The sequence below is a fragment of the Pseudoliparis swirei genome, chromosome 24 (genome assembly GCF_029220125.1).
Source record: "Pseudoliparis swirei isolate HS2019 ecotype Mariana Trench chromosome 24, NWPU_hadal_v1, whole genome shotgun sequence".
NCBI lineage: Eukaryota > Metazoa > Chordata > Actinopteri > Perciformes > Liparidae > Pseudoliparis > Pseudoliparis swirei.
Genome location: NC_079411.1, coordinates 20,062,358 through 20,348,449, shown reverse-complemented (window position 1 = coordinate 20,348,449; position 286,092 = coordinate 20,062,358). Strand labels below are relative to the sequence as shown.

At 42.7% G+C, this 286,092-nt stretch overlaps 15 protein-coding genes and 1 long non-coding RNA gene across 18 annotated transcripts in view; 8 read left to right on the top strand and 8 right to left on the bottom strand.

The window, feature by feature from the left end:
• Positions 1-2,336: 2,336 nt before the first annotated feature.
• On the bottom strand, positions 2,337-17,673 carry LOC130190648 (centrosomal protein of 95 kDa-like). Of its 3 annotated transcripts, none has more exons than XM_056410166.1 (21): positions 17,531-17,673; positions 16,580-16,708; positions 15,853-15,960; positions 15,448-15,558; positions 14,091-14,211; positions 13,077-13,195; positions 11,862-12,043; positions 10,397-10,460; positions 10,058-10,125; positions 9,634-9,824; positions 9,387-9,498; positions 9,038-9,155; positions 8,753-8,958; positions 8,138-8,233; positions 7,035-7,185; positions 5,626-5,795; positions 5,421-5,495; positions 5,088-5,240; positions 4,474-4,620; positions 4,312-4,383; positions 2,337-3,301 (listed from the first exon to the last, which is right to left on the bottom strand). In XM_056410166.1, exons 1-21 carry the CDS (start codon positions 17,553-17,555, stop codon positions 3,125-3,127), a joined length of 2,595 nt encoding a protein of 864 aa, XP_056266141.1. In that variant the 5' UTR covers positions 17,556-17,673; the 3' UTR covers positions 2,337-3,124. The 3 variants fall into 3 exon arrangements, with proteins under 3 accessions (XP_056266141.1, XP_056266145.1, XP_056266144.1); XM_056410170.1 differs by having other exon boundaries at positions 9,634-9,755; XM_056410169.1 differs by having other exon boundaries at positions 14,091-14,208.
• Positions 17,674-18,292: 619 nt separating this feature from the next.
• On the bottom strand, positions 18,293-39,911 carry LOC130190258 (CD209 antigen-like protein E). The gene is made up of 8 exons (XM_056409577.1): positions 39,812-39,911; positions 39,493-39,597; positions 25,228-25,320; positions 25,116-25,137; positions 24,913-25,061; positions 19,064-19,188; positions 18,830-18,930; positions 18,293-18,434 (listed from the first exon to the last, which is right to left on the bottom strand). Exons 1-8 carry the CDS (start codon positions 39,909-39,911, stop codon positions 18,293-18,295), a joined length of 837 nt encoding a protein of 278 aa, XP_056265552.1.
• A 5,309-nt stretch (positions 39,912-45,220) lies between these two features.
• LOC130190257 (CD209 antigen-like protein C) lies at positions 45,221-47,826 on the bottom strand. Its single transcript, XM_056409575.1, has 6 exons — positions 47,685-47,826; positions 47,041-47,133; positions 46,811-46,954; positions 46,247-46,389; positions 46,021-46,121; positions 45,221-45,598 (listed from the first exon to the last, which is right to left on the bottom strand). The coding sequence occupies exons 1-6, from the start codon at positions 47,824-47,826 to the stop codon at positions 45,454-45,456; spliced, it is 768 nt and encodes a 255-aa protein (XP_056265550.1). The 3' UTR covers positions 45,221-45,453.
• An 843-nt stretch (positions 47,827-48,669) lies between these two features.
• On the top strand, positions 48,670-51,698 carry LOC130190256 (C-type lectin domain family 4 member E-like). Its single transcript, XM_056409574.1, has 6 exons — positions 48,670-48,859; positions 49,057-49,170; positions 49,278-49,484; positions 49,995-50,137; positions 50,633-50,733; positions 51,144-51,698. Exons 1-6 carry the CDS (start codon positions 48,670-48,672, stop codon positions 51,283-51,285), a joined length of 897 nt encoding a protein of 298 aa, XP_056265549.1. The 3' UTR covers positions 51,286-51,698.
• A 5,439-nt stretch (positions 51,699-57,137) lies between these two features.
• On the top strand, positions 57,138-65,901 carry LOC130190543 (probable ATP-dependent RNA helicase DDX5). Its single transcript, XM_056410001.1, has 13 exons — positions 57,138-57,314; positions 58,371-58,551; positions 58,643-58,739; positions 58,859-58,992; positions 60,227-60,292; positions 61,411-61,552; positions 61,670-61,830; positions 62,203-62,375; positions 62,784-62,894; positions 63,057-63,118; positions 63,216-63,275; positions 64,730-64,951; positions 65,109-65,901. Exons 1-13 carry the CDS (start codon positions 57,274-57,276, stop codon positions 65,558-65,560), a joined length of 1,902 nt encoding a protein of 633 aa, XP_056265976.1. The 5' UTR covers positions 57,138-57,273; the 3' UTR covers positions 65,561-65,901.
• A 2,750-nt stretch (positions 65,902-68,651) lies between these two features.
• polg2 (polymerase (DNA directed), gamma 2, accessory subunit) lies at positions 68,652-72,872 on the top strand. Its single transcript, XM_056409278.1, has 8 exons — positions 68,652-69,435; positions 69,694-69,799; positions 70,226-70,331; positions 70,663-70,848; positions 71,523-71,660; positions 71,776-71,856; positions 72,046-72,146; positions 72,269-72,872. The coding sequence occupies exons 1-8, from the start codon at positions 68,946-68,948 to the stop codon at positions 72,432-72,434; spliced, it is 1,374 nt and encodes a 457-aa protein (XP_056265253.1). The 5' UTR covers positions 68,652-68,945; the 3' UTR covers positions 72,435-72,872.
• Positions 72,873-73,238: 366 nt separating this feature from the next.
• srp68 (signal recognition particle 68) lies at positions 73,239-90,036 on the top strand. Its single transcript, XM_056409645.1, has 16 exons — positions 73,239-73,365; positions 73,757-73,823; positions 74,373-74,486; positions 75,149-75,344; positions 75,608-75,690; positions 75,801-75,910; positions 76,374-76,453; positions 76,722-76,862; positions 84,000-84,098; positions 84,262-84,326; positions 84,703-84,856; positions 86,544-86,638; positions 86,769-86,898; positions 87,094-87,169; positions 87,290-87,342; positions 88,296-90,036. Exons 1-16 carry the CDS (start codon positions 73,278-73,280, stop codon positions 88,521-88,523), a joined length of 1,779 nt encoding a protein of 592 aa, XP_056265620.1. The 5' UTR covers positions 73,239-73,277; the 3' UTR covers positions 88,524-90,036.
• A 4,335-nt stretch (positions 90,037-94,371) lies between these two features.
• Positions 94,372-108,144, top strand: evpla (envoplakin a). The gene is made up of 22 exons (XM_056409977.1): positions 94,372-94,449; positions 97,460-97,559; positions 97,668-97,822; positions 98,396-98,519; positions 98,797-98,928; positions 99,054-99,095; positions 99,437-99,598; positions 99,680-99,787; positions 99,900-99,995; positions 100,130-100,237; positions 101,197-101,343; positions 101,456-101,607; positions 101,708-101,805; positions 101,940-102,112; positions 102,301-102,467; positions 102,697-102,835; positions 102,929-103,122; positions 103,555-103,705; positions 103,835-103,918; positions 104,126-104,233; positions 104,328-104,420; positions 104,537-108,144. Exons 1-22 carry the CDS (start codon positions 94,406-94,408, stop codon positions 107,921-107,923), a joined length of 5,964 nt encoding a protein of 1,987 aa, XP_056265952.1. The 5' UTR covers positions 94,372-94,405; the 3' UTR covers positions 107,924-108,144.
• Positions 108,141-110,921, bottom strand: ten1 (TEN1 subunit of CST complex). Its single transcript, XM_056409976.1, has 3 exons — positions 110,753-110,921; positions 109,785-109,942; positions 108,141-109,474 (listed from the first exon to the last, which is right to left on the bottom strand). Exons 1-3 carry the CDS (start codon positions 110,839-110,841, stop codon positions 109,335-109,337), a joined length of 387 nt encoding a protein of 128 aa, XP_056265951.1. The 5' UTR covers positions 110,842-110,921; the 3' UTR covers positions 108,141-109,334.
• Positions 110,922-111,079: 158 nt separating this feature from the next.
• acox1 (acyl-CoA oxidase 1, palmitoyl) lies at positions 111,080-131,013 on the top strand. Its single transcript, XM_056409074.1, has 14 exons — positions 111,080-111,207; positions 112,672-112,831; positions 115,830-115,990; positions 117,070-117,177; positions 120,500-120,619; positions 120,708-120,823; positions 121,565-121,734; positions 122,018-122,180; positions 122,381-122,571; positions 123,384-123,563; positions 124,705-124,810; positions 125,041-125,184; positions 126,642-126,848; positions 128,629-131,013. The coding sequence occupies exons 1-14, from the start codon at positions 111,099-111,101 to the stop codon at positions 128,677-128,679; spliced, it is 1,986 nt and encodes a 661-aa protein (XP_056265049.1). The 5' UTR covers positions 111,080-111,098; the 3' UTR covers positions 128,680-131,013.
• A 5,086-nt stretch (positions 131,014-136,099) lies between these two features.
• LOC130189952 (inactive rhomboid protein 2-like) lies at positions 136,100-163,555 on the top strand. The gene is made up of 18 exons (XM_056408989.1): positions 136,100-136,206; positions 146,122-146,271; positions 148,333-148,496; positions 148,877-149,060; positions 149,584-149,805; positions 149,951-150,079; positions 150,582-150,691; positions 150,979-151,197; positions 151,477-151,588; positions 154,962-155,036; positions 155,566-155,727; positions 156,234-156,319; positions 156,459-156,522; positions 157,304-157,398; positions 157,520-157,595; positions 157,664-157,764; positions 158,341-158,494; positions 161,877-163,555. Exons 2-18 carry the CDS (start codon positions 146,134-146,136, stop codon positions 162,306-162,308), a joined length of 2,523 nt encoding a protein of 840 aa, XP_056264964.1. The 5' UTR covers positions 136,100-136,206; positions 146,122-146,133; the 3' UTR covers positions 162,309-163,555.
• A 271-nt stretch (positions 163,556-163,826) lies between these two features.
• Positions 163,827-167,313, bottom strand: aanat1 (arylalkylamine N-acetyltransferase 1). The gene is made up of 3 exons (XM_056408990.1): positions 167,030-167,313; positions 165,706-165,860; positions 163,827-164,929 (listed from the first exon to the last, which is right to left on the bottom strand). The coding sequence occupies exons 1-3, from the start codon at positions 167,175-167,177 to the stop codon at positions 164,624-164,626; spliced, it is 609 nt and encodes a 202-aa protein (XP_056264965.1). The 5' UTR covers positions 167,178-167,313; the 3' UTR covers positions 163,827-164,623.
• Positions 167,314-170,881: 3,568 nt separating this feature from the next.
• On the top strand, positions 170,882-199,296 carry ube2o (ubiquitin-conjugating enzyme E2O). Its single transcript, XM_056409323.1, has 23 exons — positions 170,882-172,059; positions 185,288-185,347; positions 185,749-185,859; positions 186,789-186,886; positions 187,012-187,075; positions 187,660-187,803; positions 187,899-188,008; positions 188,109-188,259; positions 188,551-188,608; positions 189,637-189,796; positions 190,063-190,218; positions 190,963-191,117; positions 191,438-191,550; positions 191,792-191,920; positions 192,427-192,516; positions 192,593-192,911; positions 193,545-193,897; positions 193,985-194,165; positions 194,326-194,462; positions 195,099-195,302; positions 195,475-195,532; positions 195,822-196,647; positions 196,984-199,296. The coding sequence occupies exons 1-23, from the start codon at positions 171,634-171,636 to the stop codon at positions 197,009-197,011; spliced, it is 4,131 nt and encodes a 1,376-aa protein (XP_056265298.1). The 5' UTR covers positions 170,882-171,633; the 3' UTR covers positions 197,012-199,296.
• A 2,328-nt stretch (positions 199,297-201,624) lies between these two features.
• Positions 201,625-245,643, bottom strand: LOC130190524 (sphingosine kinase 1). The gene is made up of 5 exons (XM_056409974.1): positions 244,856-245,643; positions 234,975-235,124; positions 213,079-213,173; positions 210,856-210,971; positions 201,625-206,705 (listed from the first exon to the last, which is right to left on the bottom strand). Exons 1-5 carry the CDS (start codon positions 245,283-245,285, stop codon positions 205,865-205,867), a joined length of 1,632 nt encoding a protein of 543 aa, XP_056265949.1. The 5' UTR covers positions 245,286-245,643; the 3' UTR covers positions 201,625-205,864.
• A 15,768-nt stretch (positions 245,644-261,411) lies between these two features.
• LOC130190732 (uncharacterized) lies at positions 261,412-263,423 on the bottom strand. The gene is made up of 2 exons (XR_008831026.1): positions 263,333-263,423; positions 261,412-262,793 (listed from the first exon to the last, which is right to left on the bottom strand). It is a non-coding gene; the product is annotated as an uncharacterized LOC130190732 (long non-coding RNA).
• A 13,247-nt stretch (positions 263,424-276,670) lies between these two features.
• Positions 276,671-286,092, bottom strand: part of cygb2 (cytoglobin 2) — a 16,091-nt gene continuing 6,669 nt past the window's right edge. Inside the window, exons 2-4 of the mRNA XM_056409316.1 lie at positions 283,370-283,601; positions 280,651-280,835; positions 276,671-280,541 (exon numbers count right to left, since the gene is read on the bottom strand). Coding sequence (XP_056265291.1) covers positions 280,671-280,835; positions 283,370-283,601 — 397 coding nt within the window. The 3' untranslated portion in view covers positions 276,671-280,541; positions 280,651-280,670. The remainder of the gene's footprint in view (positions 280,542-280,650; positions 280,836-283,369; positions 283,602-286,092) is intronic.

Here is a 286,092-nt window from a genome sequence, read left to right as displayed (position 1 = left end):
TGGTTCCAACAATTTCTTTCATGAATGAAGACCGTTGTCCTAATTTGACAAATCATTTTGGACTATAATGTAATGATGAATATCAGTATGACTGTTAATCCCACAAACTGCTGAGATACAAGCAGGAGAAGGAATCATTTACTGTATGTCCTCGAGCTGATTGGTTTGTCTGTTTAGTGAAAGTGCATCACAGAGCCGGTCATGAGTTCACCAAATGACGAGCGGGAAGCGTCCGCTGCTCCTTTTGTCCCGTCCTCTGCGATCGGAAAGGTAAATAAATGTGACTGACACACAAACAATCAGTCCACAGAAAATTAATGCCTTATATTTTTGGTTCAAGCTTACTATTTTTAAAGCAAAAACACCCAAAAAATCTTGTTAAAGCAAAAAGATATATTTTTGAGCTGCCTTTGTGAAACGTAAACATTGAAATGTACTTTTATTACATTTTGATATAAAATAATGAATATGAGTGTACTTTGTGAAGCTGTAGTGTCTGGATGTGCTGCTGTGTTGCTGCGCCTTCTTTTTTTTTTAAAGGAGTCGGGGATTAAAGACTCCTGCCAAAAACCAAAGAGTCAAGACGAGTGGACGTCCAGCACCCTGTCAGACGCTAGAGGCGAGTCACCTTCACTTGAGCAAAGTTCTTCTCCGGAAAAATTATCTAAAGATTGCTCGCGAATTGTTAGCGTGTAAAGTAATAACTAATATATTTAAAATGAATCCGTACCCAGATATTAAAGAAAAAGAATTCATCACCTCGTTAAGTGTGGGAGACGGACGCTACCTGGTGGATTTGGGGAGGTATGCCGATGTTATTACTAACAATATCGACCATCCAGGTGGATTAGGTATTCGTTTCTGAAAATGTATGTGAAGATTGCTCAGTTGATCGTCAACAAAACCCTCTGAAACTCAGCTGCAGCCTCTTTCCTGACGCCCTCAGCTCGTCGGAGTTCATCGTGGATGAGGAGTGCCTCCTGCAGCTGTTCAGCTCGTGCCGGCGATGCCACAGACGATGCAGCGTCGGGAAGCGCGTCACCGGACTCAAGCTTGTGGTCAACCAGGCGTGCGGCTTCTGCGAAAGCCGCTCGGAATGGACTAACCTGCCGGACGGCGACGATGGAGGTGATGATGACAACGATGACTCAGCCAAACTGTGATTCTCCCAGCGTCACTGTGAGGTTATGTTGAAGCAGCGATATGTTGCAATACGGCCGAAGCAGCTCGACTTCTGGTTATTGTTTCACGTCTGTGGAGATCGGACTGTCGTGAAGTCGTCCAGAACTTGCGTGTATGCTTGTATTTTTTTTTCTTCCCCGACGATGATCTCACACATCAGAGAACCATCCGATTCGAGCGAGAGGGATGTTACCTCGGACTCCCGCATCTGTTCCTTAACATCTGAGCCGGCGGGAGAATACTCGATTCTAATTGGCTGGTAAGACGGTTGGAGCGAGCCGAAGGAAGACAGACCGTTCTTTTCAAATGTGTCACTTCAAGATGTCTTTCTTCTCGAGTCGTTTCCATCCTTGTGCCATTAGAAAACAGAGTGGCTCAAACTACGACGGTTGTCAGATTTTCAAGCGATATTATACTTTGTCTTAATGGGTTATTCTATTCCTTGTTAAACTCAACTCATGCAACGCGTCTCAGGGTATTAAATCTGGGTGATTCATGTTAATGCATGCAGGCTGCTTATGAACGTATGCTCGCATTTTTGCCCGGCACAAATACCGTCTGGAGTATATTCGGATAAATATAGTGCCCATTAAGTTGAAAGGTCCCCAAACTCTTCCTGCAAAAGAAAAAACAAATGCATAAAGTATCCAGTGAGTCTTCTTTTGCAGAAAGTGAATTCACCATTGTTAATTTTTCCTGTAACTAATTAGCATTTTGAGATCTGATCATTCTTATTAATATTAGGTGTAGAGGCTCGTGGAAGGGATATCCGCTCTTAAATACTTAACATGTGAGCCAAGATCTATATTTTATTTTTTAAATGGGACGATCGACAATATTAAAGAATCAAAACACCTTTGTGCGTCATTTGGAGGCCGAGTTGTAGCCGATCTGAAACTAGCGTCCAATAAGTACCTGTATGGCGACAGGTGAGATTATTCATTCTACGTTTTAGATTTCATTTGATCTTTGGAATTTGAAATGTCAAACGTCATCATATTTTGTCATGCTCCAGATGGAGCAGCGTTACCGGATTTGTTCAATAAACGTATACGTTTTTGATTCTCTGGTCAGTTGTATGAGGATCGGCCTTCACCTCAATAAAATACTCAAACGGTCGACTGTATGCGATGCAAATGATTTGACCTTTGACCTGTGAGCCAGTGGAGTTTACAATCCCACACATTTAATGGATGATAATGAAAGGGTGTTTGGGTGCTCATTAAATACAATATTAGTGGACAGTGTTTTAACAGTGCCACCCTTTGCAATAGTTAAAAACAACTAGAGGATTGGTTCTGACAGTGAAAACAATCTGAGGAAAAGGAGAAGTCATGAAAGACTTGATTATCATCGCCCCTGGTGATCGGACAGCACAACACGAGATTAATTAAAAACCAAACAACAGTAAAGCTTTAAAATAAATAATCCACTCGCATGGTTAAATCCCAAAAGGAAGCCATCGCATGTGAGAGGGAGGAGGGTAGAGAAGTTAAAAATACCTCAGTGGGACATTCATGCTCGTTGACTTTGCATCGCTGGTCCCCGTTTGGCAAGAGGAAGACCATGTCTAGTTGTTTGCTACAGAATCAGAACAGACTGCAGTGGGGGAGCCGTTTCAGAACAATCTCAGATATCAAGTAGAAGTGTTAAAACCCATGGAAGAAGTCCAAGATGTCGTTAAGTTCCCGTAGAGCAGCTGAGGTGAGAGCAACTCGGCTAAATGAGCCAAACGCTACATGTTGTGGAGTGTGTTCAGTTCATTCAGAACCACCAGGACTTCTAGAAGTTCTTAATTTCCTATTTTGTGCAAATCTCTGAGGGTGGATGTTCAGAGTGTCGTACCCTCGGTGGTGAGGAGCAGAAACAAAGTCTTTCGCAGCGTGTTCCTACGAATCCAGCCCCGATCGAGCGGAGCTTAAAACAGCCCCGCGCCTCCCGGTCAGTGCAGGTAGCTGGTGTTGTGCTGGAAGGACGCCACCTGGACCCGGCCGCGCAGCGTCTGGACCTCCAGATCCTGGAAGTGGTCGTCCTCGTCATTCTGGATGATGATGTCCTGCAGTTCACCGATTTCCCGCTCCATCCTGGACCGCAGCTCTCGCTTCATCTTCAGCAGAGCCTGTGAATGGAAAAGGTCAATCGGATCGTTTTACTTTAGTAAAGATCATGAAGTAAAATCGCCATCTGACCCAAAAAGGTTTCATTATTTTTTTTCCTAAAACTAAATTTAGAGAGGAAGACAAACTTGAAGCGACCCAACAGCAGCTGCAATAACCGGCTTGCAGGTCTAACATGTGGGCTCATTGTCGGCGTCTCTTTGTAAACACAGCATTCAAAATGTGCCTCATCTCCGGCTAAAGGAGAGAAAGAGAGCGACAGCGAATGAGAACGAAGCTCAGCACCGTGAGTCGAACCAGGTAGCCTCTGCTGTTATTACCTTCGCATTGAAAATGCAAAGGTAATGTTTTGATCGCCGTGTATTTGTATGCGTGCGTGCGTGCTATTCGCATAAGTCAAAAAGCATTAAACCGAATCGCATGAAATTTGGTGGGATGATTGGTTATTATCCGGGGACCATTTGATTAGATTTTGGCATCGATCGGGTCAAAGGTCAATATCTTCTTGAATCGCATGAAATTTGGTGGGATGATTGGTTATTATCCGGGGACCATTTGATTAGATTTTGGGATTGACCGTGTCAAAGGTCAAGAAAAGGTCAACATCTTCTTTTTACCATAGCACGGTCAATTCTTATGTTCATAATTCAATGCCCAATCTTGTGATATGCGAAGGTATGCGCTCTACCGAGTGCCCATTCTAGTTTTATTACTGTCATAATTAATGACACACTGGCTGACTGATTTGCCTAGTGAAGGAAAGGCTGTTAGGGGTTAATCTATAGCCATTAACTTGTAAAATTATCATTTAATCAATTTAATAAGTAAAAGCGGAAAAAAATGTATTTCCCATTTTTAGAAAAAAACTGCTTTATAACATGAAAGACCATTCAAGACGTGATTTGTGGCATCGTAACTGTCTGATTAAAAACACATGGCTCAGAGACAGAGAACATGGATAATATTTCAATTTAAAGAAGTTTGTGACACTAGTATTAAGTTAAATCTTTACCTTTTCTTGAGCTTTTTTCCGAACCTGGATGTCCTGCCGCTCTTGGGAAAGTTTTTCAGCAAGTAGTGAAAACTGAAAGAGAGGAAGCACATTCAAAAGTCAATTATACAAGTGTGTGTGTGTGTGTGTGTGTGTGTGTGTGTGTGTGTGTGTCTGTCCTACTTGGTCTTTGTAGTAGTTCTCCATGGACTTGATCTGGTCCTGGTGCCGTCTCTGATGCTCCAGCCGCTGCTCCTTAGCGTAGGCTTTCTGCTCCCTCAACTGGACCTTCTGGAGCTCCAGCCCCTCCTCGAACAGCTGACGGAACATCTACACACACACACACACATGACACAAACAAATTATGCCAGATGATTTGTGATCTAACGTTTAACTCAGAATATTAATTCATATTTCAGGTTATTCTTTGGCAGCTCTCGATTCCTCTCAAGCACGCAGACAAATAAATTAAATAAGGAAACTAACTTCCTAATTAAGTTTGGGTTTCAGAAGAGATGAACAACAACCTCATGCCACACACTTGTACTTTGTGGCAGCCATCAAAACGGACAAATATCAGCTGATTTTCTTCGGGTTTTTATAAATCATTGAGTAGTTTGTATACTTGGGTTGTGAACTGGACTATTAGTCAGACAACACACATCCTAGTTGTCATTTCAAGCATTTTTCTATACTTTAAAAACCATGACATGTTATAGACAACACGTTACATATTCTACCCTGAAGTAATGGTTAGTCGCTGCCGGGCCGAGCTGTGAACGGCCTCCACCACCCACCTTCTCCTCCTTGGTGCGAGCCCTCATCAGGCGGGCCCGGTGCTGGACGTGGTAGTCGCTGTGGTACTTCTTGGCCCGGGCCATCTGCTGCCTCTGTTCCTTCAGTCGGTTCTGGGTCGACTTCTGCTGCTGGATACGCTCTTTGAAATCCCTCTGGAAGACAAACATGTTCAGCTTGCAGCTGGTGTCATGACACTGCTGGTCCCGGACCGGCACGGGGCGGCACTATGATTTTTAAACGTGGTCACGCACTAGTCATCCATTGTACCCGTTGTGATAAGGTAATAAATGTGAAGGGACCTTTTGAATGTGTGTTAACGTGTTGATGCTCACCAGGCGCCTGTTGTGGTTCTTATCTTTACGGACGATCTCCACCAGCAGGTCATGTTTCCTCTGGGCTTCCTTCACCTGACGGAGAAGCAGGCGTTCACCGAGTCATGCGTCGGTCCGTCCACCACAGAATACATTCAAGATTTTTTTTTAAAGGGGCACAGACACCAACGTCCGGCACATGTCAGTGAACATGGCAGACTCCTACCTGGCTGGAGAGTTTGCCGCGCCGCTGGCTGTGAGGGGACGTCAGGGCGTGGAGCCGGTCCACCTGCTGCATCTGCTGCTCCCACATCCGGCCCAGGGCGTGGGGGGAGATGTGAAGGTGGGGCAGCTCCTCAAGGAGCACAGGAAGGAGGTCATTCTCCTTCACCTTCACTACACAAGAAAAGGAACATTACAACAACAGTATAATCATCAGACTACGATTTATTGAAATCTAGATGTCACTTAATCCACACTAGTCTTGAAGAAGGGAGCTCCAAAGTTAAAGTGTCATCAAATAATCAGCCGACAAGAACCTTTCCTTCATTGGTTAGCTGACATGTCTAATGGAGTACGGTTTAAGACGACTCCGACTATACAAAGGTTCAAATGGTTTTATAAAAGAATATATATATATATAAAAGGAAGATTCACCTAAAATTACATTATAACAGATTTAAATTAACATGTTCAGGATGACCATGTCAAACGCGATGTGATTGTATAGTTTTAAAAACAAAAATGTTATTTCAAGTAATAATCATAATAATAACGAGTCACCTCACAATAATAAAATGATTATTTTAATATTAGAACTTAGCCAAACATTCCTGCATCTGTTCGTTGCTTCTTTACTGGTGCACACCTGCTTGCAACCAGTCATGCAAAAAACCACCATCGACACACCAGGCGATGTTACAGATGTGTTCCAGGTGTGCAGTAAACACAGAGATTGAATGTGACTCTGCACAACGTGTGGCGTTGTATGAGGTACTCATCCAGACATGTGCATTACTCAGTAGATGGCGGTCGACACGCACCCATCAATGTCCTGCTGGGAAATGCCCGACCGAAAAGCGACACTATTTGTTGTGTGATGGATAACTTCTCCGTAACGCACGTGGGCCAACCGGCCTGGAGACAGAAAACAGTCACAAGGCCAACACGCCGCCGAAGAAGAAACTCGGCCAAAGAACAACGCGTCTGTGAAGTCACCACGGCGTCGTAAGACAAGCACTCCTGAATCCTCAGTCTCAGAGTCCCATGGCTCATCGGTGTTAACTCAGTCTTACATGTGACTGACTTACATGAAACTGAAATTTGGCACAAATTAACAGAGTTTCCGATGTGCCTTAAGGTGGATCGTTGTTATGCAAATGTTTAACTTGTTATTAGTTTGGACTGAAGGTTCAGCTCAACAGATATTTCATTTCTTAATGAGTACCACAATCAGAGTTAAGCAGTAAAAGAGGCGATGAGCGTGGCTTTGCCGGCTGGTCGTAAAAAACACACTCGACTGACAACAAGGTGAGGTGACATTGAGGTGGAGAGAAAAGGCATTTTGAATACTAAGCATACGTCTACAGTACCATTGGAAAGGTCCATGTGGTAAATAAACAAGTCTGAACCCACATGAAGGAGCTTTCCTGGGGGTCTCCTGTCGTCTCCGTCCTGGTGTGGTTTCTATGGTGCGTTGTGAACTATGCTGGGCCTTCGTTCGTGCTGGGGACAGTCGGGGAGCTTCGGAAACATCGCCCAGTAAGGCCTCTCTGTACTGTCGCTCCTACACACACACACACACACACACACACACACACACACACAGTAATTTAACTTTATGCCAACTTTTGGAGGTAAATTGGTGCTAACGAATTGTAGATTAGTTTAAAGGGAAATGTTCTTCTCCGAACATACCTAGAAAATACGTGCCATTTGTGTTTGAATACATCGTAAAGTCTTTGATATGTTAAGACAAAAAATTCATTAAAGTGAACATTACATTTCACTTTTATTTTCTCACGGTTGGGATGTGTTTTTATAATATTAACAACTATTAATCTCATTGTGAAGTGAACTGTTTGAAAGTCATGTCACTGCTGTGATATCAGCCTGTATAATCTGACGTGATCTTTCACTTTTTCAAGTCACTCATTTTCACATAAGGGAATTAAAGAACCATAAACTAGCACAGAGCTAGACGTGAAACCGTTCTTTGAAGCAGTAATCCTCACACATAAATTAAACCGATGTAACAACACTGAACCAATAGAAATGACCCTCCCTGACTAAAATACTGTCTAAGGCCATGTGTTCAGGATCAATATTATGTGAGGGGAGTCTAGTAAATTCTAATAATTGCGGAGGTCGTCTGTAATGTCTATAATTTGTTAAATAAACTACTAGATTTCTAAAAACAATTATAAATGACTGATGAAAATAAATTTGAGTGCAAATTCAAGACGCTCATCTCGCTCCACAGCACAGAGACCCATTCTCACCGGAGCAAGAGATCTTTGTGAAGTAAACACAAATAGGCCTATATAATAAGGAGGGATTTTAAAATCACATGAGGTCACGATTAGGAAAGCCATTCGTTTTAATCTAGTGATGAGAATTAACTCAACTACGCTCTGTGTAAAAACTTAAACAAGGACGTTCTGTCTAGAAAGGAGGGGGCGGCACAGAGAGGTCCTTGTTGTGTTCATACTGTATTCGACATCACACTCATGACGTACGGCTTGTTGAGCTTTGAGGCGTGCCTGGTCTAGATCGGCCCGTTCTTTGTCTTCATATCTTTTTAACTCTTCTTCATAGGCCTCATTCTCCACATACTGAAAGAGAGAGATTCATTTTTGCTTTAAACATACTTTAGATCACGAGTAGAACCGAGAGTAGCAGCAGATTAAGTTAATAACAGAGTTTCTGAATATTAATATAAAACTGAAATGACTGGGAAAAAGGAAGCAAATGTACAATAACTTTATGTATCATTTCATTTTACGGTTTAACATGTAAAACCTCTTTTCAATCCAGGTGAAAAAAAACACTGATATTGGGCGGCGTCATTATTATATATTATTAATACATACTTTTAGAATGTTTTAGTCGTTTTTAGAGTGCTTTTACATTTAACCTACATGTATAAACTACAGCTAAAACCCTCCTAGTCAGGCTTCAGTGAAGCATTTAAATCTATGGAGCTGCAAAATACAGCCAGTTGACATAGTCAGCTCGGTGGAGCTTCTTCTTGAGTATCAATATATTCTATATTATAGTGCCTTGAACGTACCTCTGTGTATGCAACGTGGTACATGGTACATTTAAAGGGGAAGCACTAAGGAACACAATACCTTGCTATGTTTTCTGTGAGACAGTCTGTGCTGTAGCTCTCCTCGCTTTGAAAGGTCAGAAGCTGCCATGTTGGTTTGTCTCCCATCACTCAAGGCCTCTGCCATTGCATCTTTTAACTGTCCGTGCGGGGATCGACGGACCCGTGGAGGAGAGGGGGATAAAGAGCGTGTCCGGTGGGTGGGTTCACCCTCAGTTGCTCCTGAAACTAATACATGTTACGATTTAAAACATGTATTGTTAGTGTCATCAGCTCTTAAAACACAGAGTGTGTTAACTGTGTTTACCTGTGTGTTGCCTGGGAGTCCTGCCACACTCCATGATGCTGTCACTGTGGTGGGACTGCTGGTCCTCTTCTCTGACTTCGCTGGACTCTCCACTTCCCCCCAGAACTTGTTTGAGCATCTATAGGAATTACACGTCATTCACAAAAATGGATTAATCCTGGAGAAATAAAGGAAACAGCATTGAGCTGACCGTAACTACATGAACTGAGAGATCGACAACATACTCCGACCCAAGCCCCAAACAATCAGACACACTCATGCAGAAAGGATCAAAATAGCTTTTGCTTGAAAACATTCCTGACAATATTTCGGGACCTTTCACAAACTACACACACACACACACACGCACCTGATCGAGTTCCTCAAGTCGAAAGGAAAGGTTTTCAGATATGTGATGCAGCTCCTCTTCTGCTCTCTTGTTCCTCTGTCTGCGATACAACAGAGGATCATCCAACCTGCTACTGCTCCGGGAGACCATCACAAAGACACCACAGAGCAGAGATAGTTAGACATTTATACAATAAAGATGTCAATGAGGACATGCTATTCCTTAATCTGTAGCTTTCTACTGCTCTCCGGCACTCCACCCGTCTTACCTGAGGCCTGTCCCATCTCTGTGATCTACCCTGCTGTCCGGTTGTTTTAGATACTCCTCATCTTGCTCCTCCTCCTCCTCCTCAGTGTCTGGCGGAGAAGGGATTGTGACTGTCCTCTCATCCTGCGGGGTGAGGAAGAGCACATCTGGCTTGGTGTGGAATAAAACCCTACTGGGACCCCCATTGGTCGGCTAAAATTGGACAAAAAGTAATTCAAGTTCAGTTGATTACCAATGTCAGATTTCATTTAATATTGAATGATGACTTGTGCTCTGGAAATATTTCCAATAAGTCGCATCAGCAAAGGGTAAATGAGCCAATAGGGGAGATTACACAATACTTAAACAATAAGGATCAGAACGCGTCTGTGTGGGTTTGAGGTTACTGTGAAACTGGTACAAGTGAAGGCACGTTACTCTCTTACCGCTCGTGTCTCCCCCGCTAATTCTTTCCCGGCTCTTTGCGGACCAGATAAAGACTTCTCCCTCGCATCTGGAAATTGAGCAAAACATGACGTCGAGAACAAAGTCACACTTCACTCTGATTGGGCAGGGCGGGGGGGGATTTCCACTTGTTAGCAGTCACACGGGCAGAGCAGATACACATATCCATGTGCTGAGCTGCCCCGGAGATCCACCATTCAGTCATAACCATCAATCCAATCAAATGCGTGGCTTTGATGCTTGATGCGATTCATGATCCGTTTAACCCCTTGACATTTTAAATTTAAAAAAGAATAAAAAGGTAGATTTATTTTACTCACCTGGAGAATGGAGAGGAGACTGTAGTCCGTTAGTAACAACTGTCACAGCTGGCGGTTTAGAGGTCTGAGTGAGAAGGATATTAACAACGTGAGCGGGAGAACAGAGCAAGAAGAAGAATGCCTGTGAAGCCGAGCAGAGACCACCACCATTTAAGGGACACAGCTTAGCACTGAGCGCATTGTGCATCTTCTAAAATCACCCATGAGAGAAACGCTTGACCACCAGACGACAAGAATTTTAGAAGACACAGAAAGGAGAAAACTATTAAGTCTGCGTGCTGATTCAGTCAGACAGCACTTCCTGGTTTCAGTAATTCCCTAATGAAATAATAAATGCGCTGTGGCATCACAAGGGGACGATTAGTGGAGGCGCTCCATTCCCACTCAGGATCAGCTGCCACACCACAAGATGGCCACCGTTGCCGACACTACATCTCCCAGAATGCCTCATCACTCACCCAGCTGCAGGTGCTTAAGGAACCTAATTGAGGCAGGGCTGGAAAGCTTCATGAAAGGCAGAGGGGAGCGCACATGGAGGGGAGGAGCTGGACAAGCAGGATGAGAACGGACGTCTATGTGGAAGAAAAGAAGAAAGCCGACTACAAAGAGGAGGACCTCGAAACCTGGACTTTGCTTTGTTTCGTTGTTTTGTTGAAGGAACCACCTTCTCCCCCGAGATGCTTTATGTTGATTAATGGACTTCTTTTTTCTTTTTTCTTAAATGAATCACGCGAGTTGTTTGTGGCAGGGAACAATAATCCTCCCCCTTGATTTTAAACCTTTTGATTGTGCCTGTTCTTCCAGCCCTCTTGCACTGCCCCACCCTAGCCGGCCCTAGGGACAGACCATGACACGACAACGTGTATGTCTGTACTTTTCTTTTGACATATTGTTATTTTATTGTCTTGAATAAGGTATTGCTTCCCCTTTTGTTGGAGTCCTTTCTTTGATTCAACCAGACTCTGCAATCTTAAATCGCCATACTAAAGTTGAAAGCATGCAGTCAGACTATAATTTAATGTATATATTTAAGAAAAAAGACAACATGTGACATTAGAGGTGAACTTACTGTCTAAAATGACAGGACAGCAACTATTATTTCATTCTGATAATCTGAATTGGACTCCCACGGATAAATCAGCAAGAATTTGCCCACTAAAACAACACATTTTTCTCGTTTAGTGACCATGACGATGACTCAAGTTCACCTGCCAAAAGTACTTTCAACATACTGTTACTAATCTGTTGACAACAATGGTTGGGATTAGGGTTTGTTTTAGGTACATAAAACAATCTTAAACAAGAGCTTCAGATAAACCTTCGTCACACACCGTGAAGGTGTGGTTGATTTGATTTGTAGTACAGTATTGACAACAAAGTGTGCGTCTCCTTTCACTACATGCAAATAAGAGATACATTGACGGTCAAAGAATTGACCCCATCATACTGAGATGTACAAGGCTACCTCTGTAGTGACGGGAGCGGCTGCGTCCTCTGCCGACCTTTGGCTGAAGCCAGCAGCTGTTGGCGAGTGTGGGTCAGTGGGCCCGTTGCTCTGAGAGGGGGGCTGCAGAGCGATGGCTGAGGGCAGCAGTTCAGCCAGTGGAGCATCCTGGGTGTCCAGAGGACCAGAGGCGGGGACTGCATCTGAGGTTTTGGGGAGACACGGCCAACCCTTCCAGATTAATCATGCAAATTATTGAAAGAGTTACTACTGCTGCAAGTTAAAATCTCAATAATGGAGCGCCTTTGTTGTCGATGGTTCCAGCGCATGAAACATAATGTCAACATTTCCAGTTTGGTTTCCGAATTCATCAAAACAGAATTTGTTCACACTGTGGAATTGCAGTCAATGACTACTTATCACCAGAGATGTAAAAATCAATAGTTGAGGATGTTAAAATGTCTATTTTAGGAAATTTCTGCATCCAAGCCTCGACTAAGATTGATAAAAAAAAATGTATAAATATATACTTTTAGTTTAATAATAAAAGGAATCAAAATATCACTAATACTTGGAGGCAACCTGAGGTGACAGGGCAAAACATACGTCTGTAATTATTTTGGTTTATGTAGCCACGGTTAGGCCGTGGTATGCATGAAGCCACACGACCGGTTAGGCAACTACTGTACACAATACTGTACAATGTGCCAACTAAAGCAACAACCATAAATCAGTGCTGAAAACAACGTGGGCTCTCTGTAAATGCCGAACATAGTTTCAAGCAGCAATGCAAGGTCATTTGAGAAATCTTCTTGTTCGGGAAGATGATTTCCTGAAATACCTTATACAGTGCTGCCACTAGCCACATGTTGGTGCCCTAAGGGGGGGGGGTGCTGAGCCATTATATATACTTCTTGTTCTGCCTGTTTTGTGATATACATGCCTAAAAGGTGCCTAAAAGGTGGCTAATATTTCTAGACTGAAATAATGTCGGCATTATAATTATTATAACTATGAGGATTTTTTTAGTTGCCTATTTTGTGGTGCCCCCTCAGGACGTGGTGCCCTACGCACAGCGCGTAGTGCGCGTTATGGGAGCGGCGGCGCTGACCTTATATTCCTTATACTGTCTCAAATAACTGTGAAACCATTGATATGCATGCTTGGGGAACACATGCAATTTTGCTCATACACAGTAAATATGGGGTAAAGATGGGCAGCGTTCGGATGTCTTACCTTCTAGTTTTCCTGTGAAGGTGCGTGCTGAGACTCCCAGCCCAATGAGCTCACTAGCTGATCCGATCTCCTCAGCATTCCAGGTATGGAGGGAATCTTTACTGGAATGGACAGCGGACCTGATGATACGACGTGATATTATTCACCCAAAGTTCACACAAGTACTATATAATAAAATGAGAGACGATTTTCTGTGGTATACTTTCATTGAATTCATCAAATGGAAATTCAGACAAACGAATATATACAGCGTGGAACAGATATATTATACATACATACATATATTATATGTATGTATATATATATATATCTAACCCTATATAAAAAAATATATATATATTTTTTTTTTTAAGGAGTCAGCACCAAAGACATTAAAATAGGAGTTTTCCATTCGACGTTGCAGTGACATAGTTGATGGTTAGGAAGAACCACAGGATACTTCAGCGGCGTGCTTAACAGAACTGACTTGTTTTCTTGCCTTGCACAAACTTTTTCCAACAGGGAAAATTGCATCGCAACATGAGTGTGGAGGATGTTATGGATGAGGATACATTTTACAATGTGAGAACTCTGCTTTCTATGTCAACATAGCAGGCACTGAGGAACCAATGGCTTTAACGGACTAGATTTACTATTTAAATAAAAAAGTGTTAAACATCCTTTTATTATTTACACAACTGTTGAAAGTTTGCCAAACGGGCTGTTGTGTCAACAAGATCTACAAGCTGGATTTGTCCTAAAGCTGAATGAAATGCTTGCAGTCACGTGATACAAATCTACCCGTCAGCAATATTGTTGTCTTATGGGAGAGCTTAAACCAAACAGAGAAGTTGGTATTTTATGACTTTGTTGGAGATTTGTATTAATTCATGCAGTGCCTTTTCTTTGTAAAAAGGCACGGTAACGGTTGTGTCCTGAAGTTTTAATCAAACAAAAACTTAATCTATTTATAAAATGCATCACCAATTCAATTCATCTTAGTGTTTGGAGAGTATGTGGAGGAGAAGATCTTACACTCCACTGGATGACAACGATTCTCTGTCCCGTTTGGTCTCCTTCTGCCGTGTGGCATTGCGCCTTGTGGACTTCTGGGTTTCATCGGGCACATCCACATTGACGCCGTCATTCAGTTCTTCTGAAACAAATATGAACCAATGACCCAGAGGAAGATTGAAAACAAAAAATAAGATACACAAAAAAACACATGCACCGAAAACAGACAGCTATTCAACGATTAGCAGAGAAATACTTGTGTTCACAACTTGTTTTGATCAACATGGAATTTCAAAAGAGGAACAAACGCAAATGACATTTTATTCAACGAGCTTACTCTATTTGTATTACGCTGCTGCTGAAATTCGCTGTTCAAAAAGACAAAGACAAACCTCAAAGACTCCGCCTAGAAAGTCTGACTAACACCTGAGGCCATCTTGTAGTTCTGAGCACCAAAGTAAACTCAAAAGTCAAATACAGGAACTACGAACGCACCCAAAGCACAACAAGCAGAAGCACAACTCTTCATTGTTAGACACTGAAGAAAGACAATAAGACATCGCACTGTACCAATGTCACCACAGCTCAGATTAATACTCATTCCAGCCCTGAACAACTCCACCACTCAGCAGACACATGATCGCACTACAGACAGCTGTTAGCTACATTGTGCTCGGTACCAATTCCAGTTTTGCACATCCAGGAAATTTAATTAGGCCATTTAGAAATGTGGATCGGTTGGACGTGCCGACGCAGTCGTTCACTACTAATTGCTGTCTGGCAGCTGAAGAACGATCCACTCATACAAAGGCATAATCAGTTCTGGCACATGAAGTGAGACGACTGTTGGCCACAAAAATCCTGCACAAACTGGTTTTAAACTGGGTTTAAGACACATTATATCCCATTCATGCTGAAGGACAAACAAACAAACAATCTCATAATCACAGATTTACGTCTCAATCCGTAAAAGTAGCTATTCTGGCAAACTGAGAACAACGGATGCATGAAAATAGCCCTCTGGCCCCTGCTCTGCAAACCATGATGATATTTAAATATGTTGTCTTGTGTGTATGATTAATTGATTGATGGATAGAAGATCAGATTATCCGGGCTGCCCCCTGATATGTCGATTTAGTCCTAGCCGACTAAGATTTCTTCAGTAGATTAGTCTTTTTTCTCTTCTTTTATTTTATGCTGAGGGATTTGTTTCCAAGAAACTTATGAAAACATCTCTGGTAAACTAAACACAATAAATTAGTTTTACATATATGCCTATTTGTGACATAAATCTAAGCCTTATTGTGAGAAAACATTTTGTTTGAGAGAAAAACATAATTATGTGTCAGATTGTTGAAGGAAAAGTGAATCTGCCTACCCTCGTTCTGTGACTCCTCGCTTATCTCCTCCTTGAGATATTCCAGGAGGCCATCGAAGATTTCCAGGAGGTTAGTAATAGACTCTTTGTCGCCCCTGACCACATTTTCTCCTGCAAACACATCACCAGATGCTCAGAATTATTCTCAGAACTCTTCAGTATTATTGCTATAAAAAAAATGTGAACGGTAAATGTCCTCAGGCTTCTGCAGCCCCCTTCACGAAATAAGAAAATTGGGCCCTGCAGCCTAAAATAAAAAAATACTTGATGGTGAAATGTCTTGCCGTCTCAAGTCGATCCAAGTGAATGTTGAATTTATGTTGCAGTTTTTCCTAGTTTCTCTTCTCTTATAGTTACTCATGACTGAATCATTATTGTTGTAAAGAGTGATCACGTTAATCGTACCTGTAATGTGTGAGAGACTGATCTGAAGGTAATCCAGGGAGAGGGAATCAATCACAGACTGAACGTTATGGACGTTATCCTCTTGACTGCATGGCACTGCAATGTAATCTAAAACAATACAAACGCACCAACGTCAATAACCAAAGCATGTATGAGAACACAAAAATGCCAACAGCCACATGTATTTACACAACTCCTGTGAACACAGTGGGCCTTGATTTGAGCTCTTTCTTGAACATAACAATGGAGCTCAGCGACAATAACAGTTGCATAATTGCATGATTTACGGTCTTAGGAAACATTCCCGACATGCTAATAAGCATACAGAGATGATCACGCTCTAAAGTAAAACCTCACGGCTTGGCAACCTTCTGTAGTTTTAGTGCTTTGATTTTAATTTTAATGACATTTTTTAGGGCTGCAAACTATGGTAATTGTTATAATTAATTACTCGGCTGACAATTGGGTGAATTAATTAATAATTTGGGAATTGTTTTTGACCAGCAATAGAAAATATTTAGATGCTCAGCTTATGATCACATTTGACAAAGAAAAAGAGCAACAAATCACAACTGAGAAGCTGGAAATTGAAAATATGTGGGGCTTTTACTTTTAAAAAAAAATAGCCTACACAATTACTTATCGAATTAAATGTCTACTATTTGTCTGTCGATCTAGCTACTTATCAACCAACTATGTTGACATTTGGTCGGCAGCTTAATCTTACCTGGAACTTTCTCCCCCAAGATGTTTTCATAAAGAGCAGTGAAGACATTTGCATCACAGTCCGTCAGCTTCCTCAGCCTGAGCTTGATGGGATACTTGCTGAGTAGATCATTTGCCACATCTACCCAATCTGCAGAAGAATGAAACAGTCTTCACAATAATCGAACACAATTAAATCCTTATTTTAATATAATTTCTAGAAAATATTTCTACAGAATAATAAATAAAAAATAGAGGAGGCATGAAATGGTTAAACATAATCTTTCCTTGAGGAAGGAGACATCAGTGTACCATAAAGAAAGACTTTTCTTCTAGAGCTCATTGTGCTGACATTCACTGTTTTTTAACATCACAACGCAGGTTCAGTTCCTCCTCTAGGGGTGATAATGTTCAATCATAACCGCCCGCGGCAAACTCAAGTTTGAGAGCGGGGAGTCGCCTCGCCCGGCTACTTGCTACTCTCTCCGTTTCAATGTTACGTTGTGAACCTCACCTGTGTTGTATGTTTCAGTGACCTTCGAGTCTGACACTAAAGATTAACTGAACTAACGCTCGTTAGCTAAGACACATATTAATCATATTACATAGTTCTAAACAAATAATACCGGTGGCCGTGAATTTGGGATGTGTAAACAACAAACATGTTATCATCTAGAGCTACCTGCCTACTTTAAATCCCCTCCGACGTGTTTCCCCGTAACTTTACCGGTCGAGTTAGTTAACTCACAAGAAGCTAGCTAACGTTGCTACTTCAGTGTGCGTGTTAACGGTAACTAACTGTACGTTGAACTGAGAGCTCTACTTGTAAGTGAGATGATTAACATGTTCCTTTAATGTCAGGCTCGGTGACAGCAGGAGTGCTAAGGTACATTAACCTGGCAGCTCACGTCAGCGTAACGTTACGTGTCGCTAGCTCTCTCCCGGACTGAAGCTCCCCGGCCGGCTGCCTTACCTCTTTCTCCCTCCTGGGTTCCCATGAAACAGCTGTCGATGAGAGGCAGTTGGAGCTCAAAATCTATTGACTAAGTTAGCTGGAAAGGTGTCTCGTGTCACCCAGAGCCCCGACCTCACAGCTGGGGTCAGTCGTGGTGTTTGTTGTGGGTTTCTGGGAGAAGGAACTACCGTCTCATTTAAAATTGAAGTATTGTCTGATTGGACGTTGGGCTCGTTCTCTGTTTCCGGGTGTTCTTTTTGTCGGGAGCGTGGCGCCCTCTGCTGGTTACTGTGTATAACGCAGGCAATCGGCAGTATGTTAGCGTTAAAATACAGGTTTGTTTTTTAATTAACTAAACTGACAATATCAAGGCTGGAAACATTCACCACACTTTCATAGCCTACATCTCCACACTTTAATGGGTTAAGGGGGTCTTGTAAAATAGCCCCCAGGACATAACATGCACCCTTATGGTCGCTTGGTTTACTTCTGCAAATGATAATGGTGTCAACCTTTACCATATATAGTATATTGTTTTGTTTTGCATATTGGGATACGCTACATCCTTCCAAGACCTTTAAAATAATTCACAACAATTATAATGTATTTTGTGTAGCACGACAAATAATGTGAGTGCATGGGAAAAGAAAATTAAGATGTAGAGAACACAGATTGTATAATTGATACCTAAAGATTCAATTATTATTATGTTTTCTAAACATTCCCATCGTGGCTGTTGTAATATTGTGTATTGCAACACTGATGGGTCTGGATGCAGAGTTATGGAGCCATCATCTTTTCACAGATCCAAAAGTTGTCCACAATACATGACTGATCGTTCCAGCTTGTTTCTTTGTCGAATAACGCTATTTCTGCACAGTCTTCCCTTTCAAGGTCGTTGGGCTCCCCATTGAGCCAGTAGCTGAAACCAAACAACAAATAATATATTCAAGGAAAACCCAAAAAAGGCCAAATGCTGCAGCACATGAAGAAACATTCAGTCACGAACATTACTGAACTGAAGGGCCTTTGAACAGTGATGTGGTTGCTTAGCTTAAAAACAACACAACAAACAACACAAATCTTTGAATTACCCTAAAAAAAAGGCCAAGTGATCCATAACCTCTAACTCTAAATACATCAACAGCATACCCCCCAACAAATCAAAGGTGGTGCAGGACTCACTCAGTGGAGTGCTGCCACTTCTGAGGGATTATGATGGTGGCTACCATATTATTCGGTAATATATATCCAATATAGCAATACTACATTATTATTATTGATTGATTTAAACAAGGGGGAAAGTCATTTATGAACCTTGTGTTGAGTGCAGTCCCATCCACCCATTTCCATATCCCCTCGGCCTCTCCGTCAGTCAGTCCAATCCACGTGCACCGTTGGAATTGTATTGCAAAGTCCTTGTTTACAGTAAAATAAAAACATTACTAAACATAACTTACATACAACCAATTTCTGCCACCTTGCATCTTGCTGACTAATGAACTGATCTCACAATTTTTGCCCCTGACAGGCAGATTTCACTTCACACACCTGCTCTTCTTTGCTGTTGATGACGATCAGGTCTCCACCTCTCTGCAGACAGTCAGCTCTGCTCTGTTGCCAGGAAGTCCGATTAGAGGAAGTGTAATAGAAGCTGTGGTAAAAATACACCCATCCTTGTTGGTGGTAATGATCTGTTGAGGATAACAAAAAAACATAAAAGTTCACATTTCAGTAAAACACAAGTTAATTTTTTTGTCTTTCCATGTCTTCAAGTTTTATTCAGGTTCAACTTCACACTCACCAAAGGCGCTCGACTTAACAGCCTCAACATCTGACATCCTTGCACCGGAACAGTCTGAAAGATACTCTTGTGTTACATAATAACACCGAGGTTATGGTATCATGTGACAATATCCCAACCTTTGTGTCAGTGGAATAATTCATCTGATCTGCTCTTGATACATTATGTCTAAAACTGAGTCGGTTCCATGGTAACTGCTTGAAATACAGGCATGTTTTATATCTTATTTGTAAACCCAAGTAGTTAGAAATATGAAGGCTGATGGTGTTTTTAATTGTATATAATAGATTACATACACACTACAATTTGTACACATTCACTGACACATTCAAAAACATGTGAGAAGAGTTCCAGTATATTTTGTAACTCAAAAGTGGAAATCTAATTTGTGCTTGATCTGAACAAACTATATAATATCAGCTGTATGTCTTTATAATGCTCTCAACTCCTCCACTGGACCATGGACATAGGTTGCCGTTTTATCATTGATCCACTGATAGAAAACACCCACGTTATTAACATAGCTTGTGTTATTTGTTCCAAATTATTTTGAAATTGCAGAAGTTAATTCAATTATAAGTCACAGGAGGCCCAGGGTGAGAAGAAAAGAGAGAAAATGTCAAATCACCCACAGGAAGAAAGGCGCAGTCCAATGTTGGCAGCAGCTTGGAGGACACAGAGGAGTCCGAAGCTCACAGCAACCAGCCGGTAGAGTTTTTCCTCTGTGTGCAGAATTCAGATAGACACATTATTATTATCAGGTAGCAGGCGTGATGTTTATTTCACTTCCTGGACAGTATCTCTGTATGAAATTGATAACACATTTACATTCTTAGTTTGTTTCCTAATTCTGTTTTTATCTTCTGAGGCAGAAGCCTTAGCCGATTCTGACGAAAATGATGCACTCCAAATACTCTGAACCCAAACAGAACAAGTTACAGAAGGTATGATGCTGCCAGAAAACATAAAAGTTATTTACTCCTGGACGAAGCGTGCAAAGCCATTCCTGCCTCTCCTTTTTCGAGACAACACTCTAAATATTTGACAAATGAAGGTCGTAGCTGCACCGATCTGTAGGCTGCTGCTGCTTCTTCTCTGGTGACGATATGAATCTGATTAGCATAGAAAAGTTATTATCAACTCTCACACTTCTTCATTTTGTGTTTCTTTATCTAAGACGGTTTCCTCAACATATTGAAAGGAAATGTCAAGAGGTGAGCAGGAGGCAAACACAATCATATTGAATGTGCTTTGTCACAATGATCTGCACAAAAACACTTAATATACATGCGCACTACTCTGTTGTTCACTTTCTTTTTAAACGAAAAGGCGTGACAAAGTTTCATACTTTTGATGTAATTGTATATTTTTATATTTCATTCACAATAAGTTAATTTACAACAATCTAGAGACAGTTGGATTCTTAGAAAATCTGTTGATCACCAAAATCAGAGCACATAAATAAGATTAATATAAAATGTAAACAACCTAGATGAGTTCAGTTTGTGGTCCTGTGCAGATCACAAAAAAATTGTGGTACCAATGTGTCTTTGTTCCCCTCGGTGTTGAAACAAAAACATCTTCATATTTCTGCCTTGGCCACTTGGCAGAGATGACAGTCTATGTGCTCTCGAGGTCACTTTGAAGAAAACTGAGTGCCACCATTAAAATTCACCTCCTGGTGGACCTCGTTCATCTTCACAGAATATCTGCACTGAACAACACAGGGAATGTCAAAAATGGAAAATATTTTTCCAAAATTCTTTATTGAACCAACATTTCCCAAGATGTTTAAAGGGCTCATCGGTATGTGTTCATCATAAACAACAGATGTGAATAACTGGATTTTCTCTGGATTTATCTATAATCACAGTCCTGCTCACACTTAAACCTTCAACTATCAGCCTATAATACATATACATACATACATACAAACATACATATAAACATACATACATGCAAACATACATATATACATACATACATACATACACACATACATACATAAATACATACATACAAACATACATACAGACAGTATATACATACATATATACATACATACATACATACAGTACATACATACATACATAGTACTATAATATCATGAGAGCACAGCAGATAAAACAACATCGACCTGTTGGGTAAAAAAAGAAAAATAGGTGATATTTAAAAAAAAATCATGACATGGAGCAACAGATCCGTTATGAAAATGGGACTTCTGATGGCCTTTAATCCCACTGGACATACTGACTGGACATGCTGGTTGCCAGCTTTGAATCTTAGATGTCTCGATTCAGGGCTTTTAGGAAGATGATATGTGGATAAAATAAACATTCAATTTCAATTCAATTCAGTTTATTTGTATAGCCCAATTTCACAAATTACAAATTTGTCTCGGAGTGCTTTACAATCTGTACACATAGACATCCCTGCCCCAAAACCTCACATCGGACCAGGAAAAACTCCCAAATAACCCTTCAGGGGGAAAAAAAGGGAAGAAACCTGCAGGAGAGCAACAGAGGAGGATCCCTCTCCAGGATGGACAGATGCAATAGATGTCATGTGTACAGAAGGACAGATTTAGAGTTAAAATACATTCAATGAATATGACAGAACGTTTCTGCCAATTCTATTCCTCACCTTTCTGAAATGTACCCACGACAACGGCTGAGCTACCTGTCTCAAACCACAATGCGAGGACTTGCAGTTGTTAATTTTGTTCACATAGTTATGTTTGAAATATGGGTGTGAACCGGTTTTCCCGGTCCCTGTTCAAAGACAGTATCCGTCGGTCTGATGTGGGTGTCCTTGATCTTTCTCACGCCGTCTACTGACTCCTTGTCAATGGCCTCTGGACGTCTTTCCCGACTTCATGGGGGCCGTTTTTTGCTGTTGAGAGTAGTTGAGAGCAAATGAGGATTGATGGGATCTCTGGGTAACAGCTATCACGCCCCCTCCAAACCCCCCTCCCCATTCTAATGGCATCACATGCAGAATGATGTTAGCTGTTATCATTCGTCAACTTCCCTCATATTCAATGTCGTGGCCATTTGTCCAAAAAAAAAATCAAAGAACAAACATAAATCAAAGGGCCACTGCTGGCGCACCACAGGTTTGTGGTTTACGCAGGCAAAAGAAAGCATTGTCCATACAGAATTATGTTTTTATCATAATGTATTCAACTGAACAAAACAAGAAAACTAACAGAAGAACAAAGGACTTTCTAATGCTGCTTATTCTCTGGTATAAAAACAAACATAGGACTACCCAGGTGGATGCAATAATAATTAAACATTACTACTTGAGAATTAAATAACTAAACACTAATATCAAATAAATATCTCCCAAACTCATTATCCTTGAACAATTTGCGCCCTTGATAAATTGTGCGTGCTCCTTCAAATAATTTGATCAAATCCAACAGACGGTGAAGTGAGAGATTGGCCACCAACACGAACACGCGTAAGAGTCTCTACTCTCCATCACGACATAATGTCTAGGAGGCAATAGGAATAACTATTCTTATTAGTTTGAGTGGTGATTCACAGCTTTATATCTATTACATTAACTGTCTGACCCAGGAACCATTCAGCAGCTGCCGTCACCATGGCAACCAGTAATTGCAGGTGGGCACTGTTTCTCCTCAGTAGTTTTGTTTCAGGTAAACACGTTTTTACTTTGTTTACCATTACTGCTATTTTAATTCCTTTCATTGCCTCCTGTCTCTCATGTGAATCTCAATACGGGACCCGTCTGACTCGACACAACAAACACACACACACACACACACACACACACAAACACACACACAAAGTATTTACAGCAGCCAGCAATTCCACAGCAGTTTCCTCAGTATTAACTTCTCTATTTACCTTTTTTAGCTTTTCTGAGTTGCTTTTGTACAGGGCTTCAACTCTTTTTTGTATTTTGTTTCACACTGTTATACCCAACATTATGTAACAGAAATAGAACATATACAACTGCAAAATGAATAGATTCATAGAAGAATCATTTGTTGGTGGTAAAAAAAATATTTTAAAGTCAATGTTTCTCATCGACTATTGAAGAAGACGTTGATTGAGCGTTCATGTTTCGAGTATATCGTCATTTTAGAGACTACCAAAGAAACCACATCTACATTTTTCCATTGAAAGCCCGGTAAAATATGGCCGTTGACCAAACGTGAACGTTTCTTCAACGTTCACTTTTAATCCACTTTTGAACGTCTTTTAACCATCACCATATTTAAAACAGCTTTAAACCTTTATAAAGTTTCTACTTAAAGGACAAAGGCAACAATTCCTTGGTATTTATAACACAATCATTTAAATATAACATGAACAATGTTCTTTGAATACAACTACAATGAAATAGAAGACAAATGTTGACTGTGCAAACAATAAGCATCTCAAATTTCTTCTTGGAATGTTGTCAGCGCCACTGAGGAGCCGTAAGATGGTCTGCCGTCTTCAGGTCTGTACCAGTGACACTGTACCGACACATTTCACAATTAACCCTTTGAGTTGCATCATCTTGTTTTTTAAGGGGTTCCAAAAATGTTTTTGTAATCTTGGGAAAGGTTGATGGGTTAATAACATGTAACTGTTTTGGTTAAAGTACCACAATAATGGTGTGTAAAGTACCTTTTGGTCAGCGGAGTCCCGTCCACCCATTGCCATCTACCCTCGGTCTCTGGATCAGTCACTCCCAGGACCTCTATCTCTCATATGGTTGGTATACTTGTATCCTTGGGAAAAAAAGGAATGTAATAGCTCAGTAATTAAAAAAGAAAATGTGGACAACAATCTTTTTTTTAAAGTCTTCTTTTGGGTTCAAACCGTCACTGTGAAGTGAACGAGAATAGTTAGTCAATACAAAATTAAGGAATTAACAACTTATTATCCATTTTGACAACAAAGGGCAGATATAATATAGATTGTACCAGACAGTTGTGTAAGTGTGTTATAGCAGAATCTACAATATCCATGAGGCTTGACAGCTAAATGCTAGTAATCATTAGAAGGAGCAAGAAGAAGTTCAAATTCAAAATGATCTGTTGTGGAATGTGTGAACAAAACACGGCACCAAAGTTGCTGGTGTAAAAATGTACTAGACTCCAAAAGTTAAAAAGCTGAGATGCTATTTGGACGGCAGGGGAGTGACATAGAGTCGTATACGACTCTTGTCGACCTGTCAATCCTAAAGTAACCCCGCCCTGAAGCATACTTCACTTTATGGACCATTTGACTCTAAATGGGACCATAATTTGTAATTAATAATGAATGAATGTCATGCTGTATTGGAGAACACTTTAAATTAGCGAGTGGGTTCATTCGCTCATAGACTTCTATAAAATCTGTATGTTTTATGTAAATAATGTAAAGATTTATATCTGAATCCATCAACAACACTACTAAATATCTATACAATGGTTTTCAGCTGGGAAAAAAAGTAATTTGGAGCTTAAGTTACTCTTTGATCACGAAGAAGAATGATAACAGTAAGTGAAGTTAAAATTATTATTTCGGACTGTTAAAATGAAGAGATAAACAATTACCTCGAAGTTCTCGCTGAAGATCGGCCTTCTCTTCGCCCAATTCTTGAATTATTTTTTGGAAATAGTTTAGTATGTACTCGACCCTGGTCTGTAACTGGTCTCTTTCTTTAGTCAGGTTGGTGTAACTGGTCTGTAACTGGTCTCTTTCTTTAGTCAGGTTGGTGTAACTGGTCTGTAACTGGTCTCTTTCTTTAGTCAGGTTGGTGTAATTGTTGTGGAACTGGATCATCTTCGTTTGCCGCTCAGAGTTGCCTTTGGAGACTGTTTGACACATAAACAAACAAATAAAGAGACACTGTCAACCAGCATGTTCCTCTCAGGGCTTCATCAGCGTGCTAACAAAGTACTCACACAGGCAGACCAGAGTTATGAGTCCAGTCAGAAGGAGGAGACACAGCAGACCCAGAACCACTGCAGCAGCTCTGCAGGAACTCTTCTTCACACCTGAAGGTAGAAGTCATGCGTTTGATTTCTCAATGAAAAAGTACAGCTGTATTTACATTGAAAACATGAATGATGGCTGAGTTCCACATCATGGAGGTTTACTGGTATGGTGTGTACTAACTGCCCAGCATAATAGTTTGCAGTAATGGAGCTGAGCCTTCATTAATGTTACTAGTTCCAGCTGCTTCTCCGCCTGCTCTGACAAGTCAACATGTTAACTGTCTGTATTGAGAGCTTCACAGAGTTGCTATTCTGGCGGAAGACTAAAAGGAATGATTTGACAATTTCGTTTTCCTCTATTTCTGTCACGCAGTGACCATACTTTCTTCATGGTGTTTTATGTTTAGCTGTTCTCCTTAAGTGTATTAGCATAAATACAAATACATGAATGACAGCAAACCAGACTCACTCTCCCCTTCTCCTTCACTCTCTTGCTCCTCCACATTATTGTTCCTGATAATATACTTTGTTTTACCATAAAACCTATTTAGTCATTCCTGTGCTGCCTATGTGTGAAGAACCTGCAGTCAACATCCTAAATGTGTTTGGATGTATTTATTACCTTGGAGTGTTGCTCCAGTTCTGTTTGGCTCAAGAGTTTCGATCAACACATCTTCATAAACACTTTCAGAACTTTTTGACAATCTCTTTTTTTGGCCTGATGGTTCCTCTACATTGGCATAGACGTCCGCCAGGTGATCCATGATGTTCAGCTGAATCGACTGCTCACTTTGGTCCTGGGCGTCCTGACGTCTTGAGAGTGCTTCTGATATGACAAAATTATTCTTCTAAAAAATACTGAAACAAAGTGACAATCACAGTAACACAGATGGCGGCACCACAATCACGCATGTGATTCTCTGCTCTCGCTGTCACAGGAAACTGAGGGCTGGTGGGGTGAGTTATTTTAGTTGACCACTTTTACCTCTTTGCAAGCAGGTGCATGATGGTAATTATTAAGAACGAGTACATGAGTACTCAAATAAATACATGTGATCCATAACTGTACTGTCATTTAGATTTTGGCAATCTGGCCAGCCTGCACTAAATTTACAGTCGGATTTTTTATGTTCAAAACAGTACCAGACCGTCTAAATGGTCTTTCCTTTCATAAAAAAAGACCTTTCTATGTATTTTTTAATTAATAGCTGTAACCAGGGAATCCTTCATGTCCATTGTTGACACATCTGTATTTCCAGCCATAGTTCCCCTCCACAAACTAATGTTTGATATAATATTCAATAATATATAATTTAATATAAATTAAAATAACATTTATTGTATTATGTTATATTATTAATATAATAAGAATTAATTTAGAGGTCAATGCATAAATATGAATCAACAGATCCGAATGGTGTTGTGCTGTAACGTCCCATTTATAATCATGTAGAATACAAACATGAATATCTTTTTATGTGAATCTGTGTCTGAATTTTGCTCTTTTTTTGTCTCAATCAAGCTAGAACCCTCTTCCATATGAATTGCATACTGACACCCTTATTATTCCCATTGAACCATCACTCTAAAGTAAAACAACATGGTTCAAATGCAGTGAAACAAGATATGAGCTAAAACTACAAAGGAAAGTCATGTACTGTATATGTCTGGTGCTAAAAGTCCAATAGCACTCTATGTATTACATTTCTTCTTTTTTTTCTTTTGTTTATTTGATAAGGCATAGTGCAAATTAATAAAAAACATTTCTGTAAATTTGTAAGAGTTAGCCAAGAGGCTATTTTTCATCTGTAATCCCAAGAGTCAGATGTCATAAAACAAACCTTAACCTAACAGTATTTGTACAATATTTACGCTTTCCAATAGGTGCACAAACAATTAATCGTGAGAATAGTGAGTACTCTTAGATATTGTCAAGTACCTACAAGACATGCAACAAGAAGACTCGCAAATTCAAAACAGACAAAGCAAATAAAATAAGGGAAATCTATTTCTTCATGTTGGAGTGAGACTCATCTTTTTTCCCAAAATTGTACAGAATAAATCTGTACATGATAATTGTGCGTTAATTTGTTTCCAATGGGACTCTGGAGGGAGCAGGTATATCAATGTGCACGGAGGGCAGGATGTGGGTGGGAGGGTGGGGGTTTCAGTTTGAGCCCAACAGTAAACGTTGTCTTTGGGGCCGTCAACATGGAGGCATGTGCTGTATAGATGAAAAATATATGATTCATCACTTAGGGAATGGAGCACAGTGAAGTATCTCACTTTCCCTTGAATTATTCGGAGAAACGTTTTGTCTGTCAGGATGTCGTGTAAGTCATCCACCACATGAAGGTGCAGCAGAGCAAAACATGTGAGACAGAGAATCTCAATGTGGCAGTTGAGTTGGAGAAGGAGGGAACCGGGAGACGCAAACATAACTTGATGAATTATTGGAGTGGAAGATAAATTAAAGGCAAAGCTTGACTCGCATGCAACATGAACTGTGGCAATACTTGTATGTAGGAGGAGAAGTTACAGTAGGGCAGGACACTTATAACTTGAATTGAAGAATCACACAACATTTTTATTCACATATTTATTAAGCAGTGAATTTACATATGAACAACTGTCTATTTCTTTTAATCAGCAGAAGAAATTCCATTTGCTGTTTTATTTCAAATAGAAAATTAAATGAAAACATCTCTAAAACACAAAACTATATTCATCTGTTGGCATAATTAAAACGAAATTATGCGTTCAATCAATCATAAAAACACTAAAAATACAAACAAATATATATTTTATGGATTATGATTTAAAAAAATTTAGGTCACACATTACTCATCATATTCTGAAGAAGGGAATGTAGCAAACATAGAACTGGAGGAGGAAAGGGAAATAAAAGCCGAATGTATCAGTGATAAGGAGGTAATGTGCTGAAAGAAAGAAAAATAAAAGCTTATACGTGGCCGAGTTTTCTGATTACATTATGGAATGAGGCGTAAAATCTTTAAAGTTTCCATTTCTTGGACTCCCACGAGGAAACAACATGGCTTCACAAATCCTTGATTTGACCTTGTGATTTGGCACTCCTAAAAAGATGTAACATATTGCAAATTTCTCGAGGCACAAGTAAACCATTTCCCTGCAAAGTGACCGAGAACATTTCCTCAAATACTGTACAGTATAAATTTGAGGAATCCTTTATATACTACTTTCATAAATACTTGCACTGTACTACTTTTACTCCACTACATTGATCCCTTATGTTTGCTGGCTATCATAAAGCATATGGTCACTCTTGTAGATTAAAGAATATAAAATGTCTTCACCCGAATCGTTGCAGCAGTTAGAGTGCTGAGCATTATGTTCATGCTGGAGAACGTGAACAGAGTATTTCCCTGTTGTTATGTCATTGTTTTGTTGGTTTTGGGTTATGGAGGCAACATCTTCTCACATATACCCATTTTTTTATGTTCACACTTGTCATCATTCCATTCTTTTCCTAATAATAGTTTTCTGCATAATCTTCATCCCTTTGAAACGGATGTCCATTTGGCTCCAGAGGGTTCCAGAAGCTGCAATCACAAAACAAAAAATGAATTTTCCTTTTTAAAGAACGCACGGCAAGAAACTGTTCGGTTGTAATGGATTTTATGCACACTTGCACATGTAAATAAGGAAGTCTTATGCTTTAAATAATGCATATAGAAAGATAATTTACATAGTGGATATTAGGGAGGAATATTCCGATTAATGTATTAAGAAGCATAGACAAGTATGATCACTGTATTATATTTGTAACTGTAATGTTGATTGTATGAGGTTTATTGTTATCACAACTGTAGGATGTGGACAGTATGAATGAGATTGTTTTTATTGTGGTAGAGGTGCGTTTCCCTTGAGATCCTAGCTGGTTTCCTGTTTAGGCTCTTATTCTGAAGTATAAAACCGGGGGTAGGGCTCTAAACCGGAAGCGGAAAGCAGCTGTTACCTCTCTTGGCGCAAAGCTCAGTCTCTTTTGAAATGCTGAGCAGGAGAGAGCATGCCATCGGGGTGGTGAGTAAGAACAACACACTAACTGGGAGCTTTAAGCTCACTAAATGGAGACTGTAAGTACTAATCTTATTTGCGAGACATTAGATTGGCTGGTTGATTATTAGAGGCAGACTGTGGGCTGAAGATGGCCACAGCTGGGCTTTAAAGAAACCAGAAATGAATGTCAAATAAATACTCTTAAATGCATCCCTAGTGTTGAGACTTTTTCCACAAAACACATCGCTCCATCCAGACTCTTTTGAACACTTTCCTCTTTTAAAACCCAACATCAGAATGTTTCTTTAGAAACAGTGTTTTATTGATATTGAAAGAGATAGTTATCAACATCAATTAAACAGCTCAGGACTCGTCAGCTGTGTCATTCTTCTGACAGAAGCTATACGTCTTTAGGTCTGTATCAGTGTCACCGTACAGCTACTTCATCTCATTTTTTAAGGGGTTCCCAAAATGTTTTTCTAACTTTCAGAAAGGTTGTTGGGTTAATAAGATGTAACTTTTTTGTTAAAGTACCACAATAATGAAAGAGAGCTGAACAGAGCGATCGTAGTAAGTGTCTGGCCATGTGCACCATGACAACAGACACGTTGAGTAAAGTACCTTTTGGTCAGCGGAGTCCCGTCCACCCATTTCCATCTCCCCTCCGTCTCTCGATCAGTGAGTCCGATCCATACGGGGTTTTGGAAATTGCTAATGAACTTCTTGTTGACGGAGAGAAAAATACATCAACATGAAAACAATAAGCAAAGTTTCCTGCTTTCATCCACTTCTGTGACATTGTATTCATTTAGTTTTTCATTCTTCACACACGCATAAACACACAGACCTGAGCTCCGCTGGCTCTGACGTCTCCGTAGCGGCTAAACATGAGATATAATTAGATTTGGAGCATCTAAAGAGCACAACGATTTTATTATTTATTAAAAGATAATGTTAAGTCAAATTGACTGAGGGTTAAGATTCATAACTTCATATTGTAGCGACCCTGGGTCAGGAAAGCTACGAGACGTTGTATAGTTATTACCGTTTATTCGGGAACAATTACCAGGCTACTGTGGGCGGAGTATACTCCAAACGACAGGCAACACCGCAACACATTCTACTCCACTGTAAATTATTTTACAGTAAATAATTGGAGTAATTTCGTGAGCAAGAACAGTTGATGTGGTGACGTCACAAGACAAGAAAGACCGTCCTGCGTCCTCGAGAGTCTGGACTCCCAAGACCAGACTCCCAAGTCCAGACTCCAAAAGAACACAAGTCTGTACTCATTGTAGGCTACTTGGAATTGATAAACGGCTGAAGTCAAAAAGCTGTCTAGGCTAACTTCTGCTAACGGTTAGCTGAGCGAGCTAACTTCAGCATCATGTGCCAGGCAGAAGTAGTAGAGCATAACACACCAGGTGCATTGCACTCCTGTGACCAATCATGCTTTAGACCAGTGGTGCCAGGGTTACGGCCCTCGGGCCGGACTCGGCCCGACTGTACGTCACATCCGGCCCGCGGGTGATAAGGGGAGAATTTTTTTTAATCTCATTTTTTTTATTTTCGGTGGAATCTGTCGACTGCACGTCACACCCGGTCCGCGGGTGATAAGTAGGGTTGGGTACCGGAAACCGGTGCCAATACAACCGGTAATACCCGGACCGAAACGCAACGCACATTTCGGTGCTTCTTTCCGGTGCCTGAGCCGATTGAAATTGAAAAAAACTATTGTTCTGAACTTCTCAGGTGACTCCGCCCTGTCAGCAGGTTACGAGCCTCTCATATTTAACTCTGACAGCGGAGGCTGCACCGTGTGTGACTGCGTGAGGCCGTGTGGAGCACACCAGCGTCAGGCTGGGCGCGATGGGGAGACCGTCACCGGTCCCCCTGAACACGTGGAGACCGATGATGACGAGCAGCCGGAACTCAGATTAGTTCCGTAACGTTGATTGCAAGTCTTGCATTCATAAAAGTAGCCCAATAAATAATAAATTAGCCATTATAACCATGTTTAAGCTAGCTCGTAGCTAGCGCTAGCTCAGTGTGACAGTCTGCTAGCAGATGTGTTGGTGTCCAGCGGTCCCGGCTGTATACCCGGTGTTACCGGGAATATAATGACTGAGGAATAAAGCCCGCGGGGCATCACTTTGTTTCAGTGTAACTCTCGCTGTCAGAAGCAAAACTTTATTTGTCACGTGTCATCTTCAGTACCTCTGATTGGTTGTTCTCTTTGCCCATCAAAACAGTGACAGGTTAACCCTATAAAGTCTGCACATGACAATACATATCACATCATATAATGTTAACAGTCTGATATCCGTTGTTAGTCAGTGCTCCATGATAACGGCTTCTACAGGGAATATGGCTGAAGAGGTTTTTAATGTCCTCATTGTGCGTTTAAAAAAAAGAAGTATCGGTTCAGGCACCGTTTAGGCACCGGTATCCTTTTAAAAGAACCGGTTTAGCACCGGTATCGGGAAAAACCCAAACGATACCCATCCCTAAAGGGGAGAATATTTTTTTAGGGCTGTCAATCGATTTAAAAAAATTAACTAATTAATCGCACATTTTGAAATTCATTAATCGCGATTAATCGCAATTCAAAGTTCAAAGTTCATTCTTTTTAAAGACCAAACTTCACAGAGCTGTGTTTTCAAAGAGGCTCCTACCTATAAAGTGCCAGCGAGGTATTTAATATTGTGGATGATAAATTGTTTCTTTAGTGAAACATCAGATTAGTAAAAAAAAAAAGTATATTGAGACCCCATTGGTCCTGTCATCTTTACCATGGACCGATCAACTGATCATCTGATCAACTGGTCTCTCAACGCAATTGACACCGTCTTCTCGACGAGAAGCTTGGGTTCGGGGGAACCTGCCCGTCCTGCCGGGACGTTGCAGCTGGTTACACGATGGACGTGTCGTGTGCCTAGCAGCCCTTTCCGTGGAGGACGTAGATGACATCTACCTATTCGGAACTATGATTACAGGATTTCTGCTGTTTGGATTTGGCGTTGCCCTGGTTTATCGGAAAATTAAGGAAACGGTGACAGCCGTTAAAAGCCCCCTAAGGCTGCCCGACGAAATTGGATCGATTTGAAAAATGGGAGGAAAGTGGTGGAATAGTAGGTGCGCAAATTGGATGTAGCTGCTGGAAGACCAAACAATCCCAATCTTATCTGTTTTCGGCTCCCTCAACCAGAACGGGCCTTGGCCAAGGCCGTTACTGGAACAACAACTCCCCTGAAGATCGCTGAAGTGAGAACCTCTCTCATTCCCTTCCCCCTATCCACAGACACCTGTGGTTGTTTTCTCCCAGGACCTTTCAAGGCTATCTCCATGGCAACGACCATCTTGCGGACTGTGAACTCTGTCTGTTGTGGCCTGGGGGAGGACGACATACCAGGCCACGCACACACGAACTTTCAACATACTGATATGCATTCACTACCCCCCTCCCCCCATCCCACGCCTTCGCCTGCTTCTTACCCCCAGTGTGACCGGACGGGGCTGTGGCTGGCGCCGTGAAAGGCTGCTGGACCGGCTGGCTGCTTGTCGGTGCTGGTTACCTTCTGCCCCCAATGGATGGGCTTAGATCACCCAGTTGTTGGATTACCTCCCCCCTTCCTACTCGTTGCAAGTCATGTCTAAAATGTATGTGCTTATGTGCTAAGGTGTTTTTTTCCTGCTCCCACTGTACCCCTCTCGGGGCATAGTCGGGGGGTTGGTGTTTTTTTCTCGCCTTCTTCCCTCATGTTATGCTGTAATCTTTCATCCACCCTTTCTTGCAATTTCGATGCTTTTGTACCTGTACTCTGGCAAACGACAAATAAATCAAATCAATCAAAAAACACTGAACAACAGCAGAACCAGTGGCCTTGGTAACTGACTGACATTCAAATATGTCACGTTAACCCTCTGGAGGCTGGGGGCATTTTATACATTTTACCAAAAAAAATAAATTCACCTTTTAAAGGCGTTTTCATATGACACATACCCCCGTGTTCTACATCAAACATTCCAGAACAATCTCAGCTCTATTCAATGAGGCTCAGTTGTCCTCGTGCGTGTTCTCTGCTCTCTAACTGACAGGCTGCTAATGAGTTTCACCTGTGAGGTGGGAGGTCCTTTGTGATTTACTGAGTGTTCATTGGTTGTTGTTTTTCCAAAATGTTGACAGACAAACGGATTGACCAATCACGGTGAAGGTTTCGTGTGACGAGATCTTTCCGCGCCACCCAACACGTCTCCCCCTCTGTTCCTCTGTGTATCAGAGGGGGAGACGGGAGGAAGGAGGAGCAGGAGGAAACCCGACTAATTCATCCACGAGTTTAAACTGATTTCTGCTCCTTATTTTCGTGGAAAAATAATTGTTTTAAAAACGGAAACAGTGTTAAACCGTACTGCCGCGGTTTGACACTCGGTTTGAGTGTAAAAACTTCAACGAACACCGGAAGTAAACAAAGTTGCGTTAATTGCATTAAAATATTTTAGTGCGTTAACGCGGCCAAATTAATCGCATAGATTAACGCGTTAACGCTGACAGCCCTAATTTTTTTATTTGAATATAATTTTTTTACTTTTCGGTGGAATCTGGCAGTTGGTCTGTTGCTTCTTCCCGCCTCAGCTGAAGCAGCCCCAGTAGTGCTGATCGAGATGTCGTTTTCAAAAAAGAGGAAGGTTGACACTGAAGGTCGCATCTTTCAGGAAAGATGGAAGGAACAGTATTTATTTTGGGAAGTAGGAGGCAAACCCGTGTATCTTATTTGTTCTCAACAAGTGGCTGTAGCTTATGGAGGACTCAAAATGACTTAAGTATAAATAAATAAATGAATAAATATAGGAATAAATAAATAAATGCTTAAATAAATGTATAAATAAATAAATAAATGCTTAAATAAATTTATGAATGAATAAATAAATGCTTAAATAAATATAAATAAATAAATAAATACAGGAATGAATCAATATAAGTTATAAATCAACAGGACATCATTAAATAAATATATTTCTACATTTCTGTATTTCTTCATTTATTTATTTATCTATTTATGTGTCCACACGTATTTCTTCATTTATTTATGTGTGACATTTACGTGTCCGTATATTCAAATGAGCTGGGGCGGTCCGAACCTCATTGTTGAACAGGATTGGTCAAATCAGGGAGCAAGACATAAGTAATCGATCCCTAGCACTTGGACCTGTAGACGAACAGCGTGTATTATGCATTCTTGTCTGTACATTCTAAATACTACTGTTGTTGAGTCACGGAATGAAATTTAAGGATGTTTTCAGTCGAGAAGTTCGTAGTTTAAGCATCAAATCTGTGGTCGGTTTATCGAGATTCAGCCTAATAAGGATATGCGACGGAGATTTGAGGTCCTGCTCGCGGGACCTCTGAGCTCCGGGCGCTCAGCGCGCTGTGTGGCCGCCGAGAGCAGCCTGATCTCGGCAGGACTTTTTGAAATGCTCCGCTGGCTCTGACGTCTCCGTAGCGGCTAAACATGAGATATAATTAGGTTTTGGAGGATCTAAAGAGCACAACGAGTTTATTATTTATTAAAAGATAACGTTACGTCAATTTGACTGAGATTCATAACTTCATATTGTAGCGACCCTGGGTCAGGATGGAAAGCTACGAGACGTTTTATAGTTATTACCGTTTATTCGGGAACAAGTACCAGGCTACTGTGGGCGGAGTATACGCCAAACGACAGTGAACACCGCAACACATTCTACTCCACTGTAAAGTATTTTACAGTGAATAATTGGAGTAAATTCATGAACAAGAACAGTTGATGTGGTGACGTCACACGACCAGAAAGACCGTCCTGCGTCCTCGAGAGTCTGGACTACCAAGACCAGAATCCAAAAGAACACGAGTCTGTACTCGGTGGTGTACTTGGAATTGATAAACGGCTGAAGTCAAAAAGCTGTCTAGGCTAACTTCTGCTAACGGTGAGCTGAGCGAGCCAACTTCAGCATCATGTGCCAGGCAGAAATAGTAGAGCACAACACACCAGGTGCATCACACTCCTGTGACCAATCATGCTTTAGACAGAGGTTCGGACCGCCCAGCTCATTTGAATATACGGACACGTAAATGTCACACATAAATAAATGAAGAAATACGTGTGGACACATAAATGAAGAAATACAGAAATGTAGAAATATATTTATTTAATGATGTCCTGTTGATTTATAACTTATATTGATTCATTCCTGTATTTATTTATTTATTTAAGCATTTATTTATACATTTATTTATTCATTTATACATTTATTTAAGCATTTATACATTTATTTAAGCATTTATTTATTTATTCCCATATTTATTCATGCATTTATTTATTTATACTTAAGTCATTTTGAGTCCTCCATAGTAGCTAAGGAGTATAACATAGCTGATGATATGAATTGTGATATGAATTTGATGACATCAGTGTGCTTTGTTGATATGAATTTATCTCATGTGAGTGTGGGGGGTTATGATATGTTTGGGATATGTAATCCCAATTTAAACCAACACAAAATAAATACTAAAAAAATATAATAAAACTGTTTACACTTGTGTTATTTATAGGAAATGTGTTTTGTTGGCACCTAGTCTATTTTGGTGCATTTCTAATTTATATATGTAGGCTACTTGCATGGATAGGAAAATGTTACGTTTTTAGAGGGTAACTGTCTCCTGCTTTAGGCTATGTAATTGTATAGGCCTCCTTGTGAGGCATGGTGCCAATGCAATTTCTTAATGATGTGTAGGCCTTCATGAATACTTTCAAATAGCCTACCTATCCATGTGTTGAGTCAGTGTTTGGCCTTTTCAGTCCGAAAGTGTAATCCGGCCCCCTGAGATCTCACTTGAAAAAAATCTGGCCCCCTGTCCAATTTCACCCTGGCATCCCTGCATTAGACAGAGGTTCGGACCGCCCCAGCTCATTTGAATATAAGGACACGTAAATGTCACGCATAAATAAATGAAGAAACACAGAAATGTAGAAATAGATTATTTAATGATGTCTTGTTTAGGTATAACTCAGATTGATTTATTCCTGTATTTATTTATTCAGTTATACATTTATTTAAGCATTTTATTTATGTATTCTTGTATTTATTTATACATTTATTTAAGCATTTGTTTATTTATTCCTCTATTTATTTATACATTTATTTATGCATTTATTTATTCCTATATTTATTCATGCATTTATTTATTTATACTTAAGTCATTTTAAGTCCTCCATAGATGACAGAGAGAGTAACTTTTATTCTTAAATACTGATGAATGAAAAAAAATTGTCTCCAGCAAAAAGGGCACTTTTCTCATCCAGGGCAAAAGGGCTGGTGCTTGAGCACCACTAGGGCTCTATCTGAGCACGTGCCTGCATACATACACAGGAAAAACACCATTTCCGGCACATAAACTGAGACTAATAGAAGAGAGACCTCCACAGGTCCACCATTTTGGACTGGATCTGAAAAAGTCCAGTTCTTTTCAAAGAGGGCTGATCAGTGAATGCTTATTGTTTTCACTTATTTTTTAGATTTTATTTTCGTCTCACAGTGTGGAAGAGATTACATCAGGCTTGACTTAAACCTTTATTTGTAAAACTTACTGTGTAAAGCAAAATATTACAAATACATATCGATATAATTGTACTGCATTGTTGTTGATTATCATAATAATAAATTGTATGATTTATTATTATAATAATCAACAACAATGCAGTACAGTACCAGCAACTTGAAGACAATATTTGCAATTAAAAGGAATAAGAGAGAGGACACCAACTCTAGAATGGGGGGTGGGTGTGGGGGGGATTTTGGTCTCAGGTTGACACACAAACAACATCCAAAATGAGTATCCAAGCTGCATCTGTCAAAACATACAAAAATAAGATACATTATGTTATATTATATTACCCAACATTATGTAACAGAAATAGAACATATACAACTGCAAAATGAATAAATTCGTATAAGAATCATGTATTGGTGGTAAAACATTTTTTTTTAAAGTCAATGTTTCTCATCGACTATTGAAGAAGACGTTGATTGAGCGTTCATGTTTCGAGTATATCGTCATTTCAGAGACTACCTAAGAAACCACATCTACATTTTTCCATTGAAAGCCCGGTAAAATATGGTCGAAGACCAAACGTGAACATTTATTCAACGTTCACTTTTAATCCACTTTTGAATGTCTTTTAACCATCACCATATTTAAAACAGCTTTAAACCTTTATAAAGTTTCTACTTAAAGGACAAAGGCAACAATTCCTTGGTATTTATAACACAATCATTTAAATATAACATGAACAATGTTCTTTGAATACAACTACAATGAAATAGAAGACAAATGTTGACTGTGCAAACAATAAGCATCTCAAATTTCTTCTTGGAATGTTGTCAGCGCCACTGAGGAGCCGTAAGATGGTCTGCCGTCTTCAGGTCTGTACCAGTGACACTGTACTGACACATTTCACAATTAACCCTTTGAGATGCATCATCTTGTTTTTTAAGGGGTTCCAAAAATGTTTTTGTAATCTTGAGAAAGGTTGATGGGTTAATAACATTGAACTGTTTTGGTTAAAGTACCACAATAATGGTGTGTAAAGTACCTTTTGGTCAGCGGAGTCCTGTCCACCCATTGCCATCTACCCTCGGTCTCTGGATCAGTCACTCCCAGGACCTCTATCTCTCATATGGTTGGGGGTATACTCGTATCCTTGGGAAAAAAATTATGTAATAGCTCAGTAATTAAAAAAGAAAATGTGGACAAAAATCTTTTTTTTAAAGTCTTCTTTTGGGTTCAAACCGTCACTGAAGTGAACGAGAATAGTTAGTCAATACAAAATTAAGGAATTAACAACTTATTATCCATTTTGACAACAAAGGGCAGATATAATATAGATTGTACCAGACATGGTGTAAGTGTGTTATAGCAGAATCTACAATATCCATGAGGCTTGACAGCTAAATGCTAGTAATGATTAGAAGGAGCAAGAAACAGTTCAAATTCAAAATGCTCTGTTGTGGAATCTGTGAAAAAACCACAGCACCAAAGTTGCTGGTGTAAAAATGTACTAGACTCCAAAAGTTAAACAGCTAAGCTGCCGATGGTATCGTACGTTTTCTCAACGCTGTAATGTTGAAAAAGCATAAAAGATTTAGCGTGAAATCGGATATTTTCTTCAAGAGATGTCATGTTTTGCAACCTTGAGTTCGATAATTTGTCCATCGCCATCGTCGCTTTTTTGCAACCAATGAACAGAAGTGACCAAATGTTAAAGGCAGGGGAGGGACATAGAGACTTATACGGCTCTTGTAGGTGTCGAGCTGTCTATCCCAAGGTAGCCCCACCCTACAGCATACTTCACTTTATGGACCACTTGACTCTAAATGGGACCATAATTTTGAAATGAATAATGAATGAACTAAATGCTGTATTGAAAATGTCGTGTTGTCACGGATGTCGCAGCGGGAGAGAGAGGACCCAAATGCCTACAACTTCTGTCAAACCAATATTTAATTCTGAATTTACAGGTAACACAGGACGACAAACATGAACCAAACGGGACAAAGCCACACTGGGAACGAGACGAACAGGGTTTAAATACACAGGCAAGGAGAAGGTGATTGGACACTGGGGAACGAGACACAGGTGGACACAATTAGGGTGGGGCTAGCAATCACACAGAAGGAAACAATCAGGACCAGGGCAGACAATCACAGGGAGACAGATGACACAAGGACTTCAAAATAATACACAAAACGAGACAGAAACTCCGGGTCACGACAGAAAAACAGTTAAAATGAGCGCATAGGCTTCTATACAATCTGACTTGTTTTTTCAATCAGAGGAGACGCTCCCTACTGGCCATGTATACATCTATGTTTTGTGTAAAGAATGTAAAGATTTAGATCTGAATCCATCAACAACACTACTAAATATCTATACAACGGTTTTCAGCTGGGAATAAAAGTGATTTGGAGCTTAAGTTACTCTTTGATCACGAAGAAGAATGATAACAGTAAGTGAAGTTTAAGTTATTTAATTCGGACTGTTAAAATGAAGAGATAAACAATTACCTCGAATCTTATGGTAAAGATCGTTCCTCTCTTTAGCCAATTCTTCAAATCTTTTTTGGAGACTATTTAATATGTTAACCAGGTCCTTGATACCGGTATGCAAAGAGTCTCTTTCTTTAGTCAGGTTGTTGTTACTGGTCTGTAACTGGTCTCTTTCTTTAGTCAGGTTTGTGTAACTGGTCTGTAAATGGTCTCTTTCTTTAGTCAGGTTGGTGTTATTGGTCTGTAACTGGTTTCTTTCTTTAGTCAGGTTGGTGTAATTGTTGTGTAAGTGGATCTTCTTCGTTTGCCGCTCAGAGTTGCCTTTGGAGACTGTTTGACACATAAACAAACAAATAAAAAGACACTGTCAACCAGCATGTTCTTCTCAGGGCTTCATTAGCATGCTCACAAAGTACTCACACAGGCAGACCAGAGTTATGAGTCGAGTCAGAAGGAAGAGACACAGCAGACCCAGAACCACTGCAGCAGCTCTGCAGGAACTCTTCTTCACACCTGAAGGTAGAAGTCATGCGTTTGATTTCTCAATGAAAAAGTACAGCTGTATTTACATTGAAAACATGAATGATGGCTGAGTTCCACATCGTGGAGGTTTACTGGTATGGTGTGTACTAACTGCCCAGCATAATAGTTTGCAGTAATGGAGCTGAGCCTTCATTAATGTTACTAGTTCCAGCTGCTTCTCCGCCTGCTCTGACAAGTCAACATGTTAACTGTCTGTATTGAGAGCTTCACAGAGTTGCTAGCCTGGTGGAGGACTAAAAAGAGTGATATGAGAATTTCATCTTCCTCTATTTCTGTCATGCAGTGACCATATTTTTCTTCATGGTGTTTTATGTTTAACTGTTGTGGCATCACAAGGGGACAGGAAGTGGAGGGACGCTATATTCCCACTCAGTTACAGCGGCCACACTACAAAATGGCCGCTCTGGCTAAAACTACATCTCCCAGACTGCCTCACCACTCACTCAACTGCAGGTGCTTAGGGCATCTAATTGAGGCAGGGCTGGGAAGCTTGATAAGAGACAGAGGGGAGAGCACACGGAGGGGAGGAGCTGGACAAGCCATGTGTGAAAGGTCATCCAGGATGAGGAAAAGACCCAAGGGGACAACAAACAGGAGGACTTTGTAACACAGAATTTGGTACGATAAGTTTTTTTTTATGGAACCCTTCTCTCCCCCGGGACTCTTTTTGTTGAATAATGGACTTTTTTTATTTGTTTGAATGAATAAACATTCCCCTTCATTTTTAAACCTATCAATTTGGCCTGTTTTTACTGCTCCCTTGTACTGCCCCACCCTAGCCGGCACTAGGGACAGCCCGTGACGTGAGACTGTTAACTCCTTAAGTGTATTAGCATCAATACAAATACATGAATAACACCAAACCAGACTCACGCTCCCCTTCTCCTTCACTCTCTTGCTCCTCCACATTATTGTTCCTGATAGTCGTCTTTGTTTCACTATAAAACATATGTAAGCATTCCTGTGCTGCCTGTGAAGAACCTGCAGTCAACTTCCTGAATGTGTTTGGATGTATTTATTACCTGAGAGTGTCGCTCCAGTTCTGTTTGGCTCCAGAGTCTCGATCAACACATCTTCATAAACACTTTTCGGACTTTTTGACAATCTCTTCTTTTTGCCTGATAGTTCCTCTACGTTGGCGTAGTTGTCCGCCAGGTGATCCATGATGTTCAGCTGTATCGACTGCTCACTTTGGTCCTGGGCGTCCTGACGTCTTGAGAGTGCTTCTGATATGACAAATTATTCTTCTGAAATGTACGGAAACGAAGCGAAAACCATAGTAACACAGATGGCAGCACCACAATCACGCATGTGATTCTCTGCTCTCGCTGTCACAGGAAACTGAGGGCTGGTGGGGTGAGTTATTTTAGTTGACCACTTTTACCTCTTTGCAAGCAGGTGCATGATGGTAATTATTAAGAACGAGTACATGAGTACTCAAATAAATACATGTGATCCATAACTGTACTGTCATTTAGATTTTGGCAATCTGGCCAGCCTGCACTAAATTTACAATCGGATTATTTATGTTCAAAACAGTACCAGACCGTCTAAATGGTCTTTCCTTTCATTAAAAGACCTTTTCTATGTATTTTTTTTAGGGCTGTCAATCGATTTAAAAAAATTAACTAATTAATCGCACATTTTGAAATTGCGATTAATTAATCGCAATTAAAAGTTAAAAGTTCATTCTTTTTAAAGACAAAACTTCACACAGAGCTGTGTTTTCAAAGAGGCTCCTACATATACAGTGCCAGCGAGGTATTTAATATCGTGGATGATAAATTGTTTCTTCAGTGAAACATCAGATTAGTAAAAAAAAAAGTATATTGAGACCCCATTGGTCCTGTCATCTTTAACATTGAACACAGCAGAACCAGTGGCCTTGATAACTGACTGACATTCAAATATGTCACGTTAACCCTCTGGAGGCTGGGCTCATTTGATACATTTTACAAAAAATTAAATTCACCGTTTAACCCTTGTGTTGCCTTCGGGTCATTTTGACCCGAATCAATATTACACCCTCCTGCCACCTTCGGGTTAATTTGACCCCCATTCGATGTTTAATGTCGGTGTTCTTTCGGTAGTCAACAAACAAACATAAAGTGCCTCACACTTAAACTTGGAAAACAATATTAATTCTAATAATTTTCTGGAGGTTTTAATTGCTGGCGTCAAATTGAACCCAAAGGGTAAAATATGTTAGTAAATATAAAGGTAACAGGAGGGTGAAACATTGAATCGGGTCAAAATGACCCAAAGGCGGGGAGGGTTAAATATTTAATCGGTCAAAATGACCAAGGCAACACAAGGGTTAAAAGTGTTTCCTTCTTTTTAAAGACAAAACTTCACACAGAGCTGTGTTTTCAAAGAGGCTCCTACATATACAGTGCCAGCGAGGTATTTAATATCGTGGATGATAAATTGTTTCTTCAGTGAAACATCAGATTAGTTTAAAAAAAGGAAGTATATTGAGACCCCATTGGTCCTGTCATCTTTAACATTGAACAGCAGCAGAACCAGTGGCCTTGATAACTGACTGACATTCAAATATGTCACGTTAACCCTCTGGAGGCTGGGGGCATTTTATACATTTTACAAAATAAATTAAATTCACCGTTTAAAGTCTTTTGCATGTGACACACCCCCACGTGTTATACATCAAACATTCCAGAACAATCTCAGCTCTGAAATGAGGCTCATTGTCCTCGCGCCGTGTTCTCTGGTTCTCTGACTGACAGGCTGCTAAATGAGCCTTACCTGTGAGGTGGGAGGTCCTTTGTGATTTACTGAGTGTTCATTGGTTTTTTTCCCCCCGAAATGTTGACAGACAAACGGATTGACCAATCACGTTGAAGGTTTCGTGTGTCGCGTTCTTTCCGCGCCGCGTCACCCGACACGTCGCCCTCCGTTCCTCTGTGTATCAGAGGGGGAGACGGGAGGAAGGAGCAGCAGGAGGAAACCCGACTGATTCATCCACGAGTTAAACTGATTTCTGCTCCTTATTTTCGCAGAGAAATGATTGTTTTAAAAACGGAAACAGTGTCAAACCGTACTGCCGCGGTAAAAAAAAAAAAAAAAACTTGCGTTAATTGCGTTAAAATATTTTAGTGCGTTAACGCGGCCAAATTAATCGCATAGATTAACGCGTTAACGCTGACAGCCCTAATTTTTTTATTAATAGCTGTAACCAGGGAATCCTTCATGTCCATTTTGTACACATCTGTATTTCCAGCCACATTTCCCCTCCACAAACTAATGTTTGATATAATATTCAATAATATATAATTTAATATAAATTAAAATAAAATTTATTGTATTATGTTATATTATTAATATAATAAGAATTCATTGAGAGGTCAATGCATAAATATAAATCTTCAGATCTGACTGTCTCCTCAGGACCAGTTATAAAATGTGGCTTTAGTCTGTTTACTATATTTTAATACGAATGGTGTTGTGCTGTAACGTCCCATTTATACTCATGTAGAATACAAACATGAATGTCTTTTTATGTGAATCTGTGTCTGAATTTTTGTCATCAATTAACTAGAACCCTCTTCCATATGAATTGCATACTGACACCCTTATTATTCCCATTGAACCATCACTCTAAAGTAAAACAACATGGTGTGAAACAAGATATGAGCTAAAACTACAAAGGAAAGTCATACTGTATATGTCTGGTGCTAAAAGTCCAATAGCACTCTATGTATTATTTTTTTATCTTTTGTTTATTTGATATGGGATAGTGCAAATTAATAAAAATATTTCTGTAAATTTGTAAGAGTTAGCCAAGAGGATATTTTTCATCTGTAATACCAAGAGTCAGATGTCATAAAACAGACCCAAAAACATAAGATTACATATACAGTGTTTGTACAATATTTACGCTTTCCAATAGGTGCACAAACAATTAATCGTGAGAATAGTGAGTACTCTTAGATATTGTCAAGTACCTACAAGACATGCAACAAGAAGACTCGCAAAGTCAAAACAGACAAAGCAAATAAAATAAGGTAAATCTATTTATTCATGTTGGAGTGAGACTCTCATCTTTTTCCCAAAATTGTACAGGACAAATCTGTGCATGATAATTGTGCATTAATTTGTTTCCAATGGGACTCTGGAGGGAGCAGGTATATCAATGTGCACGGAGGGCAGGATGTGGGTGGGAGGGTGGGGGTTTCAGTCTGAGCCCAGCAGTAAACTTTGTCTTTGGGGCCGTCAACATGGAGGCATGTGCTTTATAGATGAAAAATATATGATTTATCACTTAGGGAATGGAGCACAGTGAACATTCAGCCCAAGTATCTCACTTTCCCTTGAACTATTCGGAGAAACGTTTTGTCCGTCAGGATGTCGTGTAAGTCATCCACCACATGAAGGTGCAGCAGAGCAAAACATGTGAGACAGAGAATCTCAATGTGGCAGTTGAGTTGGAGAAGGAGGGAACCGGGAGACGCAAACATAACTTGATGAATTCTTGTAGTTGTTAATATTAATCTGATTTATTGAAGGGACCGTAATGTCTAGGTTCCGGCAAAGTATCAGAAGAGACGGCACTTTGCCTGTGAGGGGAGAGAGATATTGTGTCTGCAGTTCAAGGGTAGCTACACGCCGGACAGTATTCAACATTCATACTTGTTATCAGTATTTACACATACCAAGAGGGGCGCACGGCCAACAGACAGCCCCCACCCGAGGGTAAGAGGGATGGGATATGCTCCTGTGACGAGATCGGGGTATAAGAAATGGAATCTTGATGTGCTGAGAAGAAGTGTGGTTTTTGGGGCTCGACTTGCATGTTTAGGAGAGCTCCCCGTGTGATTGCAATCGCAGGTGAGCGTTTGTACTTTGCCTTTGATCAGTGAATAAACGTCTCCCTAAAGGAGAAAACTACAGCAGACTCGTATTATTGTAGAAGCTCTTCCAGGCTGTTCAATTCTGAATTACGTTACATAGTGGAAGATAAATTAAAGGCAAAGCTTGACTCGTATGCAACATGAACTGTGGCAATACTTGTATGCAGAAGGATGAGAAGTTACAGTAGGGCAGGATACTTATAACTTGACCAAAAGTGAAGTGAAGAATCACACAAAATTTGTATTCACATATTTATTAAGCAGTGAATTTACATATGAAGAACTATCTATTTCTTTTAATCAGCAGAAGAAATTCCATTTGCTGTTTTATTTCAAATAGAAAATTAAATGAAAACTTCTCTAAAACACAAAACTATATTCATCTGTTGGCATAATTAAAACGAAATGATCAATCAATCACAAAAACACTAAAAATACAAACAAATATATATGTTATGGATAATTATGACATCTTTTTTAGGTCACACATTACTCATCATATTCAGGGTTTAAAGCAACGAAACAAGCTATATTTATCTTTCCATGTACATTAATTAGATGCATGCCCCATGCAGAGAGGAGGGCTGAGCATTATGTTCATGCTGGAGAACGTGAACAGAGTATTTCCCTGTTGTTATGTCATTGTTTTGTTGGTTTTGGGTTATGGAGGCAACATCTTCTCACATATACCCATTTTTTTATGTTCACACTTGTCATCATTCCAGTTTTTTTCCAAATAATAGTTTTCTGCACAATCTTCATCCCTTTGAAACGGCTGTCCATTTGGCTCCAGAGGGTTCCAGAAGCTGCAATCACAAAACAAAAAATTAATTTTCCTTTTTAAAGAATGCACGGCAAGAAACCCAACATCAGAATATTTCTTTAGAAACAGTGTTTTATTGATATTGAAAGAGATAGAGTTATCAACATCAATTAAACAGCTCAGGACTCGTCAGCTGTGTCATTCTTCTGACAGAAGCTATACGTCTTCAGGTCTGTATCAGTGTCACTGTACAGACACATTTCACGATTAACCCTTAGAGCTACTTCATCTCGTTTTTTAAGGGGTTCTCAAAATGTTTTTCTAACTTTCAGAAAGGTTGTTGGGTTAATAAGATGTAACTGTTTTTTGTTTAAGTATCACAATAATGAAAGAGACCTGAATAGAGCGATCGTAGTAAGTGTCTGGCCATGTGCACCATGACAACAGACACGTTGAGTAAAGTACCTTTTGGTCAGCGGAGTTCCGTCCACCCATTTCCATCTCCCCTCCGTCTCTCGATCAGTGAGTCCGATCCATACGGGTTTTTTGAAATTGCTAATGAACTTCTTGTTGACGGAGAGAAATATACATCAACATGAAAACAATAAGCAAAGTTTCCTGCTTTCATCCACTTCTGTGACATTGTATTAATTTAGTTGTTCACTCTTCACACACACATACACACACAGACCTGCTCTTCTTCGCTGTTAATAATCACCAGGTCTGCGAATCTTTGCACACAGTACGCTCTGCTGTCTAGCCAGGACATTGCCAGTGAAGAGATGGAATACATACTACCGTTGAAATACACCCATCCTTGTTTGGTATGCTGATCTGTTTCAAATTGAAAAAAATAATAATTGTAATAGATCAGTAATTAAGAAAGACAATTAGACAAAAGTCCTGGTTTGGGTTAAGACATTCTCTATAAAGTGAATACACATATTTAGTAAATACCAAAGTTAATATTAACAAATTAATTTCCATTTTGGGGCTGCACAGTGGTGTAGTGTCTCACACTGACACCTCAGAGGGGCCCGGGTTTGGATCCCGGTCTGGGTTCTGGTTTCCTCCCACAGTCCCAAACTCTAAATTCCACTAACATGCCAAGACTTATAGCTGAATCCATCAACAAGAATACTAAATACTTTTACATTGGTTATCAACTGGGATTTGATCACGAAGAAAAGTGATAAGAGGAAGTCAGATTTAGGTTAGTAATTCGGACTGTTACAATTAAGAAATAAACAAATACCTCGAATCTTTCCCTGAAGATCAGTCCTCTGTTTGGCCAATTCTTCAACTCTTTTTTGGAAATTGTCTTGTACGTTAGTCAGGTTGTTGTTACTGGTCTGTAACTGGATCATCTTCGTTTGCCGCTCAGAGTTGCCTTTGGAGACTGTTTGACACATAAACAAATAAAGAGACACTGTCAACCAGCACGTTCTTCTCAGGGCTTCATCAGCGTGCTAACAAAGTACTCACACAGGCAACCCAAAGTTATGAGTCCAGTCAGAAGGAGGAGACACAGCAGACCCAGAACCACTGCAGCAGCTCTGCAGGAACTCTTCTTCACACCTGAAGGTAGAAGTCATGCGTTTGATTTCTCAATGAAAAAGTACAGCTGTATTTACATTGATAACACGAATGATGGCTGAGTTCCACATCGTGGAGGTTTACTGGTATGGTGTGTACTAACTCACGAGCATAATAGTTTGCAGTAATGGAGCTGAGCCTTCATTAATGTTACTAGTTCCAGCTGCTTCTCCGCCTGCTCTGACAAGTCAACATGTTAACTGTCTGTATTGAGAGCTTCAGAGTTGCTATTCTGGCGGAAGACTAAAAAGAGTGATTTGACAATTTCATCTTCCTCTATTTCTGTCACGCAGTGACCATATTTTCTTCATGGTGTTTTATGTTTAGCTGTTCTCCTTAAGTGTTAAAACAAAGTATATTATCAGGAACAATAATGTGGAGGAGCAAGAGAGTGAAGGGGAAGGGGTGAGGAGGTCTGGTTTGCTGTCATTCATGTACTTGTATTCATGCCATAAAACCTATTTAGTCATTCCTGTGCTGCCTGTGAAGAACCTGCAGTCAACTTCCTGAATGTGTTTGGATGTATTTATTACCTGAGAGTGTTGCTCCAGTTCTGTTTGGCTCCAGAGTTTCGATCAACACATCTTCATAAACACTTTCAGAACTTTTTGACAAACTCTTTTTTTGGCCTGATGGTTCCTCTACATTGGCATAGACGTCCGTCAGGTGATCCATGATGTTCAGCTGTATCGACTGCTCACTTTGGTCCTGGGCGTCCTGATGTCTTGAGAGTGCTTCTGATATGATAAATTCTTCTTCTAAAAAATACTGAAACAAAGTGACAATCATAGTAACACAGATGGCAGCACCACAATCACGCATGTGATTCTCTGCTCTCGCTGTCACAGGAAACTGAGGGCTGGTGGGGTGAGTTATTTTAGTTGACCACTTTTACCTCTTTGGCCAGGCCCTAGCAGGTGTATGATGGGAATCATAAATGATCACTGCTAAAAACAACTAAATGAGTATTCAAATACATGTGATGATAAAATTATAATGATACACGGATAGACAGATAGATAGATTGATGTGTAGATGCATATATACTCTTTACTTACGGGAAGTGAACATTAACTTCTTAAGAAGCATGACTACAGTCAGGTTCTGTTACTAGTACAGCGTGACTGTATTTCTGATTTACTGAAAGACAATAATCCTCACAGTATGGATGGTGTTGTCTTATTACCATAAGAACTGAGTTCAACAATCCACCACACACAGTTTTATGTAGTTGGACATAGTCAGGGTAAAGAAGATGGGGACTCTGCCGGCTTTAGAGAAAGAAGAGATACATGAAAGTTGTTTTTGTAGCTTTGTCATCTCTTCCGAGTTTACTGCAATCATCCAACCTATTACAAGTGATTTCCTCTATTTTCTTCCCTTTAATGAAACCTGTGTGGTAAAGGGAGTTCTTATTACTTCCCTGTTTCCTAGGGCAACTGCTTTATGGTGATATAAATGCCAACATATTGTGGGATTGGTCCAGTAGAGCTCACTTACGTAAAGCGAGAAAACAGTATGACTGAGGATATCTATGCCAAACCAGACTTCACCAAAAAAATTAGATTTCAAACAGACGTGAAGGAGGACAGAAACCCAGACGTCCATCATGACATCGACGATGTGAGGATTTATGACAACTACTGTGCAGAAGAGATTACCCCACCGGAAAAATCACAGGACAACACTACCAAGGAGCAACAGCAAAGTATCTATCTGCCCGTCTCATATGTTCTACATACATAGCATGTTGTATTTACTGTAAGATTAGACAGATAAGACATTAAAAAAATAACTAAAGTTGATGTAAAAGGCCATTTTAAACATGGATGGCTGAAAATAATTGTTCAATAACATGGGTAATAATTGTCAGCTCTCATCAGCACTGTTAATTTGTGCCCACAGCCGCTTCAGTCGATGTCAGTTCAGAAAAGAGAAGTGTGTTCAGAGCCGGTGCAGTGCTTCTGGGGCTGCTGTGTCTTCTCCTTCTGGCGGCGGTCATTATCCTGGTGGTCCTATGTATGTTTTACAAATTCATCTATTCTAGCCAATATATAGATATATATATACATACATATGATGTCAGAGATCTGAGCCCTTCACATGTTAGTTCTTTGTTGTGGCAGTTATTCTAGAGAGAAATGGACAGTGGGTGGAAAATGCCAACCTGAACGGCGAGAGAGACAAACTACGGACGAGTTACAGCGAAATGAAAGGCCTCTATCACAACCTGACCCTAAAGGCAAACCAGTTGGAGAACGAGAAAGACCATTTGGAGGCTGCGAACAACAACCTCATCAAAGAGAGAGATGAACTGCAAAAACTGGTGGATGGTGAGTGAAAAAAGGGAATAATAATTTTCATCAAAGGAATATGTTGACATTTTTAAATGATATCTAAGCTTAGCCCCTTACCTTACGCCCCTAAAATGGCTATTGTCATTTCTACACTTTGATTTTTGTAATCAGCTTGAGCAGGCTGGTTGAGTGAGCCTCAAACAGCTGTTTCCTTTACAGTCTTTATGCTGAAGCTAAGCTAACTAACTGCTGACAGTATAGCTTCATATTTACAGTACTTGTCAGTAGTGTGAATTTTATCATCTAACTCTCAGAATTAATATGAATTAGTACATTTCTTTCAATGTTCAACCAAATATTGTGTAGCTTTCCATTGTTTCGGTATTTAAGAGGTTTTTTGCTAATTCAGACAGATGACCAACGGGATATAAATGCAAAATAGGGAAGTTTGCCTCATGCTCTGTAGTGTTTTGTCTTTTAACTTGATACCAGGTTATATACAGTATTATTTTGACAGAAGGCATATCATGTTGTGTTGGTAAACAGAGACAACATCTTGCTGTACGTGGAAAAGGTTTGGCAACAGTTGTTATTTCACATCTACCTCAATGGCAAACTGGAGTGTCAGCAACACGGCCTGTCAACTTTATGATGCACAGCTGGTGATCATATCAAGCGATGAGGAACAGGTGAGTGGAATGAAAAAAAAAGTCTGTCATTTTAACCAAAGTAGATAATCTTGTTTTTAAATGTTTTTTAAATGCTACCAAAATATAAAACCTGCTTCCCTTTCCAAATGTATTACTTTTACAGTGTCATTGATGGTTTCTGATACATATTCAAGATTTGCATCAGAAATACATATCAACACAGGAGTAAAACAAACCTATTATTTTCAATAAACGGAGTAAGCAACATATATTTTTACTTATTTCGATTTTTTTTTATATGGTTGACAAGAGTGGTCATTTAGCCTTTTCAAAAGGTGGAAGTGGGAACTAATGTAAGGTTAGTACAGGGAAGCAGGTTCATTCCTTCCGGATATGTACAAAAAGGGAAGTGAGACTCCAGTGCTTCTCTTACAGTGACATGACAGGTGGGTGTCATTAGGAAGGCACCTAATCTCTTTGGAGTGACAGTAAATAAAGAATGATACTTAATTCATAATTCTCTTTGAAATCTAGATGTTTATCACATCGTTCGAACAGAATAGATGGATTGGTCTGACTGATAGAGAGACCGAGGGTGTTTGGAAATGGGTTGATGGAACGGATCTGAACAAAACGTAAGACTTTTTCCAATTTCTTATTCATTGACACTGTGCCACAATCAAAATGTCTTAGAACAGGAAGGAAAAAAAACAATGTCTATTTAATTAACTGATCAATTTACAAACAGGGCTCCCAAAAGTCTTAACTAAACGATTAACTAACATATATGATGCAGAGATTAGCTCTGCTGTACTTTATTTATTATATATATATATTATACATTGACATCAAAGATTAAATAACTGGTGTCCATGCAAGCAAAGAAATTATCCATAATCGGAAACCTAAGGCTTACGTTTTTGTTTATATTATATTTTCTGTTAAAATCTTGATGATGTGGGACCTCACCTCATTATAACATGCTCTGAAAGAACAATGTTAACAGTATTCATTTGTAAAGCTTAACATCTTTGTTCATCTCTAGGTACTGGAAACCCAAACAGCCGGATAATCATAATAACAACGAAGACTGTGTTCATATGTCAGCATCTTCAGACATGAACAACTGGAATGATATGACCTGTGATACAGAACTTTACTTTACCTGTGAGAAAGTACATGAATAAAATGTTCTGCCTTTCTTGTCTTCTGACCACTCAAAGTGCATGTCAACATTCACACAAACATTCACACATTGATGGCCGAGGCTGCCATGCAAGTTACCACCTGCCCATCAGTTCTAAACTTACCTGCACACACACACGGATGGCAAAGATTCAGGAGCAATTTGAGGTTCAACGTCTTACCGATTAGGGGATTGGTAGCTCTACTAATCAGCCAAGGCCCACCCCATTATTTATTATTGTGCATTCTTTAACTGGTTGCAGATTTGTTTTGCTCTCTCATATGTAAAATGTCAATACTGTACATTCACCTCCTCTTGATGTACAAAAAAGTCTCTGAGCTCAATTTCAATAATAATGAATTGATTCATTATTTGTTACCGCTGTAATGTAATAAAAAATTATGCGTATACAAATAGATAATACTATTCGATTCATACTAGAGTTATTTTTATTTGTATTGTCAGTGATCTGTTGCTATTCAGTACAGATATGAGATGTAAACCTTACACAACGAGAGAGCGAGAGAGAGAGAGAGACTTTTCACATTTACTGTGAATAGATAGATAACTAGTTACTTTACACAGGCTAACAAATAATATGTACAAACAAGTGAAAACAAATAAACAGTTAACTCAGTTAAACTGAGAGTAACTTAATTTAGAGAAACTTAACTCAAAGTAACGGATATTTACATCTGATGCGCACCTGACCTCACTTTTCTTAAAACACAACCCATAGCTCTTTGCATTCCCTCATGTGGATAGAGGTACACACTGACATCCAACGCATTTCCACAGCCAAAGACCCTCACATCTGCTGGACTCAATAGGCTGTACCATACCTGCAGGTGAATCCATTGTTCCCCACCCCAATTCATTAAATCAATAAATGTTATCTAATGTTATTGTGGTAATAGTGAAAAAATAATGGTAATCAAATATGAACCATGGGGAAACAATTAAAAAACATAGTTGATAAGTATACGTAATGATGGTGAACATGGGGACATTTGACCCATTCTCACCCTCATTGTCAAAGTGAACACCAGATCATGTGACACCGGTAACAGTGCAGCAACACCAATACAATGATCATCCCAATGATAATTCTATTGTCCTAGTGCATGCTGGGAAGCCGTCAGACTACACAATGATGAGATGCGCTGGAAAATGGTGGATGGCTCAGGCGACCGGTCCAGCTGAACCTGTGCTTTACACCGCCAAGCTCCATTTTAATGGACATGTTAAGCGCAGCTCTGTTAGTCAGAAGCTCAGTTATAGCGCAACGGCTCTATGAAGTTTTAATGGACGGGTATTGAAGATGCTCCACACCCATACAGGTGTTTTCACTTATGCTGATTGGCCCTCTAGTTGGGTGGAGTTCTGCTGGGGATCACGGGATGTCCCCGTGAAGCGCAGGTCTACCTGTGTGGGTAGACTGGGTGAGCGGGGGCTTTAACAGGAATGTACTACAACATGTACACACATTCAACACGTATGACTTAGTGTGAGTTGTGGAAATGTCACCGTATTTAAATAATGTATGTGCATTGTAAACCACGACACAGCAATATATGTGAAAAGCTAAAATGTCATCGTACACAAGATATCATTTCTTAAGATAAACTAAAGCCTTCAAAAGTAATTATCAGAGTCATTTATCTGCCAAGTGTGTAGCACATTCAAGAAATTTGACTCGGTGAAATAGACATAGACATAGAGTATAATAAAAAATATATAATAAAAAGCATAAACATAATAATAAATAAATATGGTAAACAACAAACAGATAAAAGCACTTTAGAGCTAGTATATACTATTAACTAAAAGCGGCAAGTGTATTTTAATAAGAAAAGAAAAAAAGCCAGAAGGCCCACTCATTGTTGTCTCTGTTTTGGTTCATTTAGTGTATATTTGCTTTTACATTCCATGGTAACAGTTATGGACAACAAAGCAAATATCAAAGGTCACTGATGACCGAGTGAATTTAGGAGGAACAAATGCTAAAACAGTAATTATCAACTTCCTGTTTTTTTGCTCTTCCCCTTTCGGCAGTCATCAGTGTGGATGTCCATTCTCATTCAGAAAGCAGACACAACTGATTAAAAACAAACTCTACCAGCAGAAAGTTATATAAGCCCAAACATGTCGGGGGACCTGTACGCTCAGCCTGGGATCATCAACCAGGTTTACTGTGATCAGGACGACAAGGAGAGGATAGTGAACATCTACGTCAGCGCCGAAAGCCTGAGAGTGTATGACAAACCCTGGGTGGAGGTCACATCCCCAAATACACCACCAGAGGCTCAGCACCCAGGTACGGAAGTGTGTGCAAACAAATTTTATTCCCTTTATTTTTACGCTTCCATCTATTTAATACTTAGTTTTAGTATGATTCGGTATTGTGTTGCAGTCGTGATTTCATGTTGACTCTGACGGGGTGTTTACGTTTCATTTTCTTGCATTTCATGAATTGCAGCTTTTAATACTGGAGAGCTAAAAACAGTAATAGATGACGGTATCCTCAACATGTATTGTTTATTTGTGTCAGTCATCAGGGGAAACTCTGGAACGAGGAATCATATCAGAACTGATTCAGTGTTTCTAGGTGTGCTGTGTCTTCTCCTCCTGGCCGGGATTATTTTTCTCGGAGTTAAAAGTGAGTTTTTCCTCATTCTATTTTGGTGTTAGTAAACTTTTTTTTAAATCAGCACTTTACATATGGATGAATTTAATGATATGATATATTGTTGGTAAAAAATGTTGTTACTGTTTTGTTGTTCCTCTTGCTGCAATAGTGAACAGAGACCGAACCAACTGGAGGAGAGAGAAAGACCAGTGTTTGGCAGATAAGGCCAATCTCAGGAAAATATGTGACCAGTTAACAGCCAATAACAGTGAATTCAGCAGGGGAAAGGATGACTTGTGGAGGTTTTGTAGTAAGTAAAAATGCTCTGTGTCTTCACAACAATTTATTACCATACAAGGTCCTCTGTTTCAGACCTATTTGGGTTGTATTAGTTGGTTATCCTTTAACCACAAGGTTGACACCCACTCCTGTTGTCGACACGTTCTCCCTAAAAGCCACACTTCCCCTAAATGCTTAGGATGTGTTAAATACAGATGCCAGATTACATGTATGTACCTGAGTGTATATGTCAATTCTAATAAAGTGTATGGTATGTTCCTGAAAGCTATAGGATTTATAGTGTTGTGATATGTGGTGGTATATAGCAAATAAACAAAATAGAATACACACTATTGCAGACAACACAACAGCACCTTACAAACTATTTGCATTGTTCCTATTTCCCCTTTCTATCACTGTATACTATACCCAACTAAATTTATTTGACAACTCTAGCTGCATTGCAGATTTAGATTATTAATGCAAAAAATAAATTTACTAATAAAAGATCTAAATACATTTTTGCAACCCTGTCATCTGATGTAAATTATTCTGAAATGGGCTATTCCATTTAATGAGTACTTTTCTTTTTGAATCTTTAAGTGTATTTGGATGTTATACTTGAATTCATGATTTTTATTTGTAATAACGTATTTTTCCCACCACTGGTCAGGGATTTATCATAATGGACTACACTTGCATGGATTTGAAATAAAGTAGACAATGAAGCCAAGACAGTAAATGCAATATTAAGTGTGTCTCCGAGCAGAAGCCAAAACAAACCAGATGTTTCTGTCCAAAACAAAGGTATTTCCACATCTGCCAGACACCTGAAACGTATATCAGTGCTGGTGACGTTAGCATGGCAATGCTGCTCACATTGGAAAGTTGTTGAAATTAGGAGAGATATAACACACATTAGTTAGTAACATGTATTGACTACCATGGGTATCTGTATTCTGAGCACTAAACATGTGATTCAGTGTTTCTTTTGTGTGTGTGGGGGTTAAAGGGAGATATTTAGAAAGTATGTTTGGCTCAGATTGTTCTGTTGTGAAAAGCAAAAGCAACAATAAAATAATCTAATGTTTCCCTTTGAAACACAGAAAAGAAGTACCAGAAATCTAAGGACCTGGATAATTCCTGATGCGGAAAAGAAGTGTGATTGGTCTGCTGCTGATCACAGGAAATGTTAAAACTGTTGTTCGGACATTTTAGAATGATTTCTTCTGTTGGGTTTTATCATGTCAGAGCTCACATCCTGGATGTAAATGTGTGCTCAGTTTCTGTGATTTTAGGCAGTAAACAGGTGTGTGATGCCTGGAAATGTAACTTTTAAAAAATAATTTCGGATTGTAAACCAAAACACTGTGCAACACTGAACACAACACTTTCTGTTCTAAATGCCTGCTAGGGTTTCTCTCTCGGATGTACAGGAGGTCATATATGTGTGACAAAATGTTGCCTCTACATGAGTCACTAACTATCAACGTGTTTCCTCAGGATATGTGTTCTAAATTTAGTCAAGGTGCTTTTGTGGTATTGCGCAAGAAAAATGCAATTTATCCAATAAAAGAGGACCAGCCGACTACTTCTTTGTAAAATAGATGTGTTCTGTTTTAAGAGGATCTAAAAACATAATTACATTTACAGAATACAACCAGTTTCCACATTCTGTCACTGTTATAATTGTGTTGCATTAGCACATTTCTCCTTCAAATATATGTTAAATAAATGTGTGTTTGCACTGAAGAGTTACCTGATCATCTGACTGGACTTTGTTGTCCTGATGTTGCTTTGTTCCTTCAACTTTGTGTGTAATCGCAACGCAACCCTATCTCCTAACAAATGTATTATTAAAGCAGAGCTTTGACACCGCAGACTTGGACTAGGTTTCTCTCGTGCATCACACATTGCTCTATTGCAGAAACTGTGTGTTCAGAATGAATATTATGTGGAACAATAACCAAACAAATGTCCCATGTTATATAATGCAACTGCTGAAACAAACTGTATTGCATTGCCTCTTTTTGTTAAAACATAATGAAACGTTTATTACAATTATAAATGATATCTGCCAGTAGGCTGAGTACGAGTAGGCTCAGCCGTTTTTCCTCTCAAGTACCAAATCCTCATTTTTGATCAATAATGTGATTATGGTATTCAATACACACAATTAAAAGGTTCATCCCACTCTGCAACCCAACCAATCAGTGTCAATGCAAGAGCAACAAGTGTGTTCAGGAAGATTGTGTTAAAAGGAACATTGTGTGGTGGCCGAACCTGACAACGGTAAAAAGGTTAAGGAATATGAAATGGTAAGTCATCTATTACAGTGTTAGCCTGACAATGTAATTGAAGCCCTGTGTTTTTTAAGTATCTGAAAAAATGTGTGTGGAAAATGCTTCGTGGATTTTAGGAAAATATGGATTACAGTAGCAACCACATGACACAAAAAAGGCTGAGATTGCTTCTTCCCCCATGATTTTTGAAAAATACCTCATATTTGGCATATGGACCTGCATGATTAAAAGTTTAAAGACTATGGCCAATGCCTAAGTCATTTAATTAATTTCTCATTTTCAAACAAATCTCTCGAAATGTCTTCTGTAATATTGTAGATATGCTGGTAATTGACAGTGAAACAAATAGGACCAAAAGCTCAAAAAGACATGACTGGAATAGTGTTGAGCTAAGATTAAACATCCTTTTGTGCTGCCAAATTGGAGAACTTAGAGAAATACAACACAAAACGTACACATTTAAAACATAATATACAACTATTGCAAGAAAAGTAATGTTTATTTTTCACATTATTTTCAGGATATATCATCCTCTTCCACGACTGAATACCATCGCTGATGTGTGGACACAAAGTAGTGCCACCGTGTGGCGCGCATTGATACAATGTTATCCGCCCAGTCTGACCTCACATCCGTCCCTCCAGACACATTTTGGTCTGCCGGCATTTTCTTTTTGTTTTGCCTGTGCCGACTTTAGCTCTTGGATTAATCTTCCGTGCTGTTGACCGGGTACAGTGTTTCATCAGAGGCTGCTTCTACCACAGCAGTCTGCTGCACAATGCCGGGATTTTCAGACCGAGATCGCGGCAGAGATCGAGGGTGAGTCAAGGGTCAGCTCCGGGTTTCTTCACGTTGACGTGAGCACAGACGAGCCGCTCACCGCTGTCATGGCTGTGCTCTCCAAACAACGCCGTCGGTTCGTTTCGCCACTACCAACGTTGTTATACCTACTTGTTATGGATAGACGCACCGTTTCTATACCACTACGCGTGTTTTCTCTGGTGCATCTGGGATGTTTTCCGCTTCCCTGGCTGCCTGTTGGAGGTAAAATGGCAGTTCCCGACAGCTCTGTGTCGGCGCGCCAGCAGCCTGGTTGGTGTCAGGTGACGTGCTCTGAGAGACGGGGACACATTGACATCAAGGTGTTTGTTGCTAAAGACTTATTTGATTTGAACGAGTCGTTTTCTAATAACTAACCCTGCGACGCTTCCTCCGGGAGTGACAGCTGAGCACTCTGCTGCTCTCGTTACATCGTATATAACGTTACATCTGTCTACATTCAGTAATACTACACTTACTACTCGAACTACATACCCGGCGAGTATTAACGTATGAATACGGAAACATTTAAGTGCTATACATTTAAATGTGGCACATGGTTGCTTTTGCCCAACTATTAAAACGTAGTAGCAAACTATTGAGCAACTGTTGCCAGAGATGGTCAGCGTTTGAAAAGCAAATAGTATTGTTTGCCTCTTTGGTATTAATTATTTATTTCTGTTTGGAGGTTTGTGCTCTCCTCATACACAGATGGTGATGACACTGTCTTTAAAGCTGTTTACTCATGGAAAGCCCCTGTCCATTTTGTGTACAGAAGAAAATGTCTGTATATTTCACTATACTGTCTCAAAGGGACAGTCATAAATGTGGAGGTCTGACAAGAGACATATGTATTATTGTATAAGTGTAAATATCCTTACTGTGAACAGCGAACTATATGCTTCCTATCAATATCCTCATTTTGTCTTTTAAACCACACCAATGCCTCAAAGAAGGATTTGTTTTCCTTTATATTTTCATAGCCTGTGTAGTACTAACCACAACTAATAAGCGCCATGCCGGACCATGCTTTATTTTCCCGCTCTTTTACGCAAGGTATGGTGGAGGACCTCCTCGTTTTGGTGGTGGTGGTGGAGGTAATAGGAGCGGACCTCCTCCAGGAAAGTTTGGCAACCCTGGCGAGAGGCTACGGAAGAAGCACTGGAACCTTGACGAGCTTCCAAAGTTTCAAAAGAACTTCTACCAGGAACATGCAGATTCCATTCGCAGACAACCTGTAAGATTTACCTCTAGTTGTTTATCTTTTTTGAATTGTCTAAATTGATGTGGTCTTGTAAGTGTGTGTAATCACTGTTCTCCAATTCCAGCAAGAGATTGAACAGTACCGAAGTAGCAAAGAAGTTACCATCAAAGGCAGAGATTGCCCCAAACCAATTATAAAATTCCACGAAGCTTCATTTCCAAGTGAGTAAAGATGAACGCTCCACCGCAAACATACCCCCACTATTTATTGATGTATTATTTGTGTCATTGACGTGTTTTGAGGTTGAACAGTTTCAACTTTCATCATCTTACTTTTGCAGCCTACGTCATGGAAGTCATTGCCAAACAGAACTGGACTGATCCAACTTCAATTCAGTCTCAGGGGTGGCCAGTTGCCCTGAGTGGCAAAGACATGGTTGGCATCGCTCAAACTGGTTCTGGGAAAACCCTTGCTGTAAGTGAAGTGCTTTTGTAATACTAATTTTTCCAACCATTTCTACCCAGCATCCGTATGAGACTAATTTGTCACCTTTCGGTAATTAAGTCGTAGGACTTTGCCAAATGCTTAGACCCAAGATTAGGGATAGGTATCGTTGTTTTTATTTCTGATACCGGTACTTTAAAAACGATACTGGTGCCTAAACAGTGCCGGAAACAATAAATAACGATAACATTTTTTTTTAAAGCACAAAACGACGATTGTCAATGACGACATTAAAAACCTCTTCGGCCATATTAGCTCATAGCTAGCTTAAACATGGTTATAATGGCTAATTTATTATTTGTTGGCCTACTTTTATGAATGCAAGACTTGCAATCAAAGTTACGGTGCTAATCTGAGTTAAGGCTGCTCTTGTCATCATTGCCATATTGGCACCGGTTTTCAATACCCAACCCTACCCATGATGCTGCGTTCACACCAAAAGCGTTTCACATTTTTCGCTTGAGTAGATCCCATGCAAAGTCAATCTACAGACGCGAATGGTTGCGTAAATTTTTTTGAAATATTTCAACTTTGGCGAAAAATTCTCCCGACTCAGAGTTGTGAAAGCCAATCAGTGTTGGGACGCTCCGCCGTTGGTGAATGTAACTGGCTGCTGCTCGAATGGCGCTGGAAGAGACAGTCATTCAGGCGAAGTCGGTGAAAGTCACCGAGCTGTGAGCCTACGGGCGATGTTATGAACCCAAACACGAGGGCGTTGGATGTTCTGATGTTTGTGGGATGCCCTCAACAAGTATAAAGCAGAACTAGTGGTTTTCAATGGTGGAGGGCGTAAATAACAGTTTTTACAGAGATAAGCCCCGTCCCCTCTAAGGCGCGAAAGAAGAGAATCACGCGAAAAGCTACAAATGGTCAAGCACGTAAACTCACGTGAGTAAAGCGTTGCGAGTAAAGCGTTGCGAGTAAAGCGTTGCGAATACTACTTTTGGTATGAACGCAGCATTAGAAATCAGTTTCAATTAGGTTCATTAGACGGTTGCCAAAAGTGATTAGCTTCAGATGAACAGATTCATGTGAATAATGAAAAAGACACTTAAGATTATTTGCAATTTGAAACAAAGTTAACACTCGTCAGTTTAGGGAACATTCTGCTATGTTGTGGAAGTTAATGATTACCAGCCAGCTGGTGCTTTGGAATACTGATACTTGTGAATACATATATATTTAAACTCAGTTCTTTTTTTAGTACCTTCTGCCTGCAATTGTGCACATCCAACATCAGCCATTCCTGGAGCACGGAGATGGACCTATTGTAAGTACATTTGAAATGATTTGTTCAAATTTGTGGTACTTTATTAGCACAGGATAATATTGACAGTCTTTTTTTTTTATTACTTTATTAAAAGAATAGGAAATAACTTTCACGCTGTCACAATTTTACAACTGGAGGCCAAAATGATGTCCAGGATTCATATCTTATTGATCGATGTATTGATCTAGATATTACTAATTTGCCCCCTTTTGACATAATGCAATACTGTGTGCCCAAACAAATAAGAAACCAGTGAAGCTGATATCTTTTATGTTAACTAACCTTTTGTATACCTGTATTTACACTTTTTTTTGTCTTTTAACCACAGATGGATCAGATATATTTTCTTATCTTGTGTTATTGTTGATGTGTAAACACAGTCCATTTCTCCCACTTCTCACAACATTGCTCCTCTTGAGTTAGAAGTTAACACTTCCATATCGTATATATCGGTCACAATTTTCAACCATCCAGCTTGTGATGCTGGTTCTATCGTGTGCCATCTCTTCGTAATGGCCTTTTTACTAGCTGCTAGCAGAATTTTCAGCAGATACCCGTCTTCCCCTAACACAGTATCTGCTGTCATATTACCAAAGAAGATTAACATACAGGACTTGGGTGTGTCATAGAATTTAGACAATAACTTTATGGACATTTCCCCAAAACGTTACAATTTCCGGGCATAGCCCAAATATATGGGAATGGTCTACATTTACTGCCCCACATTTCTTCCAACATGGTTGAACAATAGAGAGAAATTTGCCTGTAAGATTGTTGTCTTTGGTGACATAGCTGTCCAAGCAGTAACATCATGTTATGGTATCAACTGGGTTATCTCACTTTTGGTGGGGGGCACATGCATTGCTTGAGATTACAGCTTGGCATGCTGTACAGAGCAAGTATAAATGGGGCAGTTGTGGTCTTGGTCTACACATTATTTCTTGGTTGTGTTACTTCTTTCTCGACTAAAGATTGTCCTACATGAATGGATAAACACAGAAGTAATTGTAACAGCCCAATATGTATGAGTCTTACATATTCGATCGTTTTATTTATTGCTTACGGTTGCAATACAGAAATAATAATGTTTTAAATCATTTATACTCTTCTTTCTTTAGTGCTTGGTGCTGGCGCCGACCCGTGAGCTGGCGCAGCAGGTGCAACAAGTGGTTGCTGAATACGGCAGGGCTTCCCGTCTCAAGAGCACCTGCATCTACGGCGGTGCCCCCAAAGGACCTCAAATCAGGGACCTCGAGAGAGGTACGCTAACTTTGTTGTTCTCAATATTTAAATATTTTACTCAATCCATTCAACTTTGACGTTTATGATTTACGTTTTCATTAGTTGTAAATAATCCTATGCTTTCCCGTTTTTTAGGTGTTGAGATTTGCATTGCTACACCGGGTCGTCTCATTGACTTCCTCGAGTGTAATAAGACTAATTTGCGACGTTGCACCTATCTGGTGCTGGATGAAGCTGACCGCATGCTGGACATGGGATTTGAACCCCAGATCCGCAAGATAGTGGAACAAATTCGGGTACGTGATGTTATTTTCTTTCACTTGGCACACGTTGACATTATCTTTGAGAGAATCTCAGAGTGAAGTAAATTGTCAGATCACAAACCTTCCTACTAACCACCTGTTATGTCTCTGAGAAATATTTGCCCAGTACTTAAAAGATGATAATAATAAAGACAAACTTCTCTAGAAAGAGGAATGCAATTCATACCCACACAAGTTGACTAAACAACCTGTGATCAATACTCATTCTTAAGAACTCACCCAGATTGATTGATACTAAATATAGACGTATACATCATTAAACATGTTCACAATTAAATGTGAGGGTTACTTTTATACTTTGAAGGTGCAAAATAGGGTTGAAGTCCTCCTTTTTGTCCTTATCAGCCAGACCGTCAGACCCTGATGTGGAGCGCCACCTGGCCTAAGGAAGTTCGCCATCTGGCTGAGGACTTCCTGAAGGACTACGTCCAGATCAACATTGGCGCGCTGCAGCTCAGTGCCAACCACAACATCCTGCAGATAGTTGACGTTTGCAATGACATGGAGAAGGAGGACAAGTGAGTAGATGATTCCTACCTCTTCATTAGCATCGGCAGTCAACTGATGTGATGGGGTAGAAACGTTGTATCGGTCAAACCTTGTTTAAATACTCAAGTAGTTGAAGAACAGATTGTGTATTTAATCAGTGAATGACAGGACTCGACAATAAAGCCTGTACGATTGCCTCGGACAACTTAAATGCCACGTGAGGCTTTTAAATCCAGCAACTAAAAAAATATTTATTTCCGTAGCTGATGACTCCTTTTTCGTAAATAAAATTAAATAATTAACTTTAGTCTTTGTTGTTATTTGATACCTGTATATAAATAGTCATCTATTGCAGTGACAGACTATTTTTGTCTCGACAATTTTACATTTTGTCAACTTAAATTGTCTCAACTTTTTCTTTGCCTCTTCTCTGTTAGACTCCTCCGTTTGCTGGAGGAGATAATGAGTGAAAAGGAGAACAAGACCATTATTTTTGTGGAGACCAAAAGGCGTTGTGATGAGATCACCAGGAGGATGAGACGAGATGGGTAAGGATCTCCTCTTTGTTTCCATCAAAGAATGTCTCTTTTCTTTATTTTACTTATCTCGAAAGAATTACAAATTAAAATTGAGTCTACGTTAAATGATAATTGTTTTTCCTCATTGCTCCTACTTGTTATTGCATTTGTGTTCAAATGTGTCGGTCACAGGTGGCCAGCAATGGGAATTCATGGAGACAAGAGCCAGCAGGAGAGGGACTGGGTCCTTAATGGTTAGATTTGATAAATCAAGTTACAATTTAAAAGATTTAAGCATCCATCTCACAGGCTGCTCTGTAATTGAATGACATTCTGTCCATCTCCCATCAGAGTTCAGATATGGCAAAGCTCCAATCCTGATTGCTACAGATGTGGCCTCCCGTGGCTTGGGTCAGTATGCCATTGAGTATCACCACTTTTTTGTAATCAGTATTACACTTCCTTTAAAGAAAGTGAGTTTGCTTTCTTTAACTTTTCTATGCATTTTCTGAGTTTTTCTCACCTTAAGGTGGAGTCTTTGTGGCAGGCGCTAGGCATGACAGTCCCAGGCCTCGAGAGGGAGATGGATGACATATTGGAAGTGCTCAACTGGCTTGCCACCCAGTGGGCCTAGAGAGGTGAAAGCTCTTGTGTGCCAGTGATCTTCAAAAGGCTGTGTGGCTAAGCCTTGGTCTCTGATATGTTGGTGAAATAGACACACATCTGTTCTCTGTCCATGGATTTCACCTGACAAACGCCATCCAGCTGTTTCCAACTCAAACGTAAAAAAAAAGAAGAAAAAAGATATGCTTGATGTTGTGACTTTTGCCTCGCATGCTGTATCGCAAGTCACTTGTTTGAGATTTGGAACAATTGTTCCCTTTCGGAGCTTGTATCACATGGCATCGGTACTTGAGAGCCTGTCTAAGCTTTCAGTGGTTTTCTTCTCCTGTCAAAGTGCTGGATTTCATGAAATGGAGAGAGCAGTTTGAAATCTTTTATTTGTCTCTGAAAATTGATGAGACCTGGCACATGTGTTTAGGGGGTAGTGGGAACATCTAGTGAGAGGAGAAAGAGAGTGAGACAACTCAAACCAAAGTTCCTCCCTCGCCTGCGTTTTAAAGTCATGTCGAGACCTGCCAACGAGAGACATTTTCTCAAGTGAACACTGGCTTCTTGGAAGATCTTGCCTTGATGAGACTGATGAAGTGGTTGGGGGGAATTGTTCCGTGCTCGGTGAGGGGTCCCACAGGGTTCATGTCTTGGGCCTTTTACTTTTTCTTTTTCCTTTTTTGAAGGGGCCCCTGTTCAAATTAGCACTTGGTCTATTTTGTCTTGGCAAGACGTGCAGTGCGGCCTTAAATATCAAGCTTCTTTTGAGAGTGTACTGGGAAAAATGGACCTGCAAAAAATGGACCCCTGAATGGTCCTATATTGGCACATGAGGAGGCCCCAGTGCATATCGTGGCCCAACTGCGTAGAAGCTCCTGGATGTCACTTGACAATTTGTGGGGGATTTCGCTGCATTGGGAAAGGACTAGTGGATGCATACTCCTTAATGGTAAGACTTAAATCCATTTTCTTCCCTCCCTTGGTTAACAAAAGGGAATGTCGTTTGGATCTTTTTGATTATGGTAAGCAATTGGAGTGTGCATCGTTTCTCTCTTCCCACAGTAGTATTCCCATGGAGTAGATGTATACACAATCTTATGTTGTTCTAACACATTTTCCTCCACAGCCTAATGACCATTTTCTTCCCCCAGCCTCCACAGTTGCTAACTTTTCCCTTTGATCTGGCTGTTGTGGTGTGCAAAATCCTGTGTGGCCTCCATGTCTTGTTTTGCCACACTGCAACACTTTCACAGATGTGGAGGATGTGAAATTTGTCATCAATTATGACTACCCTAACTCCTCCGAGGATTATATCCATCGCATTGGACGCACAGCCCGAAGTCAAAAAACGGGCACAGCCTACACCTTCTTCACCCCCAACAACATGAAACAAGCCAGTGATCTGATCGCTGTGCTCCGTGAGGCCAATCAGGCCATTAACCCCAAGCTGATCCAGATGTCAGAGGACAGAGGAGGTAACATCTGATACTTGTTTACATTAATGAAGGAAGAAGCAGTATTGCTTTTAGTAGTCATGATACTTTGTTATTGTCGCAAAAGAATGTTTTTAGACATGCACCTATTTACATAATTGTTCTGCTTTTGTCCCTGGCTTGTCGTCATTTCATGCAGGTCGTGGTAGGGGGGAAAGAGGTGGCTTCAAGGATGATCGTCGGGATAGGTATTCTGGGGGTGGGAGGAGCAACTTTGGTGCTAGTAGCTACAGGGACAGGGACAGTGATAGAGAGTTTGGCAATGGGCCGAAGAGTGCCTTTGGTGGAAATAAGGCTCAAAATGGGGGCAGCTTTGGAGGCAATAGTGGTGACTCTAGTGGTAGCTATGGCAACAGCAATTATAGCAACAGCAATGGACAGGGTAATTTTAGTGCTCAGGCAAATCAGGTGGGTGCATTTGGTAACCAAAGCTTCCAGGCGACCCCTCAGTTTGGGGCCATGCAGAGGGCCGGTCAGAATGGTATGAACCACCCACCGTTCCCATTCAACTCTCAGCCACCACAGGCCCAACAGCTGCCACCTCCACCACCAATGGTGCCCTACCCCATGCCACCACCCTTCCCACAGTAGATATGATGTACGCACAATACATGGAAACATGATTTTGGTTAAGTATTGAAATCTTACGGCATGATATTTTATTATTATTCTTGTACTATTTAACTTTGTTTTGCTTATAGCAGGGTTGGAATTATTTAATAACCCAGAGCATTAAATGGAGTCATCGACACGTCTCCGAGTGCAATTATAATTGCAGCACTTTTTCCTTGACTGTTTTTTGGGTTACATTCCTCAGTAATTTATTTTTACAAGTTAATGAAATGTTTTTAGTTTGTGGTATGTTTTAAAGTGATGTTATGAATCATAAAAAGGGTGCTACCCTTTTTAAATAAAAAAATAAGAAAAAGGGACCCCTGTGTTGTGCGTTGTCTGATCATGGCAGAATCAGTTAGGCTTCATTCATAAGCCAAATGCCTTAACCAGTTTTTTTTGTCACACAGAGAGAAGGATGAAAGAAAATTCCATTTTAAATTAGTATTCGCCAGGCTTCTAAAATCATTATAGAAGTAGTTTCAGTTCATAGAATTCACTGGAATTATTTTAGGTGTTACTTTTTTAATTACAATTATGAAAAACAAAACTAATTGAGTACATTTGTTAGTTGTTTTTACATAAACAAGACATCAAAATTACACAGATTATTATTTATTTAAGTACATACCTGCACACGTGTTACCTTTCGGTGAGATTCCCAGGCAAGTGTCTTCAACATAGCAGACGTGAAGGAAAGCCCACTGACATCCAGACATGAAGGAAAGCTCACTGACACAGATAGTGAAGGAAAGCCCACTGACATACAGAGACCCGTCTGCTTTCATCAAACACGGTGGATGTGGTGTGGCGACAAAAGAAAAGTCAGCTGCACGGGTGATTTCAACATGTGTATGAACCCTGTCAAAAACAGAACTGACAAGTTGGACTCGTGTGAGTTTACTCGCCCGACTATTTGTGGTTTAATCGCACCATATGCGTCGGTGAGGGGGCGTGGCTTATCTCCGTTGCGCTGCTCAGTGGAAAAAGTTTCCACCACGAAATAATTAACCACTTTTTCTACGTTATACTTCTTGTGGAAATCTCACACGTCGTAACATCAAACGCCCTGGTGTCTGGGTTCATGACATCACCCGTAGGCGCACACAGCTCGCTGAATGTCACACCGACTACGTGAATGACTTCCGCTTCCAGCGCCACGAGAGCAGCAGCAGCCAGTTAGATTCACCAAGATAGAAGATTTTCTGGCCGTGTAACCTTAAATTAGTTCATCCTTTTGTACCTTGTTATTTTGTATTTAGTGGCTTTTGAACTATTCAGCTAAAATAAGTATCATGTATAATTGTCTAACAGTTTACCCCATTCCTCCTGCTGATGGCTCAGTTTATTAATTCCTCTTCAAACTGATCAGCCATTGGTCCACTTCAAGCTGCTCAGACATTGGTCCTCCTTAAGCTGCTCAGCCATTGGTCCTCTTCCTGTTTTAAAGTGTATTCAAGAGGCAACATTTTTAAAGATGTTAATGTCGGACAGCAATGAAAAATATTCAGGAACAATTAAAACACAAATATGCAAAATAGGCTGTGTATATATATATACAGCCTATTTTTGACATACATATTTATTATTTAATAATAAGTAAATAATAATTAGATATCAAATTAAAATTAAAAATAAGATTAAAACACAAACATGCAAAATAGGCATATTTGTATTTATTTATGTATATATATACAGGACTGTCTCAGAAAATTAGAATATTGTGATAAAGTTCTTTATTTTCTGTAATGCAATTAAAAAAACAAAAATGTCATGCATTCTGGATTCATTACAAATCAACTGAAATATTGCAAGCCTTTTATTCTTTTAATATTGCTGATTATGGCTTACAGCTTAAGAAAACTCAAATATCCTCTCTCTAAATATTAGAATATCATGAAAAAGTATACTAGTAGGGTATTAAACAAATCACTTGAATCGTCTAATTAACTCGAAACACCTGCAAGGGTTTCCTGAGCCTTGAAAAACACTCAGCTTGGTTCAGTAAACTAAATCACAAGTATGGGGAAGACTGCTGATCTGACTGCTGTCCAGAGGACCATCATTGACACCCTCCATCAGGAGGGTAAGACACAAAAAGAGAGGCGCAAAATCCAAGTTGCTTGAAATCCAGTGTGAAGTTCCCACAGTCAGTGATGGTTTGGGGAGCCATGTCAGCTGCTGGTGTTGGTCCACTGTGTTTCATCAAGTCCAGAGTAAATGCAGCTGTGTACCAAGAGATTTTAGAGCACTACATGCTTCCGTCTGCTGAAAAGCTCTATGGAGATGAGGATTTCATTTTCCAGCATGATCTGGCACCTGCCCACAGTGCCAAAACCACCAGTAACTGGTGTACTGACCATGGCATTACTGTCCTCGATTGGCCTGCCAATTCCCCTGACCTGAACCCCAAAGAGAATTTGTGGGGTATTATGAAGAAGAAGCTGAAAGACACCAGACCCAACAATGCAAATGAGCTAAAGGCCGCTATTGAAGCATCCTGGGCATCCATAAACCCTCAGCAATGCCACAGGCTGATTGCCTCCATGCCACGCCGCATTGATGCAGTAATCCGTGCAAAAGGATTCCCAACCAAGTACTGAGTGCATTAATGGACATTTTCAAATGTTTGATTTTGTTTTGCTGTTATAAATCTATTTTTTTACTTGGTCTGAGGAAATATTCTAATTTTATGAGATAGGATTTTAGAGTTTTCTTAAGCTGTAAGCCATAATCAGCAATATTAAAAGAATAAAAGGCTTGCAATATTTCAGTTGATTTGTAATGAATCCAGAATGCATGACATTTGTTTTTTTAATTGCATTACAGAAAATAAAGAACTTTATCACAATATTCTAATTTTCTGAGACAGTCCTGTATATACCTCTGTGTGTATTAGGGCTGCAACAACCATTCGATAAAAATCAATTATTAAAATAGTTGGCAACAAATGTCATTATGGATTGGTTGTGTCGTGCGATTATCACCCTTATTTAAGAACGACCTGATGGGACATGTAACCCGGATGTAAATATATAACTTCCGGGGCGTATGTCACATGTAACTCCAGTGAATTCAAACGTTGTCCACCGACCATCAGCATTGAACATTAACTGTGTGACAAACGTAGTTTGTGGAGCGCTTCTGTTTTAAATGTCACCTCTCACTGAGCTCTTATTGGTGTTTAACAGACACGGTGAACTCTTTTTATGCTTCAAGTCAGATAACTTGCTCGACTAAGTCCTGGCTAGCGAACGCTTTTTGCGTTCATGGATTATTTTTACATTAACCTTTAGGGTTCACTCATGAGGAGTCATCACGTCAATAGACAATCTCTGCCTTGACTTCGCTCAAGCTTCTCACCATGTTGTCTTACGGTGTCAGGAACGTCCTGTCGCGGTGCACAATAAACGCCACGCCACGCAGAGCAACACCGGCTGCGCGACTCTCCGGGAGACACTGCAGCGCATCCTCTGGCGGGGATGTGGACCGGGTCAGCGCTTTGCTGCAGCTCTGTGTGGACAGACACTATGTCTCGCCTGGTCACACCAACACCGAGCGGCTCAAATGTGGCACGAGCTGTATCTATGGGCCTCTGGGCACGGAGCTGAGGAGAAACCTGCTGGAGCAGTGGTGGCGCTCCGTGACCAGGTCCACCGCCCAGGTGTTTGGGATAAGCACTCTGAGCAGCAGCGAGGACCCAGCCGCGGAGACACGGGGCCAGCTGAGGATGGTCGAGTCTGACTGTTTACTACGCGTACTGGAGCAGCCAGAACTGAGCAGGGAGCAGCTCGTCCAGGAGGTGCAGGCGCTCATTCGGAGGTCCCCCTCTCCGAGGACTAACTTTCTACAAGGTAGAGAGGGCAGCCTTACCCAGAGAGGATATATGTGTGGTATTTATCGATATATATTTAGATAGATAGAGCACTTTTGGTTCAGAAAACTAGCATGGTGATACAGTAAAATTATGTATAACTGGTAGTGTTAAGAGATTGTCTTGGCCTTGGTTGAGTCTATCCTAGTTCAATATCCACCTATCAAATATTATATAGTACACAATTAGAATTAATCCGATGCAAAATGAACAGCTATTAAGTCTGATTTGTTCTCAGGTGCGTTGGAACAATTTGTCCCCTCGTTGGAGCTGGTGAACAGGAAGCTACCCTTTGGCCTGGCTGAGTCTGGTCTGTGTTTCCAGCCCTCAGATGGCTCTGGTTGGTGAGGCTTCATCTACTGTCTGTCCGCCATAACAATCAAGTACATTGTGTTTTTACTGGCAATATAATGTGCTTTCCAACCCACTCCTCTGGCCAGGGGAGGCTAGCACAACGCTCAATTTACTGAATGCTAATCCTATTCAAAGGACCATCAATATGAACATTACAGGATTATATGTCTTAATATTCTGTGTCAAAAATGATTACCGTGTCAAATAATCCAGGGAGAGAGAAGGGCAGAGTATACAGTCAACACTGCTGTTGATTGGACGGCAGCACAAAGCCTACAGTCAGCCAGTATAAGACATCTGTGTTTTAAGAAAAATAGCATCCCTGTATTTCATAACAAAATAGTGCTATTTTACTTGTATATATTATGTGTGTGTAGTGCTTCTGTAAATTTAAATGTAATGGTTGTTTCTGACAGCCCAGCTGAGGTCACCCAGACGTCTCTGGTGTGGTTCTGCTCTCCTCGTACCTCTTCCCAGTGGCTGGATCACTGGGCACGACAGAGACTGAAGTGGTGGAGGAAAGTGAGTACTGTTAAATAAGACAAGGTATTTGTGGGGTGCTAGCTGGAGCACAACAAAAGGTTATTTTCCAGTTTTCATGAGCTGTTTACATTTAGTGAACAGTCTAATCTTGTCACTTCCCACCATTTATAGTTACTTTTATTCCTTAAAGATACACTCCCTGATTGTCCTGGAGGGCCCAAACACAACATGTATTCCCAGAGAGCGATTGACGTTTGGAAAACAAAAATCCACATCAAGATGGAAATAAATTAAGGAATGTATCTTGAAATTGTTACTACGTTCAGATAACTTCAGTTACATGACATCAGGCCAACCCGTGTCGTTCCAGTTTGCCCTGTCTCCATCAGACTTTAGCAGCAGTGACGTCCCAGTGGAGGAACTCGAGGGAGAGGCGTCTCGCGGCGTGAGGATCAGCTACAGCTTCCCGTGGGGACAGGAGACCCTGGAGACGCTGTGGAGCCGAGGACACGCCGAGCTGCTGCAGACACACAAAGGAGTCCGTTCCAAACTACAGGTCAGTCAGTCTTGATTTTGGTTTGCATCCTCTATAAGTCTGCGTTCAGTTTCTTACCCGCCAGGCAATTAAAAAGCCACACAGAAGGTGTAGAAGCATTCTAGTCAACCAATTGGGATTGACTGCGTCACAGAGAATTAGAGAAATGAGTAGTGGTTTAATATGTCCAGGCCAGAACATTGGGAGGATGTTAGTTACAGTGAGTTAATTTGGTGATACTGACATACAAAAACATATATATACTATTTAGAAAGTGTTTAGGATCCCGTTGAATTGTTTTTATCTTTATTTACTGTTTTGTTTTTACCTCATTTTGAGCCAGGTCAAAGACCTTTTATCACCTAGTAATGAAGACTGTGTAGTTTTCCAGATTGTCTTTGAACACTGTTGGTCTAGGCTAGCAGTCAGCACAACCGGTTCCCCAAATGATGTGGCTCTTGCAATGAAATCTGAATTTTACCTCCTAGGCCTTTTTGACAGGACATGCTGATGCATCAGGAAAAGCACAGGTGTAAATTATGAAATAAATGACGAGTTGAAGCCGTTGTTCATGAGCACCTGTGCCATTTGTGTGGCACCAACACTTTCCGGCATGTTTCAAAGATCATACACGCAAGCACCTTTTCACTGCTATTGTTGCCTTTCTTCCTGGTGGTCACTAAATGCAATTTCAGTGCCGAGATGGTCGCAAGTCGGTTCCTCACGTCGTCTCGGTAACCGGGAACATGGACCGCGGAGTGATGGCCTTTCTGTCCAACTCACTCCAGCAGCTCATGAAAGAAGACGGCAAGCAGAAGCTGCTGAGGAGAAAGGTGACGATCTGTTAAAAAACGCTGATGTACTGTTTTCTAGTGCCTCAGTCGACACTTGCCTCGTCTGTCTGATGTGATCCTCTGGCACTAGTTTTGGTTCGTTGTTTGATTTCAGGTCCTAAAGCTGCACCCAGTGCTGGCTCCGGTCAAAGTGGCTTTAGACATTGGCAGGGGAGCCACTATGGAGCTGAGGCAGGTAAGAAACACATCAATGATTAATTCATATTTTGATTAAAATAATACAACCTAAAAAGTGAGTCATGTGCTGTGTTGAAAAGGATCTTTCAAGTGACTGATAGGATCCGCACAAAAGTAATTTAGTTAAACTTGTTTGCGGTTTAGGCGGAAGTGAAAGTAGGTGATAGAGTTTGTGATTATGTTGTAGGTTTGTGAAGGGCTGCTGCAGGAGTTCATGGAGGATGAGATCTCTGCGTGGCCCGGGTATCTGGAAACTCTGCCAACGTCGATGGAGGAGCTGAACACAAAGTAAAGTGCAGTTCAGTGTTGCAATGGAAGCAAAGTTCCTCATTAGGAGCAAATCATCTCTTGCTGTGTGGACTGATGTGTGTGTGTGTGTGTGTGTCTATCTTTGTGTCGATGCATTGTAGGTATGATGAGATGGGAGTGCTGTTCACCGTGGTGGTCAATGAGAACACGCTGGAGAGCGGCCTGCTTCAAGTCCGCAGCAGAGACACCACCGTCAGAGAGACCAAGCACATCTCGGAGATCAAGAACTTTCTCTCCAGATACATTACTGCTGCCGACAACATCTGAATGGACCTTTTTGTTTCGGCAACTAAAAAGAAAGTTTAAATATTGAGGAATATTTCTGCCGAGCATTTCATGGAAACATTTATTAAATTTGTCGGAATGACTTTTGGATCAGTGTGTTTCGGTGTATTTTGCAATTCTGTACCTTGTTTTTTTAAACTGCTATAAAACTATTTTTGTGATATGTGAAAAAGAAGATGTGCGCATGTTGCTCAAAGTTTATGTGGACATGCCCATGGTGCATGTACCCGGAGTTTTGTATTGGGAATGACTGGAGGCCATCCTACGGTATCCCTCGGTTCTTCCAGGACAAGAAGAAGGATCAGTTCATGTCTGTCAGAATTCAACAGGGTGGTATTTACATGATTAGAGGAGGATTGGATCAATGTTTTGTTCAGGTTTCTGTCTCCCTTTCTATTCAAATATACAGTGTCTCTTGAATTTTCGATTTATTTTGTTTGTTATGATCCTTCTACTGGTCGTACATTAGTCGATTATTAATGTGCCACTTGAGGTTAAAATATCTTTCTTAATCCTTAGTCTCACCTCAAGGTCCATTTTGTAGCTGTTCTTGGGCTTTCAATCGTATGACAATGATCTTCATCACATTTCACATATTTCGAAACAAGTTAACATTTAATTATCTCACACCTGACATATGGTTTATCATATGAATAATGCTAAATAGTGGGTTCTTATTTATTTAGTACTTTGGAACACGCGAACACATCTGCTAAATCTCGCGAGATTTGGCTGTAGCTTCGCCCCTCCCTCTGCCGTCATTGGTCGCTGGTTCTCCAGCTTACTGAGCATGTGTAAATGCCGCTTAGCTGTTAGCATTTAGAGATGGCCTCAGACAAGCAAAACGACGCTAAACTGTCGTCTGTGGATGAAAACAAAAAGAACTCATCGGATGGAGGACTTGGACTCGAAAGTATCCTTCACAGCACCGGAGGTGCAGCGGCGGCTTTGTTCTTTCTTCAGTTGATGTGTGTTTAGCTCGGAAGCCGACGGTAGCTCAGGAGCTAGCTCGGTCATAGTATCACGTTAGCTCGCGGTATTATGCGACGTGTCACACTGAAGCAGGCTGTCAGCCGTGAAAAGCAGATTCATTTCGCTTGTCTCAAACTTTTTTTACAAGTAAATAACTGTTGTAACCTCTTGAGTTTCAGGAGCAGCTCACTAATGTCGACGTTTCTGCAACATATCACAGCATCACAGTCAGACTTTCTGTCCCGAGCTGGCATGGCTGTCATACTTGAATATGAATGACAAATGGTCTACAGTGTGTGATGATGAGGTTGTGCCTTAACATTGATTCACAGTTTTGCAAATAATCAAGGAGTCCCAGCAGCAGCATGGTCTCAGACACGGAGACTACCAGAGATACCGGTGAGCTGTGCCCCGTCATACATCAACCCGTAACACTCAATTATTATTATAACTGCACCGCAGCTGTCTGTGGTGAACTCTCCACTATTGTATTGACGTTCACTTAGTGGTGCGTTGTTTGTTCATGATCACAAGCCATTTGTTAGCTTTTTGTATACATTGATGTTGACATTATTGTTTTCTTTTTACTTCCTGTTTGTTTTGGAGACCAAATCCTTGTTTTATGCACTGAGAACAAACTGTTTGCATGGACACCTCCTCTACCATATGGCTCACACGAGACTGTACAAATGGTTCTGGATACCAATTTAACTGCATGTGTACAATCTACAGCCTAATGCAATCAATGTCTAATGTTTAAATCAATATTTAAATGTCTACGACTCATAGCTCAAAGTGACTCAATTAATACATAGAGAAATAAAGTACCAAATCTTCCTCTATTTAAGGAATATATTTTTTCAAAGAACTCCATTGAGAAAAAACAAGATGGAAATGTACATGAGTGTTATTAATGTAATGTAAACATCTTTGTGTAACTGTGTGCAGGGGTTACTGCTCCCGTAGAATGCGTCGCCTGCGCAAAACTCTTGGTTTCAGGATGGGCAACCGACACAAGTTCATTGGGAAGAAAATAACGGTCGAAATGCTCTCTGATAGCAGGTGAGGAATGGAAAGTCTGACTCTGACATTCATGTGCAGTTAACTGGCTGCAAAAACTGATCCATTATTAGCACTGCATCTGAGGGAATGTTGATAAAGTGTTTGTTTCCTCATATTTAAAACATAACTGGTCATTGCCTGGGAATGCCTCGGGATCCTCCAGAATGAGCTGGAAAATATTGAGAGTTAGAGAGAAGTCTGGGTCAGCCTGCAGGACCTGCAGACTGCTGCGAAATGACTCCAGATTAAGCGGATGAGAATGGATGGATGGATGAACTGGTCATTGAAACTATGCTTTGTTTGACTAACTATGTGTGTGTGTGTGTGTGTGTTTGTGTGTGTGTGCGTGCATGTTTTCATTTATGTGAATTCTTGAGCACAATTAGTTGTAAACATAACCTAGGTTTGTAAATTACAAAAAAAGAGTTTAGATTGTATCTAACCACTTGGCAGTATCTCCTTAATCCACTAGATGGAGACGAAGTGCTGACTACATAAGAAATGAGTCTGCAACTGGTTTGCTACACCTCACCGCTAAACCAAAGAATGAAACTCGAGCTTGTAATATGTTTCCTCAAGATAAATTGCGAACTGTCAACTTTGTATATAGATTGTGAAAATGTGCAGCCAACGAACTGATGCAGTGACCTCCCCTTCTTCAGGTATCTGTTGCTGGTTTTGATGGAGGCCGAGCGTGCGTGGAGTTACGCCATGCAGCTGAAGCAGGAGGCTAACACAGAGCCACGTAAGCGCTTCCACCTGTTGGCACGACTACGCAAGGCAGCCAAGCACAGCGAGAAACTGGAGAAGCTCTGCGAGAGCCCGCGCGTTGACGCCAAGACCAAACTCGAGGCGCAGGTACAAAGTCATCTTCAACCTGCTTTAAGAGACACGTCACAGGTGTTAAAGAATAAGGGGCGTTTATGTGCTGGGAGATCGCAGGCCCTCAATTATCGAAATGTTTTTAAACTTTATCTGATTTTGATGGTCGTTTGTTTCTATGATTAAAACTAAGTACTAACATTGTTGATACATAAAATGTATTATTTTAAGTTGTGTTTGAGGAAGCAACTACTGGTCGTACATTATGTTTTCATAACGGCTTGTGTTTATAATTTCAGGCCTACACTTCATACCTGACTGGTATGGTGGTGTTTGAACTGCAGGAGTGGAAGCTCGCCATGGAGGCCTTCAACAAGTGCAAGTGAGGTTTAACGTCGCTGCAGTTTCTTAATACGTCAGCAGAATAAGCAGCCGCTTGAGTTTTTATGACGTTCGGGATATTCTAAACAACCCCATTTTGGATCTTGTCAGGACCATCTATGAGAAGCTGGCCAGTGCTTTCACAGAGGAGCTGGCAGTTCTGTATCGCCAGCGTGTGGACGAGATATCGCCCAACATCCGCTACTGTGCTTACAACATCGGTGAGTAACACGCATGCACACGTACGGGGAACACGGATCCTCTCAACATAACTGATGCCCATCTTAGACTTTTTCTTTTAATGAATCCAGAGACATAGTTCACAAACTGGACATCTCCTAAAGCTCATATCACCCGTATCCAACGAAAACACGCACACACACACAGCTACGTATATATATACAAACAATGTTTCCCCTACCATTATAACAAATCTCTGCCCGCCACCCTGTAATTTTCGTCTACCTACTATTGAAGTCACCTCCCCCCCCCCGGTCGACAACGCTCGCCGTGGGTCCCTTTCCTACCTCAGGGGGGAGCATCGTTAAGGAGTTAAGCTTAGGGCACCAACATGGCTAGCAGCGGCACTAGTCCCGCCCCCCTGAAGCTGTAAACCTAGGCGAAACACTGACAAACACACACACGTATGACTGGATCTTTTTTTTTATTTTTCTCTGATTGCAGGAGACCAGAACGCCATCAATGACTTGATGCAGATGAGACTGACTGGAGGAGGAGGAGGCATGATGGCTGAGAAACTAGAGGTGAACAAACCGTAGTGGAAAATTAGTTTATGTTCTTGTATCATCGGTTGTCTTTCATATATCAGTGAGGCCTAAGATGTCACGGTCCAGCCAACACTCACTTTTGCTCCTCAACTTTAGTCTCAATAAAACATTTAGAAAAGCATATAACATTTGAAACAAGATTGAATATTCAGGGATTAAATGCGTTTTCGCTCCTGTGGTTCAGATCATTTTGTTGAAATAAATATCAATTAATTCATGTAATTGTTTTACATTTTGTCCTCAGGCTCTGATCACTCAGGCAAGAACCAAGCAGGCAGCCACCATGAGCGAGGTGGAGTGGCGAGGGCGGTCGGTGCCCGTCAAGATCGACAAGGCCCGCATCTTCCTGTTGGGTCTGGCAGACAATGAAGCCGCTATCGCTCAGGTCAGTGTATTTAGTTTCTGCTTTATGGCAGATTGAAACAAACTTCCCTGCACTCGATGGGAAGCCATTGTTGTTGTTAGCAGCTCTTAATATCATCACATGCCAGCGCTTAAAAATACATGATAAAGATGTTCCTATGGCCTAAAGTCCAGATGATACGAGGGTACCTGTGATGTAAATGTTCGCTGCGTTGTGAAAGCCATTCAGTGCTGAGACGCTCCGCCGTTGGTGAATCTAACTGCTGCTGCTTGTCTAGTTGCGCTGGAAGCGGAAGTCATTCAGACGTAGTCGATGACATTCACCGTGTTATGTGAGTCTACGGGTGATGTCGTGAACCTAAACACGAGGGCCTCAGATGTTCCAATGTTTGTGGGATGTCCTCGACGAGTGTAAAGCGGAACTAGTGGTTAGTTCTTCCGTTGGTGGATTAAGGAAATTAAAACTGTTTTTACGGAACAAAGCAACAGAGATAAGCCACGCCCCCTCTAAGGCGCGGATGATCCACACATAATCGGGCGACTAAACTCACGCGAGTAAAGCGCTGTCAGTTCTGTTTTTGAATAAAGCGATGGGAATTAATGTTGCTGTTTTTATCCGATTAATCGAAAAAATAATCGACAGATTAATGGATTATTAAAATAATCGACAGATTAATGGATTATTAAAAAGGTGATAGTTAGTCGCAGCCCTAGTAAAAATCCAAACGACATCCTTGTGCTTGCCCGTTTTCTTTTAACTTCTCTTTCAGTGTGCATACTTTCATAGTGTTTCATGGTGTCGATTACACTTGCCTTCAGATGAAAAGTCTCAAAATGGGCGTCTGGCCCAAGTTTTAGCAGAATGCTCCAACAATCTGCGTTTCCTTAAACTTTCAGTAGGTGGAACTCTTTCAAGTCTCCCATGTCACCTCACTGTCACCATTGCTCATTTCTCCTCTTTTCTTATGCCAGAAGGTTCAGCCTGCCCTGTCGGCATACCTGTCACACCCACATCCACTCAGGTCCGTGGCATGCAGTCTCTCTTATTGCACGACTGCATTCTGGGCATTTCAGCAGTCACGTGACCACAGGGCGAACCCCAGCAGGTCACTGTGTTATCATCATTAAACACTTTTCAGTTTCAAATGTGAACTTTTGGGACTAAATTGTGTTGTTACATTCCAATGTTAAGCTAATAGTGGGTTTAACTCGATGTGTGGGAAGCTGCTTTGAAGCTGAATTATTGCAGTTTGCTTTATTGCTTTTGTATCATTTACATTGTAGAATAAAGTCCTCATCAACTGTTGTTGAGTAAGGAATGTTTTAAAGCGAGGACGGCTTGGGTGCCGTTTGTCCCAGATTGCGCAATAGAAAGTCGAGAGTATTTAAGACAAACAACTGGGGACAGGAAACATCATATTGGGCCGTTCATCAGTCTGAGTGGAGGAGCGCCGTCCTCTCCCTCCCTCTAATCGGTTTATCCATCCAGCCCTCTCGCTGAACGAGAGAGGATGCTCGACGGGTTGAGCCGGTCATGCTGGGTGTTGCTAGGGTGTTGGCATGAGGTAGCGGCACTAAATAACATGAGAGTAGCCGAGTGTGCAGCCTGTCTGTTAACACTACGAGGAATCTCCTCGTAACATTCTTCCACTGCTTCTTCACGTTTTGTTTTCCGTGGTCCCGTTTTTGAAGGTCATTAAGTGACAGAAATGTCATTCACAAAGGTGTTAAAACAACTTTTACTTTAGTTTAAATGTGTATCAACATGGTACCTTACATGACATGTTATTTAGCTGACCCTGTTATCCAAAGCGTCTTCCAATCATGTTGCATTCATACACCGTGGACTCGGCTACAGGGAGCAACTCGGGGTTAAGTGTCTTGCTCAAGGACACATCAACGAGGGCAGGGATTGATCCGCCAACCCCCTGATTGAAAGACGGATGTCATCAATCGCTTACGTTTACACAAAACCAACATCTTTTAAATATGAACATATGTCTGTAGACATCTGAGGCTATCGTTGAGTAACACGGGCCTATTGTATGAGTTTCGGTGAGGGGAAGAACAATCCTGTCGCACTCGGAGATGTAAACCTGAAACTCCAGAGTGATGATCGGAGGTCAGGTATGTACAGGAATGTACTGGCAGCCTGCCGTGACGCATACCTGGGCCTCTCCCCCACTCACTGAAACTGTTGCTTTTTACATCGAACCACTACGACTTCTAAATGAATGAAATAGTTGTTGGCATGGTTGACGTTATTTATTTATTTTTAGATCAGATTCACTTTTATTCTCATTGCAAAGTACAAGTACTATGGCAATGACATGCAGTGTAGCATCGGACCAGAGGTGCAAAGGGTGGCTCAAATGCAGAGAAGAATTTACCCACTGTGGGATCAATATTATTATTATTATATCTACATTATTATTATTGTTAAAGCAGTAGAAGTGCAGTGCAATGTGCTGGATAAATACAATATAGACAGTATAAAAAGTATTGGACAGTATAAACAGTGGATATGAAATGCAGGTATGTATATATATTTAATTGTATGTGTGTGGCAGGAGGATAGACGGCTATCACAGTGGTGCAACATTTTTATTAGAACAAGTTTTTTTTAATCGGGTGGAAAGTGGTTGAGTGTGTCTGAGTTCATATGTTGAAGCCTTTAGTGTCAAAATAATGAATCCTTTCATTTTAAAGATATTTTAGGTACAACCACTCAGAATAGAGGAAAAGTCCCACCCCTTCTTGTGGACTAGCATGTTTTTGTCTCTTGTTGTTGTCTATTGACCATAGTATTTTCTGAAATAAGGTCCCATTGTGGACATTGGAAGGGGCGTGGCTTCACTTCTCTGCAGGGCATAACCTTTCTCCCTGTTCAGGTCTTCTGGCTACAGTTCAGTGTTCTGTCTAGAAAATGTCAAATGTGTCATTCTCAGTTTACAAACATTCTTCCCCATTCCTCTCTGAGAAACCAGTTTACATAGTTTCATGTTTCCTTTTTCTGCCTTTTTAAACCTTACTTCACTTTTGTCATTTCGCTATAACAGAATTGATTGCACCATGCATGTGTTTAGACTGTTGGGGATTAACTATCAGATCTGGTGGATCAGAATCAGTTCTGATGCAGTCCTTATTGCGTCGGCCAGGAATAACAAAAGTGACCATTTAATGTAGTTGTCTGCTTTGCTTTTGTTTGCTGTAGTGACCTGTTGCTGCAGAATCTTGGTAGTATTACTTTTATCTAGGGCAACGAATCGACAAAAGCGATAAAAATCGATTATTAAAATTAGGGATGCACCGATCTGATCGGCGCCGATCCATATCGGCCGATATTCCCATTATCGGTTTTGATCGGCGTTCTCAAGACGGCCGATCAGATGACGTCACATCTGCGAGAACTATCAGAGACGTTTCAATCGCCGCGCATCGCAACGGAGACGATGCGCCCGGCGAGGGCCGCAGAGTGAGAGGACCACGAGGGGATCCTCACGCACCGAGCGGCGTCCTCGTCCCCCGAGTTGAATCACTGGGTCAACTTAGCCGACTCTCACATGTCTGAGCCCCTATAGACTGATGTTGACGGTAAACACATTCGATCGGGAGCGCGAGGGTTTTGATAAAGTTAGCGGAAGGATTTAAGTGACAACATCCGGTTTTGCAAAGTTAGCGGAAAGAACCACGTGAAACAACATCCGTTTTTCAAAATAAGATGTCGACAAATCATACACAAGTAAACAATGAACTGATTTTGTATCTTTATAGATCGTTTCTGAGATTTAGCTTAAATTATGCTCACATTAAAACATTTTTACTGTACCAAGAAAGAGTTTATAAAAATAAAGGTCAGACTTTTGTATGTTAAAAAAAGTCCTGTAAATGGATTTCCCCAAAAGTTCCAGGAAATGAATAATGCAGACGTGTTCCATACATATCTGAAATCCCCTACACTGGCAATCAATCAATTTTATTGTATCAATTAGGACATTTTTCAAAGTAAAAGTCCTAAATGTTTAAATAAATCGGTAATTTCTTGAATGTTTGAGGTGCTTTATATATGTATTTCCTCATAGTCCTAGGCAATAATGCTCCACAATAAATAGAATGCTTCAATCGACACCGTGATCGGTATTATCGGATCGGCAGATACTGATTTCAGTGATCGGTGATCGGCACCCCAAAACCTGATCGGTGCATCTCTAGTTCTTAATAGTATGTTTCAAGTAGGCTACAGCCGAACCCTCGTTCTGTTTTGATCAATAGTAATCGAGTTGATAAGTGTGTCTTCTTTTCTGATCAATACGCAACTGTGAGGTGCGCGAATAGATAGAGAGACACAGACCGTTTTTTTGGGGAGCACCGAAGACCCATTTTGACCCAGGAAAAACCCTGCTCTACAATAGCAATCAAACAATTTTAATGGATCAATTAGGACATTTTTCAAAGTAAAAGTCCAAAATGTTTAAAGAAATCGGTAATTTCTTTCATGTTTAAGTTGCTTTATATATGTATTTCCTCATAGTCCTAGGCAATAATGCTACACAATAAATATAATGTTTCAATCGACACCGTGATCGGTGATCGGTATTATCGCATCGGCAGATACTGATTTCAGTGATCGGTGATCGGCACCAAAAACCTGATCGGTGCATCTCTAATTAAAATAGTTGGCAACGGATTTCATTATCGATTCGTTGTGTCGCGCGATTATTACGGCACTCAATAAGTCGCGGAATATAAACAAAGTTGAGTTGAGAGCAAAGCGGCGCAGGAGAAACAAGAGCAGAGAGAGAGGACAGAACGCTGCGTTGTGAGAGCCAATCGGCGCTGAGCTGCTCCGCTGTTGATGAATCTAATTGGCTGCTGCTACTCACGTGGCGTTGGAAGCGGAAGTCATTCACGTAGTCGGAGACATTCACGGAGCTAAGTGCGCCTACGGGTGATGTTATGAACCCCGACACCAGGGCGCTAGATGTTACGACCAGTGGCGGCTCCTGAAAAAATTCTCAGGGGGGGCAATTTTTTTGATAATGATTAACCCTCCCAAAACCACAGACCTTCAGACAGCTGTCTATGTGTAGCTTTCTCACAATGCCATCAAGTCATGTGACTCCAGTCAGTGTGACTGCTGTGACTGAACTCTGTCTGTGAGCTTGTAGTTAGTTCATAAGCAGACAGACAGTCTGAGGCCGTCTGTGAGCTGTCTGTCAGTAATCCAGCTCCTGGTCTTTGATTTGGTGATTTTTTTCAACAAGATTTAAATAATTATAATAATAATAAATATGAGAATCCCATTTGTGATTCCTGCATCTGTGCTTTTTCAAATAATAGAAGAAATACAATTGCAATCACTTTCAAGTAAACCAGATTGCTCCACCAGACAAGAAAAAGCTAAATGTTGAGCTTTTGTTTTGAAGGGCAACAGCAGAAAAGCCAAACTCACGGAGGTAAGACCTGGCAAGTCGCCAAGAATCTCAGCTGTCGCGCATGCGCAGGCGCAACTTGTAAATACCGTAACGTAAACATTTACATTAAGGTACAGGCATTTCAACATTTATTTATTCATGACTTAGTTTTATGTCGGTGTACTTTGACCGTGTGTAATATGTGGAGTTGTCAATAAAGGTCTTTCTGCATTTCCTGCGCCTCACCTGTAGTCCTACGTTCCTCTTTCAGGAGCACAGCTGACAACACGGCTGTCAGAGAACCCGTTTACAGGCGTTCTTTAACATCAGGCGGAGATCTTTTCTGGCGTCCATCTTCCAGTCAGGAAGAAAACGTTTCAGAAGACACCTCAGAAAATGTTCGAGAATGAGGAACAATGTGTTTCTGATTTTATTTTCATTTTATTTTGAGAGCGACAGGAACGGCTCCGAGGTCGACCGATCGACGTGTTGGCGACCGCTGGTCTAGGAGGTCCTACTTCTATTGTTGCCGATGTGTCTTCAATGTTACGCCGACCGAAAGGAGTCTCTTTCAAAGAAAGAATTGAATCGCTGCTGTTGGCCTGAGCACCGGCCATCTCGACTGAATCGCCTCTGTCGAGCTGTATGACGTACTGAGACGCTTTCGTCGATTACTGCTGACAAGACCTGCAGGGGCGACTCCTCCCGGAAGCCATAGAGAATGCATTGAGAGCTCTGTTTTGTGAAAAAATGGGTTTAACATTGGAGTCAATGGGAGAGGTCTGGGCGATTTTCATTTCGCCCAAAATCGCCCCAGAAGGGGCGGGGCCATTTGAAGCACGACTTTAGGCTGACTGAATGACTGTTACCTGATTGGACAATGACATACAGAGGCAGAGCAGACGTCTAGTGGTAGAATGCGACTTTTTTCTTTTCTTTTTTCTTTTCCCCCGAGGCAGTGCGTCGCCCCAATCGCCCTTATGGACAAGCCGCCCCTGGTTACGACGCGTGTGGCATTTCCACAAGAAGTAACGAAGAAAAAGTGGTTATTTATTCCGTTGGGGATGGCGAAAAATATTTTGCAACGGAGAAAGGCAACGGAGATAAGCCACGCCCCCTCACCGACACGTATGACGCGTTTAACCCACAAATAGTCGGCTGGGTAAACTCTTCTCTTCAGTTCTGTTTGTGACGGGTTCATCCACATGCTGACCAGTGGATCTCCAGGACCTTTCCATAACTTTAAACCAAATTTCCATGATTAAACATTTTGTGAAAACTCTGTGTACATGAACAAGTGAGAAGATGTAGTATTTAAACTAACAATGAGAATTATAAGGCATACAGTATATATTCCGTGTAAATTAACATTTGAATATAAAAGATGTGCATTACTTTTTCAAAAATTGTGGGATTTTATTTTTTTCAATTACTTTTCTAGGCCTGGATATAGCCATTTAAAAACTCCATGACTTTTCCAGGTTTTTCATGACCGTACAAACCCTGTTTTGAATAAAGGGTTGAAAATTACAGTTTTATTGTTTTTTTATCCGATTAATCGATTAATCGAAAAAATAATCAACAGATTAGTCGATTATCAAAATAATCGTTAGTTGCAGCCCTAGTATTACACCAGAAGTTCCTGGTTTGTTTTACACTAAATTAATTTGAACGTGAGGGCAATATTAGGATTATTTGTTAAGAAACGGGAAGTGTTGACAGTGATTATTGTTTGTGTTGTGCAGACGGCTAACGAGGAGACCAAAGAGCATCTTTATGAGACCCTGCTGGCCGAGTGCAGAGACACCATCCAGGCTGTGAGAGAGGAACTCAAGAGCGAGGCGGTAAGAAGATACTGCAGGCTAAAGTTGACAGTTCGGTGGAGGAGAGGGATGTGTGTATTTTTGACCTAGATGTATTTATGCCATCGGCTTGATTTACAGCTTACTGGCTAACCAACAAAATGGGGGGGAGTTCAATTCTTTGAATTGTTTCGTGTCTTCGTAGAAGCAACGCGAGAGGGGCTCTGAAGGTGACGGCGGCAAGGTGTCCAACCTGCAGTTCCTGCACAGGTAAAAGAAACGTGTTCTTGAAACGTTGACTTTGTCTGTGCTGAACACTTCACGGCCCGCTGCGAGCAGAATCCACGGTTTGATGGTGGAAGCCTGTAATGCGCACCCAACACACTATGGTGGAAAAAAGTCCAGAGCTAGAAGACCAGCGTGTTCCCGCTTAGCTACAACAGCAACGAAGGAAGACGAGGACGGGGTGTTTGGGTTGCTAGATGTGAATAGAAAAGTAGAACTTACCTTTATTCAGTTTGCTGTCATAAATTGCAAAGAAACCCAAAGTAACATACCGAGGCCAAAGCATAAACAATTCTTTCCACGTTTCTGTCATGCATCTCCTTAAGTGAATCATAAGTGTGCTGTTGGTCTCCTCTCCCAGTTACCTAACCTACATCAAGCTGTGTACGCTGGTGAAGAGGAATGAGAGCATGGCCCATACCCTGCAGGCTAAACTGAAGGAGCCCGAAGCAGACGAGAGCAAGAGAGGGGCCCGTCCACAGGATCTCATCCGCCTCTACGACATCATCCTGCAGGTAAAAAGCTTTTCAATCGGAAGCTTTTGCATGTATTGAGAAGATGGAAACAAATGTTTCTCAGCTCGTAACATGTCAAAATAAAAGGTCCCGGCCTTTTTAGATGTCCATAATAGCAGCATATCTTTCAGCTGGTGCAATAAATTAGGAAGTTGTTCTCATTTGCTAGTTTCCTGGCTACTCGTGGGAGCTGTGGTGATTTGTTTTATCCGTGTTGTCAACGGTGGCCTAACCCAGACATGGGCAAACTACGGCCCGCGGGCCACATCCGGCCCGTTAGGCTTTTTAATCCGGCCCGCTGAACTTGTCCAAATCGCAGTTTTGTTTACTTCCGGTGTGCGTTGGCGAGGAAAGTACTCGTCACACGAAACCCTTCACCATGATTTGTCAATCTGTTTGTCTGTCAACATTTTGCGAAAAAAACAACCAATGAACACTCAGTAAATCACAAAGGACCCGCCCACCACACAGGTGAAGCTCATTTAGAAACAGCCGCAGTGATTTTGGCGAGCAGCGCGGAGCCTCCGGAGGAGGAGCTACAGAGCCACGAGGAGGAACACGCAGCCAGAAGAGAGCCACTCAGACCGGGTAAGTTTCTTCACTAAACGTTACGTGTGTGTTACGTGTCTGTTTTACAGTGTCTGTTACGTGTCCCGTCACGGTGTCCGGTGCGCGCTGCTGACTCTTATTGTATTTTACAGAGAGGATTCACCAGCGCCTACAGCTCCACCTGCAGCTCAACCTGCCCGGCCAGCAGAGAGGTCTCGTGACACGATGACATGATGTTATTATAGTGAAGCCATATTGTAAATAGTCTGTGTCAATAGTTGTTTTCTATTTCTCAACATGTATATAATGTAGATTTATTTATTTATGTACAATACATATTTATTTGAAGAAAAAAAAAATGTAATGGTCATTTTTTATTTGCACACACCCCATGAAACTTTATCTGCAATATGAAGTAATTTCTCAGTCCCATCTTTATCATTTTGGTGAATGTGTGACAGACCACATAATTTTTACTCAAAACGATAATACAAAATGTAGTTTTCCATATTTATTTACATGTATCTAGCATTGTATTCAGATATTTCACTGCTTTTGTGAACCTATGACCTTTGGTAAACCAATTACAAAAACAGTTGGTCCACATGAGTAAAGGTGTATTTCCAGAAGCGATATGAAGAATTTTTAAAAATCGAACTTCAATTTTCAGCTTTGGGGCCATATTTTCTCTTTCCACTTGTACCTGAAGACAATTGTGCCTCAATATATAGAGAGCTGAGACAATCTGTCCATTATTTTGCGGGGTTTAAAACAATTAGAAATTATTGAGCTTGATTATTTCGTTGGGTAATAATATGTTTTGAATGTTGAAAGTGATTCCATTGATCTTTATCCAGTAAATGTTGATTTCTTTAACTTTGCACCTTTAATTGAAATGTATAAAAATCAGACGCAATCTCCAGGTTTAATAAATTACATTGCGTGTCCAAATGCTCCTGGCCCGGCCCCTCTGTCACATTTTAGAACCGATTGTGGCCCGCAAGTCAAAAAGTTTGCCCACCCCTGGCCTAACCCGTGGCCTTGTTTGACAGCCGACGTCACTTCCTTTTCAAAGTGTTAACTTGCCTTCTGCTTCCCCCATCGCCTGCCTCACCTTCCCCTGCATGTCCGTCTCAAGAGTCTGGCTGAGCTGTCCACCCTGCAGGGCCTGGAGGATGACCACACCTTCCAGAAGGAGGTGTCCCTCAAGACGCTGGTCTACAAGGCCAACAGGTCAGACCCCGTTGACATCCTTGAGCCCACAATGCATCACTCTTGCAGTTGCTGCCTACGTGTGTTTGTGTCTTCTTTGTTGGTCACTTTTGTGTTGTTAATGTGTTCGTCCCCTCTGAACCCCTCCCAGGTGTTTCTTCATAGCTCAGTCGTACGTGCTGGTGAAGAAGTGGAGCGAGGCCTTAGTGCTGTATGAGAGGGTGCTGAAATATGCCACGGAGGTGCAGTCCAAGACCAAGAACCTCAAGAACAGCCTCGAGGTTCGTTGTATTCACACAATAAGCAATCTCCTCGCGCAACTTGATTTCATTTACAATCCATCATGAAAAGGTCAGCTTACACACGTGTTGACATACACGCAGCAAAGTAGGAATTAAATTAACCCCGCAGGGATGAAAGTGAGTCTGCAAGATGTTGTCAAATAGGTCCCAGTGAGCGTCTGTCTCTTTCTGCAGGATCTCCCTGACGTCCAGGAGCTCATTGCTGAGGTCAACGCTGAGAAATACTCCCTTCAAGCTGCTGCTATTTTAGGTGAGAGCACCTTTTGACCCCCGACTACTCTGTTGTTATCGCGTGAGAACCCATTTAGTCCGGCCTCTCGGTTCTGACTGATCCGGTGTGCAACCCTTCAGAAATGTGTTTGTGTTTCAGACACTGAGGAGACTGCTGACGTCAGCTCCCAGCAGCAGGTCAAAGACAACACGGTAAGTCACGAGACCCGCTGGGATAAATATCGGTATGATAGATTTCGTCTTTCATCGTGGAACGAGGCACATGTATCATGGAAACGGCTTTTCAAACTTATTTTAAAGAGCACCTTTTGCTTTAGTTGACAGAAGACCGTCAATTTAAGTCAGTTTCGCACGACACGACTTTCAAAGTGGTCTGATTGCCGTTGACCTCACACAATTTACTGTTGTGTAATCCTGAGTCTTAAAGTCATTGTGGATTGACACACTACATGATTGACACACGGGGGGGTGGGGTTAAAGATCGTTTGATCTTACGAAAATATGAATGAGAAACCATGCATTAGCATGCGTGAGAGATTATCGATCAAGCCTTCTGCAGAACTAGTTTATGTTGTCGAAGTGTTCATAAAATGGCCTGTTTTTACTATTTATAGTCAGTTTCAGGAACAGCTTCAGTCCGTGTTGCAGATGTAACTAATCCTGTTGCGCTGGCAGCCCCTCGGACAATTATCCAGTAGGACATTCATTGTCACAAAGTCGCGTGTCAGCAGCAATAAAGTTGTTCTATATTCAACATGTTGCTTGGACTTGTGACCTTCTATAAATGTTTTTGTGGCAGCGGGGGGTGTTTAGGCTCTGCTGCAGAGTGGGTGGAGCGGGGGTGTGGTTCAGGGAACGGTGTCTGATTGTCATCAGCTGGTCTGATGACAATCTGTGTTTGTGTATCTGCGAGGCTTTGTCTTCAAAAGGAGCTGGACAGACTGAAGACGGGGTGGAGTGCCGAGCAGAGACACTGCCTGTGGTGGGGTACAACAATAAAGGATATTACAAAACATCGCTCTGGCTGCTCATTCCGGGTGGCTTAAAGGGGGAACCTACCAGTGACGGCTAGACACTTGTCACAGTTTTCATTGCTGGATATCCGAGTTATTGATGGAAGCGTGCACTTCTTCTCCTTCATGCAGCCCCTCTGCGACCGCCTGGAGACTTTCCGCCTGGAACCGTCCCTTGTGGGAAAGCAGCCCAATTTGGTCCAGTTCCCTCCTGACTTCCAGCCAATTCCCTGCAAGCCCCTGTTCTTTGACCTTGCCCTCAACCACGTGGCCTTCCCATCCCTGGACGACAAGGTGGAGCAGAAGGGCAAGGGTGGTCTCACCGGCTACATCAAGGGCATCTTTGGCTTTGGCAGCTAAATGGATCCTCCGGGCTTTGGATTCAACTGGAGAGCCGCAAGGTCCCGAGTTCACCACAAACAACCGGCCCTGGGGCGGTCGTTAATTAGAATACTTAAAATTACTTTCATGTTTTATTATTTTAATTTCTCTTCTTTTTTTGCCTAAGCGCAAGATGAGTGGAGTTTGCAGCTCTGTGGGCGGCGATGAAGTGATCGGATCAATTTCAAGTAGCAATATGGCCTAAGTTCAACTGCCACCTTCAGCAACGGCATCAGGCTGCAGCCACTCCCTCCTCACTCTGACATGAGGCGTCGGTGTCTTTCAGGCTCTACGGGTTGCCATGTCTGCAGCTACAGACGAGTCATCTGTCGTCAGTCTCACGATCCCGTCTGAGATAACGAAACCACTTGGTCAGCATTAGGACTGTTTTTGTTTCTTTCTTCTAATTTTTTTTTTTCACCGTCATGTAAGCGCCTTCATTTAACAACGTCAGTTATTTGTCTTTATGCGAGAGATGTTGTCGGCGTCTTTTTTTTTTTTTTAAAGGTAAAATTGACAAAGTGCAGTTTTGTTAGTGCAGCTACTATAAAACCTAAAGTAGTGCTTTCAAGCAGCGTCAATGTTCAGTGAAATGTAGTTCAGCAAACTGAAGCTGTTTTATCAATCATCATATTTTTCAGAAGACTTCTGCTGCGATCCAATTCTTCCCTCCACCTCTGCTTTGTTTTTTGTTTTATAAATGTGCATGAATTGTTTTTTTAATTTGTCACCTCCAACCTACACGGGTCATAATGTAAATGTTGTCCTGTATGACATTAGGCACCAAAAGTGCCATCGTGTTCGAGAAGCGTCCAACTGCTTCAACCCGTCTGAACGGAAGCGCAAGCCGCCATCTTTAACGCCCCTCCGCTCGCTGAGGGCCGTGTGGAACCAGTGCAGCGCTTCACACTGTCATCAATTCAGGTGTTGTGTTTTTATTTTTATTTTCATTTCATCAAAATCAATGTTGTAAGAGGAGCAGTCGTCATTGGTGACTGGAGGGAGTTTTCAGCAGCCTTTCATTCATTCACACCTGTTTGTTCGTCATGAGTGGGACTCGAATGTTGTCATCAGCAATGGCGTGTCGATGAATATTCTGTAACTATAAAAACCTTTCTTGATATATTTGTTGTCATAACGACCACATCAAAGCAGCTCTCACCCTCTGGTCCTTCAGGACCTTGTTTGTCTGCCGGTTAAACACGAGCTCGAGGATTTGTTTAGTGTCTCATTTTCACTCGAACATTTAACTGTTATGCTTTTTTTTTTTTTTTTTTTTTTAATATAAACGTTTTTGGTTCGAATTTAAGTATTTTTTTCTCTTTTTGTTAAATAATTAAGATGGAAGTGCTGGAATAGTTTCAGCACTTTGCCTCGCTTTGGCCTGGAAAATAAACGGGATCAATATTTGTTGGAATGAGAAATGACCTGATGAAAAATGTATGAATTGATTTAATTTCCAGACCTATGATTAAAATATATTTGCACCAAAGACTGATCTCTTGACTTTCCTTGTTCACTTCTGTTCTTTTGAAATCAATTTCAACGTACTTCCTTGTGAGAAGGACCGGGATGGAGGAAAGAAAGTGCTTTGGTTGTCGCAGGATCTGATAATTTTGTTTAAAATTTCAATCCCCCATTTAACAAAATAAAGATTTGTGATTGGAGCATAGATGTGACTGTTCTTGTGTACCTTGTCTTGGGTGTGTTGGCATGCCTTCGCTGGGTGTGCACGTCTTTAGGTTTACTCTGTCAATGCATCTTAATTGAATAATGGCAAAGGCGTGTTTGATATTCAAACACTGTCCCAAATGACTGCCCCCCCCACTTCTATGAATAAACACACACGGCACTCTCCCTGATTTGTGGCTGCCGGTGTTTCTGCCTTTACACAATACACACATTCCTTTGTCTCTCTAGGAACACACACATGCTCTTCTTGTATGGACTGACGGTATTTAATGAGGTGGAGATAAATGTTTATAATGATAGGAAATCTCAAGTCTCTTTTGATTATCTGCTCATCTTAATTAATGTATTCACTATTTTGCTTTTCTAAGATGAAAGACCTGGAAGTTAGTACTTTCAGATATTAAAAATAAATATTGACACGCATTTCTCTTTGTTAGGCGGATTCTCCAGCACTGGTTCTGGTTTATAATGACCAACGAAGCTTTTGTAAAGATTGCCTTTTTAAAGCAGACTGTGTTTGTCTGCTGTGTGTATGTTAGTACAACACTGACACGCCCTCACTGTGTTTCCACCTTAGTTGTTCCTCTCAGTTAAATGCTAAGAATGTTTTTTGTTGCCATGCTAACGACCAACATTAATGTGATGTTATTGAATGCCAACTTTCTTTGGCTCTATGGACAGTAAATGGACAGAACTCGTTTAGTCTTCTGACCAATCGTCATCATTCACCCATTCCCAGGAGCTACCGTGCCAGGTGCCGCCTGCCCGTCAGGAGTAACTAGTATTCATACTACAGCATGCACATACCGTAGATAGGCACAGCTACAGGAGCAGCCTGAGGCCCAAGGAAACATCAACACAGACCAGCGGCGCCGGGGGATCGAACCACTGATCCCCAAATCCAAGGACAACGCTGCTTTCCCACTTTCACAGCGTGCTAATGCAGCGGATGGATCATAGTGCCGGATCCACCGGTCCTTCGGTACCGGGCCGCACAGAAAGAATAAATGTTAAAAATGTCGATTGATTATCTTGGTTGGAAGATGTTTTTTGGTTTTTTAATAAGTGCATCTAAACCTCTTGACACACAATGAAACCAATAAACTAGCAAAAATGAGTGACTAAAAGTGACCTTAAAAGTATGTTTCAGACAACAACTCTGCCGATATCCAGAGATCGCCAACAAAGCTCTGAAACCCTGCTTCCATCTCCTCATCCTGTCTTTGTGAAGCAGGTTTTTCTGCAGTGACAACGATTAAAACTATGTTAACCCTTGTGTTGCCTTCGGGTCATTTTGACCCGATTCAATATTTAACCCTCTTGTCGCCTTCGGGTCAATTTGACCCAATTCAATGTTTAATGTCGGTGTTCTTTCGGGAGTCAACAAACAAACATAAAGTACCTCACACTTAAACTTGGAAAACAATATTAATTCTAATAATTTTCTGGAGATTTTAATAGCTGGGGTCATATTGACCTCAAGGGTAAAATATGTTAGTAAATATAAAGGTAACAGGAGGGTGAAACATTGAATCGGGTCAAATTGACCCGAAGGCAACACAAGGGTTTTAAGGAGTAGACTGAACATACACAACACACTTCGGGTGTCATTGTCTCCCATTGCCCATTATGGGTCCAGCTGGCTCTCTGCATGGCAGCGTCCATTGGCTGGCTGTGTCGATCACAATAAGCTTGTTCAATATGAGCCAGTCCTGCGCAGAATCCATCAGAAATGCATGCCGTTTAGATTTGACCCCGACTTGACCCGATGTCATGCACACATGGTTACGGGATCCAGGCTGCGGTTGTTTTTAGACCCAAGCATCACAGTTGCTCTCCCCAGTCTACATGGCCCGGTGCATGATGGGAAACACCTGGCTGTGGCCAAATCTGAGAACTGACTGACATTTAGATGTGATAGCTACCATGTTGGCTCAAACTCTTGATCAAAAGCTCCTGGAAGTTACTAAATGGACCGTGTACTGAGACGATCTGGTTCAGTGGCCCAGATCTTGCCTAAAATATGTTGTGATGAAAAATACAATATTTAGGAGCTGCATGTGGCTCCACACACATCTCCAAGCAACAGAAAGAGTATCGGTGTTTCCGGACAATCGGACGCACCCAGAGAGAGACTGTGTGACTGGCCAGATCAGAGAAATGTTTGCTCTGTGCTGTTCCTCACTCAGCAGCAAAAAAAGCTGCCCAGCGGCATTCCTCGCCATGTTTTCCTTTTGTTGATATGCTGCAGAGAGACGCCCTGATCCTGAATCACTCTTGTGTGTGTGTGTGTGTGTGTGTGTGTGTGTGTGTGTGTGTGTGTGTGTGTGTGTGTGTGTGTGTGTGTGTGTGTGTGTGTGTGTGTGTGTGTGTGTGTGTGTGTGTGTGTGTGTGTGTGTGTGTGTGTGTGTGGGACTTTACGACGTATGGAGCCGTCTGTGATCGTCCACCTTGTTTTCATGTGTGACATGTGTTCAGTGAAACCTTCATATAAATGATGTGAAGGTATTCCGTCACATGACTAACACCTTTGTTGACTGTATCATCTGCGCATCAGTGTTCACATGGATACGTTCATCGGTCAGGGTGAAGATGAGTGTGTGCGGAGCAAGTCCAAATAAGAAAGAGGACTTTTCAAATGTTAAGTTGTAAATCATAATGATAAAAGGCCATAACAATCCAATTAGACCCACACATAATTAGATGTTGAATAAGAAAACAAATCAGCATCAACGGTGAACACAAAGCTGACTGATAAGGCTAATATTAGTGTCAAGTTTGATGAAATACTTTGTGTGGAACTGGAAAGAAAAAGACGCGCTGATGTTGAAACCTTGAATAAAGGACTGTGTGGTGATGCATAAAAACTAAAATGATCCTATATGTGTTGAAAGGGGTGTCAAGGAAGGAAGTGAGGGAAAAGGGGAAGAAAGGGATTGCCTACTAGTCTGCATATGCAGTTGAAAGGAGAAAGACATGTATGTTTTCTGAATAAAAAAAACCCTCGATACATTCTTAATAAATGTGCTGTCCATATAATATTAAATAAATGAACCTGTTATTTTCAAATACACAGTATTGCTGATTTCCTTGGCAGATTTTCAAATCAGGGGTAGCGACTCAACTTGCTTTGCCAGGGGGAAACTTTTGCAAAATGACAGGTCAGGGGCCAGTTAATAAACATTAATAACATTTCTAATGGAAAAAACAACATTAAAAGGCCCGTTGATCCTGAGCTCCTCTCTCGGTTGAGTCTAGGGGATTCTTCCCTTACACTTTCCTATTAACAATCTATCTAGTTTTATGCATATTATGCAGTCCTGCATTCTATTTATATGAACAAACAATGTTTTATTTTCATTGTGAATCAGAAAAGGGTCTGAGTCTGAAAAGTAAAGGCAATGCAGAAGTGCGTTTAGCTTGTAGGGGCGAATCTTCTGGTTATAAATAGAAATGCGATTGTATAGAATAGAAGTAAAATAGACTTTAAAGTAGCATAGGATTTAGGGCGTGGCCTATGATCACTAATTGGCCCATGTTTGGTCAACTAAAACCGTCTAATACAGCATTGGGTTATACTAAGCTCCAACCCTCTCGTGTCCCTTCTGGCTTCAAAGAACCAAGATGGCGACGACCAAAATGCTGAACTCGAGTTTCAAAGCAGCAGCGACGGTCCACAAACCTGGGCCACATCAATGATGTCTTCATCCACCTCTTATATACACCTGGTGAAAGAGATATCACCGGAAATAAGGGGAGAGAGAGAGACTTCAAGAATGCAGTGCCCCTCCAGCTCCATGAATGATGCTTTTATGGTAATTGATGTATCACTGCTCCCTGTGAGAGGCCTGCCTGTGTGTCAGGGCCCAGGTGAAAAGGAAGGGCAGGGCTGAGGGCGTGAGGAAAGGAGTGAGCGCAGGGAACAGGTCGGTCCAGTTATCCTCCGCGAGGTGGATGTCTGGGTGGTGACACACCTGCTAACCTGTCTGGGAGGAGCTGCCAGCGTCAAACCCTTTGGTGACGTAAGTGTGTGTTTGAGTGTGTTTGAGAGGAACCAAAGAGAGAGAGAGGAGAGACGAGCGGGAGCCACAGGGTGAGGAAGACAGGGACGAAGAAGAGAGAGAGAGAGAGAGAGGTTTCTTTCTGCCTGACTCTACGCGACCTCCAGGATGTTTAAGAAAAAGGAGAGTAAGGAATCGGGCAAGATAAGCAAGTGAGTTTTCCCCCCCGAGGACTTTGTGAATGTAACGCATGTATGAACGTATGTGTGTGACACCGTATCTCGGCCATGTCACCCCTCCTGTTCTTCCCCAGCCCAGAACTGTGTCCTGTCTCCTGTGCGTGCTGTTGTCCTCTTTCCCTTTCAGCGTTGCCCTCTTTTTGCGTTGAATGTTTACTCAGGCAGTTTCTCCACTTAATTCAAGTGCTCCGATAAACCGAGGTTAATCCTCAGTGAGGCTGAAAGATGATGTTTGCCTGAGGCCAGGTATTCTTGCTGGTGATTATATTTCAGTGAGAAAAACAAATCTCGTTTTCTCTGATGTGGCTGTGTTGAACACAGAAAAAGTTGAATTTTGATGTGAAAGGTGTGAAATGTCCCTTTCGTGTATTAAGCGTACGGAGACGTGGACCGTCAGGAGACACAGGTTCATTCATTGTCATTCGGAAAGTGGCAAAAGAAAACTGCTGGTCTCACTCAATTTCACTCTGTCCCGTACTTCTCTAAGAAACGATGGGAGCAGGTTGTGTTTGTGTTCTCGAACACGATGTGATTTATTGACACAACAGCTTTTTACTGCACTTTAAAACACACCGCGTGTGACAAGACCACCAGTTTGTGCGAGAGACACGTTCAGCTCCCAAAGTGAGTCACACGTTCCACCTTTTCTGTCCCTGTTTGATGTCACAATACTGACGTGGTTTCACAGGCCAGCTGCGTTCAGCTTCTGCCGTGGACGTGATGTCTGATGAGGGCTCGGCTGCTCAGCTGGTTTCTTTCTCTCAGGAGGGCGTTGGTTCCCAACTGTACTTAACGGTGTGACACAGGACATGTTGCTCCGTCTGTTTCCATCACCAATTAAATTAATAAAGATTAATAAATAGGGCTGCGACTAACGAGTTTGTTGTTTAAAATAATTGATTCCTAATTGTGGTTTATTAATTGTCAGCAAATCCATTGCCCAATTATTCAATTTTTCTCTTATTTCCATTGAAATTGAATTGATAGAAAACAGAGAAAAACAGCAAATTCAGCAAATATTTCATGTGTTTTACATGATAACTTACTTTGATGAAGATAATTTATTTTGTTGGTTTTATACCAGCAGAAGTGTCTTTGCCGCTGAGGACTCTGCATTCAAGGTCAACTGGTTCTTTGTGGACATCAATGGGCAGACCCGGCAGAGTGGAGCTGTTCATTAGCTTATGAAATGAAATTCATCTTTTATGATGTGATTGGGTCATAACCTGCTGAGAACAACTCCTGCAGCTTTGGGCTCCTTCCAGCCTCTTTAAGTCCCAACATTCAACACAACTGGATTCTATTATCAAAAATTGGGAGCTGGGAGGCACATTTTAAAAGTTACAGCTAAATCAGGGAGTGTATTGTGGTAAAGGTTGTGTGATCTTCCAACTAACTCAAACAAATGTAGACCTGCCCTTAAAAATTATGCGGGTTATCCAGTTATCCTACTTGCAAATCAACTCCACCGTCCCCGCTCGCCGTTCATGAATGGAACAAAAAAAGGTCCCTTTTAACTCATTATATAATCTGTATTTAATGTATTCTTTGCCATTGAGCTCACGAAGCACAACACATTCAACACGACAATAAAGCAAAGAGTGCTCGTTGACACAAGGGTTCACTTTTAAAACTCACACAAGCAGCTTGTGTCCCGAGCTGTCAGCCGACCATCAGCTCCTGGACTCATGTCCTCCACAACCTCCCCTCCCTCACACCCAGTAGATATAGAGGTATTTTTAGCTTTTATTTTACTCTTAAAATCCACAGCAGGAAAAGGTAAAAGACCTTTAATTGAATGATGTTTCTGGTTTGCCTTATTGACAACATCTTACGATTATATTAAAATACATCATGTCAGGCTCTTACTTCATCTTCCACTCACCTTTTTCAAGACTATTCCTATTATAAGGAAATAAAGAAGCGTTATGATTAATTCTCAGAAAGCAAACAAGGTATACAAATAATTTAAAGACACCACAAGAAAGAACAAGTGATATAAACGCATGTACATCACAGTATCACGCTTATTCATGAATCCATGGTCTGCGGACTTATCAGGGTCCTTGTCCTCATTGTCTCTTTCTTTAATGTGTGTGACATACCTGTCGCTCCTGCTATGTGAGCAGGAATAGGGAGGTCATTGTCCAATCGGCTGCAGAACCAGCTCAGTGAGTCAGAGCAGGAAGAGGAACTCTGCATTCTTCTGTCGCTCCATTATTTAGGAGCGCTGCGAAAATTGCATTCAGGCCGTCCCAAACCGACATTCTATAAAATGGTCTCGTGGGACATGACTTTGAAGGAGCTTCGGTATGTGGATCAATTATCCAGCGAGGTCCTTGCCAACATTTTTGGCTCGGTGTCACAATCCAGCGTGATTTCAAATGTGCATGCATTTTTATGATATGTCAGTGGATAGGAGTGGAGTCTTTGGTGCAGCTGAAACTGAATTTAGAATGTAAATGATGGATGTTGGAAAGATGTTTCTCAAAAAATTATATATATATATATCTTTTTGTAAGGCTGCTTTAAATGGAGACACTGGACGTTTTGACACAACTCATTGAATAGAGTCCTAAATTAATCCTGCAATGCTCTTTAAATGGGATGCAAGTTGATAACTTGATTTACTGTGAGTGAGACCACAATAAAAAGTTTGTAACGCTCCTCTCATGTCGCCCCTTGTTTAATCTCATTAGACCGCTAACATTAGACGATTTGATTTAATTTGCATTCACTGGAATCCTCATCTCATGTGTCTTCATTTGAATCCTTTTAGTCTTCATTCTAATCCACATCACACATAGATGTATTGTCTTTACGAATTAATTCAGAATTATATGTACAGTTCATCCTTCGTCGTCAACGTGTGTGATTTGTCGGGTTAGGTTTGGTTTTGATCAAATTAAATGCTGAACTCAGTCTCGATAACGCGATGTCTGACCTGTGCTTCATCTGTGTCCTCCTCCTCCTCCCCCTGCAGGGCCCAGGCCAGCAGCTTGGCCTTGCTGGTCGCCCAGATGCAAAAGAATGCCGACACAGTGGAGAAAGACATCCTCAGGTCCGAGGAGCTGATGGCTGTGGTGAGAACACACACACACGCACACACACACACTGAATGACGAACGCAAATAAATCGTTTTTACCGGCAGCTGTCTCGAAAATAAACAACTGTTGTCTACTTCCATCAGGATGCTGAGAATGACAAGAAAGAGCAGCCCTTTCAGCACCAGGCTGAGATATCCCTGAAGCTGGGCGAGGCCGAGGGCCTGCTGCTGGACCTCTTCCTGGATGTCGGCAAAGCCAAGAAGTCCCAACATCCACAGGCCAGAGAGATCGAGAGCGAGTGAGTCGAGACAACACTCACGACACTGCTGCCCAAAGCATATCAGGTTTAAGACACTATAGAGGCCATTGCAGTTCAAAATGTAACAAACAGATGTTAGATTAGATTAGATATTCCTTTATTAGTCCCAGTGGGGAAATTTCAGGAGGTAAATTTCAGGATCACAGCAGCGGGTGCACATTAGAGCAATAATACAAAATAAAAATAAAACACAATAACAATACAAAATACAAAATACTAATATTAAATAATAAATATACAGAGAATGTTACACTGAAACTTCCCCAGTTGATTATTTACATTAGGACAATTACTTTCTGTGTTGAACATTTTGTCAAATATGCGAGTAAGGCATCATCTAATGCAGACTTTTGGTGAATTTAGGAAAAATGTACAGATGCAGATAGACAGAGTGGTAAAAAAAACAGCACCATGTGTATTTTGGATGTTGTCTTTCCACTAATAGCCCCAAAATCCTATCGTTGATCAACGCATGATGAAAACATATTTCTGCTCAATAAAGAAAAAACGTCTTTGTTTCTTTGCATCTCTTCTGCCCTCTGATGACTCCAGCGTCCTCCTCCTCCACGAGCGCTGGTTGAAGGACTGCGCCTTCTACCGAGACATCTTCGAGCAGGTTGACGACGTGTCGCGGATGCCCAGAATCGACTGGGCGCCTGTTTTCAACGACAAACAAGTGCGTATAAATAACACTGAACATTTGAGCCTGTCTGGCTAAATGATTAGAGGACCCAGGACTGATGATAGAAGTGATCTTAAAGGGTAACGGTGGCAGTAGGTTATGTATTTGTCAACTAATCACATAAAACGACCAAAACCAACCATGACAATATTAAATAAACCATGCTGTAAATCCTCCATCTTCCCCATATTGAACATATTAAGTTAAACTCACTCCAGAGTGTTATTTGTGTCCACATCCCATTAACTGTGTTTATCCGGTGTGCGCTCAGAAACTGGTGAACATGGAGAAGTACGGCCCCAACATGTCAGACGTGGAGAAGCAGGTGGCTGCTCACAACATCCTGCACAAAGAGGTCGAGGCCTACAACTCGCAGCTCTGCATCAGCTCGGCCGGCAGCAAGGTCAACATGAAAACATTCTTCCCCACAGCAGCTGATTTAAACCATTTAACGTCTCGTCTTTAATCTCAATGAAAACCGTTTTCCAGCCGCTCATCGGGTACCTTGTTGTCTTGTTTTTGTTTTAGGAGAAATATGTGGAGCTGAAGAAGCAGTACAACAATCTACTGGTGAGTAGTGGGGTTGTAAAAGCGACATTTTTTGTTATAAATATATTTGAGTTGGACTATAAAGACAATGAGTGAACATCTTTTGAGGGATTTAAAAATGTATTATAATAATAATGCCACTTCGACCTTTGAGTCGCACGTTATATTTTCTTGTACATTTCTTTGCTATATCATCCATCACATATGAAATATTAAAACAAATGTTGAGCTATTTGCCTCTTCTACCTCACGAATATGCCATTTTTTAGTAATACATAAAAAATACAGTTTGATTTTGACATGAACATGTATACAGTCGGAGCTTCTCCGGTTTCATTGAGCGTTATTTCATTTGGTCTCAGGACAACTCCAAGTGGCGTCGCCACTACCTGAACAGTCTGTACGAATACATGCACGGCTGCAATAAGGAGCTGGTCTTCCTGGGAGAAGAGCAAGATAAGATCAAAAAGCAGGACTGGAGTGATCGCATGGTGGACCCCCCTGACGTCCGCAGGCAGTACGAGGTCAGTGAAACTTTACCGGGCCTGATTTATTCTGTGCTTGGATTAGCGGACATCTTAATAATCTAATTGTACTTCAATCAGAACTTCAAGAACAACAGCCTGCTGGCCCACGAGAACGAGGTGAACAAACTGCAGGACGAAGGAGAAAGACTCGTTGGACTGAAGCACCCAGCCAGTGACACCATTCAAGTAGGTCTCGTTACCCAGAATGCGTGGCTTTCTAAAGCAAAGGCACCACTTTGAAGGCCAGAAGTCTTTCAACTCATTTGAATGCCACTGACATGTTACGTCTCACCTTCAGGCTCAGAAAGACGCCGTTCGAAGCGAGTGGCAGAAATTCCTCAATCTCTGCATTTGTCAAGAGACGCACCTCGACAGTGTGGAGGAATTCAAAAAGGTACATTTGGGAACATAAACCGCAATTTGTCATCACAATAATCTGCGTTTGAGTGAAGTTTGTGTGAGAAGACGTTGATGGTGACCCATTCAGGTTTCATCCAGATGAAATATGTATTTGTGCTATTTTTACAGTACCAAATGGAGACTGAGCAGCTGTCAGAGACGCTGTCCAAACTCAACAAGAGCCTGGACCCCAATTCCATCAGCAAGAATAGCACCTCGGCAATGATGCAGCTCGAGGTACTGAGACAGAATCAAGGACTGCATGTCAATACCCAGAACAAGATCAACGTGCACCTCCCTGTGGGAAAGAAAATAGCCTGTAGCTCCAATTTCTCTCATTGTGAAGCTATATGAAGAAGTAAAAAAGGACACATTGGAAGAATGATCTATTTCTTTATTGAATGTATGTTACTTTGTATATGTGTGTTATTTGTATACCTTCCTAACTAACATACTTTATGTGTGTTGTTTTGCTTTTATTTTCTAATTGGTTTATTTGACAGGAGCCATGAACAACCGAAAAACTGAAATTTTAAAAGATTAAGAAAAAAATGAAAAATGTAATCTGTGGTTCCTTGTCAGACACTCAAATAAGACACTTAATATAATACAATTATTATATTAAGTGTCTTATTATATATAATAAAACAAATCCAATACACAGCATTACAAGTATGCTCAAATACTACAGTACACCATCCATCAATATTTAAAACCACATTTTTTTATTTAAAAAAATTATATTTGTTATAAAGTCTTGGGTATTGTTTGCTTTTATTTAGCTGTGAATCTCGCATATTCCCCTCAATTGAAAAGAGGTATCAGAAGTCCGGCTCAGTGGGTTCTTCCCACAATTCACAATAACAAAACCATTTAACCCTTGTGTTGCCTTCGGGTCAATTTGACCCGATTCAATGTTTCACCCTCCTGTTACCTTTATATTTACTAACATATTTTACCCTTGAGGTCAATATGACCCCAGCTATTAAAATCTCCAGAAAATTATTAGAATTAATATTGTTTTCCAAGTTTAAGTGTGAGGTACTTTATGTTTGTTTGTTGACTCCCGAAAGAACACCGACATTAAACATTGAATCGGGTCAAATTGACCCGAAGGCGACACAAGGGTTAAACATGTTGGACACTCTCCCAGGAGAAGAGTATTGATGCGATATCTGTGTGTCTTTCCCCACCAGGCCGAGGAGAAGACCGTACAGAACAGTGAACAGCAGCTGGCCGACCTGAGGAGACGCAGCACGACCATCGCTCCTCTGAAGCTGCGACGCAGCAACACCAACAGATCCATCACAGTGGAGGCCCTGTGTGACTGGGAGACAGAAAAGGTGGAGCTCCTTAACCGGCCCAAACGGGCAAATATCCACAGCTGAGATGGTTCGATCATGTTCCCTGTCCTCGTGTGTTTCCTAATACACTTTGTTTATTATCACCATCCAGGATTCTCTGGAAAGAGGCGAGAAGTTCACCCTGAGAGCTAAATCAGACGAGAACTGGGCCATCACCTCCAACGATGGGGAAACAAAAACCTTCCCCGGAGTTTGCTTCCAGATCCCTCCACCTGATACAGAGGCCATCGACAAAGTGGACCTGTAAGTAATGCAGGCTTGTATTATGATGCAGCTAAAACAAACAATGCAACAATATCAGTCGTTCATACTGTGTCTATTCACTTTTTTTCCAATTCATTAGGTTGGGTGATGAACTGACAGATATCAAGAAGAGAAGAACTGCTCTGTTGGCATCGCTGAAGAATCACAAATACGAGGTCTCCAGGTCCCAAAAATCTGGTAATTGTCTATCAGTTGAATACTTAAATATCCTCATGAAACATCGTTGCTTCTTTAAACCATAATAATGATTAATGAATAGTTGCACAATCAGACAAGGCAACTATAATAACCGTGCATGTTTCTACATTCAGCCCCGGTGTCTTCTGCCCCCCTGGACCCCAAGGCCAAAGTCCTCTCTCAGCAGCTGGACAAGCTGGACAGTGACCTGACCAGCGCCGAGGAGAGCATGCTGAGCCGCCTGCGAGCCCCGCTGAGCCGCACCGACCCGGCCGGAGATCTGGCCAAGAGGATGAAGGAACAGGAGGTGAGAGGACTGAAGTCACAGATGTTGGCACAACTCATGTGATTCATTTAATCCTCATTCACTGGAGCCAAGGTCGTTCCTGTTGGCATGTTCCAGCCTATATTCTCTGGATGACTTCCTGTCTGATATGTGATGACTGACTGCCCTGCGGTGCACGTATCTAAAGTATCTACATTTGTCCCTGATAGGAAGCTGCCAGGGTTCTGAAGGACCTGGAGAAGAAGAAGCAGGCGATTCATGCTGACCTACAGTCCACAGATTCCGGCAGTACCTTCTCTGCACTGCCTCTCAAGCTGAGCGACGCCAACAACAAGCACAACAGCATCGCAGCGCTCGCTGACCTCTACACCAAAAAGTAAGTGTATGTTTTGATTTGGAAGTTGCTCGTATGCAGATGCATGGGGAAAGGGATTTGTATTTTATCTCCAATAAAAATCTTCGTTTGTTTCCGGTTGAAAAACTGCAAGTTGAAACCTTTTCCTCAAAAAATGAAATAAATAATCTCTATTTTTTTTCACGCTTTGCCACGGTAGCAGATAATCTCACTCGGCCTACACTTATCAATGATTGTATCCTTTTTTCAGGGCTAATGCTTCTCTCAACCTGGAGAATCAGATCAAGAAGGTGGACGGCCTCGTCTCTGGGTTTGAGAAAAAGCTGAGTGACGACGGTCCAATCCCTGATGTGCCGAATGCAATCCAAGCCCGCACTCAGGACATTCGGGTGAGGAACTCTTACCTCGACCACATAAAAGGTGGTTCTCTCTCACAGGTTCGACCGATTTTTTAAATTGTGTGTCTCTTTTGTCGTATTTAGTACAAGCAGAGGTCTGTGATGGAGGCTCAGGATGACATGAGGAAGCTGAGCCAGGATCTGGAGACCACCGAGCAGCTGTGCAGCTCTCTGCAGCAGGGCCACCAGGAGTACTGCCCTGACATCCGGCGCCAGGGGACAGAGGTCAAGCAGTTGCAGACCCGTTACGCCAACGTAAACAATCAGCTGAAGGAGAGGTGAGAATCAGACTCTGTTGCATCGATGTACATCAGTGTGTGTGTGTGTGTGTGTGTGTTGGTAGTTTCATCAGCTGATCCCTAAACTGTTATCTCCAGATTGTGTCTCGGGCTGCAGATAGGGGGGTTGGAGGAGCACTCAGCTTTGTTATCACTAGCGGGCCCCTGCCTGCTCGTGGCAGCCTAAGATTAGTGAGTGAGGAGTCGGTGGTAGTATAATACAGGAATTAAAGGTTTTGAGAAAATGTGAGTCACCCCCACCGCAATAAGTCCTTGAGCATACAGCCGTTAAAGCTACCCAAAAATAATGCAAGATCAGACGTAGACAGACCCAGAAAACACAGACTACATCCAGAAAGCAGATACATTGATATGATCAGCCTTTATAAAGTCAATTGTTTAATTTTCTGTCATATTGATGCATTATCCCAGAGAAAGCATCTTACAAGAAGCTGCATCCAAGAACCAGGACTTTCAGAGCACATCCCACTCCCTGAAGTCCTTCCTGGACAACCTGCCGCAAAACACCATCAACCTCAATGATGATCTGTCTCAGGTCACTGCCAAGGAAAAATCCCAAGAGGTACGGCTGTGATTTATTGACACATATTTCCCATTCTCTCCATGCAAATCTGTAAACTCAGCTGTACATAAAGGATGCATTATATAACTAACTCACAGTGATGAATGTCTGTTAAATCTTTCACCACAGAGGGTGGTAGAGGACCTGAACAGGAAGGGAGATGACATGGAAAGAGTGACTGACCTGTCTGAAGACATGCAGAGTCTCCTCAATGTAAGACAATGCTGTACAATATTAGTAAGGGACTGAATTGGTGATAGGAAAACGAACATATCTCGATTGTTACCATCAGTTATGACATAATTGTATCAACTTTCTAATTCATGGACTTTCAATAAAAAAAATATGCAAATAGACCACAATTGGAAAAACAAGCATACTTGACTCTGTGCCTGAGAATGATTCTAAACGTCTGTGCAGGATTACGAGCTCAACGTTGACAAATACAACAATGCACTCGAGGATGCTGGAGCCACCATTGCTCAGAAACCTGCCATGATGACACTGAATGATGCTGTTCAAAAAGAGGTAACATTTGAACCCGTTAAATGAATGTACATTTGTTACGTTCATTAAAAGTTCAAGGAGGCTGATGGTTAGCTGCGTCTCTTGTTTATTGCAGGAAAAAGGTCTGATCAACCGTTACGCTGAAGCAACAGCTGAAAACACCCAACGCCAAAAACAGATGGGTTTGGCAAAGAATCTCATTTTACAAGTAAGAAAGCAGGTCACCTCTTCAGTACAAATCCTGTTTTCTATTAAACTATTTAAAGTATCGCAAAATCACTTGACGACGTATTGCAATCCAACTAATTAGTTTTTCTGCTGCAGAATGAAGAGAAAGTCACACTGGTGGCACATCAGCAAGTGCAACTTGAGAGCCAACAAAGGGGTGCTTCTGAACTGGACGGTCTGTTGAAAGAGCTGGACGAAGAGAAGGAGAGGAAAGTTCATACCGAGGCAGAGCTGAGAAACTTTAAAGAGAGGATGATGTCGCTGAAGAGTCGCAGAGGGGTGGAGCGTGTTGAGGAGAAAGAAGTACTGCAGTACTACCGTGACCCGAAACTTGAAAACGATTTAACTGATCTGCAGAGAACACTGCATGAAGAGTCCATTAGGCGTAGCACCACCCACACTGAGGTTGAGGTGTTCAACAAGAAAATGATTATCCTGGAGGAAACAGTCAAAAACGCACCCCTAAAACTGGTGACCAGAGAGGTGACAGAGTTTGAGAGAGATCCTCAGCTGGACGTAGAGGCGGCTAAGGCGAGAGACGAGATAGCGAAGATGAGAGATGAAGTTCGATTGAAGGAAGGGGAACACATTCAGATGAGGACAGAAGTCACGATTCTCCAGAATAAAAGACCACCTATCAAAGAGAGGGTGGTAAAGAAGGAAGTGCTGAAAGTGGAACAGGACCCGCAGATGTTGAGAGCGGTGCGGACATTTGAGATAGAAATTTCGGACGAGAACAACAAGATCAAGCTCATTAATGATGAAATCTTCCAGACGAGGAGCCAGATTAATGCTCTTGAGAGACTGATTCCTAACATCAAACCGAAGGTCATCACGAAGGAAGTGAAAAAGATTGAGCAAGACCCTGAGCTCATCATTGAATCTAAGAGGATTCAGACAAACTTGGAGGAAGAGAAGATTGAAAACAGCGCCTTGTCCAAGCTGTTGATGGAGCTACACAGTCGCCACCGAGAAGTTCAAGACTGGAGACCAAAGGTTGAGGTGAAGGAAATCGTCAATGAGATCTACCGAATAGACCCCACCACAGAGATGGAGATAATGCGCAACAGGAAAGAGATACAAGACTCCAACAAGCACTGCTCTGATCTGGAGAGGGACATCACCAAGATAACCACTGAAGTGAATATCCTACGCTCTGAGAAGCCCAAGGTGGAGTTTAAAGAAGTTATCCACGAGGTGGTTAAGGAGGAAAGAAGCCCTGAAAATGAGAGAGAGATTCACAGGCTGAATGATCAGGTGAACCATTTACACACCACGTTCAACTCCATCCAGGACAAGGTGAAAGTGCACAGGCAAGAAAGAGATGAATGGAAGACTGAGAAATCAAAAATCGAGACCAAAGTCCTCACCAGAGAGGTCATCAGGTACCAACCTGATCCTCTGGTGGAGAAAGAAGCTGACCGCTTGAGAAGAGATGTGCGGGACGAGGCACAGGTGCGGCGCAACACTGAAGAGTTGGTGTTTGATCTTCAAAACAAATACATCTTGTTGGAGAGGCAGAAGCCACAGGAGAAAGTGGTTATTCAGGAGGTTTTGCGTTTACAGAAGGACCCAAGGCAACAGATGGAGCACGAAAAGCTCAGCAGGAACCTGGACCAAGAAGTACAGACCCGCCGTCAGCTAGATCTAGAGTTGCAGCAGCTAAGAACAAAGGTGGAAGACAAAGAGAGGACCATCAGAGAGAGCGATGAGCGCCAAAAGAAGAGTCAAGCCGAGTTTGAACTCAAAGAGATCCGTCTGCGCATTAGACAGCTGGAAAATGCCCCACCTCCTGTTGAAGAAAGTATTATTGTCGAGGAGGTACTGAAGGTTGAAAGAGACCCAAAATTGGAGAGGATGACAACAGGCCTTCGGTCAGACATGGACAAGGAATCCAACAATATGCTGCGTTTCCAGAGAGACATCCGTAACATGAACCTCAAGATTGAGATCTTGCAGAGGGAGAAGTCTGGTGAGAAGACGGTGTACAAAGAAGTTGTCCGTGTTGAGAAAGACCAGGCCGTCGAAGCCGAGAGGGATCGACTGAGGGAACAGGTCTCCCAGCACAAATTTAACAGACAGGACACGGAAGATCAAATCCGACGTCTGAGTGATAAAATCAACTTCCTGACAAACAACAAATCTAGCACTTCAAGAGAGGGGACTACCTTGAATTCGAACAAAGACGCCTTACAGAGGGAGAAGGACGACCTCACCCGGGAACTCAGGACACTCGAGGCCTCAAGACACGACATCAGTTTATCTTTCCAGCAGCAGAGCAAGCTGATGAGCGAGAGAACACAGATGATCAGGAAGAGGAGTGTGATGATGGGATCTGACACTCAGCGCCTGGAGAGGGAGATCCTGGATGAAAAAGACCAGATCCATCAGCGAGACAGCAAAATCCGCAAGCTTCTGCTGAACGTGCAGAAAGAGGAACATGCCGAGACAAGGACCAAAGAGACCAATGTCTCCACCAAAATCACCATTCTGGATCCAGATACAGGCAAAGACATGTCCCCGTACGATGCCTACATGCAGGGCCTGATTGATCGTCTACAGTACGTTCATCTGCAGGAGCTTGAGTGTGACTGGGAGGAGATTACTTCCCTGGGACCCGATGGGGAGACATCTGTACTGCAGGATCGCAAGAGTGGAAAGCAGTACTCCATCAAAGATGCCGTGAGTGAGGGCCGGCTGACAGAGAATGAGCTACAAAAGTACAAAACAGGCAAGATGCCCATCTCAGAGTTTGCCTTGCTGGTTGCAAGTGACACTAAGAAGCAATCCAAGTTAAACTCAATCCAAAACTCCACCAGCAACACACTGAACTCAGCATTCTCAGCCATCTCCAACGGCAAAGAAATCTTCCCAGTTGCTGGAATAATGGATACAAGCACGTCCACCTGCTATTCAATACGCAACGCCACCATGCGTAACCTAATCGACCCGACCACCGCCCAAAAGCTTCTGGAGGCTCAGGCATCAACAGGTGGGATCATTGACATCAGCAACAATCAGAGGTACGCAGTGAACAAGGCAGCAGTCAGAGGCCTCGTAGAGGATAGTCAACTGCAGAGGCTACTCAACGCACAAAAGGCCTTCACTGGTGTTGAAGACCCCATGACCAGAGAGCTTTTGTCTGTTGGAGAAGCGGTTCAGAAAGGCTGGATGCCGAAGGACGCTGCCATGTACTACTTGGAGGCACAGCACCTGACGGGTGGTCTGGTCAATCCCAAAACCGGCCGCAGGGTGAGCATCATTGACGCCATCGGGGCCAAAATGATCGACAACGCGATGGTGAGGGAGCTGCAGGCCGAGTCGACCTACACCAAGAGTATTTTAGACCCCAACACAAAAGAGAAGATCAGCTACAAACAAGCTCTGGGTCTCTGTAAGAAAGACCCGATGTCAGGCTTACCAATGCTGCCTGTCCCCGCCAAAGAGGCTGGTAACAACTCGTCTAGATATGCAAGATTCTAGATATGTTTACAACGTAGTTCGAGTTAATTGGTCTGTGGAGTCATGTGGTAAAAATGGTGATTATGTTAGATCCATAAATTAATTACAATGTACATTTTGACTCAGGAAAGATCTTCAACTGCAAAACTTGATTGCTGCTGTGTTGCTTTTGTTTACCAAACATGTCGGATGTGGGCAGATGTTTTTTTCCATTTAATTTAAAAACAGAGAATATAAATGCAGTTATCTTTGTTTTTATTGTTGTATTAGGGAAACTGGGACATGATGCAATGCTTTTTACAAAAAATGATTTTATTCTGTATTACTCATGGGCTATTTTTGACACTGTTGACTTTAAACTCATTCTTGTTTGATACTTTATGAAGTAGCACATATCAATAAATGTAAATTATAATGGTTAAAGATAATCGACTCCCTCACTTTCACAGCTGCGTCTTTTAAAATAAAACACCCCAGCTTCTCAACATTTACTTTCAAGAACGTAATATCAGATTCAAACTTATTTTAAGAAACCTGTAAAAATATAAAATCGGTGTGACTTCTACAACTGCTTTACACATTATGCACCTGTCAAGGATCACATGTGAGTCAGGAGTAAGAGGGAGTTTTCCTCAACACATTACATTTAGCTAACGACTTACAAACATTACATAGACCGTAACCACAGCTACAGGGAACAACTCAGGGTTAAGCATCTTGGTCAAGGACACATCGACTTGGAAGGGAATTGAACCGCTAACCACCTGATTGAAAGACGGACCTGCTAACCACTGACCCACAGTCGACCATTCCTGATATCAAATGACAAACAATGGCCTTCCACTCCGCCCGGTGAACATGAATGACTCAAAAGCGTGGGATCTGTGGCTGTAGAATGAAGCCCGAGACCTGTACAGCTCTCTGACTCACTGTTCATTTTGAAGGTGTTCAGAGCTGTAAATACAAAATATTGACTATATGCATGCATTAGAATGCTTAATTTTTTTTATGGTAGTAACCTGTATAGATACAGGCCGATGCTTTGAAAATGTCTTTATTAATATGGTTAAAACATGGACTCATAAAAATATTTTATTAAAAAGATTTCTATTCAAATAAAAATACAATTCAGCTAAACTTCATTGATCCATCCCAGTTAGAAAGTATATATATATATATAAATAAATAAATAAATAAAAGGTACAAAGAGCTAAAAAGGCTAGAATTTGTTTTCATATATCCATAGTTTGGTTTTAATCAATATCACATGACCCATACCTGGTATATCTGTTGGAGTTGGAACCCTTTTAAAGCATTTGTGAATGATATGGGATCATAAATTCACTTGAGCACACACAGCGTCACTCCTGTGGACTTTGGCAAACCGCCTCAGAGGCAGCGCTGCAGTCCTGATACTCGTCGAGCACCCTGATCACGTTGCATGTGCATCGTCAGGTGGGTGCTCCCTCTCCCTGAAGAAGCTCCTTTGCTCGTTGATGGCTTTCTGTAGAAGAGCAACGTTGACTCCGTCAACGCAGTTCAACACACGGGCACGAACCATCGCACCAACCCCTGTGAGACGAGAAGATACAGATAAAGGCCTGAGAGTCCCGGACAGATTTACAGGAGCCCAGTTCTCAAGATGTAATGACGAACATGGGGTGAAAGCTAAAGAGATTTCTGTTTCAACTATTGTTCAACCCGATAGCTGTTTAATACAATATATATATATATATATGTATATGTGAATGCATGTATTTTCTATACACTATACAACTTTCTGATGGCCTGTCAATTTTTGTTTTGATGAGTATGTGGACCCGAGAAGAGGGGTAATAATAAATGATTCAGCATTCCCCCGCCACAACAGATCCTTTCTTACCGTCAGCATTTTCAATCTCACCCAGAACGATGTACTGGGCCCCAATTATTGGGTTAAAAGGTTCCACAAACAAAGTGTGAATGGCCACGTGGTGCTCTTTTGAAGCATGCTGAGCTGACAGCGTAGCCCTGGAATCCTCAGGCTGATAGCAGACAAGTCTGGGAAATTAAACAGGAAGGTTTAATGTTCAAGTCAGATGATACGATTTAATCTTTTTTTAGGTGTATTTTTATTGATTTACAGACTAATTGGTCACTACATCATGTGACGATCATATATTATGCTGCATTATTACACCACACTTAGTAGAAACAATCAGCTCCATTTAATCCAGCTACAAGGTTAAAATAATGCTGTCATGTTAATAATTCAATAATATTATGTATTATAATGAATAAATAAATAAATGACATGGCAGTACTGCTGCATTACAGTACATTTACTATAACAGTACATTTACTTTTATTTTAAAAGATATTCTGAGAATTTTTTTCTCTCCATTTAGGCCACAGAAGACCAGGTCTAGTTCAAACCATCTAGATTTGTCAAACGTGGATTTGTCTCAGGAGTGGACTGTTTATTAAAAGAGCCTCAGATCTGTGACAATTTATTCGTTTTGTGAAAACAGAAAAGGGATGATTAGCTCTCCATCCAGATCACATGAAACCTGATTAAATACACACCTGGACTGGATTAACGAGTAGACATTAGGGACAGTTTGAACACTGTTGAGAAGTGATTTATCAATTTGTGACCACGCAGTAAAATATTATTGCATAGCCCTTTCTCCATTTAGATCACATTAAACACGATCTAAATACAGCATTTGACTTGTCAAACATGAATTGCTACCTCAGCCACCATAACGCAGATATGGACTAGTACCAAACAAACTCGTTGCAAAATATAAATCGTATTTTTTTTTCATCAAAGCATCCAAACAGATTATAATCTGAAACAAAACCCACCTCCCAAAGACTCTCACTGACTCTCCCTCCTGCACTGCTCCAGAGTTTACTTCCCAGGGGAAATGAAAAGCTGCAGCTGCAGGAAGCATTACGCCCGTGGAAAGATAAATCTGAAATCGTTGAACAACGTGGGTACAGTTGATAGTAAAGAGTTGCAGAGGTCAGTGAACTGTCGTGAGCTACTTCCGGGGTGTATGTCACGTGACTCCAAACCTCTCTGCGGCTGCGTCAGGAGGAAGAGATCGAGGGACCAGTCAGGTTGAGGTCGCAAGGAGTTAGACAACACGTCTGACATTATACTTTCCCCAGTGCAGCATAGACGTCGTTTCCCGTCAAATACAGAACCATGAATCCGGACATTATGAGAGAGCGGCAAAACGCCACTTTTGACGTCGAGAAACTGACCTACATTTTGGACGGGGGGCCTGAAAAGACCAGAAGACGGCGAGAAATTGGTGAGTTTGCGGCGCCTACTTTGCCCGATAGTGCGAGCAGTTATTGTGCTCGTTACCACCGACACCAACACCTGTGAGGAGGACAGTCATGATAGAAGCAACAATAATAATGGAGGAATAGGAAGCTAGCTGCTAGCAAACGCATTCCTTGGTTGTTGGCTAACAGCTTAGCTATCTCCAGCCGCTAGGTGGCGCTCTTCTAGTCCTGGACTGACCCAAACTTGAACTAACGTTACGTTATTTAGAAAACTATCACCCTAATATCATTTACGGGATATATCTAAAGTTAGTTATGTCTATGTCCCAGAGTTATTTATGTGGTGTATCCCAAAGATAAATATGGCGTACACGGAAAGTGACGTTAATTGAGACATTTAGTTTAATGTCCAATTATGTAACTGACCTTCACTCTTTAGAGACCAATCTACTGTATCCATTGTCTCTTGAGGTAAATCATGACTTTTAAGGTGACTAAGAAAAATAAGTTTTATTCATTTTTGACGAATGCCAGTTCATGAAAAAAATCAGCACCATATTTTTTTAATTTTCATCGAGCTATATCTATTAAAAACAGAGATTTTTGAATGTGTACCGAAGTGTGTATGCACATTTTAAAATGTGTTCTAAAAAGCTTTATTTTATATCTCACTTTTCATTTCTGCCAAATAAAGATGTAGAGATTTAGAATGAAACCTACAAGAGCCTCAATTAATGATAATTTAAATATTCATTCAATTATTTCCTTAATGGTTAAATTGTTTTGTTTGTGAAATGTCAAAAACAAATCACAGTGCCCGAGAGTCCAAGATGAGATCTTAAGATGTCTTTTAACTTTTCCCAAACATATTAGTTTATCATTTTAAAAGAGCAAGAAGACCCATATAAACTGGTTGTAATTCTGCCAAAAAAAATGGCTTCCCGTATGGTAAAATATTATGTAATGTGGACTTTTCAGGATCCATCCCCTCCATATTGACGCAGCTTTTTAAGAATGAATGACAGTTATTTTGCACTTGGGAACATTCATTCCATCAAGCTCACAGGAGTCTGGGCAAGTTTAAGCTTAAATAGAAAAGGGAACAAGGAGACCCAATCGGCTTCAGATAAAAATAATGACAATATACATAACCGTTTAGAAAATGTCAAAAGGTTTGTTTATTGCTGTTCAGATTTAAAGCTGCTCTCACCTAGTATAGCCAAACGATTGTGATCGCTGTCAGTCTGACAGCTGAACTATAAATCACTGGGAATATAAAGTGATGGCCAATCTGTATTACAACCTGTTGTATTTACTTGTTATCCCATTTAATACACATTTTAAATCTTGACACATTTCCCCACATTGTTACACATCTAATAGACTTTTAGAAATGTCCAGTTAAACTTGAATATATGTAGTGTAAACTAGAGAATCTGTTTCACTAAACGATGGATTTCTGATTTTATTTCCACCATTCCCTGTAGAGTCGATGGTTCTCAGTGACCCGGACTTTAAGGAGGAGGATCCAAACTTCCTATCCCGCAGTGAGCGCTACGACCAGGCTGTTAAAAAAAGTGCCCAAATGATCCTTAAGCTCCGAGAGTATGGCATTGCAGACCCAGACGAGATCTACTGCTACAAGAAGTATGTGGTAAACGAGTCGACGTGATGTGCGGACAACATCTAACCGGCGTACATAGATACTGTAGATCCAGATGGGTTGATGATAGCCATCATAATGTGCTCTATCATAAAAATATTTGTTTGCAATACGGTTTGACTGACATACAAAATGGCATTTCCAACATACTAAAGGTTGTCATGATGCCACAACACGAGAACAACCATTAAAAGGGGTGGATCATTTCAACATGTTTTTGCCACGAGTTCCATATCTGTCATATAACGATCAAACTACTAAACAGCAGGGTGGTCAGACATTCCCTGGGCAAAATGTGTCATGTTTATTGAAGCTTGATCAACAATGTGTGTGTGTCAAGGCCAATGAAGGCAGTTGGATCAAAGTTCAAAATAAGATTAAGACTGTCAAAGGGCACAGTGAGCAAGGTCCCAGCTGGCACTTGCTGCACAACGGAACGCAGTGTAACAGATAATCGTTATTTATTTATTTTTGTTAGAAGGGTTTTCCCTCCAAGCTTTCTGTCTATATGATGTACATGTTTTTCAAAATCATATTTTTCATTGTGGCTGCATGAAAGGATATTTGGGGATCACAATAATACTTGTTGTCAGTACGTTGTAGAATGATATTTCTCTAGAAAGAAGCTCCGAAAGATATTGTAAATAAGACAAATATGCTTTATCCAGTCCCAGTGATGAAGTACCTCACCTGGAGACTTGTATTCTATCTGCAAAACGACAGAGAGACCAGACATTTTACTAAGTTGTATGTGTGAGATAAACTTGATCGCCGCCCTGAGGTGCAAAGTTCTTTCAAGGCATAAGTGAGTTAGCAAATACATAAATGTTCGAGAAATGGTAAATCTGAACCTAAGTTTTGTATCTTATATCTTCCCTTCACCCAGTATGGTTAAGGGCCACCAAAATGATGCCATGGGGCTACACTTTGTCATGTTCCTCCCGACCCTGTACAGCCAGTGTGACCCTGAGCAGTCCAGGAAATGGTTACCTCTGGCAGAGTCCTTCCAGGCCGTGGGCACGTACGCCCAAACTGAAATGGGTCATGGTCAGTCCGGGACTTAGCACTTAAATTATGAACTTGTTTTTGAAGGCCCTCAGACAAGACTTCATCGTGACGTTTATAAAATGGCACAAATTGGCATTTGGGTTTTTCTCTGAGCCAACATGATATTTGTGACAGTAAAAAAGAGGCCTGTTGGAACAGGTTTGGGAAAATGTTGAGTCCCCGGAGCAGTTCTGGTGATTTATTGTACGTGTTTGACAGATCCAAATCATGTAAGAAATTCAAAAGTAGTTGCATGAGTGTCCTGACAATTGTGTCCATACGCTTCATTATGTTCTAACTATCAGAATCAGGAACATTTATTTGCTACGTGTGTTAGACACACGGAGAATATGACTTGGCTAATTGTTGCAACTTAAGTAGGTGTGCTGTAGCTGCCTTCCTAACAATGCTCCTCAAGTGGTTGTCCCTCACACCTTTAGGGTTAGTCTGATCCTAAAAGAAGATCTATTAGTTTCTGGTCCTTTCCAAAACGTATTCCCATCTACATTCGGTGGTACCACTGCTTTCCTACTCACAACTCACCCATCTTTATGTTCTGATAATGCACTAATGGTGACACTCATGTGTATTTTGATTCCTGTGTCTTGATTATTTTCTTTTGCAAGTAATTAATTCATTTTCCAATTGATTTTAGTCCGTCGTTTATTCTTAGTTATGTCTTTTGTTTGGCTGTTGACCTCTGGAGTGGTGGAGAAGTTCTGGTGTGTGAATTAATAGGTAGTGTAGACTGGAAACTGATATTGTTGTTTTATTTTTTCTTGCATCAAAATCAGGTGGAATGTGTGGTCTAGGATCCCTTAATGAGGCTGAGTTCTAGCTTCTCAATGTTACTTTGTTATCGTAGAGAATGTAATTGGTGTCAGCTGTTGTTTTATTACCTTTCTGTAACAAAGTTTAATAGATGTTATGATGAAATCGTGGGTCATCGGCTGAAACCCACACTGAAAGTTTAGACCCAATGATGTCATTTTTATTGGATATTTAGTTTAGTTTAGTGTTTTGGCAGATTGGAGCAACTTTTGGCCAAATCCAAGAGTCCCGTGGCCCCTTTCCTCGAGCTCCAATTAACAATTATTTAATTCATCTCCTGATTGTTTTCTTTATGAATTTGTTAAGAAAACAGTCAAAAGAAATGACTATCAGTATCCTTAAACATTTCCAAATCTTCTTTTCACTGTAAGACCAAGGAATGATATGAAGGATCTTATATTTGAGAGCCACCAAATATTTGTCAGTTTAGGTTGAAACGTTGTTATCAAAATATATCCCAATTGTTATCTGCCAAGACGTAATTATGTTATCCATCTCATGTTCTCTAACCGTGTGGGCTGTCTTTCAAACTGCACGATGCCAGACTAGTTGAACATCCAGGTAGCGAGGAACAGGAAGTTTACATGTGACCACTTGGTCTGAAGAAATAGAAGAGGCAGCTCATTCAGGAGTGTGTTTATAATGAACCCTTATGCTTGGATTAGATCATTTTATGGTTAGAAACCTGAAAGAGCCGAAACTGAGATGTGGCTGAGACTAAAGTGAAACACTTTTTTTTGGTGCAGCTTCTAAAAACAAATTTAAGGCCAAGTTGTGACCACACGATCAAATCAATATGCATCATATGCTCAAAAGTTATTTTAATTTGTCACTACTGCCTTCATTGCTTCTGCCACACACCCTCTGCCTTTATCTCTTCCATCGCTTCTTCGTCATCTGGGCCATTTCAATCCTTACCCAAAATCCCTCTTGTGTTTTTTTTTCTAAAACTTAATTCAACATCCACCCCTCTGTTCATCTGCACTTATATGGTTCAAACTTTCCATATTGCATCCCTCAAAATTTTCCTAAGCATCTCCCTCCTTGCCCTCTCCACATTACCTGCTCCTCTTCTCCGTTTGCCCCCGTCCTGCGTGGCCTTAGCTGCGTTCACCCAGACAGGCCAGAGCCCTTGGATCTCCATCTGGGGATGTTCCTGCCCACACTGCTCAACCAGGCCACCCCAGAGCAGATGGACCGTTTCTTCATGCCCGCCTGGAACCTAGAGATCATCGGCACCTACGCTCAGACTGAGATGGGCCACGGTAACATGAACAGAGAAGTCCAAAATATCAGGCCTGTTTAGTCCGGTCAGCAGCCCGGGATTAGTTGGTTACTTTATGACTGGCAATAGACCCAATCATTTGTTTAGGACATTGTTAACATGTCGGTGCTACAATTTAAGGATTGTGGTAGTTTTTATGCTTTAGTTTTGAACTAATGTTGACTTTTATACCAGTTTGTGTCATACTAAAACTTCCACAACTAATTATCTGAGAAGGTTTATTGTTTTGCTTGACTCAAAGTGTTTTAACATCTTCTCCATCATTTTTTTAATCCTTTTTGTGTTTAATAAAAATAAATCCAGTTGAGAAGTTAAAGCTACACGAATGGTCAGAAGGGAGGACTGAATATTTTATATGAATAAACATATTTAAACCCGTCTGACTGCTTGTGTCAGTTGACCCACTGGACAAGTTTGTACAAAATTTGATTTTCCTTTGACGTGCATGCCTAACCCCAAGAGTATGTCACTAAATGTTATGGTTCCTGACAAACTACCTCTTTCCATTCTTAACACCCTTAACACAGATTAAGTTTCTTTTACTAACAATCTTCGATAGTTTGTATGTGTTTGTTTTAGCATCTGGCTTTATTTGCAGACCAGTCTAGCAACACACATTCCAGTTTGATTAGACCAGCCAGACCTGGTTTGTTTCTTTTAGATTCAAACTCCGAGGACATAAATTATATAGAGTGACATAGATACGCATCAGTTGAGTTATCTTAAAATATGATTGTTGTGTTTGTGTTTAGATCTGTCAAACATCTACAACATGCACTGCTTTGCTCCTTTATGTTGGGTTCATCCATTGTATTTATTTTATTTTTTTACGTGTTGGATACCAATACATGCATATTTCAAATTGTCAAGGGCTAAAATGTCTTTTATCCATCATCCTATTTGATATGTTTTGATAATTTGAGTTATCTTTTATTCCTGCTTGATTTGATGATTGAGTATTATATGACTCTGATTAATCTTCAGTCCGTTAATGTCGCATCAGTTAATTTGGTCTTTTCAACTGTGTGTGTGTGTGTGTTTGACATGATGTCTCTCTAGGCACACACCTCAGGGGGCTGGAGACCACAGCCACATATGATCCAGCCACGCAGGAGTTTGTCATGAACAGTCCCACAATCAGCTCCATCAAATGGTGGCCTGGAGGACGTAAGTACACTCCCACTGTCACATCTGCAGGACTGGACCAAGAGTTTTTTTGCAGCCTGGCCATTTCTTGTTTGGTGTTTGTTTCTAAATGTTTGTGCAAAAAGTTCGAAAAAAAGTTCGTCGCTCGCTCGTCTGCCTGACCAACCCAAATTACCATAGATCCCCGCCAGGACCAAGTTCGTCACCACCAAATCGCTCTACTACTCCCAACCTCTGTCCCTTTTGCGAATCGCGCCGATCACGATTACTTCTCGCAACCACACCCAAGCCTACGACCACTTCCTGGCACTCCGCCCCCAGAAAAAAGGCGTCAGAAGCTTGGATAGCGGACCGGAAGACACGGACTGAGAGGTATCCCCAGAAAGGAGGAGGGCGCCGGCTTCGCCCAGCATCCCTCATCCATTATCATATCGCACATGATCCCTCCAGCTAAATGCCAAAATTACCGCACTGAGATCTGCAGAGTAGGGCAGAGCGACGCAAGAGAACTGTGCTCTTACCATTGTTTGGCTGAGCCGACCGACAACAGAGACTGCTGCCGCTGAGGACTGGCTGCAGGCTGGACCAGAGGGCGACCGCCTCGCTGATGGAGACTCCGAGGAGATGTGTGGGTGGCTGGCGAATCCCGACGCTAGCGACGGGCACGATCATGGGGCATGAAATGGTGTCACCACTGTGCGGAGTTTATGATCGGGACTGGTCCCGTAGCGCTTTGGGATGTGAGTTACATCCGGGTGTTCGCTGGCTAGTCGCTGTTTACATCCTACCACAACTGTTCAGCATAGTGACTGGTGCACTTTGAACTGTATCAGTCTATCAATCAACAACTAACCGCGAAACACACGGCCCCTGCACCAGCTGATCAATACCAAACATGCACTCATAAGACTGTCCTTCCCAAAACTACAACAACATGTTGATTTCCCTACAAGAACTACAAGATTTTGGATCTGCATGCATTCCTACCAAAGGACAACACCACACCCCTCCCCCCTCCCCTCCTACAAGAGGACACAATCATCCTGCACTCATGCACCCCCCACAGACCCAGGAGCCCACCCACCTCCAGAGCCTCAGGACTCTTCAGACAAGCCACTGAGCCTCCACATACAGAACAGAAGGGCGCTACCAAGAGACTGACAGAGCATGAGGACAGGGACTGTACAGACACAAACACACACACACATTGACTACACAGACACTGGGGAGCACACTTTGTACAGATGCCACAGCCATGCCAACACAGACAATGGGATGAGACACCCATCCAGCACCACCAACTAGAAGGGAAGTATGTGAGGCTAGAAAGAGACATCAGAGCTGGCTAACTAACGGCTAGAAAATAAGCGACTCAACAAACTGGGACACCCTAGAAGCCGGCAGTCAGCAAGCAACATAAAAGCAAAAAAAAAAGACCACAGAGACACTGCAGAGATAATCCGCAAAAGATAATGAGTCACAGACAAAAAGATAACACAGACCAACCTCAACAGCACACAGAACAAGACAGTCACAAACAACCTCACCAGCTTTTCGTCTAAACAAACTCTGAACAAAGCAACAAACACAAGACCCGCCCTCCCCATGAACAACTCCTGTCCAGTTCAGCCCAGCAAGAGACCTCTACTGCTCTCCGCAACCCATGCACAGGGCAGGTCCAGACACATCAGAGTGAACAGGCCCATCAACATCCCACAACTATAGCTGAAGGACGAACACTTTATGACTTTGCTTCAAGGATTGTTCAAGCTGTTGTCTTTCACGAGCTGTTTTACACACCTCCAGCATCATGTGCCATCATCCAGCCTTCAAACCACCCCAGTCCCTGTGTCACCCAAATCGACTAGTCTGCCGAAAATCGTCCAACCCTTTGAGCGACTGACCATATTTCATCAGTCATCCCTGCCCCTCACCCCTTCCCCTTTCCAGTTTGCATCATACCTCCACGGACCACCCACCTGCAATTGACTGGACCAAGCTCATCCCCACCTTCCAAAAGACTTCCATGGACCCAAATGCTCCTCAACAAAAGACTCACAAAAGACAATCAACCATAATCAAACAATCAATAGCTCAACCAAACTTGACCAACTGGGGCTCAATTGACTGGCTACACTGCTGCTGCCTGGCTCAACACTCGCTGTGTGGGCAACACAACACTTGGAGCAGCGCCCCACAAGCAGTGCAACACTCAGCACAATACCTCCAGCACAGGGCCTCAGGCTGTGTGCTACTCAGCCACCTTCTTCACAGTCTGTAGCTGCAGCACCATGCCCACATTGATAGGTCTCATCACAAGTCAGATTCTCCAGACCAAGGCATTGATCGATCTCTCTCTGACCACCAATGACCTGAGCAGGTACACCTTCAAACCTCAACCCTCTGACCCAGCCAGACACAGCCAACAACCTCCTGCAAGCAGCACAGACTCTCCTGAGTTACCCACACCCGGACAACACCCATGACCCACAACCCAAAAAGCACGGTCAGCATTGCAAGAGGTGCAGCACCAAATTGGACCAACCGTGAGGACCCCTCAGAACAGCCTGGGGCAAATAAAGCACAGGCTCGGAAACTGAGGAAACTGAGGGAAACTGTAGGAAAGTATCCCCACCGCTGCTTGCACCATCGAGAGCCATCGAGAGCATCCTGCATCCAACTGTCACACTGTGGCACAGACCACAGCAGGAACAGCAGGAACCATCTGCAGCGCAGCTGGTGAAGAGAAGAAGGTGTGCGGTTCCCCCCCTCTCCCCCCTGCAGGACATGACATACACCGCCTCACCAAGCAGCGAACCTCGATTGTGAGACTGACCACACCACACCACGGTCTCAGGTCTCTGCCCTCTGGAGGAGATGCGAACCTCCGGCTCACACCACCCACCTTGTCCACCACCAGCATCCATCACTGCGCTGTCGCTGAACTCTCTCCCATCCCTCCCTCCCCTCCTCTTTTCAGACTCATGTCTCTGAATGCTAGCACAATTTTATTGTCTAGTATGTTACATATTTTTTCTTTTTGCACTTTTTTATGTTGTCTGCACACTATGTTGTATATGTTCACATGTTTTTTTTTTTTTTTTGCACCTCTATGTTGCACAATTTTTATTATGGAGAAGAGAAACGCAATTTCGATCTTCTGTATGTTTGCACATATGGAAAATTGACAAATAAAACTGACTTTGAAGGAATATGTTTTTTAAAAACTTTTTTTTTAATGTCGATGTTGAAATCCTTTTTTGTATGTTTCTTACAGGCTGAGGAAACCTCATTGACATTCAGAACAAACACAATTGAACCCTCTCACTCCCTCTCTTTCTAGTTGGAAAGACCTCCAACCATGCCATAGTGATAGCCCAGCTTCATACTCAGGGACATTTGCGCGGCCTGCATGCTTTCATCGTACCCATCCGCGACATGGACACACACATTCCCCTGCCAGGTAACCATCATCTGCAATATGTCTCTGGAGTCTGTGTTTGTGGTAAAGTCCCTCCTTATTTACCTTTTTGTTTCTCCGTCTCTCTTAGGTATTGTGGTTGGAGATATCGGCCCCAAGTTTGGCTTTAATGAAGTTGACAACGGCTACCTGAAACTAGAGAATGTGCGCATCCCACGGGATAACATGCTGATGAAATACGCCAAGGTGACGGGACATCATTGGAGTTGGTAGTTTCCCTGGGAGCAGGTTTAAGTTGATGAGATAATTCCTGTTTCTGAGATTTGGTCTTCTTCTTTGGAACAATTGCTGACAGCGTAATAACACCCATTGCTTCACTCAAAGGCGATTCGGATTTAGTTTAAACCTTTTTAGAGATGTGTTGATTCTCAACTTTGTCATCAGTTTAGAGGATGTCATTGTGTGGCTGTAGTGAATTATACAGAGAGATGTTTATTTTATTTAGCCTATACTTATTGAGATAAACGGGCTGGCCGAAACAAAATAACTTGACTCTAATGAAGACAAAGTAGTGTTTGCAGTTGTACTTTGCACACTTTAAGACTGCAAAATAATACTTTTGCTCCAGTCCCATTTTTGCACTTGTAAGTTTGCTGTCCTGGAACTAAGGAGCGCTTGATTTAGCTTCATACGGCTGGAAGATACAGAAGAACCATTATCAAATAGAAAAACCCTTTAATAAATACAGTTCAACAGCTTCGCAAACGTTCACCATAATTAAGAAAACATCTATTAAACAGACCCCAACAAAAACATTACCACCTTCACCTAAGGTAGCATTTATTCCAGTACTAGTGTATTCGACTGCATTATCGTTATCTGGTTGTGCCTTGTAAACTGCTGAAATAATAAACTGAGTTTATGCCCCGTGTTGCATTTATAGTGGGACGTTTGCATCTGCAGTTAGAATGACTGTCTCTCCACTAGGTGGAGCCAGACGGAACCTATCTGAAGCCCCCAAGTGCCAAGCTGACCTACGGCACCATGGTGTTCATCCGCTCCATGATTGTAGGCGAGTCAGCCAGGGCCCTCTCCAAATCCTGCACCATCGCCATCCGCTACAGTTCTGTTCGACACCAGTCTGAAATCCGGCCGGGGTCAGTCAACTCATATTAGTGCACCTCAACAAACATCTGCACAAACATTGCATTACTCACAGAAGTAGCAAGCAAACACATGCTTCAGGTCTTGCTCAAAATTTTGATTTGACTTTATAGCACTGGAAATTCACAGTGGTCTCGCTGGTCAGGGTCAGAGGTTCAGAAATGTTGACATCATTCCAACAAGAGATGGAAGCAGCACAGGTTTTCCATAATTCAATCTCTTCCCACATCCTCATGTATCTAAGGCAAGTCCAACCTGTGTGTTTGTGTCCCACAGAGAGCCTGAGCCTCAGATCCTCGATTACCAGACTCAGCAGTACAAGCTGTTCCCTTTGCTGGCGATGGCCTATGCCTTCTCTTTTGTTGGCCAGTATATGAGACAGACCTACAACCGCATCAGTGGAGACATCAACCAGGGGGACTTCAGTCAGCTGCCCGAGGTACTGACTGGAGGTGCACATGAAAGACTGATCTAGGTTTGATGAGGACAGAGGATGATGCATATTGACTGACTGGGCTATAGACCATGGACAATTCTACTACAAACATTAGATTTCTATTTTAAATGTGTATCTGATTGTCAACTAGTGTTTGGGCCACCGTGAAGCTCTTTTCACCCTCTCTGTCCTCAAATCTCTAGCTCCACGCCCTGTCCGCGGGTCTGAAGGCCTTCACCACATGGGCAACCAACTCTGCCATCGAGGTGTGCCGCATGTCATGTGGCGGCCACGGCTACTCCCGCAGCAGCGGCTTGCCGGACATTTACGTCGAGTTCACCCCGACGTGCACCTACGAGGGAGAGAACACAGTCATGATGCTGCAGACGGCGAGGTAACTCGTCACACAGAGTCGTACGACAACAAGCGTGACGCATTACCAGAACCAAGTTCTCCACCCAACTCTGACTCAAACACACCCTTTGTGTTTGGTGTCTGTGTTGCTATAGTGCTCACACGGTAGCAGGGAGGTAATCTGTTTACTTTGTGTCTACTTTAGGCTGTAACATTCAAACTTATAGTAACATCTGCGTAATAAGAGAACTGATTTTCATACAGGTACTCAACAGCAGTGCTCTCACTGAAGTATACACACATTAATCTTTTTTAACCCATCAGCTTTTTCCTCACAGAGACAAATACAGACACACACAGGCATAAACATACACAAAGCAGGGGACACACCTTCACGAAATCCCACAGCAAAAACAAACACAGGTGACCTTTTATATCCCTAAGTGATAGCTGTTATGGTCATTTGCTACCATCACAATAATTGGCAGTTTGAACATGCTGTTCTGTGATGTTTCCCTGACAAAGTTGTACCAACAGTTACTGAAATGTTAAATTACACAATGAGCTCATAACTGAACATGAAGTACACACACAAAGGCTAAAGGTGTTGTTTAATTGGTACGAATGAGGAGGTAAATACTTGACAACACACTCGGATTTGTTGTTAGTAAAACGATACACAATCGGACAAAAATAAATGAATTAAGTTTTTAACAGTACCACAAGAATTACTGCAATTGGGTACGTCTGAGTTCCGTGACTGTGAACACAAAATAGTTCGCCAGCCAGCTGGTGTAGCCATGTTTTAGTTGTTCAACACTCACCTGTGTGCCTCTTTGTTTGTCAATGCAGATACCTGATGAAGTGCTACCGCCAGGCTAAAGCAGGGAAGCAGCTGAGCGGCATTGTGTCATATCTGAATGAACCGAAGCATCAGAGGGTCCAGCTACAGCCCGTCGCTGCCAGGCCAACCGTGGTCGACATAAATGACCTGGCGAGCCTGGTGGAGGTCTACAAACAGCGAGCTGCCGTGTAAGAGACGAGCGCAGTGGAGAACATGATCTAGTCACTTGAGCTATTTTAGTTATTTAATGCCTTTTATCATTTCACATTGTTTTCCACATTTCTATAACACATCTTTGTTGTGTAAGTTCATGTTAAAGAACTCTATTAATTGTCTTTTACTTGTATTTATTATCTTTACCTTCGCATTGAAAATGCGGAAGTTTATGTTTTGATCGCCGTGTATTTATTTATTTATTTGTATGCGTGTTATTCGCATAACAAAAAAAGTTTTAAACCGAATCGCATGAAATTTGGTGGGATGATTGGTTATTATCCCGGAAGCATTTGATTAGATTTTGGGATCGATCGGGTCAAAGGTCAAGGTCATGAAAAGGTCAACATCCTCTTGAATCGCATGAAATTTGGTGAGATGAGTGGTTATTATCCGGGGAAAATTTGATTAGATTTTGGGATCAATCGGGTCAAAGGTCAAGGTCATGGATAGGTCAAAATCTTCTTTTTACCATAGCACGGTCAATTTTTATCCAATTGGCATGCAACTAATGCCAACATGTTCATAATTCAATGCCCAATCTTGTGATATGCGAAGGTTCTAGCCCATTGTAAATGTACCGAGTGCTCTGATCCTAGTTGTAAATGTTGCTCACCGTTGCTTGCATGTAATGTATGATGTAAAGTTAATAAAATGTGCCTTTCAATGTTTGGATATTAGAAAAGGTTATGTGTTAAATGAGCATAATGTAGATGTATGTTTTTTTGAAGTGTTGAAGCTTATCGTCTAATCTGTTTTCCCAAAGAGTACCTGAGCAGATGTTCTCCGCTGTCGGCCAGATTTCTGTCTTTGTTCATTTCACTGTCACTGACTGATAGTATAAAATAATAATAATAATGATATGTGGCTCTGATCACATCCCTGCATCCTGTCAGCCTTGGTCACATCCAAATTAGTATGTCAGTCAGTGTCAGCTGTGTGGCGAGCACAAACGAATCCAGTCTGGTGGAGGGTGGCAACATGTGGCCATCCTCTGCTGTCCTTAAAATCCAAAGTGTGCCGCCATGTTGTTAAAACTGAGAAGGTGAAAAGTGTTTTTATCTTTTTAATGAATGTGTGACTGATAATGTTTGTGTGTGTGTGTGTGTTTTGTAGTCTGGTTGATCTGGCAGCCAAGAGCATCGAGCAGGAGTTGCAGCACAGGAAGAGCCCGGAGGACGCCTGGAACAACAGTTCTATTGACCTGGTCAGAGCTTCAGATGTAAGTTCAAGTCTGTCTATGTGTGTGTGTGTGTGTGTGTTTGATCATTACAGTTTAAAACGTAGATTTTGATACACAGACATGGCTTGGACTTATGTGTAATTGTAGAGATGGATGTCGAGCTTCCAAGCCAATGTGTCATTCATTCTGATGCATTATGAAGTTAAACTCAAGTCCTGTTCATGTCCATCTCATTTCTTTTTTTATGCCCATTTCTATTTTGTCTTCAGGCCCACTGTCACTATGTTGTAGTGAAGCTCTTTACTGACAAGCTCGTGGAGATCGGTGACACAGCGATACACTCGGTGATGTCGAGCCTTGCTCTGCTGTACGCCCTGCATGGCATCACACAGAACTCTGGAGACTTCTTACAGGTCAGAACACTCCAAACATACAGAAACAACATGGTCCACATTTATTGGCAATCTTATCGGAGGTGTTACGGACTATTTAAGTGGCTCCCACTTATTGTGATACTTCAGTTTTACCGTCGAATTCCTTCCATATAAAATACCAGCCTCAATTCCGTCTTTGTCTCTAAACTAACTAGAAAAGGTTATGTGTGTATGTTTTTTATGTTGAATCCAAAGAGTACCTGAGCAGATGTCCCATTTCACTGTCACTGACTGATAGTATAAAATAATAATAAATAATGATATGGCTCTGATCACATGGCTCTGATCACCCTGCATCCTGTCAGCCTTGGTCACATCCAAATTAGTATGTCAGTCAGTGTCAGCTGTGTGGCGAGCACAAACGAATCCAGTCTGGTGGAGGGTGGCAATCCTCATGTGGTCCTCTGCTGTTAAAATCCATGTTGTGCCGCCATGTTGTTAAAACTGAGAAGGTGAAAAGTGTTTTTATCTTTTTAATGAATGTGTGACTGATAATGTTTGTGTGTGTGTGTGTGTTTTGTAGTCTGGTTGATCTGGCAGCCAAGAGCATCGAGCAGGAGTTGCAGCACAGGAAGAGCCCGGAGGACGCCTGGAACAACAGTTCTATTGACCTGGTCAGAGCTTCAGATGTAAGTTCAAGTCTGTCTATGTGTGTGTGTGTGTGTGTGTTTGATCATTACAGTTTAAAACGTAGATTTTGATACACAGACATGGCTTGGACTTATGTGTAATTGTAGAGATGGATGTCGAGCTTCCAAGCCAATGTGTCATTCATTCTGATGCATTATGAAGTTAAACTCAAGTCCTGTTCATGTCCATCTCATTTCTTTTTTTATGCCCATTTCTCTCCCCCCCTCCCCTATTTTATTTTGTCTTCAGGCCCACTGTCACTATGTTGTAGTGAAGCTCTTTACTGACAAGCTCGTGGAGATCGGTGACACAGCGATACACTCGGTGATGTCGAGCCTTGCTCTGCTGTACGCCCTGCATGGCATCACACAGAACTCTGGAGACTTCTTACAGGTCAGAACACTCCAAACATACAGAAACAACATGGTCCACATTTATTGGCAATCTTATCGGAGGTGTTACGGACTATTTCGTTAAGTGGCTCCAGTTATTTTCATACTCCCTGTGATGTTGGTCAGTTTTACCGTCGAATTCCTTCCATATAAAATACCAGCCTCAATTCCGTCTTTGTCTCTAAACTAACAAAATGGGGTCTTTCTGTGTCGGGTTTGTATGCCTGGGCGGCTGGTAAAGAAAGGCCAATTAGAACTGCATTCATCGGCTGAGCTTTAAATTGCAAATGGCATATACGACTTCATGCTTTATTGAACAACCCACTGTCTCTCCCGCTGTTTCCTCACCGTTGGGGAGGCTGAGTGAGGTCCAGCAGCACGTTTTCATCCACTTCTCCATCTGTTTGATTTCAGGCTGGAATGCTGAATGTGCCACATATGCTGCAGATTTCTGCTCGTATTAAGGAGCTGCTGTCTCAGCTGAGGACCAACGCTGTGGCACTAGTCGATGCCTTTGATTTCCACGACAAGAAGCTGAAATCGGTCCTGGGACGATATGATGGCAACGTCTATGAGAACTTGTTCGAGTGGGCTCGCAGTTCACCGCTAAACTCCACAGAGGTCAGTCAGGTTCACAGGGATCAGAGCGAGCTACGCCTGCTTCCTGGAGTCACTCCACGGGTTTCCCCACAGCAGTCTGCTCACATACAGGCTCATATGGTATAAGATCTGTCTTTTTGATAGTTGGCAACCAACTAATATTAACAATTTCATGTGACTGAAACGAAGACAAATAATTCTCAATCTTAATAAGTTAACATTTTCATTTATTTGGGTTTCTCCAGATGTGTGTTATATCTGTTAGAGAAGCAGTCTAATATGGCAGTGAAGTAGTGTTGCACAGTGATGATTTATGCCATATGGTACAGAATATAAACATGATTCACAGTTGCATTCAAATGGATGTATCTAGTAGTGACTATTTCCATCAGATATAGTGTATAGTGACTATTTCTATAACGATAGTTCCATCGGTTATAAATATGGAAGATAAGTGACTTAAATATCGTTCTCTGACTATCTAAGCGTACACTTTTGCGTTACGGCAGTGGTTCTCGAACTGTGAAGTGGATCGTCTGGGTCGTGGAATTCCTGCTCATGACTACGCCACTGTCCTGTTGAGACTCCGCCCACTCCTCCTCCCCACCGCCATCTGCCTGATGGATCGTGGAGGTCTCCATCGTGGAATATGCCTACTATGAACTATTCATACACTCTGTCATATTCATTGAATGTATTTTAACTCTAAATCTGTCCTTCTGTACACATTACATCTATTGCATCTGTCCATCCTAGGAGAGGGATCCTCCTCTGTTGCTCTCCTCCAGGTTTCTTCCTTTTTCCCCTGAAGGGTTATTTGGGAGTTTTTCCTGGTCCGATGTGAGGTTTTGGGGCAGGGATGTCTATGTGTACAGATTGTAAAGCACTCCGAGACAAATTTGTAATTTGTGAAATTGGGCTATACAAATAAACTGAATTGAATTGAATTGAATCCCTCTAGTGGGGCGCAGTGGTACTACAGGTGGGGCGCAGGAGGAAATACAGAAGGACCTTTATTATGAACTTCACAAGTTAAAAGCACACGGACATAAAACAAAGTCATTAATAAATACATGTTGAATGCCGTGTACATGTTTACGCTACGCTGTTAACAGGTTACGTGACTCGCTGATTCTTGATGTTTTGCCAAAAGGCTTTTCTGCTGTTGACCTTCAAAACAAAAGCTCAACATTGAGCATGAATTGAGAGTGGCCGTATTTAGCCCGTTTTTAAAAGATCTGTAGTGAGCAGGCTCATAATATAACTTGACATGCTCAACTATCTGCACAATTTTCTTTTTGCCCAGGTTGCACATTATTGTTTTGAAAATGTATGCAGTGTAAAAGGCTTTATTGCCAAATATTTGAACTTGTTTAGTTTATTGCACTTATTGTTATTATCTTGAAAACATATCCAGTGCAAAACAGGTTAATCGTAGTCCCAGTAAGCTAGTTCTTTGCCAGTTTGCCTTTTTTGCACAGATATAAATTTATTTGCATTGTTCTAACAGTGATTGCACATTTGGTTCACTTGAAAGTTATTTCAATTTTCTTTAATCTATATATTTAAAAAGCACAGATGGAGGAGTCACAAAAAGCTATTTCAATAAAAAGTCAGCATAGACCATTTTGTTGGTGGTGAGTCATGAACATGGTTTCTTCCTCCAAAGTGGGACGTGACAGAAAAAGTTTGAAAACCACTGAGTTAAGGCACTATATGGCCAACAATCATTTTGGCATCAGAGATTAAATGCTCATTATTCCAGTTTTAACACATATGTAATTCCTTCTTCCTTCCCCAGGTGCATGAATCCTTCCACAAGTACCTGAAGCCCCTGCGGTCCCAACTGTAAGCTGACCCCTGACACCTTGATTCCTGGTTAAGACCCATCAACACTGCATATATAAGCACAACTTTAGCTACATTAACACATCATATAAGTTCTGGTATGTACCAGTCTGCAGGAATTAAGCCTTCATCTCTATATGTGGTCAATTGATTGCCATACTGCAACATGTCAGAGCTGTCTCCATTGATCTCTTCACAGTGGGCTGTAAACATGGTGGGCAACCTAAAAAATGTAAAGACAATGTAATTATTGAGGGGATAAGAAAGAAAAACAGGAATGAAAATTCTCCCTGAAAAATCTCTCGTGAAATCATTATTTTTTGCAAAAGAAATAGCTTTAAGAATACTGAAAACAATCAAGTATTTGCACTTTTAGATTGTCATGTTCTCTGCAGAGAAATGCCATTCTAAGGTTTCTAAGTATTTCATTTTACATTTCTGCTGCGTGCCTGATGGCTTCTCAGTGAGAACCAGCCAAGACAGAATGCCATCTTTTTACAAGAACATCAGAGTGCTTTATGTGAGGAACAAACCAACAGCAACACCGTTTTGGTTGTTTCCCTGACAACCAGGACCAACTTTTTCTTTGATTAAACACTGCTATATGTGACAATTGTTATTAAAGAGGCAGTAGTTTATCCACAACCGCTATCAGTTGCTGCATTAGGGTGGAAATGAACATAGGTGATGCAACTTTTCTTCCTCACAAGTCTGTGGCAACACTCGATACCTGTAAATAATGGTGTAATATGACTGACTTGCATAAACAGCCATACAAATTATAGCAGAGATCCAACAGAAACATCCAGTGAAGATAGAGTATTCCACATCGAATACTGCGCGACAAAACCATTGGAAACCGGTCGATAACACCTATCTATACAGCAGCTGTTCTCCAGAGGCGAAAGAATAAAAAATGCCTTAAATGTCACAGTCCTACATTGTGTCAGACTGTTCCTCAAAGCCTTAAGTCGAGACTTCCCTGAAATTGTACGCGTTTTAGAATCCAATACGCTCTCCCTTTAGGCTTCCTTTTGTAGAGAACAGAGGCTGGGGTCGACTTGAATTCAGTCACAATGGTCTTAACATTTAAAATTGTACAAATGCTGTATTTCAATCACAATGGTGAAACGATGTTCCTTTACTCTGAGGCCCACGAGCCGTCACACCGTGTTCTGTATCGTGTATATCATTGTCATACTTTAATGATCCACTATACAGATACCAGCGTGTGTGTTACATACCTAACTGTACTTCGACAGAAGCTAAGCCCAATAGAGAGAATAGGGCCCATCGAGACACTACGATTGTGAGACGGTGGAATTATTTACAATGACGTTCTGGCGATGAAATGAACCACTTTGGGATGATGTGTTCCAAATGCCTCCCTCTGAGCTGTGGCAGATCTCTGACAAGCGGCGTGTTCTTCCATTAGAATAAATGATGACACTATTCCGTGCGTCCACATGCTCCTGAATGCGTTTGTGGACCGAAAGCTTTCTGCAGATAAAAGTGAAATATGTAAAATGCGTAAAAGGGCACCTGTGGTGACAGGTTGTGTGAATTTATGACCGATTTTAAGGGTTTAATGAGGCCACATATGTATATGGGAATTAGTATTCTCCCTCACTGCTGTGTGGGGTTGGTATATTGTAAAGAAGGGTAACACATTTCAAACCACACACTTTAAATAGATCCTTTTTTAATAAGCTGCAATGTTCAAATTCTGCTGACTGAATTATTCTGGTTCATATATGATGAGATATCTGCAACTGGATTTCTCTTCTTTTTTTAATCATTTATTACAGTTTCAGAAACGATTGTTTTTTTTGTTTTTACCGAAAATAATTGAGTGACTGCTAAGTAAGCAGAAATATATAATATTTATAATTAAACTTTGAGAAGTGGATTTGTGTCACAGAGCAACCAAATCCAACAGGCTGGTGAGTAAAAGTATAGAACAACTCCAGTGAAATGTATGAGTTATGACTGTAATGACACGATGATGAAAAGGAGAGCATTAATCTAAAGCCTCACGGTGAATTGTAAAAATGATTTGTGGGAGAATTATGTGCCTGAGGAAGTTGTCTTTTCTTAATTAACTAATTGAGATCTGTGTTGGTATATAGCGATTAGTATTTTAGTTCTGCATTTGTATGACTTTTAATTTGTTTATTTCTGCTTTATTAAGGGTAGGATTGTCAATATGTAACAACTAAGTTCTTTGCTAATATTTGTGTGATCATGGTTTATTGAATATTAATGATTTTAAACAATATGATCCTAATGGTTAGTACATTTGACCTGTAAGTTAAATTAATAAAAAACTAAATAATCAGTGTGATTTATGTTTTTCTTTTGACCAGCGTATACAGTATGAAGTACATTTAGCAAAAGTCTACATTAGGAAAGTATCATATATAAATCCAAGGACTATATATACATACATAATAAATACAATTTAAGAAGATACCCATTGATTTGGCTGTGATTGAAGTAGGGCTGCAACAACGAATCGATAAAAATCGATTATTAAAATAGTTGGCAACGAATTTCATTATCGATTCGTTGTGTCGCGCGATTATTACGGCGCACAACAAGTCGCGGAGTATAAACAAAGTTGAGTTGAGCACAGAGCGGCGCAGGAGAAACAAGTGCGGAGAGGAGAGACGGAATGCTGCGTTGTGAGAGCCAATCAGCGCTGAGCTGCTCCTCTGTTGATGAATCTAATTGGCTGCTGCTGCTCACGTGGCGCTGGATGCGGAAGTCATTCACGTAGTCGGAGACATTCACGGAGCTAAGTGCGCCTACGGGCAGGCACCTGCACAGATAGAGCCCTAGTGGTCAGTGTTGCCAGATCCGCGGTTTTCCCGCGGAATTGGGCTACTTTTGAAGTGTTGCCGCGGGTTGAATTTTTCGTCCGCTGGTTCGGGTAGACCTATTTTGCATGCAAATTACATGAATATCTTTAAATAAAAATCCATATTTTAAATGAAATAATGTATTTATACTCAAATCCTACAAAACTGACTCCAGATCAGCACGTACACACATGGACATGGACTTTAAAAGCAGTGTATATGGTTTGGCACGCGCATATTTTGAGTTCTGATATTGGGCTGGTTTTGATTGGCCATTGGGCTGGTTTTGTCACACAGACCTGGCAACCCTGCTAGTGGTGCTCAAGCACCAGCCCCTTTGCCCTGGATGATAAAAGTGCCCTTTTTGCTGGAGCCCACTTTTTTCATTCAGTACTTAAGAATAAAAGTTACTCTCTCTGTCATAAACTCCCCCCCAAATGTGTTTTAATATCCGACGGGGCATTTATTTGAGTTCTTGTGAGAATTTCGCCCCGACATGCTCCGCGACGCTCACGAGCCCCCCCCCCCCCCCCCCCCCCATTAGCGCTGCTGAAAACATGACGTCACAACTGGTCCGACGTTTCCTAAAAAAATAAACAAACAAAAACTCACGAAATCCGTGATTTCAAAGCCTCGTCCAGCTGTTTACTGACGTTAGTTATGTTTAGAGAATAGAGAGAGGAGAGAGAGAAGAGAGAGAAAAGCGAGAGAGAGGAGACAGAAAAGAGAGAAGAGAGAGGAGAGAGAGGAGAGAGAAGAGAGAGAGAGAGAGAGAGAGAGAGAGAGAGTTCTTATTCCGTTCTATTTAACGGGCTAGTCTAGGATTTGCGTGGCCAGACTGAAAAAAAAATCATAAGGCCTCTTGTTCAGAGGGCCGGGCCGTAGTTTGAGGACCACTGCTCTTGGCTGTTGATGTCTATCAATATCGTTCATTTTGAAAATGACGTAAGAGGGCAATACGGATCCGTATCAGACCAGCGAGGAGGGCAATACGTGGCTGGCATGACGACCCATTAGCCAATCAGAACACTTGTACTATTGTTGCTATATAATAATTCATCTTTATTCATAAAGAAAATGTAAGCTAGCGGTCTGATGCTGCCAGAGGAAATGCAGGTCGAGGACAGCGTCATCAGTGTATTGCTGCTAATGCTTCAACTTTGTCAGAATTTTTTTTTTGGGCATTGGGTGCCCTTTTTTGTGTTTGAGCACCTGCCCCCCAAAATGTCTGTGCACGTGCCTGCCTACGGGTGACGTTATGAACCCAGACACCAGGGGCCGGTATTTCAAAACTTGTAATCCAGATCAGAATGATCCGGATAACCAAATCCCCCTTTCCTCAGCCACGGATCAACCTGATCCATCCCGGTATTTCAAAACTTTGCGGGATTGGATCAGAGTGATCCTGATACCGGCAGATTAGGATTTCCAAATCCGTCCCCGCCCCCTGGATCAGACAGGAAACCGGAAACAGAGCGAACATTTTACGGAAAAAAGGAGAAGCTGGCACTAGTGTTGTCTCTAAATCTAAGTATAATATTGGTCAGTGTTGATGCGTCCTAAAACGAGATGAAAGGCAATCATTATATTGAGTTAACAAATTACGTAAATCCGCACAAAGTTGAAAGAATAGCTCGGCGAAGTCAAATAAAGCCGAATTCGCGCTAACGCGAGCTAACGCTGCTCCATTGACTTGTGTGTTAAGGAGCTAACACGCTAGTAAAGAGGCTAGCGTCTGTATGTCGCGCTCCACATTTTAATGCATTTACTCGCAATGCATTGGGTGTAGATTTTAAAATGTGTTGTACATATCTCCGATGTGAGGTCCTCGGACAGGGATGTCTATGTGTGCAGTTTGTAAAGCCCTCTGAGGCAAATGTGTAATTTGTGATAATGGGCTATACAAAATAAACTCAATTAAGTTGCATTTTTAGGAAACAGTTGTCAACAAAAGAGATACAACCTTAATATGCGTTTTCTTTATAGATGTTTGTGGAAAGAGAAGACAGCCAGTTAACAGAGCTGCTCCAAATGCAATACCCGTTTAAGCTTTGGCTATGAACATTAAGTGTGTGTGCTGAATGCATGTTAATAAATACATTTGACTGATTTTCAACGAATACGTTGTATTTTTTTTTTACTTCAATTTTTCACTGTGGTTTCTGAAAAAGAAAGGACCGTGCAAAGAAAATAAACATTGATCAAACAGCAGTCTAGCTATATCTGTAACAATTTAACAATGAACTTTGGGAGCAGTTACACTTCGGCTGGTCCAACCTTTTCATGTAATCTCCCTCAAATACACCTCTGAGGTGGGATCAGGGTAATCCTGATTTTTAGGATCAAACTGATCCAGATTTCCCACCAAAGTTTTGAAATACTCAACAGCAGTGTTTAATCCGGATAAAAGGCAGGATTGGATTACCAAATCCAAATCTGAATCTTCAGGATCAGATTTGCTTTGAAATACCCGTTTTTGGGATCTGATCAGGATTTAATCCAATCCAGGAGGATTAATCCTGGTGGATCATTTTGAAATACCGGCCCCAGGGCGCTACATGTCACGACGTGTGTGGCATTTCCACAAGAGTATAACGTAGAAAACGTGGTTATTTATTCCGTGGCGGATAGCGGAAAATATTTTTCCACGTAGAACGGCAACGGAGATAAACCACGACGCCACTCGCTGTGTGCGCTGCGCGTGCAGACAACATTTAACGGAGCGGAGCAGCGCGTGAGCTCTGATCGGGCGCTCTTTTAATTTAGTATCGATACTAAAAATATGCTAAATCACATCGTTTTTAACGTACGGGTACTTTGTTAGTATCGCTACACCGTGCAGCGTGACAGCAGCAGATGTAGCGGACTAACATTCAAGCTAACCTAACTTCCCAAACGCTGAAGACATCTGAACGCTGATTGGCCGAGACTCGACATCCCATCAAAGATGTTTTATTGCGAAGAGCACCAAATTTTTTCCGCGTCTCACTGCAATCTCAACGGCAGCGGGCCAGGTGAGAAAAATAATAAATCGGAACGCGTCTCTGATATTGTTCATGGGGCCGGTCCACATGGGGACCACTGCTCAGGAGAGGAAAGCTGTGAGTCTGTTTGTGACGGGTTCATCACCATGGTGACCAGTGGATCTTCAGGACCTTTCCATGACTTTAAACCAAATTTCCATGATTAAACATTTTGTGAAAACTCTGTCTATACGTGACAAAGTGAGAAGATGTAGTATTTAAAATAACAATGAGAATTCCAAAGCATACCGTATATATACCGTGTAAATTAACATTTGAATAAAACAAATTTGCATTACTTTTCCAAATATTTTGGGTTTTTATTTTTTTCAATTACTTTTCTAGGCCTGCTAATAGCCATTTAAAAATTCCATGACTTTTCCAGGTTTTCCATGACCGTACGGACCCTGTTTTGAATAAAGGGTTGAAAATTAAAGTTTTTTTGTTTTTTTATCCGATTAATTGATTAATCGATAAAATAATCAACCGATTAATCGATTATCAAAATAATCGTTAGTTGCAGCCCTAGATTGAAGTAATTGAAACCTTTTTTGCTTAAAAGCTACAAACCACCCATAATGCATCACTTCATTGCTGTAATGTAACAGGCTCCCTTTGTTGATCAGTGATTGGTGCTTGCTCCACTCAAAGGGAACGTCTGCTGTTGTGAAAACCTAAATGTTTTGTTGTGAAACATCAGCCGATCCTCAAATATAATGCCATCATATCCACATAAATTGCTGCCAATATAGTGAGTTTGATTTGTGTGCTGTCCGTTATTATGGCACAAATCTAACATTTTGAAAAATAAATTGTTTCTATATTGCACTACCAACAGCTAACAAGTCATAGCGGTGATGATACATATGTGGTAAATAGTCAAAAACTATATATCTGGCCACATCTTAAGGTTTTTGTAGATCATATTTATGGAAATGTAGTTTTTCACTCTTGTTAGGTATAATACAACGTACTTACATTTTACTGTGTCTTTGCCTCGTTGGACGTCATTGAGAGGAAGCACCATCCCTGGATCTCCGTTATGAAGATATGTTCTCATAAACATGGCCATAAATATGTAAATACAAAAATAATAAAAGTCCCCTTTTTAAGGAGACTTTTAAAGTCTTAATTCTTTGTTTGTGTATAAGACGTGTGTTCATTTAAGTTATTTTCAGCACGCATGTCTCAAAAGTTTCCATCAAAGAGCCCTTACACTCCCTGTCAGAGGGTGTTTGTGTGTTTGTGAGATATTACAATTATTGTTGCCTTTAAAAAAAAGCTTCGCTACGTTTTGAGACAGACAACTGAGAGAACCTGTCCTCCTTCGACGGACATGTATTTCTAGCGAATTTATTTTGCGTTGAACAATAATAAAAACAATGTGACTGGGCATTTCACCGACTACCATTATATCTCACTAAACAGATAGGGGCGGGTGGGTTGCACCCGGCCCCACTCGTCGTCTCCGTGGGCACGGTGAGTCGTAGCTCCGCCCCCTGCCCCTCCGCGGAGCTCCAGTGAAGGATGTCGGGAGAGAAAGAGGGAAGTAGTGACACGCTGCTGGACAGTCGCTGACAGTAACGTCGCTCCTCGGACGTAAAACCATCCACTCATGAATAACGACCCACGTATTTCTTCTTGGAGGTGAGCGGAATTAAACTCTTTGGACTTTGAGTTTGTTTTTTTGGATGGTTGAAGGCGTAAGAAGTGAAACGTTAACTTAAAAAACAGTTGGAGACAACGGCCATTATCGAGTTAAAAACAACAACCGATCTGACTTATTCAATATCTCCAAATGAACTCGCATACGTCCCGGGTAAAGGAGGTCTCCGTGTGAACGGAAGCTATGTTTAGTCGGACGGAACGCTCCGTTAGTGACATCGCGGTACATTGTTGGCTCTCAACTGTCGGTCTCGTCCAGCGGAGCCGTTGGGCGCGTGCCTCGACAAGCCCTTTGTTGCTTCTGCCGGGACGAATATATACGAAGACCAGAATTCATCTCACATTTCTTCCCTGTTGTCCCTGAGAAGTTAATTATAGTCACCATGTGCCGCCCAATTCATTTGTTGTTACACCCCTCCCATTTGTTTTCCAAAGAATGTCGGAGGAGTTCACGCGGTGTTCAACGAGGAATTACCGGAACTGAAACTGTCATTTTCATCACAAATATTTGAACACTAACTCAAATAGATGGAAGTTTAACGTTGTTTTGTATTTATTTTATTTTATTTATTCTGCTCTTAAAAAAACTGAATGTTTTTTTGCTTAACACAGTGGTGACTATATATTAAGTCAGTTATTAAAATGCTGCACAAAACGTCACCGCACATGCAACATGTATGAATGACCTTTGTGCTCATAGGTCACACAGATATTTCTGCAATGATTAGAGTTGCATTATTTTGTTCCAGGTTTCAGCAGATTTCAGAAATATGTGTTGGAGTCCATCACATGAAAGTACAATCTCTTTGGATTAATTGAATTATGAGTGAGTTAATAATTAAAGGGTGTGAAATGAAGGTTAGTGTTACTCAGTTTGTGTTTGAGTTCACCTCTCTTGTTGCTACATCCTATTACAGATGTATTGCATGGTGAATTGTCGTTGTTTTCAAACAGTGGTGCACATAACTTAATTTGAAGTTTCTACCCTTACCTCTACTTGCTCGGCCCTGTAAATCTCTCCTCATTAGCACATCATACTGTCTGTGAATGCAGTGCAGAATAAGTGGAAATTCATCCTCTGAGCATAGAAGGCTGTAAAAGATGCAACTAAGCAACAGCTGGTTGAACTGCCACACATTGGCACACCTGTCACTGTCGGAGTTAATGGATTATGTGAAGGAAAACTGTGACCTAGTGCAAATAAGGAAGGTTACACTACAAGGGAACATGTGTTGGTCTTCAGGGTTCGGAAGTGAAGTGGTTGACGTTCACAAGCCTGACTGTAGCCACTTTTGATAGAAGCAGTTTCAGTTGCTTCACCGTCACTTCCCCATTAGCACTGTACCAAAGTCCATTTTTAAACTAACAAGAATATCTTATGTCCCTGCTCTATTAATGTAAAGTTTTGAAACGGCTTGTCTTGTCCACTTGTGCTCCGGGTCTTCCAGTGTGCCACAATCAAATCCTGTCATCGCTTCCCTCTCGGGGCTTTCGTTCCATGATCTTATCTGTTGTCAGCTGCTGCACCAGACTTGAAAAACAGTGGGCCTTATTTTTCATTCTCTTTAAAAAAAAAAGTATAAAAACAACCCACTAAAGTAACAGGAGGGTGGAGCTACTGGCTATGCTGTCGGAATTATTTACCGCACTCTCATGCCAACCTGACACATTATCTAAAAACATTGGGACGCTCCGGATATGATTTGCAACCCTAAGACACGTAACCTTTTAAAAGGATTATTTGGATTCTCTGGCTTCGCCATAAAGCTCTCAGCGGTGCAGAGAGTAGAGTAGGCTTTATCGACCATTTGCACCCGAAACTGCTCATTTTCCCTTCATGTTTCTTGTGAGATGCACGAGCAGGAAATGTCTTCACTCACATTCTTTCTGGCGCCGCAGCTGATTAGTAACAGCGAGTGAGAGTACATCGCTTTGTCCTTCTCTGTTTTAACACCCAGACTGGGCCTGTTGAGACCCTCAGAAGTTGGCTGTTTGGGGTGAGACATTGCAACATGCACAAGTATGCACACACTCGTTGCAGCGAGAGAAGAACACAACCGGGTAGCGATACCGTGTGTTATGTGTACACACACACGCTGTTCACACACTCGTCTAGTCACTTGGGTTACGTCTTGAGAATTGTGAGGAATTCTGGGAAACAAGACTCGGGCATCGCATAGTCTGCAGGTTTGGGCATGCAGACGCTTGGAAAATGGTGCAATGTTTTAAACTGTCTCAAACTGAAACGGTAAGGCTGGAAGCCACGGTCCTTTTCCCAAATCAGCACCTCGATAGTGAACTGCAAATAGCTTTGAAATGGAACTATTGATTTGTGTGAGGCACCAACGTGTTGCCAAGATGGGATCTCAATTGGCGTACGTAAAGAACCAAGGTTTTGTTTACAAAGGCATCGTCATGAGATCGTGTGGTTGGAAGTGAAGAATGAGGGGCCGGTTTGGATGCTCCATATTGCTGTGTTTGGCAGCACACACACACACACACACACACACACACACACACACACACGTAAACACACAGACACTACCAAAATGCGTGCACACTCTCCACACGCCTCGAGGAGCATTCAACTGATTGCTGTTTGCTCAGTCATGAGGAGAACCCCCCCCCACACACACACACACACACACAGCAACAGGGCAGAACAAACCAAGCATGTTGTTGTGTGTATGAAGTTAAATCAGGAGGACGTCTTTAAAAGGTCTTTTTAAAGCAGAGCCCTCAAGCTTGTTGTCAAGGCATCCTGCCAGCTGACTGCAGCAGCTCTGTGTGTTGAGGCAGATGGGCTGGCTCCATGAGGAAAACTCAGTTTGTCAAACATGGGAACGGGAGAGAACATATGTTGCTGTTTGCATGGATTCCTATTTGGAAATGTTGGTATTTTTCCAGTCGTCACGCACCATACCCACAAAGGGAAGCAGTTTTACAAACACTGCTCGTCAAATAGTTTGACCGCTTCATGTCGTGGGAACTGAGAAAGTTAAGACTGTCGGGGATGTTGTGAGTTTCATTGGACATGTATGAGATCTTATGTTTGGCGCCCAAAGCAGACATCGCACACAGTTCTCCCCCTCATCTGAGGTGGCAATCCAAAAAGAGAAATGATATGGGTCATGCAAATATAACTGCACTGTGACTTGTATGCCTCAAAAAAAAAAAAAGCTGACGTTAGGAAAGAAACCACAACTTGAAAATGAAAATTAGGAAGTGGCCACGTTAGACTGGTGATGGCGGCAGGATTTGGCTCAGTGAATGAACAAGATATTATCATTCATCCTCAGATGACCGAAGTGCCGGTCGTGAGAAAAATGTCTCCTCTGGAGATCATGAATATCGATCAAATTTCACAGCAGTCCGGCCCGTGCTCGATTTGTCAATAGATGGCTAGAAATGGGCAAAACATTCTCATCGTACTATATCTTGGCACCAGAAACGTTTTAGATTGTGTGAATAGCATTTATAGATGGCCTTTAACAAGAAACCTGTTTTCTTTTTTTAGGAAATGTGCAACTGTTTGGTGTTGGTTAGCTTTATGTGAAACGACTGGCAGTGTGAATGTCTCCTCATGCTACTGGTCTAGCTCATGCTTGGCGTGGTGAAGTCGGACACACACATTGGCGCGTGACGCATTTGTCCGCACACTAACTGACTGTCAGACATCGAAGCTGTGGGAGGACGAGAACATTGTCTGAACATCATCACTCGTACTCGATGCTGTCCTCGGTCAAATTACTACAAATCCCGCAAATATTCATCCCTCACACCTCGTTGCTCTGAAGCTTCATGGTTTTTTTTATTTTTATCACACTTGTTCTGGCAGCCTCTGAGCAAATGCATGTGTGAAGTTATCTTTTATGGAATTCTGGATGTCGAAATGTGCTCTTTTGGAGTTTGGAGAGGTATTTGTTGGTAAACCCGCAAGAGCATTTAAAAAGCTTTACAGTCGATCAACGTTCAACGTGCGATATGGAATAGACAACACAGATGAACAAGCTGTGACGCGTGTCTTTTGGAGATGCCCTTCTAGGAAACTTCAATGGAAACGGGGCTGATTTCAACAAGAACTAGAACGGGCACTCGGTAGAGCGCATACCTTCGCATATCACACGATTGGGCATTGGATTATGAACATTTTAGCATTAGTTGCATGCCAATTGGATAAAAATTGACCGTGCTATGGTAAAAAGAAGATTTTGACCTTTTCTTGACCTTTGACCCGATCGATCCCAAAATCTAATCAAATGGTCCCCGGATAATAACCAATCATCCCACCAAATTTCATGCGATTCGGTTTAATACTTTTTGAGTTATGCGAGGAACACGCATACAAATAAATAAATAAATACACGGCGATCAAAACATAACCTTCCGCATTTTCAATGCGAAGGTAATTAGTGATCAGGCAGTTTTCTGAAGGTCAGTTCTTCATAACAAGTCCACAGCAGCTGTTTCTGCGTTAAATCTCCATGGTTACTGTAGTTTAAGAATGTGTGGATGAGCATCGCCTCAAGTTTCTGCGACAAAAGGAAGGATGTCATTGTGCAATGTGGTCCGGAGCCGGCTCTCCATTATCACACTTTAGCACCGGTGTCAAAAAAGGGCCAGCGCGTATAACGGTCACTGCCGTAGTCGAAGTTATTACTGCTTTTATTTGACGTTTGATGATGAAAGATCATTCTGCAAAAAAATTGGTGACTTTCACCCGCAAAGTAGATTTTAAGCATTCTGGACTACTACAAGTTTCTCTGGCGAGTGAATGCTTACAATGGAAAAGTATAAAGAAAGCTGAGCTTGGCACACACACCTATTTAGTTTCGGTGAGACTATCTTCTCCCACACAGTGAGCAACATCAACGAGCTACGTATCGCTGCGGAGGCACACGGCTTCTCAACAATTCCCTTGGCTCAGACGTCAGAAGAATGGCAACAGTATAAAGGTGCGTTCACACCAAAAGCGAAACTATTTTTCGCGTCGCCCAAAACGCGTGAGTTTACTCGCTCGACCATTCACCGTGTTCAAGCTATGAGCGTCGAGACGCTCCGCGAGGGGCGGGGCTTATCTCCGTGTCTCGTCGGAACACAAGAGCCGATTGGCCCGAGTTGCGAGATGACCGCCTCAAAGTTGAAATATTTCAACTAGGGGCGAAAATTGCGCCGCTGTCAACGCGTCGGCCACATCGCCTCGCCCCAAACGCGCCGCCCTGGAAAATATCGCGTCTATCGCAGCCACAAGCGTCTGTACGTTGACTTTTCATGGGATTTGGTCGCGCGAAAAAATAGTTTCGCTTTTGGTGTGAACGCACATTCAGAGCTTGGTTGTTTGCTTTCAAAGTTGGTGTAGTTCACCATGCTTCCAGGATAATACCAGTTTTAAATCTGGTCTACAATATCTAATCACGGTGTTTCACAGTCAGCACGTGTTTTTTTACACTATCATAACTTTGTTAATTGTAAAACAAAACATTTAAGCTCACGTTAATGAGCTGAAGAAGCCTGGAAAACCCCGTTGTCGCCTCGTCAAGGGCCGCCTGGACTGAACGCGAGTCATCGTGAAGTGTGTTTGGCCCGAGTGAAGTCGGTCAGCTGCTGCGCAGAGTGAGCGCGGCAGGAACTGTAACGCGATAGCGTCCCTACGCCCCTCATGTGTGCGGTTTATAAGATGGGGGGGGGCTATTTGTCCCTCACGGCATTTGCAACCTGCGACGTCGACGAACATCCGGAGCTCCACACGGCTCCCGAGTGAATGAGCACGGTCCGGCCCGTCTCCGGGTTCACCGGGGATCGCGCCGCCTCGAGCATCAGTGGAATGGGAATACTGTGAAACAAAGAAACACTGATGCGTGCTCGGGGGGACGGGGACTGAACCATGGCGACGCACTCGCAAAGGAACACATGACTTCACCCAACACACGCCGACGGTGCATTCCCCGCTGATTAATAACGGTCGCTTGGATGAACCAGGGAATTGTTAGGTGCTCAGACAGCTTGGAAACGGTACTTTCCCTGTCATGTGATGCCATTCCCAATGGATGATGTCATCCTTGACACACCTCTTCCTCACTCTGGGGATGTGAGGCAGCAGTGAGGGAGTCGACGGGTTCACCCGACGCATCTGAGGATCGGGGATCTCCCGTTGATTTGTTTTTCTACGGTTCTCCGTCGATATGCCTGACTTGACTTCGACGTTGATCTTTCATTTCTTGTCATCTCATCCATGCTTATAGAAACACAAGTGGAGCAAAATCACGCAAGCCAGAGAGTGCCCGGATGGTTAATGATTAGTCAGAACTGATCTGTGTTTATTTAGCAAACATTCCCCTACGCTGCAGCTGCTGAATCCCAGACACGGCCGGGGGAAACGATCCTCATGGATTTAGTCAAAATAACTGAACGCATTCTTCAGATTTTTTTCCGCGGGGTGGTATCAACAACCTGTCAGAACAGGTCTCAGCTTTATGAAGCCGTTTTTCTGCCCGTGTTGTGAAGCCTTTTAATTTATTTTTTGGTCTCATTTGTCAACACCGCCGTGTTCATTGGGCAAATCAGATGCGAACAGTAAAAATGACCCTCCCCCGAGTCGTGCCGTATCACAGGAGATCCATGCTGTTTATTGAACTCCCCTCCGTGCTCTATATATCGGCAGTCTCAGACTCAATTTCCAGAGTGTGGAAACGTTCTCTCCTTGGGGGGCCGCTCGAACACGTTTGTGTTTTTCAACAATTAATTTGAGCATTTAGAAAGTAGCAGGCTGAGCGACTCGTCTCCCCTCTCTCGTCCCTCGTCCCTCGTCCCCAGCTCTGTGTTTAGTCGAGCAGCGCCCCTTGAGATCGTATCTCTACCGCACGGCAGCTTTCTCCTTGTAGAGAAGACCGGATGCATATTTCAAGTCGATGACAAATAAATAATCCTCCACCTTGCTTTAAACTGTGTGTCAGATCACACACTAGTTGCTCATTGCAACATGTTGAATGTAAAAATACGACGGATAATGTTATGCTCTGAGTTTACAAGAAATTGAAAGAAGAAATCTAAACATTATGGTGCCCTTATAAAAAGGTTATAAAGAGGATCTGGGCCCCGGCTGTGGTAGTTTGTTCTAAGTAAATAACTCTTAGGTTTCCAATATATTTACATCTGTTGGTCAAATCCTAATCAACAATATTAAGATCATATTTCATATTCCCTGTCCCCTCGTAGGGCCTCACATCCTGTCGGTTTCTATCTCTGTGGGCTTTCCTCTGGAGATACGAGTCGTTGTCTCACTGCCTGTCTACATTCGCAGCCGATGGTCAGCAGCAGTCTCCCCGCCACTTGAGCACTCTGTCCATTAGCCTAATTCCTAGCTATTTCATTATCTAAGTGGGTGGGCTCCAGCCCCAGACCCAATACTCCACCTAGCCACGGGCGTTATGCTCTGCAGCCTCTCGGTCTCTAGAGGACTGAATCAGGCTTTCTGCGCAAGCTTGAAATATTGATCTCACATAATTGAAGAATTGAAATATACACCCCTATTACAAAGAAGGCATTATAGAAAAGGCAGTTTCTTGAGGGGTATAGGGGGGGGGGGGGGGCAAAGTCAGTGACATGAACAATATGTAAAGCCCAGTCTAACTGTGCCTCGGCTCTGTAGGGGAAACGAGGCTATTGGCTGAGCTGGTGTCAGATTTCCCTGCTGCTGCCATTCCGGCCGCAGACACCAAAGGCCTCGCATCGATTTTATAAACCGCGACTCCTGGACAACTTCAAGGCTTTCAGGACCATCGTGACGTAATGGGTGTGTTGGCCGTATTGGTTTATGTCTGCAATGCCTTCGCCTTCTTTGTCAATACTCAGGGTTGTGCTCCAAGATCTTGTGAGCGCCAGGAATAGACTGGCTGGCTGTTTCGCTGTTGACTGATTGGTAAAGACTGGAAGACGGAGATAAGTAAGTTTAACATTGATGTTTAGTCCCCGATCGCACAGAGAGACTGGCTATGAATCTTATTGTATCAGCTCAACTGAAAAGTCTGCAGATGTGATTCATGTGTTGTGTGTGTCGTGTGCAGCATTTGTAGTTTAGTAAATGTGTTTTGTTTGTAGACAGCGAGTGTCATGGGATGTCAGACATTAAGGGATGATCTCATTCTCCTTCAGGGCAACTCCTAATGAACGGAGACGTAGGAGAAGCTTCAGCGACTAGATCGCCATCATTGTATTTATAAGGCGGTTTTCAGTTCGAGGTATGGATTAGCCAACCACCCTCGAGAGCTCTATTGATCGCTGTCATCTGATGTCATCGGGTGTAACTCCCTAACAGCTTAACAGCTGGCGTATCAGTTGCTCTTTCATTAGTGGTACAAGTATGTTCGTTAGGGGCTGCAAAATTGTTTTCTGATTGATTTAGTCGGCCAACCAGTTTCTTTGAATTCATTTTTCTGCGGGTCATTAAAGTTCATGGTTGGGCTCGGCCGTGTGACCTGGCATAATCATGACATCGTGGAGAGATTGTGCGGACAAAACTTTTTGAGGGAAAACTGATGAGCAGGACTTATTTTTGCACTATAATTGCATCATTTGTTCATCAAAGTGATGTAGTGGGTTGATTTGTCAGGGATTTTGTGTACTGGATTAGAAAAAAAAGAATACATATGCATCTGGTTATTATGTCACAAATGGTTTCTCTGCAATGAATTATGATACATGCACATGCAATATAACAGTAATGTACATATATATATATATATATATATATATATTTACCACTCTCAGGTCCTTTACTTAGCATCCTTTATATTTCCACAGGTAAATACATCATTACATGACACTTTCAAATGAAATGTAATTCATTTGAAGGTAAATAACATTCAATACAATAAATTAATTAAACAGAATCGTTAATCATAATTGAATTTTTGTTACCACATACATGTTTTAACCAGAGGGTTGTTGGCAATGACAGAAGTGTCATTGTTTAATTATTTGTGTACTGTGCTTTGTTTATTACATTTCAGAACTCATATTCACAGTGAAACACACATGGTCCTTCCTTTCCTCCCGCCTCTTCCTTTTATCTTGACTTAAATCAATAAACCTAAACGCCGTGTGGCAGACCCGGTCGCTATCGGTGATGTAACACTGTTTCTCATCCGCTGGAAGTGAATGCAGAGCTTTTTAAGAATCACTTAGGAAATTGCCTATGGTGGTAATCAAAAAGCATGGGAAGTAGCCAATGATTCTCAGAGAGCAGATGGAACTGGAGGAGAGCCAGCTGCAGCTAAACTGACTGTTTGAATAAACTGTGATGAATTCCTTTTTTAGTTATTGTTGGGCCTATAAAGTAAAGCTGTACACATTCGCCACAAGAAATAACCACCCTGTCTAAGTGATCCCGTTTATATAGCATTGGTTATACCATATCAACATGCAATCACTAGTAAACATAGACTACATGTTTTAGCAGTATTTTTGATGTCATATTTTAATGTATAAATGGTGGTATAAAGGGGAGGCTTTAGCTCAGTGGGGTAAGAGGGCCATCCTGCAACCGCAGGGTTGTGGGTTCGATCCCCGCTCTCCCCATTAGTTGCAGTTGAAGTGTCCTTGAGCAAGGCACTGAACCCCCAGTTGCTTCCCGGGCGCTTCACCGCAGCCCACTGCTCCTTAATAACTAAGGATGGGTTAAATGCAGATAACTAATTTCCCCTTGGGGATTAATAAAAGTGTATATTCTTATTCTTAATCATAATGCCATCCGTTATCATCGTCAACATTGGAAGAGCTCATCTACCAAAAGGCTGTGTATGGATATGCTAGAGTTTGTCTTATGACCGTCCTCTCGGTTATATACGTTTCAATCGCTAAAATTTTTTTTTGAATCCATTATGATTTTCTCATCTGCAGCAGTCTGACAGGATGGCATCACACGGGGGGGAGGAGCCTCCTCTAAACGGCGGTCAATCCGATAGCCGTCTCAAGAGCAAGAAGCCGCCCAGCCTTGTTATAGCCATCCCTCCACCTGAGGGGATGGCGTCCCACGACCCCGCCAAGCAGGTAGGCCGAGTGTTTCTCCTGACCCTGTCTGTCACTGCCTGGTGGTCACTGAGAAGACCACCACTCACTGTTGGAGCCCGCGTGTTACATTAATACAAAGTTTAAAAAATATATATATTTAGGCTACAATCTCTATTATACTGGATACTATTTGCTGTCAGATATCATGAATTAACAAGACGAATAGTTTTATTTAGGAACATTGATTTCCCTAAAAAGCTTGACGCCGACCACGAACGCAGTAAAGTCGACGTTTTTTTCTGTTGCAAAGACTTTCTTAATCTTTTAAATTGCGGGCCGTTCACCTCACAAAAACCTCAAACAAGTTCAATGAATAACTTTAAAAAGACTAAAGTCAACATGAAAAAATATTTTTTTTAAATCTGCAATCTTTTCTTTTTCTGCAAGATTGTTTAAATAGTTAGGATTTAGTGGTCAGTGTAGGGTTTTTCTTTCAAAACCAAAGATGTTGGAAGTCATTTGGGGTCCTAATAAGCTTTGGGAAAGCATGTAGATTTAGGGCACAATCAGAAGATTGAATTTGGATTCAAACATGCTCGATCAGCAGTGATTCCGAGAACTTCAGTTCAGTTTAATGGGAGACAAATGTCAACTAATCTTTAAATATTGCCGACATCCTTACCGCAGTTATTGCAAGTCATTCAACTCACTTGTGTTTATGGACTCTTTGGAAGGAGATGCCATGCCCAATTATTTGACTCCAACTTTGTATGGAAATGGAAAGGACAACAAATACTTGTGGCAGTACTTTATTTTAAAAAGTTGAAAGATATTAAACAAAATTAATGAAAGTTGTTGTGTATATGTTTTGTGTATATGCTCTCCCTCTGTTTAAATTCAGAGAGACAGCTGCCTCGTAGTTTTTGTCATACATTTTCCCTCGGTGGACCCCAGGCCTCGAACCCAAACGATGGCATTGCAGCAACACAAAGTAGCAGTTAGAGTTTAATCGAGCATGCAAAAGTTAAACCTCTCCCCAGTTGTGTAATAAACATGCAAATAAAGCGTGAACCCGGCCATTTACTGCAGCTCTGAGAGAGAAAAGAAGAAGCTGAAAGAAGCCACGTGCTCTATGTTGATATTTCCATTACAAAGACACATTTGAGTAATTCTAAATTAGGAAATGCTTTTGCAACTTCACGGGCTGTAGTTACAATGGAAACAATTAGTTGTACATTGGAAAACCTGGGTCCAGAGGTCATGACACGTTCACTTTTGTTTTTTTGTTATCTGTAAAATCTGAGACCAAAAACCTTGCTCTGTGTGTACTGTTATTGTCCGTTGTTGACAAAATGTCAGTTCACCGCGGCATTTACCCATAATTAACTGATGCAAATATCTCATGTTAATCAGGCCCATCGAGAGATTTAAGTGCACAAATCCTGCATGAAGTTTACAAGAATCATATAATAAAAATATGTGCAGAACCCGTGTCCACCCCTATCTCAACAAGCTGAGCCTCAATCCGAACACACGGGCCCCTCGCAGCTCCCCTGAGCTCATTAACTGTCCGTATGACGACGCCATTAGCCTCGGCAGGATCAGATACTGGAGTCTCACTGCACCCAACATGATGGAAGAACGCTATAAACGGCAAACACAAGTAGGTGTTGAGGAGAGCGCGGCCCTTTTAGCGATACCTGACCACGCTAAATAATTATTGCGTCCACATTAAATGTGCACTTAATCCATATATGTCATGACTGATTATTGTAGGCATTACAATAATTACCAAATTGCTTTCTTAACGAACTTATGATTTAAAAGTAATTTCGTCTGAGGTGCTCCCTGCAGTCTTATGCAGCAATAATTCATTGTGGATTATTCTACTAATTGAACAGTAAAGCACTGTAGGCTTTTATTTGTTATCCAAGCTGCTGCTGCATTATTTAGCTTATTGTTATATTCCTACAACTGTAATTGTAACATTATTTAACACCTACACGTTCCACTTTTATGTCGGCACTATTTCTACGTATCATACCGTAACAACAGCCGTATCACTGTACCGTAACAGCGCTTCTCCTTTCCTCTGGTCAGCCACTACGGCCGTCCCTGAAGAAAAGCGCCAGCGGTCAAGCAACCGGTTCTGTGTCCGACGGCGTCAGTGGAGCCAGAGAAGGAGCAGGAGATGGAGGCTTCTCCTTCAGAGACAGGAGGGCAAAGTTTGGAAGACAAGCGTCGCTCTCGCAAAGCATCCGCAGGCAAGATGAAGAGTTTGTTGTTTGACTCGTGTTTATTGATTTTGTTCATGTGCATGCGTTAATAGTCAGAAAGGTCATGAGTCCATGAAAAAAAAAATGAAAAGCGCTCTTCAGTGTATTATACAAGAAATGCAAGCGGTGTTCCCCACAGGTCATTCACCCTAAAGAGTCATACTAGTGCGCATTCTGGTCCCCACAGGTCGTTCTGCCAAAAAAAACAATCCTGTTCAGGATCCTTCTAATGAGTTGACAACTATTATTTTGTCAGCATTCATCAGCAACATATCCCAAAAGTCCCGTGGTTGAGTGAACCATGATCAGCTGACGAGATGCTATTCACTTGGGATACTAAGGCCACCCGTTTCTTTCTCGACCTGTAGGAATACAGCGCAGTGGTTTGGGGTGGGGGAGGACTGTGAGACCGAGCAGCAGCTATGGCAACGGAAGAGCCTGCGCCACTGCAGCCAGCGCTACGGCAAGCTGAAGGCCCAGTACAGAGAGCCGGAGACGGCCTCCAGCATCGACCAGGGCCTGGACTCGCCAGGAGCTCACAAGATGCCCAAGGTAGTCTACCGACATAGAGGCATATGATCCCTGTGGGCCTTCACACTCTAGTCACATCCAGATGACCGTTACATTCTAATTGATTTGTTTAGAAATGTATGAATACCCTGACTCTAATACATGAATAAACCAAAATATCCTACAATGGAAATAAAAAGAATGCAGAGTTCTGTGCGGTGACAGACGTGGACCCTCTGTGCCCCAGATAACTCATGTCACTCCCTTCAGTCTGTGTCAGACGGCTGTTCTCATCGACTCGCCATCCAGTATTTTTTGTTTTTTTTGTTTTCTTAATCTCAACTGCTTTTTTGGCTCTTGACATCTTTTTTTCGCTTGTAATCTGGAGAACACGTGATAAGAACTTCCATCTAGCCGCAATTTTTTGTTTTTTTTCTCTGTTACTTTCCACGTCTACAAACAGAAAGCGTCGTCTCAAAGATGCTTCGTGGGTTTCTTGCCAAGTTAATTTGAATGTCACGGTGAGAAAATATTCACGTCAGAAACTACTCTCTGTCTTTGGTAGATTGTGGATCCCCTGGCACGGGGGCGAGCCTTCCGTTGCCCAGATGAGATGGACAATCGCTCCCCGAGGACGCCACACACCGCCGAGGGGGGGCCCTTCACCCCGGGGGTCACCTCACTCACCTCCATCACCAGCCAGCGCTCCGGGTACAGCCGCTTCCCCAAGCGCAAGAGGGAGTCTGTCGCCCGCATGAGCATCCGAGCTGCATCCAACCTGCTGATGGTGGGTCTGGTGCCGGAGAAACTCTGAGTGATGGGGTGTATTCTAGAAAAGGAGGGGACAGTTGTTTGACTTATTCTGCAGCCGCAGCTTAGAAACATTATGAATTCGTGAAAATACTGTATCATGCTCTACTTTTGTTGTTCAGGGTCGTAGCGGCCTGGCAGGCTCTCAGACGGGTCGCAGCTTCCCCAAGAGGAGCTTTGCCAGGCCCAGCTGGATGGACGAGGACACCGTGGACTCGGCAGACACGTCCAAGTCACTCTTCTTCAGCAAGGTCAGCTGTCACTCACTCCATCTCCCTGTCACTGCCGTGGCAGCGATTTCAACTCTTTGCTGCAACTTTCTTTGGCATTTCATTTGTTATTTTTACATTTTACTTCCTTTCCTTCCCTGCGTACGTTAGCAGTCACACTTCCACTGCTAATCTCTCATCAAGCTCTTTTCTTCTTTAAGATGCCTCTTATTATTGTTATCCTTTCCTTCCTTCCATGTAGCCATATCTAATAAATCTGCTTTTGCCAAGCATGCTATGACCATCTATAATGTTGTATATGTCAAATGTATTCAATATGGTTTGAAGTTTAACACGTATGTGTATGTGTGTGTATATATATATACATACATACATACACACACACACACATACCTTGGTGTCTGCTGCAAAAGGATCCTATTGTCTAAGCACAGATGAGGTCTGGCCACTAATAATAACCGCTTTGAATTTTTCCTGCATTTCCTCTTCCTCCTCCGTGACCTCCATTCCCTCTGCTGCGCAGGTTGATGCCCATGATGAGTTGTACTCTATGGCCGATGACGTGTTTGAATCGCCTCCCATTTCTGCAGCTTTCGCTCCCAGCGAACAGCCTGACCAGAAGTTCCCAAGCATGTGAGTAAATGCTCTGAAAAAACATTACAACACATTTTAGAAACTCACTGAACTGGCCCCGCTGACCCGATAGCAAGAACATTCAATAACCCTTATTTCTCTCCACGCATTCCATCATTAAATAGTATTTCTTTCTTTTCTTTTTGTTATTCATCTAATTTCCATGCAATTTGTACACCTTCAATCTTCTTCTTCTTTATCTGTCTTAACTCCATCTTTCCGCTTCCTTTGCCTCGTCCACTCTCTCACCATTTGTTCATTTCTTTAATGCTTTTCTCCAATCCCAGTAAGGACGTATCTCGAACGCCCAGGACACCAGCAGTAGGAGCTGAAAAGGGCCAGCCTCGCCGTGGCCGTCGCATCGCCTCCCAAGTGAAGCACTTTGCATTTGACAAACGCAAGCGTCAGTACGGTATGGGCGTTGTGGGGAAGTGGCTGAACCGCCACTACAGACGCAGCCTCAGCAGCAACATCCAGAAGCAGCTGGACGACTTCCACAGCCACAGGTCAGGGATGAGGAGACGCTCCTGTGCACGGACACATTAGTGAATTATTTAACAAACTTTAAATAACTGACTTGTGGACCTCAGGCAGCAAGAGAAAATGAACCACTGTGATTTTTACAGTAAAAGGTGACATTAAACCTCTGGAGAGACGTGACTTGTATACACGTTATTGTAATCTTCATTAAGAGGAGTTTTGAGGAAATTTGAATTGAGACAGTTTTCCCTGTAATGTGATGCTTTACACTACAACTGACAGTGGTTCTCTGCTGTGTATTTCAGGCCCTACTTTTCCTACTGGATCACATTTGTCCATGTAGTGATCACTCTGCTGGCCTGCTGCACGTACGGTTTTGCCCCCTTGGGGTTTGCACAACATTCTATGTCTGAACTGGTGAGTTGGCTGAAAACTTACTGACAGAATGAGATTTCTTTGACTTGATTATTTGCATTTTACTACCAAGAGGACATACACATCCTGCTATGTGTAGTGCCAAAGGGGCAGGTTATTGTTTCTTGTGTAGGAATCTGGATACACTAACATAATCTGCTCAATCAATACATTGCCTAAAACTGAAATTGAAAGTGACATTTATTTATCGAAACAAACAGAATTCATCAACAAAAGGTTACATATACAAATGTGTGTGTGTGTGTACATATATATATATATATGTGTGTATATATATATATACACATATGTGTATACAGTGCATCTGGAAAGTATTCACAGCGCTTCACTTTTTCCACATTTTGTTATGTTACAGCCTTATTCCAAAATGGATTAAATTAATTATTTTCCTCAACATTCTACACACAACCCATAATGACAAAGTGAAAACTGTTTTTTGCAAATTTGTGCAAATCTGTTAAAAATATAGAACGAAAACATAACATGTACATAAGTATTCACAGCCTTTGCCATGACACTCAACATTTAGCTCAGGTGCATCCTGTTTCCACTGATCATCCTTGAGATGTTTGATTGGAGGCCACCTGTGCTAAATTCAGTTGATTGGACATGATTGAGAAAGGCACACACCTGTCTATATAAGGTATCACAGTTGACAGTGCATCTCAGAGGTGTTTGATCTCAGAATAAGCCCCTCTGTGGTTTACCCGGTGGTGGCTCCATGGACACTGGTGTGGCCTGAAGTAGACTGGTATCTGTTAGATTTAAAAAGAGAAGAGAAAGGAAAAGGGGATTTGTTAAGTGCATTTGAATATCGAGTCACGGAAATATACAGTGAGTATACTATGATTTATACGGACGGTGCGAAGAAACCTGAGACGGGACTGACAGGATTTGGGGTGGCAATACCAGATAAAGGAGTAGGGATCAACAGGAGAACATCTGATAGGCTAGGGGTCTACACAGTGGAGATGGTGGCAGTGCTGGTGGCGTTACGATGGGTGGAAAAGGCAAAACAGGGCAAGGTGTTAATATGCTCCGATGCAGCCTCAGTCCTAGCAAGCATCAGATCTTTTCATTCAAGCAGTCGGCAAGATATTCTCTATGAGGTCCTTCAGTCGGTCACACGTGTTACCAACCAGGGAGGTCAGGTGAAATTCATGTGGGTTCCAGCACATATAGGGGTGAGTGGGAATGAGAGGGCAGACAAGTTGGCAAAGAGTGCTTTAAAGAAAGGAGACATAGAAATGAGAGTTAACATCAGTAAGGCGGAGGTCAAGAGTATTATCTGGGAAAACGTCAACCAAATGTGGCAAAATAGGTGGGACAGAGAGGAAAAAGGAGACATTTGTATCTTATTCAAAGGAGTGTTACGGCAACCAGGATGGGAAGTTGGAACAGGAGAGAGGAAACGGTGCTGACAAGGCTACGGTTGGGCCATACGGCACTTAACATGACATTGAAAATGATCGGGAAACACCAGACAGGCCTGTGTGAAGGATGTGGAGAAGAGGAGTCGGTGGAGCATGTGGTGGTTCATTGTAAGGCGCATGAGACTCATAGAGAGGTGATGAGGAAGAAACTGGGGGAATTGGGGGTGCGTGAGTGGACACTGAAGGGAATACTGAGCATGGGGGGGAGAGCACAGATTAGAGTACTGTTCACGTTCTTAAAGGACACAGGGGTTTATTATAGGGTATAGTTGAAATATAGGGATGAGGGTTACATTTTGGTTTGTTATATATTTTTATTTGTTTATTTATTTAAATATAAATATATAATTTTATTTATCTTTTGGGGGGGGGGGTTTGTTGGTGTTGGGGGTAAGGCGTCAACTAACGGAATAGTACTCCTGAGGGTGGCGGTAATGCACCAATTATATGGATGCCAACCGCCGTTAAAAAAGAAGAAGAAGAAGAAGTGCATCTCAGAGCATAAACCAAGCCATGAAGTTCAAGGAATTATCTATAGACCTCCGAGACAGAATTGTATCGAGGCACAGATCTGGCGAAGGGTACAGAAAGTTTTCTGCAGCATTGAAAGTCCCAATGAGCACAGTGGCCTCCATCATCTGGAAATGGAAGAAGTTTGGAACCACCAGGACTCTTCCTAGAGTTGGCCGCCCAGCCAGACTGAGCGATCGGGGGAGAAGGGCCTTAGTCAGGGAGGTGACCAGGAACCCGATGGTCACTGACAGAGCTCCAGCGTTGTTCTATGAAGAGAGGAGAACCTTCCAGAAGGACAACCATCTCTGCAGCACTCCACAAATCAGGCCTGTTTGGTAGAGTGGCCAGACGGAAGCCACTCCTCAGTAGAAAACACATGACAGCCCGCCTAGAGTTTGCAAAAAAGCACCTGAAGGACTCTCAGACCATGAGAAACTAAATTCTCTGGTCTGATGAAACAAAGATTGAACTCTTTGGCCTGAATGCCAAGCGTCATGTCTGGAGGGAACCAGGCACTGCTCATCACCTGGCCAATACCATCCCTACAGTGAAGCATGGTGGTGGCAGCATCATGCTGTGGGGATGTTTTTCAGCGGGAGGAACTGGGAGACTAGTCAGGATTGAGGGAAAGATGAATGCAGCAATGTACAGAGACATCCTCGATGAAAACATGCTCCAAAGCGCTCTGGACCTCAGACTGGGGCGACGGTTCATCTTCCAACAGGACAACGACCCGAAGCACACAGCCAAGATAACAAAGGAGTGGCTTCGGGACAACTCTGTGAATGTCCTTGAGTGGCCCAGCCAGAGCCCTGACTTGAACCCGATTGAACATCTCTGGAGAGATCTGAAAATGGCTGTGCACCGACGCTCCCCATCCAACCTAATGGAACTTGAGAGGTTCTGCAAAGAAGAATTGGAGAAACTGCCCAGAAATAGGTGTGCCACGCTTGTGGAATCATACCCAAGAAGACTTGAGGCTGTAATTGCTGCCAAAGGTGCTTCAACAAAGTATTGAGCAAAGGCTGTGAATACTTATGTACATGTTATGTTTTCGTTCTTTATTTTTAATAAATGTGCAAAAATTTGCAAAAAACAGTTTTCACTTTGTCATTATGGGTTTTTGTGTGTAGAATGTTGAGGAAAATAATGAATTTAATCCATTTTGGAATAAGGCTGTAACATAACAAAATGTGGAAAAAATGAAGCGCTGTGAATACTTTCTGGATGCACTGTATATATATATATATACACATATATATAATGTATATATATATATATATATTGTTTTAAAAATAAAGTTATCATCCCTAAATCATGAATAAATATGACTTCAAATGTTTTGGTACTTTGGTCTATTAAACATGTAGCAAATCATTTGAAAACGGTGTCACTCTGTCGCCCTCTAGGTGCTGAAGAACAAAGGTGTTTATGAGAGTGTCAAGTTTATCGAACAGGAGAACTTCTGGATCGGTCCTAGCTCTGTGAGTCCCTTTCTGTGTAACACTCTTATATGTTTTTCACTATCAACTTAGATAGACACTCACAATAGATGTTTGTCTTGGTTTACAAGACTGAAGTGAACTGTTCCTAAAAATGATGTACGCACATCTTAAAATAAACGGATCTGAGATATGTTCGACTATTTCACAGCCGGGTGTGACACCAGACACGTGTTGCCTTGCCTGTTGCAGCAGCGTTACACCCACATTAGTGTGTGATGTTATCACTTACTGCATTTCCTGTCACATACTGATGCCATCATCACGCTCTAACCTAAGTGACTCTATAGCAAGTTACTTCCATTAAACGGTCCGATAGATTCACACTTGACAAAGTCTCAAAAGTGTTTTGAACACGCATATTCCAAACAACTTGTGGAAAGACGTGATCAACATCCAGAAATAACTCGTATGAAGGATAGATTTTGAGTTTTTCTTCTCTGTAGATCACTTCACCATGTGTGGATGGCCCGGTTTGTGTATCTTTACGATTATTTCCTCATCTTTTCAGGACGACCTGATCCACCTGGGCGCCAAGTTCTCACCGTGCCTCCGTAAAGACGCACAGATAGTCAGTCTGATCCAGAGGGCGAGAGACCAGGAGAGAGAGTCCGGCTGCTGCGTTCAGAATGACAACTCCGGATGCGTGCAGACCCTCAGCTTCGACTGCTCCGTAAGCGGTTTATCCTTCACACTTAGTTCATTAGCTTGTCTAAGAAACTTTGCTTCAGTTTGAGAAAGAAGTCAAGCAAAAACACTTCAATGAATACGCTTCAGAAATTGCAATTGAAAACCTCATAAGGCGATTCAATTTGCTTAAGTTACACACACCTATAGCCACAAACTAGAAACACATTCCTACACACACACACATGCACACACACGCACACACACACACTTGCACTTAAACGTGAGATTATAATCTGTAAATATATAATCACAGGTCTTACGCATAGACATAGCACAGTTCATGCCATGATTGCATTTGTCAAGCAAGAGTAAATGCTACAAGATTTAAATGTAACAAATGCAAATATATCTTCTTGGGTAGATTAACATTCTTAAAATGTAAACTGTTGACTTATATTTCTTGTTTGTTTTAAGATGCACACAAATTACTAATTTGTTAATTATTATATTCCCTACTCAAATTGAATGCAACAATAACTGTGAATGCAGGAGACACTGGCCACCTTTATTAAATGGAAGGATGAGCCGGTGGAGATCAACAGGTCCTCTGGTTCTGTCTGTCACCAAGATCCCAGGTGGGAATGTGCATGTGATCATTGTGTCACATGACAAGTAGAACGTCAAGAAATACCACGTAAGTTGTCATTATTGATTTGAAGTTGGCTCGTCATTTCAAAACTACTTTTGTGCTTGTGTGTTGCATGTTGTGACCAGAGTGTGTGAAGAGCCTGCCTCTGGAGTGCCTCATGTATGGCTAGATGACATCACCAAGTGGCCGGTAAGGGAACACAGCTTCTAATTTAGAAATGTGTTTCTTCATTCAGTGTTACTACGAGGAACTTTCCAGTGGTTATGAACCAGTCTCAATGTAATACTGATGTCTCTGTGTGACCTACTTACTGTAAGTAAACGAGACCAAACAGTGAGAAGAGTGCCGCGTGTTACCTATATATTGAACTATCATATCCTCGAGACATCAGATGAGTCGGAAACTCCAGACAGGAAGCGGAGGGCTCTGTGCATGGCAGCAGGGCGGCGAGGCTCCTGTGCGGAGCTCTCTCGGGCCCCCTGCCGGAACCTCCGTCTGCAGGTAGAAGGCGAGAGCCCCGAGTCTGAGCTGAAGGACTTTTTTATGAACGTGGGTGCTGTAAATCACTTCGTCTGATGTCGGGAGGATCTTCTTCTGTAGAAGGTTTGCGTGCGTGTGCCATTAGACGAGGCGAAGCTGCAGTGCGTCTGCAGGGCCCGGAGCTCCTGGCAGCTAACAGTGACGCCATGCTGCTGGAGGCCCAGGCTGCACTGCGGGGCCGGCTGGAGGGAAGAGAGGCCGGGAGAACCAGAACTAGGCGGGGCAGACTGTCGGATCCTGTTTCTTGTCTGGCACCTGCAGATCTTTGCGACACAGGGTCACAGAAACGCTACCGCTCTTGTCCTCACGGAGTGCCAAAGATCCGACATTAAAGTTCCTCGTAGTAACTTCAAACAAAGTCCTTTTCTCAACGATGCTCTCTGTGTGTCCGGGACATGAAATAAATGGCTCATTTCTTGTCCTTCTTCAGGTGTGTACCTTTCCCATAAAGTCGAACCACACAGGCTACAGACACATGGACTGTAACATCAAGGGACGACCGTGCTGCATAGGAACTAAGGGCAGGTGTGTGTGCTGTGTACCGCACGCCGATGTCAAATCCATCTACGGTTCCACTTCTTGATCGGCTACATCGCCCGGTCATCTGGAGGAGATTTTAATTGGTTATTGCTTGTTTCTCCTGTAGATGTGAGATCACGACCAGAGAGTATTGCTCTTTCATGCATGGTTACTTCCACGAGGAGGCCACACTCTGTTCACAGGTAGTGTGTGTGTGTGTGTGTGCTCGTGTGTGTGTACATTTCTGAAACAATGCTCTACTCTTGTGCAGATCCACTGTCTGGATGACGTGTGCGGCTTGTTGCCGTTCCTCAACCCCGATGTTCCTGACCAGTTCTACCGTCTCTGGCTCTCTCTCTTCCTCCATGCTGGGTACACAGTCACAACAATGTTGTTTCTCCTCGAGTAAACATTATTAAATACATTTAGATGGCACTCTTCATTTTTGTATTTTTTCCTTCTATTTTTAATTGTTTTTGGGGTTTCACTTAATTCAGCTCTTCAAGTACAGATGTCGCCACTGCGAAAGTTAGACTTTTTAACTGCTTAATAGCATTAAGAGAATGGTTGACATGCTTTGGCAAAGTGTTAAGCTGATTACGCTGAGTCAATCAGCCGTATCGCCCGTTTGCCATGTATGATAACTAGGCGTGGTTTCATTGTCAGCATCCATCAGGCTCGAATCATAATGGAATATTTCTAAATGAGGCCCCAGTGCTCGTGAGCCGCTCACTCACATGAATACTGATACTTAGTGCTAATACCAAGCACAAGGGGAAATTCACTTTTTCAGACAAACAAGCCAATGAGGCTTGATGGAAAACAAGTGCAGATGTTTGCAGTGTGTGTAGAAATGTATATAAAATACAATGCACAAGGTTGAAATACCAGCAGACTGCACATTTGCGTCATTCTCTGACGTGTGTGTGTGTGTGTGTGTGCGTGCAGGTTATTGCACTGCCTGGTGTCGGTGGTGTTCCAGATGACCATACTGAGAGACCTGGAGAAGCTGGCTGGTTGGGTCCGCATCTCCATCATCTATATCCTCAGCGGTATCACTGGAAACCTCGCCTCCGCCCTGTTCCTGCCCTACAGAGCTGAGGTGAGTTCTTCACATGAACACACGCAGGCAGAGACACAACGTATACATAAAGTGCACACATGTACAGTAGACTCGGTGGGACTACTCTCTGGTTATAAGCTCCAAAATCATTCATCAACATCTCTGGATAAATGAAAAAGCCGAAGCTGCTGCCGTCACCCTGTGCCAGACTGTTGTACTTGATGAATTGTTCTCGGCCACCTTTATATTTATTCTAATAGCTGCTAAATCTGGTCTGAATGTGAACTAAGACGGCCTTTACCGGTTTTGATGCCCTGACAAAATATTTACTGAAAGGTAAAAACCCTCAACACATTACCATTGTAACTACAGTGTGTTTGCCTGCTTCTCCACCTCACCGGCTTAGCTCGGCTTACCTTGGCTCACTTACTGGAAGGGAGTTTCTCATACTGGGGATTATTGGAGCAGAGCTGGCGGCCTCCCATCTCGAGAGGTTTGGGGGGGCACAGGAAACACCTCATGGTGTTAACTGCAACTGCCTGTTGAAACTGAGCTTCGTGTGAGTGGATAACACTTCATCGACTGCTTTACTCTGCTTTCCTGAGTCCTTTCTATACAGAGAGCAGTGCCATCCAACCCAGTGGTCAGAGCGCTGCTCATCGTGTGTTGTCGGTTTCAGACTACAGCAAGTCTTCAGTCATCCCCTCAAAAGACTTATGTGGAGACTCTAAAGAAAAACCTGTGCTGACATTTTATGAACACACACCACATCTTTGAAGTTTTATTAATGTCTGCTTCAGGAAAACATTGGTTTAGCTTCCGTTGGTTGCAACATGTTTTGGATAAATAGAAGAACCTTTGAGCCAGTAGAGGCTGCCACCTGTAGACTCCTCAAGAGAGAATCCAAGAAGATAAGGTGTCGCTGTACAAACAGTGGTTGACAAATGATCTACCAGGGTGTGCACACCAAATGAGTTACCAGCATGTGCCTTTTATCGCTCTGCTTGGGTAAAGGAAGTCGCTTAGGTTGAGCGTGTTGAGGAGTGTTCATGAATATACATACGTATATACGGACACACAACTGCAGGAGGAAACTTTGTTATATTTAGACATTTTTACTGTTGTGTGTGTGTGTGTGTGTGTGTGTGTCCTCATCTTCTATCTCTAAGAGACTCTCATTAGACAATTTTTTAGGAAGAAATTTAAGCATGAACCAGGAGATCTGCCAAGAAACTCAACAATGCTAAAGTGTTGATCCATACAAATGGAATAGAACATGGACTACCTACATCTCCTGGCACTGGTCAGTTCTTTTCCGTGTGTCTCTAAAAAGCCCACTTTCCCCTTTAAGAGATTAGTATCTACCATTGTGTGGGTGCCACAGTACTTACTGAATGGGGTTACACTTTTTTTTGGTCAACAAAAACAATTTGTGCAAATACTGGACTTGTCTGTCGATGATTCTGCACCTTTCTGAACACAAGCGCGTCCTCCCGACTCGCTTCTTGACCTTTTTGTATTTAAGTCTTGATGTCGTGCAGAAGTCTGTTATCGTCTTCATAAGCCGACGCCAGTTGCTCTCAGCTGATGTGTGCGTGGCGACCTGCGGTGGCTCTCTGTGACGCACCGTCGACGTGAGAGCCAGACATCCCACCATCCAGCTCTGCTTAACACCAGCCAGCTCACAGGTCATCACACACCAGGAATAACCAGAGGAAGCGCATGCAAGGCACAACATGCAACAAGGACGGTCAAGACGCTTAAGGAAGCACTTTAAGTGGATTATCCTTTACTGTTGAGTCAAGGAGACCCTGTGGCAGCTGTGACTGGAATAACGATGATTCTCGTTCGTAAAGCAGTTGCTACACCTATAACTCTGCAGAGAGATGGTTAATAGACAACATCAGGTTCCTTGGCTTAATAGTACAAAACAGCGATCCAAATAAATAAATAACCGCTACAGATTTATGTTTAGCATTTGTTTAATTTACCAGACGGCTTTACTGCATGCTGTTTTAGGCACGCCGTTGTCTTTGCTGCCTCACTAACTTGTGTAATATTATCTCGCAATCCACGTGCCGATCTTTGATTGGTCGGTAGGCGGTGGTTTTATACGACGGGATGTGCTCCTCAGCAGGTTGTGTGTCCAGCCTAAGTAACCATGGCGATCTATCCCAAGAAGTGAACCTTTCCTGTGGGACTGAAAACCCTAAAGTCTAATGTGACCTTTGCTCCCCTCAGTGTTAACAGACTTAAACACCTCTAGGGCGAACGGAAGGTTAACCTCTTGTGTCTTTTAGAGTCATGACGATCTAAATGTGGACCCGGCTGTTGCGTCCTTCCAGGAAAACAATTAACTCAAGTGTGTAGAAAAGGAAAAAATGCTCCGAACAAGAAAAGGAACGTTTCTACGCATTAACGTGACAACGTGATGTCATGCTCCTTTTCTGTTCGTGGGAGTTTGACGTCTTCACAGATTAGCCATCTGCCCGTGACCCGGCCAAGCCTCCAAACTGCACGGACGTCACTCTAATCTGCTCACCTGCGCTGCCTGACCCGGGGCTCGTACTGCCGTTCTTCCACAGAACTACGTCTAAAACTAAGAGAGAGCGAAACTCTCCGAGAGACGGCCACAGTGAGTCGGCAGCAGTGTGCGCGTTTAATCGTCTTCTGCTGCCGGGAAATTGGCAGATAACATCAGAAACATGATCTCTCGTACGTGATAGAGCGCTCAAAGAACAGAATTCTGTGTAAGACTCGAATGTGTTTGACCCACTTGACACATGGCGCTGTGTTATCTACCAAATGAGCGCTGTAGGTTCTCACTGCTCAGAAGACAAACTGCAGTTATTGAAGCAAATCTAAACGCTGTCTACTGATGTCACGGTTGTTTTTTTAAACGCAGCGTGTCACCAGTGAGCATTCAGAGATGATGCGTGTGTCCAGTGCCCGGTCATTCATGTTAGTTACCGTCGCATTCTGCGGAAGGTTATGTTTTGATCGCTGTGTATTTATTTATTTATTTGTATGTGTGTGTGTGTGTTTTTGTGTTATTCGCATAACTCAAAAAGTATTAAACCGAATCGCATGAAATTTGGTGGGATGATTGGTTATTATCCGGGGACCATTTGATTAGATTTTGGGATTGATCAGGTCAAAGGTCAAGGTCAATGCCATGAAAAGGTCAAAATCTTCTTTTTACCATAGCGTGGTCAATTTGTATCCAATTGGCATGCAACTAATGCCAACATGTTCACATGACATCAAGCTCCCCACACTCTCATGCCAAGTACCCAAAAAGTGTCTGCGGCGAAGGTATGCGCTCTACCGAGTGCCCGTTCTCGTTTTCTATGTAGGAATATAGAAGAACTCTTTCATCTTCTCGTCGGGACTCCACTTTCCTCTGTTCCTCTCCCTCCAGGTGGGTCCAGCGGGGTCTCAGTTTGGACTCCTCGCCTGCCTGTTTGTCGAGCTGTTTCAAGGTTGGCAGATCCTGGAGAAGCCGTGGAAAGCCTTCCTCAAGCTGCTGGGCATCGTCCTCTTCCTCTTCCTGTGCGGCCTCCTGCCGTGGATCGACAACATCGCCCACATCTTCGGTTTCCTCAGCGGCTTGCTGCTCTCCTTCGCCTTCCTGCCCTACGTCACCTTCGGGAACTTCGACAAGTACCGGAAGCGCGTCCTCATCGCCGTCTCGATGGTGGTCTACACCGGGCTGTTCTCCTCGCTCATCGTTTGGTTTTACATTTACCCGATCAACTGGCACTGGCTGGAGCACCTGACCTGCCTGCCCTTCACAAACAAGTTCTGTGAACGCTACGACATCGACCATGACATTAACGATGTGGTGCACTAATCCCGAGGCTGCCGATGGCGTGACTGTGCTGCCGATCCACCCGCCAGTGGTCCGGTCAGCTGTTTCCCGGTCATCTCCGTGGCCTTTTAAGAATGTCAGAATATTTTTGTATTATTTGCTCATCAAAGGAACTGATCATCAGTCTCTTCTCCTCGGCCTTCACCTCCCTCAAACTCTCCTCCTACTTTGTAATCCTGTCGAGTCTGGCACTGCCAAGCATGGAGGACGGGAAGGGAGACTCGGGACGACTGAAACTACAAAGAGCCGGGTGGACCAAAGAAAATGTTCGACAGAGCGAGAGGCGGTCTGCTTCCTTCAGCTCAAAGTCCCCATGAATCTAAAGAAGCCAAAGGAATCACCGCTTCCCTTCAGCCCTGTGGACGACAAGCGGCTGAGACGGATGCCGTGGTGGGTCACCGGGTGTCTTGACTGAGATCCATCAGAGGCCTCCTGCCACTAGTTCACGTTGGGAACCGCTGGCTTTAACGCAACACGCCGCCATTCAGTCCGGCGGCTTTTATCCATTTCAACAGTCGTGAATATGGAGGCATACCGATGTTGTTTGGAGCAGTGAAATGTTCCGCTCAAAGTGTTCCTAGTATTACCTGTGCAGATGAAATATTTCAAGTGAAATGCCAGTGGTCAACTCCAGTAAGATGTCTATCTCAAACCACTAGCAGCCTTAAACAGACTATGCCATTGTACAAGGAAGCCTCATTTGACTTGTGCATACTTCTCGTGATCCACTGGCGGCATGCTGAGGAGAACATCCCAAAGCAGCTGCTTATATGCACACATGTTGTTCTTTCTAATCGCTCTCGTTTTCTGTGCGTCACTGCGACAAAATCCTCAGTCAAGCTCTACTTAGGTCTCACATTTGGTCCCATTTGTCCGCCAGCACGGGGGTGCCGCCACTCTGAAAACATTTGTGAAATGTATATTTATTCCAGGAGTGAACAACAGGCATTGTTGCGAGAGATCTCTCCCTCTGGCTCCCGTCTTTTTCGCTTGGATCTAGTTTGATGTTTGCGTAATGTCAACGCCACCATCTGTTTATGAAACGTACTGTCTAGTAAGCGTGAGCTCGTCATAGAAAACCTCTTCACTGTGCCTTCTGCGAGTGTTTGATCGGACCCGTCCTCATCGGGGACGGTGCGTGCTGCAGTTTCACCGCTGTGTTTTCGTTGGGACCAAATCATTTCACTTTTTTCTATTTGTTGGAATAAAAAGGGATCGTTTCAATTACATTTCAGGTCGAGGTATTGTTCTGTTTGTCTTCAGTTTTACACGCGACAATCTACTCCAACATGATGCCACTCTAGTAATAATGAGGGTTTGTATCTGGCATTCACCGGTGAGAACTTTTTTTTTTACATTAGTGAGAATAACTGCATATTATATCTTCATGGATCAGAAGTACATTTAACAAGTAGCATCTATATTCAAAATCATGCCATGTAGCTCCACGGACCACCGAGGTGGAATGGTTCAAATGAATGAAAGACCTCAAAGCAGAAATGCTAGAAAATAGAACTTTTAATATTTGAAGAACGAAGGTGGGGATTTTCTACAAAGGGAAAGGCGAAAGGAGACGATCAAGGACTCCTTTCGAAGCACATATATATGTAGGAAACACACTAAATATACATCGGTGATTTTCTGTGTACAAGCAACAATCACTGATTGAGACTGGGTCAAATCAAATCCTAATTTAAAAAACAGACACACACAGTGACTTATTATCTGATGTTTGGTTGCTGATTTCCTCACTTTGTGTTCTTATTCCATCTTCCTTGCTGGTTTGACTTTAGTCGTATCGTCGTCATAGTTATTGAACGTGTCTTCTAAAGCACGCTGTTTATACAGAACTATAAATAACAGACTGCAATAATATTGGGCAGACACAGTGTTCGATTGGTTAAATAGCACATGTAAAAAAAGAGGGCAAAGAAAGAAACAAGGCAGCTGCGTTCTATTGAATGAGAATACATTTTTCAAAATAAAGCTCCATACAAAAGTGCGTTCATTCTTTCAGTGCTTTGCTCTAAGGATTAGCTGTTTAAACTACAGATCAATACACTTATAGTTTCCGACCACTTGTCCATCCAGCTGTTGCCGACAGCTGGGTGGCAGCTCCTCGTTCTCGGCTGTCTGCGGACCTGCGGTCAGAACGCTCTCCTTCGCCGCCTGACCGACCGGTCTCGCCACAGCGATGCTCACGAGCGCCACGCCGGCCGCTGGCGTGCCGCTCCGACGTCTCCGAGAGGGCCGTGGTCCCGCCGCCACTGAATGCCAGGGAGATAGTCCTTCTGTCCTCAACAGCCGCTGTTCCGACGCATGAAGGCGTGGCCCCTGACCGGGTACACCATGTCGATGAAGGCCAGGGGCCCCACTGTGATCCTGCTCGGGCCCTGCACCTTGAAACCCGACTTCCGGTAGAAGGGAACCAGGAAGTCTTCGCACATGAGCACGGCGCGGCGGACGGAGGGCAGGCAGCGGAGGTACTGCAGGTAGCGCCACATCAGGATGGAGCCTTTGCCCTGCTGGCGGAAGGTCCGGTGGACCGCCAGGATGTGGATGTGGACCGTGGTCCCGTGGGGCTTGTGGAGAGTGAGGGCATCCTGGGAAACAAAGATGGAGGGGAGAGGTGTGAGAACGGGTAAATGCCCTTATGGGAACCTGCTGTGCTCCAGATGGCACGTTTTAACTTATTTATACCAAAGGGATAAAAGAACTGTTGATGTTTGAGTCCGGCTGTCTCTGCTGTTCGGGGGTCGCATGGTATTTTCACTTGCGCTGATTATGTAACTGACATTATTTATAAAACGAGCTGACTTTATTCATGATTCTTCTCTATTGTTACACGTTCTCTAATCTTTGGAGCTTGAAAGATGCGTCAAAATCCTGGTCTTAATATTAAAAGAGACACACTGTGACCTTTGACCTCTATAACATCTTCAGAGCTTTATATGGCTCTGATTGAGCTTTGCGAATATGCCTTTTACTCTTGAGTATGTCCACACAATTGCATTACAACTGTGAAATTAAGATTTGTATTCACTTTTGAACCTGTCTACCATTTTCAGATTAGAAAAATTGTTCCATGTATCACATTTCGATGAGGGCCCTTCATCTCGCCTCAGCTGGTTTGAATTAGATGCTGCAATATTGCTGAAGCTTGTGCTACTCCCGCAAATGTGAATATCTCCAGTGACATTTAGGTGAGTGCGGCACATTTATCCTCGCCCACTGAATTTCCAAAAGATATCACACTATAAATATGCCTTTTTAAATCTTTCAAAATCTCCTTTGTTAATCTGATTTGAACCTGTTTTTGCATTTTCCTTGCCAGTCAGTCGGGTAAATCACCGTCCAGGTGTCCTCTGCTCTGTCTTACCGTATTAAGCCTCTCCTGGTCCCACAGTGAGCCGATGACGAAAGCTACCAGACGTCCCTCCTCAAACCAGCCAAGAGACAGCTCAGGGCACAGGGTGAGGAAGTGACGCACCTCGTCCAGGTGCAGAGGACACTCCCCAGACACTGAGATGAAAGCTGTGAGGAGGAGGAGGAAGAAATTAGACACACATACCTGGATGCGAGGGAAGTGGACATACAGTTCCCACTTGTCCTGACTATTATGGGAATGTGATGAGAAGAGCCTGGATCACAGCCAGGGATGTTATACAGGTTAAAGACACATGAACCCATATCACCTGGAAAGACCCTTGTAGAGCTGTAATGGTGACAATGGTCCTTTTTCTCTCTTTTTTTTAATTATCAATAAATGTGTCAGAAAATGCCCTTTATGTAAAATAGTGTTGCTCTTTTTTTAAGGAGAAATGTATCGTTCCAAATCTGGCAAGTATGTGTCATTATATGTTATAGATGCTTAAAACAGTGTGTAATAACACAAAAGTATAGAAACGTATTTGAATTGATCAGGTTCCTCTTTAGAAACCATATGAAATTAACTTTTGACATGACACGAATAAAATTGAACTCATTGTGCATCTTCTCAAACTGTTGTTTTTGCGTGGAGCTTTCAGTGTCCATGTTACAGGCGGTTTTATTAGTAAATGGCGTTTTAGAGATTTGTTTAGCTTTCTGAAGTATTCCTGTCCAGCTGAAGACCCTCACACAGGGAGTGCTTTTATGGCAGATAATACACCGTCTCTGTCTCAGCCTTCTGTCTGTTCTTTTCCCAGTCTCCATCTTTTGGTTTGTGGGGACATGAAAGTGCACGGGCCATTGAGAATTAAACAATGCTAATACTATTATTTACACCAAATGTCACTCAAAGGCCACTTAAGCACTTCTCAAACACTCTCCTGGTGCTCTCCTGCTCACTTCCGGCTCCCCCAGAGGCAATCCCTCCACTGGTTTTTACCATTACCGTAAATATCAACGGAAAGCTCCGTTTCTTAACGTTCGGAATCCGCTAGAAATACGTCGATCGCGTAAACGGTGGCGGAGTTACGGTCATTTCAATTGTGCCCGTCAGTATCTGGCGCAGGGTGCAAGCGCCAGCGCTTGACGCCGCTCTAGAAGAGTTAAATCACCATGGTAACGTCATTAGTGAGTGCAAGTGTCTACGAGGCTGCTGCGTGTTGTTCCCCAAATGAAGGAACACGTACTGTGCGTAACGCTGTCCTGAAATGTGCCAAGACTGCGCTGATCAGTGCTGCAGGCCGTAGTCAGTGAAGCATTAAGAGTCTGCTTACCTTCTCTCTCAATCTCGAACACGCTGATGGCATCCTCCGGGCTGAGGGAGCGGAACTCGCTGGCCGGCAGCGTGTGTCGGCGGCCCTGCGACACCGGAGAGCGGATATGGAGCGGCCTCATGAACGGCACTGCGCCCGCCACTGACATGCTCGTGTGTTTGTTGTTGTTTTCTTTTTAACCCAAAATGTTTGAAAGTAAAGCAAAAGGCACTGTCTGTCTGTCTGTCTGTCTGTCTGTCTGTCTGCGCCGCTCTCTCCTTTAATTCCTAGTCTCAAAAGCCTAATCCGTGCATAACAGGACTGCGCGCGGAGACTGAGCGGAGAGCCGCGCGCCAGCTGTATTTATACCCTCGGTGCGCACGAGGTGCTTGCTTTTTAATCCCGAAGCGAGCTGGATGACCAAACCTCCCCACCCCCCAACTCCCCGTGAGTAAATTGAAACATGTTTAGTCGGGGTCAAGAGGGATATCGGTGAGGAGAGAATGATCCGTCATGCCACCAACAGACCTGCAGCAGATTTGGACTTTACCGGTCATGTGTTGGTGGTCTCACGCCAACCTGTTAGCAAGCTATTGTAACCTGATAGGTGTAACAGGCACTCACCTGAGTTACAGAGTTGGAAAGGTATGAGCTATTCTGATTGGTTCATTACTAACACCGAGCCCCCTATATAGGGAGATATGGACACATTATGACACATTAAGGTGTAAACATTACAATAATCATGAGAAAATACATTGATATTACACATCAAATAAAACAACAGAACCTGGGCTACAAGAATGAGTCTGCCATTGCAACACAACTTTAACACAAACTAAAATAATTATTAAAATATCATAATGATAATTTTAAGTCAGCCCATTCGGCACGTTTCCTTAGCTCGGTGCTATCAGAAAAAGCCATATAGCGAAACGCAAGACGATTCAACACAGATTGCACACATTTCTACCAAAATCCCTCTGCGCCAAAGATCACCGAGATATAAGCCATTTCGTTTCAACATTCAGTTTATTTTGTTTCGGAAAAAAATTAATTAAAAGTCCAAAACTGCTGTATTTGGATGTATTGAACACCATAAGTAATATACAAGTGAAATATATGGTTTGGTACATAAGAAAATTCAAATGGCACAGATGCTGCCAAAATGTGCCCAAATGCCCATTTTGAAGACCTTGTCTGAACTCTCTGTACCAAACCCTCTGTAACTTTGTTCTGCTTCACTTTATCAAAGTCAAACTTAGTAGAGACTGTTCACATATTGTGCTATGATTTGGGTTTAGACATTTCAGCTATCAGAGACAATCATCCTGAGTGTTTTTTCATACCTGAAACTTTAATTGTTCCTGTGTTTCATCTTTATTTACTCTTAACCAGTCAGATATATCCTGACATTCACACATCTGAACACACGCTCACACGTGTTGGTTGCCTTGATTATAACACCAACATTATTCAAATAGCCCTTGTCGTTGCAGAGACACACCTTTTTTAATTTGGGTTTGCTGTTTTGAGCGCAGGCCTAAAAAATACATTTAAAAAGAAGAAGAATGTCGGCGTCATTTAATGTTAATGTCACATTGAGTGCTGATGTTTCTTATCTCAAGGACTTGACTTACAGCTCATGTGACTTCTCTGAGGGAGACTTTCCATTGTCCCTTTAAGTCGAGCTCACGATTTTACGAACGCTTTATTTTGCAGATCTGTAAGAGGATTATGGCGCGTGGAGTTTGTTTATCACCTCTTCAGAATAAACTGCGTGTATACGTCAAGAGGCAGCAGCCACGGTCCTCTCTCGCATAACTTCCCGCAAACTTCCAGCAGGGTTTTGTAATCACAAAGGCAGCAGAGCTTGATGCTTTACTGTCAGATGAGGTTTTATTTACGCACACAGACACCACGAGCAGGCAGTGGCGGGCCGTGCATTTTCTACCTAGGCCTTCAGCTGAACAACCTAATGTAAGATTAGTTCACCATGTACAGTATTTATGTATGTACATGTGTATATATCAGAGAACCTATCTATCTCCCCCCCCCCCAGTCTACGAGTACCTAGGGTACACATCCTGGTTACCATATTCTGGTCCCCAGGACTCTCCCAGATCCTCAAGTAGACCTCAGAACAGCGCTCGAGTCTGCGCTATATACAACGGTGCCCGTGATGTCACTAGCGACGTCACAGCACAGAACCAGAACGCTGCGTTGTGAGAGCCAATCAGCGCTGAGCTGCTCCGCTGTTGGATCTAATTGGCTGCTGCTGCTCTCGTGACACTGGATGCGGAAGTCATTCACACCGGGGCGCTAGATGTTACGACGTGTGTGGCATTTCCACAAGAAGTATAACGTAGAAAAATTGGTTAATTATTCCGTGGCGGATGGCGGAAAATATTTTTCAACGGAGCAAAGTAACGGAGATAAACCACGCCCCCTCAACGACGCGTATGACGGGGTTAAACCACAAACAGTCGGGCTCGTAAACTCACGCGAGTAACCGCTGTGAGTTCTGTTTGTGACGGGTTCACACACATGCTGACCAGGACCTTTCCAGGACTTTAAACCAAATGTCCATGATTAAACATTTTGTGAAAACTCTGTGTATACATGGAAAAAGTGAGAAGATATAGTGTGTATGTATGCACCTCTTTCCCGCCTGTGACGGGCTTTGTAGCGTCAGCGTCGGTCTTAAAGTTCGTCTTGAGAATGGCGTTATAATTATATCCTCGACCAAATCGATATCTTCTTCTCCTTCCGCCATTCTGGGTTGAAAAACCAGCTTAGTAGGACGCGAATTAATTCGTTTTATTTATCAAATTCAGTTTCCTAGTTCTGAGGTTCTGCATTTACCTGCCCATAGAACCCGCCTCTCAATATTGGTAATCCAATCAAAAGACGTGCACGCACTACGCCTGCTAGCTGGCTCCTCTAGCAGGCCTACAATCGCCAACTCTAAAGCTGATTGGTTGACCCTAAATTTTCATTTCCATTCACTTTAAGCTACAAGCGCCCGCACTGTTGATTCTGAAGGCCTGAGGGCAGATTTTAGACCCCTGGCAACACATGATGGCTGAATATGATTGGATAAAAGATCTAACATAAAGACCAGCCCTCCAAATCTCAACCTGGGACTGGAAGCAGTGCAACCAAGAGGAAAGCTATGAAATAAAGAGTATAACTCTTACTCTGGGGAATAATTTAATACATATTTGTGGGGAGATATATTTAAAAAAAATTATATTCTGATGATGTTTAGGCCAGCAGAGAAGGCCTTGCTGGCCCTGACGGCCCACCACTGCGAGCAGGTGAACTCCCTGTGAGGGTCACAAGGCTGAAAGTAATCTCCATCTCCAGATAAACATCGAGCTTAGAGTGGGCGAAGCTTTTCCAGGCACGCCCTTTTATATTTTAGGATATTAGAGGTTCAAACTTATCTCGGGATCAAGGTTTTATCAGGACTCCCAGCATGTTGCCCTCAGTAATTCAGAGCATTATTGAGTTTGGTTGGGGTCTAACATATATATTACAAAAACTGTTAAGAAATTAACTGAGATTTAACAATAAATTGTCGAACTGTCTTTCAATTGTCACCTTTCTGTTCATTGTTACATATTTTAGCTGTCAATGTCAACAGTCAGTGTGTAGGACATGAAGTCAAAGATTAAATTGCCCCATTGTTTCTCTTTATAAATCAGAGAATGTGAATGAAGATGTGACTTGATGTTTTAAGCCTCTCTAAATGTGAAGAATGTATTCCTTTAAAACAGTATAGTTAAAAGATATATAAACATAACACCAGAATAGATATTTCAACAGAATATATAGAATACGCAACATATAATATATTACAATACAGAAATATACCAAACCACTACAACTAAAATATAGGATAAAATACAATTTGACATGGATAAGTTGAATAATAATTTATATCATTATTAACTTTGATCTCCATCCCCTTCCCCTCCTCCTGTGTGATTCTAGCTATAAGTGTTATAGCTACAAACAAACAAAAGGCGGAGAATAACTTTATTTGTTTTTTGGGGTGGATTTTCCCTTGAAGCTCCCACCCTTTCACTAACACCGCTCCTCAATTTTTTTATTTGTATCCTTCCCCTTTGTTTCACAACATCAACAAACATCGCCGGGCAAATAAACACATAAACTATGAGTGCTAATAAATATTTAAACAGATCACATGTCATGTAATACGATATAACAATAAAACGAATACAAATATATTGTTCTGTTAAATTTGTTTTAAACATTTATTTTTATATATATTCAGGGGACCTGCCCAACAACTCTTCATTCAGGTACGTATATTCGTTGTTAGTTCTGAATAAAAGTATGAAAAAAAAAAAATCCATTTATATTCTGGAAAAACTTGAAGAACCACATCCAAAACGTCATGAAAAGCTGCATCGCAGATTGAGGCTCACAGCACCGCCCACTGGTGAGAGGGGATACTGCGTGATGACGCGCCACACTGCGCTAGTTACGCAGCTCTCCGTGGCGACGTAAACACGTGTTTTGCCGCTTCCAGGTTAATTTTTTTTCATTCCACTGTCATCCTCGCGCTCTCGCATTACTCCCTGACAACAGCAGCGATGGCGGAGCCCGTAGCATCGGATGCGGCGGCCACAACGGACGCAGCAGCATCCCCGACCCCGGGCCTCTATCCCCTAGCCAGCCCGGGCTCGGAGCCTCCATCCATGGCTCTGTCCCCCACGACGGACGGCTCCCAACGGCTGCTCTTCTCCCACGACCTGGTCTCCGGGCGGTATCGCAGCTCGGTCCGGTTTGGCCTCGTCCGGATGATCCACGGCGAGGAGGATTTTAACTCGGACTCGGACATCGACGATGGCGGAGGGAGAGGCGGAGGAGGAGGTGGCGACGGAGGAGGAGGAGGACGAGTCCCGTGTGGCTCGGACACCGAGAGCCCCGTGGACACCCCGAGTCGGCCTCTCTGTCAGGGATTCGTCCGCGTCCAGTGGTACCCTGAAGGAGGGAAGCAGGACGTCAAGGAGACAAAGGTACCACATAACGTCGACAGCTAGCTTACGTGTTAACTGTTAACACCGAGGCTCTCCTTTCCCGCCGTAGGGACGGTTTCCAGCTGCCTGTTGGGCTTCTTTCTTTTTTTGGAGCAGGAGGCGAGGTTCACTTCACCCATCTGTCTCAAACGCACCACCTGGCTCGCGAGCTAGCTAGCGTTCACGCACACACACACACACACACACACACACGCTAGCTAGCAATGTAGCTCATGCCGCTCAGCTGGGGTTCGGTCCACCTGACGGGTCCAGCCGCTAATTACATCAAACGCACACGAATAGGTTACTAGCAGGTGCAGCACCCCGCGAGGAACCTTTCTCCTGTCGAGTATCTCGTCCATGACTCCGTGTAGTTCCTCTTCAGGGTGTGACTTGGCCAGAAACCAAACGTCGTCAAACACTGTAAGAACAGCCACTCTTTCTTTCCATCTTTTCTCAGTTTTTCACCTAAAACGCCCATGCATCATATTTCAAATGAGACTGGCTTGTCCTCTTCAGGGACAAGTTAAAAAAACAAGACATTTGAAGATTACATTTCAATAATTCGTTGCAGTTCCTTCTCCATATAATGTATTCAATATGTCCCAATTGTGTACTTTTAGATTATCTAGAGCTGCAACTTATTATTGTTATATTAATAAGCAGGTCCAGCAAATATTCCCATTTAGTGAGCTGGAACCAGTGAGGTTTTCTTGAATACTTGCAGGTGACAGTGGTAGTTTATTTTAGGTGCTAAGCCTGCTAGTTATTGAGGTAACTGAGTAAAACCAAAAGAAGCCCCTTAAAATTTGGACTGTAAAAATGAAATGGTGTTACTGTTTCAGAGGGTTTCCTGCCTCCTGGATCTTCAGATGGAGCTCTTTGGCCGGTGCAGTCTCAGCAACTTTGATTATTTATTTTTTAAACGAACATGACGGGCATCAATAATTAAGACTGTCTCAAAAGGCAGTGTCATGTTTTTAGGGCGATTGCCTCGGGCCTCCTCATAGACACAGACGGGTGTACATCTGTTGTCCGTGGATGTTTCAGTTAGCATCACACCCAGTGTTAGAGCGTTTACATTTTTTTTTTTAATTCTTCAACCAAATATTGTACGTAATTAGAAAAGAAATGGAGAAATCTGCCATCATCTGTATTCTCCAGGGCTTTGTTGAGAAAAAAAACACGGTTTAAATGAGGACTGATCTGGAAATGGCTCTTACATACTTGTTTTGGAGAGCCGGGATGAGACCAGAAGGAAACCTATTTGAGAGCCCGCTGTTGCCTCGCTTTGTCTCTTTAAATGAGTAAAGTTCTGGCGTGATTGTCATTGAACCCTCTGTCACAACAAAGCCTCGGCTAAACAATGACGCCGATGTCCACACAACGCATAGACTGCCCCTGCTGTGTCACATCGTGTGTGTCCTCGCCGGTTCTGTTTTTGTTTTTATGTCGGCTTGTTGTTGGTTTCTCGTTCGGTTATCTGCATACACCACGAGCCCTCTCAGCGGGCTCCGTCCTGGTTGCGCGTGTCCTGCGAGCGCAAATCCGATCAATAATTTATGATGACTTCCTGCAGTATACAAAGTTGGACATCTTCAAGTTATATTTCTAAAAAAAGTTTGGCTTCTATTGGGTTAAAACGTTTTCTCTCGGGAGCAATCAGTGGCGGGGAAAACTGAGAAGGTATCCGACAAACTCCTTTTGTCCGATACATTTTTACAGCAAAACCAGGACTCTGAAGGTTGGGAGCAAAGCAGCCGCAGTTAAGTGCAAATTCTAAATGTTCCCCGATGCGTGCTCTAATCTTTTCTTTGTTGCTCAATTCTGATGTCCTTAAAATCAATGCATTGAGTAAAACATTTCTTCCTTTTATTGTCTTTATGTCTCCCTGGCACCAGAAGGATTTTTGAACAGACGCACTTCTAACGTTGCCTTTGTATGTAATAACAACCCGGGCCTTTCACTGGATTTATCCGTGCTGAGGCAACCACGTCTAAAAGATGTGTGACCAACTTGGAACGATGGCCGGTGCACGGGGTAATCTTCAAAATGTGTCGCAGAAAAAGTTTCCATGTAATATCGAATGACTCCTCAGTTCGGACCCTCAATGAAAAATGTTGGTTAATGAGCAGCTATAAGTAACGTGATGCTTTCACAATCAAGATGATGATTCGGCAAACTGAGAGAATAATCGTTTGTTTAATCTAGTTTTCTGTGTAGCTCACTGTTGTGTTTTTGAAAGCTTTCATTCGATCGATGGAGGCCATTTTTAAAACCCTGCTATCAGCAAAGTCACTCGTATTGGTTTAAATCTTTCAAACGGTCTCTCATCAAAATACATTTTGTCCAAATATTTGGACGGTACAGAATAGAAATCCGGTGTGTATCAGTATCTAATGTGCAAAACGTATTGTAGCTTGATCCCAAAATGCTGAGCCTACAACTTCACACATCACATTCATTTTGCACCCTATGAAATCTTAATGAGTAGCTCCAGAGGAAGAAATGGGGCTTAGATACGCATCTCAGTGCCGGTATGAACGGGGACTCCTCGGTGTTGTCAGCCGCACTGCTTGTTGTTTCCCCGCGAGTCAGTCAGCAACATGGCGACTTCTTGTCGTTGCCTGAAAGGCTCCAAAGTGATGGCACCGAGTGATCCCCTTGTCTTCTCCCCCCCTGTGGTGCATTTGCAGTATATTAAAAGCGAGAGGAGTTGATGAACTTGACATGCAGCGCAGCACGTGTAGTGAAGGATTTATTGTGCTTTTGTGCATCGCAGGGCTTTGGTTGCCATGGCACCCGATTTTTAGAAGTACATTCTTTTTCCTCACTGGTGATTTTGATGCTCATTTTCAGTGATTTTTCTTTTTTCTTCTAAGGGTGCTCATTTAGTTATTTATTTTACTCATAGATTTACACAAATTCTAAACCTAATGTGTTTAGAGAAGATAAGATAACTAATTTTCTTCATAACACACGCCTTGTCACGTTCCCCATGCTGCGTTACCAAACACACGGAGCCCTGTTATTGCAGCACAACCTTGGAATTTCCATCCAAGGACAGAAGTGCACTGCAGCAGCAGGTAGCTATCGGAGGAAACGTCAGTGTGCCGCGTGTCTGAGGATGTCCCGGAATCCGTCGATCATTTGGCAACTGAAACGCTAACCGCTGCTATTCGAAGACCCCCACATGTGTTGCACGGTAACTCCTGGCATGCATGGTAGTTTGGGCCCTCTTGAGCAGGTGCAGTACGAGGAGGGTGCAGGTGTGGTCAGACGACCGGGAGGGCGTGGCAGGACCGAATGCTGACTACTGCAGAGAGAGAGAGACTTGGTGAATCGAGTAAAAGAAGTTGATGGGACAAAAAAATGTATTGAATTAAAAATGTCACCATATGATTTAAAACTATAAGATTAGGTTCAGTAAGTAAATACAAATCTGAACTGGAGTGTAATTAGACAGACGTCCGTTCTAGGTACCAGATGGCGATTGGTGGTAATGATCGGGGTTTTAAACCTTGAAGCGGTCCCACCTCCTGCTCTCTGAGCCGTTTTCAAATTGCCCGCCTCCTCTGGCTCGCTGTCTGAGGCAGAGCAGCAAAACGGTTTCATCCCAGTGTGAAACCCACAAGTTGGCAGCACTGTGGTGCTGACCCAAAGCTGACCTTTCCTGGACGCCGTCGTTATCAGTGTTTAATAAATTCTACGTGGCCTCTTGCGGGTCCATGACCCTGCGGACTCAGTTGGAAACTCATGGAAAGATTGATGTTTTGTAGTCATCCAAATTACACAGGAAGTCATGAACAGTTGATTGTATTTGATTGCATAAAAAATATAAAATCTTTGAAGAAAATCTATTGATGCGAATGCTTTATGAAGTGAACAAGGAGACTCATGGGGTTGCTCTTATCGTGACCCTTTTTATTGTTCTGATGCCTTTTTTATTTTAGCGACGCCCCCTCCTCAGCTAGTCGGATTGTAACTGCAACCATCTATTACTTTTGTACTTTTTTTGCACTGGGGTCAAACCTTTTGTGTGAGCTAAAACCAAATCAACATGACTTTATTTCTCTTGTAACAGTGAAATGGTCCGTTTTCCCGTTTTCAGAGTTTTATCTGCTGATAATAAATCTTTTGCTAAAAAGCCAAGGGTTGAGATCAAGGGAGAGCGTTGTAGGGGCTGGCTGCTCCGTCCTCGAGCTGGCCTTGCTCCCGTCCATCCGACGACCAAAGTCTGGTCGCACCCCGCCTGACCCTCAGAACACGCACAGCGCTGTCCTGACAGGGCTGGCTGCTCAACTGCATCCACGTGACTTTACCACACAGATGTCCTTCTGCTTCTGTCCGCGCCCCGCTCGCCATCACAGACACTGTTCTCATTACTTTGCAGGCATCTGCCTAAAAGTACCACAATAAATTCTAACAATATTACCATGAATAAACAATGGCCTTTAATTACAATATAAATGTGTATCATTATCCTGTAGCTCTTAATCTCCACTTAATATAGATATTGCCGCTATATGTAGCTAACAAATAAGCAAATGACAACGAGCCACCCACGGATAGTTAAAGCTGTGCATTCCGCGCCAGGTTTGCCTCGCCCACGCCCAAGGGTGCAATCCTACAGCGCCGTTCGTTCACGAGCCGCCTGCAGGTGCTCGAGGTAGGCTGGCAGGCGTTTGTGTAATCTGGGCCAAGGAGCCGCTGCCAAGGCCCACCCAACAGCGCTATGGAGGGCAGAGCCATAGTTAGGGTTCTGAGCACACACACACGCACACAACCAGATTTTGTCATCGCACAAACGCAAGAAAAGGAGCTCGGGTGCGGCGTTGTGTCCGATCTGATGGAAGACTTAAGGAACGGTCACAGGAAGTGTTTACATGGCTAAAATGAATTGCCGTCTAACGGGGCTTTTTCCAGAAAGCCCTTTTTTAGTGGCTGAAAGGCATTAAAGTACATTTCTACACCGAGGTCTAGTTTATGGTTCATCCTGTCTTTATTTGATCTCCTTAATGTGTGAAACTCATGATTGGTCCCTGGATGTTTTTGGGCTGTTGACTGTGGACTTCACGCCGTGTTGGCTGCCCGTGTTGATTGATGCACATCTGCAGCATCATGTCCGACAAATCCAAGCTTGCAAAACTAATTTCCCAGGGGCACCGCTTCTTGTTGCAGCTTGGGGGATGATGTCAGCAGCTTGTATTTACAGGAAATCTGACACGGACACAACATGACCGTCCAGAGTCCCCACCCTTTTTTAGGTTTGTCTTTTTCCAGCCTCATCATCTCCTCCCCCCTTCTTTCTTATCCTGCTTTCTCCCCCTCCCCCAGTCCTTCTCTCCCCTCCTAAACCCTCCTGTTCACCTCCTCCCCTTTGCGTTAACCTCCTTCCTCTCCTCCCTCCGCGTCCAGTGTTGGAGAATGTTGACGTAATGGGCTGCTGACTGGCCGTCCAGCTCCTGCCCTGAGATAATGGATCTCATATGATCCTCTTTCTCTGCATAGACCACACACACACACACACACACACACACACACACTCTGAAGTGACTTACCGAGCCGCATCAATCCCACCATCCCTCTTTCATCCCATCTTTTATTTCTCTCTCTCTTTCTCTCATCTTCTCATCCTCCCCTTTTCCCCTCTGCAGTAGTGTCACTGCCCAGTTATGTCTTATTCTCTCTCTCTCTCTCTCTCTCTCCTTCTCTTTTTCCTGTGCTAGTGTCTATTTCTGGCTCTCACTTTTCTTGTTCCCTCCCTCCTTCTGTCTCTCCCGGGATCTGTCTCGATCCCCCACTTGTTGGGCTGGCAGCCGCCTCCTCTGTGCCTCGTTCACTGCTCGTCTTCAATTTCTCCCCCCCCCCTCCCCGACACACCCAGGCCCCACCACTCCTCGCACCCTCCTCCTCTTAGCCATCTTTCGGCCCCCTACCGACTTTCTCCATTTGTTTCCTCATCGCCGTTTCATCCTCATCTTTCACTCTGTCTCCATCTTATATTCTCTGTGTGACGGTCTTTCCCTTTAATGTTCCGCTTGTTGACACTGATTTCTCTTCCTTCCTCTAATGTACACTTATCTGTGTCCTTTTTCCCTTAGTGTGCCCCCCCCCTTTCTGTATCTTATATTTTCTTCCTGTTTTCGTTCCTTTTTCCCTTCATCGGTGAAACTACAGCGTAAGAAGATCGTTCTATAATAGATGCCGTGTGCTATTAGTCTCTGTGGGTGAAAGGCCCTGTATCTGCTCTTGTTTGAATAGAGCTGTGCACCCTTCCTGCATCTGAAATACACACACTTGTGTCAGACAGCACTGTCCAGCAGCAGCGAGGAGAAGGCATCGGGGCGTGAGGGTTGATCCGAAGATTCAATTGTTTATTGCCATCTCAACCAAGGTTGCAAGGCCTCGCCGTTGATTTAGTTTTTTGCCTCATCCCATTTAAGCAGATTAATTTTATGTTATACTTTTCGTAAAATTCAGATGGAAATGAGGCTTATTTCATAAAGATCTCTATAGCGAGACATTAGGCTTATTTCATAAAGATCTCTGTCCTTGCTACATTAGGTCACTGTCAAGTGTGACGGACGCTTTATTTAGTTGAAGAAGTGCAGCATCATGTTGGCCAATGAGGAAGTTGTGACTAAGCAGTTCCCCTGACCAGTGGGACGTCAGTTTGGAGCTCTAACATGCACAAACCAACGCACAATGCCCTGAGAGATTTGTAAGTGAGTAATGAAGTACACATGTATCCTTTGGATGTGTGGACCACGGTGAGCAAACTGATGGACGGCAGAGAAGTGGATTATTCTGCAGTAATGTTCAGATACTTTTTGTTGTTGATTTTCAAGTCATAGTATGTGAGATTGGGAGCGTTTCGATTACCTCAACATGGTGACAACTGAGCTGGCGCCTCGCTGCTAACGGCGCTAAGAGCACCAACTACAACATTACATTTCGCTGACGCTTTTATCCAAAGCGACTTACAATCATTACATTCAAACACCTTAGACACACCTACAGGGAGCAGTTCAGGGTTACGTGTCTCGCTCAACACATCGACTAGGGCGGGGATTAAACCGCCAACCCTGTGATTGAATGACGGGCCTGCTAACCACAGACCCAGTCACAACAAAAGCATCAAACGGAGCTAACCGTGTTCACGTGAGGGCAACGCTCAGCTGTGACCGCTGCATGAGAGCAGTGCAGAGGACACTGTGGCTCACATCGATCCTCTAAATCTTTACATAGACGATAGTTGTGTGCTGCTGTGCTCTGAATATAACGAATGTTGCATCTTTTAAGCTTCGGATTTACTCTTTGCTCAACAGAATATAGGATATGGCTCCATGAGAGTCTGTTCACCCACTCGTGGAGACATGGAATTACATTAAACTCAAAGTGCTGAGGTGTGACGACTGCACCGTCGTCCTCACGGTTCAAGATCTAACAGAATCTGTGTGTGGGATTTCAGGTGTGTTTGTGGTGAGAAATACGGTATGTGCACCTGTTACTACGACAACCTGTGTTTGTTTCACTCCACCTTGGGTTTTGTGGATCCGATGCTGTTGCGGAGGTCAAGCTGAAAGACGAGATAGCCAGGAGTGGAGGACGGGCGTGGCCACGAGCCGCAGTCCTCTGCACTGTCACTTTTTCCTGCTCTTCCTCTTCCTCGTAGGGCACCTAAATAATGACTTGTGTTAATTAGGCCGGCAAGTCAAAGCAAAAGCTGTCCTCCATTGATCCCCGTCATCAATCTGGCCCCCCCATTCATCTGGATGGAGAGGCAGCCAAGGTCGTCTTCTATTCAGAGCCACGTACAAACGGACACTCCCACATTTATGCATTCGTGCAAGTGAGCGTTTCTTTCTTTTGTCGTCTGGGTCCACCGCCACCTTCCCGCCTCACTTCTTATCGTCACCGCACGAGCCATAGCAACAGTCAGCTGGTGTGTTGTAACCAGGCTGTCTAGGTTTCTGCAGTACGTGTTTGTGGTGATGCGGTGAATGTCTGCGCCTCCATATGCAGGAGAAATGAGAAGGGGAACCGGTTTTAATTAGTGCCATACACACTTTACTAAGTCGGCTCGTATCTGAAGCCAAACATGTCGTCGAATAAATGCATAAATCAGTGGTGTGATTATACCGTCTATGAGTGTGCCAAACAAACAACTTTCAAGGTGCAGCTTCATGTGGCACGAGGGAGGTCGAGAAGCCCCCCCTGCACACAAAGTGATGACCTTCAGTCACTGTGATCTGGCATTAGCTTGACCTCTAAACACATCACAAAGTCACAGGACCCTGCCTGTTTCTTTTAGAAGGCATCGTTTGTGACATTGTGGTTTTTATAATAAAAATAAAAGCCAAGTTTTCTCTCCAATGGTGTGAAACTAAAGCGTAAACAATTAACAATGAAAACGCATTGACACATAAATGTGCCACATCCTTAACCAAAACATGCACACATGTTTACTTAACCCTGAACAAATTGCATGTCGACGACTCTTCCTAATTCCCTTTTCATTAAGTTAAACAGTTGAGTACCCTGGGACGCGTTTCGTAAAGCAATACGGCAAGCTTATTTTGGTTAGTCTAGTCCAGTGGTTCTCAAACTGTTCCCCTCTTGTGGGCCGCAGTGGTACTACAGGAAGGGCGCAGGAGGAAATGCAGAAAGATCTTTATTGAGAACTTAACCTATTACACAAGTTCAAAGAACGCGGACATAAACGTGACAGAAAAGGTTTGAGAACCACTGGTCCAGTTAGACCGGCTAACTGTCAGTTAAAGTTGTTTCTCAACTCATTCAAACTTGCTGTAACACTGACCCGGCAGGAAAGCAATGATTTTACCACTGACTTTTAACGTGCTCCCATATTTGTTTTTACTATATTTACTACCTTCTTAAAACTATTCTAACTTCAGTAAGTATGAAATGAAGGATACACACATTATAAGATATAGACCTATGTAGAAAGTTAGTTATATAGTATGTAAGATTGAGGGTTAGTCTAAATCTAAATTACCCCCAACAGATAAAAGCTACAATCAACGGTACAATTATTTAAAAAAAATATATATATATACATTGGTCAATAATTATTTAGGTTAATGATCAGAAATGTAGTATCTAAATCCTCTATTTTCCCAGCTTTGGGATTTTGTTTATCATCTGAACTTTATTGATTGGATGTCAATCGGCCAATCACACTGTTCCACATCATCTAAAGTGGACTGCTGGCTAACAGTAGCATGCACACTCAAGACTACATTTCATTGAGCACAAGGCAACATTCACCAAGTTCAACAAATCCGTCTTTCTAGAATATTTAGCACATATTTGTAGTGTAAAGTTAGCCCTCTCATCAGACCTTTTAACCAATCGGATCAATTGTTGGAAAACCAGGCACATGATTCACTCCGGTTGGATCAAGGTGACCGTGACCCAACCGCACTAGAAAACCAGGGATCATAGTCTGCTTCCAGGAAACATCTGATAGATAATCAATGAGCAAGTTACATAATTGTTTATGCTGGCTAACTCTAAGGAGTTCAACCTAGGTTATATGATTTTCTCCAACATCATCTCCCTAAAATATGTCTTTTCTTCTCCGTCATAACACGATGAAACGGTGAGATGGCATTATCCTCCCTCCCCGACCGACACAAACACTTGAAACATGTTGGTGTTCATTTATTTTCATGACCACCACAAAGGGTGCACGTTTTGTCACTGCAGTGGATTTTTCGGTGCTTTTCAAAGAAGAGTTCCAGAGCCTCTTGATAAGGAGAGTCAGAAACATCTGGCCCATTAATTGAAATCCGCAGGCAGCAAGATGGTCTCCTTGCAGCCTGTTGCGGATGTTTGTCTTGACCTGCAAATACATAAACTGTTCGGCTTTAAAAGTGAAAGCTGATATCTTAGACACTGCTGACTGGGACTGTGAGGGCAATGGCAGCCAGCAGGCTCCTTGTTGGGTTAGGGTCAGCGACTTGTTCCATCTTCTCCACTGTGGGAGCGTTTAAAAAAAAATGCAGATATAGCGGTTTGTTTTTCACGCGACATATTCAACGCTCTCTGCCGGCTAGTGGGAGTGTGCTCACTTGTGTGCGCAGACACGCCGGCATCGGAGCTCTGCGGCGCGCGAGACGGAGAGCCGAGAAGTGTTAACGCGACACGTAGAGACAGAAATGACATGCTGCTGTGTAGAGACGATCAATAACAGACGGCTGTTTAGTTTGTTTAATAAAAGAACAAAGACGTGCTCTTTAAGAAAAGGGACCTTAAATTACTTCTGCTGTAATCTGGCGCGATAGAGAAAGTTACAGGATGGCGGGGGCGGAGATTTCAGGGGGGGGGGGGGCTGAGCGATTAAATATATCTCTTGTTATGCCTGTTTTGTGATATACAGTGATATACATGCCGAAAAGGAGCCTAATATTTCTAGACTGAAATAATATCGGCATTATAATTATTATAACTAGCGGCGGCGCTGACTGCACTCAACAAGTTCAACCAAGTGAACAGGAAATGCAGCAACGTATCCAAAGATAACAACTCTCCCTCCAGTCATTACTCAACATGCAGCAGGCCGCTGTTTGTAATGTATCTGCTCTCTTTACTCCTAATTGCTTTCTCCTCCTCTACTGTCTCTAAGCTCGGAGGCTCTGGCCGGCGGGTTGCTGCCACTGTGCTGTGAACTCACTGCCAGTAGAGCAGCTCGTGCTGTAGCTTGGTGCCTATGAGACGAGCCTTTAAAATGTGTTTTTATTTTTCTTCACTTTCTGACACACAGACCTGTGGTGTCATCATTTAGATCAGCGTCTGTAACATTGGAACGCATTAGAATTAGCTGATTTGGCATTTTTGTCAGTTTGTTGATGCTTTCTCAGCTCTGTCGTTGACAAAGTCAAAAATCCACAATTTTATGTTTTACAGTTTCAGTCGACGTTTCAGTTTCTGCAGGTGGTTTTCTTTTGTCTGTTCAGTTGTGGTTTGAAAGTTACCCGGTTTTTAAAGCGATCTAAAATGGGAAACCAAAATGTGAAACCAATGAGGAAGTGCTTTGAATCTGCATTTCTATCAGCAGCAGGGAGCAACTCCTCTTTAAACATGAGTTTATGGTCTCAATTGCTAATTTTAAGTCTTCTTCATTCAAGCATAAAGTACATTTTTGTAAATTATGGTCCGTTCAAAAGTCAAATAGATGATAAAGCACAGTATGCTTAAAGGCGGGGCTACCTTGTGATTGACTGGTCACTACCACGGCACGGCATTGTCTGTGTTTTTGTGTGTGTTCAGATCATGAAAGTTATTTGTAATGTTTTGGTCGTCCAAAAATGTCTCATTCAGCGATCGGTCGTACTTGGCTCCACCCTCTCATGTCACTTCTGGTTGCAAACAAAATCAAAATGCCCACAGACCACAAGCCAATGGGGGACATCACGGTGACGACGCCCACCTTTCACGTACAGTCTGCAGACCAGACCCACTTCTAACTGTCTACACATGTATCGGTATATACATTATTGATTATGTCTCAAGATTATACATTATAGGTACAAATTGTCAGTGTAATGCGAAGCCCCAAAAGTAACCTTCACCACGTTTATGTTTTTAAATAAAACACCCACACACTGTTTTGCTGTCCTCGGCTCTTTTTAAGCATTTTTCCATTTCGTTCTTGTTGTTTTCTTCCACACTTGTGTAGATCACGGAGGCCGAGGAGCTGCAGCGGCCGTGAGGGATAGAGAGCAGCAGCCACTTGCCCTGAGTAGTAAATGGATCATAGAGGAGCAAATGTTGGCTGATTGTCTGTGCTGTATTGCTGAGTGCTTCCTAAAACTTTGAGCTGTCCTTTTGGAAGGATTAATCCAGCAGTTCATAAAATCACATTATACCCTCGCACCATTTTGTCCGATGGCATGAGAGGCTTAGACCCGTGGCTCCATTTTGTGCCTGACTCATTGTTGGAGAAGCAACGCTGTGGTGTGAAGTTCTGTCTTAATGTCAAGTAGGTCAAGTTAAGTAGTCGGGGTGCCTTCATCATCCTCTTCCCTCCTTTCTAGAGGTAATACAGATGAAGGATGAGGAGGAAGGCAGGGCCGCCGTGCTGATTCATGGGTTTGGATGGTTGTTTTACTCGAGTAGCATTTAGTTGGGCTTTCTGAGCAAATTCTGAAAACAAAATATTTGTATAGCTTTTTTTTGTTGATCATGAAAGTTAATTCCTGAAACGGTAGTTAAACAAACTTCATATCGTTCATCAGTGGGGGAAGTGTGCTCGGTTGTCATGGAGATGGTTCAGTTGACCATCGTTCACTTCAGGGAGGCCGCGGAGAGGCCAGTGGCAAAACGAGTCAACGCACCTTTTTCCAAAACGCATTGCGACGTGATTAAAGCGGCGGCTGTTGCTCAGGGGGGGGGTCGCCCTTTCATCACATGGTTTGGCCACTTAAACCTCATCCCTAATGTATGTGACAAAATAATAACAAAGAAATATCTACCTGGCAAGTTCAGGTTGATTTCTTTGTAATGTAATAGCAGAGGTTTTATGTTTACCCGGAGGTTGTTGCGACGAAGGATAAAATGATGATCCTCCAATCTCACGGCCTTGCTGGATCCTATTTAATCATCTTCAGGCGACAACGCCCCACCAACACCATTTTAATTCAGGGCTATTATAACCGGCATAGTGACTCGGCTCACGGGAACAGGGTTTCCCACTGCGACTGGGAGCTGAGCTGGTGCCAAGTTTAGCCCACAGCGGCTCCTGTTTTCTAACCCGAGTCTCTCCGGGCTCGTAGTTCTTGCTCATCGCCGTGCTGCCGCCATCTGTCCGTCAAGCTGTCGGTTCCGTCGTTGTAAAACCACGTCGTTTCACAAGCCCTATTTTTATTTCAATGTTTGGATTCATAATTGATGGTGACGGTGTTCTCACACTAGAAGCTCACGCCAGCCGGCTCGGTGAAATGCGTCTCTCTGTCTGGATGACACAGTAATTAGATCGGCTCTCCGGGGGCGTTACAGCTCTGCTGACTGTGCATATTGCGGTCTTCACAAGTCACAGCCTCGTCTATGTGGAGTTGGTTTCATTTCAAAGTTCTTCTCCAGAGTTCGTCACGAGGTCATTGATGTGAAGAGTTCTCTTCTGCAGTCATCACGAGAAAATGATGTCGTTCACCCAGCTGTGTTGGCCTCCATTTTCTAAACTCGTGTCCTTCTTTTTCAGCTGAAACTTGAAGATCGATCCATCGTCATCAGAGACATTGTGCGAAGAAATAATTCTAATGTAAGTGAGAAGATACTTTTTTACAATCACTCTCTCTTTTTACTTCACCTCCATCATTCTGACTTTCTAGCTGTCTTTCAATCAACTCTCACTCTCTCTCTCTCTCTTTGTTAGTCGTGTCACTGTTCACCGCTCTGTTCCATTTGCTGCATCAGACATGACTGGAATATCATCGCAGGTCGACGCTGACGATCTGCCAAGAGTCGGCTTTCTCTGTGAAAGCAATACACCAGAATAAAACACTTTTTTTCTTTTGGCTAAAATAAAGCGTTGTGGTGTTCACAAAGCATCAACCCAGTGACTCGGAAACGTAAAAAAAAGAAGAAGCAATAGCCAGGATACTGCAGCTGTGACGGTAACGTACGTGATAATACACTGAACTTGTATTTGTTGCATTCCAGGACAACCAGTGTGGTATCGTGACCAACATTGACATCGAGTGTGCCGTGAAACTGGTGGGAACCAACTGTGTTCTGTATCCAGTGAACAGCAAAGACCTGCAGCACATCTGGGTAAGACGTTCCACCGACGGGCCTTCTTACTCAGGATCAGCTTCTTTAAGTCCATTTGTGGTAACGCTTCCTTTTACAGGTTCCCTGGAAATATCAATTTAATCTCGAGGCAATTATATCTCGACTCGCACATGTGAAGAGATGTTTGCCCACCTGTGTACAGATGAGTCAAAGTCACACATCTGCTTCCAGAAGCTGCCAACAATGTTATGTTTTAATGCAGCAACAGTAACATATGCCGGATGACGCCCTCTGTACTGACATTAAGCCATTATCATTATTATCTGATCATTATTACCAAGTTACTTGTTAGTTCTTTCCAAGACATCTTTTAGGAAATGACAGACGCAGAAATAAAGCATTATCAAATGTAAGGTTCAGGTTACTTTATTGGTACCCGGAGGTAGACTTGGTTTGCAATGTGAAGTGAGGCATTTATCTTGAAAATATTACAATCAACATTAAAAATGTGTTCACCGTAATGATGGCTGCTGAAACAAGGCTGTTCCTATATCGCTTTGTTCTGCACTTTGGTACTAAATACCTCCGTCTGGAGGGAAGGAGCTGAGACTCCCTGTACAAAAGGTGTGAGTCATCCTTTAAGATGGAGCTGGCTAGCCGGTGTAACCGTCTCATATACAGGTACTCTGGGCTCAGCTGGGACCCACCAATCAGCCTGCTGGACCATTTCACGATGTCATTCTCAGATATTACAATACAATACACATTTAGCAATAATACATATTATCATATGTGATTTTAAATGTCTTAACGGTCAAGGGCTAAGACGATGAAAGTGTGACCCCGGCACTTTTTGTCTGTCAGAGTAACGTGGAAAATTATGTTCTGCAAGTTACTACGGTGCACAATTGTTTTAACACGTGTTTGAATACGTTGATGATAAAGTTTCCTTTTTGTGTTCCCTCTAGTCATTTATGTACGGCGACTACATCGCCTATGACTTCTGGCTGGGGAAAGTGTACGACCTCACGAATCACATCATCCTCAAGCTCTCCAACGGTGCCAGGTAGTCTGTCTGTGTCTGTCTGTGGTTAAACTGTCACCATGTTGGAGTCTGTCGGCAACACGCTGCTACACATTCATCAGTGCCAAATCCAGTGACCGGTCCTCCCCCCCCCCCTCTCCCTCCAGGTGCTCCATGAGTGTGGAGGACGGTGCCAAGCTTTACGACGTCTGTCCACATGTCAGCGATTCGGTACGTAGCCCCCAGCTCTTATCTGTCCCCTGATCAGGTGCATCCACCCTGAGCAGAGCAGCTGCTATGCCTCATTTCTACTTCTGTGGAAAAGCTTGCGCACAACACGACACGTAGGCGCAAAGCCGCAGGAGTATGAACAAGGTGCTAGACGGGGCCACAAGAAGCTGGTTCCCAGTCTGGTAGTGGAGCGGAACTTTTAACTGGTTATGAAACCATCTCAATGTAATGCCGATGACTCTGTATGACCTCGTTAAGTAAACCAGACAATCAGCTAGATGATCGGCTATCTCTATATGGTTATTGTTAATGCTTAGTATCAGTAGCCCCGGGTCGGGGGGCTGCGCTCCAGCTCAGGCCTCCAGCAGCAACCAGGTAAAGGCAGTATTGTCTTTGGAAACATGCACGATCAGCACAAAATGAAAGTTCCTTGGAGAAAAGTGAGAATTAAAAAGACATTTGCTGCATTGCAAACGCAATGTGCTTAACTTTAATGTGACTTTGTTTTATAAAATACATTCTTGTGTCGGTCATGTTGATTCTAAGTGTTGTTGCATACCTTGTTTCCTGTGTTTGTTCTCCAGGGTCTGTTCTTCGACGAGGCGTATGGTTTCTACCCAGGCCAGGTCCTCATCGGTCCGGCCAAAGTCTTCTCTAACGTACAGTGGCTGTCGGGGGTCAAACCTGTCCTCAGCCGGAAGTGCAAGTTCAGGGTGGTGGTCGAGGAGGTGAGACGACGATGCCCCTCCTCCTCTTCTCCTTTTTGATGGCCAACTGTACTGCGTCTTACATTGTCTCCGTGGTGTCGTCGCGCTCTCCTCAGGTGAAAGTGGTGGAACTGAAGGTGACCTGGATCACAAAGAGCTACTCTCCCAAAGGCTCGGACAGCGTGTATCCGCCTGCCTCCACCATCACACAGGAACATCTCTGCTGGTCAGTCTGAATATTCCTCTCTGTGTCCTCGAACGGATTTCTGTTCGCCGAGCGGACACAACCTGACGCTGTATGTTGTTGCTGCGCTGGTTGGGTTTAGGGTGAGGCGTCTAGGATACTACGACCACACCCAGAGGCAGCTGGGAGAGAGGGCCCTTTATGTTTTCCATGCCAAGGGGGACGCCACGCGCATCACCTGTGAAGGGCCCGAGGGTGCCCCCTTCCTGCCTGAAGACCCTGCGGCCAGAAAGGTGAGGAGTAAATGCATTTATTTATTCCTACATGTCACAGTATAGATTAAATTGTGCCAAAGAACTTGTTATATATATATATATATATATATGTGTATGTATACATACAATAAAGTAGCTTGATGCAGCCTGTTATCTCCTCCAGAGTTTAACAGTTAAATCTAGGCGTCTGGTGTATTTTAAGAAAGTTGTCCTTGAATGTTGGATTACCCCCCGGTATTACAGACGCCGTCAGTACTGCGCGGCTGTGCGCCACCTTAACGCGGGTTTGTCTGTGTGTGTCTTACGCAGTTGAAAAGGTTGTTCAAGAAGGATTCGGGGAAGAAGACGGAAACTGCCGACTCACAAGGTGCCAAACAACACACTGAAGAGAAAACACAGTATCCAGAGGAACATAGAACACGCGCGCACACACACACACACACACACACACACACACACTTACAGACACTCTTCTAGACACTCTTCTGCTCTCTCATGTTGTCAGTGATGCCTCTAATATGGACTCGGCAAGGCTCTGGTGTTGGTGAATTTCACGAACCTAAAAATAGACGTGTTGTATTACATTACCATTTTAAGAGGCTGGGAAGATATTAATTGGGATATTTTTGCACGTCACACAGTGACATGGCTGTTTCTCTCGGAGATCAGCTATTATTATTCTACGGTGGTTTTTTTAGGTCCAGATTATTTTAGCTTTTAATTGATTGGTTGGGTAGTTTAAGATGATTTGGTCTTGTAAAACTTTCTGTTCTAACTAATGTCTCATGTGAAAATGCTGCTGGTCATCACCCTTAATCATTCGTCAATCAAATGACCAGTATGCAGAGCATTTGCTCTTAGCAGGAAGACAGAAGTGAGAGCAGATGAATTTGGGTTGTATATGAACGATGAGCGTGATAAATATATTTTCTCTCACGCGCGCACATTTATGGCGCTTAATCAGTCAGAAAAGTGTGCGATATTATTTGCTTACATCCTCCCTAAAGTAGCAGAGAACTAAGTGTCTCAATGCAAAGCCGAGTAGGAATGATTTAAAGTTCCTGTGAGACGTCGGGCAGTCTTTTCCACAAATGGGGCTCGGCACTGAGGGAACACACTAAGTGGATATTGGAGCTGAAGTGCAGCACACTTGAGCTCCTAAAGCATTGTGCATGGAGGATGACCATTTCTCTCCTGTAAAGCCGTAGCAAAATAAAAGCTGTGAGCTCATTGTTTTTCTCCAGTTTTCATTGATTTGCCGCAGAGACTGAAAAAGCAATCTAATGTGGTTTTGCGTCTGCATATTTTTTGGGCATATAGTATTACATCTCCTGTTTTGAATAGAAATTCTCTTTTTAGATAAAATTCCTAATGTGTACTCGTATCTCTCGCCAGGGGAGCACAGATCAGAGCCGACCGACTCGTCTCATCCCAACAACGGCTCTGTGGCGCCCATCCAGAACCCTCCGGACTCCCAGAACACCATCGACCCCTCGGCTGAACACGGGGAGCAGGACGCCGACGACGAGGCGGCAGAAGACACGGACGATACCAGGTCTGTTACCAGTTCCGACATGTCCCGCTCATCTTCAGGTACTGGACAGTTCAGGGCTGCTAAGATACGTCTGCAGGAGCTTCATATAGTTCTACGTTCAGCCCAGTTCTTTTTTCTGTGCTGTGAATGTAATCAACAGTTAGTCAGTGAATCCATTCGTTGATAGAAAACGTAACGAGCTGCCAAAGTGCTGAAGCTGCCTAGGATTCTTTGGTCTGTTCCATTATTCCCGTGATGTGAAAGAGTGGCTGTTGTCTCGGCTGCAGCTCTCTGACGTCATCGGCCAGCTCCACAGCCTCCTCTCAGAGCGGCGGCCTCGGGGTCCACCGCAAGAAGAGCGTCCCGCTCTCCATCCGTAACCTGAAGCGGAAGCACAAGAAGAAGAGGACCAAGTTTTCCCGCGAGTTCAAGCCCGGAGACCGGTGGGTTAGCGGCAGTGAGCGTTCCTTCTGCGCTGCGGTTGCACTGCTTTTTACTTTTCTTTGTTTCATCCCTTCTCGTTTTCCTCTATTCATACCCTCTTCATTTCTTACTCTCTTTCCTACTGGTCAACCTCTCATCCATGTGACCAGTGATGGATCCGGACCTTTTTATTTTATCTGAAGTGTTTTGACATTTGACAAATACATAAGTCTGAACATTTAGACCCCCCCCCCCCCCCCCCCACACACACACACAACTGTTTCAGGACTTTGGTGTGGTAACCAGACCAGTGACATCATCGGCTATTGACTAATAAACAGCTGTTCACCTTGTAACGCTGACAACAGATTGTGTGTGTGCGCCCCTTCGACCTCTCTTGTGTGTCAGAGGGCTCGTGTCTCGATGTGTCTGACCGTGACACTGGAGCTCCACAGCGGCCTCACACACAAAGTCTTTCAGTGCCGGCAACCGATTGTGTCACTTCCGTAGCCGCACACTGTCACACTCGTCCTCAGTTGAAAAAGACGCGCTCCTCTCTCGCTTGTTCTGCTCCAGCAAACAAACCACAACTCTGCAGGTGTTCTGCTCCTTCCCTTGTTAGTTTTTCCAAGAGATTCATGTTTTCTAAAGCAAAGTCCTTTAAGTTTCAGTTTGACGACCTGCAGTCGGGATAAAGGGGACAGACGGGTCACCGTGGCATGACTCTGGTTCTACTGTCAATGTTCCCCTTTGTTGTTGTGCAGGGTCGCAGTGGAAGTGGTGTCCACAAAGACCACCGCTGATGTGATGTGGAAGGACGGGCGGGTGGAGACGGGGATCCGATCAAATGACCTCATCCCCATCCAGCACCTCGACAGCCATGAGTTTTGTCCCGGAGACTTCGTGGTGGACAAACGACGTGAGATAAATTAGTTTGCTAAAAAAATAGTTTACGACCAATTTTGACATTTTATGTTTAGTTGTATCGCTTCTTCTGACCGGCGAGAACAAACCGCGTGTCAGATTGGTGTCCTTGTGGACTGCGATGAGATACACCTTGTACCCAAAGTATCACCATCATTTTCTGAAACATGCCAAGTTTGTGTGTCGTGAAATGGACTGAAAAAAACAGGACTGTACGTTCAAGGCTTTAATGTTACAGGAAACAAATCATTCACAGGTTTAAAGTGTTTTGTGTCCATTGTTTTTCTCTCTAAACTATGTTTGTGTCCGTCTCAGCCCAAGCCCTCCAGGACCCGGGAGTGTACGGTGTGATCCAGTCTGGTGACCACAAGGGCCGAACTTGTATCGTCAAGTGGATCAAACTCAACTCCACCAGCGACGACGTGGAGGTCAGTCAGGAAAACAAGACGGCAGTGTTTTTGTTTTAAAGGATGTGAAAAACATTGGTAGAGTGGGGGACATTTAAAAACACATTGTTAGTTGTTAGTTGTGTGTGTGTGTGTGTGTGTGTTCTCACGACTGTCGTACATCGTGAACAGGTGGTCCCATGCATTTATACCCCGCTGCTGGATATGACTAAATGAAAAGGCCCAGTTTTGTTCTCTTATTTTCTTTTTTGCTTTATTCCAGGTTTTCGGTATGGAGGAGGATGTCAGTGTCTACGACATCGCAGATCACCCAGACTTTCACTTCCGCACCACCGACATCGTCATCAGAATATGGAACTCGGAGAACGAACGCCACGACTGCGAAAACGAGGTGAGAAGAATCGCAAATGTGTTTACTCTACCCGCATCGGCGTGGAGGAGGTGGGCAAAATAATAGAAACGCCTCTCAGTTTAACGCAATGAACTTCAGAACCCCAAAACAACAGTTGGAAAAACTGAATATGCAGCGTTTATTGCAGTTCTAGCTCCTAAACGATGAACAAAGCTTTTCTCCTGCACTAACGTCACAATGTCAACCAAGCCCACAAACTAAAGAGTCCAACTGGTCAAGCACACATCGGCCTCCAGAGGGACTGTTCTCATTGGGATGACCTCCTGGCAAAGCGAGTTCTAAACACTGCATGTTTGTCATGTTCTCGCCAGAATATAACCACGACTACTAACTTAAAAATGATGACACAAAACCAGAAGTTTACTCCAAAGGGCTTGACGATCAATAAACGCACATTATGCCCCGAGCCCCCTTTTTAGTCTTGTTTTCATATTGTGTTGCTGGCTGTTAATGACGCTCGTGTTTCTACACCCACTTTCCCTCAGACGTCGGTCGGCCAGGTGTCCAGGGTGGACGTGAGCAGCAAAGTGGAGGTGGTGTGGGCGGATAACTCCATGACCATCGTCCTGCCACAGGTAGATGTGTTTTCTGAATGACAATGAGTGACATTAGAAGGGAGACGCTGATGGTCTCCTAATAACACGCACGCAGCACCTTTACAACGTGGAGTCTGAGATCGAGGACACGGACTACGACTCGGTGGAGGAGACGAGCAGCGTCCTGTCCACCGAGGAGTGGGAGGACGACAGCGACAGCTGGGAGACGGACAACGGCCTCATCACCGAGGACGACAGCTGCGTCAACAATGCCGATGTCATCGAGACGTCGACTCCGACCCCCACGAGCTCCGCGGTGTTTATCATCCCCCCTCAAGAGGGCAGCAAAGCTGGGGTCACCAGCCCCACTAAAGGAGGCCCCGGAGAGGAGGGAGAAGCCTCGGTGGCTGCTGCCAGCCCTGCTTCTGGAGGAGGTGCGGAGCTTTTATTATGACATTTATGTTATTGCTTCAGGTGAATAGTGTTCACTCAAACACGGGACTAAAAGACTGCAGGAACTTTCCCCCAGAACGAGGAACCACACCGTGTCTGGTTGATGAAGATAATACAATTTAAAGTAGTCGTCGGGCTTTTAGTTATTTTCTGAACGTTTCATGGCGATTACGTTCTAAAGCACAAATGCAACACCATCAAACACTCAACAGAAGATTTACTGTGTAGATGAGCGCTCTTTAAAAAAAAAACTTTCCTCTGTATTTCATTCATTACATCTATCTTTCATCAGTAAATAGTATGCAGCAGTAAATGTTGGAATAAGATGAAACCAAGACACCCCCCCGCCCACACACACACACACACACCCACACCAAAAACACAGGGAGTGTGTTTACCGCTGAGCCCTCCTCAGTCTCCGGAAAAGGGAAAAGCAGTCCGGAGACTAAAATGGCCAAAAAGGTTCCTGCAGTCGAAAATGGGCGAGAACGATATCTTTGACTTCAAGCATCTCTTGATGCCTTTTCAATCACAGAAAGTGTTCTTCCTGTGTCCAGTTTGACAGGTTTTTAATTATTACTGCACGCATGTGTTCACTTATCCTCCCCGCTCAGGAACCACTTCAGGAGCGGAGAAGCCCAGCAAAGACGGGGCCTCTCGGGGCTTCAAGGAGCTGAAAGAGGCCCTGAAGATCCTGGAGAGCCTGAAGAACATGACCGTGGAGCAGCTCTGGACCGGCGGCTCTCCGACCTCCCCGACCTCCGTCGAACCCGCCTCGGCAACAAACGTGGTGACTTCGGTGACGCCCACGGCCCCGGAGAAACCGACGAGGGAGAAGCGCTTCCTGGACGACATCAAGAAGCTGCAGGAGAACCTGAGGAAGACGCTGGACAACGTGGCCATCGTGGAGGAGGAGAAGATGGAGGCCGTGGTGGAGGCGGGCGGAAGTGGAGGAGCGGGGCCAGAGGTAGGCGGAGGGGATCCACAACGAGGCTCGGTCGATGGGACTTTCCACAGAAGGCCAGTGCACGTGAACGCGTCTCTCACTGTTCAGGTGGAGCGAGCCGGAGAGGAGAAGCCGCAGCAGGAGCCGCTGACGCCGCTCGGTGCTCAGGAGTGGCCCAGTGAGTTCCTCAGCGACACGCCGGTCCTGCTCCAACAGAGCGGGGGCAAGCCTGGCGTCACCTTCACCAGTGCCAAGGGAGAGGTGTTCTCTGTGCTGGAGTGGGCTCCAGGTGAGAAACCTCCAGACGGTTCACAGCTGCGTAATCACACTGGACGGTCACGGACACGCCTCCTTTAACTTGCTCACACAAGCTACGCTTGATATGTTGATGTGTCCTCCTTTCTGTATTGCTATTCAATCGCCATCTGCCTGCACTATCTTTTGTTTAGACACTCAATCATTTAAGAAAATGGAGTTCCAGCCAGCGGAGGCAAAGAAGTTCTTCAGCACAGTGAGGAAAGAGATGGCTCTGCTCGCCACGTCGCTGCCCGACGGCATCATGGTCAAAACATTCGAGGATCGCATGGTGGGTTTCCTTTTTAATGACTCGGTAATAAAGATAAATCTGTTACAGTTATGGTAAAAAAAAAACACGAGCACCCTCTTTTAAAATATATCATGTCCGTATTTAACGGCAGGTCTCTCCCTCTGCATCATCTGTGTGGTTCAAGGCGTGACCGCTGTCACGAAGGGCGAATGTCAAGATGTTGAGCTCGTTGGAAAATAAAACCCGAGAACAAACTCCACTCTAAAGATGTGACGCATTTTAAAGCAGACAGTTGTTTCACATTCACAGAGATGTGCAAACACTCACATTTACAAAACACTTTCATTTGTGTTTAGTTACATTTCTCATGCAGCGCTCTTCACAGATACGGCTGATAAACAACCAGACTTTGAGTTGAGTCCGAAGCATCATTCCACGAGCAAACATTCTTTTTGCCCTTTTCAAAAGCTCATACGTTATACATCCATTTGCTTTTGTTCTTGCCCTTCAAAACAACAACAGGGAGGAGGGATCATCTATATTTAAGAAAGCAACAGGGCTTTATGGGAAACGAATGAATCATTAAATGTGAGCGATGATGCACACACTTATCTGCTCCTGCAACGGTCTCCCTGACCGCGTGCACCATAACGCTCTTTGCTTCCTCCCACACAGGACCTGTTCTCCTCTCTGATCAAAGGGCCGACCCGTACGCCCTACGAGGACGGCCTCTTCCTGTTCGACATCCAGCTGCCCAACATCTACCCGTCTGTGCCGCCTCTGTTTCGCTACCTGTCGCAGTGCAGCGGCCGCCTCAACCCCAACCTCTACGACAACGGCAAGGTCTGCGTCAGCCTGCTGGGCACCTGGATCGGCAAGGTGAGCGCCGCTTTGCAGGTCAATGTATGCGCTGGGCTTCGGACGGGCGGTCAGGCAAAGGAAGGAACGGGAAGACTCTGGAATATTTGATCGGCTAAAATAACATTTGAAGTCCAGTTAGAATCGCCAAGTGAAAACGTCTCATGCTTCTTCGTGGCGATGTCATCCACAGGGCAATGAGAGATGGACCAGCAAGTCCAGTCTGCTGCAGGTCCTCATCTCAATACAAGGTTGGTGCACGTACACACACCGCGCACACACACACACACACACACACACTCTTTCATCCTCCTTTTCTTCTCTGCAGCACACCACTTTTTGTATTCATGCGTTCATTTGCTCAGGATGGTTCCTCGTGCAGCGTGTCACACACTGACATTACACCCCTTCCGTGACACTCGTTGTCTGGTCAGACAAACTAAGTCCAGAGGATTCACTCGGTGTTGAGCCAAATCTTGCCGCCGCGTGTGAAACGTTTCTTCGGTGTGCGTGACTTTAAGCCGCCGTCTCTCTCCGCAGGCCTTATCCTCGTCAACGAGCCGTACTACAACGAGGCCGGCTTCGACAGCGACCGCGGCCTCCAGGAAGGGTACGAGAACAGCCGCTGCTATAACGAGATGGCCCTGATCAAGATGGTCCAGTCCATGACGCTGCTCCTCCAGCACCCCGTGGAGGTCTTCAAGCAGGAGATCCAGGAGCACTTTGCGTCCAACGGCTGGCGGCTCGTCCACCGCCTGGAGGCGTGGCTTGAGCTGAACGACGGCGCCGAGAGGGCCCAGGCATCGCACATGTCCTCCAGGGCCCAGCACTCGAGGGACCGACCCTCAATGACGGAGCCTCTGGATGAGCAGGGGCCCGTGGCGGTGGCTCACAGCAGCCCCAGCAAGCTCACCGGGGAGGAGGGGGTCATCGGAGCCGGAGTGAGCAGCATTATGGAGGAGGAGCTAGAGGATTCAGGGCTGAGTCCCTCCACGACGGCGGCCTCTCAGCCGGAGCTGAGCCAGAACTCGGACTGCGACGGCATCCAGGGGAGCGGCGTTCTGGGCGGAGAAAACCGAGCGGCCTCCAAAGTCGCCGGCTCTGTCGTGCGCAGCGGCGCATCGGAGTCGGGTTCAGTCGTGGTTAGCGGAGGAGGGGCGGGCGCCGCGGGGAGCCAGCCGGTGGTGCGACCAAAGAAACGGAGAAAGAGCTACCGGAGTTTCCTCCCGGAGGGCAGCGGCTACCCGGACATCGGCTTCCCACTCTTCCCGCTCTCCAAGGGCTTTGTGAAGAGCATCCGCGGCGTGCTGCTGCAGTACCGAGCTGCGCTGGCCGCCGCCGCCATCCCTCAGCACACAGAGGACAAGTAAGTGCCTCCTCGCCGTTCCCCCCCCCAACCCACCTCTGCACCGTTTCCTGCTCTTTTGCGCCGCCTCTTCTACCTTTTTCATCCGCCTCCAGCTGTAGAGGAGGATTCATGAGTTGTAGTCTTGGGGGCCAAGTCGTCTGCACCCCGGTCCAGAGCTGCACTGTGCCCCCAGCACTGCCAACATGTCCGTCCTCCATCTCTAGGCTTGTACTACTCCTGCTTCCGTAATCTCCATCTCGCTCTGCCTCCCCCCGGAGAACGGCGCCTTCGATCAGGAGAGTGAACCGCTCCAGGGTTTGAATGCACCGTGACGATGTCTTTGTTCTCCTCCAGCGTCTCTTCAGATGAGTGTGATGGATAAAGTGGGCGCTCACTCATTTGCACAAACCGACGGGGGCTACGCCGTCACACGGGAACCCTCATCTGGTCAAGGACACAGGTAAACACACTTTACTGAAGGCCATCGCGGACTCTCACCTGGCCTCAGCAGGACTTTGACTTTAGGTGTTGTGGTTTAAAAAATTGAAAAACCGACGCCATGGACCCTCACCCACCCTCCTCACCCACCCAGCCTCCAGCAGCACTATGCCATACTGGTTTGGGATTTGCTGGATGAACCACTCAATCGGCCTTGGAAACGTATCGATGGCTGAAGAGCTCTCCCAGCTGCGGCTCCCTGTAGCACTACTGATGACATCGCCGTCCCATCCTGCACTCCAACAAACGAATACGCCCATTCTGCTCTGGGAGAGGGGGCGGCTTCTCTTCAAATGGAAATCACTGGTTGTACGCTTTCTGCCAAAATGTTCTGTGTTCTGTTTCCAGACGCCAGCCAGGCATAGCACGGCAGTCAGGTGGCGCTCTGCTCTCCGTCTCTGCGTACGCGCTCCAGTCGAAGCTTAACGCGGCCGCCGCCTCCACAGACGAGAGGGACGTTCACTTTCTGTAGTATTTAGCGAAGGTCGACCAAATGGAACGTGTGCTTTTTTGGTTATCGTGCTCTTTTAAGTTTTACTCCCAGAGGCTGAAGTGTAGGTTTCAGAGCAAAGCTTTACCCACAATGCTCCACTTCCCTGCCGGAGATGAACCCCCATCACATGGCACAATTTAAAGAATAGAATAGGAAACGACCCACACACAGCATCCATAACGTCACCGCGTGTCAACATGTTGCCTTACTTGACTTGTTCTTACTGATCTCAGATCGTCGTGTTCTTGCGGCTCGCGGCGACACGGGCCGAGTCACGCAAACCACGAGAACCTGATCCAGTGTTCTCTTCCTCGATAGTGCAGATCTCTGATCAGTTGCGTCTTTTGCTGTCGATTTATTTTCCTCCAAATTGCACGTGCAGAGTTTGATACCATTAGAAGACAAACTACCGTGAGACTGAAGGTTTGTTATTATTATTTTTGCTTTATAAAACTTTTCTGTTACCTCGTTTTTTTTTCTGCCGACTTCAGCGTCTGATCCCACGAAGGCGACCGGCGACCCCACCGACGAGGGGAAATCTCACGCAGACGAAACTTAAACTGACGACTCGTCTGCGATCGGCTTTTCTTTAGTTCAATCTGGATGAAAGAAATCCAGGTTTTCATCACCAAGTTCCCGTGACACGTTATGAAAGAAAGTGAAAAAGTAAAACTCCCCTTTGGGTCCAATTGTGCTTCCTTGGAAACTGAGAGCAGTCTTTGTTTACATCTTTTTAAATAACTGCATCCCGCCTTCAACATAATGCTCTTTTCTTTTTTTTCAAGATATAAAATTTCTATTATTATTATAATGCAGGTCAGACGGACCCCTTGTGCTTGCGATCCCCTGTGAATAAACAAGAGCGCTGGCTGTCTGGTATTTTACTTGAACTAAGAACCTCGATGCTGAAGTGTTTCTGGATGAGTTGTGACGGAGAAGATCAGAACCAAGAGCCGCCGTGTTTTAAAGAGACCTGTCTGACTAAATGGTCACGAATGAGGGTATTTTGCTTTGCTTTGTCTTCCATCCCCTCGTCCGCGACTCTTGCTGCTGTTTGTAAAGAAAAATACAATTTAACAACAAAAAAAGTGCCAGTTGGAGCTTTTGTGTCTTCAGCAGTCGGAGGACACAGAGTTTGGCTCTCGCTCGCGGCTCCTTCGGTTCATCCGTTTGTCCTCGGTTGCAGAAATGAAAAATGTGAAGCCGTCTGTCAATTTCGACGCGAAAATCTGGCAGGATATCAAGCACATGATGTACAATTTTTTGTGTGTGTGTATTATTCAAATTTAAACCATTGTTCCTATTATCACTGCAAGACGTTTGTTTTACAGCCAAAGCATGTAACATGTTGCTTTAAGCCTTTTGACTGGGCGACGCAAGACTTGACGATGTCGACATTTCCAGTGGCCTGTTATTGATATACTTAAGAAAAGAAAAAAAAACTGGTTATGATTTGTAGCCTGATTCCCTCTGTACAGATGTCATGACTATATTGAAATATATAATTACATACGGTATATATTTAACACAAACCTGAGTTCTGACGAGTGAAGTGGACGCTTGGGTTATACGTGTACAAATTGCTGAGTATTGTACTTATGATTTCATTTTTTAATGGTTTACTTTCATTGCATTAAGACAGCTGTATAGTGGTGTATTAAACTTTGCAAGCAGTACCCTGGTGACATTGTGGCTTGTGTTTATTTGGATCCCAGATGTAGCGACTGCAGCTGAGCCTTTTTTTAAATATTAACAAATTACATGAAAACACAGAAACCAACAAGGACTCGATCCAGTTTGAGTAACGTTAGCCCAAAATGACAGTAGGCTACCAGCTGTTTTCAGGAAGCTATCAAGTCTGTTTGGTCCTTCTCGTAATGAAGCTGTGTGTATGTGTGACTTGTTATCTGCGTTGAGGATCTATATCTGCATTAGGGCAGCAACTAACGATTATTTTGATAATCGGTTAATTATTTTATCGATTAATCGGATAAAAAAAACTTTCATTTTCAACCCTTTATTCAAAACAGGGTCCGTACGGTCATGGAAAACCTGGAAAAGTCATGGAATTTTAAAATGACTTAGCAGGCCTAGAAAAGTAATTTAAAAAAATAAAATCCCAAAATATTTGGAAAAGTAATGCAACTTTGTTTTATTCCAATGTTAATTTACACGGTATATATACGGTATGCTTTGGAATTCTCAGTTATTTTAAATACAACATCTTCTCACTTTGTCACGTATAGACAGAGTTTTCACAAAATGTTTAATCATGGAAATTTGGTTTAAAGTCATGGAAAGGTCCTGGAGACCCACTGGTCACCATGGTGATGAACCCTGTTCACTGGTCAGCATGTGATGAACCTGTTCACTGGTCACCATGGTGATGAACCCGTCACAAACAGACTGACAGCTTTCCTCTCCTGAGCAGTGGTCCCCATTTGGACCGGCCCCCTGAACAATATCAGAGACGCGTTCCGATTTATTTTTTTCACCTGGCCCGCTGCCGTTGAGATTGCAGTGAGACGCGGAGAAAATGAAGTGGTGCTCTTCGCAATAAAACATCTTTGATGGGACGTGTCGCGTCTCGGCCAATCAGCGTTCAGATGTCCACAGCGTTTGGGAAGTTAGGTTAGCTTGAATGTTAGTCCGCTACATCTGCTGCCGTCACGCTGCACGGTGTAGCGATACTAACAAAGTACCCGTACGTTAAAAACGATGTGATTTAGCATATTTTTAGTTTCGATACTTCATTAAAAGAGCGCCCGATCAGAGCTCACGCGCTGCTCCGCTCCGTTAAATGTTGTCTGCACGCGCAGCGCTCACAGCGAGTGGCGTCGTGGCTTATCTCCGTTGCCTTTCTCCGTGGAAAAATATGTTCCGCTATCCGTCACGGAATGAATAACCACGTTTTCTACGTTATCCTCTTGTGGAAATGCCACACACGTCGTGACATGTAGCGCCCTGGTGTGTGGGTTCATAACGTCACCCGTAGGCGCACTTAGCTCCGTGAATGACTTCCGCATTGAGCGCCACGTGAGCAGCAGCAGCCAATTAGATTCATCAACAGAGGAGCAGCTCAGCGCTGATTGGCTCTCACAACGCAGCGTTCCGTCTCTCCTCTCCCTCCGCTCCGATCTTGTTTCTCCAGCGCCGCTCTGCGCTCAACTCAACTTTGTTTATACTCCGCGACTTATTGAGCGCCGTAATAATCGCGCGACACAACGAATCGATAATGAAATTCGTTGCCAACTATTTTAATAATCGATTTTATCGATTCGTTGTTGCAGCCCTAAATTCTGCATAGGAACTAGAGATGCACCGATCAGGTTTTTTGGTGCCGATCACCGATCACTGAAATTAGTATCTGCCTATCCGATAATACCGATCACGGTGTCGATTGAAGCATTCTATTTATTGTGTAGCATTATTGCCTTGGACTGAGGAAATACATATATAAAGCACCTCAAACATTAAAGAAATTACAGATTTCTTTAAACATTTAGGACTTTTACTTTGAAAAATGTCCTAATTGATACATTAAAATGGTTTGATTGCTATTGTAGGGGATTTCAGATATGTATGGAACACATCTGCATCATTCATTTCCTGGAACTCGTGTGGAAATCTATATACAGGACTTTTTTTAACATACAAAAGTCTGACATTTTTATAAACTCTTCCTTGGTAGAGTAAAAAATGTTTTAATGTTAGCATAATTTAAGCTAAATCTCAGAAACGATCTATAAAGATACAAAATCTGTTCGTTGTTTACTTTTATATGTTCGTGTATGATTTGTCGACATCTTATTTTGATAAACGGATGTTGTTTCACGTGGTTCTTTCCGCTAACTTTGCAAAACCGGATGTTGTCACGTGAATCCTTCGCTAACTTTATCAAAACCCTCGCGCGCTCCCGATCGAATGCGTTTACCGTCAGCATCTGCCTATAGAGCGTATTGACTCACGTGACCACAACAACCTTTGGCGGCCATGTTGGGGTCCATGCACGGCATTGTTTTGCTTTATTTTATGCCGCGCTTCTTTAGAAATGACCATTATATCCTGAAGGAGACACAATTTCAGTTCAAAACGGTGTGCCTTGTGATTATGGTACTGTGCCTCATTGTTGGATGTGGGACTAATGATTCAGAATATGGGTTTATCAGCTCAACAAGAGGCTATTACTTCAACTTGTCATGCATCTCCTTCGGCTTCACTCGGCGTATGAGCGTTAGGACTGTTCTCATGTGATTCTGTTGATACATCGGGTTGTGGGCACGTTTCCATTGACACACTCGTCAATAATCTCTTTTTGCTTTTTTCGCCGAGCGAAAATCAGTCTTTCACTTGCGCAAAAGGAACTGTGGATGGAAACTTGGGAGGAAGCCATGAACATGGCAACTCCGTCGGGCGATGTCTGCCTTTACTCTGTGATTCATTTCAAGGTAAAATAAAACACTGGCTCCATGGGAACAGCATCAGCACGGCCAGCCAAACAGTCACTGCTGGTCCTGAAGGAGCTGGAAGCGGCTTCATCCAGACACTCGTCCTGGAGGCGGAGCTGTGCGACTACGGATCATATATGAACCCAGACACGGGGCGCTTGATGTTCCGACATTTGTGGTATTTCCACAACAAGTATAACGCAGAAATTGTTGTTAATGTCCCATGGTCGATAGCGGAAATGAAAACTGTTTTACAGCAATGTGACCGGGCTATGTGCTGGTAACTAGCGAATTAACCACAAAGCGAGTAAAATCAGGTAAAAAAGCGTTGCAAATATTCAATTCCAACCGCTGAAATCTTTCTTTTTGTAATGCAGAAGGACATGAGGTTGCTGGGCTCTCGCAGAATCAAACAGCGGACACGATAGCCAGGTCAACTTCTTCTGACATTTAATAAGTGGACCCCAAGATGGCGCGATTGAGATTCTGACGTCACGTGAATACGCTCTATAGGGGCAGACATGTGAGAGTCGGCTGAGTTGACCCAGAGATTCAACTCGTGGGACGGGGACGCCGCTCGGTGCGTGAGGATCCCCTCGTGGTCCTCTCACTCTGCGGCCCTCGCCGGGCGCATCGTCTCCGTTGCGATGCGCTGCGATTGAAACGTCTGATAGTTCTCCAGATGTTACGTCATCTGATCGGCCGTTTTGAGAACGCCGATCAAAACCGATAATGGGAATATCGGCCGATATGGATCGGCGCCGATCAGATCGGTGCATCCCTAATAGGAACCAATCGGCTTGGTGTCAAAATACAGAATAACGACACTTTGCTGTTCTCAGTCATTTTATTTTCAAACAGCCCAATATAAATTATAATTAAAAACAGTATGATTTACCTACATATGTATTGTGGCAGGAAGCTTCAGACGGCAAGTTCAACCAACAAAATGCTCCCATGATTCTGCTTTATTTAATCTATAAGGCTCATGAAGAAAGGTAATATAGTAAGCATAACTCTTCTGGTACAGAATATACATTAATTGTTCCGTCCATTGTCTCCGGTCCCCCTGGCTTACCTGTCTGCACCATTCTTAAAGGGAGGACGATTACATCCGCGAGTTTAATTGTGGCTTTTGTACAAAAAATATATAACTTCTGCCATCTGCAAATACATATTTCACACTATAGTGCCCCAACATTAGATGCATCCAGTGTTTCACAAACTAAAATCCCAGACAGGTTGTTTGTCGTCATTTGTTTATTCCCCCCCCCCCCCCCCAAAAAACACCCGAGCAGAAGGTTTCCTTCGATTGTAGAAAAGTTAGACATTTGTCGAATGGAAAAATAGATCTCTCTCTCGCTCTGTGAATAATGAATCAGTCATTCAATGTGTGCCATAAAAATAATTCAAATGACTAATGTTCCCTTCACCATAAACATGTAAACACACAGGACAACGGTTGAGAAGCAGCAGGGAAATATACGTAAACAGCAAATCAAGTCAGTCAGTTTCTTCGTCCTCGGATGCTTCAGCACATTATTATTGGAAAAGCTGAAGACTTCAAGATCTCCCTCGTAGTAATTGAAGAGGCGGCGCCATGGCAACAGCACTGTGCACAATTCCACATATTTTTCTGACATGTGGATCGATGTCCAAAGTGTCTCTTCCTCCAATCAGTTTTTTTTTAACAAAAGGGAGAAGTCAGTGAATGCACCGCCGCGTTCAAACCAGCAGGCGGCGGCACAATCAAGGCACATCAACCAGTTCAAAGCACCACTGCATTTCACAAGAAACCTGCATAGAAAATAAAGTGTGAAAGGGGTCGTGATCAGTAGCACTGGTATAAAAAAATATTATTTATGGTCATATTTTATCTGTGGGGTCACGAGCAAACTCCCATAAATGCACAAAATTAAGTTTCTTAATTACTGGATATTTTTTACATCTTAAGGCCCCTAAATGTTTTTTTAATGAAATTATCATAACAGGAAGAAACCAGGTCGACGTGCTGGCTTCATTTTAAGAGGTCAAAAGAAAAAGGTCGTGAAACCCGGAGTGGGAAGACACGTCCAGCTCTACCAGCCAGAACCAGAGCTCGGGCTTCAGGGCCACGTCTGAAGCGTGTCTTCAACTTCCGTTTCCACCGAGTGCCCGAAGCTCGTCGGCTGGATTCTTGCTGCAAACCGAATTTAAACCTCAAAGACAGAAAATCCACCTCGATTGTCTCGTGAAGGCTTCAAAACAGCATTGAAAAAACAAATGTAAAACATGGCTAGAAGAATATCTCTACAATAAATACATCGTTTTGGTCTTTCGCTATTAAATTATTTACAGTGTCAAACGCAGACAATTGAAACAAACATGAAATTATTATTTGTGTTAAAAATGACAAGTCAGTAAAACGGTGTGATTATGTTACATAACTGTGTGTGTTTGCCTCGGGTTGAAATTAATTGAGTCTCTCTCTCTCTCTCTCTGTGTCTCTCTGTGTCAGGACAGTTTGCTAATGCTCCCAAATGATTTTTTCAGTGAGCAGGAGGAATGTAGGCTCCCTGTCCGGAACACAACGCCTCCTTCCTCATGCAGCATTTAACAAGTCGATACCTCCTCCTCCTCATCCAGCTGAACCCTCTAAAGCTTTTGTTTAACTCATTTTTCTAGACAAGAAAAAGCTGATTTCTTTGGGGCCACATCACATTTTTGTAAAATGAATGAAACGTACCTCCAGAATAGATTTGGATCAGTTAAAAAAACGCATTTAAAAATGTGACTTTACTACTCGTGTAGGCCGAAGCCTCAGTCATCATTTCCTGATGAAGCTCGATGGTGATGATTAGTCCCCCTCCCGTACTCACATTCCCCCAAAGGTGCTGTTGTAGTTGGATTAAAGGGTCAGTTCAACTTCAAGTAAAGAAACCTGAGTATTTTCTCTTTGACCTCTCGTAGTCATGCAGATCGTTTTGGTTTTATTTCAGCACGCTTTAATGTCTGAGATTTCTGCCTTGATAGCATCAAGGTGTTGAATGGTATTTTGTTTGCGATGCATGGATTACCTGACAGGATATGCTTTAATATCTCTTCAGGTTAAATATTAATAGTTATATTTACTGGTGTTTTGTGCATTGTTGCCTTAATTGAGTGTTTGAGGCTCTCAGTGTTCAATAAACGATCATCTGTTAAAACAGGGCAACGACACGAACACATCCCCACTTCCTCATATTCACTGCAACACACACACACACACAGATGCCATGAAGGCATAAATCCCACCGTGCCATAATTCATGTCCATGACAGGTGAGCCACTGGAGGCTAAAGATGGGGGAGGAGCTACTCCATCATGAGATGAGGAGACGTGTCTGTTCGTGTTTTCTCTGAGATGTGATACCAACATGTTTGCAGAAAGTCCCAAAGTGTTCATTATTTCATAAACACAGACATCAGTGCATTATATGAAAATATTATCCTGTTTTTGTATTAAAATAAGCTTTTACTGCTGGTCATTTTCACTGTATTCCTGTTTTCTTTCTTTTCTGTGAAAAGAAGTTAGATGAAAAGAACAATTTGAAGTATTAAAGTAATAATTAAAACGGTCTTTTCTGCATTGATTATTAAGAATATGCCCATCAGAATGCCTTTCTTTTGATTTAATATTGAACACTCTGGGTCTCCCTGAATGCACTTGTTTGTCTTAATACTGCATGTTTTCCTACTGAAGCCGATAACAGTGAATGAGTCGTGCGTCCTGCCCCCGCGGGCCCGTTCGGACCTGAAGAGCAGAAGTTGTTTCGTGCTCATCCAGTGATCAACCTGGCCAGGCCTCTGTGCACCTCCGCTTGCATCGGCCCATAATCCACCACTTCTCCGTCTACCGTTATTATCCCTTTGGGAGAATGAGGCTCCAGCCTGAGCGCCCGCACCTTAGCGTGAACCAGATGTTGACAGTTAGTATCCAGATGTGTGCCCTTCTCCATAGCCAGGAACAGCTTCAGCAGGGCGGTGCGCGATATCCCCGCTCTGACGTAGAGAAGGTGGATGAGGCCGTCGTCCGAGGTGGCCTGCGGTGCCGCCAGCAGGTCCTCCGCCAGGTGGGACTGGTACATGGCCAGCATGAGGACAAAGTCTTCCTCCGTCACCACCACCCAGTCGCTGGGCAGCGGCTGGTCCAGAGGCGGCAGCAGGGAGTCGGGCGGGCCGCCGAGGGCTCTGGGGGTGCCCTCCGTCCTCCTCGCCTTGTGGGAGTTGTTGGAGTGGCAGGAGTTGTGGAAGGTGTTCTGGAGGGCGGAGTCTCTGGACGGAGCGGCGGAGGAAGCCTGGCCGTTACAATGCGGCGCCGCGTTGTTTCCTGAACCCTCGTCCTCGCCGGCGGGCAGGTAGGCCAGCTTGCCCTTGTAGACGCGGAGAGAAGCCAGCCTCACCAGCGTGCCGACGGTGAACCGGGCGGCGCCGGCGTGACGGTACTTCTCGCTTTCTATGTCCACGTCGGCCACGAAGCCCCAGGCCACCGACAGGAAGGAGAAGAGACGGCGGCCGGAGGAGAGCTGGACGGAGACCAGGTCCATGTGGGCCACGAGGCCTCGGCAGAGCAGGAAGCCGCAGCTGACCAGGAGCTCCTCAGTGGACACCAGCGAGGCTCTGGAGGAACCGGGGAGCAGACATCAGAATGTTAAGAAGATGTGCTCTTCTGAACTACATGGGCACAGCGTTTAAAGTCATGAAAACGTGTATTATTGTTTCGGCCAAGTCAGTCTTGTTAGATAATACATTTCTAGAGACTTTGTTAAATAAAAAAATGTTTTAAACATTTAAAAATGTTACCCTTAAAACAAACTTTTTTATTTAAATTACTCTATTACCTTAAATTCTTGAAGATGGTTTCACGACTGAACGGAGAATCCAAAAACGCAGTAAATACTCTACTGATTTGAAGTTAAGGAAGTATTTCTGTTCACCTCCACTTGCACAGACAGACGGGTGTTTCACAGAGTAAGAGATTAGATTATTAGATTATACTTTCTGCAGGTGTTGTGTGTGTGAGTTTGATAGTTGTGCTTTTGTTAAACATGATCTCCGGTGACTCCTATTCATCAAGGATTTTAAGTTTTCCGATTATCGTGTCACCGTGGAGGAAACAATTCAAAGTAATAAGCGGTCAGTGGAGTTAATTGAATCATAATGTTGGAGGTTAAGGCCTTTTAAAAATGAAATAATTTCAAAGAGAAATTTTTTATTCAGTGTTTGCTTGTTTACTCCTCTTGGTTCTTTTGTAAAAAGACCAGAACTAAAATGCAAGAACGCATCTTTTATTCCCTCGCATGCATTTTCTGCATGTCCCGCTGAGTTTGTTCATCGAGAGAACGACATTCTGCAGAATGCTGCTGCAGCTCACGAATAACAGCAGCAAGTTCCTCAAACAATGGATTGACGAATAATTTCGGCAGTTCAGGCGCCACAATTAAGAATCTAGCTTCAGAAATAGGACGCAGACACCAAAAATAAAAGCTGGAATGTGCACTTAATATTTTGGGAGGGGAAGTGGGTCGCGCTACGAGGAGCGTTACACAATAGTGAGGTAACTGTGACCTTATTGTGTGATCAGAAAAATAAGAGAGGGTAGATCAGGGAAGGCACATGGAGCTATGACGGGAGTGGTGTGTGTGTGTGTGTATGGGGGGGGGGGGGGAGGAGTAGGTTCATGACAAATGTTGGAGGTTGGACAGAATCAGCTTATGGCCCTTCAGACACGACGGGCCAGTCAGACAACCCCATCTGGGAGAACAGAGGTGGAAGGTCCACACACACACACACGCACGCACGCACGCACACACGCACACACACACACACACACACACACACACACACACACACACACACACACACACACACACACACACACACACACACACACACACACACACAGCCCATTACAGTGATGACTGGTTGTCTCAGTGGAGTTCACTGGCAGTGGCGCTGCACATATCTCCATATTCATCATCCTGAGTTTATTCACCAGTCCGACTATCCAAACGGTCTCGTCTACGTTTCCCTCGGCTCCGTTTCTTTCTAAGCTTTGAAATCATTTGGAAAAACGTCAAAGGAATAACGAGGTTGACAACTCGCCCGCTGCACCTTCAGAGCAGGAAAGTAACAAAGTACATTTACTCGAGTATTGTACACAACACAAAGTACAGGATATGGGAATGACGTGTTTTTCAGGTATTTAGTTATGAAGCAAACATATCAGACAAACTGAAACTTTGACCAGGTGGTGGCGCTACGTCAGTCGAGGGACATCAACACAATTCATCCTCAGGGACCTCAGGACCAACTGTTTTAGCAATCCATCTGACAGTTAGCACGGCTAAAAATGTATTAGATCTAAACATACAGCACACTGTTACATATTAAACCGGTAGTTCTACTCAGATGAGACACCAACACAAATCTGTGAATCCTATTCTTTTGTTTTCTTTACTTCGCCATTAATCCTCTCACGACCCCTCAGATTTATCTTGTAACCCTTTGAAGGTCGCCCGACCTTTAGCTCGGGAACCACTAAACTGACCCAACTCTATAGTAAGTAGGTGAAATGTTTAAAACAAGCTACAAATAAAAATGTTAATACGCTCTTATGAAATAGTATCGCAGTCACAGGGGCCACTTTTCATCTGAATGAGTTACTTTACTTTCCACATCGTTTCAATCTTCATGAAAGTTCGATTTCCTTGAGGACTGTTCTATGGGAGTTGTTTTAGCGACTGACGGTGTACCGAATAAAATGGCAACTGGGTTTCAATAAGCTCCTCATCTGTCCAAGAGCCTGTCCTTGAATTGCAAGTTGTTTATGCAGTACCTGTGAGCCACCAGAGCGGACACACACACACACACACACATACACACAGAGGATGCTCATGCTCACATTAAAGTCTCACTCAGCGAACCTGTTCACAGGATTGCATTATACCAAATAGGTTCTAGGTGTCACTCATTTGATCCACGTAGCCTCAGTGAACCCGACATTCAGCTGGGAATAATACCAACCAGCCTCTGGCCAGGCCGCTGCAGCCAGGGAGATGTTCTGGACGTGTGAGAGGAGAGGGAACAATACAGAGTCTGGTCCCTTCCTCTCATTGTTGCTGGCGCTCTGGCTGCAGGACCATTGTTTGATGAGAAGTGACGAATGAACGTGGCTGTTCAGTGAAGACAGAACCCATCAGCGCCGTTTCGATTCATTTACTTTTATCGTCACTTTAATTTTAATTCATCCTTTTTGAGTCAGTTGTCACACTGATAACAAATGTTTTTAACTGCAGCTCAAAGGATGACATAAAGGTTTCTACCAAGCAAAACTAAACTAAATCAAAAAAATACACTGAGATACGAAATGACGGATTAAAATAAATGAAATAGTAAAAGGGAAAGATAAAGCCCAACGTGACCTGCTAACAGTAGGAGCAGCTTAATAAGGAAGTGCCTCAGTGCATTTCGTGAGCTTTTTAAATTCCCCCACGTGACACCAGGTGAATGAAGTAATATAATATTCCATCACACGGTCACAGCGGATATAAAGGTAAGACGTTTTCGGGATATTAAACACGTTTTGCCTCTTACAACTCGTATGCTCTCTGTTTTGTGTTCAGTTTTTTTTGTCTCTCTGTTCAGTCGAGACCATTTTGGAAATATTTCAGGAACAGATTTGACGACTTCTTTTGACTTTGGGGATTCCTGAAATGTCCTGGTTCATCAAGATAACATTTAAATGTGTCCAGAACTTTGATTTACAACGTGGAAAACTAACAACGTTAACGCAGCTTAAGCTACTTCGTGTTTTGCGCATAGAAAACGTTTTGCAATTTTTAAATGCAATTTCATACACATATCTTCATGTATATTTCACACTATATGTGTATATATATATACACACAATGAATCTCTGAATCGGATCTGTTGCCGCCTCCTCCTCCTCCTCCTCCTCCTCCTCCTCCTCCTCCTCCTCCTCCTCCTCCTCCTCCTCCTCCTCCTCCTCCTCCTCCTCCTCCTCCTCCTCCTCCTCCTCCTCCTCCTTCTGCTCTGTGTTTCGGCTGAACGAACTTCAATCAATCACTCAAATTAGCAAATGATTAATAATTGATAGATGAGATGAGTGCATCTAACACTGAAGAGGCCCCAGCAGACTGGCCCTTACAGCCCAGTGAAACCATGGATAGAAACACCGTGACCTCTCCACACAGTAGTAGTTGTGTCTGGAGCGTTTTACACTGCACATGTCTTTGGAGCACCGATCCCACGGTTGGTTCTGAAACCAACCCCCATTGCATAACCAGATTCAAACTGGATTTATTTGCATGCTGTAGATCAGGGGTTCCCAAACTTTTTAGACCACGCACCCCCTTCTACATCCCGACCGGGTTCACGCACCCCCAATCCCCCACACACCATTCATCCAATAGTTACGCAACACTGCACCTGCCATGATGTGGCCCAAATATGCTACCTCGCTGGTTAGACTGGTTTCTGTGGAGTTCTGAGTTGAGGGTTAGTCACGGCGATATCCCGTTTTTCCCAAAGCTTCCACAATTTTAATGTTCTTATCTACAGCCAAGAGCTGGAATTACTCATTATTGTTGTTGTTGATTCATTATTTTCTCGATTAATCATTTAGTTTATACAATGTCACGAGTCTTGTTTGCTCAAACAACAGTCTAACATTTTAAAATGCACTGTCGTGTATGACAGAAATAATCCCAAAATGTCGGTACATGTGCAGGCTTCTCCTTGTGCTCACCCAGAGTAGTGGTGTACGGATGCAGCCAACCCGTTGCCGGATCCACCGGGTAGGATACCCAGCGGGGTCCGGACCGCCTCGTCCCAGTCTGGTCTCTCCAGCAGACCGTTGATCACCTGACGGACGCAGGAGACACAGCCTCGGTCAGGCGCACAGAGAGAAGTTGGCAATGCTTTCCAGCGTGTAAAAACTCAATGCTTTTATGACTTTTAAAACATTTTCTTTTTATTTTAGACTTAATTAATGTAATGTTCATGTATTGCTGCTTGTGTCTTATACACAACTCTTTTTTGCATTCATCAAAAGAAGCAGTCGACGCTTTAGTTTTGAAACTGAAGTATAGAAGTACTTAGAGCAAGTGTTGAACTAATATAAACAAATTCAAATGATATCCAGCCCACTGCAGTCTATAAATAAAATTGTGAAAGCTTCCTGTCACCGTTTCAAATCCCCAAACAGAATTCCTCCAGGCGTTAAGTAATAAGTATTATATTGCATATATTTCAATGAGTTTCACTCAGTTGTTCCGTTCTAAAATGTCACTTTTATTTATACCTACAAACAAATGTGCAGTGTGAAGCAACTTAAAAATAATTCTGTTGACTCAAGAGATTGAGCTTGAAAGAGGAAATAATAATATCATCTTGATACACAACAGGTATGGAGGACTCAAAATGACTTAAGTATAAATAAATAAATAAATGCTTAAATAAATGTATAAATAAATAAATACAAGAATAAATGTATAAATACAGAAATAAATACAGAAATTAATAAATATAAGTTATAACTCAACAGGACATCATTAAATAAATGTATTTCTACATTTCTGTATTTCTTCATTTATTTATATCTCTATTTCTGTGTCCACACGTATTTCTTCATTTATTTATGTGTGACATTTACGTGTCCGTATATTCAAATGAGCTGGGCGGTCCGAACCTCATTGTTGAACAGGATTGGTCAAGTCAGGGACCAAGACAGAAGCAATCGATCCCTAGCACTTGGATCTGTAGACGAACAGCGTTTATTATGCATTCTTGTCTGTACATTCTAAATACTACTGTTGTTGAGTCACGGAATGTAATTTAAGAATGTTTTCAGCCGAGAAGTTAGTAGTTTAAGCATCAAATCTGTGGTCGATTTATCGAGATTCAGCCTAATAAGGATATGCGACGGAGATTTGAGGTCCTGCTCGCGGGACCACTGAGCGCTGTGTGGCCGCCAAGAGCATCCTGATCTCGGCAGGACTTTTTGAAATGCTCCGCTGGCTCTGACGTCTCCGTAGCGGCTAAACATGAGATATAATTAGGTTTTGGAGGATCTAAAGAGCACAACGAGTTTATTATTTCCTAAAAGATAACGTTACGTCAATTTGACTGAGGGTTAAGATTCATAACTTCATATTGTAGCGACCCTGGGTCAGGAAAGCTACGAGACGTTGTATATTTATGATCGTTTATTCGTAGCCTACGCCAAACAACAGTAAACACCGCAACACATTCTACTCCACTGTAAAGTATTTTACAGTGAATAATTGGAGTAAATTCATGCGCAAGAACAGTTGATGTGGTGACGTCACAAGACCAGAAAGACCGTCCTGCGTCCTCGAGAGTCTGGACTCCCAAAACCAGACTTCAAAGACCAGACTCCAAAAGAACACGAGTCTGTACTCAGTGTTCTTGGAATTGATAAACGGCTGAAGTAAAAAAGCTGTCTAGGCTAACTTCTGCTAACGGTGAGCTGAGCGAGTCAACTTCAGCGTCATGTGCCAGGCAGAAATAGTAGAGCATAACACACCAGGTGCATCAAACTCCTGTGACCAATCATGCTTGAGACAGAGGTTCGGACCGCCCCAGCTCATTTGAATATACGGACACGTAAATGTCACACATAAATAAATGAAGAAATACGCGTGGACACATAAATAGAGAAATACAGAAATGCAGAAATATATTTATTTAAATGCTGTCTTGTTGATTTATAACTTATATTCATTCATTCCTGTATTTATTTATTTATTCATACATTTATTTAAGCATTTATACATTTATTTAAGCATTTATTTATTTATTCTTGTATTTATTCATGCATTCATTTATTTATTTATTTATACTTAAGTCATTTTAAGTCCTCCATAAACAGGAGGTCAGTGTTGACGTTTAGCGTGCTGCGCTAACGTAAAGCCCCACGGATGAACGTTGTGCACACGGCCCTCTTCACCTCAAACAGAAGGCCGTCGCCAGCCATGATGACCAGAGCGTCCCACTTTGACAGGTCGGCCTCCTTCACCAGCTCTCGGGCGTGGTTCTGCCGCTCTGCAAAACACAAACACACGTTAATGTAATGTGTGTTTCCATACAGGCCTCTATTTTCTATGGAAGAAAGTAAAAGAGAACTTGGCCTTGTCATCGTTCTCCGTCCACAGATAGGTCAAAGGTCAAGGTCACCTGTGGCGAGGGAGGCATTTCCACAGGTGTTTGCTATCAGCAGCTCAAGTTGCACATGACAATAATACGCACGTCTTATTTAAATGGCATTAACCAACGAACCAAGAACGTCATTGTCAGTGTGCACGCACGCCGCACGGTGACATTGTTGTTGCGTAAAACCTCCGACGCTGCATTGGAGTGAAAGACTTCACACATCTTTACAAGGGAGGAATGAGATGAAGGATTAGGATATCGAATCCCCGTCCTAATTGCTAAATCAAGTATCACCGTGGGAGTGAAAGCTGATATACGGTCTTATATGAAGCGGCGATCACGCTGCCAATTTGATCGGAAACAACTAAATTACCCAGGAGCACTCTGTCAGATGAACCTGGGGCTCAATGATCTGATGAGGCGGGGCTTTGGTGGCAGGGCGTCCTCTTCAAGTGGACAGGGACTATAAAACCTATTAAACACACAAATTATATAAAAAATACAGATGAGTAAATGTAAGCATTGGATTTTGGCAGATAATTTCCTCAACATTATTTATTATCTGGCAATGCTTTATTTTAAGGGTCTGCAAAGAAAAAGAAAATAATATCTTTAATTAGTTCACCTTCAATTAATTAATCCCAATGAATTGTATATTCTAGAGTCTTGGAGCGGGCCAACTGAACACGCAACACAAACAGCATGCAAATGCAACAAATACAGTATGAAAAATAAAGAATCTAGTGATGGAATAGTTACTTAGGCTTCAAGGAAATACACTACCGTTCAAAAGTTTGGGATCACCCAGAGAATTTCATATTTTCCATGAAAACTCACTTTTATTTATCAAATGAGTTGCAAAATGTATAGAAAATATAGTCAAGACATTGACAAGGTTAGAAATAATGATTTATATTTGAAGTATTAATTTTTTTCTTCAAACTTTGCTTTCGTCAAAGAATGCTCCTTTTGCAGCAATTACAGCATTGCAGACCTTTGGCATTCTAGCTGTTAATTTGTTGAGGTAATCTGTTGAAATTTCACCCCACGCTTCCTGAAGCACCTGCCACAAGTTGGATTGGCTTGATGGGCACTTCTTGCGGACCATACGGTCAAGCTGCTCCCACAACAGCTCAATGGGGTTGAGATCTGGTGACTGTGCTGGCCACTCCATTACAGACAGCATACCAGCTGCCTGCTTCTTCCCTAAATAGTTCTTGCACAATGTGGAGGTGTGCTCTGGGTCATTGTCCTGTTGGAGGAAATTGGCTCCAATCAAGCGCTGCCCACAGGGTATGGCATGGCGTTGCAAAATGGAGCGATAGCCTTCCTTATTTAAAATCCCTTTTACCTGGTACAAATCTCCCACTTTACCAGCACCAAAGCAGCCCCAGACCATCACATTACCTCCACCATGCTTGACAGATGGTGTCAGGCACTCTTCCAGCATCTTTTCACCTGTTCTGCGTCTCACAAATGTTCTTCTGTGTGATCCAAACACCTCAAACTTGGATTAATCTGTCCATAACACCTTTTTCCAATCTTCCTCTGTCCAATGCCTGTGTTCTTTTGCCCATACCAATCTTTTCTTTTTATTGGCCAGTCTCAGATATGGCTTTTGCTTTGCCACTCTGCCTAGAAGGCCAGCATCCCGGAGTCGCCTCTTCACTGTCGACGTTGACACTGGCGTTTTATGGGTACCATTTAAAGAAGCTGCCAGTTGAGGACCTGTGAGGCGTCTATTTCTCAAACTAGAGACTAATGTACTTGTCTTCTTGCTGAGTTGTACACCGGGGCCTCCCACTTCTCTTTCTGCTCTGGTTAGAGCCCGTTTGTGCTGTTCTCTGAAGGGAGTAATACACACCGCTGTAGGAAATTTTCAGTTTCTTTGCAATTTCTCGCATGGAATAGCCTTCATTTCTAAGAACAAGAATAGACTGGCGAATTTCACATGAAAGTTCTTTTTTTCTGGCCATTTTGAGAGTCTTATCGAACCCACAAATGTGATGCTCCAGATAATCAACTAGCTCAAAGGAAGGCCAGTTTTATAGCTTCTCTCATCAGCAAAACAGTTTTCAGCTGTGCTAACATAATTGCACAAGGGTTTTCAAGGGTTTTCTAATCATCCATTAGTCTTCTAAGGCGATTAGCAAACACAATGTACCATTAGAACACTGGAGTGATAGTTGATGGAAATGGGCCTCTATACACCTATGGAGATATTTCATTAGAAACCAGACGTTTCCACCTAGAATAGTCATTTACCACATTAACAATGTATAGAGTGTATTTCTGATTGATTTAATGTTATCTTCATTGAAAAAACAATGCTTTTCTTTGAAAAATAAGGACATTTCTAAGTGATCCCAAACTTTGAACGGTGTACATTTACCGTTAAATACATCAGAAACTAGAATGGGCACTCGGTAGAGCATACGATTGGGCATTGAATTATGAACATTTTGGCATTAGTTGCATGCCAATTGGACAAAATGTATCATGCTATGGTAAATAAAGAGTTTGACCTTTCCATGACCTTGACCTTGACGATCCCAAAATCTAATCAACTGGTCCCCGGATAATAAACAATCATCCCACCAAATTTCATGCGATTCGGTTCAATACTTTTGAGTTCTGCAGATTTTGACCTGTTCATGACCTTTGACCTTTGACCCGATCGATCCCAAAATCTAATCAACTGGTCCCCGGATAATAAACAATCATCCCACCAAATTTAATGCGATTCGGTTCAATACTTTTTGAGATTTGCGAATAACAATAAATAAATAATTAAATAAATAAATAAATACACGGCGATCAAAACATAACCTTCCAGCATTTTCAATGCGAAGGTAACTGAGAAATAACGGACCCGTAAAATAACATGTCAACAAAGTCATTGTAGAGAAACATTTTTTCTGATCTATTGACTGCAGAGGCGGTTTGGTTATGATCTGACTTTTAATACTGATAAACCTTTCAACTGTATGTGAGGTTCTGGTATTTAAACTTCGCCATGTGTTTTCATGTGTGTGTGTGGAGCGAAGCATCCGGCCGCCTCGGCCTCCCTTTCCCCGTCACCCCGTCTCTCCCCGTCCTCCGTCTGCAGGTGAAAGGGCAGAAGGCGTGCTGCGAGGTGTGAACGAGGTCAGTGAAGCACAGCGGGCTGTCAACCCTCTCCTCTCAGCACCCCCCCACCCATCCCTCAACTCTTTCCCATCATTCTTCTTTATTTTCTCCCTCTTTTATCTTTGATGGAATATTGATGTTGTTCGTTATCATATGCAGATGCAGCATATACTCTACGTGCACAGATGGTTTCTTTTTTGTGTGTAAAATAAATGCCGTGGAGCATTCAATATGTTTATATAGAGCTGTCACCACATTAGAATGAGAATAAGAAAAAGGAATTGATTATCATTCGTAAGTATGTGTGACTTTTATTTGCATCTAATGGCAACCACGCTGGAATCTCGATCTGTACGTAGCCAAGTTGAAAAGTAAAGGTCAAGCAGTCAATTATAAAATAATATTTTATCACTTTTTATTAATATAAAGAACCCTTTTTTTTTAAAAAAGGCCCACAAATCATCCAGACTTTTCAAGGACCTGAAAATAAGAGTCTCTCTCTCTCTCGCTCTCTGGAGAGGCATCTGATTTCTCGAGCTCACTTCCCTTCTCCTAAACTCTGCAGAATAGAGGAATCAATTCCTCTTTATCAGTCCAGTCACATCACATTTCCTTATCTATGCAGAGGCTGTAAAGTAAAGGGGATTGAAGGGCCCAAAGTTGAAGAGCGCCACACTGCAGTGTGGCGGGATGAGAGCTGAGAGCAGTTTGAGACTACAGCTCGACGCAGTGAAGAGAAACACTTATCAGGGAGGCAGATAAATCACGCTTGTGTGATGTGTTTTTTTTAATGGTGATGGTGCAGAGGTAAGAGGAGGAGAGCAGTGTGTTATAGTCTCTCTCTGTGGGTAGTGACTAACTCATTACAGGCAGCTGGCCAATGGTCACAGCCTGGACAGAAGGCGTTACAGAGATGAGTAAGCTCCAGTGGGGATACACATACATAGCTGAGCATTTGCCAGCAGCATTGTTCACCAAGTTATCACTTAAGGAGGTTACTATATTGATGATGCTCATGTCGCCTTCATGGCGTTGAACATGTCAACACTAAAAATTGCAAAGTTTTTGCAACAGTTGAATGGATTCATGAGTTATGTTTATGTTGAGACATTCATAGAGCAAACAATAAATCAATAAATCCGATTGTTCACTGCAGCCTTCATCTCTTAGCCTGGAGCCAAACTACAAAGTGATCACTCTATGACCAGCATGGAAAGAAGCAGCCATTACTGTGGCCAGATCTCCGCCAGGTCTGCAACGACAAACACATGCCGTGATGTTTGATTAAATTAATACAACCCACATCTGCCCTAACCCCCCCAGTCGAGACCGCTAGTGTATCAGTTGTGTTTTTAGCTTTCTGGATGGATACCTTCTCATTCTATGAGGACGTCGACCAGCTCAGTGCAGGCGTCTCAGCGCCGTCACAACCACAACATAAAGCACTTATTTAGGCTGCAGCTGTGTGCTCCTTTAGCAGTTGGCCAAAACAATATATATGTGCAAACTGTTTTCCCCAGAGACAAACCGTCTTTGGTTTTCCCCCACTATGTCTCTGGGGGCAGAGTAGCAGCTGGGGGTCAACTCAGCTGTGTTATAGTGGCCCCATACCCGCCGGGGCCAGTTCAGCGTAGGGGGTATAGGGAGGTAATTTAAAAACAGGCAATTAAAGGTGGTTTTGGTGAAAGTGTGCTATAATTAGCCACCTAAAATATGAATCAGTTAGCTGCAGCAGAATGTCAGATTTGCCACGAACAGACACAAAGACACTCACGGAAGCATGCACACTCATGAGCCATCGCAGAATTTCCAGGCGGAGATAATAGCTATTCTATTGTGTGCATGTGGCTATTGTTTGATCTTGCAATGACTAATTATTTACACATTATAATTTACTACGAGCTGAAACTTGCTGCGAGCCGACCTGCAGGTTCAGGCCATCGTTTTCTCTCGTTGTCCGTGTGTGATGAGAGGAAGCGGCGTCCTCAGGCTGACCTTGGACCGACCCGCTAAACTTCGACAGCAGGTGGTGACAGTTAGAAAACCATCGCCCCTTCAAGTGGGTGTCGTTGCAGAAAGAATCAGTGTGATCAGTGGGTCGGCTGCCAGGAGGTGTGTGAGGGAGTAGCGACACACAGAAGTGCACGCATTTGTACACGCAGAGGACAAACACACATTCTAGCCTGCAGTGTCGCTCTCGCTTAGACACACAAGCACACAAACACACACACACACACACAACAGGGAGCGCTTCAGGTGCAAATGTTGACTGACATATTTTAAGACTTTTTGTGTGTGAGACTTTCTCCGTTAGGCCCCATTTCCCCCCCGACAAAACCTTGTTTGTTGCCAGTTTGTCCCCATCGCTACCTGAGGCTGAAATGAGAATTTGCATCATGAAGGTGAACATCAGATGCCATTAAATAGACTTAGACTGGCTGTATACGCCACGTTTGCACAGTCAAAACTCTCGGTTAACAGCGTGTCACATGTGTCTATTACTGCCCCAGTAAACACAAGACCAGCCATACTGGTGTATATGTTTCCACAGCCTCATTCCCCCAACTCCCAAAATTCAACTTTTATTAAGTTTACTGAAACAGCTCCTTCTTAAATCTACATGTATTTATATACTGTATATATATATAATGAATGCATCCACAAACCACCCCCACAAACCACCACCACAGAAATTTCTTCTTTCACTCCACTGTCCTTAAACCAAGGTTATATATTTCTTTCCCCTGTGTGAAGTCGGACAGACAGTAATAGAAACACACCTCATCACAGAATCCGGAGACTTGAATGGGTTGAAAGGCTACAAGCGCTGAAGGACACTTCCTCAGCCACGCCTGAACCAAGAGTAGCTGGGGAATATTTTTTGTCTGCCAGTGGGGAGAAAACAGTACCACAATGAAGCGAACCTCAAGATATAGTTCAACTTTCAAAAGTGTATTTACACCAAGCAGCAATTTTACAAAGTGGTAACAACCACATTAAAGAAGTATAATCCCAGAAATTATTGCTTTTGAGCCATGGTGGAGAGACTTGTATACAGTAGATTGATGGCTCTAAAATATCCTCAAGAAATTCACTAAAGTTACAGACAAGAAGAGACACAAGCGGCACATCCGTCAAAACATGGGCTGGACCAGTCCAGACTCTTTAGATCCATCTGTTCTGCTTGTTCAGTCACATGACAAAACAAAACTCTCAGTGAAGTCAAAACATCATAGGAAGGGGAAATATTTGCCTCTATTTTGATCTGGTGTTCTCTAAAATCTCTCAAAATGTAGCAGACCTATTGTACTCTTGACATTGAGGTACTTGCATCAGACAAAACTCAACATATAAACAATAATCAAGACTGCTGACCTATCCCAACGTCTGGTTTGACGTTTGAGCAATGCACTAAAATCCATGCAAACCGATTCCCATATTTTATAGGCTCTTTTCCAGGATCGCTGTCCTCCTTGTCCAGACATAGTGGTCTTCACATGCTCCCGTGGGCCAAAATAAGCTCCAACACAGTTCACCTTGTCAAATGAGCCATGACGTTCTCTAAGGGAGCCACAAGGACAGTTGAACAGAGATAAAACCAAAAGGAGCAGCACTGAGAGGTTGTTCTAGGAGATATCTGTCTCCTGCGGGGAATATTTGTAATTCATATTGAGCAAAATTTGACCCCAGAAGGGCAGCTCCTGCCGTTTAAGAAAATACATTGTTGTTGCGTAAAACCTCCGACGCTGCATTGGAGTGAAAGACTTCACACATCTTTACAAGGGAGGAATGAGATGAAGGATTAGGATATCGAATCCCCGTCCTAATTGCTAAATCAAGTATCACCGTGGGAGTGAAAGCTGATATACGGTCTTATATGAAGCGGCGATCACGCTGCCAATTTGATCGGAACAACTAAATTACCCAGGAGCACTCTGTCAGATGAACCTGGGGCTCAATGATCTGATGAGGCGGGGCTTTGGTGGCAGGGCGTCCTCTTCAAGTGGACAGGGACTATAAAACCTATTAAACACACAAATTATATAAAAAATACAGAAGAGTAAATGTAAGCATTGGATTTTGGCAGATAATTTCCTCAACATTATTTATTATCTGGCAATGCTTTATTTTAAGGGTCTGCAAAGAAAAATAAAATAATATCTTTAATTAGTTCACCTTCAATTAATTAATCCCAATGAATTGTATATTCTAGTCTTGGAGCGGGCCAACTGAACACGCAACACAAACAGCATGCAAATGCAACAAATACAGTATGAAAAATAAAGAATCTAGTGATGGAATAGTTACTTAGGCTTCAAGGAAATACACTACCGTTCAAAAGTTTGGGATCACCCAGAGAATTTCGTGTTTTCCATGAAAACTCACACTTTTATTTATCAAATGAGTTGCAAAATGTATAGAAAATATAGTCAAGACATTGACAAGGTTAGAAATAATGATTTATATTTGAAGTATTAATTTTTTTCTTCAAACTTTGCTTTCGCCAAAGAATGCTCCTTTTGCAGCAATTACAGCATTGCAGACCTTTGGCATTCTAGCTGTTAATTTGTTGAGGTAATCTGTTGAAATTTCACCCCACGCTTCCTGAAGCACCTGCCACAAGTTGGATTGGCTTGATGGGCACTTCTTGCGGACCATACGGTCAAGCTGCTCCCACAACAGCTCAATGGGGTTGAGATCTGGTGACTGTGCTGGCCACTCCATTACAGACAGCATACCAGCTGCCTGCTTCTTCCCTAAATAGTTCTTGCACAATGTGGAGGTGTGCTCTGGGTCATTGTCCTGTTGGAGGAAATTGGCTCCAATCAAGCGCTGCCCACAGGGTATGGCATGGCGTTGCAAAATGGAGCGATAGCCTTCCTTATTTAAAATCCCTTTACCTGGTACAAATCTCCCACTTTACCAGCACCAAAGCAGCCCCAGACCATCACATTACCTCCACCATGCTTGACAGATGGTGTCAGGCACTCTTCCAGCATCTTTTCACCTGTTCTGCGTCTCACAAATGTTCTTCTGTGTGATCCAAACACCTCAAACTTGGATTAATCTGTCCATAACACCTTTTCCAATCTTCCTCTGTCCAATGCCTGTGTTCTTTTGCCCATACCAATCTTTTCTTTTTATTGGCCAGTCTCAGATATGGCTTTTCTTTGCCACTCTGCCTAGAAGGCCAGCATCCCGGAGTCGCCTCTTCACTGTCGGCGTTGACACTGGCGTTTCGGGTACCATTTAAAGAAGCTGCCAGTTGAGGACCTGTGAGCGCCTATTTCTCAAACTAGAGACTAATGTACTTGTCTTCTTGCTGAGTTGTACACCGGGCCTCCCACTTCTCTTTCTGCTCTGGTTAGAGCCCGTTTGTGCTGTTCTCTGAAGGAGTAATACACACCGCTGTAGGAAATTTTCAGTTTCTTTGCAATTTCGCATGGAATAGCCTTCATTTCTAAGAACAAGAATAGACTGGCGAATTTCACATGAAAGTTCTCTTTTTCTGGCCATTTTGAGAGTCTTATCGAACCCACAAATGTGATGCTCCAGATAATCAACTAGCTCAAAGGAAGGCCAGTTTTATAGCTTCTCTCATCAGCAAAACAGTTTTCAGCTGTGCTAACATAATTGCACAAGGGTTTTCAAGGGTTTTCTAATCATCCATTAGTCTTCTAAGGCGATTAGCAAACACAATGTACCATTAGAACACTGGAGTGATAGTTGATGGAAATGGGCCTCTATACACCTATGGAGATATTTCATTAGAAACCAGACGTTTCCACCTAGAATAGTCATTTACCACATTAACAATGTATAGAGTGTATTTCTGATTGATTTAATGTTATCTTCATTGAAAAAAACAATGCTTTTCTTTGAAAAATAAGGACATTTCTAAGTGATCCCAAACTTTTGAACGGTAGTGTACATTTACCCGTTAAATACATCAGAAACTAGAATGGGCACTCGGTAGAGCGCATACCTTCGCATATCACAAGATTGGGCATTGAATTATGAACATTTTGGCATTAGTTGCATGCCAATTGGACAAAAATGTATCGTGCTATGGTAAATAAAGAGTTTGACCTTTCCATGACCTTGACCTTGACGATCCCAAAATCTAATCAACTGGTCCCCGGATAATAAACAATCATCCCACCAAATTTCATGCGATTCGGTTCAATACTTTTTGAGTTCTGCGAAAGATTTTGACCTGTTCATGACCTTTGACCTTTGACCCGATCGATCCCAAAATCTAATCAACTGGTCCCCGGATAATAAACAATCATCCCACCAAATTTCATGCGATTCGGTTCAATACTTTTTGAGATTTGCGAATAACACGCATACAAATAAATAAATAAATAAATAAATACACGGCGATCAAAACATAACCTTCCGGCATTTTCAATGCGAAGGTAACTGAGGAAATAACGGACCCGTAAAATAACATGTCAACAAAGTCATTGTAGAGAATTTTTTTTTCTGATCTATTGACTGCAGAGGCGGTTTGGTTATGATCTGACTTTTAATACTGATAAACCTTTCAACTGTATGTGAGGTTCTGGTATTTAAACTTCGCCGTGTGTTTTCATGTGTGTGTGTGGAGCGAAGCATCCGGCCGCCTCGGCCTCCCTTTCCCCGTCACCCCGTCTCTCCCCGTCCTCCGTCTGCAGGTGAAAGGGCAGAAGGCGTGCTGCGAGGTGTGAACGAGGTCAGTGAAGCACAGCGGGCTGTCAACCCTCTCCTCTCAGCACCCCCCCACCCATCCCTCAACTCTTTCCCATCATTCTTCTTTATTTTCTCCCTCTTTTATCTTTGATGGAATATTGATGTTGTTCGTTATCATATGCAGATGCAGCATATACTCTACGTGCACAGATGGTTTCTTTTTTGTGTGTAAAATAAACGCCGTGGAGCATTCAATATGTTTATACAGAGCTGTCACCACATTAGAATGAGAATAAGAAAAAGGAATTGATTATCATTCGTAAGTATGTGTGACTTTTATTTGCATCTAATGGCAACCACGCTGGAATCTCGATCTGTACGTAGCCAAGTTGAAAAGTAAAGGTCAAGCAGTCAATTATAAAATAATATTTTATCACTTTTTATTAATATAAAGAACCCTTTTTTTTTAAAAAAGGCCCACAAATCATCCAGACTTTTCAATGACCTGAAAATAAGAGTCTCTCTCTCTCTCGCTCTCTGGAGAGGCATCTGATTTCTCGAGCTCACTTCCCTTCTCCTAAACTCTGCAGAATAGAGGAATCAATTCCTCTTTATCAGTCCAGTCACATCACATTTCCTTATCTATGCAGAGGCTGTAAAGTAAAGGGGATTGAAGGGCCCAAAGTTGAAGAGCGCCACACTGCAGTGTGGCGGGATGAGAGCTGAGAGCAGTTTGAGACTGCAGCTCGACACAGTGAAGAGAAACACTTATCAGGGAGGCAGATAAGTCAACGCTTGTGTGATGTGTTTTTTTTAAATGGTGATGGTGCAGAGGTAAGAGGAGGAGAGCAGTGTGTTATAGTCTCTCTCTGTGGGTAGTGACCAACTCATTACAGGCAGCTGGCCAATGGTCACAGCCTGGACAGAAGGCGTTACAGAGATGAGTAAGCTCCAGTGGGGATACACATACATAGCTGAGCATTTGCCAGCAGCATTGTTCACCAAGTTATCACTTAAGGAGGTTACTATATTGATGATGCTCATGTCGCCTTCATGGCGTTGAACATGTCAACACTAAAAATTGCAAAGTTTTTGCAACAGTTGAATGGATTCATGAGTTATGTTTATGTTGAGACATTCATAGAGCAAACAATAAATCAATAAATCCGATTGTTCACTGCAGCCTTCATCTCTTAGCCTGGAGCCAAACTACAAAGTGATCACTCTATGACCAGCATGGAAAGAAGCAGCCATTACTGTGGCCAGATCTCCGCCAGGTCTGCAACGACAAACACATGCCGTGATGTTTGATTAAATTAATACAACCCACATCTGCCCTAACCCCCCCAGTCGAGACCGCTAGTGTATCAGTTGTGTTTTTAGCTTTCTGGATGGATACCTTCTCATTCTATGAGGACGTCGACCAGCTCAGTGCAGGCGTCTCAGCTCCGTCACAACCACAACATAAAGCACTTATTTAGGCTGCAGCTGTGTGCTCCTTTAACAGTTGGCCAAAACAATATATATGTGCAAACTGTTTTCCCCAGAGACAAACCGTCTTTGGTTTTCCCCCACTGTGTCTCTGGGGGCAGAGTAGCAGCTGGGGGTCAACTCAGCTGTGTTATAGTGGCCCCATACCCGCCGGGGCCAGTTCAGCGTAGGGGGTATAGGGAGGTAATTTAAAAACAGGCAATTAAAGGTGGTTTTGGTGAAAGTGTGCTATAATTAGCCACCTAAAATATGAATCAGTTAGCTGCAGCAGAATGTCAGATTTGCCACGAACAGACACAAAGACACTCACGGAAGCATGCACACTCATGAGCCATCGCAGAATTTCCAGGCGGAGATAATAGCTATTCTATTGTGTGCATGTGGCTATTGTTTGATCTTGCAATGACTAATTATTTACACATTATAATTTACTACGAGCTGAAACTTGCTGCGAGCCGACCTGCAGGTTCAGGCCATCGTTTTCCCTCGTTGTCCGTGTGTGATGAGAGGAAGCGGCGTCCTCAGGCTGACCTTGGACCGACCCGCTAAACTTCGACAGCAGGTGGTGACAGTTAGAAAACCATCGCCCCTTCAAGTGGGTGTCGTTGCAGAAAGAATCAGTGTGATCAGTGGGTCGGCTGCCAGGAGGTGTGTGAGGGAGTAGCGACACACAGAAGCGCACGCATTTGTACACGCAGAGGACAAACACACATTCTAGCCTGCAGTGTCGCTCTCGCTTAGACACACAAGCACACAAACACACACACACACACAACAGGGAGCGCTTCAGGTGCAAATGTTGACTGACATATTTTAAGACTTTTTGTGTGTGAGACTTTCTCCGTTAGGCCCCATTTCCCCCCCGACAAAACCTTGTTTGTTGCCAGTTTGTCCCCATCGCTACCTGAGGCTGAAATGAGAATTTGCATCATGAAGGTGAACATCAGATGCCATTAAATAGACTTAGACTGGCTGTATACGCCACGTTTGCACAGTCAAAACTCTCGGTTAACAGCGTGTCACATGTGTCTATTACTGCCCCAGTAAACACAAGACCAGCCATACTGGTGTATATGTTTCCACAGCCTCATTCCCCCAACTCCCAAAATTCAACTTTTATTAAGTTTACTGAAACAGCTCCTTCTTAAATCTACATGTATTTATATACTGTATATATATATAATGAATGCATCCACAAACCACCCCCACAAACCACCACCACAGAAATTTCTTCTTTCACTCCACTGTCCTTAAACCAAGGTTATATATTTCTTTCCCCTGTGTGAAGTCGGACAGACAGTAATAGAAACACACCTCATCACAGAATCCGGAGACTTGAATGGGTTGAAAGGCTACAAGCGCTGAAGGACACTTCCTCAGCCACGCCTGAACCAAGAGTAGCTGGGGAATATTTTTCGTCTGCCACAATGAAGCGAACCTCAAGATATAGTTCAACTTTCAAAAGTGTATTTACACCAAGCAGCAATTTTACAAAGTGGTAACAACCACATTAAAGAAGTATAATCCCAGAAATTATTGCTTTTGAGCCATGGTGGAGAGACTTGTATACAGTAGATTGATGGCTCTAAAATATCCTCAAGAAATTCACTAAAGTTACAGACAAGAAGAGACACAAGCGGCACATCCGTCAAAACATGGGCTGGACCAGTCCAGACTCTTTAGATCCATCTGTTCTGCTTGTTCAGTCACATGACAAAACAAAAACTCTCAGTGAAGTCAAAACATCATAGGAAGGGGAAATATTTGCCTCTATTTTGATCTGGTGTTCTCTAAAATCTCTCAAAATGTAGCAGACCTATTGTACTCTTGACATTGAGGTACTTGCATCAGACAAAACTCAACATATAAACAATAATCAAGACTGCTGACCTATCCCAACGTCTGGTTTGACGTTTGAGCAATGCACTAAAATCCATGCAAACCGATTCCCATATTTTATAGGCTCTTTTTCCAGGATCGCTGTCCTCCTTGTCCAGACATAGTGGTCTTCACATGCTCCCGTGGGCCAAAATAAGCTCCAACACAGTTCACCTTGTCAAATGAGCCATGACTTTCTCTAAGGGAGCCACAAGGACAGTTGAACAGAGATAAAACCAAAAGGAGCAGCACTGAGAGGTTGTTCTAGGAGATATCTGTCTCCTCCGGGGAATATTTGTAATTCATATTGAGCAGATGAGTCCGACCACGAGAGGAGGACGAGCATGACGCTGCCGTTTAATGAATACTGTGTGACAGACATCTCAGGGTGCCCGAGCAGGGAGACCGCCTGAGAGGAACCAGAGCGCCGTCTTTACGACCACATAGTGCAGAGGCAAAACACGCTCGCTCTCTTTCTCACTCCCACAGCAGTTCAGTCATCCTTCATCTGTTCTCCACTCCTGGCGATGCCCACAGCTGCTACACAGCCAAGGATCCCATCATGAGTCTGTCGCCTTCTGTTAGCATCGACACACAAGAGCCTCTAGCAGCAGGCAATGATACACGAGAACAGATATAGACGAGCTGTTAGCAAGTGTTACGGACAAACATATTATCATAAAACACATGTTTGTCATTGGTCAAATTGGGTGTGTCCCAGTGACTCACTATAAGCATCCCTAAAATTAAAAGTGTAATAATAAAAGTGGAAATGTGAGGAATGGATTAAACAATGTGCGCTGAAGTAAGCTGCTAATGTCTGTTAGCATATCTGTCTGTTTACAAGCTACAGCAGCCATTACCCATACGTCATACTTCTACTGTAGTTCAGAACGGAATACTGTAGCTTTTTATCCACTACTTTGCATATTAGGATTTAACATGGCAAACATTGGATACATTTTCTAAATATGGTGCATTTTTGTACTGATTGATGACGCCCTTAAGAGGCTAGATTGTTGCTAAGCTATATTTTTCTATAATGCTAAAATATAACGACAAATTCTGCCAGCGACAGTGGTAATTATAGCCAAAAAAGAGAGATTTCGGTTTAAAATAAAAGACTTAAATGTATCCCAGATTTCCAGTGTAAATTGCAAACTGCTTATGTGCAGAGTTACGGTAGAGCGGCCTACTAGCTTAGCAAGGAATCAATTAAAGTCCTGCTCGTTTGAAGCAACATTGCCATAAGTTCTTGAAAAGCAACAGGCTTGTTTTATGTAAAACTCCACGAGGAAACTTTGCATGACGGCTGCAATTGAAAAATGAAGCCAACGCGGAGGTGCCAAAAATTGCAGTTCCTCAAATGTCTCCAAAAGCCAGTCAATGTAACACCCTGTTCTGTTTCTCCTGTGTTCCGTGTCTCCTATGTCTCCTCTGTGTCTCCTCTGTGTTAATTGTTTAATTCCCTGCACCTGCCCTCAGCCACTCTTGTCTCGTTACTGTCTGATGTCGTACACCTGTTCCCCCCCTATACAGGACTGTCTCAGAAAATTAGAATATTGTGATAAAGTTCTGTAATTTCTGTAATGCAATTAAAAAAACAAAAATGTCATGCATTCTGGATTCATTACAAATCAACTGAAATATTGCAAGCCTTTTATTCTTTTAATATTGCTGATTATGGCTTACAGCTTAAGAAAACTCAAATATCCTATTTCTAAATATTACAATATCATGAAAAAGTATACTAGTAGGGTATTAAACAAATCACTTGAATCGTCTAATTAACTCGAAACACCTGGAAACACATTTTCAAATGTTTGATTTTGTTTTGCTGTTATAAATCTTTTTTTTTACTTGGTCTGAGGAAATATTCAAATTTTATGAGATAGGATTTTAGAGTTTTCTTAAACTGTAAACCATAATCAGCAATATTAAAAGAATAAAAGGCTTGCAATATTTCAGTTGATTTGTAATGAATCCAGAATGCATGACATTTTTGTTTTATTAATTGCATTACAGAAAATAAAGAACTTTATCACAATATTCTAATTTTCTGAGACAGTCCTGTATATTGTGTCAGTCTTTCCCTCATCTCCTGTTGGATTGTCGTCTATAGTTCTTTGTCCTTTTCCCATCGTCCTGTCTGTATTCCTGATTCTGCCTGTTTGACCCTGCCTGCCCTGAACCTGGATTCTCTGCCTGCCCCTTTTTGGCATCACCCCGTGACAAGAACCTGACAGTCAAAGCTCATCAGAATCAGAACCTTTTATTGCCAAGTATGTTTTCACATACAAGGAATTTGTCATGGCGGGATGTGCAATATTGGACATTATAATACGGGTAGATGAAATCAAGCATTCTGATTGGTTAAGAGTGAGTCACGGGGTGTACTTTAATGAGCCATAATGTCTGTACACCGGTTTACATTTATCTGAGCGTTACATATTATTGGGCACTCAAAATAAGAGGGTTTAAGATGTGCTTCCATCACCAAAAAAAACCTACATCAATGGTATGGCGAGGACCCGACCTGCCCCCTCTGCCCAGCTCCAGCGACTCTCAGGCATATAATGACAGGTTACAAGTAGGGATGGGTATCGTTTGGGTTTTTTCCGATACCGGTGCTAAACCGGTACTTTTAAAACGATACCGGTGCCTAAACGGTGCCTGAACCGATATTTTTTTTTTTTAAACGCACAATGAGGACATTAAAAACCTCTTCGGCCATATTCCCTGGAGAAGCCGTTATCATGGAGCACTGACACACAACGGATATCAGACTGTTAACATACACAATATATGTTCTCCATTATATGATGTGATATGTATTGTCATGTGCAGACTTTATAGGGTTAATCCTGTCACTGTTTTGATGGGCAAAGAGAACAACCAATCAGAGGTACTGAAGATGACACGTGACAAATAAAGTTTTGTTTCCAACAGCGAGAGTTACACTGAAACAAAGTGACGCCCCACGGTCTTTATTCCTCCGTCATTATATTCCCGGTAACACCGGGTATACAGCCGGGACCGCTGGACACCAACACATCTGCTAGCAGACAGTCACGCTCGTAGCTCGTAGCTAGCGCTAGCTACGAGCTAGCTTAAACATGGTTATAATGGCTAATTTATTATTTCTTGGGCTACTTTTATGAATGCAAGACTTGCAGTCAACGTTACGGTACTAATCTAAGTTCAGGCTGCTCGTCATAATCGGTCTCCACGTGTTCAGGGGGACCGGTGACGGTCTCCCCATCGCGCCCAGCCTGACGCTGGTGTGCTCGACACGGGCTCACGCAGTCACACACGGCCAGGGTTGCCAGGTCTGTGTGACAAAACCAGCCCAATGGCCAATTAAAACCAGCCCAATATCAGAACTCAAAATATGCCCGTGCCAAACCATATACACTGCTTTTAAAGTCCATGTCCAGTACCGCTGCTAACCATGTTGGTGTCCTAAGCATAACTCCTTCATGATGGGGGGGGCAAGTGACTTTTTTCGTCAGGCGCGGCACCGAGCTCTGCGGCGGCGAGACGGAGATCGGAGTCGTGTTAACGCGACTCGAGACAGAATGACATGCTGCTGTAGAGACGACCAACAACAGACGTATTGGAAGCTCATTCTGCACATGCGTTAAATGCGTTAAAACAATTTAACTAATTAATCCTGTAATTTAATCATAACGCGTTAACGCGTTATTTTTCACAGCACTAATATATATATATATATGGTTCTTTGAAATAAGTTTTTTTGAGAAATCATAGGTTAGGGCACTTATAAGCTAGATAGCTTCAGCCTCGACCCTTTCGGTCAGCCACTTTCTTCTTTTGTTGAATTCTGATTGTTGTATATTTTGCTGATCGAAATAAACTAAACTAAACTAAAATAAACTAAGGGGTTAAAAGGGCCCCATTTGTGAATCCCACAGAACCAAACCCACCCCGGGATGGGGTGTAGGAGTAATCACACGAGGTGATTCTCGCCAAACCGTCCCACCCCGTTGGGGAGGTCGGCGATTCATAATCATACTCGCCTATGAATCGCTCCTCCCGTGTAGGCGATTCTGAACCGCCTATCGCCCACCTCTCCTGTGAGATTCACAAATCCCTGCTGCTTTGCTGGAAATCACTTCTACTTACAGACTCTGGTTCGGGGCTCCGTGACGTCACTAGCACCAAAGCGCTTAGATGTCACGTGACAATGTTTCCATGGTGACGGACAAGGTCGCGGAGATCGAAGGCACTGCGCGGATGTGTCGGCGTGTACGTGCTGATCTGGAGTCAGTTTGGTAGGATTTGGGTATAAATAAATTATTTCATTTAAAATATGGATTTTAATTTAAAGATATCCATGTAATTTGCATGCAAAATAGGTCTACCCGAACCAGCGGACAAAAAATTCAACCCGGCAACACTTCAAAAGTAGCCCAATTCGCTGGAAAACCGCGGACCTGGCAACACTGCACACGGCGCAGCCTCCGCTGTCAAAGTTAAATGATAGGCTATCGTAACCTGCTGACAGGGCGGAGTCACCAGAGAAGTTCACAACAATAGTTTTTTTCAATTTTAATCGGTTCAGGCACCGGAAAGAAGCACCGAAATGTGCGTTGCGTTTCGGTCCGGGTAATACCAGTTGTATTGGAACCGGTACCATATTGGCACCGGGTTTCGGTACCCAACCCTAGTTACAAGACCAGCCTCTCACAAGGCCGCTACACCTGGAGGCACAATCAGGTCCTCAAGAGCCTGGCTACAGCACTTGAGATCAAGAATTAATTCATTACCTCCAAAAAATAAGCAATCCCGTTTCAACAACATTCATCCGGGAGGGACAGAAAAGGCCCAAGCATCCTCCTACGAAGCCAGAAACTGGACACAGCCATGGCCCGGGACTGGAAGATGCTTGTTGATATTGGCCAGCAACTCGTTTTTCCACCTGAGATTGCTTCTACCAACCTCAGGCCAGACATGGTACTCTGGTCCCCTTCACGAAAGGCTGTGTACATCATAGAGCTCACAGTCCCGTGGGAAAACTCTGTTGAAGAGGCCGACGAGCGAAAGAAACTGCGTTACACAGAGTTGGCAGCAGACGCAACTCAGCGTGGCTGGAATGCAAAAGTCTGGCTCGTTGAAGTGGGATGCAGAGGATTCGTGGCTTCTTCCACCATCAGGTTGCTAAAAGAACTTGGAATCCATGGACAGGCTCTGCAGCAGACCGTCAGAGCAGTTTCTCAAGCAGCTGAAAGAGGCAGCCAGTGGATCTGGATCAAACGGAAGGACCCTTGCTGGGCTATAACTTCATGACCCCCCACCCCCACCTGAGAACCCAATTCAGATCCCTCCAACATGAGGAGGGCATATGAGGTATGCGGTCAGCTGTAGGGCTGGCTCGGGGAAGAGGATGCCCCTGCCTTGCATAGTCCCATGGGAAATCTTAATTGGGCATGGGACACAAGCTAAGGCTTGATCACCCTTTAGCTGGCCACCTTTGATGAGGGTGTTGAGTGATTAAAGGCCGAAACACCCACTCATTCGAAGGCACACTACTGAGGATGGGTCCTAAAGTTGACATCTTAACCCAGTCTAAGAAATAAATCTCCCATGCCACTCTGTCAACATCATGGTAAATCTCATGTGAGTGCATGCCATCTATTGGCACAATGGACAGTTTTAACATCTCGTCCCGTGTTTTATGATTCTTTTGTGCACTCAAAATAAGAGGGAACATTTTGCTTGACAGTTACCAAACATGTGTGAACTTTGATATTTTGGGGGGAATGACTTGAGTGGTTAGCCGAAAAGGCTACTTAGGTGGACATCATGCTATGAGAAATCATGTTAGAATCCGAATGCTCCCTTCAAAGCTACTGGGCACCAAATGTAAATGAAAGGCAGCGTTGGAGTAATACCGTCGCTGGAAAAGGCATGTCAACACCGAGCCCCCGGCGAAGAGAGCAAGAGTTGTCGGAAGCGGTTTCATCAGAGACGAAGGGGACACGAGAAACCTTTTCCACAGATGCACAATTAATGAAGACATCCAAATCAACATGAACAAACATTAATGTTTAAATTAAATATTATTGTATTGCAAGTGTGCCATTGGCATTTTTGTTACTTTAATGGTAACTTTTGAACAGGACATTATTGACGATATAGTACTGCCTCTCGTACCATATTGCTTATATAAGATTAAACAATCAACACAGTGCAATAATTAAATATAAAAAAAGTGAACGGACAAACAGGTAACAGTACTTTAAACAGTGTAATTGACACCAGTGTTAAAATGACTGACTGTACAGCAGAAATGAACACGTTTACAATGGGATGGGAGGATGGATTTTTACATAACTCACTTGTTTAAATTATATTAAGACCTAAAGTTAGACATAATTGAGGGTGTGGCCACATTGAGTGACAGGTGGCACTCACCTGACACGGCCACCTCTTTGCCCATTTTTAGTGTTAGGCGGTTTCGTCCCTGCCAAAACTTTTACATTTGTAATTACAATCATGTTTTTTTAATAGTGATAGTTAAACTGTTCCTTTATCTGTAGTATATTGATGCTTGAGGCACCCGGGGAAAAGCACGTTTTGATCACATGCAGATGTATAGTAATTATTCAATCCCAACACCGGAGTCGTCTGGCCCATTAAAGACCGTGGAGGGTTCCAGCAATTGATAATCGAGTGATGTTTGCTCATCGTGGATTTTGAATGAATGCAGCCGAAGGGCACGCTCCATGTCGACTGCTCTGTGTGAGGTAAACAAACACACAGCCACTCTGACTCGGCACACACCGAGAGGAGCGGAGAAAAACACAGCAATGCAACAAAATACGAAATCAGAAAAAAAAGAGGAAATGCAAGCAAAGGGCAGGATACAGACACCGCCACACACTCCTCCGGGGTCACAAGTGAAGATTGAGAGGGATTATTATCATACTTTGTATTTTTAGAAAACTCCTGCATACTTTATGTTTTTAATGAATCGTTTAACAAATAAAGTCCTAAGTCACAACATATATAGAAGACAACTTTTCTTAAGATTTACGATGACATGTGTAACCAAATGAGTATCCAAGTCCAGTGAAATATATAAATAGGATTGTTTCTTTCTATGAAGCCCCGTTAGAATGGTTGAGGAACTAGACTGCATGTAAAAAACTAAATACCTTAACACTCTTCTGTTGAGACATCATTCAGGGCTATTTTTGAGAGATTAGAGTCAAAGTTCTTCAGATCTGTCAAAGGGATTTTCTGTCACTGTGGGATTGAGTAACCATGCTTTTTTATGTAAATGTAGATTTGGGGATTACGTCTATTATGTATTCTGCGGGATTAATTTGTCAAAAAGTACATCTCAGAAATCACAAAAGGCTCAGTTTTTTTGGGTGTTTTCCCCGGCTCAGTCACAAAGATAATTTCTCATGCGTCTCCGTCTGTCTGCCCTCTTTTTCTCTATCTGTGCACCCGTCGCTGGGATGGAGGACTTTCTTTTTGCCTTTTATCTGACACTGCAGTGATTCATGAACAAACCCAGACAGAGGGTGACACTCGAAATAAAAGACGAGGGAAAACTCTAGTGAATAACTGCAATGATCCGGCTGAGGCTGAGCATATGATATATGGGGGATGAGTGAGCGGGTCTAATACGACACTATATAATAATTACCCCCCTCCCCCCCCCAGTGTACGATTATGATTGCATCCAGATTGCATCAAATCACGGAAAAGACGGATTTTGTGTGAATGTGTGTGTTCATCATGTGCGGTTTTTTTTTATACATATGTGTGTGTGTGTCACTGTGTGTACACACATTTATTACACAACAGATCTGCATGCATATGGGTCAGAGGCACTTGATCGGCATAATGATGGCGACAGCATGAAAACACGAAGGGGATTTAAACCAGAGGAGATGTACTGGGACGTCGGGAGAGAGTGGAGGGAGTTGATCTTTGTGATCTTTGCTGAGCTGTGTGTGTGTTTGGAGATCTGTCAGCGTGTTGGTCAGATAAGATTCACCAACGTGTTAAACGATGATGTTGTAATGATAAAATCACATTCTCAAGAGGGTGAAATTAAGTTAAAAACATCTTATTTTTGTCATTCAAGGTTTGTTCATTATGTTTTCCAATCAATCAATGACAGCAGGAATATTGTGTAATATTACAGGAGGAATAAGGCGGCATTACAGTGAGACTTTTCTAGCCGTTCTATTTTTTTATTATTACCAACTTATTCATTATATCCACATTACTTGTGATTATTCATCAAAAGTCTCATTGTGGAGATATTTAGTAAAAGCTACAGTCAGCAACCCCACAAGATTGCCGCAATCAAATTAAGTTCATCTAAATCAAGGTATTGAATCAAAAGAAATCATCATGTTTAATTGTCTCCGCATCACCCGGCCATACTTTGGATGGGTGCCAACAGCTTTTATGCACCTAAACCATACGAGCAGTGTTATGCACGTTCTCATGTATGTGCTGGTGCCTCTAACTCACCGGTGATGACCAGAGTGTGTGTGACTCCCGCCTCGTTCAGCATGCGTTGGATGTGGGTGTTGTAGAGCGTGAGCGCCTGTCCTTGGCCGCTCTGCGGGTTCACCAGCAGCATCATCCGGCTCGGACGAGACAGCGCGCTCATCAACCCCCCTGCAGAGGACGGAGAAGACAAGGTCACTTCTCCACAACGCACAACCTGAGTTGTACATCAAGGCTGGCTTGTATAATATGATACAGTCACCTGGAAAGTTTGAATTAGTTTGTTTTTCAGGAGACTTGGAGGGAGAGCACAGTGAAAGGACAGACTCTCTTGATTGTAGTTTTGGATGAATATATATTAGATATAATAACATACAAAGACCCATGAATAACAGTTAATTATTTTTGCCACACTTTGTCTTTTTCATCCACATGCTTGCTGTCTTTTAGAAACCTTTGTGTTCTCACAAGGACAATAAATATGATATTCCTTTATTTGTCCCACAGTGGGGACATTTCAAAAATCACAGCAGAGCATCAATGAAAATAAATATAAAACACAAAACAAAATACTAAAAATGAAATACTAATACTAATACTAAATATACAGGGGGGAAATAAAATAAAGTGCTGAGTTTGCCAGGATCTCCAGCAATCAAGTTTTTTAAATCAAGTTTATACAGGAAAGAAAACGACGATGTCTCCCTGATTATTTTTTTCTTCTCTTATCCCAATGACAGAAACTAAAAGTATACAAGAAATATGTGAAGGAATACAGATAATAATGTACAGCACATCAAGGGGGCATATACTGTCCATCTGTAGGTCAGGTATGGTCAACAGTATATGCCACATGTTATACTTCATCTGGAAATTTAGAACATAATCACACTAATAAAAAATAAAGAAATAATGAATAATTAAACTAAACTTGTGTATAAGGGCTTAGATGGAATTATGTACCAGATGTCATTATATCTTTTTTTAAAGATTTTTTTTCGACAGTCTGTGTGTCATATTTACTGTTGTCATTCCCCATGCAGTAGTCAGGGTGTTACACTGATCTCACACACACAGATCCCAAATCTTTTTAAGAATAAGATCTCGGCGCAGCATGTTGCTGAAGGAGGGAGGAACTGGAGGAAGCTGGTTTTTGGCCTTTTCTTCCTCCCCGCCTGAGGAGAATTTATTAAATACTGCAAAGAAAAGACTGAGCCTTGCTAAAAATATGAGTTCATCTAAGACGAGATGGGGAGAACAACACAGAAATATAGATATGATGGAAATGCGGGTTAATAAAATCGTTCATGTTAATGATGGAAGAACTTATTTATTTTCCTATACCTCTTTTTAAATCTGAATCGAACGTCTTATAATTTTCTCTTCTTTTCCCCCTGTCTTCCTCAAAATATGTTTTTCCGTAACGTCTCAGCTGGGAGAGAAGTCAAATAGGAGCAGGAGTGTGAAGGGGAGCCGTCAGCCACGTTAGAAACGCAGCAGCTGTGGGACGACTCTAGGTAGGTACACAGAGTCCCTTCTGTTGTAGAAACGGCATGCTTTGCTATGTGGCGCCTTGTCCACACACACCCACACACACACACCCCAAACTGTCAGTGAGGCAGAAAGCACACAGTGAGAGGAATCTCACTTTGATTTGCAGTCTGGCAGGAACGGACACCGCCCTTTCAGTGGACTCAGTGATCCCACTGGAACGTAGTGAAACAGGTTACCACGCCTTCACCTTTTCATGTTCCCCTCTGCGGAGTTCACCTCAGGTCAAACTCTAGCCACAGGGACGTAGATGCTATGTATACTTTTTGAATTGCAAACAACCACTTCACATTCCTTGTGACCCTTTCTCTGTCGGATGAATGGAGTCATCTCCAAATCATAACGACTGGACTCCTGAGGGGAAGCCACAGCGGTGCCCTCATGAATCAGTGGGCATGACAGCCGGCACCGAGGGCCCCGACCTTGCCGCCTGTGTGGTCCGACAACCACATGGAGCTTGTTGGCTAAATCTAACCCCCACGCCAACCCTCCCCTTCTCAAAACAATCAAGAGGACACTATCTGTTCATCTGGGTTTCCTCTTCTGTCCTTAGCTCGGCTGCAGCTTCATCATGGCTTGGAGCAAGGGTGTGTGACTTGTGACTCCTCCACCTCGAGCTAACCACTCGAAATCCAGACTGTTTGCTGTCCTGGCTCCTCAGTGGTGGAACGAGCTCCCCACTGACATCAGGACAGCAGAAAGTCTCTACATCTTCCGCCGGAGACTGAAAACACACCGACTATATCTGGATTAAAACACAGATTTGCACTTCAGTGGCACTTAAATAGCTCTTACTTATGGTACTTTTGTAGTTTGACTATGTTGAGGAAATGTTACTTCCTGTATTCTTGTTGTTCTTAGTTTGTACTCTAGGTTGAAATGCACTTATTGTAAGTCGCTTTGGATAAAAGTGTCTGCTAAATGACATGTAATGTAATGTAATGTGTGTCATGCGTCTAATAAGGCCCAAATCAACAGAAATGTATTTTAGCCAAACTATTATCAAACTCCATGCTGGATTATTGTGCAGCATATTTTTATGGAGGTCCTTATAGGTGGTTCATGACAGCAGATAATGTGTCTGGTGTGTTTGTATATATGGGTGTAGTTCTGGCTCATGAGGATACGCTGCTGCTGATAAACAAATCGGGTCAAAGCCACATCATTTTTTTCTAATCTTGTGTTCTGTTTCTGGATAGCGACGTTATCATTTGTTAATTGATCCAACGTTATGACAAAGAGCCTTTATGGGCATAATTACCTCAACAAAACTATTGGAGAAAAAGTGAATTCCTGTCCCGGATGAAGTGATGAAGTGGGAGGCTCTCCAGGAACCAGACTGAATCGTCATCCGCACAAACGGCAGCCGAGAGGAAAAAGATGAAAAACAACGCGACGGCGTCAAGTATCTGCTCTGCATCTCAACTACATTCCCTTCATCTGTGATTACAGACGTCTCGTCTGCTCTTTTCAGACAAAGAGCATGTGAACTGTCCCAGATCTTAATTGAATAATCACTACGGAGGTATTCGCCACAGGAAATGACAGACGAAAATGAAAAGGGAAAAACCCAGCAGCCGGAAAAAACACATTTTCCGGGAGGTTCCCTGAAATAGCTATCTGGGTGCACAGAGTCTGAGAATAGACAGCTTGCTTAGCTTTGTCTGACAACACATGCAGGATACATGCAGCAGACACAGATGAAGGTTTAACTTAAAAGCTTTTCAATTTAATTCAATTCAGTTTATTTTGTGTTGCCCAATATCACAAATTTGCCTCAGAAGGCTTTACAATCTGTACACATAGACCCAGGACCTCACATCGGATCAGGAAAAACTACCCAAGAAATAGAAAAAACATTTCACGGGGAAAGAAGGGAAGAAACCTTCAGGAGAGCTACAGAGGAGGATCCCTCTCCAGGATGGACAGAAGCAATAGATGTCATGTGTAAAGAGGGAAGCATTACAGACAGTAACAATGCCTTATCGATTCCTGCTTATCGATTCTCTTATCAATAAGGATCTATCTTATTGGGCAAGGGGTGAAAAGAGCACAAACGGGTTTATTTACATTAATTTTCTTTTATATAATTTTCTAGAATGCTGCACACACCATATACAGTATGTATACATACACATTTACATTTTTTTAAATAACCAAAAACATTTATACATATTCCTCTTGAACTTAAAATAAAACTTACATAACTTAAATAAAATGTATTCTGTTTAATTTAAACATGTTCCTAGAAATGACAGTGCTCCTTCCTTTTTTTAAAAGGGTATATGAACTGAGCTGCCAAAAATGAAACTAGCAGTGGCAAATACCAAGTGTGCAACCATCAATTGTATGGATCATCAACAATTCTTGTTCAGAAAAATAAGCATGTCTGCTTTCTCCGGGAGGATCCGCGATCTCTCAGGACTTATTGTGTCTCCAGCCGTGGAGAACACTCTCTCAGATGGGGTGGAGGATGAACACAAAGATATGAGGAGGTGTACAAGACGTGCTGTAGCCTGTGACCCAGACAGACGACCAGCCTCTGAACCGGTCTGACTGAACGTCATCAGCTAAATTGGATGGCAATGGAGATTATTTATATAGTGAAAGCTGGTTTACACAATGAACGCCTCCACATTTGGACCGGCCCCCTGAACAATAGCAGAGACGCGTTCCGATTTATTATTTTTTTCACCTGGCCCGCTGCCGTTGAGATTGCAGTGAGACGCGGAGAGAATGTGAAGTGGTGCTCTTCGCAATAAAACATCTTTGATGGGGCGTGTCGAGTCTCGGCCAATCAGCGTTCAGATGTCGACAGCGTTTGGGAAGTTAGGTTAGCTTGAATGTTAGTCCGCTACATCTGCTGCTGTCACGCTGCACGGTGTAGCGATACTAACGAAGTACCCATACGCTAAAAACAATGTGATTTAGCATATTTTTAGTATCGATACTTCATTAAAAGAGCGATCAGAGCGCACGCAATGCTCCGCTCCGTTAAACGCTGTCTGCGCGCGCAGCGCTCAGCCGTAATGCGCGCACACAGGTGAGCACTCTCACCTCACACTAGCACTTTTTGTCGTGTGAAATAGAGCCAAACTTTAGATCGCCTCTGCCTAGTTGCCATGTTTGCTGCAGTCTGAAGAAAAAACTAAAAAAGTTTGCGCATGCGCAACGCCACAGAAGACCGTTAGCAGAACCGTTAAAGAATTTGGCTGACGATCCCAAACAATCGGTTCACTGGGAACCGGTTCTAAAACAGAACCGGTTCTAAAACAGAACCGGTTCTCGATGCCCATCCCTAGTATTCATTGACATCGTGACTCGGCATGTTGCGTCCTGGTACATTAATAAATTCCTCCACGACCTCACATGGCCATGGTTGCTGGACGACTCACGCTCACTGATTGTGATGACCGGTGCATATGCGTCAGCCAGTCGTGCTGGCATCTCAATCAAATTCCTCCAAATCCGCTCCCCATCAGCAGTGAAGCGTGATGAAGCATCAACCGTCTGCGATCGAGGAAGAAAGCAGCGATCTTGATTAAAAAGAGTGGCTTTCATAACACTTAGCTGAGCCCACCGCACAACGCCACTCAGCCGGCATAAATGTGCCACTCGGATGGTACCGGTCCCACTCGGTCCAGATTTAGTGTCAGTGGGGAATTGAGGGGACAGATGAGAAATCAGGACTCGTTCTGCTTCAAAAGTGCTTTACATTTGGAAGAACAGAACCGTGTTTACTAAAGGAAGCTTTAAAAAAAACACACAGTAGTAACACTGCAACATCATTTCATCTAAACCATTTGAATGGAGAGACTACACTTACTCAATCTTGTAATGATGCATGAGCACTCCCAAGGAGGTATCCCCCCCCCCATTATAAATGGTTAAATTAAAAACAGGTTTGTGTTTCCGTCTGTGGTGATTTGGGCTTTAAGCCTTTTACAAACACCCATTAGGAGGGAATCCAGTTTCCACATTAAAGGATTAATGGATTAACCTGCTACTGTACTTTCACCCTCCCCGCCCCCTGTAATTTGACAGATATGTCCAATCTTACTAAAGTTTAGCTTTTTTTCCCAGGCCAGCTGAGGGATTTCTCATATTCATGTAAACGGTGGCCTGTATCTCACGTTGTCTGGTGTAGCACAAAAACAACACATTTTAGCCGCCAATCGAAGGCTAAAGCCGACTCAAACTGACAACACACAACTTAAACTGTTGGTAGATGATTTTATGTTGCGTCCGTGTCATCAATTAGCTCAGAGGAGCTATATTCAGCTGGCTGAGATTCAGAAAAACATCCTTTCTGCAGAATATGGGATTGTCATCCGATCTGTCGAGCGTCTAAAACGAGCTTCATACTGCAGTTAACGACATACCAACTGTAACCTCATGACGGCAATTTAGAGATACAACACAAGGCCGGCAAAGGATCCATCATGATTAGAGGTTCAGCTCTGCTGTGAGTCCTCTCAGATATCATCCACAGTGACATACTGTATTTGGAGCCTCACTGCAGGTCACTGTGGACCAGTTTAGTGTGATTAAACATGCACACTTTAGTGCATGGACCTGAGCAGTGTCTGAATGTGTCTTTTGTTTGTTTGAAGCATATTGCACATTTTACACAACTACATAATATTATTAATAATAAGAAGAAATGTCATTTACTCAAGGCATTTTATAAGGTAAAGACAGAAACAATTAAAGCAATACAAATATAAACAAGGCAGAGAGATGACATTATAACTCCTAATAAAGGAAACTAAAACATACATAATCGGAATCACAGGTTAAAATCAGATTTAAATAAGTGAGTTTTAAGTGCAGTTTTGAAAAAGGCGAGTGACGGAGAACGTCTGAGGTGATGGAGTAGTACTATATGATATACATGTCTATTATACACTAAGTACATGAATCATTTTGAATGCAGGACTTTTCTCGAGAAGCAAAGACGCCTTGTGTACCTTTAACCGGCCTCACTGCAGCAACATTAAGGTGCAGTGAGGCGGTGACTCTTTGTCCATAGTTCTTTCTCTAAATCAGAGTAGAAGCTGAACACAGCAGATTTTTGCCGAGCCAGAACCACAAAGGGTGTGGAAGGAGGCGGAAGAGGTGGTTGTTGGCAGCGGTTAGCTCACAGTAGGTCTATATTAGGAAAGGCAGAGAGTTTATGACATTGAGGTTTTTATTAAAATCACCCTGCACCGTCTGTCAACCACGGTCTTTAGACTGTATTCCCTGCATTGTTACACTAAAGAGATGGACGCGGCGTGAGACAGAGACAGGCTGGCAATGCAGAGAGGAGGATGTCTCTTTACTTTGAGTATTTTAGGCTGCGGGGTCGGATTAGGGAGTAGAGGTTAGGTTGCTGCATGAAAACAAACTTTCCAAAAGTCACTTGGTTACATAGCCACTTAATGTTTAATTTAAGTTTTCTTTTAATTGTAATTACCTGGGACTTGAGTTCTTAATTATTGTGAGCTTAGTTGGCACTACGTTCGACTGCATGTTCACTTTCTGCAACTATTGCAGTTTTGAATAAAAACACAAAACATGAGAGCATAACATATTGCGGACTAAAAAAAACAACTAAAAAAGCCACATGTTCGTTCACCAGGCAAAGGCAGACTTTCTCTGAGGTAAACCAGCTGCTCCAGGCTAAATGGTCAATTAGTGGTTGTTGTCGGCGTATCATGAAATGACTCGAGAGGCTGATTCTGAGAATAGCAAACTGGGTGAGCACCGAAGGCTCTTTACTCTTGGCAGTATAGTTGAGATGTAAACATTTTGCGACAGGAACAAAGTTTAATGGAGTTTTACGCTTAAGTGCATTATGCCAAAAGCTCACCGGCATGTAGTCCATTTAGATTTGCTCATGGTTAGAGAGATAGAGGGCAAGACCCAGAGCTGCTGTGAGAACGCTCCGGGAGGCTGAATCAGAGGTCTCCACAGCGTGTGAAGCTCTATCACAGCATATATCCAATGAGGAGGAGACCTCAGGGAGAGGAATGCTGCTACACACACACCGATTAATCACAAGGGTGTGAGCCTTGATGGGATCAGTGTTTTCATCACAATGTCTATCTCTCTCAAGTGGCTCACGTTGACTTAAAGATCAGGAACTTGTCAATGAACGACAGAAACGGAGAACATCTGCAGGATGATGAGGTAACACAGCAACCATCAAAAGCCTGAGCATGATTTTGTCACATTTCTGAGGGCAGAGGCTCAGGAGCAGAGGAAAACACGGGAGTCTAGGTGAGGTGAAAAAAAAGGGTGAAAAAAACCTCTCTTTCCTAACAAAAAGTCACACGAGGACGAGGAACTCAGGCTGGACGGCGCGGCAACACACGGGAGACACTAAAACGATCTTGCACTGAACAAGGAGACACGGACTAAAAATACAGGGGAACGAGACACAGGTGGAAACAATGAGGGCGGGGCTTGCAATCATACATTGGCAGAGAAGGGAGGGCAGGTGAAAGGAATGAACAATCAGGGACAGGGCAGACGCCTCAGGGACAGGAAGTGCAGGGAAACAGAGGACATGAGAGACAGGACTTCAAAATAAAACAGGAAGCACACAGGATGTTAGAGTTTATTGTCAATAAGTTGGGCTGCAACTTATCTTTTAGATAAATCAATAAAAAATGTCTATTCAAATTTCTGTCTCACTAACGGTCCAAAATCCCAAAATAATTAGTTTACAAAGCCTAAGTCACTGGGTCTACTTCTGTAATAATGCATGTAGAACCCCATCACTGGAAAGCACAGCCATGTTTTTCCCATTATTTTTCTAAAGCTTCTGGACTGGATGCCTTCCTTAGAAAGCTACATCGGTGACGGAGTGAAGGGCGTTTAACGTGAGCTTCTCGACCGCAGCGTTTCAGAGATATTCTAAATATAGTAAGTTAATTAAAGTTTTTTTCCAGCTGTACACAAACTTCACGGAGGCATCGCTAAAGACAAAGAAAAGGTATCAAATGTTCACATATGAGAAGCTGGAAGCTCTGTTGAAATGTTGAACAATAGACCGACATGTCTCGCCACTTCTTCATGTTGTCCCTGACATGATCGCTGCGTGTGTGTGTGTGGACACTGGCAGAACCGAGCATTAGTGGGAGGGTCCTTCACCTTCCAAAATCATTTTTTGATAAATGTTGGTGTGCTTCAATTTACTTTTTTGTCATGCTGCCGAGTGAAAGCGTTAATTTATTGGGGCCAGATGTAATCTATTAGTAATAGAACTGACTGGCTAAGAGAGGCCTGGATTTAGCTGCTTACAGGGGCGGCTGTAGTCCCCCTGAGGCGGTTGAATACGGTGCTTCTGACGCTCCATCACTGCCGTTTTTATGGTTTCACGCATTTACCAACAGCCTTCTTTAGATATAATGCATTAACACATGGTCGGTCCTTGTGATGATAAAGTTTCTCTATGCGATTATCAGCATTTCTTCCTCACAATCTCACTTTCAGCCAGCCTTTATTTTTTTATAATTAAAATACATACTTATATTAATTCTCATCATATCACTACTGAGTTTATTAACATAGACTGCCAAGCATTTCCACAGCAGATCGGCATTGTAAGAAAATGGCTCTGGTAATATCATGAGCACGACACATTCAGGATGTTACTCAGTTTGACCCAGGTACAGCTTCTAAAAAACTAAAAACGGTTGGACCACAGTGCCGGTGAGCCAGTGTCTGCTTGGGGACAGTGTTGTGTCACTTCACCTGATGAATTCTGGGTAAACCACACAGGTAAACAGTGGCTCAAGTGCTTGAGCCAGATGCCAACACAGAGTAATTGATTTAATCGATACTAGGAACCCCTTCGCCTGCTGCCATCGTCTGATTAATTATGATAATGCTGTCCACAGCTGAATTGAATCAATGTATTGACAACAAAGGATCAATACTGTTTCGGAGACACTTGGCAAAGCATCTGAACTGTCAGCTGTGTTTGTCAGAGCACGGAGGAAATGTATGAGGATCTTGAGTCGGTGCACCGATACGCAAAGAAGTGCCAACAAAGACCGAGCAGACAGCCAGCTTGTCGTAACACGCAGTGTAGCGAGGAAATAGCACGAACTACTTATCTTAATAAAAACAAAAACTTGAGCAGATATCTCCTTTTCCTTCACTTCGTGAGCACATACTCAATCTCTCCATTCTGTGAAATAGCCTCACGTCACACCGTTTCATCACCTTCACCGCAGACAGAGCTGCAGTGTGTGGACTCCTCCAGACACTAAACGTCTGTCGTCGTCGTCGCCGTCGTCTCCGTCCTCCCCCTCCCCTCCCCCCCCCCCCCCCCCCGCGTAACGGTAACGAGCACTCACCGTTCCTCCGGAGGGACGTCTGCTGGCGTGCCGCGCGCTCACGGACAGCGCGTGCCCACTTCTCCGCCTCCTCCAGGTTAGCGCGCGGGTCCTGGAGCGCAGCGAGACGAAAGCACTGCTCCGCTCTCTGCCGCGACACCCCGGAACTCATCCAGCGCCTCTTGAGCGGGTAGAAGTACGCCGCAAAGTACGCAGCCGTGTCCGCGTTGTCATCTTCCCGGTAAGCCCGGCAGCCGACGCAGTCCTTCAGGCTGAGGACCACCTTGCTCCGCCCGACAGGTGCCAAAGTGAGCCTCTGGATGATGAGGTCCCTCTCGGTCAGGCTGACCGCGCACCGGACTTTTCGGTTACCCGCGAGCGTGAACTCCCCGTACAGCGACACCGGGTTGATGCTGTTGTTGCGGTCTGGCTCAGCTCTCCTCTGCTCCATCGTGAGCGGGCGGAGGAGACCGAGACGCGGTGGGTCCGGGGTAAAGCAGCGGCCGCTCTGTCATGGATGGTGCGAGCAAGTGGAGACTATTAAACTGCGACTGACAGCCTGCTGCTCGGACCGGTGTCAAGAGACACGGAGCGGAACACACCATATCCGGTTACATTTCAAAATAAGACACATACTTTGTCCCACAGCGATGGGCTTTGCTCCCACATAAAAAAATACGTGGGAGAAGGCTTTTTGAAACAACCTTTATAATGAAGGAAATACATAACAATTTCAATAGGAAATAAATAAAGATTTTTGGTATCTTGCTGCAGCCTTTAAATCAAAGCAACCTTTAAAAAATGTTTTAGTTTTCCTCCCACTTTCTATGTATATGAAATGACATATAATGTAATTTGAGGGTGTACGATCACAAATAACATTTTATTTGAGTGATCATTTTTCATTCATAATTCTAATCAGCCTGTGATGTTGGGGACATTAGGCGAGTTAGTGAGTTATACTTAATTAAGAAAGTGAAAGAAAAGCCATTACCAGCCTAGTTTAAATCTGAATACTGGTTGTAGCAGCACACCTTCAATAGGACTACAGGAGGATTATTTGTTGTTTGATAATGTGATTTTATTGTAATAGTACATTTTTAACCAGCCATTTTAAGCAATCAATGTAATCCACATATTGTCACAATCTACCAATGGATACATTTTTTGTTTAAAAGGCCCTAACTGACAGTTTTCTTTCAGTTGTTGTGGGTGTCTCATGCTGACTTGACTCATCTCTACCCAGCTGCAGTTTACGTTGTAACTTTGCTGTGGAGTTGTTCTGCCGCTAATAATAGGTAATATGCTGCCACTTAGTGGTAGAATGAGGAAACTACCATGTTACACTCGAATTAAGCAAATATGATTCAGCTTTTATTATTTACACCGATGATATTCCTACTATGACATGTATTCTGTGAAAAAGACATATTGCTAAAAGTTTAACTCTTTAAAAAAAATGTTGTAAGACTAAAGAAAAAAATCTATTTCAGAAATACGCCTCTAAAAGTAATGTATCTTTCTTTCGATAATGCATTTAGTCATTTAGTCCTGTGTGATTGTTGAACATTAATGCAAAATGATATTAAAAAACTGTAGCAACAAATGTCCTCAGATGATTAGAAATGTAGCCCTCTGTACTGGATTTAATGAATTTCCCCACATGCATAAAATAACTTTAATTAGTGATAACTGGAACCAAACTGAAGTTTTGATGAGAAAAGATATGGATGACTGCGAATGAAGCAAATGGCATTGATTAATGTTTCAAATGATCATTTACAGAGATTTATGTTTATAATTATGATTATGGTTGTAATACCTTTCATGTCTATTTTATTCATTATAAACTTACATATAATCTTCATGTATGTATAATTCTAGTTCTAATCTGTTATAATGCATTATAAATTTCTCCAGTACTTTTTCTTGCAGATATTTTTTTCACTTCACTTAAAGCAAACAGTGTGAAGTGACCATTAGATTGACTTATAATCACATTATAATATATATAAAACATATTAGAATGTATTAGAACTATTGTAATTATAATACACTATAGTTCCCTGAAGAAAATGTCAGTGCGTGAGTCTTTACTGATAGAAGGGCTGTATGTGTATTATAACACATGTATAACCTCCATTAAACACTGGACTGGTCCTATACCTGCATTTGGGCCCAACACGTTTTTCTTGAGTTGGGACAGCCTCAGTGTTTCAGAGAAAAGGAGAAAAAAAAGAAACACAAACAAGCTTTTATGTTGGTGGTTTTGGAGTTAACCAACAAATCCGAGAGGAGATGATTTGCACTATACAGTCATGTAGAATTGCAACAAAGTAAAGCACATAAAAACGCTCCAAATGCTGTGTGATGAATTACAACGAGAGCAATCTACAATATTGCACGATAACAAAGTATCTTTCATTAACAACGGAGGATCACATCTCTATATCAATATTCAGACACAAAAGATATAATATAATTTGTTGTTTATTTAATCTCTCTCTCTCTCTCTCTCACCGATGTGTTGTATCATAGCCTCAATTTTTTTCTTTAAACTTATTATCCCTGTGACAAATCATCTGTCCTCTGTTGTCCATCTAAAACATCGTAATCTCGGGGTAATTTTTGATAAATCCTTGTCGTTTGACGACCATGTCAAGCAGCTCTCTAGATCATGCTTCTTCCACTTAAGAACATCATCAAATTGAGATCTGTTTTATCTGCAGCTGAATTGGAGATGATCACACATGCTTTTATCCCTTCTCGTATTGATTACTGTAGCCTAATGCACTTTTCTCCTCTCTCAATAAATCTGCGATAAACCGGTTGCAGGTAATACAGAATGCTGCTGCCAGAATACTGACAAAGACAAATAGACGGTCTCACATCACCTCCATACTCAATTCCCTTCACTGGCTCCCTGTAGAGCATAATATCAACTTTAAAAGCTTCACTCTCACATACAGACTCCTTCATACATGGCTGAATGACTTCGCCCATATTCAACAGCCCGCCATCTCAGATCCAACCTCCAAAACCTTCCATCAGTCCCTCATACTCGCCTTACAACTCGTGATGACCGAGTTTTTGAGGTAGTAGCGCCAAAGCTGTGGAATGCTCTGCCTGCACCCCGAAGGTTTTCAGATTAGTATCATTTAAACTTGATCTAAAAAATGTACCTGTTTACACTGGCATTTGGTTGATTTTTATCTCTTTGTTTATTTTTTTATTTTGACTGTGTATTTTACTTTGCTCTTTTAACTGTTGAAATGTTTTGGCCCCTGTTATTTAGTGTGGCTATGTTTAACATTTAAAAAACCACAAGGTGAATGCCTAACATTAAATTTAAAGATTGAGGTGAATCCTTCAGCCGTTTTGTCCGTACATCATTAACTCTCATTAGCAGAAACTGCACTGTTTCAGTCTTTTATTCTGTATAATATAGGTCAATAGGAAATATAAGAAAATTAAACAGCACATATATGTTGAGATGCCTGATGAAAATGACGATCCAAAATAAATTACATTTATTAAACTGAATTGAATTGAATTGATGCAAAGCAGCCAGACTCATGTATATCGTACAAGAGGGTTAATATATGAGTATACATAATTCATGCACACTATTATCACATTTGGGAGAAAAATTATCCTGATTGCCAAAACAAATTATCTTTGTATACTCCTATATGAAGGTTTACTTAAGATCATGTCTAGGCAGTGTGTCTTTAGTTACTGTGAAATGAGTTACAGCCTTTGACCACCAGGAAATAAATGAGTTTGAATGTATGTGCTGCTCAACTCCAGAACGGAGCGGTACTTTTGTCAAAGCCCAGGGGGCGGTGTTGGATTAAGAAAGAGGGATCTGATATATGAGCCACAATGGGGTTGAATCTCAATACAGTAAAAACTAAACTGTACTCATAAAAATACTTTTAAAAGTACTTGTGCAAAGCAGAGGTGTTAAGTAACACAACACAATTAAGCCAAAGTATGTTTTATGGCTCTTTACTTTGTTAAATCTGTTTTGTGAGACAGAGTTATCAAGCTCCTCTTTTATGGAACCAGCTGTCCTGTTGAGACCACCGCCATCTGCCTGATGGAGTACACATTACATCTATTGCATCCTAGGAGGGATCCTCCTCTGTTGCTCTCCGAGGTTTTGGGCAGGGATGTCTATGTGTACAGATTGACAAATTTGTAATTCTATATAAATAAACTGAATTGAATCATTATTCAACTGCAGTGGTAAATACTGCACGTGTTACAACATGGGAAGTGTTTACACATTTAATTTAATGTGCAGCATAGTATAAATATAAATAAATATGTCTAATTGAAATAGGGATATACCATCTTGTGAAATCAAAGTGTCATTTGTGGTTTGTTTACATATGTGCGACTGTAAAGAAGAACTGTAGTCAATCCCCACCCACCCCTCTGCTGCCACACAGGTAGCCTCACACAACCCAAAGTAAGAAACATATTGAAAAATCATTGAAGATGAATGTAGTAGTTTTAAATACTCAGTAAGAAACCGCTAGATATTGTTAAACTGTAACAGTTTATCCTTGAGCAACTCTTTCAAGATGTAGGGTATGAATCAGCCACTGTTTGACTGTAGGGATCCCCTCCTCCTTCTACTTCTGAACAATACATGTTTTATTACTATTAAAACCATTATTGGCTCTTTAATTTGCATTATGTGTTACGATAGACATCATAAGTAAACGATTTGATTCCTTGCCACTGCAGCGATAACTTAATATTGATGTATTATTTATATCAGCTAACTACTATAAAAATCCATTACTGGCAACGTACTACGTCTTCATCACTGCATCTGTGAAGAGTTTGACGAGTATATTGCCTTGAGAAAATACAATTAAGAAGTTGTTTGACTTCTCTTCGGTCAAATCAAAGTCATTCTTGCGTTCTTGTTCTACCTGCAGGCACCGATCCACACAGAGAAAGGAGCGGCAGAAGGAGGAGGAGGAGGAGCAGGAGGAGGCAAGTGCGCAGATGGGATTTATTCGTGGTCCCAGTAAACACCTGGAGCCAGAGGGGGAACAAGATGATCTTATTCACATGCAAGTCTCGTGCCACACTGCTGCTGCTAAAACTCAGCATTTTTCATCCCCTTCACAGCACAAGATAGGTAGGCATCACCTCAATTCCTACCAAGGCTGTGAATGCAGCTTCCCCCCCCCCCCCCCCCCACCCAGAAAAAACTATTCAGGCTTTACTTTGAACATGACATTTTTATGTAATTTGCTGCAACGGGGGAGAAAATGCCTCGTGCGTTTTCCAGAGATGTGAGATCATTATACACACTACGGGCTTCGCGACAGAAGGGGCCTTTCATTTCAAACTGCAGCATAGAGGCTGATTTCCTAAAAAGCTATTGATTGGAAACGGCACAGCTGAAGAGCGGCAGAGGAGCCATGAATGGAGACAGTATATGCTCACTTCCACCGTTCTCCAGCTGTGAACTCTATTGCCGCCTGGCCTTGAAGGGGGGAAGAGGGGCGTCACTGTATATGATGTGTTTATTATTATTAAAATAATTGTTCATGTGATTTAAGACACCGTGCTGTCAATATACACCCAATGTGTGATGGTATAGTTGTGAGAGGGTTCATCTCAAAAGGATGATGAAAACAAACTGCACTGTCAATGCACACGTACCCCAGTTTGCACTAATTGCCCTAAACTGGCATTCCTCGCCATCTGGTTTCATCTCCTGAACTCGAGACCGTTGACACAAGCGTAATAGCTGATACTCATCCATTATCTGTTGTGAGGGCAACGCAGCACAGATGTCAGTGAATAGCAATACCATCAATACATTAACTTAATTATTGCTTACATAACACACACTGAGTCTGCCTCTGACCTATCACCAGCCCACACCCTTCAAACACACACACACACACACACACACACACACTGACAGATAACTGAGTGGGATGTAGGACTGTCATATACCTCAGCATTTAGTTAGTGTTGGCATCCGACATGGCAGATTTCTCGTCTGGGTCGCTTAGCACTGATGTCTTGCAGAAAAGGGTTCGCCTGTCTGCCTGGCTCTCCTTCACTTGCCCCTTCATTCTGCTCTGTTTCTTCAGATGGCCACCCCCCTTTTGTCGAGGCATTGCCATCATTTTATAAGGGTTATGCAAAACTGTCTCTTGCCACAATGAAGCATTTCGAGCTCCGAAATGACGGTAATAACCGTGAGAAATTATCTGGCACTTTTTGGGAAATTTATCATTGAAAACTAATAAAGTCGTGACTGGATGCTGTGTGGTGCGGATCATCTATTTTGAATTATTTCAGGAAAGATTCTTCTCAGTGCTCTAGATTCGCTGCTCTCACGTGTATAAATTTGGTTTGTACCTGGAGAGGAGAGCAAAGACACCAACTACTTTATCAGGCTGAATGTATTTTATGCATAAAGGTTATCTTGTCAACTATCGTCATTTTATCTTCTTACTGCTTGTTTTACAACAAGCTGAATACATGAGATGCCGTCGGCAAGTGTGGAGACCAAACCGGATGTTGAGGGGTTCAAGGAAATTAGATTCTCTTTGAATTTTCTTTGTGACTCTTGCCATAATTCATTCACTCCTCGCTATGTGTAGGGCTGCAACCAACAAGTGTTTTCCTTGTTGATTAAATTCTATGGAAAGATTGACATCACTTGTTTGTATGGTAAATGTAAAATATGGGTCAGGAGCTGATAAACTTAGCTTATAGCATTGATGTACGCTCTCTCCTGAATAGCCCACTGCTTTATTTAGGTTATTTAACATGTATCTAAATTAAAACCAAAGTGCAAAAACAATTTATTCTTGTCTTTTACACAGTGATATGTGCATTAACTTCACTGGATCCCTGCTGGTTGCCTGGCAACTTCACAGTGATGCCAGGACTCCTATCTGATATAAAAATAAATATCATAATAGGGAAAAATGGATATAAGAACTTCCCAGAGCCGATGATGACATATCTATATTGCTCATTTGGCCAAAATACATTCTATTTACTTTATTCAAGAAAAAAAGCAAACATTCATATTCAAGGCGTTGCAACCAGTGACTGTTTGCACCGTTGGCTTCAAAATGTGATCTAAATGATTTGGAGGGCTCACCAGGCCATCTTTAATTCAACTCAGCTGCCGCCTGGCAGCCACGGGGCATCCAGAGGGCTGAGTCACTGGTTCGAACTGAAGATATGCCAAGATGAACAGACAGGGGGAAAGCCCAGGCCTCCTCCCTCTGCAGCCGGGGAATCACTCCTCGTTACATGTGGACGCGGTATATTGGGTCACCTCCATTCTCGCGGCCTGCTTGTTGGAGCATGGCGGTGGGGGAGGCAGCTGCATTAGCATGATGGTGTGAGGCTGTGAGCACACTGTGGCACCGGGGGTGGATGCGTGCGATGTACAGTCTTTTAAAACAACTGAACCATCTTCTAGAATCTAGACCGACTCGATGAGAGGGCGTCCATGTTACGCTTCAAATGCAGCGTTGTGTTCGCAATGCATTGAATATGGTATCGTGGCCAGTGGGCGTCACTGACAAGTCCTGGGGGTGCGTTCACTCACAGCCCTGTGTGCTGTAGGCCTACATGTAATAACCTGCGGGCGAAGGCAGTCAGACCTCTGCATGTACACTTTTGGATTGAGGAATACATCTATAGTATTTAGTATCGTCACTATATTTTGGTTAAAAATAGAGATTGACAGTGCGTGTGCCTGCTGTGTCTCGTCCCTTATGAACATCAGTTATGTTTCCGGCTGCTCGCCGCTGCGTTTCTCCATCGTCTCATTTCCTCCATCACAGTGTCAACCACAGGGTCCGCTCTGATGACGCTCATAGGTAACCTGAGCTATTAGGAGGATGCTCCTCTGTATGTCGCTGCTCATTTCCTGGAGTGGTACCCCCCCCCCCCCCCCCCCCCGTTGGCGCCGAGCGAAGGGAACAAACATATAATGCCGAAGAGGCACCATGCTGTTCTCACAACCTCTCCAACCCACTCAAGCCCCCGGACAAAAGCACAATCTATAAACCAGTGAGGAGAGAGAGGTACTGGAGGCTGGTCTTGTGAAATCATCGTTGGACCCTCTGCAATTTGCTTACCAGCCCTCAGTCGCACCTGGATGGAATGTCTCTGTGAGAGTCACTTTTGACTTCTCCAGTGCATTTAACACCATCCAGCCACTGCTGCTGAGTGAGAAGCTGTGCCCACCATCTCCTGGATCACTGACTACCTCACAGGCAGACCACAGTTTGTCAGAAAGTGATGTTGAGCCCACAGGAACTGTTCTGTCTCCTTCCTCTTCACCCTGTACACCAGTGACTTCCAGTACAACACGGAGTCATGCCATCTGCAGAAGTACTCTGATGATTCTGCAGTGGTTACAGGGCAGTGGTGAGTGACTTTGTAAAGTGGGCGATGAGAACCACCTGCGGCTGAGCGTGGCCAAGACCAGAGAGATGGTGGTGGACTTTGGGAGGCGACAGCTCCTACACCTCTGAGTGTCCTGGGTGGACGTGGACATGGTAGCCGACTGAACTGGAAGGCCAACATCAACGCTGTGTACAAGAAGGGATGAGTCGACTCTTTTTCCTGAGAAAGCTTGATCCTTCAACGTGTGCAGCAAGATGCTGGAGTTATTCTACCAGTCGGTTGTGGCCAGTGTGCTGCACTTTGCCATTGTCTGCTGGGGAGCAGCATTGACACCAGCCGTCTTAACAAACTGGTTAGGAAGGCTGGCTCCATCTCCTGGAACAGGTGGTGGAGAGGAGGTCGTTGAAGAAACTGGTGTCCATATTGGACAACCCGGACCACCCTCTCCACCACCTCCTACAGGGACAAAAGCACTTTCTATAAACCAGTGAGGAGAGAGAGAGGAGAACAGCGACGGCTAGAGGCTCTATTTTTGTTTTTTTTTTTATTTCTTGTGTTGCTGCTACTGACTCGACAATTTGCAGCTGTGTGCGTCTGAGGGCTTTGGTTGAGGGTCTCGAGCTGTGTTATTGTTGCTGCAGCCTGTGAGTGGCATCTTATCAGACTTTGGCTCTCTCTGCGGGAGGCTGCATGCTCGCTGTATCAACCTGCTGCTGATTATTAGGTGTTTTCATCAGCATTAGATCAAAAGCACAGTTAAATGCATACACAGTAACACTGTATGGTGTCACTGTGTTAGCGTGTGTCATTAAGTAATGCCTCGTCTCGCACAGCCAAACGTTTTTCCCAAGCCCTGAAGAAAAGTCTGGCTGGATACATAATCATTCCAGTATAGAGGGGGAAACAATTCCTTTACCTTGTGTTCTCAGTTGTCATTGAAAGTTATTGTTATTGTGTCTAATAGTGGCGGCAACAAATATCTGCCTTGAGCACTGAAAGGTCCTGTGAAGCCAACGAGCACACTTTCTTCCCATTAACCTCTGTAAAGAAATAGGAACTGGTCCCTTTCTCTCGGTCCACTTTTTTCCTCTAAGTGTTGTGTCTCTGAGTCAACAACAACATCAACAACTACTTTCACTCAAGCACAACTGAAGCAGGCCACTTGTCATTTCGATAAATTAATGTGCCAATCGTATAGTGCAACACAGAATGTACATCTTCATTGGTTGCCAAATCTGTACTAATTTATTAACACAAACAGGTATATAAATGAATGTATTCCTATGAGTAAAATAAACAATAACACAGAAGAAATGTAGGTCTGTGTTTCCATTTTGGCTGCAGGACTCCCTTATGAATAATGTTGAAAAAACTGGACTGTAGTTGAACCTTATTTCTGATCCATGCTTTATCCGATAGTAACATGTAAACATACATTAAACAAAGCCTGCAGGCTACTGTGTTCATGACAGCTAGCTTCAAAACAGGTCACAATAATATCTTGCATTTCTTTCCCGCCAAACAGTCAACAATACAACTGTAAACAGCTTCTCAAGAGCCAATAAATTCTCCTCTTCTCCTCGCTCAGGGTTTCTCCAATGTTGAATCTCAAAGTCGGGTGGAGATATGATTAAGTCTGCAGTACAAGTGAGCTGCCCCAGTGATTGGGGACGAAAGATAGCTCTGTATCACACTCCATCAGTCCTTACCTCTATGGTTCTCTCTCTCTCGGTCTCTCTTTCTTTTTTAAGCCCATTAGGAAACATGGTTCTCTCCACCATCATTAGATTAACTCTCATGGTCTGCCAGACTGCGCAGGAAGACCACACTCATTAAGCGAGCTCACAAAAGCCCCGCTTTTGCCTCGTAATTTGAGTCCGGGCCGCTGCTATCTGCAGATATAAGCGGGTCCTATACCGTCTTGATTACATAGGTGGATTCAGAGTGCACGCTTGGCAGAGGCGACGGTCGTAGCGATGTAATTGGCACATTAGTTCCCCCAATAGTCTACCACGGCTGGAGGTGTTTGGTACAGAGCTATCCCAATGGCATACAGAGGCATTTATGTTAATAAAGTAGATATTCTATAATCCCTATCATCTCCCTGTCATGGTGGTGGTTTTGGTCCCTTTTCAAAATAACTCTGTGGCCTGGTGGTCCCAGCGGAGTATACATTGAGTGCACACTGGTATCCAGGGGACAACCAACGGGAAAACAACCTTATTATCAATAAGGATTAAATATTTTATGTAATCAGAGAGGAGATAAGATCTCATGTATCGGGCAAAGGAAATGGTCCAGCTCGTAGAAAGATGAAAAGCCCCATTAATTGCTGAGATCCTGTACATATACGGAGGCTCGAATAGTTCTTTTATATGATTTGTGCATAATTTCACAAGCTTGAGAATCCACGTGCAGAGAGAGTACAATGTCAAATGATTCAGAAGAATAACCCCGGTAGCTTGTTTCTGTGACAGCGTGGGTGTGAATCCCCCCCTCCCCCGCTTTAAATAAAGACAACAAGAAGTCTGCATCATTTATTTAGTCAGAGTATTTCGGACAAAAAGTTAGCAGTCATTTCAGAAGAACCTCAAGTTGGAAACTACTTTTCGTCATTTAGGTCAGTTCAGTAGAGACACAGCCGTCTGTGAAATCACTTTCCTCTCCTGAATGTCAAACAACAGCTTATGAGAAGAGATTACTACGTGAGCGATTTGAGTGCTCAGGATTGCGAAGAAAACTGAGTTTGTTGCCATCTTCTTTCTCATGACACAGACACGGGCACCTGATCTCAACTGCAAATGTTTAAAACAATCGATAGGGATGGTTTGAAGTCGGTCTGGAATGTGGGATTCGTTCTGCCTCTGAACATCTAAAGCTGCTCCTGTGGATCGGCTGGGTGACTGCAGAGACACCTGCCGTGGTTCAAAGAAGATGGAGGAAGACCCACTGAGCTGTTTCAACTGGTACAACGAGGATATTTCACCAGCAAAGCATTCTGGGAACAGGTAAGTTAGTTTGACATAACTGTTCCCAATGAGCTGTGGATGGCCACATTAAAAAACACAAGTATTACTTAGAATTATCATAAAAAGTATGTAGGTAATTGACTTATCTGCCTAGTCATACTACATGCAATATTATTTTTGTAATCACCCACCTGCTGTCTCTCCATGGACCTTAGGACACCTTCCACATCTGCCCCCCACATCTGTGTGGAAACGAAAAAGAGAGAGAGAGAGAGAGAGAGAGAGAGAGGCACAAGTGAAGTATTTCATCAGAGAGAGATGTTGCAAAGCGGAATTGGATATTGCACCTTTTGATCAGAGCGGACCACCTCTGAACGAGTAGTTTCATATTTAAGCCAATGGAATATTAAGCAAGCTACAGGAAGTGGTCCTGGACAGGAAGCTTCCAAGGACAGTTCTCATTGATCAATGTCAAAGCTGTAAAAAACGCCAGATTTAGCCTTGAAGACACATTTTACATGTTCCCTTTCGGTTTCAGTTTCTTCACATGAGAGATTTATGTGTTGGTGTATTTGTCTTTCCTTTTCTCAATGGTTTAAAGAGGGTGTGGCAATATTAGAAAAGGGTGATTTTAAATAAAAACTGTGAAAATCAATAAAACATATTTTTTTCTGTGGACCAATGACAGTTTGGCAAAAAAAATGTAATAATTTTTAAAGAGGTATAAAGAATTCAGTCAGTTCTATTTTGGAAACATGTTTAGCATCCTAGAAAACAAAACAAAAATGCATTTCTATATATTGAATTTTAGTGGCCAAATTTCACAGAATTGATAAATACTTGCAGGTTAAAAGACGTCTGAAATATCAGTTTACAGTTGCATCTCTGCAACTAGTATTACTATTTGAATAATCTTAGTATTAAAAAAAAGGGGACATTTCTGCAGAGGTCATCATCCGTGTTCCTGGGTCAGAAGGAATGAAGATGAAACACAGAATAAATTAAAGATTTAATTTCCCATCTACAATCATGGTACTTTTTCACTTCTTTTCCATAACTACTTTCTTTTTTTTTTTACTTTGTTTTTTTTGCGGTTTTTTTTCTGAGTTTGTTTATCGATTACTTCTTCTGGCCCTTTGGCTCACTGTACGCGAGTCGTGGCTAGCAGCAACTACACACGAGCCTGCCTGCAGGCTCGGCTCCGGAGACGAGCCTGGCGCTGGAGGAGGGACGGTACCGGGGAGGGGACCCAGATGGAGATACAAACCCTCGGTACCGGGCTTCAGCGTATACTGTGATCGGGGCCGTGATGATCTCGTCGCGATACGGTAAGGTGGATCATACGATCATCCGTAGCGGCTTACGGCGAAGATGAGAGGATCCGCTCGGCGCGAGTCTTGCGTCACTGCGCGGACTGGCCAGGCGCCTTTACTGATGAGCAGAGGCGCTGGGATTCGAGACCAGGGAGCGTGAGCGGCCGCTTCACAGGACTGTGGGCAGGGAGGACGCTACGGACTATTGCGGATGATGGGCGGTGGTTCTGTTGCCGAAGGATGCGTTGGAGCACGGGTAGCCATCTGCATTGAACTGTATGTGTGCGTGCCCGCCCATTTTTGAACGAGATTGCCGCTGTGCCCATACCACAGGCTAGAGAGAGTCTCGTCACCATCCACTGTCGCTGCTCTGCATTGCCATCAGCTGACATCCAGCTGATGGTGTATGCCATCCATGCCACCAACAAGATGCATGCTCATCCAACTGGAGGTAACCACACCACATTGGGTGACTGCAAAACACCAAATCAAAAGCTAAGGCACACCTTAACCCAGCACCACCTGACTGCCAACAAGGAACACCTTCGCCCCTGTGGACTACTCCTCCCCCTCTGGACGCTGACACCCAGGTATGTTCCTGACACCAAGAGTAGGCCATCTCCCCAAGAGACTGCGTGTCTGTGGTCAGGACTGGTGAGGTGGTCTCCTGGGTGCTGAGTCAACGGACTGGCTGGACTCTCAACGACCTGCCGAGTACTATCCACGCTATACATGGGACCATGTGAGACACAGACCAGTGAGATCACATCACACCATCCCATCATCAACCTGTACATCCACCCCCATCCTGGAACATTGCTCATCCCGGCACTAGCAGCGCTGGATCACCAAAGGGACCTGAAGGCTTCACCACACCAAGCTTTCAGGTCTGGATGAGACAGGAGCTGCTTAGAGGAAAGCAGAGCTGGGAAAGCTCAGGAAGGAGAGGGAGGGGAGGGACTCCAGCTGAGGCCAAGGAAAGAACTGGACACAAGGTGTGAGGAGAGGAGCAGGCTGAGGTGGGAGGAGACAGCCAGGGGCGGCCTGGAGGGATAGGAGGCAGCCTAGGGTTTTTGACCATAGGTTGTTCTTCCACCCTCCCCCTCCCTAACACATCCACTCTCCTCTCCTCCCCCTCCCTCCCCCACCCCTGGCTCCACCCACCCCCACCTCGTCCCTCAATCAAGCTGCTCCCACTCCTCCCTCTGTCCCTGACCTCTGGGCCCTCCAGGACTCTGTGGCAACGAGAAGACAGCACAGCACAGAGAAGAACCAGCTGAGGCCACAGCCCTGAGGTCCTGGGCCCCAGGGTCCCCCAGCCCCGCGCCACCTGCGCCTGGGCTGTTCCAGCTGCTGCAACCTCAGTCTGAGGCTGTGGAAGCTGGTGAAGTCTAAGAACCGTCCCAAAGTTGCCTGGTCCCTGTCCCAAAGAAGTCAGCACCATCTGGCCCCTCACCTCCCACGTCCTGGTCGCCTCACCTCCACCTGATGAGGTGCACCTCGGCACACCTGTGAAATCTCCAGACGCGCCTCTGCACCTTGCTGGACCTGCTCAATTTATCATCTACCCCTCATGTGGGAGTCGACAGCATCCATCATCTCTCTGGTGCGTCTCAGTCAACCCACTTGATGGTGCTGGTGTCTCCCTCACAGTCCATTCCTTGACTTCTCCAGCTATGGATCCTGCCGAGCCCAGTGCTGGTGTGTGGCTGCGGCACGTCATCTCCTAAGGCAGACCATCTCCTGTCAGAATGGACCTCACCACAGGCAGACCACGGTTTGTCATGATGGGGAAACAGTGGTCTGGACGTCACTTCCTCTTCACTAGCCTCATTCCTGCCTCTCTGTCTCAGTCCCTCTCTACAGTCACACACCCTTCTTTCCCTCTAGTAATCGGATCTGCAAGAGGAGGTAGCAGTGGCAGTGGGAGGGAGGAGTACAGGAGTGTGGAGGAGATTTTGTAAAGTGGGTGAGTGGCACCCAAGAGTGAGAGATGAGTAATGGAGAAAGAAGAATGGTGAGACGTGGGCTGAGGAACAGGAGAGGAGTGTGAGTTCTTCGTGACCTGGCCGAGAAGGTGGGGGAGACTCCATGGAGGAGGAAAAGTACCTGGGGCCGCCATCAGAACTGACTACAACTGAAGGCCAACATCAACGCTGTGTACAAGAAGGGGATCCCTCAGAGGGATGATCAAAACTTTTTCCCAGATGCTGTGCAGCAAGATGCCAGTCGGTTGTCGCCAGGTGTTTGTGCTTTGCCATTGTGTGCTGGGGAGGCAGCTGCCCATTGCAGTGCCGAGAGCAGCATCGAGCCTGGTTGGTTGGCTTGGCAATCCACAGCTGAGGGCAGCTGAGCTGGTGTCAGAGAGGTGGAGAGGAGAGAGGAGGTGAGGAGAGGAGGTCGTGGACCAACCTGGACCCCCCTTACCCACACCACCACCTACAGGGACAGGAGCAGACTCTTCTCCGTCTCCTCTCACCTCTCCGCGGAGATGTAGGAGAACAGGAGAACGGCAGGCCGGCAGGGGCTAGGACGGCTATAACCAGTTACACCCCTTCCCCTTCCCTACCCCTCTTCTATTTTTATTTTTTTTTTTTATTCTTGTGTGTGTTGCTGCTACTGACTCGACAAATTTCCCCTTGGGGATTAATAAAGTATATATCTATCTATCTATCTATCTATCTATCTAACCAAACTGTACATGTTTAGTGTGAATACTTCTTGTGAACGATGCAGTCGCAGCCCAAATCCTCAAGCAGAACAAATCACAACAACTGAACATTGTCTGTACACAGACTGATACTAATAAAGGGAAGCAGAGCAGCAAAGTCGGAGAGGTTTTAGTATGGCGTGTGTGTGTGTGTATGTGTGTGTGTGTGTGTGTGTGTGTGTGTGTGTGTGGTTCACATAAAGTCTGATGATAGCTGTTGGATGCTGGAAGGAGGCAGAGTGTAAATGCTGAACTGGAGAGTATTTCATTGAAAGCAAAGAAAAGAACGACACTGAAGGACGTTTTCGCTCTTCTTCTGACTTCCTTCAGCAGTTTGATTGACAGATGGTTCATCCAATCCCCTGCCAAGTATTTTTGGAAAGTGCTTGTACTTTTCCATACAGTTTCCAACGACGGTTACTCAGACGTTTCCAAGTTAAACTCCTCCCTGCACTAAACACTGCCACTGAACTTGTAACGCCTTGTTCTGGTTCTCCTCTGTTTCTTCTGTGTCTCCTCTGTCTGCTTGATTGTTTAATTCACTGCACCTGCCCTCAGCCACCCTTGTCTCGTTAGTGTCTCATGCCGTACACCTGTGTTTCCCCCCCTATATATTGTGCCAGTCTTTCCCTTGTCTCTGTCTGGATTGTTTTCTGTAGTCCTGTCTTGCTTGTTATTAGTGTGTATTCCTGACCTGCCTGTTCTGACCCTGCCCTGACCTCTGATTCTCTGCCTGCCCCTTTTTGGACTTGTTTGCTTTTTTGAACCTTCTCCCTCAGTAGGCTAAAGAGAGTTTTTGTTGTTCACACTGAGTCCTGTCCTGTTGCTCTGCGCATGGTCTCTTGCCCCCCGGCCGGCCGTGACAGAACTACAGGGCAGCCCCTTCTTAGTTGTTAGTGCATTATGGGTCCGTTTTCATATTCAGGCCACATACGATTTCTTTAATCAATCATTCGTTCCTTAGGCCTTTTATTTATTTTTTCGTACGAAATTTCCGAACACGTCTCTGGTACAATTTACAGTGGATGCTTTTGTGTGATTCTTGGTGGAGAAACTCTGTCCGTTAAATAAACTAATTGATTAGTAGAGCAGGACACTGAACCATCTGGGAATGAAATGCCGACTTTTGGTGCAACCTTTTGGAACGTGGCAATAAAAACAGAATAGTGGCATTAATGGCTTTGTGTTTATTAAAAAGACATGTGGTAGCCACATCATCTTGTGAATGACATCATGTCTGTCCGTCAGGCTCCCTCGTGGATAGTTATTACATATATTTGTGATATTTACTTCCCAGATAAATGAAAAGTTCACACACAGCTGGAGAGGAGTTTGTGCCGACAGGCAGATTTGTCCTTGTATTTACTTGGCGCACAGGATGGTTAGATGGTGTTTCATAATGACTGTTATATAACGCGCCTGTGTTAATGACTTAATTAAGAAGCTAATTAATACAGTAGTTAGTACAGATTTGGATGTCAGTTTAATGACTAAACCTAACGTTATCAAAGAACATAAAGGAGATGCAGATCACCTGGACTGCAGGTAAAAACACTAGTGTCAAAGTTCTGTACTGTGTCATAATTACATGATGCCCAACACATTACATATAGAGGGCCATACAATTTATCAGCAAATGTATAATAACAAGCTCAAAGCATTACGTGCTAATGAAACTTTATTGATGACACTTTATTGTATTTATTTTGTTATTTTAACTCAACTTGCTTTTCCTTTTTGTAAAACAAAATACAAACGCATATACAGTAATAGTGATGAGACAAGAGATGCAGCACAGTTTAGAGATAAGTGAAGCAGCACTGACATTGATTGAGCTACTGGACAACACCCAGAGGAATCGCACAAAGAAAACATAATAGACCTTCTGAATGACTTAGTATTGACTGCACATGATGGGAGACAACAGGCAGCTCTTAGTTCAGTCCAATGTGCAAGAGCTGTAAGAAAGGTTGTTGCTGGAAAACAAGACCAGTTCAGGACAGAAGCGTTTCAGACGTCAGAGACGCTCTTACGCTGTGGGGTTGTCTCTTCTCGATGCTCCAGTCTCGCACATCCCTCCAGTGCTCTCGCAAACGTGCGTCTCCCCTCCCGGCCATGATGTCCTCTCCATGCAGTGTGGCAGCGACTCGAGCACCGGGTCACTGCTCTGACCACGTCCGCCCCCCCGAAGGGTGCTCCACAGCTTCCTATGATGTAACATGAGCCTAGAAACTGATACGCTTCGACACAGAGCGGGTAGTAACGGTGTGCCAGAGGGATCTATTCTGCTAGTGAGGTTTAGAGATTCAATGATGACGTAGTGGTCAGACTGGTCCCAGTATGAGGCCAAAAAAAGCTGTTAAAAGTAAACACATCTTTCAATGCTAGATTACCTTTCACTGCAGTGTTTCTGGTAAATGTTCCAACTGGCATTGTGTTGAAGACAATGGAGGACACCAGTGTGGAAGGTGCAGCTTTGGTTATATGTGTCAGTCAGAATAATGAACATGTAGCTATTGAGTTTGAGCTCCCTGCTGGAGGCTGAATATCTGTGGAGAGACAAAAACACATTCATGTTTCAGATGAGATAGATGTCATCAGTGTGCAGACTGGTGGTTTACCAAATATTTCAGATTTCAACATGACAGAGACACTTGGAATGTGGGTGGACAAAAAAACAGAAACACTTTTAGGAAGTAAATAGAAACTCAGTTGCTGTAGATTCGACAAAACTATACCTAATAAACGGGTAAGTCAGTGTAAAGACATTGTATCCACCAATTGGATGATATCACTGTCATCTGTATAGACTTAGAATGTTATTTTCACCCAGACTGTAATTAAGGTGAAATAAAAAGGGCAATAGGCCTACTAACTAATGTTCTGTCACTGTGAGGGAAGACTACTGTAATTAGCGTCATCAACAGCTTGACATATTTATCGTCTTGTACAAACTGCCCCCAGGAAGATTTATGAATCCCTTCGGCTTCTTGGAAAACAGGGCTGATCTAAATGGAGGGCGTTGACTACATAGTTTAATTCATGAGCAATAATTCAGAGCAGTGATTAAACTGTTGATCCTACTCACAAAGGTTGATGAAATCACCTGAGCTGTCCATGGAAGGGATTGGTGTCACAAGACGACGCTGTGTTTATTGTTTACCTGAGGTGGATGCCTGGGGACACACTGAGCCTCACTCCTCTCAGTCGTTGCCGCTCTGCGCAGTTGGCGCCGCATTGTCTTCCGAGTCTTTAGGAAAGCTGAGAGGAGGAGGAGACGGGGGAGGTCAGAGCGCTCATAACTGTGTGTTATCCATAGAGTAAGATTATAATTGACCTAGATGAAGCAAAGAATGATGAGAAACACTTGCGAAGGGGACAAGTGAGAGCATGGTGGCTTCCTTTTCAAGTCAGGGAGAGCAACCTGCTGCCAGATACAGAGAGTGGAGTTCTGCCTCACAGTCTCAGACAAACAGAGAAATGTTGGTCAGTGTGTCTTGTGTGTAAGTCTAATTTATTCATAGCGTCCCTTCAACAAAGCCTTTTCATGACTTGAATAGAAACACAGAATGAAAATGTTCCTGTTTTGAAGTGCTTCACTCTGCACTTCCATGTTATTCCTGCAGTTTGTGAAGTAGTGCAACTAGCTGGCACAATTGCTCAGTGAGCGCACAAAAAACGAATTGGATTCGCCAATGATGTGTTTTCATGCTATCAAGAAGGGAAACAGGGAGTTATTTCTGTACGGTGCTGCTGAACATTTACCAAAGTATGTTGCTATAATTGTTTTTGTCTACTTCTTGAGCAACCACTAAGGGTGCAAGGGATCATAAAACTCACACTTTGGATGGTATCGCGGTTTTTAGTCACACATTTTATCAGCACAAAAGAAAGATGGGAGCAAATATAACATTTAGAGATGCCTCGATCACGTTTGTATTTTGCCACCGATACCAATTGTCGACCATTGCCGATTCCTATTGGGGTTTTTTCAACCGCTATAAAGTTTAAACCATCAAAAGTTCCTAATGTTATCCTTTTACTTTGTTATAGTCAGATATAGTGTTCATTTACATGAAAACACACAATTAAATGTGTTCAGAAATATTCTTTATAAATCAAAAAATTTGAATTAGCTGTTTCAATTATGTATTGTAAACTGCTTTGAGCTAGGTCATAATTCAATTATCTAAGGAAGATATTAGACAGTTTTGTGAACCCGCCCCTTACTCTTGTATTTTGTATTTATATTTGTCCTCTCACTACTGGGGTTCCTCAAGGCTCCGTCCTGGGTCCCCTCCTCTTCTCTCTGTACACTAATTCTCTCTGTCATTCGTTCGCATGGCTCCTCCTACCATAGCTATGCTAATGACACCCAACTGATCCTCTCATTTCCACCGTCTGAAACACAGGTAGCGGCGCGAATCTCTGCCTGTCTGACCGACATCTCTCAGTGGATGTCTGCGCACCACCTGAGAATCAACCCTGACAAGACCGAGCTACTATTCCTTCCAGGGAAAGGCTCCCCCACCCACGACCTGACTACCACCTTCAACAGCTCTTTGTTGGCCCCTACCCTGACTGCCAGGAACTTCGGGGTGACACTAGACAGTCAACTCTCCCTGACGGCCAACATCACTGCGACAGCGCGTTCCTGTAGGTACATGCTGCACAACATCAGGAGAATACGGCCTCTTCTTACTCAGAAGGCGGCACAGGTCCTGGTCCAGGATCTCACGCCTCGACTACTGCAACTCCCTCCTGGCAGGTCTACCTGCTAAGGCCATCCGACCTCTGCAGCTCATCCAGAATGCAGCTGTTCAACTGGTCTTCAGCCTCCCGAAATTCACCCACACCACTCCGCTCCTCCGCTCTCCTCACTGGTTACCGGTGGCTGCCGGCATCCGCTTCAAAGCATTGGTTCTTGCGATCGGGCCCCGTCTACATCCGGGATATGGTCACACCGTACACCCCGGCACGTTCGCTCCGCTCAGCAACAGCCAATCGACTTGTGACTCCCTCTCTTCGAGCTAATCACTCTACATCCAGACTGTTTGCTGTCCTGGCTCCTCAGTGGTGGAACGAGCTCCCCACTGACATCAGGACAGCAGAAAGTCTCTACACCTTCCGCCGGAAACTAAAACCACATCTTTTCCAACTACACTACCATTCAAAAGTTTGGGGTCATCCAGACAATTTCGTATCTTCCATGAAAACTCACTTTTATTTATCAAATGAATTGAAAATTGAATAGAAAATATAGTCAATACATTGACAAGGTTAGAAATAATGATTAATATTTGAAGTATTAATTTTGTTCTTCAAACTTCAAGCTCAAAGGAAGGCCAGTTGTATAGCTTATATCACCAGCATAACTGTTTTCAGCTGTGCTAACATAATTGCACAAGGGTTTTCTCATCAGATATTAGTCTTCTAAGGCGATTAGCAAACACAATGTACCATTAGAACACTGGAGTGATCGTTGATGGAAATGGGCCTCTATACACCTCTGGAGATATTTCATTAGAAACCAGACGTTTCCACCTAGAATAGTCATTTACCACATTAACAATGTATAGAGTGTATTTTTGATTCATGTTATCTTTATTGAAAAAACAGTGCTTTTCTTTGAAAAATAAAGACATTTCTAAGTGACCCCAAACTTTTGAACGGTAGTGTATATCTGGATTAAAACACAGATTAGCACTTCAGTGGCACTTAAATGGCTCTTATTTATGGTACTTTTGTAGTTCGACTATCTTGAAGAAATGTTACTTTCTGTATTCTTGTTGTTCTTAGTTTGTACTCTTGGTTGAATGCACTTATTGTAAGTCGCTTTGGATAAAAGCGTCTGCTAAATGACATGTTATGTAATGTAATGTAAATGTATTTTATTTGTATCTCTTATCTTTACTACTGCTCTAATGTGCACCTGCTGCTGTGATCCTGCAATTTCCCCACTGTGGGACTAATAAATGAATATCTAATCTAATCTAATATCTCATATATGTCATTGCATCTTTTACAGTCAACCCTTATTAACGCGCCTCAGTTACCACCAACTCTCTGAAGACGCTTATATTTCATAGCACTGAGGAATTGCAGTTTTTGTCTTATTTGCATCGGGTTAGGGCTACTAAAGCCTCGCAACCCTTTTGTGAACTCGCCCCGTAGTCTTGTTCAGCTGTAAATCCTCCAACTCAATACACACTGTAGAACTGGTCCATGTGTTGATACACTATGTCTGGACAGCAATATACTGTATTCCCACAATTTCTGATAGTAATAAGCCATTCTCTAACATGCACACATTTTTAGTCCATCAGTGTTATTGCCGCTCTAAACATAATAATCTTGGCCTTTGCAATCAGCACCCGTTTCTAGTCGGCTCAGAATAGCATGCAGCTCTCGGAGATTCCCTTCAGTGACAAAACAGTCACTGTGGTTTCACACAGCCACCTTGGAATCGATGCAAGCCCCAGAGCGCAGCGTTATTCACACCACATAATTGCTTTGTTTGTCCAAAGATTTTGAATGTTGTAACGCGCTCCAAGGAGATCCAAGGATATACCCTGCCCTGGGGGTTGAGAGCCTCAAGGCAAGACGGGCTCTCGGATAATGGTCTCTACTTTGTCATGCTCTGGCGTTAGACACACACGGATCTCCAACTGAGGCGCCGCACTTCATTACACATAATTGTGTGGAGAGATCAATATCTGACAACCTGAAGTTGATGACATCTAAAGCAATTTATTCTCAAACAGTACGAAGATCCCGGCACAACCAGAGCACCAGAAGATGGAGAAAGCATATTTCTGTATTTAAAGATAAATTAAAGAGTGAAACATAAAGCTTTCAACTTAAAAGCTGGACCAGACAGAAGGTGCAATTTTTTTTAAACTGCTAATTAAATTACTGTTGAAGGCCAGAGATGCTACTTGTAAAGATTTCCTGTAACCATGAAAGAGTTTTTGATCCAGAAATAACACCCAGAAATTTGATAATTGTACTCCTTTGGTCTGGTTTCCTAGAATGAAAGCACACCTGGGGATACTCAAAATGTGGATTACTACTGAATAAGATTAAATTCAACCACACAATATGTTAGTTCTAATTAGTGAGGGCATGAGCACGGAGCACTGGCCTGAGGGTGCTCATTAAAGCTTTAGTGGATCACAACATGGCCAAGTGTGTGTGTGCTTTGGATGAAACAAGCTTTTCTTAATGCATCTCTATTAATTTGTTATTCTTTTTGATAAAATGGCAAAGGCTGTGCTGCAAATATGTGCTACAATTAAAAAGTGTGAATACCTGATTCTCAAACTCTAATGTACCTTTCTTAGTGAGATGACTTACAGACTCAGACTTAACGTTCTACCATTACACACAAACAGATTAGTGACACTAAACATTGATATAATTTACCACCAAAATTAAAAACTATGCAAGAAAACCAAATGGAAGGAAGATAAAACAACCAGAAAATATAATTGAACTGTAAAATAATTAATCAAAGTAAAATTATTTGTGATTTAGAGTTTAGTTGCTGGTTTGGCAAAAAAAACTAAATGGCTAGGGTTCTGCGTCAGGAAATTTAGACATGTATTAATGTTATTTGTATTATTGTAAACACCGTCACCTTGCAAGAAGACTTACAACTTCAATAACAATCATTCATTTAAAGTAATCATAATTATATAGAGGCATATTTTACTACATCTTCGATAACCTGCAAAACATATTTCCTCAGTGACCAGACACATTTAGTTAAACAAAAATACTTTGAAGTAGTCTGTTATAGTTATACAGTGTTACCTTTAGACTATGAAACTAAATAACTTGGGTAAAGGTTTACAAAAACAACAACAACTTACGTCCTGTTGTCCCGGCTGATGAAATGCCGGCGCAGTACTAGAGCCAGAGTGGAGAGAAACATGATGGTGGTGCACATGGTCCCCGGAGACCAGCGCCCTTGCAGCCAAAAAGACAGCAGGGTCAATATGAACCAGCCATAGTGAATCCACTCACAGTAGAAGAAGAGACCTATCTCTCTCCCCGTCTGTCTGCTTGGATCAGGAACAGTCAGGGATTATTCAATCCCAGATTAGAAAAGATGACATGGCGTATTATTGAGGCACAGCACTGCCACACACCTCGGCTGTGTTGTCATGTATGTGCACTTATTGTGTTCAGATATTTCCTGCAGAATCTCCAATGAAAGGCACTTTTCCTCAAGTTTTCTTTTGTTGACAAAGCCACCTTAGTTTTTTCGGAATCTTTTTCTGCCATTTAAAATATTCTCATACTGTACCATTAGCTACCTTGTTTTTCCCTCACTGGTCAGCAAACAGCTGATCATCACCTGCCCACCTAATATTTCTAGTATATATATATATATACTGTATATATAAATTGTATATTGTATATATATGGACAGTTTGATGTGCTTCTCAGCCGTAGGTTCGTGTTCATATTGCAATTATCAGAATTACTATTCCACTCTCTGACTATAGATGGCATTCACGTCAACATCCAAGTCTAAGTTGGACTCGATTGGCTTCTGTCAGAGAGTACAGAAACCCACTCACAGCTTTGGCCACACGCTTGATCTTGTTCTTACTTATGGCATTGACATTGAGCATTTGAACGTCTTCCCACAGAATCCTCTTCTGTCAGACCACAACCTCATAACTTTTGAATTTATACTACCGGAGTGTATTCCGTTAGTCAAAAGTTTCTACACCAGATGTCTAACTGACAGTGCTGTAGCTAAATTTAAAGAAGCGATTCCTTCTGTATTTGATTCGATACCACGTCTCAATATAACAGAGGACTCCTGGTCTAACTTTAGTCTGTCCCAGATTGATCATCTTGTTGACAGTGCCACAGGCTCTCTGAGAATGACACTGGACTCGATAGCCCCTCTGAAGAAGAAGACAGTGAGGAAGAGGAGGTTTGCTCCTGGTATAACCCTCAGACCCGCAAACTGAAGCAACGTCACGAAAGCTTGAACGCATATGGCGTTCAACTAATCTGGAAGAATCCCGCTTAGTTTGGCGAGATAGTCTTAAAACTTATAAGAAGGCCCTCCGTAATGCCAGAGCAGCCTATTACTCATCAGAAATAGAAAAATAAGAACAACCCCAGGTTTCTCTTCAGCACTGTAGCCAGGCTGACAGAGAGTCACAGCTCTGTGGAGCCGAGCATTCCTATAAACCTCAGTGGTAATGACTTTATGAACTTCTTTAATGAAAAGATTTTAACTATTAGGACAAGATTAATATTCTCTTGCCCATAACCAGTGCCAATCTGTCCTCAAGTGGAATGGCCTTGGAAACCGCTGTATGCCCTGATGTATATTTGGAGGGCTTTTCTCCCATCAACCGTGACCAATTATCTTCAACGGTTTCTACTTCGAACACGTCTACCTGTCTCTTGGACCCCATCCCGACGAGGCTGCTTAAAGACGTTTTGCCTTTAATTGGCGGCTCTATTAGATATTATCAATGTGTCTCTGCTAACAGGCCACGTACCACACACCTTCAAAGTGGCTGTTATTAAACCTCTCCTGAAGAAGCCCACTCTGGATCCAGAGGTGTTGGCTAACTACAGACCGATCTCTAACCTCCCCTTCCTCTCCAAGATCCTTGAGAAAGTGGTCGCAAATCAGTTGTGCGACTTTCTACATCATAATAGTTTATTTGAGAAATTTCAATCAGGATTTAGAAAACACCACAGCACCGAGACGGCACTGGTGAAAATTACAAATGACCTCTTAATGGCAGCAGATAAAGGACTCCTCTCTGTCCTGGTCTTGTTAGACCTTAGTGCTGCATTCGACACCATTGATCATGACATCCTGTTACAGAGACTGGAGCAGTCGATTGGCATTTCAGGCACGGCACTAATTTGGTTTAAATCCTATTTATCAGATCGATCTCAGTTTGTATTTGTAAACGATGACGCCCCGATAACCACCAACGTTAATCACGGAGTTCCACAAGGTTCTGTGCTTGGACCAATTTTATTTACCTTATACATGCTTCCTTTGGGCAATATTATCAGGAAACACTCCATAAACTTTCATTGTTATGCAGATGATACTCAACTATATTTATCGATAAAACCAGAGGAGAGCAACCAACTCGGTAAAATTCAAGCATGTCTTAAAGACATAAAAACATGGATGACCTGCAACTTCTTGATGTTAAACTCAGACAAAACGAAGTAATTTTAATCGGCCCTGAGCACCTCAGAGATCAATTATCTGGTGATGTGGTTTCTGTAGACGGCATTGCCCTAGCATCCAACACCACTGTAAAGAATCTTGGCGTTATCTTTGGTCGAGACTTGTCCTTTAACTCCCACGTAAAGCAAATCTCAAGGACTGCATTCTTTCATCTACGTAATATTTCAAAAATCAGGCACATCTTGTCTCAAAAGATGCAGAAAAATTGGTTCACGCGTCGTTACTTGAGACTGGATTACTGCAACTCCTTATTATCAGGCTGCTCTAATAAATCTCTTAGGTCCCTCCAGTTGATCCAGAATGCTGCAGCTCGTGTTCTCACTAAAACTAAGAAAAGAGATCACATCACTCCTGCACTAGCTGCTCTGCACTGGCTCCCAGTAAAATCAAGAATCACTTTTAAAATTCTTCTTAACGTACAAAGCCTTGATTGGTGATGCACCATCATATCTTAAGGAGCTTGTAGTACCATATTGCCCCACTAGAGAGCTACGCTCACTAAATGCGGCACTACTTGTAGTTCCTAGAGTCTTAGAAAGTAGAATGGGAGCCAGAGCCTTTAGTTATCAAGCTCCTCTTTATGGAACCAGCTTCCAATTTCAGTCCGGAGGCAGACACAGTCACCTCGTTTAAGAGTCGACTTAAGACTTTCCTCTTGACAGAGCTTATAGTTAGGGCTGAAGCCCGTACACCTGGTCCAGCCCCTTGTTGTGCTGCTTTAGGCTTATAGCTGCCGGGGACGTTTTAGGATGCACTGAGTACCTATCTCCTCTTTTTCTCTCCTTAAGGATGAATTTTCATCTCTCAATCACACGTTACTAACTCTGCTTTCTCCCGGAGTCCTTTTGACTTCACGTCTCATGGGGTCATCGGACCCTATGAGACGGCATAGATCCCATCTGCCTGATGGATCATCGAGGTCTGGGTCGTGGAATTCCTGCTCCTGACTACGCCACTGTCCTGTTGAGACTCCGCCCACTGTTGAGACTCCGCCCACTCCTCCCCACCGCCATCTGCCTGATGGATCGTGGAGGTCTCCATCGTGGAATATGCCTACTATGAACTATTCATACACTCTGTCATATTCATTGAATGTATTTTAACTCTAAATCTGTCCTTCTGTACACATTACATCTATTGCATCTGTCCATCCTGGAGAGGGATCCTCCTCTGTTGCTCTCCTGAAGGTTTCTTCCCTTTTTTTCCCCCTGAAGGGTTATTTGGGAGTTTTTCCTGGTCCGATGTGAGGTTTTGGGGCAGGGATGTCTATGTGTACAGATTGTAAAGCACTCCGAGACAAATTTGTAATTTGTGAAATTGGGCTATACAAATGAACTGAATTGAATTGAATTGAATTGATGCTCTGATTTCATTGAAAATATGTTAAACGGTAAACAACTGTACAGCCATGGGGCTATATGAGGCTGTGCTTTGAGCTAAACGCTAATGTTGGCATGCTAACATGCTCACAGTGACAGTGCTAACAGACGGATGTTGAGCGGGTGTATTGTTTATCATGGTCACTGTCTTGGTTTAGCAGGTTAGCATGCTAACATTTACAAAGCGGCACCAAACACAAAGGCAGCCGAGGCTGGCGGGAATGTAATTAGTTTTGCATGTATTTGGTCATAAACCAAAATTAAATTTGGACTCGATGGCGCTGCTAGATGAGTCAACAGTTCACCAAACTTAATCCAGAGGGGGGATCAAATGTGTACGCTATCCAATAGTTTCCTTCTAAACCACTAGCTAACCTCCTGGTGGCGCCACAGGACTAGTAACTAGATTAAATTAAGATTAAAGGAGTCATTGTCTGGGGACCATGAATGTCTGTGGTAGTTGTGTACCAATCAGTCATGTAGTTTAAATATTTCACTGGATAAGGGAAAACGAAAGTCAATACTGTGTAACGGTCCGTGTACGTTTTGTTAGTTTGTTTTTTCGTTTCATTCCAAATCCGGAATACGGAAATCACGTGTTTTTTTCGTTTTCCGTCTGAAACCAAAAACGGAAAAACGGAATACCACCTCCGTATTTCGTTTCTGCCGTCTGAAACCAAAAACGACAGAACGGAAGTGCTTAAAATGAAAGTCAAAATAAAAGCCAGTGATACATATTCGTATTAACGTTAGAAGAATATTAATTAATCAATATAAAGAATAAATAATTAAACGGGGATATTTTAACGATGCAAACACATAGCACGTTCAATTTGATAATTTAATGACTTTTCCTGTAACTAAAAACATAATTTTTCTCACAAAGGTATATTATAACATGTAGGAACTTGATATATTTGACAAAAATACATTTTGCTTGATCTACTTATTAGTGTTGAGTGATCTTCTGTCCCTGCGTTGGGCGTCTCTCGTCCTGCTCTCTGAACCTGATGATTTGGGCGTTATGACACTGATGACACGGAGACGGGACAACGTTATTACTCCTCCTTTATTGGGCATCCACCAACACAGACAGCGTGCTCCTCTCAGCTCAGCAGCTCCAACGTCAACAACAACGGTTTCCGTCAACCACCCTTAACTCCCCTTTTCCGACAGGTTAACCCCGCCTCCCCTCTACTCCGCCAATCAAAGGCCCGCCCCCTCGACCAGCATCCACGGTGCCACACTGTGATTGACAGCCACTTCACAGGGTCGCTACAACTGCAAAAAAATAGTCCATCACCAGTCATTAAGATTCATCCCCAGATGACTTGTTCATACAGTATGCTCTTTGACAAGTTAATCGCATGTTGTAAATCTGTGACTGATTGAGGAGGAGCTGCTGGAGCATTTTTAGCCGCATTAAAAGCTGCATCCTACTCATATAGCCTACTAGTGAATGATGGCCATTGTTAAGGGGAACAACAACAACAACCTGGCAACGTAATAAGGATAGCTCCAAGACACATGGTGGCTCCACACGGACACACACACACACAAATCAAATCCTAAACCTCCCTCTCTTTCTCATTAAGCTGGAGTTATATTTCTTGCAGACAGCAGGACGTGGATATTCTCGAGGCAGCGAGGAAATTCCCAGCCACGGCGTTGGTGACTGCTGTTATCGCTCTGTCATGAAACCTCTGGTGCATGGACGGCCGACAGATGGAAGTTCACACAAGTGGCTGACAGGAATGTCAAGTTGCAGCGATGTGGCTGTGCATCTCATCTGCAGCTGTGAGACGAGCTCTCGCCGCCTAATTGGAAAAAACTTCAGGCTCCCTCTCCAGCTTTGTGTTGATGGAAAGCTGCACGGACTCGACAATGCCTAGAAATGAGGGGGGATTAAGTGTCACAGAGGTGTGATTTGTGTTGAACTGTGCGTGCTGGCTGGTTTAACCGTGCTCTGGGCTTGTTTGACTGATAGAATTAAGGAATTTATTTGGCGTACATTTACACATATTTTAAACGGTTACTTCTTGGGCCTCTAAATTTCAAGAATTGTATTCATAAAATTCAGCGTATGGACATTCTATTACATTCTGTCCAGTTCTATCCTGCACGGATATCGTTTTTTGCCAGAATTATTTCGTCAGCTATTGGATGGGTTGAAGTGAAATTTGGGCATTCGTGTTTCTCCCACGATCAGCTCGAACATCTTCGGTGATCGTCTGAGCGCAATCATCAGATATACATTTTATTTTACCCAATACTTTAATACCTGCAAAACTCAAATAAAATCATTTAACTCAAAGTCCATCTACAGGCTTTTCTTCTGGCGCTTTTAACTAAATATATTTCTTCTTCTTCCCAAGAAAATGGATTCCATCCCTGTGACAACTGAGCAAACTCCATCCACTAAGGAGGGATTTGCTGGATGTTCATTCAACTCCTTTAAGGGTCTTAAAAGCTGCATGTTTTTGTGAACACTTACGGGAACGTGGAAGAAGCACACATCTAGTACTGTTAATACATGCCAGCAAGTGGTTGCCTATTTACACGTCCAACAGATTCAGATCATTAACATTAATTTGAGCATTCATTTTGAGTTGTATTCCGGCTAATCCAATTCATATTAGTCAAATGTTTACTCTCTTTTAGCTCTGCTTTGGTCTCCGTCAACTGCCGGATTATCTGCAAAATTCTCCCCCATGTCCACTAGCTAGTCCCTCTGTCGTTTCCTCCGTCAGTTAATGTCGGCTTCAGTGGGTTTATTTGAGCTTTGTTTTGCATTGGAAACTGAGACTGGAGACAAAGTTAATGAGAGTGGTGACACTGAACCAAACAAAAACAATTAGCGAGACTCACAATTAAATGATGAATGTTTTTTATGTCAAGAAATGTCCTCCTGATAGTTCTTCAGCTTGTGAGTAATGCTTTCCGTCGTGCTGCTCAAAGTTAACCGAGTATTAGCCTCGATGTGTTCTCAAGCGCAAAGTAGACTTTGTACAGGTGTGTTGATGAGCCCATGTTGCCAGTGCTCTGGGAAAATGTGTCGCCATGGTGACAAGTCAGTGTCCTGTGGACCAGGCTCCACAGTCATTGGAGGATGACTCTATTTTCAGATTCTCATGGTGCAATATTCCTATTAGTCAAGCCAGGCAGCAAGACAGTACAAGTTATATACTAAATATTACATTTAATCCTTTTAGTGCTAAGTACATTTTTAACCCAACCATAACACAGTAATCCAGTGTGAAAAATATTGAAAAAAGATATTTCTCTGAACTACAGTGGTTATGAATTCCTTTTATGAAAGCAAAAGTATTTAGAAATGTCCCTGTATTCAGAAAGCAGATATAACAGAATTGTCTTTGATGATGAGAAAAAAATTAATTACTGTATGGATTGGAAGAATTAAATCTTCCTCCCTGCATGAACCTCCCGCTGGAGCCGGAGATAGTCTCGCCTGGAGCGTCAGCAACGAATGGGAAACCATTAATCAGTGATTAGGAACATTTACATCTCAATCCATTTAATTATCTCTTGTTCCTGAAACAGTGGGACTGCCAAGCAGAGTATCTGCCACTGACTACCTGCCGGCAGCTGATATGAGCTGTGTTGGGATATCTGGGTCATATTTACCTTTGTCTGAGGAGAGTTAAAAAGAAAAGACATTTAAAAAACAGCAATAGACTGCAGAGACTGAAACAAAAAAACACTGATTCGTCCACAAATGAGCAAAACCATTGTAACTAAAAGAAAACATAGAATAATGTATCCATTCTCCTCAGTTTCAGTTGCCAGTGTCCTCACCAGCACAGCAAATTGGAGCGTGTCACACCAGTCCTCGGATTTCTGCAATGGTTTCATGTGTGTCAAAAAATTGCTTTTAAAATACAACTGGTTTATAAAGCACTGAATGGTTTAGGGCCAAACGACATATTTGATATGCTGCCACGTTATTAACCATCCAGACCTCTCAAGGAGAAGCAGCATTTATTTTCTTATTTTCCTACGTTGCAGGCCATAATCCAAATTCAACCCAACATTTCTGTTTGCCAATGCGTCCTATTAATTCTTTGTGGCTTTTTATTCATGTCTCGCTCTGCACTGTGGTTTTTCTATCTTCTGTTTTAATCTATTATAGTTTATTCGTATCTTCTATTTTACACTCATTATTGTAAACTAAACTGAGACTGACTTCCCACAAAAGAAAACAAGTTAACAACAGAATAATTACATTACATCTGAGACTGCTGTTTGTTTTATGAGTACAGTTGTAGTCCCCAGCGGCCCAAAGCGTTGATGTTTTATCCACATATATGTCAAAAAATGGTTTAATTCATTGTTTGAAAAAATGGAAAAAGAAAGGGTTGCACATCACCTTCAGTAACATTACATAAAATGATGTAACAGCTTTTAAGTGTAACTTATTTCAGCCTGGTCTCTGTTATTGACTTTAATCTCACTCTTGCCCTTGCTGCAGGTCATTTTCATAAAAAATGTGAACAATAATGCAAACATACTTTTTTCCAGGTGATGTAACCTGGATGCAACATTTCATGGCGAGCATGGATCGAGCAGCCAATTACCTCTGAACAAACTTTGTTATGTAACTTGTGGGCTCATCGTTTCACCGGTGAAATTTCAGATACATTTTTGCCCGAATGTTGACACAAGGTCACTTGTTGGATGTGTGCAGTGAAAACGTGGATTAGAAGAAGCTTCACCTGGTTTATCTATCTATCTATCAGATCGAATGTGTTCTTTAGAAAGAAAACAACTCAGTCAGAGACAAATTTACAAGTATATTTTATTGACGGTCATGATTCATTTCCCCCAGGTCTGTGGAGGTACAAGTATGTGGTAGGTTGTGCAAACATGCTCAAAACACTACAAAGCCACTGAATTCGCTCCCACCAACAACGCAGTACACAATGACATATTCATATAGAGTATTCAAATACATAGAATCCTTCTCATAGATATATATTTAGAAAAATATAAAGTCCTAACTTTTAAACTGATATATAGACAGAAACATTGCACAACAAAATACACATATGCTGTGATGCCCTTATTTGAGAATGAATGTGGGAAATTATTTGATGAGCCAAATTTGTCAAATTGTTTGTCTTAAAATGATTACAAATTTATATTGGATTAGGTGTGTCTGTAGAACACTTGGCATGCAAGGACACGCCCAACTCTCCCATTAAATGCAAGACCATATGTGTGTGTGTGTGTGTGTGTGTGTGTGAAAAGTGATAAAGAAAGCGACTGAGCGTTATTAGGATGTGTTTGCACATAATTATCTGGTGTGTGTGTGTGTGTGTGTGCTACTTAAAGACGAAAAGGGACACGAATCCTGCAGTTTAGCCAGAGCAACAGCACATATCCGTCTGTGTGTTTGCAGACATGTTTCACGCCACAAAGTGTTTAATAAACAAGATGTCGGGGGAACAAAAATACTCCTGAACCCCGGAGCTGCTTGAGGTCTGACCTCAGAGGGACGCCGACAGCAGAAGAAATGCAAAGAATAGGACTGGTGTGTATTTTGAAAATGGAATATTTATGGCTGACAACAGCTTTACTGCCTTCTGAGCTCTTTGAGTGAAAGTGGAAATAGCTCACTTTGAGGTTTGTTTGACTCCTTTGAGTCAAACACAGGAGTCACAGTAAGCTATCCATTTATTAGCTTACGGCTCTCCAGTTGAACTTTAAAATAAACTTGTTTAATGAGAGCTCTTAGTAAACTTATTTTGACTGGAAACAGACAGTTTTTACCGAGACGGAAGCCAGGCTGTGGTTGCAATTATTGTTGTTATCCGGTTATCATGATCACAAGTTAAATTATCTTTTTAGCTCAGGATTATTTTCTATAGCAGCTTAATTATATCCTTATCTTACTCTAATATCAAGATAACAAGACACTTTGCCTTCCAAACACAGAAGTAAATTAAACTATAATGCCATTCAATGGCGAGATGAACACATCAGTCCAATCCAAAATGAATATTAATATTATAAGTATTTCTTGTCTTTGAGTTTACTGTTTATTTTTCTTACATTTGCATGAAAGAGACCAATAAGAAAAATGCAGAACTGAATGGTCATGAATTTGTCTGCCTTCCAAAGGGAAGCTTGACAGGAAAGGTTTGGAAACACCAGGTCTAAGGCGAGGCATGACATGTCATTAATACTTTCAGGAAGTCAATTAAAACATTATGTCAAGTGAATGAAAGACATTTTTAGAAAGAAGTATCATGAATGGCGCGGTGCAGTGTTTATGACCATCTGTCCAGTCATAATTGTTTTTGGTCAGTGACGCGGCTCTAACGGAGGCAACGGGAAGTTACAGTAGATGAATGACCAAATGAGGAGGAGAGGAGACTCATTACTTCCTCATTAAAGCCAGATGCCGATGCCAAGGGGTCAGATGGGAGATACAGGACGTCAGTGGCGCAGATGCAAACTGAAGATTGGATCAAATATCCATCCTAAACAGATTTTCCGTGTATGTTTGGGAATTGACCAGAGAGACTCACAGATGGGGACAGCTAGCCGGAGTGCATGCAGTCCAAAGTCTCTGATTACTGAACCGCCGGTGACAAGAGGAGGATGTTATAAACAGTCAGGTAAAGGGAGTTAGTTTGACAGTATGCAGCAGGTTTGAGGAGGGGCAACTGAGTATGCTGCATGTGAGTTTAGAGAGAAACTGTGAGGCTTCCAACATTCCCCATGTCAAAAATGAAGAAAGCATCCTGTTCATGTCAGAGCAGAGGCAGTACAATTTGTGCAATGCATTTCATGTATTTGGATGTATTTGGTTGTAATTTATTGTGTTAGATGGATCAGAGATCTAAGGAAATGGACTGATTGCACTTCTTAAGCTGACTTGTTTTTAACGTAGACCTCCAGAGTGACTTGCTAAAGCCCTTAATGGAGCCGTTAATGCCTTGCGTCTCTCTGATGGGGTTTAGAAGAGGTAAACCAACCGACAGTCCTCTAAATATTAGCACAGGGGAGGTCTTTATAGCATGTGTGTGAGCGTGTCCTTGTGCGGCTGCTGATTGTGTCCACCCGCTGATATTTTTCCGACGCACTTTTTCCAATGTTTGTGTAATGACAGTGATCGGCAAGAAGACATTTAAAAGCATTGTTGCCAGACCGAGACTTTTAGCAAAGAAAAAAAAACAGCCCTCTAAGACACGTCAGCAGCCACGACGTGTCAATGAGTTGTAAACGAAGGAAGAAGAATATGCACACTTGCCCACTGTACACTTATACAAACAACAGCTTGGTAAAGTTAAACAAGACATTAAGAGCACGCAATGCATCAATATAGAGAGAAAGGGCTACAGGTCCCTTAAACATGAGGATATACTGTAGTAGGACACAAATATAATCTATTAACAGTCAGCAGCTCCATGGTCCCACAGCTGGGGCTCCAACATCCCTCATCTCAGAGCTGAAAAATGACTTCCTGTCTACAACACTTCTTAATCTCTTTTTCAAAATATCATGAGGTGTATTCATATGTGTGGCTTTGCCTGAAGATGTTTCTCTCAAAACAGTAACTCTGTAAAGTAATAATCTGCGACGTTTTTGTATAAATAGATGTCTGCTATCCCCGGATGACCGTTCATTAAACCGTACCCTGAAAAGCGTTAGCCCTACAGAACGTTAGCTTATCTGTAACAACACGCAGCTTTAGATTTCTCCACATGCTTAAGCGGTCCGTATGAAGCTGCAGCAAAGATCAATTTACAGGATGGTATTCATGAGTTTGGAGGGTGCTGTTTCCTTTTTTTCAAACAAAAGCACAACACCAAAAGTTTAAATAGTGCAGTAGATTCAAGAGGGTGTTAAACTGAAAATGTTAGCATATGTGGCTAACTAGCTTATTACATATAACCTACCTCAGCGCCTTTACATTTCCTTTAGAAAACTGTCCATAATATTGTATTTTTCTTCACATCTTTAACGATCATATTGTACCATAATGATATAACTACTGTACATAGCTGTGTCACAATAGCAATGCTCCACCGTTGTCTACATGTGTTGTAGCCTACATAGTTTCATGGTGAGGATGTTTTTACTTTTGGTCCTTGAGCATAATATGATTTTGCTGTTACATGGCCTGATTGATCAATAAGTTGGTTGGAAATAGCGTTATCAAATATATTACTTGGCTCACATTAATTAGCAAGCTAGCAATAGTTGATACAAAACTGTTGTTTTGACAGTTGTTGTAGCTGGAAATGGAAAGCGTACATCTGTCTGAAATGAAGGAGCCATTGTTTCAAAGTTGACCAGGAATTGTGAGTGACAATTTGACACCATTACGTTTGTAAACTGTACAAGTGACTAGTTTGGAAACTTTGACAGGCCTAGTAACAATAACTAAGAGGCTTCGTGATGGGTCAAATGATGATATGTGTTGGCAGCAACAGTCGTTTGTTTCTCAATGAAGAAGAATGTGATAGTTAGCATTAGCAGTGATAGCCTCCATGGCTAAAAACACAGACAAAAGTACCACTTTACACTGGCTAGAACTTCATTAAAGTAGAAGTAAAATGTTGTCTGGCTACATTGTTTTGTGTCCAAGTGATCTCTGGGAATGTTGGTGTAGAAACTCCACAGCAATGAAGGCTTTGCACCTAAAATGTCACCAAAATGAAGAACAGAGTAGCATGGATTACCACGTTGATCTCATCCATCTTTGTGAAACCATTCTCACAGAACTGCTTGCAATTGAAACTCCTTTACCCCCTCTTCTTCCAAGCTCTTCACACCGCTGAGCTGGAGACCTGGAGCCAGCCCACGTCTGTGTAGGCACCTGTCACATGCCAGTACACCGCCGCCATCAGTTTGGCCCACACCATCTGCACCTCTGTCGGGAAAAACTCAGGGAATTCTTCAGACATCACCTCAAGTATCACACCACTCAGGATCTGGGAGGAAAGAGGGTGAGAAAGAAACTTAATTAACATGGGGGTAAAAGAGAAAGAGATCTATCGAGACATCAGCAGATGGAAGGAACAGAGGGTAATGTAAAGTGAGAGCGGAGCGGTTGCAATAACGAATTCAATTCGCTCTCACAGAAAAGTGGGCGAGGCGAGAATAACAAAATGATAACAGGAAAGCACGAGAGCAGTGGGTGGACAGGCAATACAAAGGGAAAGAACATGAATAAGTAGAGGGAAAGTACAACACATGTGAGGAGTGAAAATGGATGAAATAAAAACAAGAATAAAGATGTAAATGCAGTAGATGAGCAGTGGCGGGACAGAAATAGGGACATGTAGATTCTCAATTAAAGTGTTTCAAACTGAGAAAAAATTAATAGCAGTTTGGAATGGCGTCCTAATGTCCCCTGATACGACCTGTTAGAGAGGTGAGACTAAACTAAACCATCTCCAAGGCAACTGAGCAAGTCCATGCAGGAAGGAAGGCCATGCTATTTGGTTGAGAGCTGCGGAACCATGGTGCCTTTACAAAGAGAGAGAGAGAGAGAGAGAGAGAGAGAAAGATAGATAGATAGATAATAATCATTTATTTTATATCGCGCTTCTCAAGACACCCGAAGTCGCTTTACAGAGTCCAGAGTCCAGTAGTCATACATACACTCATACCGGTGGTGGTAAGCTACATCAGTAGCCACAGCTGCCCTGCCCTGTATAGCTAATACATTTATAAACTAGAACGGGCACTCGGTAGAGCGCATACCTTCGCCGCAGCCACTTTTTGGGTACCTTTTCATGACCTTGACCTTTGACCCGATCGATCCCAAAATCTAATCAAATGGTCCCCGGATAATAACCAATCATCCCACCAAATGTCATGCGATTCGATTTAATACTTTTTGAGTTATGCGAATAAAACACAAACACACACACACACACAAATAAATACACAGCGATCAAAACATAACCTTTCGCAGAATGCGAAGGTAATTATATTAAAATTAAAAAGTTCAAACTTTTGAGGAGCTTCAACCGGCAGCAAAAATGTTTGGCATATTGTGTTATAAACCACTTGAAATTATTAATTAATCAGAAAAGAATATTCTTAATAATCTTGATTTTACACAAATTCACCACAATCATGATCACCGCCAAAATTATAAAATAATGACCTAAGTTGTTCACCCATATACATATTAAGTTAACAGTACAGGGAATACACATTGGAACTAATCAATTTAATGATTTATTCCCAAAGTGATCAATTAAATCTTAAAACACTTTCCAAAGGCAATCGGAAGCCGGTGGAGGGATGCTTAAATGGCGGTAATGTGTGATTTTCACAGCTGCATTGATGAACCAACTGCAATCGACATTCAAAAGACTTGAAGGTTGGAAGCATATAATTCCCCTCTTGAATAACAGAGAAGAAAGCATGTAATAATCAGAGTTTCACATTGAAAAATATGCAACCAGATGGTTTTCATTAAGCACTGGATTTAAAACATTTTTGACGACACTTATTCTGATTCTGTCTTCTCCCGCCTTCATGGGGTAATAAGCACTGCTAAGTCTGGAAATGAAATAACTTTTAGATTATTTAACTTTGATATTAAAAGCATTAAAATAGTAATGTATCCGTGAGCAGACAATGATGTCACTCTTCCTCTGTGGACATCAGAACTTCTCCTCGCTTTGATCACATAGCCAGGCCGCGAGTGCCTTTTAGTGCATGTGAGCTCATGTGGCACATTACAGGACATTAAATACATTACACTCAGAGATGGAATTCATAATTGTGTTTTATTTATATTCTTAAAGTGTAAATTAAAATGTTTTTGCTGACTTCTAATCAGTTGTTTGATTTCTCTGATCAAGAAAACCTGAGGAAGCTAGGGATGTTGCCTTCCCCACATTCAGTATACACTCTTTTTTTCATGTCTGAGTAAATTATAATTTCTTAACTTGGTATAAAACAAAAAACAATGACAAAAAACATGCAGCCTCTAAACAATTTGATGTGTTTTTGCACACAGGTGCAAACAGGCCAGAAATGGGAAAACAGGTCAGAGCAAAAAAAGAACATACATTTTTTGAGCAATTTAATTCAATTTAAATAGGCAGGAGAATACCCCGTGGTATTTGATTGGAAATGAGAACATTTCTAAAGGGTGCTAATGAAATGCTTTGATAATGCAAGAGGTTGGTGAAGCAAGAAAACACTCACTGTGCCACTTAACCAGACCATTATCTTTAAGGGCATTTATTTTGTTGCATCGCCAATCAAGTAGCCCAAACTATAAAGCAATACGTCTCCTAGCAGTGAAAAAATACCCCTATGGCAATGTACTTTGCGGAATTGTTGAAGGCGATTCTTGGAAATTTAGAAAATCCTCGATCAAAGTAAAGTCAGTAAAGAGGTCAAGTTCTACACTTTATCATAAGGTTACTCCTGAACATCACAGATTAATAATGTATATTGATCTTATAGTACCAGACAATGAATTATTCCTTGAAGTCACCTTGAAGTACATGGGTTCCACCTTGTGTTTGATGGCATGGGCCTTTCCCACCAGAGCCAACACTGCTGACACCTTCTCTGGGTCATGGAGGTTCTCCACCACGGTATTGATGGCATTCATCACCCTGCAGGCATGCTGCCGAAGTTGGCAGCTTCGTTCCATCTCCTCTGGATCCTCCATGTCCTGGAATTGGCTGAAGTACTGTTTGGCCGATGGAAAGTTGATAAAGAACCTAAGAAGGAAATTCAGAATACGGAAAAACAAAGACAGAAAATGTTTGTTTTTTTGTCCAATGTCCAACCGTATCCTGGAATGGAAGGATTGTGACACCACTACCATCGGCTAGTCGATTAGACAATTTAACACACAAAGAACACTTTAAATATTGTGTATCCAAGAGATGTGCTTATAAGTAGTCATTTTGTATGAAAACAGCATGACAAAATCACTGAACAACTAAAGAAATCTTAGTTGACAAAAAAGAAAAAAGAAACGTTGAGCAATCAACCAAGACGGGGAATATACAAAATTGTGATGTATTGGAAAGTTTTAAAGACATCCCTGTTCAGATCTTTCATCTAGAACCATCATCAGATCTAAATTGGATTTGTCCAATATTTTGGTTCATGAGCAAATACCAGAAAAGCTAATATCATTCCCACCAGACTCAGCTCTCATAAATGCTATGCTATTTATACTCCTGCATATGAGATTGGGATAAACTATGATAATTAAGCAGTGGCTCCTCCTTATAACGATGCCATATGATTCCACAAATATACCATAATTAAAATAATAGTTTAGGTTTCTTATTTTCTTTACTGTTTTTGTTGTTGTTGTTGTTGCCAGGGGGGAATGAGAGGAGCAATTAGAAACGAGCAGAGGGAAAAAAGGCTCCTGCTGTATATAATCTTCTGTTTTTGTATTGTATTTTGACACAAACTTTCCAATCTTAACAATAAACACAGAATATACAATCCTAAATACCAATTGGAGAGGGAGTGAAGCATTAAGACCACAAAGACATTACACAAATAAGAAAAAAAGTTTGCTTTTTATTCTTAGTTGGCAATAAATCTTTGACATCTATTCAGCTTAACTGGGACAAATCCCATCAGAAGCCCATAATAAAGCCAGGGGAAATCTATGATAATGAAAACCATGCATGCATCACAACATTTGACCAAAGCATGTGGGGACTCATCCATGAAAAATAAGAATTTTTCCAAGAAACAAAAGGCCAGAGGCTGGAAACTCACTCTCTCTCTCTCCAATGTCCAAACATGATCCTCAGTCAGTCTGCATATTATATATCCCCAAGGCCTTTTAATGCACAGATACCCTACATTTCAATGACTTCCTTCATTGTGAAGTCATTTTTTGTTAAGTGTGATTTACAAACACAGAAACATACATTATTTTTCATATGTTATTATAAATTAAGTGTGTGCATGTGTGTTTAAGAATGGCATTTAATTGTGTCTCATGCTGTTTATGCCAATAGATACAACTATAATCAAATCCAACTTTAATCAGTGTTACATCAACATGAAACAAGGTCCAACCTTGTAAGTATGAATTTTTAGTAAAAGTGAATCATGTGCTTATATAAAATTGCCAACATATTTATAAAACATGGTGTAAGTTCGAAAGGGGTTAATTAACATGTTGGTCTAGTTTGTTCTTTGTTGTTAACAATATAGTTTATTCTGCCTTCCATTAAATTAACAAGACTACGGTCGTTATCACACCATTAGCCCCAAGTTGGGAAGGTTCACCTTCAAAAAGGAAAACTTTTGCTGCTACGCAATGCAACGTTGTCTATCAAGGCGCTTTGTTGTTAAATAGTTGACTGTGAGTAGCCTATTGCGATGGTTTGTGGTCTGATATGCCTTTAATTATGAACATTCATCTGTTACTCCAACTGGACTTCATGGGTCATATTTCATTGTCTTCCCAGTACAGTACCTTAGACAACTACCAGCACAGGCCCCTTTGATTAAATGCTCCTTTGTGTCCATTCCTCGTTACGCCTAGCTCGCAGCTGTGTAGCACTGGACTTAGGCACAGCCATGCTTTGACCTCATGCTAACGGCAGCATGCTAGCATGCCGACAATGGCAATGCTAACAGACTGATGTTGAGCAGGTATATTGTTTACCATGTTCACTGATTTAGTTCAGTGTGTTAGCATGCTAACATCCGCAAATTAGCAAACAAACCAAACCCAAAGTACAGCGGAGACTGATGGGAAAGCCATTAGTTTTGCAGCTATTGGACAAATCATGATCTGGTGATGGCACCAGTTGAAAGATCTGAGGATCACCAATGTCATTAGGATTCATCCGCTGTGGACCACGGATATCTGTCCCAAATTCCGTGGCAATCCATCCAACAATTATCGAGACATTGCAGTCTGGACCAAAGTGGTGAACTAACTAACACACAGACTGGTATTGCCATCCCTAAAGCTAAACTACTGGTCTAGTTTAAAGTAAGACCTAGTTAATTTGGTTATGAGAAAATAAGTAAAAATCAAATACAAGTGGTTTAGCTACCCTGTCCTGACCGCCTCTCACAAACCTATGAGCTGTTGTCTAACAGAGGACTTCACTGGTCTTTACCAAGCTTCACCTCAGAACTTTCAAAAAGCATGAACAATTGTGACTTCATTATTTCTGATATGTCTGGATTGCTTTTGTGGTCTGCCCAGTGTGTACAACA

Bases quoted from the DNA above. Each gene is read 5' to 3' on its own strand.
- acox1 (XM_056409074.1), top strand. From the start codon at position 111,099: ATGAATCCGGACATTATGAGAGAGCGGCAAAACGCCACTTTTGACGTC. The intron at 115,991-117,069 runs GTAACATGAACA...ATGTCTCTCTAG, and splicing joins TCAGACTGAGATGGGCCACG to GCACACACCTCAGGGGGCTG. The intron at 117,178-120,499 runs GTAAGTACACTC...CTCTCTTTCTAG, and splicing joins CAAATGGTGGCCTGGAGGAC to TTGGAAAGACCTCCAACCAT.
- LOC130190258 (XM_056409577.1), bottom strand. From the start codon at position 39,911: ATGACTTCTACCTTCAGGTGTGAAGAAGAGTTCCTGCAGAGCTGCTGC. The intron at 25,062-25,115 runs GCAAACGAAGAT...GACTAAAGAAAG, and splicing joins TCCAAAGGCAACTCTGAGCG to AGACCAGTTACAGACCAGTT. The intron at 19,189-24,912 runs GCGAAGAGAAGG...ACCACCAACAAG, and splicing joins AAAAATAATTCAAGAATTGG to GATGGGTGTATTTTTACCAC.
- LOC130190543 (XM_056410001.1), top strand. From the start codon at position 57,274: ATGCCGGGATTTTCAGACCGAGATCGCGGCAGAGATCGAGG. The intron at 58,552-58,642 runs GTAAGATTTACC...CTCCAATTCCAG, and splicing joins ATTCCATTCGCAGACAACCT to CAAGAGATTGAACAGTACCG. The intron at 63,276-64,729 runs GTCAGTATGCCA...ACACTTTCACAG, and splicing joins TGTGGCCTCCCGTGGCTTGG to ATGTGGAGGATGTGAAATTT.
- polg2 (XM_056409278.1), top strand. From the start codon at position 68,946: ATGTTGTCTTACGGTGTCAGGAACGTCCTGTCGCGGTGCACAATAAAC. The intron at 71,661-71,775 runs GTGACGATCTGT...GTTTGATTTCAG, and splicing joins AGAAGCTGCTGAGGAGAAAG to GTCCTAAAGCTGCACCCAGT. The intron at 71,857-72,045 runs GTAAGAAACACA...ATTATGTTGTAG, and splicing joins CCACTATGGAGCTGAGGCAG to GTTTGTGAAGGGCTGCTGCA.
- ube2o (XM_056409323.1), top strand. From the start codon at position 171,634: ATGGCGGAGCCCGTAGCATCGGATGCGGCGGCCACAACGGACGCAGCA. The intron at 187,804-187,898 runs GTGAGACGACGA...CGCTCTCCTCAG, and splicing joins TCAGGGTGGTGGTCGAGGAG to GTGAAAGTGGTGGAACTGAA. The intron at 194,463-195,098 runs GTGGGTTTCCTT...CCTCCCACACAG, and splicing joins AAACATTCGAGGATCGCATG to GACCTGTTCTCCTCTCTGAT.
- aanat1 (XM_056408990.1), bottom strand. From the start codon at position 167,177: ATGTCAGTGGCGGGCGCAGTGCCGTTCATGAGGCCGCTCCATATCCGC. The intron at 165,861-167,029 runs GTAAGCAGACTC...TCCTCCTCACAG, and splicing joins GTTCGAGATTGAGAGAGAAG to CTTTCATCTCAGTGTCTGGG. The intron at 164,930-165,705 runs GTAAGACAGAGC...TTTGTTTCCCAG, and splicing joins ACCAGGAGAGGCTTAATACG to GATGCCCTCACTCTCCACAA.
- evpla (XM_056409977.1), top strand. From the start codon at position 94,406: ATGTTTAAGAAAAAGGAGAGTAAGGAATCGGGCAAGATAAGCAA. The intron at 97,560-97,667 runs GTGAGAACACAC...TACTTCCATCAG, and splicing joins CCGAGGAGCTGATGGCTGTG to GATGCTGAGAATGACAAGAA. The intron at 98,929-99,053 runs GTCAACATGAAA...TTTTTGTTTTAG, and splicing joins TCAGCTCGGCCGGCAGCAAG to GAGAAATATGTGGAGCTGAA.
- LOC130190256 (XM_056409574.1), top strand. From the start codon at position 48,670: ATGACTGAGGATATCTATGCCAAACCAGACTTCACCAAAAAAATTAGA. The intron at 49,485-49,994 runs GTGAGTGAAAAA...GTTGGTAAACAG, and splicing joins ACTGCAAAAACTGGTGGATG to AGACAACATCTTGCTGTACG. The intron at 50,138-50,632 runs GTGAGTGGAATG...TTTGAAATCTAG, and splicing joins TATCAAGCGATGAGGAACAG to ATGTTTATCACATCGTTCGA.
- srp68 (XM_056409645.1), top strand. From the start codon at position 73,278: ATGGCCTCAGACAAGCAAAACGACGCTAAACTGTCGTCTGTGGATGAA. The intron at 75,691-75,800 runs GTGAGGTTTAAC...GGATCTTGTCAG, and splicing joins GAGGCCTTCAACAAGTGCAA to GACCATCTATGAGAAGCTGG. The intron at 86,899-87,093 runs GTTCGTTGTATT...CTCTTTCTGCAG, and splicing joins ACCTCAAGAACAGCCTCGAG to GATCTCCCTGACGTCCAGGA.
- LOC130190648 (XM_056410166.1), bottom strand. From the start codon at position 17,555: ATGGGAACCCAGGAGGGAGAAAGAG. The intron at 10,126-10,396 runs GTGAGTAAAATA...CTCAATTTCCAG, and splicing joins GTCTCCTCTCCATTCTCCAG to ATGCGAGGGAGAAGTCTTTA. The intron at 9,499-9,633 runs GTAAGACGGGTG...CTCCCGGAGCAG, and splicing joins AGAGATGGGACAGGCCTCAG to TAGCAGGTTGGATGATCCTC.
- LOC130190257 (XM_056409575.1), bottom strand. From the start codon at position 47,826: ATGGATCACCTGACGGACGTCTATGCCAATGTAGAGGAACCATCAGGC. The intron at 47,134-47,684 runs GTAATAAATACA...TTCTACCTTCAG, and splicing joins AACTGGAGCAACACTCTCAG to GTGTGAAGAAGAGTTCCTGC. The intron at 46,122-46,246 runs GTCTGTGTGTGT...TCCGTCAACAAG, and splicing joins TTAACAGCGAAGAAGAGCAG to AAGTTCATTAGCAATTTCAA.
- LOC130189952 (XM_056408989.1), top strand. From the start codon at position 146,134: ATGGCATCACACGGGGGGGAGGAGCCTCCTCTAAACGGCGGTCAATCC. The intron at 146,272-148,332 runs GTAGGCCGAGTG...TCCTCTGGTCAG, and splicing joins CCCACGACCCCGCCAAGCAG to CCACTACGGCCGTCCCTGAA. The intron at 155,037-155,565 runs GTGAGTCCCTTT...TCATCTTTTCAG, and splicing joins TCTGGATCGGTCCTAGCTCT to GACGACCTGATCCACCTGGG.
- LOC130190524 (XM_056409974.1), bottom strand. From the start codon at position 245,285: ATGGAGCAGAGGAGAGCTGAGCCAGACCGCAACAACAGCATCAACCCG. The intron at 235,125-244,855 runs GTGAGTGCTCGT...CGTCCTCTGCAG, and splicing joins GACGTCCCTCCGGAGGAACG to GGGGGTTGATGAGCGCGCTG. The intron at 213,174-234,974 runs GTGAGTTAGAGG...TGTGTTTTGCAG, and splicing joins ACACACTCTGGTCATCACCG to AGCGGCAGAACCACGCCCGA.
- ten1 (XM_056409976.1), bottom strand. From the start codon at position 110,841: ATGCTTCCTGCAGCTGCAGCTTTTCATTTCCCCTGGGAAGTAAACTCT. The intron at 109,943-110,752 runs GTGGGTTTTGTT...TTAATTTCCCAG, and splicing joins TCAGTGAGAGTCTTTGGGAG to ACTTGTCTGCTATCAGCCTG. The intron at 109,475-109,784 runs GTAAGAAAGGAT...CTCGTCTCACAG, and splicing joins TGAGATTGAAAATGCTGACG to GGGTTGGTGCGATGGTTCGT.